Source organism: Condylostylus longicornis, unplaced genomic scaffold (genome assembly GCF_029603195.1).
Source record: "Condylostylus longicornis isolate FDR11 unplaced genomic scaffold, ASM2960319v2 ptg000018l, whole genome shotgun sequence".
Lineage (NCBI taxonomy): Eukaryota > Metazoa > Arthropoda > Insecta > Diptera > Dolichopodidae > Condylostylus > Condylostylus longicornis.
Window position 1 is genome coordinate 756099 of NW_026577987.1, and position 288358 is coordinate 1044456.

Below are 288358 nucleotides of genomic sequence, written 5' to 3' on the forward strand. Positions count from 1 at the left end.
CTTACGGGTCATTAATGCTGCTAATTTCCCTTTTACCTTCATTCCCTTTTTGAATATGGTGGCTTGATTTCAAGCCAAGTTGGGAAATCTTCGGCAAATGCAAAGGTGCATAGGTGGAAAGAAATGCAAAGCAGTTTACCAAATAACTTAAATTATTTTCGTATTTATGTTTAACAATACTAATGAAGTTTTGACAATGACGGTGATACATTTTTATTATAAGAGTTTATCGCTGTTAAAGCAGTGAGATCTCGTATCAACAAATTTTTCAAAAATCCTTTTTTTAAATTTTTCTGTTAATTAATTAATTTTCAATAAAATACATCTTCTGGTTCGTGAAAATTTTTAAAACTTTCATTCAGAATACAATTTTGTTTTACTTGTATTAATTATTTTATACTATGTATTTTAAAACGATTGATAAATTCAACAATTATTGTGATTTACAACAGTTTAAATTAAATTTCATGGCATTTAATACGAGAAGCTTGTCATCAATAAATAAATTTAATAATTTTAGGAATATATTGCTATCATTTTCTGAATTGCCAAAAATTTTAATTGTTCAGAAAACTTGGCTCGAGGTTGATTCGCAGCACCTTTATGATATTCTTAAGTATAAAGTCGTTCATTCATTTGGAAAGGATTCTTATGGGGATCTTTCTATATATGTTCATAAATCCTTGAGATATGTTGTGATGAATAATGAGTGTGTCAACTTTTGTAATATTGTTACTGTATGCTTGCCTGAAATATTGTTTTAGTCGAAGGTGCCTAAAGAGGTGTGTTATTACAGATCGCTGAAGTCTAACTTTAATATTTTTGGATAAATTGGAGCAACAATTACTGTGGTACCGACTTCTTGTATTTTGTTGGGTGATGTTAGTGTTAAATTATTTAATGATAGATGTATTAAATCTCAGATGATCTCATTTTATTCATCTTATGGATTTAATCACGGTCATGATCTGGTTACATAGCCTTCTAATGGTTCTGTTATCGATCACATTTTGTCTAATATATGTACTTGGTGATAATGTACTTGGTGTTGATGTTGCTGCAATTGAGAATTCGTTGGGTGACCACAATATGTTATTGGTTCTAATAATTTGGAGGTTGATAAATAACGTATCTTATTCTTAAGCTTTAAATTCAAGGACTGGGATTGATTTTTCAGCCGCGAAGCAGCGACTTGATAGTAGTTGTTTTTGGATCTAATTAGGTTTGGGTGTTAATGACATGTGTATTGAATCGGTGTCGCGAGTCAGTATTGTTTCTGAGAGTACGACCACTAATGCGCGTTGACACGTTTGGCTCCTTGATTGAATTCGTCACCTAAGCCACTTATAAATGAGAAATATAGGTTCAGGAAGGGACTGAGGCGGGTTAGTGTAAATTTAAATTAAGATTAGTAAGGGGAATTACGATAACCATCAAACTGATATCTCTTCATTTTCGGAAATTTTATGATTATTATTCAATACTATTGCTGGAATCTGTGAATATCCCGATTATCTGAAGATTCAAAAAGGGGTTCCTATTTTCAAATCTGGAAGCAGATATGACGTTGGTTGCTAAAGGGCCATAACCATCCCACCGGTTTTTGCAAAAGTAATTGGGAGACTGATGTATGATCAATTGGTGTTACATTTGAATGATTGTAATTTTATATTTCCATATCAGTATGGGTTTCAGAAGGGCATTGGGACGCAGGATGCTATGGTTGATTTAGTGGATATGTTGTGCGAAAATCTCTCTTATTTTAACATGGTGGTAGTTGTTTTCATTGATCTGAGTAAGGCTTTCGATTTAGTTGATCATAGTGGTCATGACCAAATCGTCTTTTATTGGTTTCTCTTCTGCGACTTTAAGATTGATGAGTAGCTATTTGTCTGGTGAGAAGCAGTGTGTGTGTTGGTAATGCGCAGAGTGATAGAAAAAATTTGGAAAAGGGAGCAAGGTTCTACACTTGGGTCACTATTATTTTTAATTTATATAACTTACACAGGCTTTCATTATTTGGTAAACAATTTTCATTTGCTGACGATATTAGTTTATTTTATCCTGATAATGATATTGCTGAGATTAAGTTTAGGGTAGAGCACGATTTGGTGGTCTTGCTTCACCTTTTTAAAATAAAAAGAGTTTTAGTTAAACCATCGAAAATAAAGGTTATAAATTTATTATTGAAGCTTCTAATCTAGAACAACTTAAAGATAAAATGAAAATATATCAAAATATGCAAAAAGATAATAGATATTTGAATTAAAATTAATTTAGAAGTCAACCTAAACAGCAATATTATCAAAGTCAAAATTAACATCATCAAAAGTACTTAAAAGGAGGTTGAAGTCTTTCATTCTGATTATTTATTTGAACACTTTAGTTTGACCAATAATTTATTTGTTATAAATTGTTGATGATATTCAGAACTTTTAGTATTATAAGTTTATAGTTCCTTAATTTTCTTGTTTAATTTTTATTTAATTTTTTTAGTTTTTGTTACTTTATATTTTAACTTTTCAGTTTTTTTAATTTTGTATAAGTACGGGATTACTCTTGTTTTATTTTGATTTTGTACAAAAAATACTTTCTTTTCTTATATCATATTTTTATTTTCTACTTTTTTTTATTTAATTATGTTACTAGAAAAGGAGTTTATCTATTTCTAACTTTTTAAATTAGATTAGGTATGAATAGATATCCGTGAAACATAAAAGTGACGGATGGATATCCGTTGCATGCAACAACTGGCACCAGAAATTGGATAACCAACGTCTGTAGTAAGAATAAACCTTGGGATGTCTGTAACATAACCGTGCGAAAATTTTTCCAGACAGCACATCTATGTTACCTAAGTCCCAAAGGATGGGACAATCGTCGGTCTCTCCAGGGAGATGTTTATCACCTGGAAACAAAAAAAATCCCAGTCTCAAGATGAGTTCTTGAGAGGTGGTCCGTATGGATAAGGAAACGGGTGATGCTTCATTACCTTCTCTGTACACGATTCCGCTTTGAAAGGTTTACGGAAGCGGAGTTTCGTATTTTTCTTAATTTCTCCCGAATAACCTTTAGGGTGAAAGTTGATAGGAATTTTCAGTTGATAATAGGAAACAGTGGTATAAACAAAAGTGTTGTTATTTAAGCTTGACATCACTCTGCACACTGAGTTCATCAGCAATAGGGTTAATAGGTTGATTTAGTAAATTTTCAAAGACAAAATTGAAATAAAAAAATCCATAATTCATATTTATATCAATAAATGTATTGACAATTACAAATGTAATTTTTTTTTTAATTTTATATTGCTTTTTAAAATTTATTTATAATTCTTTTTTAAAATTATTAGTATTTTTTTATATACCTTGCACCTTCGTGAAGTGTACATACAGGGTGTCTCGTGACAAAGTGCACTGCTATATACCGAAATCAAAACTTACAAGGCTGTATCAATAAGAGGCGCAATATAATATTCTTCGGGCCATTATTTTAGCAAATGTAGGAGAAACTCGGTTGTTAAGTTGAACATTTGCATAATAGAACAGACACACCATTGGAACGATAATTGTACATTTTTTTAAGTAATTGAAGTAAAAATTTTGTATAAAATAGCATTTACAGTACTCTATTTTACTCATTAACTCCTAGACCAGATCAGGTAGCGTTATGAATCATATACCAGATTAAAGCTCAAATTACAAGATTTCCAGCTGTGCTGAAATTGGGGAAAACTACAATTTCAATTTTTTTCAATTTTAAAGCCATGTGATTTCGAAATCTGAACAGGTTATAACTAATGTAGATATTCTTAAGAAACCCTTTATTCTGAACTTTTTAAATCATATTTCGTAATGCGCCAATCTTACATAATCACGGAGTTTATATTTAAAATTTCAAAAAGCAAAACAAAACAATCGAAATTGACTTGAGCCCTGTAACTACGAACCTATTGAGCTGTGAACGTCGTCTTCATGCAAAAGTTTTGTCTACTTAGGAAGGCCTATACAATCGTATATAGCAGTGCACTCTGTTAAGAGCCACTTGAAGTAGTCGTCTCTGTTATGAACTTGTATATATATTCTTGCTCAGCGTAAAATTCTGCGTTGATTTAGACATGTCCATTTTTTGTAGATTTATTTTTCAAAATAAATATTTTTATATATGTATAGGGCCTTTGTTTAAAACACCAAAGCCTATAGACAAGAGTCGCAAAAAATGATACGGCTGTGAGGTGAATCCAAATAAATTTACAGCATACCAGGGCATCAACGGATGTCCTGGTTCACAGATTTGTGAAGGATCACTTCGACATCGCCTTTATCCAAGAGCCATACATAAACACTAAAAAAACATATCTTTCCATTCCAGGTTATTATTACAAGGATTTGGTAGCTGTGTAGGTGAATACGAGGTTCCTGGGGGTTGGATAGAGTTTGTTGGTGACTGTACGCTTCCAGACGAACAATTGAAGGAGCTAATGGACTTATGTGGAAGGAAGAACTTCCAGTTGATAGTTGAAAATTCCAATGCCCACCACACCATCTGGGGAAGTAGTGATATAAATAAAAAAGGTGAGTGCCTACTTGAATTTACATATAGTAATAAATTTACGATTATGAATGAAGGCCGACAAGAGGCCGTAATAAATGTAATTGGGGAAGAGGTTTTTGACATCACCTGTGTTTATCAGTAATAGAGTTGGTACATGTCATGTCTTAAGTGAGACAATTATGCCCGCATCGAATTCACTCCCAATCCACATGTTGGAGTCAATTCGAATCGCTTTTCGTGGATGGTGTCAATTCCGTGTCACTTCTGTCAGAACGAGTCCTAATATTATGTTATCTGCAAGTCGTTGCACAAACGTGGGATTGATGCGACGACGAGTAGATGTGTTTGACGGATACTACAGGATAGCATAATTAAGTCCACCATAGGTGACGACGCATTCTTTACCTCCGCTGAAAAAGGATTTCAGATTTCGAAATCATATATGGGCATCTGGGGCTACGCTGATAATGTAGCTATCATCATACGAGGAAAATTTTAGAACTCGAAACAACAGAATGTATGTTATTGAAAGGTGTAGAAGCGTGGGGTTAAGTATAAATCCCAGCAAAAGCATCCTATTTGTCTTCACCAATCATAGAAGCAGGGATAAATTAACGAATCTAATTCCGTTTCGTGAACGTATTGGTTATTCTACAGAATACTTATATAAACAAAGTCATCAAGAGGGCTACAATGCATATAGACGTGTAGGAGTTTCGATAACAAGGCCTGCGGCATCTGTCCTGCGATAGCACTGGTTATACACGGCCCTTATTAGACCCATCGTCCCCTACTTATCGATCGTGTGGTGCCGTAGAGTTTACCAGACGAGTGCGGAGAAAAATCTATTCGTGTTTTCTACTTCGAACGTCATAAGCGTTCCACGTTCAAATTCAAATTTTATTTACTGACATTTCCAGAAATCGCTTCGGGGTTATAAGATATATGTTAAGATATCTATTCTTCATACTTTAATTCTTTGTAGTATGTCAAACGTCACTTGCAATATGCTACTGCTAACTTCTTTAAGTTTTTGCATTGTATTACTGTCAATTTTAGTTATCATTTAGTTATCATTTAGTTTTCATGCCTTTTTTAGGTCTTTATCTATATAAACTTCTGAAATTTTGGAAGCTACGTTACTTGTGAGTATGTAACATAATTTTTTACCTTATTTGATGTAAAAGCATTAATCGTTCTTGGAGTCCCTTAATGATTACCCTCGAACCGGTTAGGCCGATTTGGGTTTCTAACTATTACTTTGATTGGCCGCTTCTATTTATTTTCATTAGAATGCTGTCCAAATTCGACTTTATTAAAAGCTTGAGTTAATTGCCTATATTCGTTTTCATTTTCAACATTAATCTTTGCTCGATCATTGATCATCATTTTTAGCGATTATTTCTGTTTTTTAAGTTGAGCAATTTTCCTCGGTGGAAATTCCTCTACTTTAGTGCTATTCATTTCTAGTGCCCGCTCTGTTTCTTGTAAACTATTACCTTTTCTCTTCTTTGAGTTTCTTTTGACTTAAAGAATCCAATTGGTTTCTCTAGAAAACTCTTTCTCATCAGTTTCGTACACGACATGGTTCTTAGATTTTGTGCTTGTAGCTTACAGATCCTTTCTTTAAGCTCCTTACACAGGTCCCAATGTAACGGGCTTTTTACATTACCTTCATATATTTTACTTTTGTTATATTCTTCAGACTTTCTTTCTTTATAACGTTCTATGGTTTTTCACCTAACTTGAGCCATAAGGGGAAATCTTGCAACTCTTGAGCTCTTGCCAAACGGGCTCATTGATTTTGTAGGTGATCTTTTTTTCACTGGCAACTTCTCTGAACATTTTGACTATTAAACCAAGCCCTCGCCGACACCCGTGATTTCTGCCGATAATTTGGTGTCGGATGACAGCTATACAAGCACATAAATTCTAGTATACGTGGGCTTGTCAACTTACTATCATAAAATTAGTACGTCGTCATTTAGACTGGGCACTAAACATTTATTAAAACTAATTAATATTGCAATCATCTGCAATTTTGCAGTTCCAACAAGGATATTATAATTTCCTTTTTGGTTATTTAAGGCGTTTGCGAATATTTTTTTTTAGAAAAGAGTAGAATATTTGTTTGAAAATAGGTTCATGTTAAGTTTTTATCTCAAAGCGTTCAGAGTTCAAAACTCGTGTTCTTTTTATGAACAGAATATGATTGCACTCTATATTTTCGAAAAAAAATTTAGATTTTTATTTGATCTCATATTTTTTTTAATACTTAATATTTGAAAATTATTAAATTATACATTAATCAGACATTAATAGAATCTGTTGTGTTCGCTTTCAAAATTAGAGTTTTCACATTATAAAATTTTATTTTTTATTGTGAAAAATCTATTTTTAATTAAACATTTAAATAAATTGTGTTAAAAATTCGTGGTTTAGGAATTTAAATACATACTTTCAGAGCGTGATCTACGTGCTGGAAAATAATTTAAAATTTTTCACAGGTCGTTCTGTCAAATAGCAAAAGTACACTTTTTGAACAGTAGAAAAATTTATTCAAATTTGCAAGTTGTGTGCATTACTTTTACATTTTAAATTTGAAAAGTTATTGATCAGTCCACGTTCTAACAAATTTCATTTGAAAATAGCGATGCGAAATGTCAGAATTTATCTTGAGAAAATATATTTAAATGGATTGGCCGGAATTAAGCTAAATTACCGCCACATATTTCACCGTCGGTAGCGAAAAAGTCCAAATTTCCCTTTTACGACTGGCGTTGAAATAGGCTAAATTTCTATTTTACCGCTGGCGGTTTTTTTTTTGACTTTATCTGCATGCATAACATGTGTGTGCATTAAATGTAAAATACTGTACAGTTGATTTTGTCGCTCAACTGTTTCAGTTAAGAACGAATATCGTCCGCCGTTGCCGTATACCACTTCGATTATGTTTTTACAATTAAAAAACAAAAACGTCAAAATATAAACTGAAATACTTTCAATTTATCACATACATACTATGTGTAGTAAAATAACAATCTTACCCTTCATTTCCCTTTAAATCAAACGACAACTCTAGTTGAAAAAAAATTCAAAAATGACAATTTGGTTGTCTTTTTTCAACCTTCTTGCTCCAATCTTTACGGCCAAAAATTAGCTCCACGGCTGATTTTTTTTTTAAAATTATGCTATAAATTGTATATAATGCTTGTAATTTTGGGGATTTAATATGACCATTTTCTTATAAGGAAATATAAACTTACTTTGATAAAACTTAAAAACTTAATATTGAAAACATTGCAAATTTTTCATGCCAAATATTAGAAAGCTTTTAAAAACTTTATAATGTTTTATAAAGTTTGAAGTTTGCATGCACTTTAATATGGGATAATACTTTTCGAACCAAAATGAGAGAAAATAATGACATTTTCATTTTCTCAATTTTTAAAGTTTTCAAAATTGTAAAATAAAATTTAGTGTTTAGTGTAAACACTAAATTTTACTTTACAATTTTTACAATTTAGTGTAAAGTAAAATTTAGTTTAAAAACTTTTAAAATCTTGCAGCTGATGTAATAAATGTTTTTTTTGGTTATGTTAGAAGGTTTTATTTTTAAAAAAAAAATTTTTGGTCAACAATAATTTTTTTTTCAAAACTTTTTAATTAAAAGTAAAATGAAATAAACCAAATAGATTCGCGAATGGTTTTTCTGAGTTTCACACTTTTATAATCCAAAATCAAAACTTCTGGTTTTTGGTATAACTGAAAAGTACCGGTTTATATATGATAAATACTTTGAAATTTGATGTTTGTCACAAATTTATAAAGTTTTTAAAAGTTTTTTCAAGTTTTCCGTCTGGTTTATTTTTTTTTTAACCGAGAATTTTGTTTTTTGTTTTTGCGAGAAATAACGTCATTATTTCTCTTTTTAAAGTTCTTTCAAGTTTTATCCCTCACAGACCTATTATGTTATGTTTCAAAAATCAGTTTTGGCTCTTTTTCCTTGAATTTGGCCCTTATTTTTTCGTGAGTGGTAGCCCTGCTTTCAACATTTGAAGTTTCGTTAAATTTTTTTATAATACTTTCAAAAAAGGTATGTTATGTCATTGTCATACTCACACATATTAGTTTTGGACATTCAAAAGCTTTTTAGACCGTCCGGCTTTTAACAAAAACAAAAATAATTCAATGTAATCAGTGGCAATCTGTATATTTGACTTTTTCGTCCGTATTTTTGTACGGGTGTTTAAATTGTCTTTTTGTAAATTATTTTTATTTTATTTTTGTGAAGGTTAAATTATAATTGGCAATTGTGGGCAAATTTGATTAAAAATTTCATATGTTATTACAACTTTTTTGTAAAGTTTTTTTTTTATTTAAGTCGAATTATTAATTTCCTTTAAATACGAATCAATCTATTCTAAATAAGTTTAAAATTGTAACACTGTTTTGAAAAGTTTTAAGAATTGTAAAATTCTTTAACTTGGAAATAAAAGAATTTACTGTAGGTTGAATAACAGATTGAAAAGGTAAGGAAATTTGGAGCACTTTAAAATAGTATGTACATCTATTTATGTATAGATAAATAAATTTTCAAATACAAAAATTGATGTTCATTTTACTTAAACAATAAATGGAAACGCGTGTTGAGAAAGGCTTCAACTTTACCGAAAAGGATGTTGGAAATCATAAGTAGAATTTGTATTTTTAGAATTCTATTTAAAGATAATTGCATTTTTTAGAAAAAAATGTGGATTTCTTTTTTGGAAGGAAATAAAAAGTACTCGGTTGCATAATATTAGGAAATCAACTTCCACTATGAGATTAAATTATAAAATCGTTGGTAGAACATAATGTTATTTTTGGGATTCGTAAATGTACTGTTGTGCTTCATTTCCAAAGGAAAAATTCAATATGTACATGTGTAATGCTAATGAACATATTTACATTGTAAATTATAAAATATTTAAAGTAGGTAGAGGGCTGGGTATCCTATCGGATGCTTGTAAAAATGAAAGTTCTTAAACATTGTAATGAACGTTCTATATTTTACATAATATGTTTAATTTACGCAGTATGAATTGCATTACAAAATATTTAAAAGCGTGCATAATTCGTTATTTCTGATTTTTACTTTGTTAGCTTTGCAAATATTGTTATAATGATTGTAATAAAAATTATAAGCAAATAATGCAATTTAAATATTTAAAATAACGAAGAAATGAAGGCGCTCATACTTTGCTTAGTTCTCTATGCAATACGATTGCTAGTTTTTTTTAATTTACATAATTGGAGGTTATATACCTACTTACATACATATCTATGTACAAAAATATTTGCGTATTTTATCAATTTGGTACATAATTATTTATTTGAAATTTTATGTGCATAATATCAATTTAACAAAAATTTTTTTATATTTAAATTTTTTTTTGTACCTTAGCAAGAAAAATTAGCTTTTGTACTATGATGATGAGATGATTTGGCATAAATTGTTTACTCTGTGGTTATAAGAAATTTCAAAATCTAAATTTACAAGTATACCTACGTACTTATCTACATAATAATTAAATATAAAAACTTTCTTATCTGATAATTAAAAATAGAATTACTTTTAGTAAAATATTTAAATAATAATTTAGCAGAACACTTTATTTTTCAATTAGGATTCATAAAAGTTCCGGGGTCTTACTATGTAATTCGATTTTCGTGAAATGATTGATTTTGGTATAGCGATCTTGATTTAGATTTTGGTATTTGATTGGTGCTTATCTTACCATTTTCCCAAATATGAAAATCGTTTCACGAAAATCAAATTAAATAGTAGGGTGCCAGTATTTTCCTTTTTGGAATTTGAATTATTTAGGTGTACCTATATGTTTTAATGATACGCTACATATGTAAGCGTATCATTAAAAAAGTTTTACGTTTACTACTTGAATGGAAAAGCTCAATTTTTCTATTTATTCAACTTATTTTAAGTTCAATTTGTTTTTTTTTTTTTTACTTTAAGTGCTCGTAATTAATTAACACATGTTTACTAATTTACTCTTAACTTAATAGTTTTTAACATATTCAGTTTAACAAAATATTTTCACATTATTTTATCAATAAAGATTTGCTATTTTAACTTTTTCCTAATAGAAGGCAGGCACTTTATGAAAGTAAAAGTTTTAATTTTAATATTTGCTTAAGTGCTTTATCAGGAGTTTAATTTTTGTGCAATAATTAGCTTCTACTTATGATTTTTTGATCATTTTTAATTTGAATAATTGATTATTTGACAAATCTAAATGGTTTTATTTAAATAAAATAAGGTTTTAAAGATACTTAATTTTTATTAGTTACATGCAATGTGTGTAAAAAGATATCTACGCAATAATGAAGCACACTAGTCATGTACTTGTATTACAGCTTAATATAATATTTCACAACTCGTTTTAATTTAAGTTTTTGATCACTTAAAATTAAATTTATGTTAGTTTTTATATATATGTATAATATCAACAATTTTTTCTTTTTAAATTCAAATTTCTGAGAGTCGACAGAGTATTAAATTAAATTTAAAGACTAATTGTTAAAATTAGGAATGAAGGTAAAAAAGTATTCTTTTACATTCATGCGATGAATAGTAGCTTATATTCTTTTTTTTCTCTTGCCTAAAATATTTCATTATCTTTTCAAGCAAAACCAGTTCATTAATGTATGATAAGTTTTTTATTAAATATTAAAAATACAATGAACTCTTCCAAATTATGAAAATAAAATTATTCACAAAAACATAATATTATAGTTTTTTCCTTTGTTTTGTTTATCTCTTTGTTATTTATTTCTTATTACAACATATCGCAAACTTTTCTTTTTATATTTGAAAATATTTCTTTACTTTTTGCGTATGAGAGAAAAGAAATCTACTTATATTGTAAATAATATTATAAAGGGTGATTCTGTAACGTGCTAGTCGCGTTCCCGCCTGTAATATACTTGTTCTAAGTATAAAACTGGAATTAGACAGCAGTTCGTGAACGCTCAGGAAACCCTTCGCAAGACAGTCGCAAAGAATGTGCGGTTCCGTCATCGCTCGGAAATCTGCACAAGAGCGAGTCCTATCTCCCCAGCTTATGCAGATGATACTGAGCAGTGTCTAGAAAACCGGTTTCTAACCATCCCCAACAACTAAACTAAACTTTCGGGATGTTTGTGTGTGAACGCGTGTATCACAAGTTCGACCGAATCGATTTTGATGAAATTTTATATGTGAGTTTTTTTTTTGGCTCTCCGATTTTCTTGTAATTTAATATTTAAATTCGGGTTGTTAAAACAATAAACCTATAAAATTTTTGGAAATATCTTTCACATTTTTACCATATCTACGAAATTAATTGATGCAATTTCTTGAAATTTTATATTTAGGCCTTGTTTTTTACCGAAACTAGCTGGTCAACTTTTGAGGAAATTCGGATGGCACAAAGCGAAACTGTGTTAAGAGCCAAATTTACATTTTTTTTAGATATTTTCGTTAATATATTTATGCCTTTCTTAGGTCAATTTTAAGGACTTTGCTAATGTCCTTAAAATTGGAAAGAGGTGTTGAAATTGCATTTTTATAATCTTCTGTAACACTTTCACTAAACTAGGTAATGTACATACATTGTAGTCGGTTATGTGCTGATCACATTAGATTTCTTTGAATGTTATCTAATTTCATTTAAAAATTTTGTTGCAATCTCAAATTTTTTAAAATTGTATGACGCATATACTATCATGTATTTAGTGCTTTTTATGCTTTTATAACTTTTACTATTTAAATTATATTTTATTTTTAGACATTCAACAACGATATTTTTTTTTTAGAAAAACAATTCAATTTAAAATATAACATAAAAATAATTAAATTTTCATTACAATATTTTAGAATACTTTTTTGGGAAACTCAGCTGATCAATTATCAACTTTTAGCATTTTTTAGCTTCACTTTTAGTCCTTGAAAAGGAATGTTCAAGAGTATTAGCTATTTTCCATTTCGATGACCAGGTAGAAATACTCTATTCGACGTATTACATTTCTATAAATCTGATAAACTATTCTTGCTTTGCAATCATATATTGCTTAGATACAGGCAATAATTTCCCTTTTCCAGTTTTAGGCTGCCATATGAGTATTGAGCAACATTTGACAATTTAAATATGACAGCAACATTTGAGCATTTAAATATGTTGCTTTTTTTCGCTTTTGTACTTTAGCAACCTTTTTTGAGTTTCAATCAAGAATCATGATATGTATACAAAAATTGCATATGAACTAAAATATAGAAAAGCGATAGATCGCTAGACAAATTGGATTCTTAAAACGAAAAGAAACTCAACGAGCAAAGCTAAGAGTTCACCAGAAAATGGAACCGGCATCGGAAATGAATAGTACTGAAGTAGAGAAGTACGTGAAGGTAAACATGATAAGCAATGAACAACCAAAAATTAATGTTGAAAATGAAAATAAAAACAGACAGCTGCCTGTATTCTACACTAAAACTAAAATTGGGATGGCATACTAATGAAAATAAATGGATGGGGTCAATTTAAGTAATGTTCAGAAACTTCACGTGAGTCGCAGTAGCATTTTAATTGTGAACTGTTAGTTTATCAGATCAATCACGTAAGCCGTAGGATATTAAGTGTGAACTTATCCAAAAGAGATCCAAATGCGTAGATGTCAAATAAAATTAAAAAAAAAAAGAAGATTACATGAATGCTACTAAAATGTTTCTCTTTTTCAAGTTGTCTTTCGACTATACCGAACACATAAATAAAATATATAAAATAGAATATCTTGAGCACATGAGAGTAAAAGTTGAACCTTTTAGAATGGGTCCATCCCGCAATGCAAGAGATGCCAGAATTTCGAACATAACACAAAGATTTTGCGAAAGGGGGGCTAAATGTGTAAAATGTGCTGTTAATGTGACAGCAGAATGTAATAAAAAAGATAACTTTCAGGCAACAAGGCACACCCTGTCAGTTGTCGAAGCTATTTAGTGGCTAAGGAATTACAAAAAAGGAGGATTAAAGGAAATCGGCCTAAAAGGGTCCTGGGTAATCGTAAAGGGACCCCAAGAACGATTAATGCTTTTAAAGGTAAAAATGGTGTTATATACCTAAGAAAGGCATAAAATCTAAAGAAATTGATAATAATACAATGCAAAAACCTCAGCCAATAGACAGTAGCATAATGCAAATGACGCTAGACATACTACAATGAATTGACGAAATCTCAATGAGATTACTTGCTATGGATAGATGTTAATATATATCTACCAACCCCGAAGCGATTTCTGAAAAATGTCAGTTAATAAAATACGAATTAGAACGTGGTTAGTAAATAAAGTACGAATTGGAGCGTCTCTTGTCAGAAACACATTTGGGAAGTTGGGAAAGAATTTGGTACCAGCTCACCTTGTTAACTATTCAAGAGGAGCTATTTCAATTTTAATAGGGAAACCACGAACCATAATGAGGGATCCTAAATAGAGACGGAGAAGATTGAACTATGTTTAGTTATGGCGACAGAGAATTAGGGAAAGCTATTCGAGAGTTGACGCTTCGAATAATGGTCGAGCAATCAATAGAATACAGGACACCACTATACACGCTCTTCGTCGACTTCAAAAAGGCTTTTCACACAATTAAGTGCAATATGCAATATGGAAAGTACTTAAAGACAGAAGAAGCCGAGCTCGCAGTACTATATGATGGAAAAAAAAAACGAGTTTTTTCTCACCCAGTTAGAAGTAAAGCAGGATTACCCACTGTCGCTTGTTGTTCCTACTGTGCTAGACAATATCCTACAAGTTGTCTGCTCACAGAGAAAGGGTATAGTACTCAACAGCTAGAAGACTTAGATTATGCGGATGACATATACCTTCTCTGCCATAAGATCAGTGATGTGCAGAGCAAATTAAAACACCTTTAATAACTTGTCAGACATGTTGGTTTAAGAAATAAATAATGACAAAACCAAGTCGGTGAAAATAAATTATACTAGCACAGTCAGTCTAGAACTCATTAACCAACAGCTTCATAACAATAGATGGCGGGACCCAAGAAGATATAGAAAACAGATTGAAGAAAGCAAGAGAGGCGTTCGGCAAACTACGTATTTCGGTTGTAGTTGAAAAAGCGGCCAGATCTTCAGAACAACTAAGCTGAGAATACTTCAGACTTGTGAAAAATCGGTCCTAATGCACGGCAGCGAGACTTGGCTAACATCAAAATCCAAAACTGCAGGTATTTACCAACAGATTTTTCAGAATAATATGCCGAATATTCTGTCTAAATTGTATAAGCTGGAATGAGCTTGGAGTGGAACCTACAAAGTTCGAGGAGACCTGGCCGCTCCAGAAACACCAGGCGTAGATGTGTAAATTCTGAAGTAGAAAAATCGGATTTAACTTGGGGTCAAATTAAGCAAATACCAAAGAATCGAACGAGGTAGAGATGTCAAGTGGAAGCTCTATGCTCCCAAGAAGAGTAAGGAAAAAAAAATTCAAGAGTTGGGAGGTTGCTATCATTCTACTGGCAGTTCGACTTATTAGCCTAATGTTGCCAACGAAATACTGGATCTTATTGACCTTTTTTTATACCTAGAAGGATTTCGGCAAATATTTTTAATTTGAATTCCGATCACTCTACTGCTAACAAACGGAGTTGATCCACTTCAGTTAACGAAACCGGAGGTTGGGTAGGCTTTAAACATGTTGTTATTTGTTCAATTAAATTCTAAAGTGGAGGGGTTTATTAAAAAAGGTAAAATAAACAGAAGAGGGAAAGCTGAAAAAAGCAAAAGGTATAAAATTGAACTATTTACTGATCACTTGGAAGGAATTTTTCAACCAAATTAACTGCATTATGGCTCTATTTATGTTAAAAAAAAATTGCCATGGAAAGAAGTGGTTTGAATCGAATATGGCCCTAGGTTTTGACCTCATTACTGCTGAGATGTTAAAGGAATGCCGAGAAACGCATTGACATTTTTGAAAAAAGAGGTGAATGTAGCAATGTCTCTGAGGTATGTCCCTAGTGCTTTGAAAGTAACGGAAGTTATGATAGGAAAACCGGGGAAACCCTTAAATGAGGCAAAGTTATATAGACCGATTTCTATGCTATCAATGATATCAAAATCATTTAAAAATTCTTGTTAACAAAGCTGATACCGATCAGTTTGATAGAACAATGCAACAATTGACCAAATACGCAGAACAACAAATATTATGGAAAAGGCGTTAGAAAATGAGAAATACGCTCGACAATATTTCAATCAAATAGTTTTATTATTTCCGAATCAAACAGGACGACGAGTACTCTACGCTTAGGGAAATTAGGGCTTGTGTGCCTCAGGGCAATATTCTGGGTTCTATATTATACACGCTTTATACAAGTGATTTTCTATATTCAGAAGGTGTAATTTTGGCTACATTTGAGACGATCGACCAAGAATTTACAGGAAGCAAGTAACAATAAAGTAAATGGACAAAAACATTAAAAACAAAACTAAATGAAAGTAAATGTGTACACGTAAATTTCACAAAGAAAAATTTAATAAACCCATCACAATTGAAATTGAATGGTGTTGTAGGATTAATCCAAAACACAGCGAAACACTCTGGATGTGAAGCTCTGGTGGAAAGAACATGTCAAGAAGAAAAGAAAAGAATTGTAAAAATTGTATTACAAAAAAAATTTATTAATGCCGCAAAACGAAAATTTTCTCCTAATTTGTTTAAGTATTAATATATAATATAAAAGTTACAAGTGAGAAGTTAGAAAATATGTTGTAAAAAGTGACTTGCAAATAAACTTTTTAAACCTTTCATTTACGATATTCAAAATTAAAATTGTCTATAACTCCCCACTTTACGGTCAATACCTTAATAATTTACATTTGGGAAAGGAAGTGAAATATCTACTAACCTACACATAGTTCAAAAATTTCTACTTTTTTGAAAAAATTTTTTATCTATACTTATTGTACTTAAATAAAAAAAGCATTTAATAATTAAATCAAAAATATTGCATATATTCAATTGCATAATTGAATAAACTTAATTAATAATGATAACTTAAACAGGTACTTTCAAATTGTAATTTAAATAATACTATGCCAGTGTAAGAACTTCAAAATAAATAGCATCTTATTTTTCATCAAGTGGCTAAAATTCATTTCGTCAAAAATAAAAAAGAAATTAAAATAAGTAAATTAAAGAAAATAAAAATGATAAAAAATTTGTTTATGAAAAGTTTTCAATGGAATTCCCCACGATTTTTGGTCTTTTTCTCTTGTTCCCTTCAAACCTTCAAAATTCCCTCAAAATTATATATTTCCTCGATTTGGCAACACTACTTTATATTGATATTAACGGTAGTCATATCTGCAAAATTAACATAGTCATGGCTGCAAAATTGTAGTTGTGTGCTTCCTTTTCACTATGTGTAGTATTAAAAATTTTATGCAATATTAAAAAATACATACAAAACTGTAAATTCTGATTATAAAATATATACCTGTACTACACATATTAACTTTGTTTTTATTTTCGTTTTAAATTTATCTTATTTTTTTAATATTCTTTTATTTGTAAAAAATAAGAAAAATTTATAATTAAGTAGTATTAAAAATTTTTCTATAATATATACATATATATATAGAATATTTATTACTTATTACTCAGTAATTCTTATATCTCCATATTGTACGCAATATTGAGATGTTGTACTCAATATTCACTCAATATTGTATGAGAAGCACAGAATAAATAAAAATTTATTTAGTTTATTTTTCAAACTCGCTGGAAAAAGACTTTGTTTCGGAAAATAAGTGTTTAAATTAAATTACTGGATTAAATAATTGTTATTACTTGTTGATAAAATATAAATTTTAGGTAAATTTAAATATAAATTTAGATAAATTGAATTGCAGAATGTTTTTTGTAATATAAAAAATAATTTTCGTTGGTCACTTACGTCTTATTATATTAATTGATTTAAAATTGTGCAACTAACAAGTGTGTTAAAAATTGATATGGTACATTTGATTATAAAAGTATATGAAAATAAATAATAAATAAAAAATTAAGTACAAACTTGTGAATATTAAAGGTAATGATAATCAGATCGTAGGTCGAAAAAATTTTATCGTGTCCTATGAAATGTTTAAATAATTATGTGGATATAATTATTCAAACTTTTTATTTATTTACATACATATAAAAATTTTTTTAATAAACTTTATTACTTTTTTTCAATCGGGATTTTAATTTATGTTATTTTCAATTTTAAAGTATTTATTTTGATCCGCAATATTGTTGTGGATGATTATCTAATTTTAATTATAGGAAAATTAATTAAATGAAACGAGATTTTAACATAAAATTTTCTTGTGAATTTATTTGAATAATATGAAATAAATATGTTTAAAAGTTGTGTGGTAACAGAAAATCGTAAAATATCTTTAGTTAAAATCGTAATTTTAAATAAGAAATAAACAATAATATACTCTCCAAATACGAATATACAAAATTTTTAATTTTTATATAAGTATTCGCAAATATTGAAATTCAAAAAGAATTCAAAAGCAAATAAAATGAGTAAAAAAGGTGCTTTTTTATTAATGTTTCGTTATTATCTTAATTTTTTGTAAATATACGAAAATATTTACCTTTATCAATCACATATTATAAAATTTAATTATTTAATAATTTTTGTAGAATTGATAATTAGTTCAAAACATATTTTCTAATTCTTGGTATTTTAACTATTTAAATAGTGTGTTTATCTTATATTAAAATACAATATAATATCTACATATATGTACAGAATCATAAACATTCACCTAGTTTTCTTTATATAATTAGCGATTATATGAAATTTTAACAATTCAAGATTCTAATGGGTGAAGATTTTTTATTCTGCCATTATAAAAACAAAGCTTAAGAAAACCGTATAATTTTATTCATTATGGAATCGTTTGCTTTTGCAAAATATTATATTCATTTTAAATAAGTTTTTGACAATACTTCTGATATTTTTTTTCTTTTATTAAACAGTAGGCGAGGTATATGTCAACAACATCTTTGGAGTTTTAATGTGTTGGAAACCGTTATATTCATTACAAATCGGATTTTTTCAGATAAAATCTAAGGTTTAATATGAGGCTGATGAAAATCGTATATGTAAACACTATTTGAAATCCCTCTATTCTCATCAGATTTACTGTCAGATTTCTAAAAATAAAACGGCGACAATGGCCTTTTTTGCATTTTACAATTTTTTTTTTGAAAAGCGATTAATCCCCTCTATTATGTATATCGGTATCGGCCGATAAACGATAATTTATCGGCAAAATTTTGTGTTTGTATTACCAACATTGTTTATCGGTAAATTTTATCGGAGTCGGGAAAGCTTTTTTTCCCTGTATAGGAAACGTATTAGCTGGTATTATGAAAACGATAAATTGTCGGGTTTTCCCCGATTTAAAAGCGGGTACAAATTTTTAGACGACAGATTTTTTTTTTTTGTAAAATCTTCATTTTATCAAGGAAACTGGTGTAATTAATTGCTTTTTTAAAATGTAAGCATTTTTTCTAAATTATTTTCTTTCAAAATGTTATTCATATATTTTACTTAGGAGTAAAATCGTAAGATATGATATTCGTATGATATTCCGCCCTTGTGCATGCTTTTTGTTGAAACGAGCTTCCAAAGACGCCTCCTCAGTATTTCTGAAAGGTGTTAGCATATATGGTACCAAGGGATATCCTGAATATCCTACAATCAAACATTTCATTTGTTATTTTTTTATTTTTGCAGAATATGTGTATGTACTCACCCAGAAATTTAAAATCATTTCGTCCACTACGATAATCACTCTCAATTTTAGCTTTTAAAGCTGGCACGTTCCGAATATGTGAATCGTGATAACTTCCTGGGTATTTGGCATTCACATAACGTATGTTCATTACGTGGTCACATACCTAAAATTATTTTTTATTATCAATTTAATTTAGGTAATTATTAAAGTAACTTACTATCAATGCATTTAAACTACAAAATTCTTTTCTGTTGTAGTATAAATGTTTTACTTCTTCCTTTGGACTTATTATTTTTATGTGACTTCCATCTGTACAACCCACAATATTTGGGAAGCCCGTTTTTTCGTAAAAATAAATTTTGGCACGTCGTTCTTCTTTACTGTACTCAAATTTAATCCACTTCGGACATGAACGCCTTTCAACTGCGTTGAACACCTCTTTTAAACAAACTGATACAGTAGGTTGAGCTAAACCTAAATTAAAATCGTTGCCCACGCTCAGTTGATAGCTTCCTTGTGCACAAAATTTTAAAGCACATGCCACCTTTAAAATATTAGGTACAGCGCGTTCAGTTTTTGTTATTTTAAGTTGGTTTTCTACTTCATTCAATAAATCTCGAAAAGCTTCCTTCGATAATCTGAAATTCTGGATAAACCTAAAAAAATGTGTACATATTATATAAATAATAAAATAAAATAGGTACATAAACATACATACATTTTGTCTAAATCCAATGGATTAGTTGAATCTCTTATATGTCGTCTTTGAATAGCTTGCGTTTCTTCACTTACTACCGTTTCTTCACTTTCAAAATATAATGCACGCAACATTTTCCCGATATACATACAGTATATTTTTATTTTACAAATTTAACAGAAAACAATTTGTTTACAACAACTTTTTAGCACATCAAAACCAAATTCAAAATAATTTTTAAAATTTTTTGAAAATAACTTTTGAAAGAAAACAAATGTCATTAGAAAAAAAAACCTTTTTCTCCAATTTACAAAAACAAAAATTTGTATGAAAAAGCTTCTTTTAATCGGTTGAAATATTTTTATCGGTATCGGTTCATAATACAGAAGAAAACTAAAACCGATTAGAACTGCCGATAATATATCGGCCGATACCGATGTTCATAATAGAGGGGAATATTTATTTTTGGTTAGTTTAAATTAAAGTCTGACATCCCTCAGATAATTTCAGTGTTATAACTAAATTTAGTCGTGTATGTTACCGGCGGCTTACACAAAACTGCTATTCTATCAAAATGCCAAAGGAAAAATGGTTCTGTCAATAACCTTCTTGTATTCCAATTTCAATTGAGTAGAACAATTTGATCAAAAGTTTAAATTGATATGATTATAATAAGAATTTACTTTTTAATTCTATGTTTAAGTACGCAATTTAAATATAAAATTACACTATTTTTTTATTAGTAATTTTACCTGGATCTATAAATATTGTAATACAGATTTATTAAAGGAAAGCATGATTTTGTTTTATTATTTCAAAATAAATTGCAAGTATAACAATAACGTGACATGCATAAAAATTTTGCAGTTAAGTTGTTCCACATGCCGTTTATGATTTTATTAAGTTTAGTCAAAATTTATTAAGTTTTCTCTAATTCCAAAATTTAATAAAATTTTCCAAAATAAAACTTAATGAACTAATTTTTACAAAATTTATATGAGGAATTTTGAAATTTCAACCAAATTTAAAAACAAAAAAAGTAAAATAAGCCTAAAAAGAATCATGAAAAGAAAAACAGTTTATATTTTTTTGTATTATTATACATTATTTTGCATGAAAAATCACTGAAGGTTAGAATACAACCTTAAACTTGATAATATAATCAAATTAAATGATTTTAAAGCTCATTTATGTTTTATTTTTTTGTTGATTCTAATTTACATGGAGTACGTCGCATTAATATTGTTGAAGTATTATGAATAAAAAAAAACATAAATATTTGAGCATAAATGATACTCGTAAATGTTTGGAAAAACGACATTAAAACCAAAAGTATTTTGCAGTTTTTAATTTTTATGATTAAATGTTTACCGTCAAAGTATTGCATTTAAAATTTGCATGGATACTTCAAAAGCTTTTCAAGCTTCAGCTCGAAAACAATTCAAATTTTCAAAACTTTTAGAAAACGAGTTTTGATTCAAAAATTTGTAATCTCAAAATTGTAATCTCTTATATATAAATCAAAATATTTACAAAATATATTTTAATTTAAAAACTAAAAATTTAAACTAATTTTAATTTTAGCTTGAATATTTTATGTAGAGAAATCTGAATATATAATTAAGTATAACTTATACATAATAAAAATTAATTAAATTATATATTCAATCCAAAAAAGTATTATTAAAAAGTTGCAAATAGAAGCTATATTGTGTAGCATTATTTGATAAAAAATTGAATAATAATTTATTATCAATCAATTGAATATATAAGCAATTTTTTTAATAAAAGTATTTTACAAACATTCGTAAATAATTTTATAGACGATAGAGATAGACAAGGTATACAAGTCCATATATATAAATTTAATATAAGGTCATCTCAAGATCGTTAATGTTTCGTTTAGAATCTTGAAATTGTAGCGTTAAACTAGAATTTAAATGATAAGAATTGCTTATAAAATTTAACATACATATACTTTTATAAAGCATACTCGTACATATACTTATAAAGCAGTCATATTGGACTATGAGTATATGTTTTGTCATAATATTGTGTTGTTGGAGTAGTCTACGTGTAAACTGTTGTAATATTAAATTTTTTTTGGTTTAATTTATTAATAAAACATACCAAAATTTATGCGTATTTTTGCACGAACTATTTTAATTTTAAACAAAAAAAGTATAACTTATAAAATTGAATTTTTAAATATCTTGAATTGTAACAGACGATTTCTATAATTTTTAAGTATCCGTTGAAATCATATTTAAAGAGATTATTTAAATTTTTTTTTATAATTTTGAATCATTCACACATTTTAAAATTGAACTCAGCAAATTTGTGATGTTTCTATAATTGAGTAGAGTAAAAAAAATATAGGCATTTTTGGTGATTTTATAGTGAAAATATTTTATATTTTGGTTGATAGTCATTTTAATTTTTATTATTTTAACATTTTTGTTTCATGGTAAGAATATTAGTATTAGCGGGTTTTTTTTCAAACTATTAACAGTCGTCTTAGACTTTTTCCTTAAGCTGAAATTTTTCAATAATAATTGATGCATATATCAATTGCATGCCACACACATTTAATAGTGTTTGCTCGAATATTCATTGCAAGAACCTTTTTTGTCATGTTTTTTAGTCTTGACCTTGAACGGCTTGAACTATATTTTTTTTTATGATTCATTATTCGAAAATCCTATTTTGTTTTTAGGACAATGAAAGCTTTTGAATTTTAAAATCTTAATCATAAATTGAGTAAATTTATGACTTGTAAGTATATAAGAAAAAGCTTTAAATTAAAATTTTGGTTTTTTCGATCAAAGTTCAACTTCTTATATAAGTAAAAAAACAAAATTGATTAAAAACAAGTTTCGAAATTTTAAGCATATGTATATTTTATAAGAATTTCTGTGTACGTTTTGAACTAAATTTTTATTGCGGTAAGCATTTGTTTATTTTCAATAAATGATGAGCGAATATACGTTAATGTTTAATACAAATTGTTAGATTTGTATGAATACTTTGTTTACATTCATATAAGTATATGTACATAATTATGCACTTTTCAAAATTTTAAATATTTTACGAGTTTTACATAAAAAATACACCACATAAGTCAATAAACCAACTCTAATTTGCGGTATAAGGTTTTTTGAGTTTGGATTGTTACATGTATGATTCTATGTATGATCCTATGTATGGTTTCGAGGTTATAAGCATTTACTTACATGTAGAAATAGTGCAGTACCTTTTTTTTCAACAGGCTATAGTTCGAAAACGAGTATATCTGCATCCCCCCTCCCAAAAATTTTTTTGCTGGAGATTGATGAAAGAATCATCCCTGTAATTATTTGCCACCTTATGCGAAACACCCTGTATATATTCATATATAATACATATGTATATCGAACACAGTTTGTGCTCAAAAGTATTATTCACTTTGCATATCAATTTTTAAATTTAGTCAAAATCATTTGAATTAATAAATAAAGTTGGGTCAAACCAATGGTTTGTATTGTAGCACTTTTCCCTTCAACAAGTGAAAATTCTGCTTTTAAATACACTCTATGTATAGCTATCACACTGTTAAAATTATTTTCATTCATATACAAAACTATTTCTAGGATTGCATATATTTAGGATGACGCATATATGCAGTCATTGAAATAAAGCAAAAATTAATATAAAAAGGGGTTAACATAATGCTCGATTTTAAGGGTTAATTGTGTCAGTTAAGAAAAATAATTATATTTTTTAATTTCATGGAATTTACCGTTAGCTTTTTGCGTTTATAAAAATTTGGAAAAGCTTGCGGTTTCGGAAATATAAGGTGTCAAAAATTCAAATTTTACGAATTTCAAGAGGTGATAACTTGAGAGGGGGTGGAGATGGAAAAAAATTTTCTTCTAACAAAATGAAGTATTTATTAATATCTAATAGCTCCTAAAATTTCAAACTTCTACAGTCTGGGGTCTAGAAGAAAAATGACATCAAAAATTTGGAAAAAAAGGACTTTAGATAACGGTAAATTTGAACGGCCATTTTGTTTTTCTTAAGTTGAACTATAGTATACCGCGCAAGGGGAAGCAAGCCACTGCTTTTCTGCGTTTGCAAAATTTCAAAAATGCTTATGGTTTCATTGCAACAAATATTTAAAAAAGGCCATTTTTAGGGTTTTGGGGGGGTATAACTTCTAGAGGGGGGGAGATAGGTAAAAATTTTGTTCTACGGAAATAAGTTTCTAGTGAAGATCTATGTACGTATTAAATTTCAGCTTTCTATCTTCAAAGGTGTAGAAGTTTTGTAAACAGACACACGGACAGACGGACGGACGGACGGACGGACGGACGGACGGACGGACGGACGGACGGACGGACGGAGTGAAACTAATAAGCACTTTTTTCAAAAAATTTTTTGGAAAAGTGCTAAAAATTAAGAAATAGTAATACCATAAGACTACATACCATGTACATAATACATAATAATAATTACAATGCACATAATTACATAATATGTGATCTAAATACAACAATTGAATTTGTTTAATTTTTAGAAGCCATTTAATAAATTATTTTGTTTTGGATTGTGAATCCTATAAATAACATAAAGTTAAAGCAAAACATGACGTCAAAATTCATGTAATATAAAAAATTTAACCCTTACTATAGAAAAAAAAATGACAATTTTTTTATAACACACTTTAGTTTTTTTTATTTTTTCCGTAACTATTTTTGGAAACTCAATAGTTGTCTACAAGCATGTGTAAATTAAGTATTATGAGTTATTATAAAAAGAGATAAGCAAAAAGAACAAAAAGTTTTATCTCAAGGATTTTTTTATATAGTTTTAGTTATTGTATATAATAGAATGTATTTATGATGAATGTATAAAGTTATTTATGTACTGATTGTATTACTGATAGTATTCTTAAAAATTTTTTTCTAAATTTTAACAATTTAATAATTTCATTAATAAGTGTGTTGGTTTGACACATAAGTAAATCGTTTTTATAAAGTTTTATCATTATATTAATTTTATAATTACAATAAGAATTTCTCTGTTATTAATTTTAAAACTATTGTTGTCCACGTTGGTATATCTTTAAACAGCGCTTAAAATTTTTAGAGTTCAATGTAGGAGCTGATGAGGTTTCAATAAATTTATAAGAAATATTGGCAGAAAAAATCTAAGTTATCTTTTAGTTTTATAAAAAGTTTTCTTGTTAGATTTTTGCTTTTAAAATTTCTTAAAAAGTTGCTTGCATGAGAGCTTTCATCTCCTTATTTATATTATTTTTGTTTTGAAAGAAAATCAAGTCACAAAACATCACAACTTTTTTATTCATTGTACATCAAACCAGACATAAAAAGGGAAACAAATTTTTTTACTAAAAAACTCTTGATTATTGGTAAAAACCCAATTGATGTTACATCAAAAATGGTAGAACCTTAAAACTATAGAATAAGAGGGATTACATTTTTACCGACAGTATTGTGTATACAATAGGTAGGTTATGTGATGGCAACAAATTTTGCACATCGAGTTTTCGATGGGAATGCACTTCTCCATAGTAGGGAAGTGTAAGTACACTATTTTTAGCAACCTGTCGGTCCGTCGATCTCTCGGTCTGTCGGTCTGTCATTCTGTCGGTCTCTCGGTCTGTCGGTCTGTCGGTCTGTGTGTGCACGCGTGTATCGCAAGTTCTGCTGAACCGCTTTTGATGAAATTTTATATGTAAGTTTATTTCCACCATGGCACGGATTGATCAACTTTTGGGATATATCAGGCCTCGGGAATTGCACTTTTTAGCAGGCCTGTTTTACATTTTTGAATATTTTGAAGAAAATATTCAACCGATTTTATTGAAATTTCATATATAAGCTGTGTTCGACTCTCCGCAAAATTCTTAACTTTTGAAAGAAATCGGGCATCAGCAACTGGACGTTTACTACGGGCCAAATATACATTTTTGTGTATATAAAGAGAAATAATCAACCGATTTCATTGAAATTTAATATTTAAATTCCTCATATTAAAACAATGAACATATAGATTTTTTGGAAAGATCAGGGCTCGAAAACTGATCTGCGGGCCGATTTTACATTTTTCACCATATCTACGGAACGAATTGATGGAATTTCTTGAAATTTGATATTTGAGGTCTGGTTGTTACCGAAACTAACTGGCGAGCATTTCAGGGAATTCGGGTAGCAGAAAGCGAAACTCTACTAAGAACAAAATTTACATTTTTCTAGGTATGTTATAAGCTTACTAATGTCCTAAAAATTGGAAAGAAATATTTAACAGACATTTTTATAATATTCTGTAACACTTTCACTTAACTAGACAATACACATTGCGGTCGGTTATGTGCTGACCACATCAGATTTTTTTGTTTTGGTTCGTTGCTGTTTTTTCAATGAGTGCAGACAAACAAACAAAATATCAAAACAGAAAAATAATGTTTTTTTAAAAAAAGAAAGTAGAAATTTAGAAAATATAGAAAATAAAAATTTATTTTGTAAGGTGTGTTATAAATTCGTACAAAATTTTTGGCACATTTTACATACATATTATACATATATCTTTAATTATATTACATTACTGAACTCGACAAGGTGTTACGTTACTTATGTATAGAACATATGCAAGCAGAATGATGCGCCGCATTCTGCCCATGGGTCTAACTTTGCGAATGGCTGATGTAGGATATTACCAGATATCAGAATTTTGGGAAAACTTAAAAAACCAATCATCTGAAATTTAAAAAAAAAAGGGCACAACAAAATATTTTAGGATCGCAATTTATCAAATACTTTCAATTATTTTTTTTTAATTTAATAAAATATAAAAATAAAAGATTTTCAAACAGGGTCTCATTTTTATATTTGTTTCTGCAAAGCGGGTGAAAATTTTAAGTTTCATTAACCAAAATATATTTTCTCCAATATAAGGAAATTAGAATATTTTAGGTAATTCTTCCTTCTTATCTCAACTTAAGTATTATCTTATACTATTTCTCAATTCCAAATTAGGTTTGAATAAAACTTTTCCAATCATCGTTTTTTCTTAAATTATATGGTAAAGACTAAAACTAAATCTCACAGATCTCTAAGAAAGATAATAGTAGTGATTCTAATATAAATGGTTTGGAGGATTCTCCTTCTAAAAATACGTCTTGCGTACCTTTTAGCGTTTGAAAAATGCCATTCGATTCCGATTTTGTTTTTAAAATAATTCCTGAATTTGACGGTTCTTGCGTTGATCTTCATCTGTTCATATCATTTGTTCATTAGTTCATGTCATTGCGTGGTGAAAGCATTCGCCGATCATTATTTAAAATATCATTCGATTCGCCAAGTCTATTCGACTCCTAACCATTCGGTTCGCCGATCATAATAAGGGTATATATATTTACTTTGTTGGCATTTTAGGTAAAGATTTTTATACCCGTACAAACATATGTTCGGTCTAAGATTAGACTAAGTTTATATTTTTGATCAGCTTCAATTCTAAATCGATTTAGTTTTGTCCGTCCGTCTGTCCGCCCGTCCCAACGATAACTCAAAAACTAATTGAGCTAAGTTCACCAAATTTTCACAAATGATTATTTATAGTAAATGCCTCAATCCTATTTAAAGTGGATATGATAGGGGTGCCGGTTCGGGTAGCTGCCATACAACTTCAAAATTTGTTTGACTATTTTTCAGAAACTATAAAAGTTGTGATATTGAAATTTCACATAACGGAATAAATTAGTTGGGCTATTGTGTTTTGTAAAATTCATTGAAATTGGTAGCTGTCAAACAACTTAAAAAGTTATATTTTTAGTAAAAATTAAAAATAAAAATGGTAAAATGGCAGAAATATCGTAAAAACAAGTGTATTATTAGGGCTGTTATATGTGATAAAAATCGTTTAAATTTCTTGACTCCTTTTAGTATCTGCCACACAACTTCAATATTGAAATTACAGTACTGAAATTTTGAATAAATTAATATGGTATTACGGCAACTTAAAGTAATAGTCTTTCCCATAGTCTGCTATGGCATATTTACTTGCACATAGGATAACAAATTTGTACAGATACCACAGGGGTGATACGGTCAACTGAAAATCTTTTTCTGATTATGAAAGAAAATATGCACTTAAATTGAACAGTCCTACATCAAATAATTTCGAAAGCATTCTATTATGTGGTTGAAATTTGTATAAATTTTAATAATACATTTTATTTACTCGGTGTTTAAATACCCACTTACATGAGGTATTTCATCAGGTTCCTACAAAACCGGATGTAAACCTAATTTATCTTAAATCCTACCGACTTCTTGAACCTGTTAAACAGGAAATAAATTCTCAAATATTTTTTAATCTTGGACTTGGCCCATTCTTATCATCAAGTTCCTTTACACCCTTTGGTTTGAAACTGCTTTTAGCACAAATCTTGGTCTTTCTCACTTTAATTGTATGCCTTTTGTACTTTGATCGTACTTTAATCGTATGCCATCTATTACTAATACTGTTCTTTCTCGTCTTCAAGGTATTAAATGCTTTATTTATTTAGATGATTTGGTAAAATATGAGCATAACTTAAAGGATCACAACTTAAGGCTAACAAGTCTCTTACAATGTTCTCGCAACTACCATCTTAAATTAAATCCTTCAAAATATGCATTTTTAAAACGGGAAAATAAAAATAAATTTTTAAAACGGTGACGAACGAAGAAGTCGACCTGGTAAGAAGTCGACACCTCAGAAGTAAAGCAGAGTTGCATGTGTAATCGTTTCTCTTCAAAATCGTGCTAGATAATATACTACAACTCGCCTGCTTGCCAAAAAAGGGCATAATTTGGAGTTATACATAATAATGAGACAACCTATATTTTACAGACGACATCTACCTTCTCTTACATAAAGTCTGCGACATGCACAACTTGCCAGGCATGCGGGTCTAGAAGTAAACATCTAACAGAGCAAGGCGGTAAAAATAAATAACACAAAGTGCGATGGCGGCTAGTATGATGGCGAAACCCGAAAAGACGAAGATAAAAGACTCAAAGAGGCAAGGGCAGTTTTCGGCAGGTTGCGGTCAATATGGAAAAGCAGCCAGATATCCAGGGTGACCAAGCTTAGAATATTCTGGTCATGTGTGAAAGCAAACATGTATAGAACCTATAAGTAATTTTGCCGGATAAACTTAGAATGGAATCCACAAGGATCAAGAAAGCCCGGTCGCCCTACAAATACTTGGCGCATATCTGTAAAAGCGAAGTTAGGAAGCGCAGGTTTGACATGGAACCAGGTGGAGATGTCAAGTAAAATCCCCATGCTCCCAAGGGGAATAAGGAAAAGAAAATGCTTGCTTATAATACTACGCTTCATTCTTCAACGAATTAGTTTTGCCGGTTCATGAATTATCGGTTTCAACCAAGTATGCCTTCTATTTCAAATAATAATTTTACTATACGCTATTATGATGATTATTTACAAGATTTAATCGTTAGACTTCGATATCTATTTTCACAAAACTTATTAAAAGAAAGACTCAAATAAGCTTATTTTGAAAAAAAAGCAAAATTCAGAAACTTTCAAGCAGTTGATAAAGTTTTGTTAAAAAATAAAAGTAAATCTAATAAACTTAGTGTTTCTTGGTTAGGACCTTATATATAGTAATTCTATTAGATATAGTATTATGCAGAAAGTATCACTTAAATTTATTTCGCCTTTTATTAAAAAAAATAAATGAAACAAGAAAAAATAGAGTTGACCGTGTCAACTCTGTGATACCCGTACGAATTTGTTATCCTATGTACGAATAAATATGTCATATCCGACTATGGAACAAACTATCACTTTAAGTTGCCATATTACTATATTAGTATATGCAAAATTTCAGTACTGCTCAGTAATTTTTAATATTTTCTTAGATATGGCCAAACTACTGTTGAAGTTGTATGACAGCTACCAGAAGGAGCCAAGCAATTTCAACGAATTTTATCAAATACATTGACCCTACTAATATATTCGCTTGTGTGAAATTTGAATATCGCAGCTCTTATAGTTTCTGAGATATAGTCAAATAAATTTTGAAGATGTATGCCAGCTACCCGAATCAGTACCCCGATCATATCCAATTTAAATAGGGTTCTGACATTTACTATAATGAACTATTTGTGAAAATTTGGTAAAATTATCTCAATTACTTTTTGAGTTATCGGTGGGACGAAAGGACAGAAAGTCGGACGGACAAAGTTGAATCGACTCAGAATTCGTCGCTGATCAAAAACATGCACTTTAGTCTATATCTCAGACCATTATTTCTTAGCGTTACAAACGGTAAGGGAAATTTAGTAAACCCTTCGAACATACGTTCGTACGGGTATAAATACATGAACATGACAGATTCATTATGATAAGGACCAAGAGAATAATAAAGACCATTCTTGAAGAAAGAACTTCTTGCATTAAAATGTTATTTACAAAAAGTGATTAAAAATAAAATTGGGACAAACACTTTTCCTTAATATTTAAATTACTTTCTTTTATAACCAAGTATTTAAGATTACATATATTTAAATTGAAGTTAAAAACAAGTAAAAACGTTTCAGTCGATATAAACCGATTGAATTATACCCTGCACCTTTCGTTATTGTGTAGCAATTACTCGAACCTGTGAAATCATTCTATAGAAACTTCACGGACACGTCTGACCTATAATTGGACATCCGACTGCCAAGTTTCATGAATCTGACTTTATTGTTTTTCCAAATATTAAGAATAAGCTTTTAGACTTGTAGGGGATCTACTCGAACCTGTTAAGCAATTCCACCAAAACTTCAGAAATATATGTGACCTATAACTCGACATACAAATGCCAAGTTTCATGAATCTGACTTTATTATTTTTCCAAATATGTAAAATAAGCTTTTGGAGTTGTGTGGCAAGTACCCGAATCTGTCAAGCAATTCCACTAAAACTTCACAAATATATCTGATCTATAATCGGACACACAACTGCCAAGTTTCATAAATTTAACTTTATTATTTCTCCAAATATTAAGAATAAGCTCTTAGACTTGTGTGGAATCTACTCGAACCTGTTAAGCAATTCTACCAGAACTTCAGAAATATATGTGTCCTATAACTCGACATACAACTGCCAAGTTTCATGAATCTGACTTTATTATTTCTCCAAATATGTCAAATAAGCTTTTGGAGTTGTATGGCAAGTACCCGAACCTGTCAAGCAATTCCACTAAAACTTCACAAATATATCTGATCTATAATCGGACACACAACTGCCAAGTGTCATGAATCTGACTTTATTATTTTTCCAAATATGTAAAATAAGCTTTTGGAGTTGTATGGCAAGTACCTGAACCTGTCAAGCAATTCCATCAAAACTTCACAAATATATCTGATTTATAATCGGACACACAACTGCCAAGTTTCATTAATCTGACTTTATTATTTTTCCAAATATTAAGAATAAGCTTTTAGACTTGTATGGGAGCTACTCGAACCTGTCAAGCAATCCCACCAAAACTTTAGAAATATGTCTGACCTATAATTGGACACACGACTGCCAAGTCTCATGAAGTTGACTTTATCATTTTTCCAAATATTTAAAATAAGCTTTTAGACTTGTATGGGAGCTACTCGAACCTGTCAAGCAATTCCACCAAAACTTCAGAAATATATTTGACCCATAATTGGACACATGACTGCCAAGTTTCATGAATCTGACTTTGTTATTTTTCCAAATATTTAAAATTAGCTTCTGGAGTTGTATGGCAGGTACCCGAACCTGTCAAGAAATTCCTCTAAAACTTCTGAAAAATATTTGACCTATAATTGGACACATGACTGCCAAGTTTCATGAATCTGACTTTATTATTTTGCCGAATGTAAAAAATTTGCTGTTGGAGTTGTATGGCAGCCACCCGAACCGGTGCAGCTATCCCATTATAATTTTTAGAGCATGTGTAGAATATAATTGGACACACGTATACAAAATTTTATATTTATAGCTTTATTAGTTTTTGAAATATTTAAAATAAACTCTTGGAGTTGTATGGCAGCTACCCGAACCCGTTGTCCGACTTAGTCCAATAACAATAGGGTTCGTCCTTGGCACAAAAGAAAAAACTTGTGAAAGTTTGGTGTCGATTGCATTATTCGTTTTTGAGTTATCGCGCGATCGGACGGACGGACGGACGGACATGTCTAAATCAACGCAGAATTTTACGCTGAGCAAGAATATATATATATGTCCATACCGCAGATGACTCCTTCAAGTAGTTACAAACTCCATACCAAAGTTAATATACCCTTCACGAAGTGCAGGGTATAAAAAATTGAGAGAGTCGTTAACATAATCCAATTAACGACTCTAAATTTTTTTAGTAAAAATTGAGAAAGTTGTTAACAGAATCATTAACATAGTCCAATTTAAAGGTTAAGTAGAAAGCTGAATGGCTTGGAATTTACCGTAGCTCTCTGCTTTTATAGAAACTTTGAAAAGCTTGCAGTTTGGGTGCCGAAAATACGAATTTTACAAATTTCGAGGGGTAATAACTTGAGAAGGGTTGGTGGTGGAAAAAAATTTTCTAATTTAGTTAGCATCTAAAAGCTGATAGGTCAGAATTTCAGGCTTTTACATGTTGCTGTCTAGAAGAATAACGATATTAAAAATTTGACAAAAAAAAGCGGATTTTAGATAACGGTTAATATTAACGGTTATTTTATTTTTTGAAGATCAACTATGCTATGTCACGGTAAAAGAAGCCCACCATTATTTTTCAAAAAATGGCATTTTTAAGGCTCAAAAGGGTTATAACTTTTGCGGGAACGGAGGCAGGTAAAAATTTTGTTCTTCAGAAATTAATTTTTAGCAAAGATCTATTTATATAGAAAATTACATCTTTCTATCTTCAAGGGTTTAGAAGTTATGCAAACATTTTCACGGACGGACGAACGGAGTGACAAAGTGAAACTAATAAGCTAACTAATTTTTTCCAAAATTTTTTTGGAAGTGTTAAAAATAAAATGCGCTTGTTTAAAAACCATATGTTGTTTCATTATATATATTTCAAAGTTATTGCTTATTGAATTTTGTATTTTTTGTTATGCATTTACAATGCATGAGTATCATTATGTCATAAATTCAATGTCTTACACTTGTAAGAAATGTATGTTTGTCGTTGAAATATTCACGTGTATGCTTAATAAACATGTATATGCATAGATGCATGTTATGTATACAAAACTCGATTTTATAAGGTCAATGAATTCACTTATAATTAAGTAATGCATTTTGTTATTCACTTATATGTACTCGTAATTAAGTACATGTTAAATAGTTTGTATTAGTTATAAGAATTTATTCATTAAATTTTATAATATTACGTATTATTAATGTCTGGTTTCTTTAGAAATCTGCTTAAAATTTTTTGTCCTAAATTTTGAATTTTCAACCGCATAAAATTTGCGCAATTCAATGTCAATTCAAATGTCAATTGTTTAGCACAATTAAAATGTAGTTTCGTATTCAGTATACTGCTTAAAATTTATTTAAAATATTTTTTTGTATTTAATAAAATATTTTTTTGTTAAAAAGTTGTGTGGGTGTGAGATTTTTAATAAAGCTATAATAACTTAATAAATAACTTAAAAAGGTACTTATAGTTGCAAGAAAGCGATGTTTGCTAACATTTTTGTTAAGCATATAAAAATGTAAATTTGGCTCTTAGTAGAGTTTCGCTTTGTGCTACCCGAATTCCCTGAAATGCTCGCCAGTTAGTTTCGGTAACAACCAGAACTCAAATATCAAATTTCAAGAAATTCCATCAATTTGTTCTGTGGATATGGTGAAAAATGTAAAATCGGCCCGCAAATCAGTTCTCGAGCCCTGATCTTTCCAAAAAATTTACATGTTCATTGTTTTAATATGAGGAATTCATATATTAAATTTCAATGAAATCGGTTGATTATTTCTCTTTATTTCTGTTTTCATGGGATTAAAAATTTAAACTTTAAACTTTTTTCATTATTATCACTAATCACTTATATTGTCATTATAGGAACACTTAAATCATCTTTTTTTTTGGATGGAATTTGACAATGATTCCTCTATTAGTCTATTACAATCTCTTAAATTTAAGCTGTTGGGAGTAGGTTAGCGTACTGTAATACTATACATAACTGGAAAGAAGGGTTAAAAATTTATAATATCTATTAAGAATAGTTTATATACAAAATGTAAAGAAAGTCTTTTCATTAAAAAAAGTAAAGTTAAGTTTTTTAACATTTTAAAAACGAACCTGGTAAACGAAGTCGAAAAATTTGGTTTTGTTGGTTATTATAAATTTTATTGGTATAACCGCTTGCAGCATAAATCTTATTTGGTAAGAAGCTGTTTGCTTCATGACTGCCCAAAAGTGTTCGAAACACTCCCACAAAGTCCACACCTGAATCCAATTGAGAATTTTTGAGCCCACTTGAAGTAAAGTTTGGCGAAAATCCAAAAATGACCTTATAAAACATATTATAGAAGAGTTGTCCAAAATTTCGGATTAAAATGATATGGAAAGATTGACTACTTCTATGAAACGATGACTTTGGGCTGTCCCAAATCTACGGGCTACCACGTAAAGTATTAAATTTAACAATTGTAGCTGCATTTTATATTTTTGCGTAATATTAGATTAAAAAAACTAATTTTGAAAAGACTTTATTTACATTGTAATATGTCGAACTTCTTCGTTTGTGTCCCTTTTCTTTTGTGGTTTCTCCATTAGAAAAAAAATCTGATGTGGTCAGCACATACCCGCCCGCATTGTGTATTGTCTAGTTAAATGAAAGTGTTACAGAATATTATAAAAATGTCTGTTAAATACTTCTTTCCAATTTTTAGGACATTAGTAAGCTTATAGTTAACATACTTAGAAAAATGTAAATTTGGCTCTTAGTAGAGTTTCGCTTTGTGCTACCCGAATTCCCTGAAATGCTCGCCAGTTAGTTTCGGTAACAACCAGAACTCAAATATCAAATTTCAAGAAATTCCATCAATTTGTTCTGTGGATATGGTGAAAAATGTAAAATCGGCCCGCAAATCAGTTCTCGAGCCCTGATCTTTCCAAAAAATTTACATGTTCATTGTTTTAATATGAGGAATTCATATATTAAATTTCAATGAAATCGGTTGATTATTTCTCTTTATATACACAAAAGTGTAGGTTTGGCCCGTAGTAAACGTCTAGTTGCCGATGCCTGATCTTTCCAAAAAATTTATATGTTCATTGTTTTAATACGAGGAGTTCATATATTAAATTTCAATGAAATCGGTTGATTATTTCTCTTTATATACACAAAAATGTATATTTGGCCTGTAGTAAACGTCTAGTTGCCGATGCCTGATTTCTTCCAAAACATACGAATTTTTGCGGATGGTCGAGCTGAGCTTATATATAAAATTTCAAGTAAATCGGTTGAATATTTTCTTCAAAATGTTCAAAAATGTAAAACAGGCCAGCTAAAAAGTGCAGTTCCCGAGGCCTGATATATACCAAAAGTTGATCGATCCGTGCCATGGTGGAAACAAACTTACATATAAAATTTCATCAAAATCGGTTCAGCCGAACTTGAGATACACGCGCGCACACACAGACCGACAGACCGACAGACGGACAGACCGACAGGTTGCTAAAAATAGTTTATTTACACTTCCCTACTATGGAGAAGTACGTTCCCACCGAAAACTCGATATGCAAAATTTGTTGCCATCACATTACCTACCTATTGTTTACACAATACGGTCGGTAATTATTTTAACGCAATTATGTTCTATAATAAACTGACATTTACAAAAAAAAATCAAAATCAATGCATGCCATGCAACTTATTAAAGACTGAAAGTAAATTTTTTAAATTTTTTTCATTTTGAAAAGACTTTCTTTACATTTTGTATTTTATATGTATATTTTATTGATTTATTATATTATTTAATATATTTAATTATCTTATATGTATTAGTTAATAGTTTTAAATTTTATTAAAATTTCTTGTAGTTTCATATTGCAAAAAAAAGTTATAATTTATACATGTGATTTTATTTTGAAAAATAAATTTCTCGAAATATACTCGTACTAACACTATAGCATAATAAATACGCACATTGAACTTTCTGATTTATAAAAATTTTATTTCCAAAGTTCAAATATTATGTAAATTAATTTTCAAAAATTAAATAAAAAAAAAATACTATGAAAAGTTGAACATTGGATATTAAAATAATCAAAAGTGTGTCATAAAAAATTGAACTCTTTTATTACTAAGCGGTAGCAAAAACCTTTCGAATGTTAACTCAACTTTTGTTTTGTTCAAGCTCTCATTGTTCTCAACTAGTTAAATTAAAATTATATAAGAATTCTTTCTGTTTCAACCTTACAATTTTCTTTGTAAGATAAAAGAAAAATTTTTATTAAACATTTTTAAACATAAATAAATCTATAAGCTTAATTTTGAAGGTATGTAATTAAATCAAATTTTTAAATTAAGCAGATAATAGCGGCTTTTATTAGAATATTTGAAAAGTATATAACTTTGTGACATTTTTAAGAAAATTAAACTAATTTTGCAAATAAAATAACTGCACTTTGCTACAAACAATTTAAGCATTTTATTTTCTTACAAATAATACTGATTGTTATTATTTTTGTTTCTTTGGCGCGAGCCTATGAATTTAAAGTAAACTGAAAAATTATTTATTTTTGCAAATTATAAGATTAAATAGTAATAATAATAATACCAAGAATATTTTTGTTAAGTTGTCCATAATTAATAAAAAATGTTCTTTCGAAGTTTTTAAGTTATGAGTTTAGTATTGAATAATTTCATAAAAATTTGATAAAAGCCGATATGTAATATTGCGATTTGAAAATTTTGAAATAGAATCTTAAGTATTTATTACAATTTTTCAGTATATGTTTATAATAGGATATTCCAAGCTTAGCTTCACTAATTTTTGGATTAACGAAGATTTGATATTTTTCTCTCAATGTCTATAATTAATTAAAATTGGCCAAAATTCTTTGTTTGAGTTTTGGAATATTTACAGATTTACTGATTTTAAATCTAATATTAAATAAATAATAAAACGATAGTAAAACAAAGGTGGTGAAATAATTGTAAAAATAAAAATATGTCCTATAATTTCAAAATTCTTTGAAATACTTATGTACATATACATACATACATACAGCATGCAGGTCTCTGCAATATCGCTAAAATCATGTGGAAAATTAAAAAGTGAATCACATTTCAGTTGAATTTTATTATCTATAGTCGTTTATGAAATATAATATTAAAAAAAAAATCTGATGTGGTCAGCACATAACCGACCGCATTGTGTATTGTCTAGTTAAGTGAAAGGGTTACAGAATATTATAAAAATGTTTTTTAAATACTTCTGCTGATGTCTGATTTCTTCCAAAAGTTAGAAATTTTCACGGACGGTCGAGCAAAGCTTACATATGAAATTTCAAGTAAATCGGTTGAATATTTTCTTCAAAATGGTAAAAAATGTAAAATCGGCCCGCAAATCAGTTTTCGAGCCCTAATCTTTCCAAAAAATTTATATGTTCATTGTTTTAATACAAGGGTTTCATATATTAAATTTCAATGAAATCGGTTAATTATTTCTCTTTATATACACAAAAATGTATATTTGGCCTGTAGTAAACATCTAGTTGCCGATGCCTGATTTCTTCCAAAACATAGGAATTTTTGCCGACGGTCGAGCAAAGCTTATATATAAAATTTCAAGTAAATCGGTTGAATATTTTCTTCAAAATGTTCAAAAATGTAAAACAGGCCCGCTAAAAAGTGTAGTTCCCGAGGTCTGATATATCTCAAAAGTTGATCAATCCGTGCCATGGTGGAAATAAACTTACATATAAAATTTCATCAAAATCGGTTCAGCAGAACTTGAGATACACGCGCGCACACACAGACCGACAGACCGACAGGTTGCTAAAAATAGTTTATTTACAATTCCCTACTATGGAGAAGTGCATTCCCACCGAAAACTAGATATGCAAAAATTTGTTGCCATCACATAACCTACCTATTGTATACACAATACGGTCGGTAAAAAGAGAGCTACAGTATAAGTAACTTTTCTTTTACATATATCTTATTCTTATTATGAAAAGCAACCTAAATATATTTCATAAATCTCGTGAATCTCGTACGATTTTTGCACCCTATTCATTATTTCATATCTCTAGCGTTTTTAAAAAAATTATTAAAAACCAGCAGTTTTTTTCCATAATATTTTTTAATCTGTATATTGATGTCTGCACGTTTAATGTTTTTTATTACATATTTCATTGATTATGTTTATTTTGTCTCATATCAACCAATCGATAAAATAAAAACTAATAGTGACAATATGTAATTTACTTTTCAATTTATGAAAACAATAACTAATTTGAATGTGTGTACATACATATATATATTTTATATTGAAATTTCAAATATAAAAATTCGAAATTTAGAACTATTTTTTATTAAATGATTATAGAATTATTGAGGAATAGTATAAGCTTATGTTAATGTTTTTTGTGGTTCTTGTTTAGTGCGTATACTTTAAATTTTGAATTTGCCAATTATATATTTTGTTCCTTATATTATTATATTTATAATAATTGTATAATAAAATCTATTATATTATTTAATATTAATTATAATGTATTATATTTAATTGCCCATGAAAAAATGAGCCGGAGTAAATTAGAAATCAAATGCACAATATTATTTATTCGTTGTTTTTCTTGTAAAGGCTTATAAAAAATAATTTTTTTTTTCGAATGTCGGTGTTAACTTCAGAGCGATTAGGGCTTTTGTTCCAAAAAGTAATAGTAGGCAAGAATTAAATCTTAAATGCTTTTTCTGTGTTCAATTTAATGGGAAATTATAGATTTATCGAATGCATTTAAGACACATCTTGTGTATTAGATTTCAAAGTAAAATTCAAAAATGAGTTATAAAATTTTATAATATAATAAGCACCTCATCTACAATTTGCGCGTCATCTGGTTGCTTAAAATTTAAAGATTCTTAAATCGAAATATGATAATGTTCATGTTATGTCATGTCATGTTTCTTTTTAATATAACAGCAACACATTTCAAAATAATCATCAATAAAAAAATTATTAACTGATTCTTCAAATCTTATTACTTTTCTACTATTATTATAATAGAGATTAAATTTATTTTCTGGTGGATTGTAGAAACAATTAATGCGAGTTTGTATCTTCGCTTATACCGTACTTTTATATATGTATATGTACGTATATTTATGAATACACTTATTATGTTGTTGATAAGAAGAATGAGCTTTTGACCTTCAATTTTAAATTTATTTTTCCTTCGTTTTACTTTTAAAATCTTAAATTTAATTTTTCATAAATATTTTCGACCGCTAATTAAGTGGTCAAAAAACAAAGTATTTATGACGTCCTTTCGTCTTTCATGAATATTTAATGTTTTTTAATATTTTTCAATAGAAGTTGTCTGTGCAAATTAGTATAGTTTGATAACACTGTTGAACTTTGACACCATTGAATGATTCGTTGTTTTTTTTATTTTATACCCATGTTTTTCATTCACGTTTTCTATAGTTTTTTTCAATTCTGTCATATAGATAAAAATGATTCGATAATATTAAGCCTACCGAAAAAATACATTTCAGGTATAAACGAAATATTTCTACAATATATTTATTTATTACCTATTAAGCAAATTTTTTATAATTTTAATTGAAAAATTTCGATATGCACTAGTGGTCATAATAGAATAATAATTTGTTTTTCTTGTTTTATTGTCTATTTGGATACTATCATATACATATAAGAAAACATCAAAAGTAAAAGATTGTTCACTACAGTAGTTGTGTATTTATTTTCAGTTTTAATAGGAGGATTTAATCAATTTTACTGTTTTATATATAATAAAGCTAAAAAATTCATAAATGTTGTTAGTATATTATAGTAACTCTTCTTTTTATAAATAGGTAAACATTAAATTATCCTTCCCGTTATTATTCATAACGTTGTTTGCTACCTGGGCTAAAAATATTCCATCACAATGAAAAAACGATAATGAGTTTTCAATTTCGCTTATCAAAAGTAAGGGGTAAATTTATCTTATCTCGGGAACTCAAAAAAATATTTGTATTATGTATTTTAAATTTTTTTTTTGCAATTGAATTAGAAAAAATATCATCTATAATATTTGTTTGTCAGTACAAAGAAAAATTAGAATTCGAAATAAAGTTGAATTTTTTTTTGTTAATTATACAATTCATCTTCTTTTCTAATCAAGGCCTGAGAGGTATAAAATTTCAATTTTTGTACTTAAAATATGTATACATATAATATATACAACTAAAAAAGTTTGAAAAAAAAAATTATTTACACAATACTTATTAAACTAACTTAAAAACTATGTGTTTCTATACTGTTAGTTTTTGTTGCTTATACTAATTACCGACCGTATTGTGTAAACAATAGGTAGGTTATGTGATGGCAACAAATTTTGCATATCGAGTTTTCGGTGGGAACGTACTTCTCCATAGTAGGGAAGTGTAAATAAACTATTTTTAGCAACCTGTCGGTCTGTCGGTCTGTCGGTCTGTCGGTCTGTCGGTCTGTCGGTCTGTCGGTCTGTCGGTCTGTCGGTCTGTCCGTCTGTCGGTCTGTGTGTGCACGCGTGTATCTCAAGTTCGGCTGAAGCGATTTTGATGAAATTTTATATGTAAGTTTGTTTCCACCATGGCACGGATCGATCAACTTTTGGTGTATATCAGGCCTCGGGAACTGCACTTTTTAGCGGGCCTGTTTTACATTTTTGAACATTTTGAAGAAAGTATTCAACCGATTTACTTGAAATTTTATATATAAGCTCAGCTCGACCGTCCGCAAAAATTCGTATGTTTTGGAAGAAATCAGGCACCGGCAACTAGACGTTTACTACGGGCCAAATATACATTTTTGTGTATATAAAGAGAAATAATCAACCGATTTCATTGAAATTTAATATATGAACTCCTCGTATTAAAACAATGAACATATAAATTTTTTGGAAAGATCAGGGCTCGAAAACGGATTTGCGGGCCGATTTTACATTTTTCACCATTTTGAAGAAAGTATTCAACCGATTTACTTGAAATTTCATATATAAGCTTTGCTCGATCATACGCAAAAATTCCTAACTTTTGGAAGAAATCAGGCATCAGCAACTGGGCGTTTACTACGGGCCAAATATACATTTTTGTGTATATAAAGAGAAATAATCAACCGATTTCATTGAAATTTAATATATAAATTCCCCGTATTAAAATAATGAACATGTAAATTTTTTGGAAAGATCAGGCATCGGCAACTAGACGTTTACTACGGGCCAAACATACACTTTTGTGTATATAAAGAGAAATAATCAACCGATTTCATTGAAATTTAATATATGAATTGCTCATATTAAAGCAATGAACATATAACTTTTTTGGAAAGATCAGGGCTCGAGAACTGATTTGCGGGCCGATTTTACATTTTTCACCATATCCACAGAACAAATTGATGGAATTTCTTGAAATTTGATATTTGAGTTCTGGTTGTTACCCAAACTAACTGGCGAGCATTTCAGGGAATTCGAGTAGCACAAAGCGAAACTCTACTAAGAGCCAAATTTACATTTTTCTAAGTATGTTAACTATAAGCTTACTAATGTCCTAAAAATTGGAAAGAAGTATTTAACAGACATTTTTATAATATTCTGTAACACTTTCATTTAACTAGACCAGGCATGGGGAACCTGCGGCCTTAAGGCCGCATGCGGCCTTTTAACTGTTTTTTAGTGGCCTTTGTCCTTAAAAAAATTTATTTCTTATATTTCTTAAAAATTAAAATTTTGCTGCCAAATTTTCGAAAACAAATCAAAAATTTAGAAAAATAAACCGTGCACATAAACTTTCAAATTTGAAAACTAAAAATTGGAAAATTCAAAGCCATGAAATTTCTAACAACGTTTGAATTCAAAATTTACATACATATTTGTTTGAAAACAAACCCATATTAAAATTTGAATCCTATGTCCGGGCTTCTTTCAGAATAATTGTATGCCACGCTAGTAAACTTTTTCAATAATTTTAAAAAAATGCTTTCACACATTTGTTTGAGTTCAAAATTTATTTATTGTTTTTATTTATCTATTTTTATTTATGAAATAAACTGTTTTATGTTATTTTTTATATTCTGACATAATTTTGTTTTCATCAACCTACACAAAGCAAAAATTTATAACCTTTGGACTTTTTTTAAACTTTGCGGCCTGATTCATTTTGCATTGACTAAAATTTGGCCTTATATAGAGAAAAGGTTCCCCATCCCTGAACTAGACAATACACAATGCGGTCGGTTATGTGCTGACCACATCAGATTTTTTTTATTTGTGTTACAACTGTTTAATTTTTTATATTTTTAGGAAAATAATATTCAAGAAAAAACTTAATATTTATAATGTTATTTTACATTATAAATACTCGTAACTGCGAAAATACCAGAAGTACATATTGCAGTTTTCCTTTTTTTAGTATTCTCTTTTTATTAGGGTGTCCCTTTATAGTTTATAGTATACGAGTACTAATATCAAATTAGCACTTATTAAAGTTTTATTGGTTTTGTCTAGAATAAAAGTTTTTTTTTGGATTTAACCGAATAGGCCAAAATTTAGGCCAAATATTTTGATTATTTGGCCTAATTTTTTGTATGCCATTTGTCTAATACTTATTACTTCTAAATTAATTTATTGTTTAGTTAAAGTTTTAATACTTTTCGATAAGCTCCTTAATAAGGTTTTATTTTAAGGGTCAAAATTGAAATTGCGTTTATAAATTCTAGGAATTTCCTTTTATAAATTATTTTTCATTTTACATATTTTTTTAATTCCACAGATTCGATTAAATTATTGTAGTAAGATTAGAATAATAACAAGAATGGATTTATTATAATAAGATTTATTTTGCAATATTACAGACAAAAATTATTTTTTTTCCTTTTACAGAGATTGTTGCTTTGAGATGTCATTATTCGGTGCTCATTCAGCTATCAAGCTACTACGTCAACGAAGTTCCGCTGTTCGTGTATGGTTAATAAATAAAAATGCATATTCAACTGAGGTATTTGAATGTCAAAATATCATATAAACATTTTGAAATAAACTCGTTTTTTCGTTTTAGATTGAGTATAAACCAATCCGTTCAGTATTGGTGGCAAATCGAGGTGAAATTGCAATTCGCGTGTTTCGTGCTTGTAATGAATTAGGAATTCGCTCAGTGGCAATTTATTCTGAGCAAGATAAAATGCATATGCATCGCTTAAAAGCTGATGAAGCGTACTTAGTTGGAAAAGACTTGCCACCAGTAGCAGCTTATTTAGATATACCAGAAATTATTCGTGTATGTAAAGAAAATAATGTCGATGCAGTTCACCCTGGGTATGGTTTCTTATCAGAGCGTGCTGATTTTGCACAAGCTATTATTGATGCAGGAATAAGATTTATTGGGCCAACACCTAAAGTTGTGCAACAGATGGGTGATAAAGTTGCAGCTAGAATAGCTGCAATTGAAGCTGAAGTTCCAATAGTTCCGGGTACAGATGGACCAGTTACGTCCAAGGAAGAGGCTATAGACTTTTGTAATAAACATGGTTTGCCAGTTATATTCAAAGCTGCGTACGGTGGTGGTGGTCGTGGTATGAGAGTTGTTCGCAAAATGGAGGAAGTAGGTGAAATGTTTGAGCGTGCTAGTTCTGAGGCAAAAGCTGCATTTGGTAATGGAGCTATGTTTATCGAAAAATTTGTTGAGAGACCACGTCACATCGAGGTACAGCTGTTGGGTGACAAAGCCGGAAATGTTGTGCATTTATTTGAAAGAGATTGTTCAGTACAAAGACGTCATCAAAAAGTTGTTGAAATTGCACCAGCCCCTCGGTTACCCAAAGAAATTCGTGACCAAATGACCGAAGCAGCTGTTCGATTAGCAAAACACGTTGGCTATGAAAATGCTGGTACTGTAGAGTTCTTATGTGACGAAAAAGGAAACTTTTACTTTATTGAAGTTAACGCTAGGTAAATTTTGGGTTTTTCACCTAAAATATATTAAATTAAGTGAGTTAATTGAATATTTTCAGGCTCCAAGTTGAGCATACAGTAACAGAAGAAATAACAGGAATAGATTTAGTTCAATCACAAATACGTATTGCTGAAGGAATGACCTTACCAGAGCTTGGTTATACTCAAGAGAATATTAAACCTCGAGGATATGCAATTCAATGTCGTGTTACAACAGAAGATCCGGCTAATGATTTTCAACCAAGCAGTGGTAGAATTGAAGTTTTTCGTTCTGGTGAGGGTATGGGTATTCGTTTGGACAGTGCATCCGCATTTGCTGGAGCTATTATATCACCGTATTACGACTCCTTGCTGGTCAAGGTTATTTCACATGCATCAGATTTACAAGCTTCAGCTGCCAAAATGACTCGTGCTTTGCGCGAATTTCGAATTCGTGGCGTTAAAACGAATATTCCATTTTTATTGAATGTTTTGGAAAATCAGAAATTTTTACATGGTGTCTTAGATACATATTTCATTGATGAACATCCACAATTATTTAAATTTAGAGTTTCACAAAATCGCGCACAAAAATTATTAAATTACCTTGGTACCTTGTTAGTGAATGGTCCACAGACTCCATTGGCAACAAAATTAAAACCAGCTGAAATTCATCCACATGTACCCACAATTCCATTAGGTGAGTTACATTATTGAAAAAAGCAAACTTTAATTCATGTAGAAAATTATAAATTTTAATTTTTAACAAATATGTATATAAAAAATGAACAAGTTCACGGAAAAAGGTGTGAGAAAAAGTTATACTATGCTTTATTTTTAAATTGTCGATATTTCAGTCAAAGCGCCTCTTTAATAGCCTGCTCATTTTTTTATATTTATATTTATTAAAATCCTCTAACAAAATTGTTGTAACTAATCCAAAGAGAAAATTAACAAAAAAAAGTCCGCGAAGTGTTGAATTATTAAGCATAATCAAATTTTTGTTTCCTTTAGTGTAATATAATAAGTAAATTAACGACCCTGAAAAAAAACTTAACGAGTTAAGTGTCTCTTAAAATCTCCAATTTTCAAAAGCCCTAACTATTTTATATTTTCAATATTATGTATATGTACATACATAGAATATTCATTTATTAAAAACTTTTTAAAATTTAAATGTCTTTTAATTCTGCTTAACTTAATGTAACAAAAATATTTGTTGAGTGATCATCACTCTCTAGTTATCAAATTTCTTATTGAAATTAAAAGTAAATAAACTTTGCTCCGTCATATTAAATAAATTGTTTTAAAAATAAATAAATATTTAATTTGCTTTAACCAATAAATATCTTTAATGTATCAAAATAAAACTTGTATGAAGTCAAGAATAGACTTATTTCATTGTTACCAAATTTCGCATTGACTTAAAACTATCATTTGCACGCAACTTCGTTTTTTGATTTGCTTTTTTAACTAATTTTTTTTTAATTTTAGATTTTATTTTTTTTTTATTTAATTAAATGTTATTTTTCTTTTTTAAATTATAACTTTTGTTGGGAACCATTTACGTTTTTTTTAAATTGTTAAAAAAAACTATTAAATTTATTTAATAAAATTAAATACATAAAATACACAAAACACACACATATGAAAAAAAATCTGTAATCTAAAGATTTGTCAAAAGAAGCGATTGAAAGAGAGAAGAAAGGCGAAACAAGTGAGTAAACAAAAATAACATAAAAGCTGTTATTATAACTGTAATTTGCATTTCTTGTCATTTCTGGTAAATGTTTTTTTTATATGTTTTATTATTTTACTATAATTTTGAAGCTGTTGTAATGTCTTTATATCTAATGTTAGATATAAAGACATTAGCTGTTGGTATAATGTAGCTTTTTGTTGCAAATTGTCACTGTAAAATTTTAAATTACAAATTTAGCCAAGGCAATATAATTTAGGGATCATAGTTATTTACAATTTTGATTAGTAATGGGGAATTGTTTATAGTTATCAGAAAATTTAAGTAATACAAAATATGCATTGAACGATACCAAAATGAAACTGAATGTTAAAAATGAGTATAGGTTTTAATGTCATTATTTAATATTAGAAAAGTTAGCATGATTCTTAGGAAAATATGTCTGTGATGTTTTCAACTGTGAACAAAATTTCAAAGTAGATTTTTAAGTAATAATGCAGTAGTTTTTTGGTTTTAGACTGATACTATGATATTTGTTCTAAATTTCCTCGCTATAATTAAGTAAAATAAGTAATTTTCTCGTCATAATTAATAATTAAGTAAAGTAGGATAGTGCTACACAAGCTTTACTACGTTATATACATTTTTCGTATAGCTCGGTGAAACCCTTAAAATTTGGGTTTTTTTAGAAAGATAAAATTTTCGAAAACTAGCCCTTTTTAATAAAGTTCTTGATTTTTTTAAATCACCGTGATTAATAAATTAAATGTGTTCTGTCATTATACCCGTACGAACGTATGTTCGAAGGGTATACTAAATTTGCCTTACCGTTTGTAACGCTAAGAAATAACGGTCTCTAAGACGATATAGACTCAAGTGTATGTTTTTGATCAGCGTTGAATTCTGAGTCGATTTAGCTTTGTCTGTCCGCCTGTCTGCCCGTCCGTCCCTTCGTCCGTCTGTCCGTCCCAGCGATAACTCAAAAACTAATTGAGTTAAGTTCACCAAATTTTCACAAATGATTAATTGTAGTAAGTGCCAGAACTCTATTTAAATTTGACATGATCGGGGTAGTGGTTCGGGTAGCTGCCATACAACTTCAAAATTTATTTGGCTATATCTCAGAAACTATAAAAGCTGTAGTATTGAAATTTTACACAAACGAATATATTAGTAGTGCTAATGTGTATGATAAAAGTCGTTGAAATTACTTGGCTCCCTCTGGTAGCTGCCATACAACTTTAAAATTTATTTGATTATAATATATTAGAAACTATAAGAGTTATGATATTGAAATTTAGCATAAGTGAATATGTTAGTAGGGCCAATGTGTTAGACAAAATTCGTTGAAATTGCTTGTCTCTTTCTGGTAGCTGCCATACAACTTCAATACTAGTTTGACCATATCTTAGCTAATATTCAAAAGTATTGCATAGTACCGAATTATTGAACAGTACTGAAATTTTGTATAAATTAACATGGTAACTTAAAGTTATAGTCTGTCCAATAGTCAGCTTTGACATATTTATTCGCATATAGGATAGCGATTCGTACGGTATCACTGAGTTGACAAGGTCAACAACAATTTGAAAAAAATGAACTAAAGTTTTTTTTTTTCAAATTTTCTAAATAGTAAAATAGGATTGTTGGAACTTTGCATCTTTAAGTAAAAGTTGTGAATTTATAAATAAGTCTACATTATAATATTATCGAATGAATACTCGGTTAGACGGTTTTACACAATAGCATACTATACTATTTATCAAAAAATTTAAAGTATTTTTTTTGATATTAAAATTTAACTTAATGTTTTTGGGTTTGTTTAAAATAAACGTTAATAAAAAAACATGGCCCCTCATTTTTTGTTTTATAATTTTTTTTTTAACTTTCCAATTTAATTTTTAGAAATATACAATTTATTTATTTTAATATGCGCCATCATATTAGAAATACTGAAGTTTTAATCAAGAAAAAATTTTATGCTTTATATCAAACAACATTTGAATTACCAAACTTTATTTAAAATATTAACTATTTATATTTGTAATTTTGTGAAATAAATTTTACTTTCAATCATAAATTTTTCTTTCTTTACTGAATTTAATATTTCGAGCAATTTATTTAATTGGATATTAGTCAATTTGATTGTATTCTTATTTCTTTTTTAATTTGTTGATATCATATTTTCTTTTCTATTACTCTCAATTTAACATGAAGTCGCAATGAAATGGAGTCAAATGAATAATTATTATTCAACTAAAATTTCAATACAATACAAAAGTTCATTCACTTGTGGAATCGTAATATGTACTCGATTTTACCTCGCAAAAGTAGTTGCTTTTTTTCATTCTTATTGGAATGATGGAAAAAAATGATTGCGCTCTAAAAATTGAAAATATTTCTGTTGGGTCTGAAAACAATCCAATTTTTATTATTGCTGAAATTGGTCAAAATCATCAAGGTTCTATTGAAGTTGCTAAAAAATTGATTTTATCAGCAAAGGTTATTGAATATTTTCCAAGCTCTTGAAGTTTTGATTAAAGTATTTTTTAAAAAAATTGTTTTTTAAGGAATGTGGCTGCAATTGCGTTAAATTTCAAAAATCACATCTCACTACAAAATTTACTGGTAAAGCGTTATTACGTCCTTATAATGGCGAAAATTCTTGGGGAAAAACTTACGGAGAACATAAAATGTTTTTGGAATTTTCTTTAGAACAATATGGAGAGCTAAGAAATTTTGCAAATCAATTAGGTCTTATATTTTCTGCATCAGCCATGGATGAAGTCAATTTTAAATTTAAACAATTTCTAATTATTGTAATATATGTATTTTTAAAATGATTTTAGATTTCACTTTCTCAATTGGTTGATCTTCAATTATCTTTCATAAAAATTGGTTCTGGCGATGCAAATAATTTCAAACTATTACAAGACGCTGCTAAAACCCATATCCCATTGATTATTTCAACTGGAATGCAGAATATGATTACAATTGAAAAAATTGTAGAAATTATGAACGATAATTGTAAAAAAAATTTTGCTTTATTGCATTGTGTTTCTTCATACCCGACAAATTTAGAAGATTCGACATTGAAAATGATAAAACTTTTCAAAAAAAAATTTCCGAATGTTGTTATAGGTTACTCTGGGCATGAAAAAGGAATTTTATTATCTCAAATTGCTGTTTTATTAGGAGCAAAAATTGTTGAAAGACATTTTACATTAAATAAAAATCAAAAAGGTTCAGATCATTCAGTATCACTAGATCCTACAGAAATGAGATTGCTAGTTGAACGCATTCGGAATTTTGAGAAACAAGGTTACACAAAAATCATGAGAACTGATGAACAAATAATAAAAATTTTGAAATGTGAGAATGAAAATTCAGTTAGACAGAGTTTAAAAGACGTTTCTAGTAAGGAAATATTGCCATGTGAATTACCGTGTCGAAAAAAATTGGGGAAATCTTTGGTTTATAGGAAGCCTTTAAAAGAAAACTATATTATTAAAACGGAAGATATTATTGCTAAAGTATCTGAACCTTTCGGAATTTCAGCAGAATTTATTTATGAAGTTATTGGTAGAAAATTAAAAGTTAATGTTGCTGAAGATGAAATTATTGAATTTATACACTTATATTAAATTTTCAATAGTGTTATGCACAATTATATCAGCTATAAATTTAGCTCCACATTTATATAAAATTTTAAATTTTGCTGATAATTTTGTTTCAATTGAACTTCTCGTACAATTAAAATTTTGAAGCAATTGTATATTTCTTTTATATTAAATGGAAGTTTTGATTTATTTTACACAATTCTAACTTTATCTATAATTTTGTAATTAACTTTCCCATATTTCATTACACTAACACCTTTACATTGTAAGATAAGTATAGTGGTAAGTTAGTTAAGTATTTTGCATACATATACATAAATTTTTATTTCTATTAAATGTGGATGTCCAAATTAAACTATACTGTAATTTCAAAAAAATTTCAAACTTATATTACTACGCAATCTTACTATTTTAAATCATTTATTATTTATTGATTTTTTAATTTAAACAAAATCGAAACAGTAAATAAACCCCCGCAAGGATTGCGTGACATATTAAAGAGTGAAGGTCCGGAAGCATTTGCTAAAAAAGTTCGCCAAACACCGAATTTGCTCCTTATGGATACAACATTCCGCGATGCCCATCAATCTCTTTTAGCTACTAGAGTTCGTACTTTTGATTTATTAAATATTTCCCCATACGTTGCCCATAAGTTCAACAATTTATACGCGTTAGAAAATTGGGGTGGTGCTACATTTGATGTTGCGTTGCGTTTCTTACATGAATGTCCGTGGGAACGTTTAGAAGAGATGAGAAATTTAATCCCAAACATACCATTTCAAATGTTACTGAGAGGTGCTAACGCCGTTGGCTACACAAATTACCCAGATAATGTAGTTTTTAAATTTTGTGAACTGGCTGTAAGTTTTTTAAGTTCTGGAAAAAATTTGTATTTTTTAAGTTTATATTGATTTTTTAATTAGTTGTTATTTTCAGGTGCAAACTGGAATGGATATCTTCAGGGTTTTCGATTCCTTAAATTATTTGCCAAACTTAATTTTAGGAATGGAAGCTGCTGGTAAAGCTGGCGGTGTTGTTGAAGCAGCTATTTCATATACTGGTGATGTGAGTGATCCAACGAAAACTAAATACGATTTAAAATATTATACAAATTTGGCTGATGAATTAGTGAAAGCTGGTACTCATGTTTTATCAATCAAAGATATGGCAGGTTTATTAAAACCAAGAGCTGCTAAGTAATACTTTCTCATCTGTTTTCAATACAATTAAGAAATTATACATATGTATGTATATTTCATTTTATTTTTTTTAAGAATGTTGATTACCGCAATTCGTGATAAACATCCTGATATCCCGATTCATATTCATACTCATGATACATCAGGAGCTGGTGTTGCTGCTATGTTAGCATGTGCTGAAGCTGGTGCTGATGTTGTGGACGTTGCAGTTGATTCTATGTCTGGTATGACATCACAGCCAAGTATGGGTGGTTTAGTTGCTTCCCTTCAGGGGTCACCATTAGATACGAAAATCAATTTAAGTGATGTTTCTGAATATTCCGCATATTGGGAGCAAACTCGTACGCTTTATGCACCATTTGAATGCACAACAACAATGAAATCAGGAAACGCTGATGTTTATTTGAATGAAATTCCTGGTGGACAATATACAAATTTACAATTCCAAGCTTATTCGTTGGGTTTGGGTGATTTCTTTGAAGATGTTAAAAAAGCATATCGCGAAGCAAACTTGATTCTTGGTGATATAATTAAAGTGACACCTTCCTCAAAAGTTGTCGGTGATCTAGCTCAATTTATGGTACAAAACAAATTGGATGCTAAACAGGTTGTTGATAAAGCTGAAGAATTATCATTTCCAAAATCTGTAGTTGAATTTTTACAAGGATCGATAGGCACTCCTTACGGTGGTTTCCCTGAACCGTTTAGATCACGTGTATTAAAAGATATGGAACGTATTGAGGGAAGACCTGGTGAAAAACTACAACATTTAGATTTTGATAAAATAAAAAAGGACTTAAAAGAATCTCACAAAATCGTACGAGATTGGGATGTTATGTCAGCAGCTTTGTATCCACAAGTAACTAATGATTTTTTGAACTTCAGGGATGAGTTTGGACCAGTTGACAAATTAGATACAAGAATATTCTTAACAGGCCCTAAAGTTGGTGAAGAATTTGAAGTTTCTATAGAAAAAGGTAAAACACTAAGTTTTAAAACATTAGCAATGGCCGAAGATTTAACACCAAACGGTGAACGTGAAGTATTTTTTGAACTAAATGGGCAACTAAGATCAGTTCTAATCAGAGATAAAGAAGCAGTGAAAGAGCTACATATACATCCAAAAGCAACTAAAGGGAATGCAAGTGAAGTTGGAGCCCCAATGCCAGGCACTATAATTGATATACGAGTTAAAGAAGGTGATCATGTTGAAAAAGGTCAGCCGTTAGTTGTTTTATCAGCAATGAAAATGGAAATGATTGTCCAAGCTCCAAGAGCTGGTGTCATTAAAAAACTAGAAATTACAAATGGAATGAAAATAGAGGGAGAAGACTTGCTCATGACTTACGAATAAAACGAGATGTTAAAGAAAATTTAAATATTCTGTAGCACTTTTGTGTAGTTTAGATAAATGTTTTTTTTTGTTGAAAAAGTTATTGAAAAATTTATTGAAAATTTTATGCTATGTTAAATTTTTTGAAAATTTTAAGTTCTTAAGGGTTAAAATCTAGTGATTGATAAAAAATTGATTGACTTTTTTAGCAGTTCTAAATTTTCTTCGTATTTTAATAATAAGTTTAAGCTTTGTAGTTTTTTTACTTTTTTTACAATTTTGTTTTTTTTTTATTCATACTTTTTTTTAGTTGATTACCTACCGTCTAAGAAAATTTATTTTAAACTAGATTTTTGAAGTATGTACTCAAAGCTACTTAAAATATAAAAAAAATGTTACCTTAAATTATTTTTAAGGAATCAATATTTTTGTTAAGGTTTATTTGAAAAAAAAACAAATTCTTTTAGGTTTTAGTAAAAAGTTTTTAAAAATATCAAAAAATTGTGTATATTCGAATTAATTGCCAACAATATTTAATACTTGACAGTAAAAAAGACTACAGTTTTGGATTCAGGTCTCAATTTATCTTTATTGTTAGTGTCTGTAATTATATACTGGTTATATTATTTTGTTGTAGTAATAATTTAAACAATATCTGCCATCTTTATAATTTTTGAAAATTTTTAATGTGCTGTTTACTGAAAACTCCTGCATAACTGGTTAGTGTATATAATTGTAAATATCCATTACAGCCATTTATATTTTTGTTATCTGTTAATATAAATTTTACTTTTGTAGAACTACCATTGAAGCAGCTATATAGTGTAGTTTTTTTAATAATGTGTAAAATAATTGTATCTACTTGACTATATAATATAAGAAAAGAAAAATTACATTAATGAAACAAGGCCTAGTAAAACAATATAATAAATGTATAATAATTACGATGGAAATACTTTTGCAACTGATAGTTAGAAATTTTAAATCATTGTACATGTATTTCAGCTTTTGTGCAATTACTTTAATTATTTTTTTCTAAGATAAAGAATATCACACATAATGAAAAAAGGGCGGTTTTATAAATTTTAAATACTTAAAAAATATTTTGTAAAAATTGAACATATTTAGTTATGAAATGTTAAACTAGTGTAAAAATCTAATGCTTTGTGAGTTGCAGAGTATTTTAATTTATACAAAAAATTTTTGAGTAAATTTAAAATTTACTAATATTTTTAATTTTGTAAATTGGATAATTTTGTACTTTTCCAATAGAGCTTATTCTTTTAATTTATCTCATGGTAAATTTACATAACATAATACGATATTTTAAAAGTCAGCAAAATAAATTTGTTATAGTGCTTGTACCATGATTTTCAAAAATTTACCAATAATTAATTTTCGAAGGATTAAAGTGATGGATATATTCGAATTTGATAAAATCCATAGAATAAGAGCCTTATTTGAATGAAATTGAGATAAAACGATTGTTTATAATATTTACGTACATTGTAATCTTGGCTGTTTAAAATAAAAAGAAAAGTTAAGAAATTTATGTATTGTTGAATTATGTATTGCTGATTTATAGATTTTTGATTTCTGTTAGGTAAGGTAGGTAATCAAAAGCCGAATAAATTCTGGTTGACATTTTTATATCGTATCGATCTTTTTTTAAATTTTTTTAAGAACTAATTGAGTCTTTAAACTTTGAATATTTTAATAAATTATTTTAAATGACAAAAAATTATTTACCGAATATGCAGTTGAAAAGGACATAATTGCATAATCTTATAATGGACTATATTTTTTAAGAATCTCAAAACCAGCGAAAAAGAAAATATAATATGTACATACATTCATACATATGTTTACAAACTAACAGTTATTCTAGATCATTTCTTCAAGAAAATTTAAATTTTATTAAGTGTCATTATATTTCTATATCGTCAAATAACATAGTCTGCAAGTACATGTATAATACATATTTTATTATAATGATAATGATTACATTTATGTTAGCAAAAGTTATATCTCATTTGATTTAGAACGTTGACTATTAAATTTATTTAAATTATTCAAACAGGCATTATCTTTATTATTATTTACTAAACTAAATAATTGTATTTATTTACTACATCAAATTTTATACAAGTTTATTTTAAATTTCTTATCTGCAACTGGTAAAGAGCATCACTAAAGACCTCTCAATATTTCAAAATGTAAAATGAAAATAAAAAAATTGAAAAAAAAAAAAACAAAATTTGTGACTATGAGCTGAAAAAAGTGAATTTCATAAACCTTATCTCAAATTAAACATTCTTACAAAAACGTTTGAAACGTACAGGTCTTTTTGTTATTTAATAGTTATAGGTTTGACTTTGAAAAATGTCTTTAGTTTGCGTAGCAGATTATGAAACCAAGGCAAAAGAACTTCTTGAGAAGAGCGCATTGGGCTACTATGCAAGTGGAGCAGGGGATGAATTTTCATTAAAACTAAACAAAAATATATTTCAAAAGTAATTTTATTTGTTGTATAATACTTAATTGTTTTCAATACAAGTTTGAATTTTCATTTCTCTTTAAGATATCGTTTGAGACCGCGTTGTTTAGTAGACGTTAGTTCAATTGATTTAACTTGCAAAGTCTTAAACAAAACTTTTGAATGGCCTTTGGGAGTATCACCTACAGCAATGCAAAGAATGGCTCATCCAGATGGTGAAGTTGCAAATGCTAGAGCAGCTGGTAAATTAGGGAGTATTTTTATTTTAAGTACTATCGCCACAACATCCGTAGAAGAAGTCGCGGAGAAAGCACCTAATACTACGAAATGGTTTCAATTATATATCTATAAAGACAGGTATTATCTTTTATCGCCAATCAAATCTTCAGAATAAGTCTTCAAGTAAATAACTCTTCAAATATTTAAATTAAATACAAATATTTAAATTAAATAGTAGAACAAGAAAATTTGTGAAATATATTTGTTAAATATATCCTCTTAGGTTCTATTTCTATGGCCATTTCTTATTTTATCCCGCTGCGATTTTAATTGAATTACAATAATTATAAATATTCTAAATTTTATAATTTCTTTTTTTCTTACGTTTAGAATAATAACCGAAAACTTAATTCGGCGTGCAGAAAAAGCTGGTTTTGAAGCCCTTGTTTTAACTGTGGATGCTCCAGTTTTTGGCGCAAGACGAGCTGATATGAGAAATAAATTTGAACTACCATCACATTTATCGTTAGAAAACCACTTTTGAACATTGAAAAAAAAACGAATTTGAATGATTTTCTTTATTTCAGTTTAAAAAACTTTAATGGTTTGTTTGCAAACAGCTTGAATGGCGATAGTGATAATGAAATTTCTGGAATTAATGCCTATGTTTCTAAACAATTTGATCCCACTTTAACATGGAAGAGTGTCGAATGGTTAATAAAATTTACAAAGCTTCCAGTGATTGTAAAAGGTATTTTAACAAAGGAAGATGCAATTTTAGCTAAAAATTATGGTTGCTCTGGAATAATTGTATCGAATCATGGTGCAAGACAAATTGATACAGTACCGACAGCCTTAGAAGTGTTGCCAGAAATTGTAAAGAGTGTTGGTCACGAACTCACTATAATGGCAGATGGTGGTTTCTCGAATGGAACTGACATATTTAAAGCATTGGCAATGGGTGCCAAAATGGTATTTGTTGGTCGGCCATGTTTATGGGGATTAGCTGTTGACGGTCAAAATGGGGTTGAGAGCATTCTCAGAATACTAAAACAAGATTTTGAAAAAACAATGAGATTGATGGGTTGTAGAAAAATTTCAGATATTTCGAAAGAAATGGTTGTGCATGAAAGTTTTTATGCAAAATTATAGTTAAAATTTTTACATTACACAATGCTATAAACAATTACCAGAATAAATTATTACTATAATTTTTCTGAAGTGATATTTTTGAATTTAAGATTTAATCACCTTGTAAATTCCATAAAAATCATAAATTTTGAACTGAACCTTAAGAAATACAAATTTTAGTACATAATTTGGGGAAAATTTTTCTTAAAATATGTAATTGTGAAATTTTATTTTAGCTAAATTTTCTAATTTTTAAGTTTTATTCATCTTTGGTAGTTAACAGAAGTTGTACAAAATTTAAAATAGCAATATAGTTTTAAATATTACTTTTTAAGTTACTTAAACCACTTTTATATTTTATATTTCAAAAGTTTTTTTGTCCATTATTATTAAAAATTTATTTTGTGCAATTCATTTTGTAAATTTCATGTTATATATCATGTTAACGCAATATTATGTCAATTTCAATTTATTTAACAGATGCAAATAATTTTTATGCTTTAATGTATTGTACACAATATATCATACGAATTTTAATATTGTTTGAATATTTTGAAGACATAAACCTGAGTTTGGAAAAAAAAATATTGCTATATTAAAAGCTTTCATCTATGTAAACATATGTATATATTTAGAGATTCGTATGGAGAACAACATTCCATATTTTACTTACTTAAAAACAATAAATAAAGAAAAATTTTTATGTTAATTCATGTTTTTATCTTTTATAATATGAATTTCTAAAGTATTACTGGACTAACACATGTATCTTAAGCCAATATTTTTAAAATAATGTATAACTGAAGATATACATATGTATTCAAAATATTTCAAGCTCAAGTAAATAGGCTTAGAGCTTTATAAATAATTCATCTTCTAAAGTTAATGTCATCTCAAGTTTTTGTAGTTTCATTAATAATTTTTCAAATATTTTTTCAAATATAACATCGTTTGTACCTATATGTTTTAAATATATTTTTATTTAATTAAATTCCTTAATGCTTCCATATTTTGAGTTAATTTTCTTTAGATAAAAATAAAATTCAAAAACTTTTCAACGTGTAAAGAAATATGGATTATTCTCAATTAAATTAATAGACCTGAAAGTGATTGATTTGACTCAATACTTAATTTAAAAATAAATAGTATTTAATCATAAAATAATTAAGTATTATTATTTGAAACCCGGATAAGTTTGCAGATTTTAATTTTTTGCTGATCAAAAGTTATATATGTATGTACATATGTACTAATAATATTAAAGTTCCAGTGTTATTAGTTTTGAACAGCCACAATATTTTCACTCACAATAGTTTTAAAATAAATATCTACAAAATTAAATGCTAATAATATTAAAGTAGGTCACTTTATACTGGTGTTAATCATGATGATGATAAATTGTCAGCTACCCCAAATGCTGATATAAAAACATTAACAATTGTAATTAAAAATATCCCAATTAATGTGAAGTTATTTATACGATTTGCTAAACGCATTTCCCTTTCCTTTTTAACTCCATATTGGCTATTTATAATTAAAGCAATACCAACTGTTATTTGCAATGATATACTAATTGCCAATAATACAATATTAACTGAATAATATGGGTGAATTGATTTTGATTCTAAAACATATCGTAATTGATTTGCATTTGCTAATAATAAAGCTAAATCCATCATTCCTTGAGCTAAAGTTTTTTTATGTTGATATGCATTAATATCGACTTCTTGTTGTGCTGGTAGTGGTGTCAACATTCGACTGTGTAACATTGTATCTGGTTCATCTAATTCTAAATCATTATGATCTATTTCATAGTTTATATTAGTTTCTTCAAAGAATAATGGCAATTTAACGTCATTTTCACCTTCAGTTTCTTCTTCATCAATAAATGAAATATCGATAGCATCAAATGAATTTTTTATTATATTATCATTTGCTATTTTCTCAAATTTTTCTAAATTTGTACTAGGAATATTTGGAAGATTTGTAACTGATGTATTTTCAGATTCAAGTTTAATAAATGAATTTAAATTTGATTTAATTTGAGCACTCGAAATCATATTAAATAATATTTATACTAATGCCCGGCGATACTTTTTTAATTACTGCTTGTTCTTTCTTTAAGTATATGAATAGACTAATCTAAGAGTATTTAAAAAATATACTAATGAAAAAATTACAAAAAAATAAACCCTATTATATAATTACGTCATCGATTTTTTATATCCCACACATTCAAATTTTTTTTTTTCAAATTCTGTAAAAAATGAGCACAAACCTGTAAGCGAAATGAAAAAAGCTGATATACGAGTAATTTAATAAATTTGCCAAACTGATCAGGAGAATTACTTTCGTATGAAAGTTAGAGTAAAGGTTTTTCTGTTTTAATTTAAAATGAGTAGTGTTGAACTCTTTTGATTATTATTGGGAAGTACCTTGAGCAATGGTCATTTTTCAATGCAACATAAAATAACGGTTTGCCATAAATTTCTTTTCAATACTCTCTTGAGTAATTCATAAATATTATTTAGAATATACTTATAAAATTAAAAATTTAAAATGTTAAAATGTTCTCTATATGTTTTGTAAAATAAGAGATAAAATTTAACAAATTTTGTTAAGTGTATAAAAAAAGTTAAAAGATTCAAGGGGAATTATTTTGTAATATCAAGCTGTGGTTAAAAAATTCATTCTAAAGAAGACTCAACAGTGGTATTTTTTCGGCAGAGAATTGTATGTATTATTAAAATTTCAAAAAAAAACTCGACAAAATTAATATTTGCATATTTTCATATTTTTCTTTCAATTCGAATGAAGTGAGTTGCAAGAGATATTTTAAATTTGCCGAGACAGTATGAAATTATTAAGGTAGTCTCAGAGCCTTTATACTTATATTGACGGTATCCTTTTAGTTTCTGAAATAAATCTTTATTGACCATTATAATAAGCTATTTTGTGAGCATGATAAATTTCTTATATGCAAATTATGTACATACGCAGTTTATAATGCATTTACATTCATATGATTGCAATTTACTTCGTTTACCGAGTGGTCCATTGTAGCTATACATACATGTACTTTTGAAATTTTACAGCTTCATATTGGTGTATTTTCACGTTTATGCATAACATGTAAGTTCGGTTTAATCATGCGATAGATTAAAATTAATTATGACATTATGACAGTTTTTTGAATTTTACTTTTATATTCTGTTTTTCAGCACTCTATAACAATATGAATAATGGTTTTTAAAAAAAATTTGGTCATTATTTTAATTATTCATATTTCATACAAAATATTTTATACACAAATTCATATTTGTATGAAATCGCTTCTATTTTGAAGATGTCAAAATCAATATTGTTTTGGAAACTTTTTAAATAAAGAATTTTTTTTACGTTCATTGAACATACATATTATGTATTAATACAAAAATACATGCTTGCACGTAGTTACATAATATAATATACTTATGTAATCAATTGTAGGTATAAAACACGCATTTATTATTTTTTTTTAATTAGAAATATTAAAAAAAAACTTGTGTTCTATGTTTTTTATAGAAAAAAAAAGATATATTGTAAATTTAAGAGCAGATTACGTTTGATTGTGAAATACTTACATATATAATTGCCTTAGATTTTATACAACAAAAAAAAATTAAATATTTAGCGAATTTTCTATAGGTCGCTTTTTGTGTAATAAAAAATAAATTTTCTTTATTTTAAAAGAGTAGCAATTTGAAACTCTCTGAAAATGTTGTTGTAAATCTCTTACTCCTACACATAGTAAGTTCTTTTTAATAGGGGAAAGCCTAAAAAAAAATAAAATTTTATAAACATTTTCCTAATGATTGCTTGAAACATTTCATCGATGTGCTTGATTTATAAAAAAAAATAAAAACCAATTTAACATTTATGATTCATCATGTCAGCTCAAATTTTTACTTAAGGATAGTTAATCATGTCAGGGTTCCGGTTTTTCACCCACCCAATTTGAGGCCTTTTTATGTTTTTAAACTTTTTTTGATATTTGTTATATCTTATTATTCACTTTGATCATAAAAATTGAAATAAAGGCACATATATAAGTACGAGCATTTATTTATAATTAGTTACATTGTACCAAATGACCGGTTTGATACAATTGTATTATTCGAAAAGGCATAATTTCCCCGAAATAAAGTGTGGCAGAAAGTCAAGAGATGAAATACAATTTGCCGTTTACTCCACACTCGTATAAAAAATATTTTATATATAGAGAGAACTCGAAATGAAACTAGTCTGTAACAATTCGAAATATTTAACTAAATATATAAACAAAGAGTAAAAGAGAATATGACACAAACTACAAAATAGTATTATACATTATTAACGGTAAACTATAAGATAATATTATTATACATTTATTTAAAAATTTTTCAACTTAATCTAAATCTTATTTTGATTTTTTTAGAGTTATTTTCTCTTATAAATACATATGTACGTTTGTATATCTAGTATATTTCAGTGTTTAGATAAAAAAAAAAATAATATTGAACTTTAAATATATGAAATAACGTCAAGTAAACAAGATCGACAAGAAGGTAATTCATTTTAACATTGAATATATGTATGTATGTAATTGGATTATTTTTCTAATACTAGCTAAAAAAATTATTTCTGTAATTCAAATTTTCACTTATATTTCATTAGGTGCAAATTTTTAAAATTTTGATTACCACTATTAATATTGACTATTCCCTTTACTCTAAAGCAAACATAATTTAGTACATATATACGTAATTAACGGAAACTCTAAATCGGATTTCTATTGCATGTCTTATTTGTTTATATTTCATATAAATTAAAAAACAAGTTGTATTAAAAAATTATTCATTCGAAAAAACGAAATTATTTAATTTACTTCTGAGTATTACAAAATTGGAAAAAATGCTTATGCGTTTCTTTTCGTACATTGGTATGTCGTTTTTTTTTACTAGTAAAAATTTTAAAGTCAAATAAATTTTACTTAAATTAATTCATTAAAACGTAACTGTGAGCTATTTTCGTACACCTTCGTTTTGAAGTTACAAGGTTCAAACTCCGGAAAATACCATCTTTAAATAATGTATTATGAATTACATTTAATATATTAGGAAAATTTTAAATTCTGCAAACCAAGAAATGTTGCGAGCAATTTCTTTTAACTTTTAACACAAGTAGCAAGCAGGTTTGTATATGAATTAACCTTCAAGTTATGGGTTTCAAATTATCGGTTTTTCAAATTACTTCATCTTAGTTGTCAAAAGGAAAAGGTTCATTTTCAAACGACTGCCTTGATCAAGTATGTATATCTCTTATGTATGTGGGCACGAATACTTAATAGATAAACAAAAAAGAAATTTAAGTTGTATGATATATTTATACATAATATGTACATATGTATATGCATACACAATGTGTGCAAAGAGTTGACGTGATTTTGGTTTTCAGCATTTATTTTTTACTTTTATTTATTCTCACTATGTTGAATGTTAATATTGAGTTGACTTCATTTGTTGCTTGTTTACTATTGATTCTCTCATTTTAGCGATTTTAATAGGCTTCTGTTTTACAGAATATGTTTTTTTAGCACTTTATTAGATTAGTATTAATTTTGCATTACTCGGTTTAAGAAGTTTTTGTCACCGCTTTACGTGTTCGGTATATGTATAATAAAACAATTTAATAATTTTAGAATTATTTATTTAAATAATTTTTTAAAAATTTTATGTAATTTTTTTTACTTTTTCGTAAAGCATTGATAAATATATACTACATAATAATTTAAGAAACTAAATTTACATATTCATGATAATTTTGCATTAAATTTACCTTTACTTGCTAATTAAAATTTAATTATTTACGAATTGATTAATGAAAATTTTTGACTTAACTAGAGACGCAAATATTAAGTGAACATAGTAATTCCAAAAATAAGATTATGATTTAAATTAAAGCACTTTTTAATTAAAACAAAAAAAAGGATAAAGAAATGCATATGTAAATTTTGTTTCTAACGTAATGAATGTAAATAAATGAAAAAGTGTCACGGTGTCACGCTATTTTTTGTGCTCATTTAATACGAAAAATTAAGTGTATTATTTTACATATAAGTACATACGTAAGAATCCAGCATGTTTGTGGAATAAAATTGGCACTGTACTTTGAAAATATTTAACTTTTGGTTTTGTCTCACTTTTGGAGATAATAAAATATTATTTTTGGTTTTGTCTTTTGGTTTACCGATTATATTTTTTTTTTTGGTTTATATAAAATTCAATTATAAATATATTCTAATTGTTTGCTTTCTTCTGTGCAATGTTATGCGTAAGCAAACTATTTTGATTATAAATCATCAAACTAGCAAAGCTTTTTATTTATATGAATTTTGGCACGTATGTCTGCCTATGCATGTATGTATGTACCTTTGTTAGTTATTCGGCTTAGTCGTTTTGATTTTGCAATATTAACTTATAATTTTAATTTATATTAACTTATTAAGTTATAAAATTTTAATTTATATTACAATATAAATTTTTGAAATGACGGTTAAAAAGTTGTAGAATGTTAACTATAAATTCCATTTGGACCATTGCGCGTTCAATGCAATTATTTATTCCATTAAAGGGTTAAACTATTAATTTTACTTTTAGAAAAGGTACTTCATACTACGCGAATTTCTCAATAATTCTCTTAATAAGTTTTAGCTGGAAATCAGTTAATTATTTTCCTTTATATGGGCGAAAATTTAAACATAGCCCGTAGTAAAAGTTTATAGTTGTAAACCCGTGATTTCTTCCTAATTTCTTTGAAAATCAGGTGATTTCTAATACTGTTAGACGAAACTTATAAATAAAATTTTAAATTAACATGCCTTAGAAATGACCAAAAATGTGAAATTTGCTCATAGTAGCGGTCCAGCTTCCGCAATGTGACATATCCCAAAACTTCACTAATCCGTGACACAACTAAATAGCATGAGATATCCAAGTGCAGAAGGATAGACCGACAGATTGATTTTCTGGAAAAACCGAAAATTTGACATGCGAAATTTGAAGCTACCAACCTCAATATACCTTTATAAAACTTTGTTGTATGCAATGCTGTCTGATGAAATTCGACAAATTCAGAAGGTTTGCGAATCGCTAATTTTACGAGCTTTAACGTAGAGAAAATTTCCACTGCAAAGGCAACAAAATAAATTATATGCTATTTTATTTCATAGGGTATTTCTGGCAAGGATTATATGACATGTATAAGAAAAGTATGCTCGATTTTTCGAAACCCGATTTACTTTTATTTTACGTATCCACTACATATAAAACGCATTTAGGAAAAGTGTACAATATCAAGAGCTTTTAAGAAACTTTTTGGAATGCGATACTTTGTAAAATTTACGATGTAAGCGCATTATTGAAGTCACGGATAATTTATGGTTTATGGTACAATGGAATTAGTCCTATATACTCTATACTCTACATTAGAAGTGGTCGATTTACCAGAGAAAGCTACAACTATGGAAAAATATTCTGTGCGGTAACTTACACAGTTCTAAAACTCTTTCCTAATATGTACATTAAAACCCTTATGACCTTTTAAAATTTAAAAAAGGAGAGTTTTGTCTGCAAAAACATTTTTATGATTGTTTTATTTTTATTTTTTTGTATGCATTTAGCATGCTAAATATGCTGACAAATTTCGCTACCGAGTTTTATTTAAAAATTAAATATACATATTTTAAAGAAAATATAAAAATACTTTTCAACTTTTATTGCCTTTTCTTTAATACACCGTCTTTTAATTTAATTTGTCTTTTAAATTTCTAAAATATCAAAATTTTAAATTATTACTTTAAATTTACATGGCGGTATATGAAAAAAATCAAACACATTTGCGGTGCACGAATTACATATGTATGTATGTATATGTATATCTGTATTGATACTTAGAATAGCGCAAGTATTGTTTTAATAATTCTTATAGGAATTTGCTTGCAATATAAATGAATTTAATAAGATACTGTAAATTATTATTATGTAGAAGGTCTGTCTGATATAAACTTTAAAAAACTTTAAAAAGAGAAACAATGACAAAATTTCTCGCAAAAAGAAAAAAAAATTCTCATTTAAAAACAAAATAAACCAGATGGAAAACTTGAAAAAACTTTTAAAAACTATATAAATATGTTTTAAACGTAAAATTTCAGAGTATTTACCAAACATAAACACATATTTTTTGGTTATACCAAAAACAGAAAATTTTGGATTATAAGAGTGTGAAACAAAAAAAACCATTTGTGAACTCATGTTAGATATTTTATTTTTAATTAAAAAGTTTTGGAAAAAAAGTTATTGTTGATGAATTTTTTTTTTTCAAAAATAAAACCTTCTGACATAACCAAGGAAAACATTGTTTCGACCAAAAGGAGCATCTTGAAAAAACAATGAAGCCAAATTTTTTTTGAAGCCATTGTCAAACTCGTATATACAAACTAGTATAAACGAATAAATACGTTTATTTTATTTACTTGTCTGACCTTTATTATTAAATATGTCTAATTTTTAAGAAGGATAAGTTGAAAAAATTTTTTCAAAGTAAAAACTAAAAAATATTTCAAAATATTTTTTCATTTTAGATATCTTTAAAAAAAACTAAATTTAAACAAAATTCGTTATTTTTTTTCTTTTTGAACAAATTTATTTTATAAATTGCAAATAACTATAAGTGTTTTAATATCACAATATTTTATTACCCTCGAAAATAAACATATTTTGTTAAAAAAATTGTTTTTTGTTTTCTTACGTTATCAGTTTTGTTTGACAATTTCTCTGAACAACTCTAAACAATATTAATAACAATTAATATAAATACCTATAAATCTTAAAGATTCTAAAACAGTATAATTTTTAACAAATTTTAATTAATATGATTGTTATTACTCACTAAAGTAGACGGTATGTTGTTTTACTCTTCCTTATTCATTAAATGAGCTTCACATACTAATTCATTCTAAAACAAAATATTTTATAAATAATTCACGCTAATATTTTATTTTACTTACTGAATTCAACGACATTCGTCTTCATATATTTTTTTGGTGACCAAATCCTTACTTTATGAAGGAAAATATATTTCATTCCATTATTTTGATTTCATCATTTATAGCAAAACTTAATTATACAAAAAAAATATTTGAATATTTGTCTGTATGCTACATTTTATCAAACATAAACTCATTTTGCTTAAAAAGGAAATCCGGCGCTGATAAAATTATTCATAAAATAAAATAAATTGAAAGTTTTCATAAAATAATATTCTTTTTTTAACACTTATTATTACATATTTTATGATTTTTTATTTATAAACTGCACTAATTTTATAAATAAAATATTGAGAAAATGAGAATGTAATAATTTTCTTTCATTTTTGTTTAAAAAGTATTATCCCAGACGCTTTGCATGCAAAAACTTTATAAAGTTTTTAAAAATTTTTAAAAACTTTGTTATACCAGACAGATCTTTTATTTACTTTACTTAAAACATTCATCTCAATCGGTAGAGAATGACACGTGCATTCTGAGGGGGTTTTCGTTATGCACGCTGCGCTGAAAGTTCTACATTAGAACTAAAATTTCTAAATTGCAGCGTTAAACAGTATGCAAAAACTTAAGCTAAGCTTTTCAGTCTACAAATTCTGAAACTTCTAAATAATCTATCGTTCGAAAATAACATAAATAGTATTGTTTATGAAATTATATAAGGAAATTTTAACAAAATATGAAGAAATTATTATGGGAAATAGAAATTATTAGAAATAGAAATTTAAATTAAAAAAGAAAAAAAATTTCGTGAAGCAGCGACAAAATTTATGCTAGAGATCTGCGCTACATTTCTAACATTTCTTTATTGCAGATTGAATTTTTGAACGCACTTTATTGCAGCAAGTAATTTCCGAACAATCTATATTTTTAGTGTGTGTAGCGTGAATTTTCGAACGTACTACAAGTTAGAACTATTTTAGAACTCAATAAACGAAAACCCCCTGACTTGATTCTGAATATTTTTCCTTGAATTTTCTTTTTTATTAGCTCAACATGAATTTTCACGAAAATCGTACATCGAATTGAAATTCGAATTGAAATTATCCCACCGAGGTACATTTGTACTTAGTTAGTAAAAAAATATGGAGTGAGTATGCACATATACCGTGATATTGATTATAGTAATACTATAAAATTATAATACTTAAAATATTGCTCGCACCACAGTTTTGTATGAAACGAAATTAAAAAATGAATTTTGTAATATTTCAATAACAAAAATAATACACATTCAATCTGTATTATTTTTAACTGTGTATTTAATTGACGTCGTAATTTTGTGTCATACGACATACATACATACATATGTATGTAAGCATATCTTTATAATTTATGCAAAGTACGAAAAAACACTACATAAAAGAATATTAATGTATATGCATCCTTGAAACTTTAATGTTTTGAGGGCCGTGTCTACTTACCTGGCCGTCTGTGTGTTTCAATATATGGTCGCCCTAATACATAATATTTTTTCAGCATATTTTTCAATTGTTGATTTTTCTTTTTAAGTTTATTTTCTTTTTCTTTTTAAGTTAATTTTATTTCTTGCTTTCTAAATAATTTACAACAAAAACAATAAATGAAATCATTTTTTAAAGAATATATTAACCATTAACGATTAAATTTTTCACCATTTGGCATCAATCTACAAAAATAATGCGGAGAAAATGATTTTTTTTGTGGGTAGTTTGAATCGGGTCTTTTTCTATTATAATATCTAGAATATTATTTGTAATTATTAAAGGCCAGCAAGCAGGGTCATTTAAATTTCTAAACATATGTTCGTCATCAATTTCGTTATTACTTGAGCCAGTTTCAGAGGTATCTTCCACTTTATTATCACTCTTAAGATTATTATTTAATTGTTTATTTTCCGAAGAGATTTCAATTTCTGTTACAAAAACGGAAGATAAACTGGAATTATTATTGAAAGAAATTACAGATTTTTCTTAAGGACTTAGATGAATTTAGTAGATTATTAGAGGAGTTTCCAGGTTTTGAACGCACTATTTAGTCATTGAGCCAACAATTTTGTTAAATCCTTTTGTTTTTGTTTCTGTTCTCGTTTTTTTTATATTGCGCACCTTAAGTCTTTTCGTTTTTCTGTCAGACATCTGTAGGGTTTAGAAAATATTCAAATTGTTGAAATTATTTTTTATTATGTTGCAGATAATATTTATTTTATTAAACTAACCTTTTTTTAATGCATTAAAAATAGTACTTTATACAATATGAAAAAAATAATAAAAGCTGCTTTTTGTTAAAATTTAATATTATGCAAATATGTACCTCAATTTCACTTTTTCAAATGAAATTAAAATTTAAAAACTTTTTATTCAGTGCTTTCGAAACTTACATATGAAGATGCATAAATGCAAATATTTTTTTTTAAAAAAAAAAATTCTTTTACAGTTTGTTCTGCGCTGAAAGTACTACATTGTAACGCTTTAATATACAAAGTATGCAAAGTTTTTTTTTGAGGTCTGCGCCACATTTCTAACATTTTTCTATTGCAGATTCAATTTTCGAAAGCACTTCCGAGCAATTTCCGAACAATCTATATTTTCAGTGTATGTAGCGTGAATTTTCGAACATACTACAAGCTAAAACTATTCTAGAACTGAATAAACAAAAACCTATAAATTTTTTTTTATATTTATTAAAAAAAATTGTGAAATTTCACTAATTTCGGCCGCCTGCGTGTTGGGCACGTAATAAGAGCTGGCTATAGACACAGTCCTGGTTATGCAAAGACTTGAGACTGATTGTTAACGTTAATGAATGAACTAGGTGCAATTTTAGACTTGTTAAAATGCCTTCATTTTAAAAAAATGAAATAATATTGGTTTTTTCCACCTTTTTTTAAAATTATTGCAACTAATCAATTTTGACTTTCGTTATCTTGGGAAAAAATTAACTGGACAATAAACCAATGCTTTTAGAAAGCTTTGAAAAAAAGCTTTGAAAGATCTTTCCAATAAAATTCCAGCTGATCGTATTTGATTAACTTTTTTAAGCTTTATTCAATAATTTTCATCTGCATTATGTCTCACAGGTCGACTATCAAAAAGGTTTTGAAATAAAAGTGGTACAGTTGAAAAAGGTTTTTTTTTGCAAGATTTAAATTTAAGGCACCTTATAATATTCTCTGGACCATCAATTTTTGCAAATTTATGGAAAACTCGGTTTTTAAGTTGAACAGTTGCATAACAGAAAAGGTACATTATTTTGAACAGTTGTTTTACATTTTTCTAAGACATTGAAGAAAAAAATTTGGTATAAAATATTTGCAGTACATACTATTATTCTCAATAACTCCTAAGCCAGAAAATGAAGAAAAATTACCCATATACCAAATTAAAGGTCAGTAGACAAGGTTGATAGCTGTGCTAAAATTGGAGGAAGCTCTAATGTTACGTCACCTACAAACTATAACTAATGTAGATATTCATTAGAATATTTAATAATTATACTTAAAATCAGTTGAAATTGAATTTAGAACCCTGTAATCCCGAACCTGTTGAATTGTGAATACCGTCTCCATATAAAAGTTTTGTTTCCTCATTAGATTCCTATACAATGGCATATAGCAGATATGATATGAGAAAATGTTTATGCTTCCTTTTATATTTTATTTTCAATAATTTAATTACTTTTTGATTTTTAATAATGTTTAAATATAACATGAACAAAGACTAAGTCGACTTGTAAAGAATACTATATATAATATATAATTAAAAAATGCATATATTATATTATAATTACGATTAATCATACGAACAGTTTAATAAAAGAAAAAAAAAAATATTCACTTAAAGTTTTATTGTGTCGCTGTTATGCAAACGTCTGTGGATGCAAAAATAAATATGAAATGAATATGTTAAGAAAGCATACAGAATTTTAAATAGTTATCTTTTAATCGATTAATTAAAATATTTTACAGATTAGCTATGAATTTACAAAAATATTTTGTTCTTATTTAAAAATTATCCCTTTTAATATTTAAAAGCTGGAGTTAACATAATTTCGAGATACAAATAAATTTTATATATAAATGTTAGCCAAATTAAGCTAGGTGACATAATATATGATTGTCGAAGGAAAGGTTCATTATTATTTGATGTCATTTGAACAATTAATGGCTTGAAACAAAAAAATTAATTATGATGCCCCATAAATTTATTTTCCTTCAGATGCGTCCTTTTTGTTATTGTTCAGTTTTATGATAGGACACTTTCAGTTCACAATTTCAAAATTTATAGTATTAATTTTCGATACTTAAAATTTTTAAATTGAAATTTGCTGCTTTATAAATTTATACCTTCAAATTTAAAATTGGTTCTCTTATTATGTAATAAATGATATAAAGAAGGAACATCCGTTTGCTTAACTTTCAACTCTGTAAAAATATTAATTGTGCATGATTAAATAAAAATATTGATCGTGCAGCTGTAATTTAATTTTATGTATTAGATCGTAAGTAATGGTTTTAAAAAAAATTATTATAGTAAATTTTAAAAAGGAATGTACTTATTAATATGGTTTCCCACTTGCTATTCATTGACATTTCATAAAAAAATTATTAAATTTATCATTAGAGAAGAACTCAGATAAGCACAATTTTTAATTCATTCAGTTCGTTTTAATTATTAATCAATACATAATTTTATTTCCCAATTACATATTAATATTGTTCAACTGTTTTACACGAAGTTGGAAATTTTAATGTTATTAAAAATTTAAATTTTTACAATACATAAACCAGTGCATAAAGTATTGATTTGAATTTATGGTTAAAACAACATTTATTTACATTGAAATCAAAATACATGTATTTCCATTTTCATATTTTGTTTTGGCATTGCAATTGAAACTTTTTGTGCGCTAAATCACTATTTTAAAGTTGTCTAGAACTCAAAATACGAAATATTATGTAAGTATATTGTTTTCGTCAATATTAAAATATTGTATATTTAAACAATTGCTGTTTGAATATTTCAATATAATTTTTTTAAGGTTGCAAAACTTGTCCAGAATTTTTTTTATATATTTGGATTGAAATACAGTTTAATTATAATATCTTCTATACGGACTTGTCTTTTTTAAAATTTTTCCTCTCTAATCCGCAATTTCTACATTTGAAATAGTTGATTAAATAAAATACTTCATATATATTAAGATTAATACTTACGAAATCTAAAACAATTTTTCTTTTTTTAGATATTTTTTAACATAATTAATGTTAAAAAATGTCAAAATTAAGGAATACTCGGAATGATGAACATAGTGTTGCTGTAGAATTAGAACCTATAATGGCTTCTCCAAGAAATCTTATGAATATATTACCAGCAAGATCCAGAACTGGACGTGATTTGGATGTAGCTATAACAGATGCTGAAACAGTGAATATACCAATAAATCCATCAGCAGCACCACGGGCTAGACCAGAATTTGAAGAAGATGATGAGGAAAATAATGAAAACGATGGAAGTGATAAATTACCAGTTCCAAAAAATAATGATGGCGGTATTGATGACGGTTTTTTAACTGGTAATGATAATGAAACAGGTTTCGATAACAATCCGGGTTCTAATTTACCGCCACCAAATGGTTTAATACCAAGACGTAGACCAAGTTTAAACCCATTTCCATTCGCACCTGATTTTGATCCAAATGTTACAAGTATTGGTGCACCAAGTGGTGTTGATACGCCAATACCTGATGTTAACATTTATCAGCATAAAAAAACATTGGCACAGGGTATGATGGATTTAGCTTTGTTATCCGCCAATGCAAACCAATTACGTTATGTTTTGGAATCATACAATCGTCATCCATATTATTATACAAGTTTAACATTTATCTCAATTAGTATAATATTTCAAATAGCTGTTGGTATTGGTTTAATATTAAATAGTCGCTACAATGTCAAAAATGAAAAGGATATGTGTAGAGCAAATAAAATTAACAATTTTACTGTTGTTGGTATTTTTATTGTCACAACCGTAAATGTATTTATTTCGGCATTCGGTGTTGCAAATCCTCCACCCGATATGAATGGTTAACGTTATAAATTTTTTTTAATTCAAATATGTAGTATGTATATTTTAATTTGTATCTTTGTATTAAAATTAGTTTAAAAAAAAAAGGAAAAACGAATTTGTTATATTTGTACGGATACGTTTAAGAAAAAAAATAAGTTTTCAAAAAAGTTTTATTAAAAAATATAGCTATTTTGTATAAGAATAAATATAAAGTTTTATTACATATACTATACAGTGCAAGGCATTTCAATTAACGATGAGAAGGGTTTGGAAAAAAGGGTTACAGAACTAATTTCTTTATGATTGGTTTTATTTAGAACGAACGATATTAATAAAAAAGATTAAAAAAATGTTTGTGTACTTTAACTGAAAATTAGTTTCGGCATAATACCAAAAATTACTAATAAAATGCAAACATAAAAAAAGTTAACGCAATTTAAATTGCAATAATTGATTGAAAATGTTTTCCGTAAACAGTAATTCATGTCGCTGCTTGTTATTTTTAGTATGGTTATTATGATGTTCATTTAGTTAAAGTTTTTGAATAAAAGATGAAGGAAATTTTATTAAAAAGTAAATTATAAGTTAAACCATAAAGAATTAAAATTCTAAAACAGCATTTTATTATTAAAGTACTCTTAATGCGAGAAAGATGGTTTAGTTTAAGGTGTGATACGAAATATACATGGATTAAAAAATAACTGTTTGCGGACTTTCAAATTTAAAATAAACTCAAAAGCAAAGTATGTTCTTAACTGTTACAATATACTCATAGTTTTTCTCCAATGGCTTGGAAAGCCTCTAGACTGATTTCGAGGTACATGTATACTTATTTTGTACATATATATGTACAATTTTTGTTATTTTTGTTGATAATAGTTTTTGGCTTTTTCTTTTGTTGGCTAAAAGTGTAGAATGCTCAGTTGCATTCAGATTGCACCAGGAAATTTATATTAATATTGACCGAGTTACTCGCATTATTAATATAATGCATTATTAATATAAACAGGTATTTCAAAAGTTTTTGGGAGAAATATAAAAATTGTTTGTATTTCTTATATTTTAAATATGCTCAAACAGTAAAAAAAACTACAGTATCGGTTTTTTTTTGTTCTTTTCATTTTTTGTTTTTGGCTTATTACATATTTTTTACAAGTACAATTTTTATATTTTAAATATTTTGATTTTACAATTTCTTATTTTTACTTCCATGAAAATTGATTAATATATACGTTTTTTGTTTTAATTATATTACGAAGTATAAAGTTTTTCCTAGTTTGTTTTTTTTTGTAACAAAAAGTTTCGTTTTAATATTTTAAAATTTTTGTATTTATTTTTCTTCTAAGCTTAATTTTAAAATTCTTTCCATCATTTCCTGCTCCTGTTGCAATTGTAGTTCATATTCTTTCTGTTCTTGTTCACTAATGCGCAGTGCCATTGCTAGATCTGGATCACAGTAATTTAATCGATTAAAATCAGATCCAGGAGATATTAACGAATTCACTGGCGATTGAGGTTGATTTTGAGTTTGTAATAATGAATTACCATCACTGCCCATATTTTTAAATTGGCTTAATGACTTTTGAAGCGCTCTATATATGTACATATATGTATATATATATATATATATATATATATATATATATATATATATATACATATATATGTATATATATATGTATATATTTGTACGTTTTCATATTGATTGATAGAGTAACAGTACGCATGTTACATATAGGGTGTCATCAAAGTTTTCAAAGTTCAAAGAAATCGAGCACACATTCACATATGTACGTATTTTATGTGCACAAGAAATTACATATAGCAAGTTCGAAAAATGATTTTAATGTTTTATTTTACCAAAAAATTTTTTTAGATATAGATAACAAAAATGACAATAAAACTTTTTTTAAATAAATTTACAAAATAAGAATTTGAAAATTAAAAATGTTTAAAGTTATTTAGATTATTAAAACAAATGCATTTATAATCCATATTTATAATAGTGAAATTGGAATATGATAACTGACAATGAATTGATTGGTTGCACATTTGTGTAAAATTAACTTAAATTATTTTAAGCAAAAAATTTTAAATATAATGAGCTTAAAAACGAAATACAATAGCAAATTACATATTTATCCAAGTATAAACGCAAAATATCCATTTACATAAATTAATAACAGCACTATAAAATATTTGCACAAATTTACAACCAATCTTGATGAACATATGGTTATTAGAAAATGGAGTCAAAAACAAAATGTGACCAAGCTTATTTATAGATAAATTAAATAATATTAAACACATAATGAGTATCCGAAAGTATTATTTTAACTTTTTGCTTTTTGCATTTGCAAAAGCTGCGTAAAGTAGAAGTCAAGTACTTAAAAAGCTAAGGAAGTCTACGAATTAAGGAAAAAAATATTTAGCTTGCTAAAATTTACTAAAGCAATACAAGCACATTGGTATACATCAAAACATATGAAAACTTTCCAAAAAATTTTTTTTATATTTTTGATATTTACTGGAAAATAAATACGTATGTATAAGGAAATATATTTGTTTTGTAAAATTTTGAGTTGAAAAGTAGCATAAGTGATTACTAAAATTCTGAAAAAATAAGTCTGTTTAAATTCCGCGAACAAATTTTACACACGATTTTATAGCAGAATCTGAATGCCAAGAAGTAAAATTAATGTGCAATATATGATTGGAATATTTATTTCGTGGTAAATAATTTTAATCAGTTGAATTGAAATTCATTTTAATTCTAAGACACTACAAGTGAATTATTAGAAGATTGTAACTAGTCTAAAAATGTATTTTCTTTTATGAAAATTCTACATAAACTACTATTTAAAAATATTTTTCATATAATTATAATCATTTTTTATAGAACTTGCAGAACTACAGCCACGTCTACTATCAATAGAAGCTGATTTTGATCTTTTATAATGAAACGCGTCCGTAAATTGTTATATTTTAATAAAAAAATCATCGATTATAAGAAAATGTAGAATAAAGAAAATATAAGTTAAAAAAATTTTTACATGCATTTTAATTTTATTAAAAATTGTATTAAGAGTTTAATACTAACCTTTGTAACTGAGCGTCTTCTTCACTTAGAAAATTTCTATTTGGACTATTAGCAGTGCTATCTTTTTGCCCACTACTACCTTTTAATGCTTCCCATATGTCAACTTTATCTATATCTGAAGCGCTCGATTCGTTTAAACTTTGTTCTATAGCTAATTGTAATAAATCGTCTTCATCTTCTAATGTGAATTGGCGTCGAAGATCGTGATCTAAAAAGGATTAAATTTTAACAAAGTATTTTACACAAAGCAGAAACTTATATGAAAATAATTACCTCTATTAACATAATGGCTCGGTATTTCAAAGCATTGATCATCTATAACGCAAGTTAGTCGCTCATTTTCTTCTATAGTTTGAACCATATCTACTGGGCTTACAGTACCAAATACATTGCCAAATGTAACACATGCATTTAATACATGAAACAATGGTATTTCAACTTTGACTGGAAACCCTGACGGCAGTTGCATTGTTATAAAGTCTTTTAATTTTGACACATGCGGACTAGCCATAGTTGACATCAAATCTAAAATTGGTAATACCTGTTCCTGCAATTTAATTGGAAAATCTTCGCTAAGCCATACAGTTGCTTTAAACCTTTGAACCTGAAATATTGAAGTATAAATGCCATTTTAACGGAATTCCAATTATAAAAAAGAACTTACTTTAGTATTAATTTTCTTAGGTCTACCAACATCTCTTCCATTAAGGTCAGCATCGGAAAAATATTCCTCAGGAATTAAAGATTTTGGAGTTGTGTTCCCAGAACTGCTACTGCCACTGTCATCGTTTGTCACTTCATTATCACTTTTGTCATCGGAGTTTGGTGTCGATACCTTAAAGTGCAACGTAATATAAAAATGTATAAATAATAATAGGAATATATGATAATATTACTGTTTCGCGATTATTCGCTAATTCAGGATTTGCGGCAAGTTCTTCTTCAGTAAACCCAAGTATATTATGTAAAGGAGATCGTGAATTTTTTGCCTAAAATATAATTTTATGAATTTTGTTTTAATTTGTCGCTTTTTTTTTAAATTATACCCGCATTTGATCTTCATTCAGATGTTCAGTTCTGGTTCTTGTTATAAATTCGACATTACTTGCTCCATATACCTTGCAGTTATATCCATTTACTGCTTCGCATTTATCATTTCGCCTCCAACCCCATATTCCACTTTTATTTCGTTCAAAGCTAATTTTATCCATATCTATATTGTTAGACATAACTGGAGCACTTAGGCGAGCTCGAGCGGAACCCACGGGAATTGGAATGCCTTCTACTTCGCCAACAACACTTTGCAGCTGCTCTACAAGCACCTCGTGCGTGTCGTGATCTATTTCAATCATAGTAGCAGAGTCCTCTGTAATTAATAACTTCAATTATTACATGTACTTACTAACTAATCTTTTAATTTACTTAATCCTTTAAATATATATGACCGGTTACCCCTTTGCCAAGTCGCATTATCGAAGCCCAATAAGGTAGTATCTATTCTAACATTAGCACCCCGTTTGTACACCTTGTACGTATCACTCGGGCATAATCTTGACATTAATGGCACTAAAATATTTATTTTAAATAGTTTTTTAAATATTGGTTCTAATTATAAAAGTTACCCCATGAAGTAAATTCCCACTTCATTTCTACATAAAAATCTGGTGCGTCAAGCAAATGCTGCAGCAATTGAGGAACATGAGTAACTCTTTGTATATGCCTTTGTAAATCTCTAACTTCTAATACCATAGTAAGGATATTTTCATCTCCAGCACATACTGCTTCTTGAACAGCTAACATGTTTTAAAAATTATATTGTGTATAAATTTTGGAATTTTTAAAAAACTAATAAAATTTGAAAAACTTACTTGACCATCCATCGCATTCAAAATTAGCATTACATTTTGCCGATAACAAACACTTCACCGATTGTGCATGTGACAATTTAACAGCTAGCATTAAAGGGGTTCTACCCCTTGGATCTAATTTTTCTTTATCATGCTAAAAGTACGAAAATATGAAATTATACCATATGAGATAAAATTTATATAAACGAAAATTAATCTAAACGAGCAAAAAATTAAAAAATGTTTAATTTTTGTTCCACCTAATTCGATTATACATAAACTTAGGAAGAAATATAAAAAGGTGTCTTTTTATATATTTGAATATAATTTATTATTTGGCAGATTTTTTTTTATTATGCTTTTAGTTTTCTGCTCTTTTGGTACACTTAAATTCTGTATGTGAGAACTGTCGTTATTCTACCTTTCCAGTTTTTAGTTCCTTTGCCAGATTTTCATAGTCGTTATTCCACACCAGATAATGTAAAGGGTACTCCTTTGTTATACTTTCGATGCTTTTCATTTTTGATTTTTGACTTTAAATTAAAATTTTAATTACATTTAAATATATAAATAATCATTAAATCAAGTTTTATATTTATAAAAAATTTTTAAATTGGAGTCACTATAATGACAATCAAAACTAGAAAATTAAAAATCTCCAGTTGACGTTTTTTAATTTATTTGGCTTAGCAACGTAATTTGAAAACCGAAATAATTAAAATAATTAGCATTGCCATAAAATAAAAAAAATCACTACATAGAAACTTTATTGACAATCACAGTAAATTTTTGCTTTGCGAAATTTTATAAAAAACGCAAGCGTTTCATATTATAAGTTATAATATGAAACGTAATATCATAAGTAAGTTATTAAAAAAATAAATATTTATTGAATAATAAGATCCTAAAAACTTTCCCAAAACGCTCTATTACATTTTCATATCAATATTGCTGAGTAGAAATTATATTTCCATCAAACTAATACAAACTGTAATTAGGCAATAATCTATAATTTTCAAAATAAATATAAAAATAAATAAGTATAATTAAGTTCTATCAAATGCACTTTGGAGAATTTATTGAAACATATTTTTTATTTTTTCTTTTTGAATTCTGGGTACAACGTTTATAGAAATGGTACTATTGATGATTAATATTGGTCATTTATAGGACATATACATTGATGATTAAAATTGGTCATTTATAGGTACACTTAATTTGGTGATATAAAAAATTAGAGAATTAGAAATACAAAAGGAAGGAGCATCTTGGAAAAACAATGAAGCCAAATTTTTTCTACTTGCTTCTTTCTTTGCTCCGAGAATTGTCAAAGTCGTAACAGGAGCGTATTTATTTTATTTTCTTGTCTGGCCTCTACTATAAAATATGTGTAAGAAGGATAAGTTAAAATATTTTTTTAAAGTATAAAATATTATACACATTACAGAATCTACATGACAACTTTAACCTGCATAAGAAAATCATGGAAGATGTTGGAGTATACCGCGAACCAATATATTCTAACTTAGTCGATAACAACAACAATATTATCCTAGACCAAGATGAAAAAAAAACAGGTTTGGAAGGAATACATAGTTGAGCTATTCAATGATTTTAGTAGAACTGATGCTTCTAGGGCAAATCCCTACTGACACTGAGCTGTCGGGTCTTCAAATAACAACATAAGAAATCAAAAGAGCTATTAAACTATCAAAAATAATAAAGCTCCTGGACTGTTACCCATAGAAATTTTCAAGTTACTTGATAATGAAAATTTAAATATTTTAAAAGATATTGTTAATAAAATTTATGATACTGGAATATATCCAGGGGAATGGTTAGAATTAACCTTCACAGCATTACCTAAAAAATCAAATGCAAAGAAATGTAGTGACTACCGCCTCATAAGCTTGATGAACCGCGCTCTTAAAATCTTCCTGAAAATAATTCATGCTCGGATATATGGAAAATGTGAAAACGCAATCGGCAACATGCAGTTTGATTTCAGGACTGATGTGGGAACTAGGAAAGCGCTTCTTAGGCTCCAGGGCTTGGTTCCAAATTGCCGCGATGTTCATTAAAATATATTTTTATGCTTTGTTGATTATGAGATTGAAAAGATTGAAATCAAGAAAGGCGTACGGCAGAGATACCTTTACTAGTATAACCGTTACTTTTTAATATTTATTCCGAAGCCATATTTATAGAAGCAACTGAAAACAATTTTTTTTTTCTGCTAGGTGAACAAATCTGGAAAGACGAAGAAGGACGGCGCTATCTGGTTTTTTCCTCTGTCAGTGGGGGAGCGTAACTCCTGCCTTAAAAAAATCACTTAAACTCTGAACGCATAAAACGGGTCCTACAGATCAACTATTACCTCTGCGCTAACTTGGTTTTTCCGTACAGGAATTAAATACCTTCCATAAGGAAATTGGTATTTCGTGTCAAATCGAAAGGACTCGTTCGTTTAAGTTTTTCTGTCATAACGCCATTGTCTAGGAGCCGAGCTGCTTCCATATTTACATGCTGTTCTAGACAAGCCCTATGCTTTGTAGCACAACTCCTAATTCCATCTACAACCAAAGGAATTCCTAAGTCCCTGTTACGTATATACCATGGCGCATTTACCATATCCTGTAGAACTTTATTGGAAGGTTTGAATTTGGAACAGTTGAATGCCACATAGCCATATTGGTTTAAAGTTAAAGATTTGCCTATAAATTAATATCTTATTATCAATTGCCAAATGGGACTTACGACTAATTCTACGTGTTTCTTTTTTATATGCTTTTTCCACCTTAGCTTGACATTTAAAATCATTCCTAGGTATTTTACTGAGTTATGGATCGCTACATTCGTTCTATTTAAGTTAATATGTGATGGATTCACTATTTTTCGATTGGTGAAATTTATGTGAACCGACTTTGCTTCATTCAACTTCATTTTCCAATCCCTATTCAACTGGCTTATTTTGTTACTTGCCTCCTGTAATTTTTTTGTCGAATCGTCAATGTTCGCTCCTACTGCCAATATTGCAGTATCGTCAGCAAAAGTGGCCACCGTAGCATTTTCTATTTGTGGCAAATCACTCGTGTAAAGCAGGTACAACGTTGGGCCCAATATACTGCTTTGAGATACACCTGCTTTTATTTCTCTTAGCGTGGAGTATTCAGCGTCTCGTTTAATTCTAAATAATCTATCAGCTAAGTAAGATTCGAAAATTACTACAGATGGCGGTGGTAACATTTGTCCTAACTTAAATATAAGGCCCTTGTCGAATGCCTGTGGTACGTCTAGAAATATAGAAAAGCAGATTTCTTTATTTTCCAAGCTTTTTTCAATAATATTCGTTATTCTGTGGACCTGGGCTATTGTAAAATGGTTTCTTCTAAAACCAAATTGATGGTTTGGTATGAGGCCCCTATTTTCTGTTATTGACTTCAATCTCCTTAATAGCAGCTTTTCAAAAAGCTTAGACATAATTGTAAAAGCTTAGACAATCGGTAGTGCTATTTGTCAAACTTGTCTTAAGTAATTGTTTAGTTATTTTTTCACTTAGTTTTAATATGACAGCAGAGTGATCTGAACTAAAATCATAATTATCTTTAAGGCTTAGAAAGTTTTCTGACATTTCTTTGGTTATAAAAAAGTCAATAACATCAGGAATCTTGTTAGTGTCAGTAGGCCAATAAGTAGGAGTGTCAGTGGAGTGATAGCAACAACCTAGTTCTTCAATAGCTTTTGTTAGCTCTCCTCCTTTAGTTCGGGTGATTCTAGAATCCCAATCTGTATGTTTGGCATTATAGTCACCTCCTATTAGAACTGTAAACAATAATGTTGGCGTTAAAGTCATTTTTTTTTGTTTTTATTAATATCAATTTACATCTTCAATATTAAAACTAACATATAGACTTACAATATAGAAATATAAATGGCGTTAACATTAATAACATTCGGTATGCGAACGACACAACATTGATTGCCGGCAGTATTCCTGGACTTCGACAACTTTTTAACTCAGTGAATGACCACAGTATGCTTTTCGGCTTAAAAATGAACATCTCCAAAACTAAGATCATGAATATATCAGGAACTAACTCACGTGACAGCGTAGCTTTAACAACAAAACGATTGAAAGAGTTTCAAGATTAAAGTATTTAGGTTGTTGGTTGAACGAGAATTGGAACTCAGATATGAAAATTAAATGCCGAATTGAGTACGTTCGTAGCACTTTGATAAAATATAAAAGCATCTTTTGTAATCGAGATATTCATCTGAGTAGTCGCATTCGCTTTGTAAAATGCTACGTGTGGTCGGTACTCCTCTATGGAATGGAACCGTGGACTGAAAGTTTCTATAATGAACAGGCTGGAAACTTTTGAGATGTGGCTATATCGAAGAATGTTGAAAATACCGTGTGCAAATAGAGTTAGTAACACAGAAGTTTTGAGCAGAATAAATGATGACCGTCAGCTGTTATTAACAATTAAACGTAGGATGACAGCATACTTAGGTTATCTAATGCTTAAAGAAAAATAACATGTCCTGCAATTAATCCTGCAAGGTAAAGTAGAAGGCAAAAAGCGTGTTGGATAAAAACAAATGTCGTGGCTGCGAAACATCAGGCAATGGACTGGCCTACAATTGGGCAACTTGTACACACCGCACAAAACAAAGGGAGCTTTAGCAATGTAATCTCAAACATCCAGTAGTAGATAAGCAGACGAAGAAGAAGATATAAAATATAGGGAAAAATTTGTTGAAAAAGGAAAAGGTGTATAGTTCTAAATTGTTATTCCCATTTGCAAAAACAAATAGTTTTTTATACACCGTATATGTACATGTGAATATTATTCATTTCAATAAATAAAAGAAATATTTAATAGTGCTTTGTAATTTTATTAAGTTTTTAATTTTGCAAAGAACATATTTGCTTTTGTTTTGTTTTAAATTAAAATTACTTCGGATATCATAATCTTACCAAGACCGGATTTTTTTTTAAACAAAATGAATTTGTGTTTGATAATATGTAGCATACAAACAAATATTTTAAACTAATTTTTTTTTTTTGTATATTCACAGTTTTTCTAGAAATGATGAAATGAAATATATTTTTGGAGTGAAGATTTGGTCAAAAAATATATGAAAACGTTCTGATGCCATTGAATTCAGTAAGTAAAATAAAATATTAGCGTAAATTATATAAAAAATATATAGTTTTAGAATTAATAAGTATATATGTGAAGCTCAGTTAATGAATAAGGAAGAATACGACAATTTCAGTCAGTAATAACGAAAGTATATCTATTAATATAATTTATATATTATAATAGATTAATATATATTAATCTATTTATTATTTTTCAAAATTTTATTATATAAATTATAATAATTTTTTTAAACACTTTTTTTCCGCTTCGCTTTTGTAATATGTATACACCTTTTTTGCTACCTTGTGCTGGAGTAAGTTACAAAAATAAAACTCCCGCCTTTAAAATTCTTAATATTTTTTTAGTTTTTGGCTATATCTCAGAAACTATAGAAGCTATGGTATTGAAATTTCACACTAGAGAATATATTAGTAAGGCCAATGTGTTTGATAAAAGTCGTTGAAATTGCTTGGCACACACAGTATTTTGAAAAACACATAGTATTGAAATTTTGCATAAATTAATATGGTATACGACAACTTAAAGTCATAGTCTGTCCCATAGTCAGTTATGACATATTTATTCGCACATAGGATAACAAATTCGTAAGGGTATCACATAGTTGACAAGGTCAACTCTATTTTTTTCTCGTTTTTGTATATAAGTATGTATAAGGAAAAATATCAAACATTTTAAAGGAGCACAAAGCCATTTTTTAATTTATTTCAGCACAAGGTAGCAAAAATGGTGTATTCATATTATAAAAACGAAACGATTTAAAAAAATTGAGTATTAAAGTGTGATGTAAATGGAGAGTCATATACTCTGATTTTTACTTTTATTTAAACTCTACAACATTTTCTCAATTATTTTTTGATAACGTTTGTTCAATGTGGAATGTCAATTCTAATTACTAATCGTGTTTGCTTGAATTTTATCGAATTTAATCGAACTTTAAGACTAGAAAAGTATAAAAAGAACATGTGAAAAAAAGGTGTAGTAGATTTATATAGAAACAAAAAAGTACGTACATAAATTTTAGATGAATTAAACAGTATTTTTATTAAAAAAAGTTCATAATTATACTGTTAACTAGGGCCCTGAAAAAGAAATATCAATTTAAATCAAAGCTTGTCTTTCATAAGAAAAATTTCACTAGGTATTTATCGATGTGTCATATGCCAATGGATAAATTTATCCAACCATAATTTAAGTCGTGTATTTAATATTTCATTGAAATTTGATTTAAAATTTTAGTAAATGTAAAGTAAGTACACTAGGTCCTCGATTAACGATGGCAATGCGTTTCGGGAAACTGCGTCGCCAAATCGTAGTTAAACAAGTTTTTTTTAAAGTATGTATATACATTCATACATGTGAACATAAATACTTGCATATACACTTATCCTTGCTCTACGGAACTAATATTTTCCGAGGAAGCCGTCCTTGAACCGAATCTTTTTTACTTACATTACTTTAGAACCACATAATTTTTTACCTAAATTTATATATGTAAGTAAGTTTTACCTAAATTTATGTAAGGAAATAAATTCTTTTGATTATTTTGCTCTCACCTCTGCTTCATATAAAACATATATGGTCTTTATGTGTCTACATAATATTGTACATTTAAACAAAAAAATTCCTAGAAATAAGTTTTTCTTTTAAAAATACTTTTTTTTTTTGCATTTTAGAAATTTTCCAAAAATCGAATTTTTTTCCGAAAAAAGAAACTTTGGTTTAATTTTTGAATTCCGTAAAGCCTAAACTCCGTCTAAGGAGCTTCCGTTAAGCAAGGGATGAGTGTACATACAAACCTAAAATTTCATATGTAAATTTTGTACAATTTTAAATGGACAATAATAATATCTAATAATATCTAATTTTGTTTTTAATGTTATTGTTTTCCGATTATTAGTTTTGCAGACTTTTAAAAAATCTTATCGCTTCGAACACTTAGATTACAAAAGAGGCAAGAATGAAATTGACAAAACAATATAAATTAATTCACAATATTTTACAAACAGTTACATGCGCACGTTTTTAGAAACAATGCAATCACAAATACATACATAATTTTGTACAAATAATTGTTGCAAAAGATGCAACGCAACTCAAATTATGAGCTATAAATTTATTTAATAACAGTTCCGCGCATTTTAAAAAAGCGTCGGAACTGCAAAAAGTCGTTGTGTGATTAGAAAATATTAAAATAAAGGTGTCGTAACTGCAAATCGGCATATATCAGGTGCGTCGTAAATCGAGGATCTGGTGTATGTAACGATATAATATCTAATTGGATTGATATTATGATATTGATTACAGCAGTTTTTTTGTGCAGTTAAGATATCTTAACGATTTGCATAACATAAAGTTTCAAAACAAATTGTTTTTCAAAATATCTGTTTTTCATGAAGCTCTGGACTTTATAGATGAACATAATTTTTCCGTCATTTCTTAATCATTCAATGAAAATGTAGCAAAATTAAGTTTCTGAATTATTTCGATTTACAAAAATTTCTTTTCTTATAGTTGTATCATATTTTGATCGACTGCATTGCATATGACAAGGTAGGTCATGTGCGAACGCACATCTCCATAGTAGGGAAGCGTAAATAAACTATTTTTAGAGAGATGTCGGTCTGCCGGTCTGTGTGTGCAATCGTGTATCTCAATTTTGGCTGAACCGTTTTTGTTGAAATTTTATATGGGAGTTATAATGGCTATGGTGCAGATTGATCAGCTTTTGTGATGTATCAGATTTTGGGAACTGGACGTTCTTGCGAGTCAATTTTAAATTTTTGCGTATATAAATAGAAATAATCAACCAATTTCCTTGAAATTTAATATTTAAATTCGGGGTGCCAAAACAATGAAGTTATAAATTTTTTGGAAAGATCTCGGAAACCGATCTGGGGGCCAATTTTATCTCTTATATATATCTACGTAACGGATTCATGGAATTTCTTGAAATTTGATGTCTGAGTTCTGGTTGTTACTGAAACGAACTGGTGAACTTTTCAGAGAATTTGAGTGGCACAAAGCGAAATTCTACTAAGAGCCAAATTTACACTTTTCTAAGTATGTTAACTAAAAGTTTGCTAACTTCCTTAAAATTGAAAGGAAGTGTTCAAAATACATTTTCATAACTTTTTGTAAAACTTTCACTAAATTAGGCAATACACATTGCGGTCAGTTATGTGCCGCATCAGATTTTTTATTTGTGATATTAGATCCATGACGGAAAAGGGAGCACTTTTCTTTTGAAAATATGAAAGGTTTGTATATTCCACTTACAAAATGGCTTGGCTTCGACAATTGGTTTTACTTACGCGAGAGACTCATGATTTGAACTCCCGTTGAGCTTCAGCCCAAGGAAATTCGGACATCAATTCGAGTACGGTCAACTAGGTAAGTGAACCAATTAGATGATCTTCTTTCCGTTACAACAGCTACAAAAGCACGAATTTTTAAGAATATGATATACTTATGTACATATACACATAAGTAAGTATGTACATTTATTTTATGTAATTATAAAGTATATTTGAAACTTAAAATAAAGAAAAAATTCTTGTTTTTGGAAAGCCTTTTATAAAGTGTAATTGTTGGTGTAATTAACGATTTACCGATGTAGGTCGGATATTTTAATTACTTCTGAAAACAAAAATATTTAATATGCGTTGTATTAAGTCGCCAAATTTTGTGAGGAAAACAATTTTATATTGGCTTGTACATATATATAATATTTATATTATGCACATACTTACGAATTTACTTGTTATAAACTAATACGATATTTTTTATTTAATTTTTTTCAAATCATGCAGGATTTAATATTATTATTAACATTGTAATAATTAAAAAAAAATGTCATTGATCAAAAGCTTATTTCTCTTATTTTTATATTACTAACAGAAACTTTTGAAAAAAGTTTAAATGAAAAAAAGAGCAAGAAAAAATTTATAATAAATAGTTATATTCGGTTGTATCGACTACCATAACAACATACAATTTGCAAATATCTAAATATCTTAAAATTTTTTAGCATTTTTATTAGTGTTATTCTTTTTTGTTCAATTTGTTTACCAAAACAAAGTCTGTATGAAGTTTTATTTTTTAATTGTTAATATATGTAACGTTCGAATCTCAATATTTAATTAGAATAATTGAAAAATTGAATTAGAATAATATCAAGATTAAATTTTAACATTTTATTATTTACTTTTAAATATTCAAGATCTGATATTTTCCTGATTAAATGGAGTTGATTGCAGAATTTTTCTTTCCAAAATACGATAAAATAAGTTAGGTATTGCGTTTTAATGTTACAATTAAAGATTTTCTCTTTATTTACATTGTTGATTAGTCGATTACAGTTCCAAAATTTATATAGGATTTTTTTTATATTTACGAATACTGCAAACTCAAATTTAGTCTTTTAAACAAAAGTTAAATATGAAATCACTTTGGTTGCTTTATTTCTAATAATGTATATGATTTGTAAAATTTCTTTTTAATATTCAGATACCTACTGAATTTGAATTATAAAAGCAAATAAGAAGTTCACTCAATCATTCGTAATATATGAAATTTTTTAGTTTATTTTGTCGCAAACATTTATCATTTACTAAAATATTGATATTCAATTAAAGAGTCAAAATAAATGTATGAACATATGTACATATACAATAAACACAATAGAAAAAAGCAGAAGAAGAAAAATAAATTATAAACTTTGTTTATATACCTCAATTTTTAAAATTATTATTCAGTCAGATGTAGATTGTTCAATGTAACGGTAACTATTAAATTGCACAGGTGAAAAAGTTCAATTTTTATTATTGTGTGGTTATAACAAATAATTTTTATGTGTTTGTTGTATGTTTGGTTTTTCATATACTTTCGTTGAAAATTTGAAAGAATATACTTATTTAAATAATTTATTCCCATCTCGAAAAAAGCTATAATAATTAGTAATTAACTTATTATAATATCCAAATACATTTTTCATTTATAAATAAATTCGTCTACTAATAATTACAAAACATAATATAATTTTAATTAATTAAATTAAATAAATGTGTTTTAATTAAAATATTAACTACTTTAACTTTTCAGATAAATAATACTTAATTGTAATAACTGTGATTTGTATTTGAGAAATTGCTGATTGATTTAAATTTAAACTCAATTTAAAATTTTATATAGACATTGAATTTAATTTTAATTTAGCAGTCAAATACAATAATTCAATTTTGGAACACTATTTTACTACTTACAACATAATTGTTTTAAAATGTGGAAAAAATAATTAAATATAAAATAGAATAAATAATCAATATTAACAAATCAAAGCTTCGTTGCGGGATCAAAAGCGTAGTCGTTATACTTAAATTTGCACAAATATTATTTCATAACTATTTGAATATTATTTATATTAATTATATTTTTTTGCTATACTTACTAATATAAAGTTTATAACGCGCAAAGTATAAAGTGTTAAAAGAAACATAAAAAGAAATACACAGAAAATATTCTGAAAACATTTTATATTCCTGATATTATGTTATATGTTGTATAAATAATTATAACAAATGAAAAAATTAATATATTTTAATCTTTTTAAATTGATGGCTTGAAGTTTTAAAAATAACCTTTTTTTTAAATTGTTGACTTTGCAATAATTATACATTTATTATACTAAAATATTGTACTACTAAAATGCTATCTAAAAAAATATATAGAATGCGTGTTAAATATTCAAGCATGAAAAACATGCAAAATATTTAATATAAAAATAATAAGAAGATATTTTTCAATTGAAAATTATTGAATTCATTTATTACTGTATTCAAAATTTTATTTGCTCTTTGTCTTTTATTAATTTAAAAATTGGAAAAAATTGAAAATTTATTTTAAGCAATTCTCAATATGAAATATAGATTTAATAATTAAAATTAAATTGAAAAATAGTGTCGAAATACAATGTTTGGATATTCAAAAAAATAATAATTTTTAACGATTGATTATTTTAATAAATTAGTTAGAAATAATTTAATTTATTAAAATGTTTATCTTAAGAAACTGCAACGAAATGATGCTACGAGTATTCATTTTCTATCGATTAAATTTGAATCTTCATACATTTTAAATAAATATCAGCTGAATGCATTTTTAATTTTCTTATGAATTTTCGCATTGCATCATTATATTGAGCCATTGTTAATATTTTGTAAGTGTCAAATATCGAATATTTATCGTTGAAGGTTGTATCAATTAATGTGATTTATAATCAATAATTTAACTACATTATGTAAAGTAAAATAATGTTATGCGGTGACTATTTTTACAATTAAAAAGCTTTGCAATACGATTGCTTAATAAAATTGTTGAAATCTTTAATTTTATTTTATGTGCAATAACTTCAGTTTCAATAATTCTTCAATATTTGGTGTACGAGAAGATTTGTCTGTGTGAAAATTAGAGTATTTGGAATTTAATCAATAAACAAAAATAAATTTCAAAGAATAATGTTTTCAGATACATACACATACATAATATCTTTTTGATACCTATTTATATTAGATAAATTTTTTTTGGAGTTCAATTAAAAATAAAATTCTTATAAATAAATTTTCATAAGATATTAAATCACTAAAGTCATACGTACTCGATCAAGTCATACGGTTTGATAAAATATTAATAAATATAAATAAAATGTTCTTATTTCTTTTGAATTATAAAATTATCATGTCAATAAAATTTTATTCATTAAGTAACATACATAATTATATTATTAAATGGAGTGAGAAATTAGAATTTTTAAGTTATAGTAAAGTGAATTATACTTTAGGTGCATTTAGTAAAATGTTGTACAAATTTCGAGGTGTATAAATTTTAAGATTTTTTGACACAGTAAACAACTGAATTTTTTTTGTACGATTTATTATATTATTTGGATTAAAGCAAAAAAATTTTTAAGGTATACATTAACAAAGTGATAACGTTATATTTTTATTATGTTTTAGTTTACTTACATATAAATATACAGGTATTATTATCTTCACACTTATTATGTATATTAATAATAATTGTGCATAAATAAATATATTTTTATTTCACTTAAATGCTATTATAAATATATTATTTATCTGAGTATGTACAAAAATGTAGGTAAAAAAATAAAACTAGGTTAGCAAAACATCATTCGAGAAAAATGGTAAAGACATGAAAAATTTAAAATAATGAAATCAAATCACATATTATTATAGGTGAAAACGATTTAAAATAATAGGTTCGCATTTAGGGCTTCTTATACATTTACATGCATTTTTAGTATGTACATATACGCGTATATACATATATATATATATATATATATATATATACATATATATAAATATATATATATAAATGTATATATACATATATATGTATATATATGTATATAAACATATATATACATATATATATATATATATATATAACGTATATTGTGAAAAAATTTAAAAACAATGTTATATAACGACACTATTTTGCTTAGAGTAAAAAAATTGTTTGGAGAGTTTGTCATCAATTGAAAATAATATAGTTTAAAAGCAAAGATACTTTGAATTAAACACTCTATAATAAAATTGATAAATTAATTTTGCTGGCTTTTAAAGAATAAAATAAGCTTAACCCAAATTGACACACCATGTATATTTTCGTTTTAATGGAGAATAAGGAAAGTTTTTACATAAAATTTAATATCTATTTTTATGCATCATGAAAAAGATATTTTACTACTACAATTCAATTGAATCATTTCATAAGTATGAAATTGATACAAACCACAATTTAGTAAATTTTTATTTACACGGGTGTTCAGTTTCTTTATAGAGGAGATTGTCAGATTCAATACAATATTTTTGAACAAATGTGGTGTGTTTATGACAATTTTTTTTCAAGCAACTTTTTTGCTAGCAAAAAGTAGTAAGTAAATTGAAAAATCTAAGTCAAGTTTTTTGATATCTATTTTTATTACGAATTTAAATTAAAATTTTGCTAATGTATACTCGAAGCTCTATGGATTTCAAATTTTAATTTACAACTTAAAAAGAGAGTTAACAAACGCTTTATCTGTTAATATTTACAGTATATATCATTAATCAAAACTATAATATGAACCGTTATTCCTTATGTATGGTACTTTGTTTAGATTATACATATACTAGAACAATATTTTTCGAAATTTATGGAATTCCTTTCACACTACATTATGTGATTTTATTTTGAAGTTTCCTTTGTTACATATTCTGCATTATATAATACTAAATACTAAACAAATAAAATAACTAATACTAAACAATATGCATACGTCTTCAAAGCGAAAGTAAATCTTTCAATTTTAGTAACAAAATGCCGGCTTTTGAAAAAATCGTGTAAAAAAGAGCAAAATTATACGTTTTTATATACTTACATATATTTTTTGGTTAAATATATTTATCAGTGGCATCTTGAAATTTAAGACAAATTATCTGCGTACGTGTCGTAATGAGTTTAAAGCAATGATTATGTGCAGTAGCTAGTTTCGATATTTTGCACGTTTACTTTTTGTTGACCTTAATTACATATTATGCATACTTATGTATGTATGTTTTTTTTTTTTTGCAAAATTTCTCAAAAATCTTGGTCTTGATTTAGAGAAAATTTAGAAATATTTCATATTAATTTCCTATTAATTACTAATAATTTAATAATTTTATGAATATTAAAAGGGGTAAAAGATGAGAAGTAATACCGCATGATACACGAAAATCGCTGATTTACATATAAATTAGATTTGTAGAAAATGCACTACAGTTGCCAAATTGCAATGCTCACGGCGGTCAGTTTACGTGAAATCATTCGCTTACCGAAAACATTCTTAGTTGATGTACGACAATAAAAATAATGTGAAAAATGTGCAAAATTTGCTATACATACATAATTCCGTTTGAACCAAAATATTCGTAACTAATTAAAAATACATTAATATTTTGATTCAAATTAATAAAATAAAAGTTTAACATTTAGTTTGTTTAGAAGTATTAGATAAGATTGTATTGTACAAAAGCAAAGTGGCTTTACATAATAGGTTGGTTCTTTTGAAAAATTAGTTTTTTTTAGGTTTCCAATAACTGTTTTAAGTTTTTTAAGATTTTAAGATTTTAAGATTTTGAAGTTCAATTTAAAAAAATCAGAAGTTTTAAAAAAAGAAGCAGTTAAAGTAAATTATTTCTGAATAATGATTATTATTATAATAAATATTATAAGTTCCTATTTTGTATGATTTTAATGACTGTAAAAATATGAAGTGGTTAGTTTAAAAGCAAACAACAAGTCATTTTTATTTTCAAAATATCCCATTGTTCATTTAAATATCCATGCGCGATTAGAATAAAATGACCATTACAAACTTTAAAATATAAAGTGGCTCAATTTGAAAAAAAAAGTACAAGTCATTTAATTGTATGTTGGGTTCAATTATAGCAAGTATTAGACATGTTATAATCAATTATTCTACACGTAATCCTTTTTATTCTATCTTTTATTCTACACGTAATCTTAAAATTGGCGTTAAAAAGAACCACTTGAATTTGAATAATCCTGATAATTCTTTGATTTGATTCAGACATACAAAATCGAAAGATTATCAATTTTAACCATCGATAAAATATTATGTGTTGTCGTAGGTTTATCAATGAAAATTTCCAGAAAAAAAAATTAATTGAATATTTGATTAGAAATAAATAAAATTTGAATTTGATTGAAATTTATGAAACTTTGTGGTATGTATTTCCATTTGAATTAGTTTCAATGGATAATATTTATTATAGCATAATTATAAATTTATAGAAAAATGAAAATGATGCTTTTATTTAAATATTGTGTTACTAATTATTTATGGATAAATAGTTATAATTATGTATTTTACAATATGTTTATAAATATATTGATATAATAGATTTAGAGCTTAGCAATTTTGATACCAAATTTGATTAATAATAATTAATTTATTTAATTTATAATTTATTTTCGGAAAGCGTTTACTTCGCAGCTACTTTACTCAGAAATTGCTTATATACAAAACAAAAATGTTAATTCGGTCCTAGATTTCTTTATATTAATAACACGTTGTTATTATAAGTTATTAAAAATTTATTTTATATAATTAATAAATAATAAAAAATGTGACATCACAAGAAAATAACTATAAGTCGATAAAAATTTTTTAATTCTGAAGAAAAAATTCTTTTCATTTGGAAAATATACTTTATTTTTGCTAATTATATTCGTGCAAAGAAGCGCATACGAAATATCAAAGCTGAATTTCTTCTGTTAATTAACAACATTAACAAGTTCTTTATGTCTAAAACAATTTACCTAAAAACCTATTCTAGGCGTACTTATGCAACTAAATTTTTTATTTTGTTCATAACTTTATGATATTATTATTATTTGCCGCCATCCGTATTTCACGGGTAGTCCTTATTAGAATTTTTCTTGTATATTTTATTGTGTGCTAACTTTTTTAATCTTCAGATTATCCATCATTGTCGTATGATCCGTTTTCGTAATATTTTATCTTCATATAAATATTTAGTAACCATAGAAAATTAATTGTATAAGTAGGAAAGATTGTTAATATTAACAGAAGAAAATCAGCTTTGATAAAAGGTGTACGTTGCATATAAAATATATACCTATTGGCTATTAGCGCAAATAAAGGTTTTGTTGTTGCATTAAAGAGAAGTTTTTCACCATTTTTTGGGAAGTATTGTTTAATTGTCGTCTGACCATTGGTGCAGTGGTTATGGCACCGGCCCTTTAACCGAAGGGTCTCGGGTTCAAACCCCGGTCAGGTCACTATAAAAATTACATTCAATATTATGTAACTTAATATGCAATACTAATAAATATTGTACAAGTAATTTTCAAATATTCATAATATTCGATACTAAAGACTAAGAAAAATAAACAGTAAATATTAATAAACTGAAATACATATTTAATATAAATAAAAACTATGGTAGGCTAGTCACCTACCTAGTTAACTCTCTATAATTATAGAAACTAGGGCATGATAGATATCATGCACTAGCCCTATACTCCTTATAGGAGGGAAGAAGGAAAAAAAAAATGTTTAAATAATTATTATTTCATTTTATTAAATTCTTTTTAGCACTCTTAAATTCTTTTTAGCACCAAAAAATTAAAAAAATAAGTGCTTATTATTTCTCTATGTCCGTGCGTCCGTCCTTCTACACCCTTGAAGATAGAAAGCTGAAATTTTATACGTATGTACATAGATCTTTACTAGAAATTTATTTTCGTAGATTAAAATTTTTACCCATATCCCCGCTCTCTCTAAAAGTTATACGTTCCAAAACCTTAAAAGTTCCATTCTTTAGCTACTTATTGCTGTGAAACCATAAGCATTTTTCAAATTTTGCAAAAGCAAAAATATAGCGGCTACCTTCTAAAACAAATAGGGAAACTATTAAATTCTTTTGTATATTAAAAAATCTGATGTGGTCAGCACATAACCGACCGCAATGCATAATGTCTAATTAACTGAAAGTGTTACAGAAGCCTTTTAAACACATAAATATGCCTTTTAAACACATTTTTCCAATTTTTAGGGCGTAAGTAAGCTTTTGGTTAACATATCTAGAAAAACGTAAATTTGGCTCTTAGTAGAGTTTCCCTCTGTGCTACTCGAATTTCCTGAAATGCTCTCCAGTTAGTTTCGATAACAGCTAGAATTCAAATATCGAATTTCAAGAAATTCCATCAATTCGTAGATATGGTAAAAAATATAAAATCGGCCCAATTTGGTTTCCGACCCCTGATCCTTTCAAAAAAATGTAACATTGGCCCAAAAAAGTGTCCAGTTCACAAGACCTGATATATCCCAAAAGTTCATTAATCCGTGACATAGTCCAAAAAAACTCACACATATAATTTCATCAAAATCGATTCAGCCGAACTTGAGTTACACGTGTCCCCACACAGACGGACAGACCGACGAACCGACAGACCGACACCTCTCTAAAAATAGTTTATTTACGCTTGCCTACTATGGAGAAGTGCATTCCCACCGAAAACTCGATATGCAAAATTTGTTGCCATCACATTACTTCCCTTATCGTATGCAAAGCGGTCGGTAAAATTTACACAAATTGATAAAAAGCTCCTTTTTCTTAAGTATGTTGAAAGAATGGTGGAGTTTTCATTATAATACCTCGTATGTATTTGATTAAGTTTTTTCAAATTCTTTGCAATTTGTTCTTGTCGTAACTTATAAAGTTTTAAATAAAAATTTTATACTATTTAAAATAAAAAATTATTTTTCAACTTATTTTTTGGTTATAGAAAAAAGAATAGGAAAAATATTTTACAAAAATTTTGTGCAAATTGCAGTTTTAACCCAATGTAAGTTGAAATAAAACCTAATATTACTTTACAAAAATTGCAACCAATTGTTAACTATGGCAATACTGTCAAATGGGCTGAAGTATGCACACAATTACGTTTATTTGGGCTAAAATCTATAGAAAAAATATTTCCAAGGACAAAGCAACAGAACCTATTTCACATTCATTACTCATTACCGACCGCATTGTGTATACAATAGGTAGGTTATGTGATGGCAACAAATTTTGCATATCGAGTTTTCGGTGAGAACGCACTTCTCCAAGGTAGGGAAGTGTACATAAACTATTTTTAGCAACTTGTTGGTCTATTGGTCTGTCGGTCTGTGTGTGGACGCATGTATCTCAAGTTTGGCTGAACCGATTTTGATTAAATTTTATATATAAGTTTATTTCGACTATAGCACGGATTGATCAACTTTTGGGATATGTCAAATTTTCTCGGGAACTGCACTTTTTAGCGGTCCTGTTTTACATTTTTGATTATTTGGTAGAAAATATTCAACAGATTTATTTGAAATTTTACATATAAGCTTCGCCCGACCGTCCGCGAAACCTTCTAACTTTTGGAAAAAATTAGGTGTCAGCAACTGGACGTTTACTACGGGCCAAAATATACACTCTTAAGTATATAAAAAGAAATAATCAACCGATTTCATTGAAATTCAATATTTAAATTCTTCTTATTAAAATAATGAAATTATAAATTTTTTGCTAAGATCAGGGCTCGAAAATTGATCTGAGGGCCGATTTTACATTTTTTAACTTATCTACGGAACGGATTGATGGAATTTCTAGAAATTTGATATTTGAGTTCTGGTTGTTACCGAAGTTAACTGGCGAGCATTTCAGGGAATTCGGGTAGCACAGAGCAAAACTCTACTAAAAGTCAAATTTACATGTTTCTAGGTATGTTAACTATAAGCTTACTAATACCCTAAAAATTGGAAAGAAGTATTTAGCGGGCATTTTTTACTTTCAGTAACACTTTCACTTAACTAGACAATTTACATTGCGGTCGGTTATGTGCTGAGCACATCAGATTTTTTTTATTATTTCATTATTTATTTTTTTTCGTTCTATTTTTATTATTTATTCCGGTTAAGTAAAAAACGTAAAATATTCTGACATATAAAAGTTAAGGTTAATAACTGATATTCAAAGCTCTATCTATATATATAACGTTTGTTTGTATGTTTTCATATTTTTTTTTATTTAAAGTTCTCTTTCTCTTTCTTAATATGTTTGTGAAACTAGTGTAGTGTATTGTGTAACATATTAACTTAAAACTGGTTACAAAGTTTTATAAGTGAATATGTTTGTGACTGACCTACTGAGAATCAATTTAATGTTCAAATCAAATTTAATTTTGTTTCTTAGTGATTCTAATTCAAAAGGCATGAGATTTTTTGTGTATATAGAAAATAATATATGTATGTATATGAAAACAGGAAGATGTAAACTTCTCCTCGAATGAGGCATTTCTCAAAAAAAGTAGGGTCCAAAAATTAGAGTACAGCTTTTCAAATAAAGTTTTACAAGACTTCAATAACATCTTATTAGATTGAAAATACAACCTGATAATTTAAAAATTTTTCTCTGCTTAATGATGCTTAATGATCTTCATTAATGTTTGAGAGTGTTCCGACATTGGGGAAAATAGAACACGTTTATAAAATTCCAATCAATGTCGTCAATAGAGCAGCAAGCCTTATAAATTATTACATCCTGGTTGTATATGTTATACCTCTTTCTTATGCTTAGCTAAGATTCTTGCAACTCACGATTCCGAAAGTAAAAATAATTCATGAATAATTTTTAAATAGTTTAGCGATGTACATTCTTTTTCATGTGTTACAATTAAAATTGTTTAGTATTGTACAGAAAATTGCTTTAAACAGTTTATCTCAATGTATACCGTACCCTATGAAACCGATCGCATTGCATACAATAATAGAAGTTATGTGATGGCAACAAATTTTGCATATCGAGTTTTCGGTGGGAACGCATTTCTCCATAGTACGGAAGCGTGTCTGTCAGACCGACTGTCTGTCTGTGTGTGTACGCGTGTATCTCAAGTTCGGCTGAATCGATATATATATTGTGAAATATAATATTTAAGTTTGGAGTGTTAAAGCAATACACATATAAATTTTTTACTACGATCGGGGGTTGCGAACCACACTCGGGACCGATTTTACATTTTTTATCATATCTACGAACTTTAAAATTTCATATTTGAGCTGTGGTTGTTACCGAAATTAAATGGTGAGGGACTTCGAATGGCACACCGAAATTAACTTTTCAGGGAATTCAAATGGCGCAAAGCAAAGCTCTACTAAGAGCCAAATTTACATTTTTCGAGGTAAATTAACTAAAAGCTTACTAACACCCTAAAAACTGGAAAAAACTATTTAAAAGGTATTTTTATAATATTCTGCAACACTTTTACTTAACTATGCTATACACATTGCGGTCGGTTGTGTGCTGACCACAGCAGATTTTTTTTTATGCCATTCATATTAATAATGTTAATATGTTATTTAGGCTGTTGTTACGACTTTGAAGAATTAAGGACAAAAAATATTGTAAAAAATTAATTTTTAAAAACTAGTAAGACCTGAATGATTTTATTTTATTGAAAAACAATGAAAACAAATTTGGTCTTTTGTTTTTTTTTGTTTCATACATCTCTATTGTTGTTTTTTTGTATTTATAGCCAACTGTGTTAGCGCAGTGTTTCTCAAAATCCATGACAACGAGACAACAAAAATTATTGCTTCATTTTCAAATTCGTGCATTATAATTTAGAAAAATATTGCTAAATATGTAGTAGAAAAAACTAAAAGCATTTTCATAGCTTTTTCGCTTAACATTTGATATTCTTCCTGAACTTCCAACCAAAATTTGGCCAAACCTCTTTGTTTAATTAGCAACTCCAAATTTTTGTGTGTTCTTCAAAATTTAATTAAAAGCTCTTCATTTATTGAAGACAAAATATTATTTGTTTCGCATTGCATGAAAGGATTCTGTTTCATATATTACCTATAGGAATTGCTTGAGAAGAAGAGTAAGTTTTAAACTTGCTTTTTAGTTTTAGTGAACGCGTTTTGCAGCAACAATTTCTCGAGTTAATTTTATTTTCTTTTAATTCAATTTTATCTATTTTTCCCAAAAAATTGGAAATCTTTCGAAGGTGTTATTTTTAACTATAACCAAATATCTAGGTCGGGGACAGTATTTTTATATCTAACCAAATACTGTCCCCGACCACACTTGTGGTCACGATCTCCGATTTGAGAATCACTGTGTTAGCGTTTCTTAAATAGTAAAATTCTAACTAAGATATAATTAAAATATCGATTATTTTTTAGTCCCAACTTGTAGATGACAGTACATTTTACATGCGTATATATGTATATGTATGTATTTCTATTTTAAAATACAATTTTTTTTTGGAAACAAAGGTAATATGTATGTAAATACATATACATATGTAAAAAAACATTCTTTATAATTTGAAAATATTTTAAATGTTAATCCAAAATAATGAACTTATTTTTCAAAATTTTATAATTACCTATATATCTATGTAACATACATACTAATTTCAACGTTGAATATGGAATTAAAAACATCTGATGTGGTCAGGATATGACCGACCGCAATGAGTATTGCCTAGTTAAGTGAAAGTGTTACAGAATATTATAAAAATGCCTTTAAATACTTCTTTCCAATTTTTACGGTGTTAGTAAGCTTTCAGTTGACATACCTAGAAAAATGTAAATTTGGCTCTTATTATCTATTGGTATTGCTTTGTGCCACCAGAATTTCCTGAAATGCTCGCCAGTTAGTTTCGGTAAAATAAAATTTCAAGAAATTTCATCAATTAGTTCCATAGATATGATGAAAAATTAAACTGGGCCCCGAGATCGATTTCCGAGTCGCGATAGTTCCAAAAAACTTATATTCATTGTTTTAACGCTCTAAATTTAAATATTAAATTTCAAAAAAATTGCTTGATTATTTCTCTTTATGTTGACAAAAATCTAAAATTGGCCCACAAAAAAGTTCAGTTCCCAAAGCGTGATGTATCCCAAAAGTTGATCAATCCGTAACATAGCCAAAACAAACTCACATATAAAATTTCATGAAAATCAGTTCGGCAGAACTTGAGATACATGCGTACACACATACACAAACAGACCCATAGGTTGCTAAAAATTGTTTATTTACACTTCCCTACCATATAGAAGTGCGTTCCTACCGAAAATTCAAAATAGAACAGTCAATATTTTATATTTGTGTATTCTTAAATCATCAAAGATTTTTGCAACCGTCTTAAAGTATTTTTAAATTAGAATTAAATTAAATTTATATACATAAGTACATGCATATATTGAAACAAAGATTTTTTAATTAAGTTACTTTTAAGACGACATAGTTAATGTACACCTTTTAAGTTTCCAAAGATGAAAGGAATTTCCGATTTAGTTTCCTTGACATATATTCGTATAATTGATAATAAAGTTTTGGTTTTATGCATGAATATTATTTTTTTAAATTTCTTTAAAAATATTTCTATTAAATTCTATTTTGATCAATTAGAATTACACTTTACAAATAATTCAAAGTAATATTCAATAAGTGAATTAAAATTTGTTTTAAATCTTAACAATTTATTGTTATACAATTAATTTAAATAAAGTTGGGTCAAACCAATGGTTTGTATTGTAGCACTTTTCCCTTCAACAAGTGAAAATTCTGCTTTTAAATACAGTCTATGTATAGCTATCACACTATTAAAATTATTTTCATTCATATACAAAACTATTTCTAGGATTGCATATATTTAAGATGACGCATATATGCAGTCTTTGAAATAAAGCAAAAATTAATATAAAAAGGGGTTAACATAATGCTCGATTTTAAGGGTTAATTGTGTGAGTTAAGAAAAATAATTATATTTTCTAATTTCACGGAATTTACCGTTAGCTTTTCGCGTTTATAAAAATTTGGAAAAGCTTGCGGTTTCGGAAATATAAGGTGTCAAAAATTCAAATTTTACGAATTTCAAGAGGTGATAACTTGAGAGGGGGTGGAGATGGAAAAAATTTTCTTCAAACAAAATGAACTATTTATTAATATCTAAAAGCTCCTAAAATTTCAAGCTTCTACAGTCTGGGGTCTAGAAGAAAAACGACATCAAAAATTTGGAAAAAAAGGACTTTAAATAACGGTAAATTTGAGCGGCCATTTTGTTTTTCTTAAGTTAAACTATAGTATACCGCGCAAGGGGAAGCAAGCCACTGGCTTTTTTGCGTTTGCAAAATTTCAAAAATGCTTATGGTTTCATTGCAACAAATATTTAAAAAAGGCCATTTTTAGGGTTTTGGGGGGGTATAACTTCTAGAGGGGGGGAGATAGGTAAAAATTTTGTTCTACGGAAATAAGTTTCTAGTGAAGATCTATGTACGTATTAAATTTCAGCTTTCTATCTTCAAAGGTGTAGAAGTTTTGTAAACAGACACACGGACAGACGGACGGATGGACGGACAGACAGAGTGAAACTAATAAGCACTTTTTTCAAAAAATTTTTTGGAAAAGTGCTAAAAAGTTTAATATGCAATCTATAATAAATTTTAATTTTCATTATTTTACTGCAAAATTTTAAATTTGGAATTGTGTCAATCAATGAGGCAATTGCCTGATTTTATTGTATACAATAATTGAAATAAAAACAATATTCCCTAAAAATCTACATATTTATGAATTGAAGAAAAAACTTTTAACAAATCAATTAATTTTTAAATTATTTGCGTATTTGACAAGAATGTATTTTATATACATATGTGTACATGTTTTAGTGTGGCAGAAAATGAATTTTTTATTAACTACATTTCAATATGACTGCGGAATAAGTCAGGTGATTACCATATGTGCTGAGAGTTAATAAAGTATAAAAATATTTTAAATATTTAACATTATTCGTAAGTAAGTGTATATTATACGAGTATACTCAGAATATTTTGGTTAAACTTCAATCAGATTAGAACTTAAACTGTATTATTTTTGATATTTCTACAATCGATTTTTACTTCACGAAATTTGTGAATAGAGAAAAATAAAACCGCGTTCCGATAGTAGTAGTGTTTTTTTGTAATTTTTTTAGTTTTTTACTGTGCGCCTATGTATGGAGTTATATGAAAATGTACGTTATGAAAATGTATATATGTATGTATATTCCTGTAAAATTCTGCAATGATTTAAATATGCCCGTCTTTCCGCTTCTCTTCGATCGCACGGTAACTCTCAAGGCGAACAAAACAATACCACTAAACTTTCCCAAATACTTTTTTCCTGCAAAGGACGAGTGCTATTATAATTGGATCAATTAGTACAACGAGTTAAAGTAGTAACCAAAATACAAAGTAAACCATACAATCCAAAAATTGGAGTTGTATGGTTTACTTTGAAAAACTGTCTTCTGCATATCGCTATATACATAGTTTATGCTCAATGGTTTTAGGAAAATTTTTATGTTCACACTATTAAAATTTTTTTCCTCAAAAAGTTTGAAAAGCTCAAATATAGTTTGATTTTGATATCAAACTTGGCCATTTACCTTATATTGAATATCTCCATGAAAAAAGGAAAGTATTGCTTTTTAACAAAACTATATGTATTTTTTCAATAACTTTATGTGTAAATTAATGCAAAAAATTTTATTACATGAATATCGAAAAAGCATATAAATATGTATAACTACATGCATACATACATATATAAATATAAGATCCTCACACAAGATTTGGGATTTTGCTCAATGTCTATGAATTTTAATTTTTTTCATTTCATTAGAGTAATATTTAGGTATAAGATGTAGGTAATTGATTCCTTTAAAAACTGTTTGTGTGGGAATTTACATTTCCTTGTTTGTATTATTTTTGTATGCATGTAGCCAAACCTATAAAATATTATTTCTGATCACATAATTTTTGTTTCAGTTTTTTGTACAATTCACTTGTGTATTGTGAAATAATATACAAATTTAAATGTTAGGAAAAGTTAACGATTTTACTAAAATTAAAATTATAAAAATATTTTCACATAAATAGTATATACTGTACTAACATTATTTACTTACGTATAAACATACATATTTACTTACTTAAATGATTAATGTGAAGAACTCAAAAACTTATTATTTATTTTCTTAAGATAAATTTATTATTTATTTGTTTTAAATAAGTTAATAATTAAAGTATTTGTTGGTTGTCATTTTGGTTACTTCCAATAAATAAAAGAAATATGAAAAAAAAATGGTAAATTTGAAACGAAAAATTATTGATTATTTGCTTGTACCTTTAATAAACTGCCGTATTTCTTATAGCAATAAAATAATGTGTTTGGGTTCCTTCCATATACATATTTATGTATATACATATATGTATTTATTTATATGTATGTATATTTTAATAAACAAAAGTTGGAAAATTTACGGTGGCTCCTTCATTTTCACATAAATTCCATATTTTAAATTCCATGAATGTTTTACTTTACAGCACTTTAAAGGAATTTATTTGGTTTGCAAGGGTTTAGTTATTTGATTTTCTGTATCTTTTGTGTTACTTTTCATACTTAAATGTTTTGGATTTTCCGAAGTGCAACATTAAATTTTCATTGATATTGAAAAATAAAGTTTAAAAGACTAGAATTATGAAAATTAAAATTTTTTATGACTTTTTAAGTACCCAAGCATACTATTTGCTTCGTTTGGACGTTGGTACTAATTATGTTACCTTGTACATGATGATGGTAATTATAAATACTAAACTTGGTCTCTTGTCATAATAATTTTAATTTAAATAAGTATGATTTTATTTTGCTATCTATTTAAAAGTAGAACGTAAAATAAAAAATGTTATTTTAAGTAAATAGAAATGACTCTTGTATTCAAATAAAAAAAATAATTAAAACTGTTTGCGAAATATTAAATTTTGGTGGGAATGGAAAGAAAATTGTTTAACACAATTGAAATTGGTTTTATAGTTGTCGGGAATAATTTTTGATTACTAGATACTATTGGTTACAAGAAGAGAATTTATGTGATGGCACGAATTGCGCACGTAGAGTTTTTGGAAATGCACTTGTATGTAGTAGAGAAGCGTAAATAAACTATTTTTAAGTAGATGTCTGTCTGTGCAAATCTGTATTTCAATTTCGTCTGAACCGATTTCATTTATCTGAGCTTACTTTGGTTATATCACGGTTTAATTAACTTTTCGGATAATTAAGGTTTCGAAAACTTGGTCATTACTATACGAGCTTTATATTTTTGATTTATTTTAAGTATATATGCAAAAGATTAAAATGAAATTTTATATGTAAGCTTATGTGTATTCTCAACAACACCGTTTTTCAAGAATGGCTTAACAAAAAGTCTAGCTTTTCAAGGAAATCAGGCGTCAATAACTGTAATACATTTTCGCGCATATGAAGAGATATATTTGAACTTAGAACGTTAAAACAATAAACTAGTTAATTTTTTCAAAATATTATAGCTGAGAACCTGGACTTTTACGGGGGGCCGATTTTACATTTTTTATTATATCTTAAAAATAAATTGACAGATATTCTTGAAAAGTAATATTTGACTTCTGCTTGCTACCGGAACTAGCTAAGAAACTTTTCGGGGATCTCGGGTAAGCATAAATCGAAGTGGTTTACTAAGAGCTGATTTCCATTTTTCTAAGTATGTTAAATAAAAGCTTAGTAGCGTTCTTAAAAATTGGTATTGCACAAGACTATGAAAAGTTAATAAATATTTGGATTGCTAAACCAAAAAGCATATCTATGTGGTCGGTAATACACGATTAACATCAGATTTATTTCTTTTGCTACATACAAAAAAATAAAAAATAAAAATATGTATGTATATACATAAATTAATTGAAACAATGTTGAAATTTCAAAAGTTTGAGCGCAAATGATTTCCTAAACTTTTAATAAATTTTGCACATAATATACATAGGTTATTATGTAAATATACATAAGTGTTGATGCGGAAAAATTAAGCGTACACGTATCCATTGAGTTGTATAAAATCGAATTGACAGGTTGTCTTTCTGGCTTTTAAAATTAATTTGTCAAATTTTTTCAAAAATTTTATTTTATATACATATGTATTTTAGTTATGTATATCTGTTATTTTTACATTTTGTTTTTATTTTGTTTTTTGCAGATGAAAATAAAATTATAATCACTATAGTTTAAAATTGGACTAAATTTCGTTTTGATTTTTACTGCAAATTTCAATTAAATTACTAAACTAAAACCATATTTAAATTCTAATTAATATTACAATGGAAGATTCTGAAAATGGTTATGTTAATAAAGGATATACCACTCAAAATAATAATAAATCAGTTCCTATTAGTTACAACAGCGGATTTAATAATCAACATAGTTCTGTTTATACAATATCAGATAATATTCCATTACAAGATCAGAAGGTTATACTTTAATATATAAGCTCACACATATTAAAGTTTTTACACATTTTTCTTTTTAAATATTTTTAGACTCAATCAATTCCAGTGAACGATTCTTTGGTCAGTAATAGCAATGAAATTCTCACATCTACTGAAGACAAACACAAAAGAGTAGAGAGTCGTGATAAATGGGGTAGTGATATTGAATTTTTATTCTCATGTATAGCACTATCGGTAGGATTAGGAAATGTTTGGCGTTTTCCCTTTACAGCACTAGATAATGGTGGTGGAGCATTCTTAATACCATATCTAATTGTGTTGATATTAGTTGGAAAACCTGTATATTATATGGAAATGGTATTGGGGCAATTTTCAAGCCGTGGTAGTATTAAAGTTTTCGATTTTTCACCAATAATGAGAGGTAATTATTAATTAATTTTGTATTCCATTATAAAATTCATGAAGTGTAATAATATAAATTTTTTATTGTATGAAAAAAGGTGTTGGTTATGGACAAGTTATGGGAACAACAATTGTTGTAACATACTATGCATCGTTAATGGCTTTAACAGTTCGATATTTCGTAGCATCTTTTGCGTCAGTCTTGCCATGGAGTTATTGTAGGGAAGAATGGAATACAGAATGTATTAATTCATCTTTAAAAATCGCAAATCTTGATTTAGAAAATAATATAAGCGCTGTTTCATCAATGCACACAAAAGATTTGTTTGGACATAAAAGAACATCAGCTGAATTATATTTTTTGTAAGATACTATAATTTAAAAATAAAATTATAATTTTATTAGTTTAAAATTCTAATCAATAAAATCTTAATTAAAGGAAAGAGATTTTAAAAGAAAAAACTACAATACATGATGGCATAGGTGTACCTAATTGGGAATTGGTAATATGCTTAGCTGTATCATGGGCTGTAGTAGCATTAATTTTGATTCGGGGTAACTTATATTATTTATTAGTTCAGTAATATCAGCAACTTAAGCTAAAACGTCTTAAGTACGAGTATGATTTTAATATTAATAAATGCATATAAATATTTATCCATAATCTAAACTAAAAAATGAGAAGTTAAACAGATGATTTTTGTTTAAATTAGGTATTAGAAGTTCTGGGAAAGCTTCATACTTTTTGGCAATATTTCCATACGTTGTTATGTTAGTTCTCTTAGTCCGAGCATTGACACTGCCAGGTGCCTTTAATGGAGTGCTTTATTTCATTAATCCTCAATGGGATCAGTTAACAAATCCCAAGGTAAATGTTTTTATATATACATACATGTACATGCGTATATCATTTTCATATAAATCACTGCGTAATAATTTTTAATACATATATTCAACTAAAGAATAGCATTTATACAGCTATGATTAAAAATTATTTTTAAATACTCAAAAGTATGGCATAAATTTAGGACATTATTTTCTATGTTTCTTTGAAAATCAATTACCCACTTAATATTGCATATATGTAGGATTATTATCATAGTCAATTTTTTTTAGGTATGGTATGCAGCTGTTACTCAAGTGTTCTTTTCTTTAGCAATTTGCTTTGGTAATATAGTTATGTATGCGTCATATAATAGATTTTCTCAGAACATTTATAGGTAATTTGTTTTATTTTTTAAAAACCACGTAATGTAATACATAACGTAATATCAATATTTAAAATTTAGGGATGCAACAATTGTTACAACATTGGATACGTTTACATCTTTATTAGCTGGAATTATAATTTTTGGAGTATTAGGAAATTTAGCTTATGAAACTGGAACAAATGATATCAAATCTGTAGTTAAAGGGGGCTCTAGCTTAGCTTTTGTGTCATACCCAGATGCGATTGCGAAATTCGCTTTTATTCCGCAGGTATGAAGAAATTTGGACTTTTAAAAAAAATAAATATGTATATCGTAATAAATTATTTACATTTTCTTATTTATCAATTTTTTATAGGTATTTTCAGTTTTGTTTTTTGTGATGTTATTCGTATTAGGAATTGGAAGTAATGTTGGAATGGCGTCATGTATAATGACTGTTATACGAGATCGTTTCTCAAACTGGAGTCATTGGATGGTGGCGTTGGGAATATCAATTGGTGGTTTTGCAATTGGTAATATTTATTTAACTCCTGGTGGACAATATATGTTGAATTTGTTAGACTTTTATGGAGCGTCATTTGTGGCCTTTGTATTGGCAATTGCTGAATTAATTGCTGTAGGATGGATTTATGGTAAATTAAAATCTATTCAAATACTTTACTAAGAACATATTGGAATTTAAATTTTCATATTTTTTTTTTCATATAATTTTTAAGGGGTAAAACGATTATGCAAGGATATTGAATTTATGTTAGATAAAAAAACTGGAATTTATTGGAGAATTTGTTGGTCTTTGATAACTCCAGGTTTGATGATTGCAATTTTGTTATATACCATTATAGATATGAGCCCATTGAAATATGGAGATTATATATATCCAGATAGTTTATACAGTAAGTATGCAGAATATTACAATTTTTCTGGATGCATAATAAAAATTTTTTTGGAAGTATAAGTACAATAATATTTTTTTATTTCATGTAAAAGCATTTGGATGGTGTCTGTCAGCATTTGGTATATTACAGTTACCGCTGTGGGGTATTTATGCAATGACAAAACAAAAAAATATAAGCATTTGGCGAAAATTTTTATCAGCATTTAATCCGCAAGAAAATTGGGGTCCAATAGATCCAGTGTTGAGAGAAAAATATAAACAATTTATTATTAATAGTAATAGTTCTGAAAGAAAATCTCGAGGTATATTTCATAAAATTTATGACAACATTTTTGGATGATGATTTTCCTAATATATTTTGTAAATTTTTGTTTTAGTGTTATTTTTTAATTATTATTAAAGTTTGTAAGTTAATTTTATTAAAATGAATTTTTTAACTAAGTAGGTAGTTGTAAGCAGCAACGCATATACATGTTTGTGCTGTGTATAGATATCTGAATATATGCTTTAAAGATCAATTAAAGAACTGCCCTTCAAAATTTTAATCAAATTAAAAAATAGTATTCTAAGGCTATAGACTTAATAGAAAATTTAAGAAACTTTACAAATAGTTGTATATTAATAGTTTTTAGCAATTTTTATATATAACTATTTAAGTAATATCATTTAAAACTGACTTGTATTGCATTATGGTTACTATTATGGTGTAATAACTTTTATATATTGCCATACTCTGATATACGATTATTGTACTTATATGAAATATGTTATAATACTTAAGAAAGTTAAACTTATATGTATTTAAAAATTTATTTAAGTTATGTACAATATGCATAGCATAATATTAATATATATGCATTTTTTTAAATATTTTTATATATACATTTTAATAAAACAAAAGTTTTTTTACAAACGGGATAGTTCGCCCCATAGTTTAAATAAAAAATTTATTTTAATACAAACCACAAAAACATTTTCTTTTTACATTCATTTTTTAACTTTTATCAAAATTTTATTTAGAATAATTACATCCTTATTTAGCGTGAGGACATAATTTTCAACGCAATAAATAAATAATAAGTCATTTATTTTACTTCAAAATTTCTTTTGGTAAGTGGAATATAATGATCGTAAGTATAGATTTCATTGAGCATTTTCTATATTTATTTGATTTCATATGTTGAAATAATAACAGTAAGTTTTCTGAATTTGAAAAGGCAAATGATTGTAAAAATGTATGTATGAAAATAACAGAAACATTTTACTTTGTGTTAATCATAATGAACAGAAAGATTTCAGATAAAAATTACAGTATATATTTGCAAATTTCTATAAATATTTTGAATTTATATTTTAAACCTAAAATTAATTTTAATGAAATTATACTGCAGATGTATAATAGATTTGCAATAGAATTTTTCAGTGACTAAACTTCTTTTTTCCCACTAGGTGAAGAAATCTCGAAAGGCGAAGAAGGACGGCCCTACCTGCCTTTTCCTCCAACAGTGGATGGGAGAGGGTGTGACTCATATTTCCTAAACTCTGAACGGATAAATCTGATTCTACAGACCAACTATTTCCGTACACAAATTAAATACCTTCCATAAGGAAATTGGTTTTTTGTGTTAAATCGAATGATCTCGTTTGTTTCAGTTTTTCTGTCAGAACGCCATTGTTTAGCAGCCGAACTGCTTCTATGCTTACCTGCCGTTCATCTACATTCATCATTCTACTCATAAATTTCATCTACAACCAAATGAATTCCTAAGTGCCTGTGGATGTCACCGTTACGCATGTGCCATGCTCCGCAGAACTTTATTCTAGAAGGTTTGAATTTTGTTACTGTGAGTCTTCTTGGCACAGCTCCACAGTTGAATGCCATATAGCCACACTGGTTTAATGATTTGGTTATAAATCAATATTTTATTATCAATTGCCAAATTAGATTGTGTGTTTTCTTTATTTATCCTTTCCACCTTAGCTTGACATCTAAAGTCATTCCTAGGTATTTTGTTGAGTTATGGATTGCTACGTTCGTTCCATTTAAATTGTGGTGAATTCACTATTTTTCGATTGGTGAAGTTTATGTGAACCGATTTTGTTTCATTAAGCTTTATTTTCCAATCTTTCATCCAATCTTTGATCCTACCGCCAATATTGCAGTATCGTCAGCAAAAGTGGCTACATACAATAAATTATTTGTATGTGTCATACTAATTTAATATGGGTACCTAATACGTGTTATTGTAATTCTCAAATGTATAACAAAATAACTATAAAATTTACATCAATATTTGAACAGTATTTATTAACCTTGCAAGATTACAAATTTTGTCAAAATTTTGTTTTTTAAATTATTTTAAGTCATATGTATACTAAAAACCCTGAACTAATGAAGTGAACTATATTTTTTAATGTAAACTATTACACTTTACGTAGATCTGCTTTAATTGGTAAATAAATGAAAAACGAAAACGAAAATTTTTGTTTTGTTTTTTTGTAAATTTGACTAAAAAATATTATCTTTTCAAAATTGAATACTTACTATTTGTAATAATCTAATAAAACTATGAATAATTTGTACTGATACGCAAGTTCAGAAATCTTTAAATTGCATATTGTAATAATAAAGCGTGAGCAGATCTGCGTTGAGTTTTGTTGTGATATTTCATATTTTTATTTATGATATATTAAAATTTTTCAATTAAATGCAAATAATATTACACTAGTTTGTTCACAAAAGGTTGAAACGTAGCTAATAAAAAATTTTGAATTGGTACAGAGTCGCAGTAGTCTAAAGCAGGACTTCTTAAACTGTGGGTTTAAGAAGTCCTGCTTCAGACTACTGAAAGGGGGTCAAAAAATTGTTACAAAAGTTTATTTTTTCTATGGAATAAATATATATGTAGTTTTATGTCATTCTATTTATTATGTTCTATTACGACCGATATCCCATCAACGTTTCCAATTATATATATGTGAAATGAATGGGTACGTATTCTTTATTCCTTATTTTATTTACATTGTAAAATAGAACGATATTACATCTACATCTACGATTAAAATATATTTCATTATATGGAGGAGGGGGTCGTTTAAAATTTCCTAAGCTTGAAGGGGGTCGCTACATGAAAAAGTTTAAGATAAATTCGTGTTCTTTCCTTTACCAAACCTTTTAAATACATATATTACAACATGTACGTATCAATAAAATTTTTCAAAATAAGTAGTTGTTTTAGGATACTTATTTCTGGTTTGTTAAACCTATTAAGCACAAATCTTTGATAATAAGTAGCACAATTTTACTTTGAATTGAGTTTTATGTATATCAGTGTTGTCATACAGTTCTAAATTAAATTAAATAATATTTAGTAATTCTAAAGATTTGTCAAAATTTATAAATTTCAATATCAAACGTTCTGGAACAAAAAACAAAACCAGAAAAAATAGAGTTGACCGTGTCAACTCTGCGATACCCGTACGAATACGTTATTCCATGTACGAATAAATATGCAATAGCTGACTATGGAACAGATTATGTCTTTATGTTGTCGTATTACCATATAAATTTATGCAAAATTTCAGTACTGTGTTTTCAATATTTTCTAAGATATGACCAAACTACTATTGAAATTATATGGCTGAAGTTGAATACGTAGGAATGACTTTTGGTGTCCAACTGAGATGGAAAGAACATGTGAAGATGAAAAAAAAATCTGATGTGGTCAGCACATAACCGACTGCAATGTGTATTGTCTAGTTAAGTGAAAGTGTTACAGAATATTATAAAAATGTCTGTTAAATACTTCTTTCCAGTTTTTAGGACATTAGTAAGCTTGTATGTTAATACCTAGAAATATGTAAATTTGGCTCTTAGTAGTTTCGCTTTGTGCTACCCGAATTCCCTGAAATGGTCGCCAGTGAGTTTCGATAACAACCAGAACTTAAATGTCAAATTTCAAGAAATTCCATCAATTCGTTCCGTAGATATTGTAAAAAATGTAAAATCGGCCCGCAGATCAGTTTTCGAGGTCTGAGCTTTCCAAAAAATTTATGACTTCTTTGTTTTAATACAATGAATTTAAATATTAAATTTCAATGAAATCGGTTGATTATTTCCCTTTATATACGCAAAAATGTATATTTGGCCCGTAGTAAACGTCCAGTTGCTGACACCTGATTTCCAAAAATTAGCAGGTTTCGCGAATGGTCGACCGAAGCTTATATATGAAATTTCAAGTAAATCGGTTGAAAATTTTCTTTAAAATGGTCAAAAATGTAAAACAGGACCGCTAAAAAGTGCCGTTGCCGAGGCCTGATATATTCCAAAAGTTAATCAATCCGTGCCATGGTCGAAATAAACTTACATATAAAATTTCATTAAAATCGATTCAGTTAAACTTGAGATATACGCGTGCACACACAGACCGACAGACCGACAGATTGCTAAAAATAGTTTATTTACTATGGAGAAGTGCATTCCCACCGATAACTCGATATGCAAAATTTGTTGCCATCACATCACCTATCTATTGTGTACACAATACGATTGGTAAATAGAGTTAGAAAACAAAAATATGGTAAACTGAGCTTTTTAGAAGTTCTTAAAAAGCTGCTCTTAAAAAGCTTAAATGTTTGCTCACGCATTCATAAAACGAAAACTGCTAAAACTGTGAACAAATTTCTGAAAAAGCTTTCATTCACTGAATATTAAAACAACGGTGAAAAAAGTTTTGATTTTTTTTTGCATTTGTAACTGTCTTTAATAAACGAACAAACTTCACTTAAGAACTAATTTAGAAATGAATATTCGAAAAAGTGCACTGTTGATTTCTGGGTCGTGGGTCGTTTAATTAATTGCATACAACAAAATAAGGACATACCAAACATATCCAAAAAATAAAGCCTATATGGACATATTACACTTTATTGGCAAGCAAACACAATGTATATGTATGTCAATACACAATGTATGTCAATGTTTGATATGTATATCAAACAAAAACAAACTTTCCAGAACAAAGCGCTTCCTACTATGTGGCTAAAGCCACCTAATTGACGGATAATTGGAGTCAATTTGATGATTAATAACTATCTTTGCCTTTTGATGATTTTTAAGAAAAATACTGTAATGTAAGTATTCATACTATGAGTTTAAGACGATAATCTTGTTTCCACTTCTTTAGCAATGATAATAGGGCAAATATTTTTTCTCATATTGTAAGATAAGAACAAAATATAATAGATTAATATAATAGATTATGTCCTGCTTCAATAAAAAGAAAAACGAAAAATTAAAACACAGTTTGAAATTAAATCTATTTTGATTAATATATAGCTTTTTATACCTTGCATCTTCTTAAAGGGTATATTAACTTTGGTATGGAGTTTGCGACCACTATGTATGGACATGTACAATATATATAGCATACATATATCTCAGCATACAATTCTACGTTGATTTAGATATGTCCGGCCGTCCGTCCAACTGGTTGCACGATAATTAATGCAATCGACACCAAACTTTCACAAGTTGTTTCTTTTGTCCCAAGGACGGACGCTGTTGTGTTTCAAGTAATTCGGATAAATGCAGGGAGCTGCTATACAATTCAAAGGCATTTTTTATATTTCAAAAACTAATAAAGGTACTGATATCAAATTTTGCAACGGTCCAATTATATTCAACATACAAAGTTAGATTCATGAAATTTGGCAGTTGTGCGTCCAATTATAGGTTACATATATCCTTGAAGTATTGGTGAAATGGCTTGGCAAGTTCATGTACCTTCCACACAACTCCAAAAGCAAATTTTAAATATTTGGAAAAAATATAAAGTTATATTCGTGAAACATGGCAGTAGTGTGTTCTTTTATAGGTAATATATTTCCTTGAAATTGTGATGGATCAATTTGACAGGTTTGATATCTGCCATAAAACTAAAAATACAAAATTTTAAATATATGCAAAAACAATAAAGTTAGATTCGTTAAACCTGGCAATAATGTTTCTAATTATAGGTCAGACATATCCGTGAAGTTTCTAAAGAATGTTTTGAGAGGTTCGAGTAATTTCTATAAAACAATGAAAGCTAATTCTAGATATTTAAAAAACAAATTTTTATACTCAGATTGTCAAGGTGCAGGTAATAATTCAGTCGGTTTATGGTGACTAAAACATATTTTACTTGTTCAAAATGTATGATTCGAACTTTACGCATTCATTCACAAAAAGAAAAAGTAATAAATGCTTTTAGTAAAAAAATGAAATTACTTTTATTTTCGTGAATTGAATACGCTTATGGAATAAGGAATGAATTTTTAAAATGCCATGCTATTATTAATGTTAATTTAAAAACAAGTAAAAACGTTTCAGTCGGTATGAACCGATTGAATTATACCCTGCACCTTTCATTGTTGTATAGCAATTACTCAAACCTGTGAAACAATTCTATAGAAACTTCACGGATATGTCTGATCTATAATTGGACACACAACTGCCAAGTTTCATGAATCTAACTTTATTACTTTTCCAAATATTTAAAATTAGCTTTTGGAGTTGTATGGCAGGTACCCGAACCTGTCAAGCAATTCCACTAAAACTTCGCAAGTATATCTGATCTATAATTGGACACACAACTGCCAAGTTTCATGAATTTGACTTTATTATTTTTCCAAATATTTAAAATAAGCTTTTGGACTTGTATGGGAGCCACTCGAACTTGTCAAGCAATTCCACCAAAACTTCAGAAATATCTTTGACCCATAATTGGACACACGACTGCCAAGTTTCATGAATCTGACTTTATTATTTTGCCGAATATAAAAAATTTGCTTTTAGAGTTGTATGGCAGCCACCCGAACCGGTGCAGCTATCTCATTAAAATTTTTAGAGCATGTGTAGAATATAATTGGACACATGTATACAAAATTTTATATTTGTACCTTTATTAGTTTTTGAAATAATTAAAATAAACTCTTTGAGTTGTATGGCAGCTACCCGAACCCGTTGTTCGGACTGGTCCAATAACAATAGGATTCGTCCTTGGCACAAAAGAAGCAACTTGTGAAAGTTTGGTTTCGATTGCATTATTCGTTTTTGAGTTATCGTGCGATCGGACGGACGGACGGACGGACGGACGGACGGACGGACGGACGGACGGACATGTCTAAATCAACGCAGAATTTTACGCTGAGCAAGAATATATATATATATGTCCATACCGCAGATGACTCCTTCAAGTAGTTACAAACTCCATACCAAAGTTAATATACCCTTCACGAAGTGCAGGGTATAATAACACGTTTATTTTATAAATCTAAGACTAGATGTAATTAAATAGGCATAAAATAAATTAAGTAGGTTTTTATGTTATTGATTTTTGTGTATCAAATACTTTAAATTGCAAAAACGATTTAATGTTAAATAGTTATTGTTTTTGCAAAAAAATTTTTTATTGAGGTTTGATGTATATTAAGGACTAAGTTCAAGAACAGACTTTGTATTTTATAACATACTTCTAATTTTTATTGATGTATTTGATTCTTTTACTAAATGCTATTACGTTAAAGATTTTTCATGACAACGTGGTTAAATCTTCCGGTTAGTTGCTACATATTTGGATCGTAATTTGAAAAAATTCTACGAATATTTACAATATTATTATTTTTAATTTATAATTTTTTTAAATATGATGGGCAATATAACAAAATGTGATGTGATCAGCACATAACCGACCGCAATGTGTAAGCCCTAGTTTAATGAAAGTGTTACAGAAGATTATGAAAATGCGTTTTAAACACTTACTATAGCATACTAGTAAGTACTAGGATACTAGCAAGCTTTTAGTTGACATACCTACAAAATTGTAAATTTGGCTCTTAGTAGAGTTTCTAAGTAAACTAATATAAAAAATTTTATCAAAAACGGTTCAGCCGAACTTGCGGTACACATAAGTTTGGTTTTGATGAAATTTTATATGTAGGTTAATTTCAACTATGTCGAACTGATCAGCTTTTGGGATATATCAGGCCTTGGGAACTGAACCTTTTAAAGGGCCTGTTTTACATTTTTGATCATTTTTAAGAAAATATTCAAAAGATTTACTTGAAATTTCATATATAAGCTTCATTCGACCTTACGCGGAACCTCCTATCTTTATAAAGAAATCAGGTGCCAGCAATAATCACTGAACTGTTTAATACGGGCCAAATATACATTTTTGCGTACATAATATATAAGAGAAATAATCAACCCAATTCATTGAAATTTAATATTTAAATTCGAGGTATTAAAACAATGAATCTAAAAATTGTTTTAGAAAGATTGGCTCGGAAACAAATCTGGGGACCTTTTTTATATTTTTACCATATCTACAAAACGAATTGATAGAATTTCTTGAAATTTAATATTTGATTTCTGATTGGTATCAGAAATTAATGACAAGCTTTTCGTATAAGTCGGACAGCACAAAATGAAACTGTTCTGAGAGCCAAATTCACCCAAAAAACTAAGTATATTAACTAAAAACTTATTAGCGTCCTTAAAATTGTAAAGAAGTGTTTAAAACGTATTTTCATATTCTTCTGGAATATTTTTACTACTATAGACAATATATAATACGCCGATAATATGCTGATCACATCAAATTTTTTTTAAAATGTGATTTGTGCTGTGATTTTTATTTAACAAGTCTTATAGAAATGTTATCAGAAGGGGATTTATGGAGGACAACATGATATTTGTAACAAAAATAACACTGAAGTTGTAGGAACTTTATTGAAAAAAAATCTTCTTATGAATAATATATTTTGATTTTGAATTACGCTACAATAAAAGATGATCTAAAGAAATTTCTTTTTGAATTTAATAATTTTGAATTTCCTTATTCTTTGCTCGATTTAAGTTGCTTTAGTATACATATTATAATTAAAATCATATGATAAGAATGAGTAAATTTTAATATTCATTTGTTTAAAATAAAAAACCTTCCCCCAATTCGGAAAGAAACTCTTTTGGTACATATGTAGGTATATACATACATTGTAAGCACTTTATCAGAGTTGATGTTTTTCTCTTTCTTCTTATTCGTTTAATATTTAAATAATTACTTATTATTATTTTTGTTTCATATATTTTATTTACAATATCTAAAATTTGTTTCATTCTTTCTTCGCGGTTGAACCGAAACATGCTATTTCGAATTTAAATATTCGAATTGATATCTCCCATTTTCTCCCGCTTTAGTAAATTTTTTTAATATATAGGATTATAAGTCACGTTACTTTTTAGGAGAGTTCAACATTGTTTCTTCAAATATTCTTAAAGAAGTTTCAGCAATTGCAAAAATTTTCGAGTTGAAGTTGAATAATCGATTGAATTTTTTTTTATAGAAAAATATTGAATGGAAACTTTAAAAATGTAGGCTCGCACAAAGAAATATATAAGTTTGTCTAAATCTTGCTGAAACATTAAATAATTTGTTTAAGGATATTTCTGGCGATTTCTCATTATTTTGAATAAATTTTGTTAAGAACTCTGATGATGACGAGAACTAAATACATACAAATCTTTGTATCCTTTTACAAAATATTAATTATGCACCTATCACATTTCAAAATATATTTTGTATTTGCTTGAAATTTATTTTAAGAACGAAGAGGTACAACAATGATAAATTTAACAATGATAAGAGGTACAATGATAAAACGTGTATTTGCAAATATACGAAAATTCTAAATATGCTTGAAATACATATGTAAAAAATATGTACATACATTATGCACCTCATTAAACTACATAAGTAAAAAGCTTCCTCTTCTAATGCTCGTAATTATAATACTATATTGGTACAGTTAGTACACACACTAACAAATATAAATATCTATAAAATATAGTAAAATTAGCTTTTTGTATTCGGAATTTAACAAATGCAACAATGCTATAGATTTGCGAGAAATAAATTCAGTATAAATATAATCAGCAGCAAATTCACTTGATCAGTTCTTAATTATATTTTTGATATTAAACATAACATAATACGAGTATAACAATTAAATTTCACATGTAAATGTTTTTAAAGTGTAAAATTTTTGAAATTTTGTTATGTATATTTAATAATAATTTAATCTTTATATGAATTTTCATTTCATTAACATCCCATCATATTTAAGTTACTATAAAAATAAAGAATAGGAAAATATTTTTATTTATAAGATTTACAGTTTTATTTTGAATAACGGAATGAAATGTCATTAAAAAGTAAAGGAAATTGAAAATAAAAGAAATTAAAGCGAAAATTTTTGTAAAATTAAATTTGGGTTTGAAACGTTAAAGAAGAGCTATGTAAAAAAATTCTAAATGTTCTAATTGAATATCAAGAAAAAAAACAAATGTGTGATTATTGGTGATTATGCTTTTTTATATTTAGTTTATTCTAATTTATTGAAAAATAATACATATAAAATTTGTGCTAAATTTAAAATTTGAAGTTTACTAAATAATTTTTGTAATTTTTATATTCTTTTTCTAATGAACATAGTGAAAGTGATGCAAGAATGTTTTAATTTAACATTTTTATTTTTTCTTTTAAGTGAAATTCATTTTAAATATTTCAACTTCAGTGCAATAAATGTAAGTTATAAAAGAAGACATTTAAAAAATCAATATTTAATGTAAAAATCATTAATATTTTCAAAAAAGTTAAAAATTAAATTTTTATAATTGCAATAAATTTAAATTAAATTTAAATATAAATTAAAAAATACATACGAAAACAAAAGGATTTCCTTTGTGATTAACAAAAATATTTTCAATTTTTTTTATGGTATATACATATAAAATTGTATGAGTTTAATTGAACTATAGTTGCATTCGATTATGTTAATTATAAGATATTCTGAAACACTACAATTTTAAATTCAAAACATAAAAAGGTCTAATTACTTATTGTGTTCTGAACTAAAAGCAATTATACTTAAATTTATTTATGTAAAAAGGTGAGAATAAAATTTATTGTTTGTATTTGCAACTTAATATTGGTGTTAGTTTAAATACTACACTTTAAGTTTAATTCCTAATATTGTAAATACCGTTAATGTATTTTTATTTAATTGGTTTAAATAAAATAAGTTTAAATAACAAATACATACGTACATATGTATATTTAAATTTATAAGAGCAGTAAAAATTAAATTAATGCAATTTTTGATTATGCTGTAAATAAAAGTTTAAAAGTTAAGTTATTAAAGTTGTGAATGAAGTGTGAACTGAGTTGAAAATTGAGTTTTTAAGCAATTATTTTTCTATTTTCTAAAATAAAGTTGATTATTTTAGTGGTCTTACTTATTTTTCTTTTTTCTAGAGTTTGATTTAATTTAAAAACATCAAATTACTGCTGTTGTTACATTATTTAGTAAAAATTTTTTGTGGTTATGGGTTGATAAATAATTGAGGTTTTAACTCAAAATTTATAACAAATTTAAATGAAAATTTATTAAGCATTAATTGAAATTTACATATCAATAAATATTTATTTTGAATTTATTTTAGGTATATATGATGATATTATTAATAAACCAAAAAATCATAAATCATATGTTTTCGCTATCATAATACTCTAGGCCAATAACTCGTGTAAACATATAGAAAAATTGACATGCGAATCAAAAACATGGAGTATTCGTTTTTATACAGATTCGAATACATTTTGTGTATGCAAGACACAAAACCAGTGGCGGGCCAAATGAGGGGGGGGCTCTAAGTGGTAAAAATATCTGGGCCCTTAAAATCAAATTACACAAAAAAAAAGAAAGGTTTTCGTGAATTAGGTGAACATAAGTGTTCTCACATTTAAATTAGTGAACATCTCACATTTAGATATTCCTAAAAATATGAAAGTAAAATTCCGTATTTCCAGGTTTATGTAAAAGAATTTATTCAAATTTTGGTCTTTTTAAATACGAAATTTACTTCCATGTCGAATTATTTTGCATAAAATTTATAAAAAGTTAGTTCACCCAGCAGTTAGTTAGTTAGTTTGCACGGCTCCCCGAAGGGTACACTTAGGCCACCCAAGCCCGTTGTAGTGCAGCCGGATCTTTCTCTTCTCCGTCATTAGAACCAGTCCGAGTTCCTCAGAATTAGTTCACTTAGTAAACTAGTTCATCTGGTAAAATTATTGAAAAATTGATAAAAAATAACACAAACTAGACAAACCAATTTATTTGAATCTTGCTTCATTTACAGTTGAAACGTACTTTTAGAGAGTTGAACTACAATAAAATACAAATGGTAAAAATTTATTGTGATTTTTTTAACTTAATTTTTGAACATTTATTTTCTGAGAATAAAAATATTTACAAAAAATTTGTATTTGCTATTTCGCAAAAATTATGTTATTAAAAAAATTAATTATGCAAAATAAAAAAGGTATGAAAAATATCAAACGCAAAAAAAAATTTTAAAAATTGGTTTCAAAACAAATTCCTTGGCACTAGAAAAATTCACACCATTTTTTCGGGCGCTTGAAAGCTCGCTTCCCCCCTCCCCTGAGCGTTTAGTTTGCCTGTCATATAATTTGCCACTGAGGAAGGTATCTGTAAAACTGAATAATAACACAAAACAACAAGAATTATAAAAAAATATTGGTAATGAAGTTCAAGAAATTAAGCTTATATGTATGTAAGTATGCCTTAAATTCGTTTAAAAATAAATGAATCTTCTGTTCAACAAATTCTTTTTTCGATGTGTATTAATTCAATTAAAAGCACTATTCGATTTAAAAAAGCAACCTAATTAACCGTATCATCTTATTTTTTTCATAAATATTTAGAATTAATAGTTGCAAATTTCTTTTATTTTATTGAATTCGTATGGTGTTCTGTCTAATTTTGTTTTTTAAGGCGAAGCTAAAGTACATAATTAGAATTCATATAGTCTGTTTGTATATTATAATTAGATTTTTCAATAAAAATAATTTTCTCAACGACATAATTTCACATGCTAAAAAATGCTGACAAACATTTAAGGCCACTTTGGAATGTTATAGTTTTTGAATCCTACCACGTACTAAGATGTTGTAATTTTCACTTTTTATATACAAATTTATTTACAATTACCCAATTGCTTCAAAAATAATTTAGTTTTCTTAAAAATATCGGGTACAACCATAAATTATCACTTTCATTATTATTATCACACTTAATGAGTTATGTAAACTTACTAATATTTTTAATAAATATGGAAATGTTCAAATTTTAAATCAAAAAAATATGTTTAATATTTTTCATATTTTGTCTTAAGAAAGTTTTCATAAACCGAGCATAAAAAATATTTGTTCAAAATATTCTAGAGATTTTTTAAATTTGTTTCGAAAAAACTACATTTTGTTTTTAAGAAGGACTGTATTTTAATACTAGGTCCTGTATTGTAATTAATGAATTTTGTTTAAGTGCATACGCAATTTGACTTTAAAACAAGCTTTTTATGTCGAATCGAATATTTGAAACATAGAGACTTTTGGTATGACATATTCAAACTCTTTCCATAGTATGGGCGTTTTTTACATTAAAACATATTGGAATCTCTTCAAAAATTCTTATATACATTATAGTCATCTCATTATCACATATTATAGGCATTACATATTATAGTTTCTAGAAGTCGTGCAAATATTGACCATTAATTTATCTTTCGTTTCATCGTTTATTAGCAATGAATCTGATATTCAACTTCCTAATTAATGAACGAAAACGCCCTACAGGGAAAACAAACGTCAACTTGATTTCCAATATTTTCTTTAATCTTATTGTATTATGCTTTTCAATTTTTTTATTGTTTGTTGCCATAATATATTCTGACCTTATTTTGTTAACACACTCTTTTACTGATTTTTAATATAAATATATTATAGTTTTCTTGACATATTTTGTCATAAATTAAGGTTAAATGACTTAATGCTGAAAAGCTTCCCGACAGTGTTAGCGAAATATTAAAGTAATAACAATCATCACAGCAATGTAATTTATATTTTATAAGTGTAAGTAACTCATAATATTTTGAGAACACATTTGATTCAGGATTTAAGCTGGCAATTGTATAAATGAACGAGAATAGGTAGGGTATTCTCTAATTTCAGTGACACCTGTGTGAGTGAGTAATTTCAAATGTTGAACACCATCTTATAGGTCCTCTTGTATTATTGCACTTATTACACTATTTCAGATATACATGACAGTTTACTATATAAACCCATACAATTTCAAAGACTTTTGACGAAAATAATGACCAAATTACCAATTTTGTTTGTGAAAAATTTCAGTGCTGTAGTTTCAATAGTTTCTATAATATAGAACCGACTAACTTTTGAAATGGCATGACAGCTACCATAACGAGTCTTGCAATTTGAATGATTTTTTATTATACGTAAGAGCCTTAACAATATATTTGTTCGTGCGCATTCTTAAAACTATACCTTCATTGTATGGCAAATATCATAAGCGATTATGACATATCAACCGTTTTCACCGAAGACAAGGGAGATTTTTTCATTTGTGTTTTTGCAAAATTCGAGTATATATACTGATATTTCAAAAGTGTCTAAAATCTGACAAAATAACGTTTGGAGTTACATGGTACATTTAATTTTTTGATATGATCTAAGTTGGTGATTCTACACCTCTTTTTTGCTGGTGGTCTCAAAAAAGACAAAAATTGCAAACGAGGTCTTTTCCTTTTTTTTAAAAATACCTTTATTTTGTAATCTTTTTCATTATATATTTTATACAATATATGTATGTATATACACATCAGTAAAAGAAATTGCATCAGTAAAAAATTATGCGTTATTGTTCTAAATTTCTTTAGCATCATATTGATTCTTAAGGAATTTAGAATAAGAAGTTTTATTTGCTGAGATTATTGCTTACATTGATACTGCTGTCAGTAACTGATTTCAAATTAAGGATACTTAATCATAAAGTTTGTTATTTGCAAGAGCAAAGTATGAAAATAAATGTTTTTCTATACCAAGAAATACTGCTCTAAGCTTTAAAATAAAATGCGTATCTATTGTTTACCATTAAATCCACTTGTAAAAATATACTTATGTAGGTAATAAATTCTTAATACAAATATTTACTTTCATGTAAAGCCCTTAAAATGTTTGTAATATAATAACATATGTGTTTGTATATATGAAATGTATGTAAATAATAAAAACAATCCATAACAGAAAAAGCTAAAATAAATTTTAAAGTGTGGTTTACGGAGTTTCTATTAAGACAGATAATAATTTTTTTTCGTTTAAATAATAAATTTTCAACTTTTGGAAAAATTCTAACTTATAATCAATTCTCACTTTCATAAAATCTTAACAAAAGTTTGGTGGTGGTCGCAAACCGCTGACATGGTGGTCGCAAACCAATTTTAGCAATTGGTCTATTATTTGCTATCTTAGCCAAAGACCCTGAATAAAAAGATAGAAAATCTAAGAATCTAAGATAGTCTAAGATAGAAAATAATTTCCCCTGAAATTATTTGCTATCTTGACCAAAGACCCTGCATATTTATTTAATAAAAAAATTTCTTCAACGTTCGTTCTATTAAATTAAAAATAATATATTCCTTCATTTTAATTACATTAGTTTTCAGACTGAATTATTAGAACAAGTCTTTTAAAAACCAATTATTTTAAAGATGCCATCTTTTAATAAAGAAGAAAAAATTTGTAAAAAGAACCGAAATATCAAAAGAAATTAATTTATTTTTATTGTTTTCTGTCATTACTTAAAACGATTAAGAATTTATAGCTGGTTTCATAATTTTTTTGCTTTCGAAATACTGCAATTAAAATAAAATCAATTGTATAATAAACTCTGTAATTAAATATGAAAACTTTTTAATTTATTAGATCTATTTTCAGTCATATAAATTATGACAGCCCATTTTTCCATCTCTTATTTAATATTTTGCAAATTAATTGAAATTTCTTTCAGTACTGCCAGTTGCAATGTCATTATTTTTTAAAATACCTTTATTTTGTAATCTTTTTCATTATATGTCATTATTTTTTGTCTCTTAAACTTAATCCTCTAATTATTAAGTAAAACATTGACATTTTTTTATTAAATCGAAATTTCACCAACTACCTTTACATAATAATACTAATTATATTTATATAATGTTTATAGCTGATTTCAATCAATACATATTTTCTTATTTATATATATATCAACTTAATTAATGTTTACTATATTATTATTTAATAATTGAAAATTAAAAAAAAACAAATATGTATTTTTTTCTTCTAATTGAAGAAAATCAGCTTTGATAAAGTGCGTATGTAGCGCACGAAATATATTAGCGAAAAATAAAAGTATTTTATTCCGAATAAAAGGAAGTTTTCTTTTCACACCAATAAAAAAAAAAAAAATTATATTTCGGAAAAATTATCAACCATTGAAAAAAAAATTTTTTAAATATGTATTATTTTTTTTAACAAATCGAATCCTACATACTAACTAAAAACTAAATTTACACTGAGAATGTTACGAATTTAACCACCAATATTAGTTCCGTTTACATTTTTTATTTAAATCTACCAGCGAAATATCCGTACTATATCCGGACCAAAAAGAATTTTTTTATCCCTTGGCCTGCGTCATATATGATAAAAAACTGGAATTTTATTTTCATTTTGGAAGAAATTAGCACTATTCAGAAAGCTTCCAGGGGAATGGGGTTTATTGAGAGTTGTATGTACAGAGTTTCTAAAATATTTTTTATTTTGGAATATCGAATGATATATAAAAGAATTACTCTGTATTTGATTTCTCCTTTTGAAATGATTGCGAACCAATGATATAATAAAACTATTAATTCTTATAATTCTCAAATTATAAATATTCATTTTAGATATGTAGTGTTTATAATTTGTATCCGATTTTCTATGTCTTTTCAAACAAGCCCTTATACATTTTCTTTCTAAAATTCTAATTTTTTCCATCACGGAAGCATTTATATTGTACCATATGGGACAAACGTATGTTATAATAGGTCTAATTAAACTTTGATATGTTATAACTTTAACTCTGGATGAAAATATTTAGAACAAGTAAAAACGTTTCAGTCGGTATAAACCGATTGAATTATATCCTGCACCTTTCGTTGTTGTATAGCAATTACTCGAACCTGTGAAACCATTCTGCAGAATTTTCGTGGATATGTCTGAACTTTAACTGGACACACAACTGCCAGGTTTCAAGAATCTGACTTTATTATTTTTCTAAATATTTAAAATAAGCTTTTGGACTTGTATGGGAGGTACTCGAACTTGTCAAGCAATTCAACCAAAACTTCAAAATTATGTCTGACCTATAACTGGGCACCCAACTGCCAAGTTTCATGAATCTGACTTTATTATTTTTCCAAATATTTAAATTTAACTTCTGGAGTTGCATGGCAATATCTACGTATTCATGAAATACTAAGTGAACGTTTTTTGGCCAACTTTTTCAAAAATCTTACTGATGCTAGGTGTCAAGCTTATAGGCCTATAATGGTCAGGATTCGTTGGATCCTTGCCAGGCTTTCTTACTGCAACTATTTTGCCGTTTTTCACAGATCTCGAATTAAATATAACAGTATAAGCTTTAATAATCTTTTCAGAAATTTGCTTTAAAATTATATTAGGAACTTTATCTATTCCTGAAGATTTTTTGTTTTTTTAGTCCTGCAAAAATATCCTTTAACTCGTTAGTTCTAATAAAATAATTATTTACTGTATCTTCTTCATTTAATTGATCTGATTTTAAATTATCTGAGAATATAAAAATATGACGCAGTGTCGATGAACGTTCTTCAAAATTCTGCACTTCTACATTTACTAAATTCTCTATTTCATGATTATTGCTTAAATTTATTAGATGTCTATTTTCAAAAATGTGCCAAGTATATTGCCATTTGGATACTATTGTCTATATTATATCCGTTATACTACGCATATTTACAATACCAACAGAAACATCTTAAATGCTCAAGTAAGAAAAAGTGTTAAGTGTTTAGTCATTTATTTGAATAAGGTGAATTATTAGTATTATCAAACTGGAATTACAATCTGTGTAATATTTTAAATAATGAGAATATTTAAAATATTATAACAAAACTTTTTTTTTAATATACAATTACAATAACAATAATACTTTAATACTTGAAACAAAAATTACACTTACATTGTGCTCTTAAGAATTAAATAAATACAATCTTTAAAACTTTAATTTTGAAAAGTCATTGACATTTTTATTTGGAATTATGTGAGCTCCTCTTATCTTATCAATAATTCAAGGTGACCTCAGGGTGATTTAATAAAATACTAAAATAATTTAATTCAACCAATATTACAAAAAAAATTTGTAAATACATATTGTTCAAAAAATACATATTGTTCAAATTAACAATAATGTACGCGTCTGCATGTGACCCAATTTAATTTTGTTCCAAATGTTATCAATGTTATTTCCGTACATCGGCGTATACAGGGTAGTCTTCGATTGATGTTAAAGTTCTTGAGAGTGATCGCTTGGACAGAAGTTTTTCAATCTGATTTTTTTAACCTTCTAAAACTACTCGCAGGCGTCTGAACCACAGCAACTTGATCCATCCCACCGTCCCTACTGTTGAATACCATCAACATTTTTTTAACATTCTTTTCAACATTGTTTAAATTAGTTAAAACAATAAAGTTGGGTCAAACCAATGGTTTGTATTGTAGCACTTTTCCCTTCAACAAGTGAAAATACTGCTTTTAAATACAGTCTACGTATATCTACCGCTGTTAAAATTATTGTCATTTATAAACAAAACTATTTTTAGGATTGCATATATTTAGGATGAACCATTTTTGCAGTCTTTGAAATAAAGCAAGAATTACTTCAAGAGGGGTTAAAATAATGCTCGATTTTAAGGGTTTAATTGCGTGAGTTAAGAAAAATAATAATATTTGCTAATGTCATGGAACTTACCGTTAGCTTTTTGCGTTTATATAAATTTGAAAAAGCTTCCGGTTTCGGAAATATAAGCTGTCAAAAATTCAAATTTTATAAATTTCAAGAGGCGATAACTTGAGAGGGAGTGGAGATGGAAAAAAATGTTCTTCTAACAAAAAAAACTATTTTTTAGTATCTGAAAGATGCTAAGATTTCAGGCTCCAGCAACCGGGTGTCTAGAAGTAAAACGACTTCAAAAATTTGGAAAGAACGGATTTTAGATAACGGTAAGTTTGAACGGCCATTTTGTTTTTTTAAAGTTTAACTATAGTAAACTGCGATGGGAGAAGCAAGCTACTAACTTTCTGCGTTGCAAAATTTGAAAAATGCTTGCGGTTTCACTACAACAAATAGTTAAAAAATGGAATTTTTAGGGTCTTGGGGGGTATAACTTCTAGAGGGGGGAGATAGGTGAAAATTTTCTTCCACAGAAATAAGTTTTTAGTAAAGGTCTATCTACATATAAAATTTCAGCTTTCTATCTTCAAGGGTGTAGAAGTTTGGTAAACATGTCCACGGAGGGACAGACGGATAGACAGAGTGAAACTAATAAGCATTTTTTTGCAAAATTTTTTTGGAAAAGTGCTAAAAACTGCTCATACAGATTAGTGTACAAAAAAGAACCAAGTGTATATTGTATTATAGAGTTTGCTTTGGTGTTCATATAATAATGAATAAAATTATGTTAATTATCAATTTGAGACTATTACGCACATTTCTTTTTAATCTTCATAATGATTCATTTTAATTTGCTAAGCTCTTTCGAGACATAATTTTTTCTAATTGAATAAAATTATCTAATATTTGAATTTTTTGAGGTTTGAATATTATATAGAATATATTATATAGTATATACTTATACTATATCATATAGTATGTATACTATATACATAAATGTATACATTTATATCATATAGTATACATATATAGTACATAATATATTCAACTATCTATACACATGTATGCACATACATAGACGAAGCGATGGAACAGAATTTTTTTCTACTTCCCTTTTTAAAGAAATATCAATTTTGCAATCATGCGCTATGATAAAATGATCAAAAAACGGAATCTATAATATGTGTTTTCCCTTTTATTGATTTAAGCCTTAAAGATTTACAAAATTTACGTTTAATTCATTAAAAATAAAGTTGGGTCAAACCAATGGTTTGTATTGTAGCACTTTTCCCTTCAACAAGTGAAAATTCTGCTTTTAAATACAGTCTATGTATAGCTATCACACTATTAAAATTATTTTCATTCATATACAAAACTATTTCTAGGATTGCATATATTTAGCATGAACGATTTATGCAGTCTTTGAAATAAAGCAAAAATTAATATAAAAAGGGGTTAACATAATGCTCGATTTTAAGGGTTAATTGTGTGAGTTAAGAAAAATAATTATATTTTTTAATTTCACGGAATTTACCGTTAGCTTCTTGCGTTTATAAAAATTTGGAAAAGCTTGCGGTTTCGGAAATATAAGGTGTCAAAAATTCAAATTTTACGAATTTCAAGAGGCGATAACTTGAGAGGGGGTGGAGATGCAAAAAAATTTTCTTCTAACAAAATGAACTATTTATTAATATCTAAAAGTTCCTAAAATTTCAAGCTTCTACAGTCTGGGGTCTAGAAGAAAAACGACATCAAAAATTTGGAAAAAAAGGACTTTAAATAACGGTAAATTTGAGCGGCCATTTTGTTTTTCTTAAGTTGAACTATAGTATACCGCGCAAAGGGAAGCAAGCCACTGCCTTTCTGCGTTTGCAAAATTTCAAAAATGCTTATGGTTTCATTGCAACAAATATTTAAAAAAGGCCATTAGGGTTTTGGGGGGGTATAACTTCTAGAGGGGGGAGATAAGTAAAAATTTTGTTCTACGGAAATAAGTTTCTAGTGAAGATCTATGTACGTATTAAATTTCAGCTTTCTATCTTCAAAGGTGTAGAAGTTTTGTAAACAGACACACGGACGGACAGACGGACGGACGGATGGACGGACGGACAGAGTGAAACTAATAAGTACTTTTTTCAAAAAATTTTTTGGAAAAGTGCTAAAAAGAAAATAGAAAAGTATTAACATCAAATAAATATTTGCGATATATTAATTTTATTTTAATATGACTAAAATCTGTTTTATATTATTGGATTTGGGTGAAATTTTAATATTTTGTAATCGTAAACTATTATAATTGGAGAAATACCTGCCAGAGTTATGTGTAGTTAGTATAGGAAACATACGTTGGTAGGTGGCATACTAATAAGAAATATTCGCGGGAATTAAAATTTGCAAAGGAAAAAAGATATATATATACGTTAATTTATAAAATATTAGTGAATATATAGATAGATTGTTTGTTTTTAATAAATAATATTAGTAAAATAACAAGGTTTACCATATTAATTAAAATATAATTAATATAGTAGTATAATTATGCAAATTAATCTATTGAAAGTGACAACGGGTATAGATACATAGTTAAATAAACTCAAATTTCCTAATATCATAAGTAATTAATGTAAATCTCCTGTAATAATATAAAAATTTCATATATTTATTTTGTAATACAATGTGATTAAAATCAATGCATATATATTTTTAAATTAAAAGTTTTTGGGATAAATTTAAATAACTTTGGAAAAAGTGAAAATTAATAAACGAAAACTTTTTATATAAATCGTTAGAAAATCATGTTTTCGCAGTCATTTCCAATTTTATTACCATTTCCAATTGATGTGTCCGTAATTTGCTATTAAAATTTTGAACTATTTCTTCAAATTTAAAATTTATTTTGTTAAATTTATTAAGAAAAATTTTGCGAATGATTAATTTGATACATTTGAAGTTATTCTTTTTTAAAAATTTAAAATTTAGTGTTATAACTGTTTTAAAAAGAAGGTGTAATTTAACATTAAAATTTAAATTGAAAGTGTGAAAATAAAAAAGTAATTACTTAACTTTTTATAGTGAAGAAATTATTTTCTTTTGAGATTAAAAAGAGGAGTAAGATTAACTTATAAATTGCATTTTTCGTATGTTTTTTTAACACACGTTTTACTGCAAAAACTATGGGAGATAGAAGAAAATGCTATATGGGTTTACTTTTAGATCTCGTTGTAGCACATTGAAAAAAACAAAAAAAAAATAACACAAATTTTCAAGAAATTTCGAGTTTTAAAAAAAAAAATTAAAAAAAAAAACAAAAATTCTGATTTTTACGAGTTCTATCTCAAAAATTATAGCTCAAATCAAATTGATTGTAAGATCGAAAACTAAAAGCAATCAATCGCCTGTGAAACTGGCTGCCGATCGTTTCGAAGTTATGAGCATTTATTTTTATTCGGAAACAATGTGGTAGATAGGAAAAATACATTTTCCAAAAATAAATGCAATGTTACAAAGTTTAAGTTTTACTTTTAATATTACAAAATTATGTAATTTAGTTCAAATTAAAAAATTTGTTTTCCATCAAGTTGTTTTTGCTTTCATTCGTTTTTATTCAATTTGCTTTTATTTAAGTTGATGTCCATCAAATTTCAAGTCCTTTCCAGTTTTCATTTTACATTGTGTAAGGACTCGAAAAGGGTTTAGTTTTGATTGCCTTTTGATAGGTGGAATCCATTATTTACTGTACCGGTTTGCCAAACTGTACTACTTATCAGAATCATCCATTAAAAGCTTTGTAAGACAGAAAATTTAAACAGAATGGGTACTTTCAAAATGCACGGTTCGTCTTGGTAATCCAACTGTAATATAATGTAATTTAATATTGTGATCCTTGAAATTTGTGGAAAATAAATGTCCCCTTTTATTTGTTATAGTTCTGATGGGATAACAAAAAGTTTCTGCGATAATTTAAAGTTTTTGTATAGCTGCATTACTTGCAGAAAAAATATATTCGCAATTGAGTACCTATAAGTTTCTAGATGACACTCGCTTTTAGGTATCGGGTTTAAAAAGAATTAATTATTGCTCGGGTTTAATAAGAACTTTTCTTTCAACGAGTTTGCTGGGATGTTGTTTTCTATAATTTCTTGCAATTTCTTATGGTGAAAATTACCTCTGTCGTGAATTTCTGTAAACGAAAAATGAGAAATTATTATTTATGTTTTTGAAAAGTATTTTTTCTTTTAATGTAAAATCTTAATGCGGCTTGTGCTTTAGTATAAGAATTATTGGCACTAAATGTTCGATATACATATTTAAGATATAAAGATATAATAAAACAAATTAACAAAAATATTGCAAGATTCCTGCTCAAGGCATCTACAAGACGCATCTTGCTATCACTTCCATGCTCAATTTCGTAATCAATTTCTTCATTCAATAGTAAACATCTTGCTACTCTAGTTCATAAATCTTTCTTCTTCATAGTGCATGTAAAAGGTTGGCAATCTTTTACAATTTTAAAAAGTGGACCTAGTAGATAAACTGAAACTTTTTTAAAGATTTAATAATAGCTCATATGAACTACAATTTGTTTTCTATATTATTAGTCCTAATTAAATTAAGAATGCTTATTAATTTACTAAAATAATATACATACGTAATGAAGAAGGCCATTTTGAGAAACTTTTTGGAGTAAAACTTAACTAAAACTACATTGCGACGCATCTGTGTGCAACTCTGTGTATGTTCCATATGCGAAAATCCATATTGTCAATTGTTAATTGAGTAGTCTTTTTGAATAAATAACTTAAAGGTTTTGCTCTTATGAAAACATTTGGGTTAAATTTTATAATGTAATGGGCTAGTCTCAAAAAACTTTGCAGCTGTTTAGTAGTTGTAGGTACTGGGAAACTTGTTGTTGATAGTTCCTTCCGTAAATTGATGCCCAGTATATACAATTTGATTCAATTTCTCCACATTCAATCTTTAACTTCCAGCACTTTCTGAAGATGATCAATGCTCTTACCGTATTCAATAATGTATAACATTAATGTAAATTATGAGATGTCCTTGTGCGATTAAATTTCTAAAAATAAAATTAAACATTTGGATAATTACAAAGTCCAAAGGAACTCTGATAAATTCGAATTCCCTGGGTGATAATAAATGATGTACAGTTTCTACTCGATTTATCTCTATCAATATTAAAAAATCCATTTTCTAGATCCAAAACTATAAAGAAATTCATTTTTTGCAATATGTTAATCTATTCCTCAATATTCGGTATGGGATACCTATTCTTAATAATTTTTTTTATTAATGCTTAGTTTAATAATTATAGTTCTATAGTCCACACACATTCTTTATGAACCCGTTTTTTTCTTTACTAACACAACTCCATAATCCGACGCACTTTCAGTTATTATATCACCTAACCATTGTTTGATCCGATTTTCTACAATCTTTTGTTCGTTTCTTCTTCAGTATTATTGGTACTACGGGTGTAAGCATGTTATATTCCACTATTTTTGATTTTATGATCTCGTTCGAAAATATTCTTTATTATTTTTATTTTCTCATTGACAATTTTTATCGCAGGTACTTTCAACAAATTTATTCCAATGTTCTTTTCAGCTATTATACAATTATTGTTTATAAAATGATTCTCAATATCTTTATACATATCTTGATTAATAGTTACATCAGCGACTAGACCGGGTATTGCTATTGGATTGATCTTGTAATTATAAAATTGATTTATGAATTTTAAATAGTTATATATTAGGACACAGATATTACTATCGGTATCAATTAAACAGTCAACAGAATATAATTTATTTTTGCCCTGATGCACATATTAGTATTTAGATAATTTTTTATAATAAAGTTCTCTCAAGCTACGTTGAAACTTTCTATTTCTGCAAAATTAATATTCACATTCGATAGTGTGTTATCAAATAAAGCTCTTTCATTGTCAAAAGTTATTGCTGAGCTACTTTTTTGCACCCTTCATCGGCGTCTAGCACTCATTATGTTAAACACTTCTCAAATCATCAACCTTTTCTTTTTATAATATTTTCTCTTACTCTACGTTCAACCTTTTTAACTGATTTAAATTTTTTTTAAATAATCTTATATTATAAAATATAGAGACCTGACCAGTGTTGCAGTGGTTATGGCACCGGTCCTTTAACTGAAGGGTTTCGGGGTCAAACCCCGATCAGGTCACTATAAAAAAATTTTCATATGTTCACAATTAATCCTAGGAGTGAAGAAGGAAAAAAAAAATAAAACAAAATATAGAGCGTTTCAATTTTGGGAAAAAAATTGCCATTTAAATTTAGAGATGGTAAGATACCGGTTTAGCCCATGTGTTTTTTAATATTTCTTTAAATAGAAACAATAATTTAATCTTTTTTTCCAAAATAAATGCAATGTTCGAAAATTGTATTTTTTGTTTTAATATTACAAAATTATACCATTCAATTGAAAACCAACCTTATCTTTATTTTTTTTATCATGCTAATTCTAAAGTTCTACATGAAAGTTAGTTTTTAATTGATTAATCGTATTAGACGATTATTTGAGTAAATGTATTTCAAAAGTAGAAAAATAAGATAGCAGAAGAGCTTCGTAAATTCTTCATAACAGATTTTTAATACTTACTGAATTACTAATACAGCTTGTTTAATTAATAGGCATTGTGCCTATTATTGTTGCTCTTATGTCTTTTCGTTATTACCGTAACATGATGCTACATAGCAATGATACGTTCAATATTGTTTTCTAACTTACGTAAAAACTACGAGATGAAGTGAAACTCTTAAGAATTGGTTTTATTTTAAAAAGAAATTAAAAAATATATTAATATTACACAATTAATTTGTTTTCTATTTATAAAATAATTTTTTGGACAATTCCCGACAATAAAAAATAATGATACAAAAAAAAATTTTTTTCTAGTGATTTAGAATAGATATTGGTTTGTTATACGGGGTGTTTCACATAAGGTGGCAAATAATTTCAGGGATGATAACTTGCTCGATTTCCAGCAAAAAATTGTATGTGTGGCGGCTTCGAGATACAGCTCGTCAAAGTCAGAATTTTTGTTTTTTTTTTGAAATTTTTTAAACAAAACTCGAAATTTCTCGAAAATTTTAGTTATTATTATTTTTTTTTTTTAGATGCGTTACAATGAGATCTAAAAGTTAATCCATTTATAATTTTTAGTTAATACAATTTTTTGCTGGAAATTGATGAAAGAATCGTCCTTGAAGTTATTTGTCACCTTACGCGGAACACCCTGTATAAAACATTGAAGATAATTTAAGTGAAACACAATTATAGAGATGTTTTATTAATGACCTTTTAAATGAGTTGGAGAAAAAGTTAAATTGAATGTAATTTTCTCTTAAAAAACAAAATTTACTTTCCAACTATGTTTTTATACCCTGCACTTCGTGAAGGGTATATTAACTTTGGTATGGGGTTTGTAACTACTTGAAGAAGTCATCTGCGGTATGGACATATGTATATATTCTTCGCCGATTCATAGTCCGATCGCACGATAACTCAAAAACGAATAATGCAATCGACACCAAACTTTCACAAGTTGTTTCTTTTGTGCCAAGAACGAACCCTATTGTAATTGAACTAATTCGGACAACGGGTTCGGGCAGCTGCCATACAAGTTCAAAAGCTAATTTTAAATATTTGGTAAAATAGTCTTGAAGTTTTGGTTGAATTGCTTGTCAGGTTCGGGTAGCTGCCATAGAAGTCCAAAAGCTAATATTAAATATTTGAAAAAGTAATTTCTATATAACAATGAAAGGTGCAGGGTATAATTCAATCAGTTTGTACCGACTGAAACGTTTTTACTTGTTTTAAGTTCAAGTGCAATATTTTAATCTTAATATAAAAATAATTTAGTAAGAGTTTAATGAACAATTTGTTTCATTAAGGCGATGTATTATAGATACAAACTGTTAAAGCTATGGTTATACATTTACATGTTATGCTTTGAATATAAAATAAAATTAAAAATAATAAGCAAATAATTTTCCTTTATATTATTTTCATTCTCAACAACAAAATAATCATGCAGCGTACAAATGTGTTTTAAAGTTTCAATATTATTCTTATAAGGATAAATTAAATTAACCTTTTTTCTATTCAATTGTTATATTTATTTGTAAAATTGAAAATTTCTCTTGAATATGGATCAATAAAATTTATTAACCCCATGTCAATTATACATTTTAATACGGTATATGATAAGCAAATGTAACAGAGTCATTCATATATTTGGATAGAATAAAATGTTTTAAAATTAAGTTTTAGCTTCAGTTTTATTTTTTATACTACTATATTTTATACTAATGTTTGAGATAAAAATGTTGTTTTGTATACAAGATGAAAAACGTATATAGAAAATTTATACAATAGATATTTTGTGGTTTATTAATGAGCGAAATGTGTTGTTTTGCCATCAATTTCATAAATTTGAAGACAAAATTATATTAGACAATTTTATAGAAATTGTAATTACAGATACAATGTTATCTCTTTGCCGGTATTAACATTTCATTTTAGTAAGCAAATCATACCAGAGTTCCGTAATACTTATAACAACATAATTCATCTTTAACGTAAATTATTGAATACATTTTAATCGAATTTAATGAAACTAAATTACTTATACATATATTTCCAAAATTATGAAAAAGTCATCAAAACTTAAATTTTATTCAGCAGAACCTGTTATAGCAGGATGGCGATAGAGTCAAGTTGTTTAAACAAACTTTACGGGGTAGACATGTTTTGTTAAATTAAACATAAATATTATCTTAACGTTCCGATCCTCACATTTACAGATCAATGAATAATGCCAATTTTTTGCTTTCAGTTTTAAATTCAGTTTTAAAATATTTCCCTTAAATAGTGTTTTCCCATTTGCAAAAAAAACTGTAACATTTATATAAACTGTAACAAAAATCAATTCCGGTATTGCTGGTTTCAATTGTTCAGAAATCTTAAATTGTTCTACATTCTATATAAAATTTTTACGACTTTTTATTTCTAAAAGTTTTTAGTGTTTTCAATACTAAAGGTTTTGCAAAACTTTAGCGTGACGTTTTTTTCTAGTAATAGCAAACTTCGTCTCTCAATAGGTCTAATTTTAAAAGGTTTTACTGTATATAATACTCATTATACTGTATTTACACTCATTTGTTTACTTCTTTAATATGATTTCTTGATGAAATTTAAAAGATTTATTTTTACTTACAGCGGATGAAGACAAGGGTTAACGTATCTTTAACAAAAATGTTTTTATTGATGGTTGATTTAAATATTAAATAAATCGATTGAATTTCATGATTTAATTGTATGTGCAAATTGATTTTCATTGTTTTTGTTCATAAACACACATGTTTTCGTGGCAAATTGCATTGATGCAAAATTTTTTCTCCAGATTTTTAATACCAGAATCTGGAAAAGATTTTTCTCTTGTCAATTACAATTGATTTGAATGCAAATTACTTTATATTAAGTAATACTATTAAATTAATAAAATATGGTCTGATTTAATAAAATCTAAATTTAATCCTAAATTATTCTTATACATTTTGTTAATAAATTTATTCTTATTCTAATTTCAGAAATAAAATTGGCGAAACGTATACACATAAAACTTCGATATTTAATTTTAAAAATGGTTGGCGTAACAATAGGTAATAATGAATCGAATATGAGCTGTGATCCAATAATGAAATATTTATATAAAATAAGAGAAGAACATGCTAGACAGCAAGAAAAGGATTATTCTCATGTATTTAGGTAAATCGCATGTCATTATGTAAATCTTTAAAAATATAATCTTGTTATTAATTTTTGTTTTCCTTTAAATTTTTGTAGAAAAAAATCACGTTTTGATTTGATTCGATTGTCTTGTATTATTGTTGGTATAGAATTTGCTTATGCAGCTGAAACAGCTTTTGTATCGCCTATACTTTTACAAATAGGGATAGATCATAAACATATGACAATGGTTTGGGGACTATCACCACTTTTAGGTTTTTTTGTCGCTCCATTTTTAGGATCAATAAGTGATCGCTGTAGGTTAGCGTTTGGGCGAAGACGTCCTCTGATATTAATTTTATCAGTTGGAATTTTATGTGGACTTTTATTAGTCCCACATGGTAAGGAATTGGGACAAGTTCTTGGAGATGTTGGAATAAACTACTTTTCAAATGAAACCGAAAGTCATGTTAATACAAATTTATCACAATTCGGAATAGCTGAGGCTTTAACAGCTCCACAGCTAATAGATGATTCATCATCAAATTATAAATTTGCTGTGATTTTAACAATTTTGGGAACAATTCTACTAGATTTTAATGCTGATACTTGCCAAACTCCATCTAGAGCATATTTGTTAGATGTTTGTATACCAGATGATCATGCTACTGCTTTGAGTATATTTTCAACAATGGCTGGAATTGGTGGATCATTAGGTTATGCAATGTGTGGCATTGATTGGGAATCGACATCATTTGGAGATTTTTTTGGAGGAAATATTAAGACAGTGTTTACAATAGTAACTCTATTATTTATGATGTGTTTTGTTATAACTGTAACAAGTTTTCGGGAAATTCCATTGCCCTTAATTGAAAAAGACTCCTTATTGAAACCAGTTTCAATTGAAGCAATCAAAAAGGAATCTGAAAAAGGGAAAAATGATATGATCTTTTATATTAAAGAGGTAAAATTTCATAAGCATTTTATAAATTTTAATGAAAATAAATTTTATTGCGACTACTTTTTTTTTTGTTAAAATATCATTATTTTTATTAAAATGTTTATTCACATTTTAATAATTCTAGCAGACTATGGCAATGGAATTGCAAAATTTAAATTGCACATTAAATGGTCACCCTACCGAAATTTCATTTGGTAGATATAAAAAAGTTAACACTGATGAGGAGAATGCTGATATAAATGGAAATATGGAGAACAAAGACTTTGGTGGTTTCGATAATGTTGAAAAAAATATTGACAATGATGACGAAGAAAATGAAAACGAAGAAAAAGTTTCGTTAGCAAAATATTTGAAAAGTATTGTAATTATGCCAAAATCAATGAGAATTTTGTGCTTAACAAATTTATTAACATGGATGTCACATCTTTGCTATTGTCTATATTTCACCGATTTTGTTGGTGAAGCTGTTTTCGGAGGAAAACCTTCAGTAACTTATTTTCGATACTAATGAAATATACAAAATACTAATAAAGATTTTTGCTATGAATTTTGTAGGAGGATTTGCAGTCTGAATCAAACTTAGTTTATGAGGAAGGTGTTAGATTTGGTTGTTGGGGCTTAGCAATTTATGCTATTTCTTGTTCAATATACTCAATGTGCACAGAAACGTTTATTCGTATATTTAGGTAATCATAATATAAAATATGACTAATTTCTTTTCATGAATCCACTTTTTTTTTTTAAATTTTTAGTTTAAAAAAATTTTATATTGGTGGAATGATAACATACACTGTTGGTATGCTAATTTTAGCTATTTGGCCGTCTAAACCTGGAGTTTTAGTTTTGAGTACAACAGCTGGTATAGTTTATTCTACATTATTTACAGTTCCTTATATATTGGTAGCAAAATATCATGCAAGTGGCTGTGTAAGTTTACAAGTAAAACATTTTAAATGTTTTAATTATTTTTATAATAATTGTAGTTTCAAGTAAAAAGGGGTGAAAATATTCAAATAAAACAAACACGTGGCTTAGGCACAGATGTGGCAATAGTATCAAGTATGTTATTTGTCGCACAATTAACAATTTCTCTCAGTATTGGTACTTTAGTTTCTTGGTTGGATACGACAGCAGGGGTATTATATGCGGCTAGCACATTTAGTTTGTTATCAGCTATATCAGCTCATTTTGTTTTATATTTAGATTAAAATAAATGTTTAGATGTCGCGAATTAAATTTTAATATTTTGTTATTATAATATTACTGCAATGCATTTTTTTATAATGAATAAACTCCAATTAGTTTAATAAAATAATGTTATACAAAAATTAATAAAGTTAAATTTGATTTGATATTGTAAGAAAAATATTGCATACTTTTAGGATTAGTAGAGAGCTTTGCATTTTTGAATGTGCGATTTTCCTAAATATAAAGCTTGCAATGCGAAGATTTTTTTGAATTTCATAAAAGTTTTGAACTTTTAAATAAGTTTTATTATTTGTAAAATTAATAAAATTATTTTTTTTGTTCCAATTCACATCATATTCCAAATCTCAAATAGTTTGATAATATTAATGATATTTCATATCATTAATACATACATATACCAAAAAAAATCACGGATTTTGCGATATGTTATATTTAAAGGTTGGATATTTTTCATAATGGGTTTCAATAATTTTAGCGTGTTGTTCTTTCCCGTAAGTACATATTGTTAAAACTGCACATGACAAGAAAAGGTAGACTTTAGAAATTATTCACTACTGACATATAGTCGTGATTTTTGAAAGGTCTTATATAATTTCTTTTGTAAATAAATTTATCTGTCAAAAAAACTTTTTTTTTCTGCTTAACTAAAAATTAAGAATTTTTGTAACTTTATTTAAGTTTAATTTGTACAGTTTAGATATTAAATAAGTTACTTATATAAATATACGTAAAATATATTGATAGTGAAACACAACGTAATTAGTGGTACCATGTTTCGAATTAACTAAGTTCAAAGCATAAACTTCATTTCTGAAAACACTTCTATACTCCTGAACTTATGTGCAGTAACTTTGAATTTGATTGAATTATATTAACGATATTTTAACAGTATAATGACCAAATAATTGAAAATCCGACTTTGCTATAAAACTAAAAGCTACCCAATTTGTTTTAAACAGCTTTCAGTTATAATCTCAGGCTTATTTCTTATGCAAAATTTTCAAATTTGTTTTTTAAAACAATATAAATAACTAAACATAAACTTATAGGTGAAAAAATTAAATACTTTCGTAATGTTTCATGTTCCTTCATTTCATTAAAACACATTTAATTCGTAACATTAAAATAGTTGCGGAAAATTCATATGTCAGCCGTCGTTTACAGACTCGTTGTATATTTACGTTAGGGATAAAAATTTTAAAAGCAAAAGAAAAAATTTGGACAAAAATTTTGGTTTTTCAACATGTGAAATCGAATTGAGCTAAAATGAAAATTTTGTTTAAAATTTGTATAATGCAATTTGAAATATTGTATTTTTTTTTTATTTTTATTGTTATTTTAGTATTATTTTTAGCTGAAATATTCTTAACTACTATAAAATTGATAAAATTTTTTTAAGTGTGCAACAAATTTGTAAAATCAATAACTTAACACAATAATACTTTGTATATTTTCACTGGTTATTCTTTATGAAAAGACACAATTTGGGATGAACGTGTTATAATACAGTTAATTAACGACGATCAAAAAATCAAAGAAAACTTTAATAATCAAATGAAGAAATTATAATGTATCAGCTTTCAGATCATATACTTGTAGAGCAAAGCTTCTAACTATACAGGTTCTCATGTAAACTTCCATCCCCCAGATTAAGTTGCGAAGCCGAAGTTAAGTAATGGCAATTAAGGTGTAAGATCAATAAAATTAAAAGTATAAACTTATATATAAACTTTAAACTTAATGGATTCACTTTTGATATCATATTCCGAGAATTTAGTTTATCTAGTATAACCTAAACCTTAAAAACACAATGCCTTTGCGCTTCGCTCGGCTCATCTTTGCCAGATTTCAGAGTCTGTTTCTTTGCTCAATTTTTAGTTTATTTTTTAAAGAAATTAAAATATATTTATAAATTATTTTTAGGTATAAATTATAAATTTTAAAAAAATTTCGTAAAGTGTCCATTCACTGGCGCATGCATTCTGTTTCGTTAAGTTGTAAATTTTAACTTAAATTTAATTTTTAACAGTTTTACATAAAGTTCAGTACTATAGAAGAGAATAAAACTTTCGGTCGTTTTCATGCAAAATTACATATAAACACAGGTATATACATTACGTAAAAGTTTAAGTTGTGATAAAAACTATATTATAAGTTTCTAAGAATTTCAAATTATATATATATAAATTTTTGCGGACGGTCGAGCGAACCTTATGTATGAAATTTCAAGTAAATCGGTTGAATATTTTCTTCAAAATGTTCAAAAATGTGAAACAGGCCCGCTAAAAAGTGCAGTTCTCGAGGCCTGATATATCCCAAAAGTTAATCAATCCGTACCATGGTGGAAATAAACTTACATATGAAATTTCAAGTAAATCGGTTCAACAGAACTTGAGATACACGCGTGCACACACAGACCGACAGACCGACAGGTTGCTAAAAATAGTTTATTTACACTTCCCTACTATGGAGAAGTGCGTTCCCACCGAAAACTCGATATTTAAAATTTGTTGCCATCACATAACCTACCTATTGTGTACACAATACGGTCAATAAAAGTAAAAACTGTTCACCACGTTTAAAAGGAATTGAAACGAACGCATATACATTAATGTTGTTTACGAACTTAAAGTTTATGACGCCATCAGTCATTAAAAACTTTATAAATAGACGAGGTAATCAACAACAAACAAGTGGAACGGTGTCAATAGAAAATTAGGTTTAAAATTTATTTCTCACAACTAATACATACGAGTACAAATAAATTATATTTATACCATATACGCATTTTTATTACATTTTCATTTTATTATGAAATTTAAAAAAATTTTAATTCATTAAAAAAACCTTTTCTTTAAAGGATTTTTAACAGTTCATAAACTTTAAAAAAATTTCTTTTATTTATTGCTAGAAAAAAATTAATTTTTGATTAAGAATTGGCAATTTTTTTGTATAATATTGCTAATTTTTCGTTTACTCGGAAAATTACTATTATACATACATACATATATGCCTTGAAATTAAGTCAAATTTAAATTTTTACATACGAAGCTTGAATATTATAAATAAAGGTACTTAATTTTTTAAGTAAAGAGCATAAAGCGCTTTAGAAAATGCGAGTAAATAAAAACAAACGCGTTGTCGAAAAAAAAAGAAAATTTTAATTTTATCTTTTGATGAAAGAATTTGATTATCTATGTATGTGTTTTTTTATATTCAAACTTTTTAATTTTCAAATCATAACTAACTACAACTAACTATTATAATTAAAATAACTGTTAATGAAATTAATTTGAAATTGGATTAATAATAAATATAAGTGAATAAAACATAATCAAATTGCATAGTTTATTGGAACCAAGTTAAAAACCATTTTAGCCGTCCTTCTATAAATAAAACTTCCTCCACTTCCTTCTTTTATAAAGGGTCCAATTAAATAATCTATATACATATACTTTAATTTTAAACTAAAATCTATTTTTCTATTCTATTCAAAATTTGGTTGATATAATGCCTCACTATATTCAGAAAATTATGAATGATAGAACGAAAAACCGAAATTTATTTTCAAAATTAAATTTAAACTATGAATTTATTTTACATAAAACATGTTGTTTCCACTTATGCTCTTTATTGTTTAATTCACATAATTATAAATAGAATTATGTATGTAAATATGGTTGAGTTTGAATAAGTTTGACAGCTATTACTGTTACAGTTACAAAATTTAAGAGGTGCAGGTTGAATTTGTACAACTTAAATGAAATTGAAATTTATTTTTTAATGAGAAAACCAAATAAATTAACAGCCACAATATTGCATAAACAAGTTAAAACAGACTATTTGATTTTCCAACAACTATAGAAATTCAATTTAAAACAGTCAAGGCCATTAAATATCGAAAAAAGTTTTTGGTACTTAACATATGAATTAATTTTACATATATGTGTTATGCTTTATGTTTTCAATGTATGGTACAATCACCTTTAGAAATTGACCTACTGTCATAAATTTTTACTTTATTGAGGTGAATTTAATAATGTTTGTTTATGAAACGCCATAAAATTTATAAGAGAAAAACATTTGGAAATATATTTTTTAAGACCAGGTTAGAAAAAGTTTTTTGTTTTTTTTTTAATAATACGTTTTATATGCACTTAACAAATTTTATTTAATAATTCTAATAATTTTATAGTAGAAATGGTTAGTGGAATTGCTGGAGCTGCTAAGAGCACACATAATGTCTCAATTGTTAATTATTTACTTAAAGTAAGGGAAGAATATGCCAGACAACAGCAAAAGGATTATTCCCATGTTTTTAAGTATTATTTTTTTAAAATATATTTTAGGTTATGTTAAATCGAATTTTTTTCTCTGTTTTAATTTGTTGTTGATAGAAAAAAATCCTATTTCGATTTAATGCGATTATCTTGTATTATAATTGGGATACAATTTGCTTATGCAGCAGAAACAGCTTTTGTATCTCCAATACTCTTAGAACTTGGAGTTGAATATAAACATATGACAATGGTATGGGCATTACCTCCATTTTTAGGTTTCTTTATGTCTCCATTTTTGGGATCAATTAGTGATCGCTGTAAACTATCAATAGGAAGAAGACGTCCATTAATAATAGGTTTATCGATGGCTTTGCTGCTTGGTTTATTATTGGTTCCGCATGGCGAACAAATAGGTGTATTATTAGGTGATACCGGATCCGATTATTCGGAGAACAAAATATTAAATATGACATTGAACTTCTCACAATTTGGTACTGCACAAGCTTTGCATGCATCAAAAAATTTTGATATAGTATCGAATTGTAAATTTGCTTTAATTTTTACAATTTTGGGTACTATCTTGTTGGATGTTAGTACAGATATCTGTCAGACACCATCTAGAGCATATTTACTTGATGTTTGTATACCGAACGATCATGCTGTTGCTTTGAGTATATTTTCTACAATGGCTGGTGTTGGTGCTTCATTAGGTTATGCTTTATGTGGTATAGATTGGGAATCAACTTCTTTTGGGAAATATTTTGGCGGAAATATTTTAACAGTATTCACTTTAGTTACAATACTTTTTATCATTTGTTTAGTAATAACAATAACCAGTTTTAGAGAAATCCCTCTGTCTTTGATTGAACAGGATCCAATGCTGAAACCACTAACGGCCTCAGCAATCCAGAAAGAAGTGGAGGAAGCAAAAAATGATGTTGTATATTATATCAGAGAAGTAAATTTTTGTTAAGTTTATTGGATAAATTAAAATTGAATTTATTATAACAATTTACAGATTAAGGGAATATCTTTTCAAAAACGTAAATCTGAATTAAGCGAATATTTGGGTGATTCTACAATAAGTTCTGGAACTTATAAGAAAAGAGACGATGAAGAATTCTTTGACACTAATATGAAGGAAAATCTGGTTGCAGCAATGTCATCTTCTTTTATTAATGAAAATGAAGAAATAACTGAAAATGAGGAAACGGAAACAAAAGCTTCGTTACTCGAATATTTAAAAAGTATTATAATTATGCCGAAATCCATGAGCATATTATGTCTAACAAATTTATTGGCTTGGATGGCATATCTTTGTTATTGTTTATATTTTACCGATTTTGTTGGAGAAGCAGTTTTCGGAGGAATTCCTTCGGTGAGTCAATTTAGATAAATTGATAATAAAGAAACATAAGATTCTTGTACAAAATAAAATGATAGGAAGATCCAGAATCTAAAAGTAATTTAGTTTACGAAGAGGGTGTACGATTTGGTTGCTGGGGTTTAACGATATGCGCGGCTGCATGTTCCATTCATTCAATATTTACAGAAAAGTTGATTAAATTGTTTAAGTAAGTTTTATTTTATTGTTAACTGCAAAGTAAAAAGCATACAATTTTTTTAGTTTAAAAAGATTTTACATTGGTACTATGTTGATTTATGTCAGTGGTATGTTTGTTCTCGCTTTATGGCCCACTAAAATTGGGGTTCTTGTGCTAAGTATTACTTCTGGTATGCAATATTCGACATTATTGACTGTTCCTTATATATTAGTAGCAAAATATCATGCTAGTAATTGTGTAAGTTTTTTTTTTAATTTTTGAATTCATATTTAAATTATGAATTTTCCCTTAAAAGTTTCAAGTAAGACGTGGTGAGAAAATTCTAATAAAGCAGGCAAGAGGTTTAGGGACAGATGTTGCAATTGTTTCAAGCATGGTATTTGTAGCACAACTATTAATCTCACTTGGCCTTGGGTCAACAGTTTCTCTATTGAATACAACGGCTGGAGTCCTTTATGCAGCTTCAGTTTTTTCTTTATTAGCATCTCTAACGGCATATTTTGTTTTGTATTTAGAATGAACGTGATATTTGATTTGAGTAATTAATTAACTTTTTCTTGCCAATAGTTGATTTTATTAAGTTTCAGGCTCTAAAAGTATCATTTTTAATTTTAGAAAGCAATATTTTAAATCTAACTCTTAATGAATGTGCGATGCACTGAAATACAAAATAAACCAAACCTCAAATAATGGAAAAAATCAAATGAATTAACTTAAAAAATTGCATATATATAGCAATATTAAATTGTATACAATTTAAAGTTTTGTAGTTTTTATGTTTACACAGTTTAACATAATTTTCTGGACTATGTAATATTCTATTTAATAAAACTTTCTTAGAAAACATGTATGGTATAATATAAATCTTATGGTGGTATCTAATAAAGTTTTTTTTTTAAATTTTGTTTAATGTTTTTATTTAAAAGTTGCACAACTATTTTCATTTGAATAATTTCCGAATACAGATTTTTTTTATATGATATTCTTAAAATCTTAATCTTAAAATAAATTTATGGCCGTCTATAATAAACTGTGAGAGCAATTAGCTTTCTTAATAGATTTGCCAAAATTTTGTTTAATACCTTGTACTCGTACCGCGTGCAAAAATTAGACACAAATAACATTGATTCAATTAGTTGTGTTTTGACTCTGGCTTAATTTAGCCAGGGTGTTTCTAAAATTATAATAATTTTTTGCAAATAGGACACGGAAAATTACTTATATACAATAAAATAAAAAAATGAATTATAACTCAACAACTAATTATATTTAATACCAACAATTTTTATGTTCGATCGATTCGACAGTGTTTGGATTAACATTAGCAATGGAAAATTTTAGAATTTAAGACATTGCTAATGTTAATTGAAAAAACAGTAAAATTAAGTTTAAGAGAATTTATAATACAGTAAGAAAAAATGCAAGAGAAAATAAGAAATTCGAAAATTACAAATTTACATAGATGTATACACATACAATCTTACATATAAATTTATTAAAATGAGTTAAACAGTATTAAAAAATATTAGAAAAAATGTAAAGTTACAATGAACTGTCGAAATCGATCCAAAAAAATTATAACAAAATGATTATTGCTAAATCAGGTATTAACAAGTTGTTCCAACAAACAATAATAATTCACTTTAGCAATGATTACAAGCAAAAGTATGATGAACTTTTCACAAAAATTATTTGAGTAATTTTTTGGAGGCAAGAACAATAAGAGATAACAATATTTAATTCTCGTTCGTTCATTAATATTTCTTTTCTACTAGATTTTTACCGACCGTATTGTGTAAACAATAGGTAGGTTATGTGATGGCAACAAATTTTGCATATCGAGTTTTCGGTGGGAACGTACTTCTCCATAGTAGGGAAGTGCAAATAAACTATTTTTAGCAACCTGTCGGTCTGTCGGTCTGTGTGTGCACGCGTGTATCTCAAGTTCGGCTGAACCGATTTTGATGAAATTTTATATGTAAGTTTATTTCCACCATGGCACGGATTGATCAACTTTTGGTATATATCAGGCCTCGGGAACTGCACTTTTTAGCGGGCCTGCTTTACATTTTTGAACATTTTGAAGAAAATATTCAACCGATTTACTTGAAATTTTATATATAAGCTCAGCTCGACCGTCCACGAATATTCCTATGTTTTGGAAGAAATCAGGCATCGTCAACTAGACGTTTACTAAGGGCCAAATATACATTTTTGTGTATATAAAGAGAAATAAGCAACCGATTTCATTGAAATTTAATATATGAATTATCCTCGTATTAAAACAATGAACATATAAATTTTTTGGAAAGAACAGGGCTCGAAAACTGATTTCCGGGCCGATTTTACATTTTTCACCATGTCTACGGAACGAATTGATGGAATATCTTGAATGATAATTGAGTTCTGGTTGTTACCGAAACTAACTGGCGAGCATTTCAGGGAATTCGCGTAGCACAAAGCGAAATTCTACTAAGAGCCAAATTAACATTTTTCTATGTATGTTAACTATAAGCTTACTAATGTTCTAAAAATTGGAAAGAAGTATTTAACAGACATTTTCATAATATTCTGTAACAATTTCATTTAACTAGACAATACACAATGCGGTCGGTTACGTGCTGACCACATCAGATTTTTTATTATTATCTGTAGACATTTTTGTTTTTTAATATTTTGATTTGATTCTTTTAAATTGTACAAGTTCTAGCTGCTAATAACTTGAAAATACGGGTTTGATAATGATTTTAAAAATATTCAGATAGAGTGGCATGTTTTCAATTTAAAGGCAAAACTTTTTTGTAAGCAAAATAAATTTGGAAACGGATCACAATATACTCGTATATTTATTGTTCGGTGCATCATAACTGAAATCGTTTTGGGTATAATAAGCGAAAAATATATTGAAAATACTTTGAAATAGTGAATTTATTTTAATTTTTGTAAACACTATCTTTTATTAAATAAAAATGTAAATGACGTTTTCTGTAAAAATTTCATAACATGAGTTAAAAAATATTTATTTAATAAGAAATCGGAAATGTATGCAAAATAGTTTTAAATAAATAAAATAAGTTTATGAAATCTATTTTGTTATTTTGTTATACTACAATATAACAATTTAAATGATTATAAAACAAATCTCAATGAATAATATGTGCTACCCCTACAATATTATATTTAATATTTTGTTGATATGTATAGAAGAAGATTAAGATTATTAATAAGTAAAGAAGATTATTCAAATTTATATAAAAATATTCGCCAAAAATTTATTTAAAAAATGAATTTAATTCTTTTTTAAAAGTGTGGTAAAAAGGAAATTTTAGTACATTTTAGAATTCTTATATGAGTCATAATATTGCACTCAAAATTAATGTACTCAGTTATTAGGTTGCAAAAATTGAATTAATTTCAAAGTCACAAGTTTTTGATGTTTTTATTTTGAAGTGTTAATAAAGCTGTTAATTAAAACTAACATTACTTTCTGAATTTTGTTAAAACAAAATAAAAAAACTAGATAGAAAAACTATAGTAAGATTTAGTAGAGTAAAAATTTAAAATACTAATTTGTTTTTTAGTATTTTATATTTGCAAAACTTAACATATAAACATGACTTCGAAATAAATGGCGACTAAGTTCATTCCAACTTTGGGGGGACCTGTTAAAAAAAAAGGCACCATATTTTTCCAGCATATAAATAAATGCTTATAACTTTGGAACCATGCGAAATAGACTAACCGTCCGGAGCTTGTTGAGGCGATTGATAGTTCTCTATTTTCGGCCTTACAATCTTAGCCATAGTTTTCGAGATAAAGCTCGTCAAAATCAGAATTCTTTTTTTTTTTTAACTTTCAGTTCATTAAAACATAAATTACTTCTAATGAATTTGTGATTCAACTAATATTTTTAGAGTTGTTTAACCAAATTTTGTAGTATCAAAAAAAAAACATACTTGCTCTACACAAAAATTTACTTGACTATTTATTTTATTTGTGCTCTAGTATACCGCAATAGAATTATTTTTCGTTGATTGATAATAATTTAAAGTCAGTTTAAAATCGTTAAAAAATTGCATATAATAAGGAGGCCTGTTTTAGTACACTTATTATCTTGACTTCAGTTGATAGTTTTCAATGTGAGATCAAAACAATACACATAATGTTAAAATTTTTGTTTTTAGTTTATTTACTTTTTCCATTACATCTGTTTACTAATTTGAACTGCTGTAAAATTCCACATTGTCACGATTAAATTAGTGAAAATTACATTTATGATGCATTAAATAACAACTGTATGTAATATTATAAATTGTAAAGTAATAGTAGTGTAAAAACATTTATAAATATATTCTAATAATATAATTAATGTAGAATTTGAGGTGGAATTCGTTATTGATTATTTTTGTTTTTTTTGTTACCGAATATTTATAATATAATTACATATAATTTTATTCTTTTGTTTATTGTTTTGATTTTTTTTCATAACCTACCCTCATGTTTATATTATTGTTCTTCATACAATTTATTTTTAATGCAACATTCACACATATTAAACTTGGCTATGCAGGCAGTATATGGTATTTGCCTATATTGATAAGATAATATATCATTTATGGCAATTACACTTAATTTAGACTAAATCAGAATTATGGGTTTCAAGTAAATCAAATTTAAAGATTTAAAATAATTTTTAAAAAATGTTTCAAAGGCTCTAATCAAAATCAAGTTCGTAGAATTTCAACTAATATATTTATCTATTATATATCATATCACAGATATCATATTTTTGAAAAGCTAAGATTTTGACCTTTTTTATACTTTAAATTCAACGTGCTAAAACTGCACGGATTGAACTAAATTTTGCTATATTTTCGATTTGGCTATGTAGAAATTAAATATCGTATTGACCAAATTTTCTGTGAATTCGACTTAGCTTGTGTTACCTTATTGCTAAGTGAAGTTGGAACACCTAAAAAATCATAACATTATTTTTAGTACATATTCTATTTTCTGTTTTAATTTCAACTAATAAATGTGCTAATAAAATAATAATATTGAATAATAAAACAAGTTTGAGTGATAATTTGTCATTATTTTGCTTTATTTTATTTTACCATAATAAAATGTTTTTGTTGTTTTATTTTATATTATTGTTATTTTGATTACAATTATTGTTATGCAAATAAAAATTGAAAAGAGAAATAAAGATAATAATTTTTATTTAGTTCAATTTTTTTTCCCTAAAAATTGTTATGTATACATAGTATATTTCAAAGGAAGTTATGTTTTTGAATATGGTTACATTTATTTTTCCTTAGTCTTTCTGAATATCTTGAAATAGTTAATGGGCATTGTAATTATTTTAAGCTCGGATGAAAATAGTTGCCTTTTTTCAATCACCAATTTATTTAGAATTTGCTTTGTGCTTTAAAAAATTAAAATGGAAACTTATGATAATCCTGGTTTCGTAAATGATGAAAATAATATGAGAAAGTTTACAGAAATTCCAACAACGTTTTTAAAACAAAACTCTGTCGGACCAACTGTAGAAGTAAGTATTCACTTTGAAATGTGATTTATTTTGAAATATACCTTAATAAGTGTTCAATTCCTTAAAGTTAGTTTTATGGTGATGCTTGGTTAAAAATAACTTAGGTCGTGTGAACTATGGTATATTTACGAATATCGCAATTTTTTGTGAAGTATTGAATTTAGTTAAGTTTTTTTATTTGTTCTTCTTTCTTTTCTGGTTATATGATTCTATTTTATTTACTTAAAATAAATTTCATTAAATCCTTTTTACTTATTACGCTTTTTTGTTTCAGCATTATATGACATAGTTACAATGATTGTTTTAGTAATTTGGTTGATAAATATAATATTGATAGTACATAATTTTAAGCTCTAACTAATAAAACGAAAATGAGAAAAATGTTTATAATTACTTTGAATGACTAAATGTAATCGATAGAAAATGATGAACTATTAAATTCGTACAGTAAAGGGCTCTTCTGAAATTCTACAACCTATTTACATGCTCTTAATTTTTTAATATCTCTTTTCAAATGTCCAGATTCTTCATTTTAGATATTTATATTTTAATAGGTTTACAAAAGGTTTTAGCTAAAATTTGAGACAAAGTAAAACTATATTTAATTGCATAATATGAGAGGTATTTTGTTATTAAAGACATTGACTAACTTAATAAAACAATGAATTGACAAAATTCTTTTGCCAACGTTGAATTCGCAAAGAGTCTTGTTTCTATAAAGTCAATCAAAAACTTAGTTTAACATTTTTTCAAAAATATATTATATATTAAATATTAGTTCAACTCTGTCTGTCAGTCCGTCCGTTCGTGGGTATGTTTATAAGACTTCTACACCCTTGAAGATAAAAATTGAAATTTCATAATAGTCTTTATACTAGAAACTTATTTTCGTAGCAAACGCAAAAAAATGGTGGCTAGCCTCTTCTACCGCGGTATACCATATTTAAACTTTAAAATTACAAAATGACCGTTAAAATTTACCGTTATCGAAATTCCTTTTTTTTGTAAATTTCTTTTTTCCTCTCAAGTTAACGTCTTCCGAAATTTGTAAAATTCGAATTTTTGGAATCTTACATTTTCGAAACTGTATACTTTTTCAAATTTTTATAAAAGCGGAAAGCTAATGATAAATGCCATGCCATTAAAAAATATAGCTACTTTTCTCAACTCACGCAATTAACCCTTAAATTTGATTATGTATTATGTTAATTTTTTTTCGTTTTATTTTAAATATTGCATCTTGATGTATGGAATCTTTGAAATATATTTATATATGAATGAAAGTAATTTTACATGTAGTACATTGTTATCTAGATTGTTTCAAAAGTAGTAGTTTCACTTTACTTTTGGTAGAGAAAAGTGCCACATTACAAACCATTGATTTGATCCGACTTTATTTATTTCAAAAACGGCAGATAGGGCATAATAAATGCACCCAAATATTTTTGAGAGTTCTCATAATAGTCTGAATACTAATTATCCATTATTTTATTTAGTAGATATTTAACACATTTTAACTTCACAATAGAGTAAATTTTACATTTATTTTTTTTTTTTATAATTTTAGGATGAAAATTGTAAATTACCCGACGAAACACTTAGACGTCACAAATTGCCACCGCAGCGAGATCTTTGGGGAAAGGATATAGAATTTTTGTTATCATGTATTGCAATGTCAGTTGGTTTGGGAAATGTTTGGCGTTTCCCATTTACAGCATTAGAAAATGGTGGCGGTGCATTCTTGATACCATATTTAATAGTATTATTTTTAGTTGGTAAGCCTATTTATTTCTTAGAAATGATTATTGGACAATTTTCAAGTCGTGGTGCTGCAAAAGTCTATGATTTATGCCCAGCAATGAGAGGTTTGTGTTGTTAAGCATTATACGTACGTATTTTTTGAATAAAAGTCAAATATTGTTAAATGCAATTTTATTCTTGGAAAGGTGTTGGAATTGGACAAGTAATAGCGATAACATTGCAATCTGGTTATTATGTATCAGTAATGGCCCTATGTTTAAGATATTTAGTAGCATCATTTAATAATGTACTACCATGGAGTGAGTGCAATGAAAAATGGGGTACAAATTGTATCGCATCTGGAAGTATAAGAAGTACTGGTTACGATTTGGGTGGAGTCGGTGTTAACTCATCTCTATATATTGATAACAGCACTAATTTTGATCATGAATTATTTATGGCTAATATTAGTTCAAGAAAAACATCTGGCGAATTATATTTTGTGTAAGTTTATTAACAAAAGTTGTGGATATTTCAAAGACCTTTTTTAACTACTGTACATAATACTTAATACATAACCATTTTTGTTAAATTTTTATGAAGATCTTTTCGACATCCTGCTTATCTTATTCTCATTATCTTAGTCCCAGCGGGCCCGATCCTGCTCATTTCAAATTTAGATCTAATCATGTTTTGAAATTTTTTTAACGAGTCGCGTTTTTAGAGTTCTTGAAACGCTATAATTGGTTTATTTTCGAAAACAAATGAAAAATTCTTGTTTTGAAACTATTTAAAATTTAATTATTTTCCCCCTAACAGAAAATTTTTTAAAATAAAGATGAGTTATTTTACATGAGGTTTCAGTATTTACCATATAATGAAATAGGCTAATTTCAGTGATAAGATTCTTTAACTGCGAAAAATTTGTTATTAATTTAAACTAAATTTGGCATTTGCAAGTTTTTTATACATATTCGCTATCTATATTTAGTACTGTTACATATAAAGACAATAATGAATGTAATTAAAAACCTTTCAAAAAAATGATAATTCAAAGTATTATTGTTGAGTACCAATAAATTTTTTTGTCGCGTATTGTGTATATTTGAAATATAGCTAATTTTATCTTATATATTATCGTTGAAAATTTTTACCGACCGTATTGTGTAGGTAGGTATGTGATGGCAAAAAATTTTGCATATCGAGTTTTCGGTGGGAATGCACTTCTCCATAGTAGGGAAGTGTAAGTAAACTATTTTTAGCAACCTGTCGGTCCGTCGGTCTGTCGGTCTGTCGGTCTGTCGGTCTGTCGGTCTGTCGGTCTGTGTGTGCACGCGTGTATCTCAAGTTCGGCTGAACCGATTTTGATGAAATTTTATATGTAAGTTTATTTCCACCATGGCACGGATTGATCAACATTTGGGATATATCAGGCCTCGGGAACTGCACTTTTTAGCGGGCCTGTTTTACATTTTTGACCATTTTAAAGAATATATTCAACCGATTTACTTGAAATTTTATATATAAGCTCAGCTCGACCGTCCGCGAAAATTCCTATGTTTTGGAAGAAATCAAGCATCGGCAACTAGACGTTTACTACGGGCCAAATACACATTTTTGTGCGTATAGAGAGAAATAATTGGCCGATTTCATTGAAATTTAATATTTGAATTCCTCGTATTAAAACAATGAACATATAAGTTTTTTGGAAAGATCAGGGCTCGAAAACTGATTTGCGGGCCGATTTTACATTTTCCACCATAGCTACGGAACGAATTGATGGAATTTCATGAAATTTAATATTCGAGCATTTCTGGGAATTCGGGTAGCACAAAGCGAAACTCTACTAAGAGCCAAATCTACATTTTTCTAGGTATGTTAACTATAAGCTTACTACTGTCCTAAAAATTGGAAAGAAGTATTTAAAAGACATTTTTATAATATTCCGTAACACTTTTACTTAACTAGACAATATACAATGCGGTCGGTTATGTGCTGACCACATCAGATTTTTTTTTATGGCTTTGTATAAGTATTTTTATATAGATCTATCTAATGTAGCATTTGTCATTATTCATTTGAAGTCATATAGTTAGAGGCGCTATTGACAAGTTTTTTTCACAAGGTTTCATGCCAACTAAACAAAAGCGTAACTGTAAAGTCTAGACTGTAACATGCTGCGAAGCAAAATAACGATTAATACTAAAGATCAATAATCATTAATTTAATTTGCCTTTCGATTTTAGAAAAGAAATATTACAAGAAGTCGATAATGTAAACGATGGTATTGGATTACCAAATTGGGAATTAGTCATATGTTTATTTGTTGCTTGGGTTATAAATTACATCATAATTATCAAGGGAGTGAAGAGCTCAGGAAAAGCTTCCTACTTTTTAGCAATTTTTCCATATATAGTTCTTATAATTTTATTGATAAGAGCTGTAACATTACCAGGATCAATAGATGGAATTGTTTATTTCATTAAACCACAATGGGATCAAATATTAAGCCCGAAGGTTTTTTAAATATAAATTTGATGATATTTTGTATTAAAAGTAATTTTCGTTTTAAACGTAACAGGTTTGGTACGCTGCTGTAACACAAGTATTTTTTTCATTAACTATTTGCTTTGGATGTGTAAACAATTATGCCTCGTACAATCGTTTTGATCATAACATATACAGGTATATATGTCTTTTGGCCTTAAATTATTTACACTTTAAAATATGGTAATTTTGTTTAAAAAAATCTTTAGGGATTCGACTATTGTCACTCTTTTGGACACGTTTACATCTTTATTAGCTGGATTTACAATTTTCGCTGTACTTGGAAATTTAGCTCATGAAGTCGGAACTGAAGATATTGGTAAAGTTGTTAAAGGTGGTGCGGGCTTAGCATTCATTTCGTATCCAGATGCAATTGCAAAATTTGATATTATTCCACAATTATTTTCTGTTTTATTTTTTGCCTTATTATTTGTTCTTGGTATTGGCAGTAATATTGGTATGGTTTCATGTATAGTTACAACGATTACAGATGCTTTTCCAAGATTACCGCAATGGGCTTGTTCATTAGGTGTTTGTTTAATGAATTTTTGTTTTGGATTAGTCTATGTTACACCGGTAATATTTTAATATTTGTTTATTTGTAAATATGTATACTGCAAATTGAAATTTTTTAATTCAGTGTTAACATTTTAGGGTGGTCAATTTATGTTAAATATTGTTGATTATTTTGGAGTTTCAATGAATGCATTAATCTTAGGCATTTTAGAATTATTATGTGTTGGGTGGTTTTATGGAGTAAATAATTTATGTGCAGATATAAAATTTATGATATCATTTAATCCTGGTGTTTTTTGGAGAATATGCTGGGGTTTGGTTACTCCAATTATAATGATGGCAATTTTAATATATTTTTTCGTTACATATCAACCAGTAACATATAAAGGTGTTTTGTATCCAAATTGGGCATATGGTATTCTTTTGAACTTATTTTAATTTATTTTTAAATTTCTTATAATATAAGCTCCAAATGTTTTTTTTTAGTGTTGGGAGGTCTTTTATGTGTAATTGCTGTATCTCAAGTACCAATATTTATGATATATGCTTATACAAAGCAAAGAGATAATACAGTTTTAGACAATATCAAGAAAATATTTAAACCAAAATCTGATTGGGGACCCATGGATCCAAAATTATATGATGATTATGTGAAATTAAATAAAAATGATGATATTGCAGAAAGTTTAAGATCTTCGAATAGATTTTTTGGATTTATTCAAAAGAATATATTCGGATAAATTATAATTTGTGGTTTTGTTTCGATTAATGATTTTTAATAATATGTAAACATTATTTAAAATTATTTGTTCTTCACTGCTATTACAATTTCATTTAATTACTGCTTATTAATATTTTGCCTAATATTTATTTTAGGTCTTATATTTGAGAGAATAAATAGAGTTGACCGTGTCAACTCTGTGATACCCGTACGAATCTGTTATCCCATGTGTCGTAGCTGATCATGGTGCAGAATATGACTTTAAGTTGCCGTATTACAATATTAATTTATGCAAAATTTATGTACTGTATTTTCAATAGTTTCTTAGATATGGCCAAACTACTATTGCAGTATGGCTATAGAGCAGCTATCACAAAGAGTCAAGAAATTTCAACGATTAATTACATATAACCGCCCTATTAATATATTAGTTTTCACGAAATTTCTATATTATAACTGGAATAATTTCTGAGATAACGCCAAATAATTTTGGAGTTTTATGACAGATATCATAAGTGCTTAAAAGATCTCCAAATAATTTTTCAATTTGTATGGCAGCTACCAGAAGAAGCCAAGCAATTTGAACGACTTTTATTAAACACATTTGCCTTATAAATATATTCGCTTATGTGAAATTACAATACCATAATATTTATAATTTCTGAGATATAGCCAAATAAATTTTGAAGTCCCATGGCAGCTACCCGAACTAGTACCTCAATCACATCCAAATTGAATCGGGTTTTAGCATTTAGTATAATAAATCGTTTGTGAAAATTTAATTAACTTAGCGCAATTAGGTTTTGAGTTATCGTTGGGACGGACGGACGGACAAGTAAAGCTAAATCGACCCAGACTTTGACGCTGATCAAAAACATATACTTGAGTCTATATCTCAGACCATTATTTTCACCATTATTCCTTAGCGTTACAAACGGTAAGGCAAATTTAGTACACCCTTCGAACAGACACAGACGTTCGTATGGTTTTAATAATATTCTTATAGTCTTAAATTGCTTCACTTCATAATTCACTTATATTGCAATTACAGATGCATTGTAAAGATTGTAAAGATCTGCCCAGTTTTGCACTGAGTTTGGTTTTAATATTATTTTATTCACCATAATCAGTTTTAAAAAATTCTTAAAAGCAGAGTGTAGGTGGTTCACAAATATTTCAATAAAATCGTAATTTTATTACCTATTTTGAGCAATCGTTACGAAAAAATTATCCTATGGAATCATAAAAATCTATAGATATGTACCTTTCTTCCAAGACATGTATCTATAATCAAAAACTTTGTAATTTAACCATAATTTCAATCTTCATTAAATATACGATTATGTAATTTCGATTTCTTCATCCAAAATAAATTTTAAATTTGAAATTCGTTATTTTAGCAGAAAAAGCCTTTCTGATAATTTTGTTTTTAATGAACTTGAAAAATATATTTCATTTTTATAATGACTAGTGAAATATGATTTCATCACACTTTTGCAACTAAAAAAATTTTTTGCAAAATAAACCAGTTTGCAAATAAAAAACAAAAAAAAAAAAAACAAACGTTATTGTGAGGTAGACTCATTTAAAAATACCAAAAATTTTTTAGTACCACTTAGTAAACAAGTTTATCAGTTTAAAAATAAATAGAAAGAACTTTTTAGTGAGATACCTTAACTATTTTCTCTCTTTTTGAATTAAGCAAAAATTTTTAAATTTAACTAAAAATGAAAGAACTTTAAGCGAGATTTCATGTTTCGCCTGAGTTGTCATTTTACAATAACAAAAATTCATGTATATCCTGTAAATGGACTTAAAACATTTGTAAAGATGTTAAAAAAGAATTGGGACATGAGTACAGTAAGGCGTCTTATAGATTTTTGTGATTGCTAACCAAGATTCCATGTGGTAGTCGATTGATCGCTAGGCAATCAATGCAATTTTTTCTTGACATTTCAATACAATAAACATTGTGTTTCAATCATTTGTTTTATTAACAAGTTGATTAAACCTACATTTACATTATTACCGACTGCATTGCATGCAATAAGGGAGGTTATGTGATGGCAACACATTTTGCATATCGAATTTTTGGTGGAAACGCGCTTCTCCATGGTAGGGAAGTGAAAATAAGCTATTTTAAGCAACCTGTCGGTCTGTCTGTCTGTGTGTGCACGCGTGTATCTCAAGTTCGGCTGAACCGATTGTAGTGTAATTTTACACTTAAGTGTTTATTGATCAACTTTTGAGATATACCAGGCCTCGGGAACTAAACCTTTTAACGAGCCTGTTTTACCTTTTTAATCATTTTGAACAAAATATTCAACAGATTTACTTGAAGTTTCATATATAAGCTCCATTCGACCGTCTGCGAAACTCCCTAAATTTTAGAAGAATTTAGGTGTGAGCAACTAGACGTTTACTACGGAAAGAAAAATAAACAAACGATGTCATTGAAATTGAATATTTAAATTCGAGTTGTTTGAAAAGATCAGGACTCGGAAACAGATCTGGGGGCCGATTTTACATTTTTTCCGCATATTTACGGAACGAATTGATGGAAATTTTCTTGAAATTTCATATTTGAGTTCTGGTTGTTACCAGAAATTACTGACGTACTTTTCAACTAGAAAACTGGGTATGTTATAACTAAAAGCTAATTAATGTCCTTAATATTGTAAAGAAGAGGCATTTTCATAATCTCATGGAATACTTTTACTAATGTACTGACCACATCAGATTTTTTTTTCGGTTACACTGCGTTATCGAGAGTCGGAAAACTTATGCAAGCAAAAGGTTTACTCAGTTAAGAACAGTATGTTGCTAATGAAATAGTAACGCAATAGTAATACCTTAGCAATAGTTTTTCAAAAGCAAAGAGTGTTTTTAAGGCCACTTTAAAAAGTTTGAAAAGTAATTTAGAAAGCATTCATTCTTTAACTATATTCCTGCGTTGATAGTTTTGAACACCATAAACAAAATCACTTTTCTTCTTCAAAATTTCAGTTATTTTTTATTGATGCTAAAATGTAAATAATATTATCTCATTTTCCCATTTCATTGATAATTTAATGTTACAGAGCTCTTTAAAATTAATAAGTCATCAATAAATAACCATGCAAAGATCCAGAAAAACCCAATAAAGTTATTTTCAATTCACTTCACTTTTTATACCCTGCACCTTCGAAAAGGGTATATTCACTTTGGTATGGAGTCTGTAATTTATTGAAGGAGTCGACATGTAACCACTTGAAGGTATGGACATGTATATATGTTCTTGTTCAGCATAAAATTCTGCGTTGATTTAGCCATGTCCGTTCGTCCGCCCGATTGCACAATAACTCAAAAACGAATAATACAATCGACACCAAACTTTCACAAGTTTATTCTTTTGTGCCAACGACGGCTGCTATTGTTATTGGACCAATTTGGACAACGGGTTTTGGTAGCTGCCATACAACTCAAAGAGTTTTTTTTTAAATATATCAAAAACTAATAGAGGTATTAACATCATATTTTGTAAAGGTATGCTCTACATATATTCTAAAGATTTTAATAGAACGGCTGAACAGGTTCGGGTAGCTGCCATTTACTCCCAAATTTAATTTTGAATATTTGGAAAAATAATAAAGTCAGATATTTGGAAGTTGGCAGTCGTTGTGGCCCATTATAGGTCAAAAACATTCATGAAGTTTCGGTGGAATTGCTTGACAGGTTCAGATACCTACCATACAAGTCCAAAAGCTAATTTTAAATATTTGGAAAAATAATTAAGTAAGATTCATGAAACTTGGCAGTCGTGTTTCTAAATATATGAAGGTATACAATAAGATATATTTCTGAAGGTTTGTTGGAATTGTTTGTACTTGCTTGTACGGAAATTAGAAATTTTTTAATATTATTCAGATGGTCGATTTTTTTCTGCCCAAATTCGTTTTTTATACCCTGCACGTTCGTGAAGGGTATATTAACTTTATGGTATGAAGTTTTTAATCTTTTGAAAGAGTCAAAAAAGACATAAATATATATTCTTGCTCAGCGTAAAATTCTGTGTTGAAGGAATAATTCAATCGTCATCAAAATTTCACAAATTGTTTCTTTTCTGCTAAGGACGCTTGCTATTGAAGTCGGACTAATTCGAACAACGGGTTCGGGTACCTGCCCGAACTTAAAGAGTTTATTTTAATTATTTGAAGAACAAATAAAGATATAAATGTGAAATTTTGTATGTATCTGTCCAATTACATTTCACATGTGCTCTAAAAGTTTTATGGAATGGCTGCAGTGGTTCGGGTAGCTCCAAAAGCTAATTTTATACATTCGAAAAAATAATAAAGTTAGATTCATGAAACTTGCTAGTCTTGTGCCCAATTATGGGTCTGAAATATCCTAAATGTTTTTATGAAATAGCTTAACAGGTTCTGGTAGCTGCCACACAACTCCAAAAGATAATTGTAAATACTGGGAAAATTAATAAAGCTAACTGCATGAAATTTGATAAACGCGTGTCCAATTATAACCCAGATATATTCTTAAAGTTTTTATGGAATGGCTTTACAGGTTCGGGTAGCTCAACTCAAGTCCAAAAGCCAAGTTTAAGTATTTGGAAAAATTATGAAGTTAGGTTTATGATATTTGGCAGTTATGTGTCCAATTATAGGTAACACATATCTTTGAAATGTTTATGGTAGCTGCCGTACTAAGTGCAAAAGTACTTATAACTGCAAAAGCTAAGTTTATATATCCGGAAAAACAATAAGGTTGATTACTCCTGGTATATGAATGTAAGTTTTTATATTTTAATCTAATTTTTATTTTTCCTTTCTTCATTTAATTATATATTTATGTACATAGTGTATACTTATTCATATTTCAACATGTAGAATCCCACTGAATCAGCCCATGCTCAACGGTGAGCACAAATAATCCCGTATTTATATATTGAATTCCAATGTTAACATTTTTAAAGCATCAAATTTTTTTTAAAGTTGAAAAACTAGATAATATAAAGATAAGTTTAATTTCTTTCGAAGAAAAAACCTTTTATTTTGAAATCTTTTAATTATTTAGATTTTTTAAACTTAAGAATTTTACTTGTGATACAGGGACTTGTAAGTTTTTTGACTTGCTAATTTTTTAAGATGCTGCAATATACAATGTGTTGGAGTTTGTTTTAATTACTCAACTTTGTAGAGTATGTACGCATGTGTAGTAGTTTGGAAAATCGACTTAAAAAAATTACTTAAAAAAAATTTCCCTTTCAGTTGCATAAATACCGAAAACGGGTGCCTCTGGTGTCCTTAAATATGCTAGTTAATTTAATAAAAACAAACAATTGACTAGTATTACAAATAATAACGAAAGTTTGTAAAAGTTTATTAAATGAAAGAGCTTTAACGATTTTCTTATTTTATTTAACTGAGTTGTAATTTTATTCATTTTTAAATTTTTTTTCAACGAATGATTATCTTCTACCTATATGTACATATATGCATACATACATTTCGTTTTACGGTAAGCATGTGTTATAAAATTACATTAAAATGGAAATGTGAAAAAGCTCAAATAAATTAAACAATATGCATGGTTTAAAAACGGCATACTGTCTGGAAATAGTAAAAAATACAGTTATGAATATGCATATATACGATTAATGATGACGTACAATTATAAATTAAAAATAGTCAAAAACAATTGCATTAAGTGTAGATATAGATATATAATTACATTATATTATGTAAACAAGTTTATAATGAACAAGTAAAAACGTTTCAGTCGGTATAAACCGATTGAATTATACCCTGCACCTTTCGTTATTGTGTAGCAATTACTCGAACCTGCAAAATCATTCTATAGAAAATTCACGGATATGTCTGACCTATAATTGGACATCCGACTGCCAAGTTTCATGAATCTGACTTTATTATTTTTCCAAATATTTAAAGTTAGCTTTTTGAGTTGCATGGCAAGTACCTGAACCTGTCAAGCAATTCCACTAAAACTTCACAAATATATCTGATCTGATACTTGGACACACAACTGCAAAATTCATGAATCTGACTTTATTATTTTTCCAAATATTTAGAATAAGCTTTTGGGCTTGTATGGGAGCTGCTCGAACCTGTCAAGTAATTCCATCAAAACTTCAGAAATATGTCTGACATATAATTGGACACACGACTGCCAAGTCTCTTGAATCTGACTTTATTATTTTTCCAAATATTTAAAATAAGCTTTTAGACTTGTATGGGAGCTACTCGAACCTGTCAAGCAATTCCACCAAAACTTCAGAAATACAAGTGACCTATAACTCGACAAATAACTGCCAAGTTTCATGAATCTGACTTTATTATTTTTCCAAATATTTTAAGTTAGCTTTAGGAGTTGTATGGCAGGTACCCGAACCTGTCAAGCAATTTCTCTAAAACTTCAGAAATATATTTGACCTAAAATTGGACACATGACTGCCAAGTTTCATGAATCTGACTTTATTATTTTGCCGAATATAAAAAATCTGCTGTTGGAGTTGTATGGCAGCCACCCGAACCTGTCAAGCAATTCCTCTTAAACTTTCGAAATATATCTAATCTATAATCGGACACAAAGCTGCCAAGTTTCATAAATCTGACTTTATTATTTTTCCAAATATTAAGAATAAGCTTTTAGACTTGTATGGGAGCTACTCGAACCTGTCAAGCAATCCCACCAAAACTTTAGAAATATGTCTGACCTATAATTGGACACACAACTGCCAAGTCTCATGAATCTGACTTTATTATTTTTCCAAATATTTAAAATAAGCTTTTAGACTTGTAAGGGAGCTACTCGAACCTGTCAAGCAATTCCACCAAAACTTCAGAAATATGTCTGGCCTATAACTCGACAAACAACTGCCAAGTTTCATGAAACTGACTTTATTATTTTTCCAAATATTTCAAATTAGCTTCTGGAGTTGTACGGCAGGTACCCGAACCTGTCAAGCAATTCCTCTAAAACTTCAGAAATATATTTGACCTATAATTGGACACATGACTGCCAAGTTTCATGAATCTGACTTTATTATTTTTCCGAATATAAAAAATTTGCTGTTGGAGTTGTATGGCAGCCACCCGAACCGGTGCAGCTATCCCATTATAATTTTTAGAGCATGTGTAGAATATAATTGGACACATGTATACAAAATTTTATATTTATAGCATTATTAGTTTTTGAAATATTTAAAATAAACTCTATGAGTTGTATGGCAGCTATCCGAAGCCGTTGTCCGAATTAGTCCAATAACAATAGGGTTCGTCCTTGGCAAAAAAGAAAAAACTTGTGAAAGTTTGGTGTCGATTGCATTATTCGTTTTTGAGTTATCGTGCGATCGGACGGACGGACGGACGGACGGACGGACATGTCTAAATCGACGCGGAATTTTACGCTGAGCAAGAATATATATATATGTCCATACCGCAGATGACTCCTTCAAGTAGTTACAAACTCCATACCAAAGTTAATATACCCTTCACGAAGTGCAGGGTATAAAAATTGAATTTGCGAGCCCGATCATTTTAATAATGATTGTTGATTTAAATGGATTTTTAATTTCAATTGGCAAACAGCTGTCAAGACTTATTTTTCAAAGCAGTTTAAAATTTGAATCGAACAAATAATGATGAAATTAAAATTATTTTTTTAATAATAAATAAGATTAGTCGTATTGTATCTTATAAGTTGCGGAATACATGATACTTTAAATTTATTTGTAATAATATTATAAAATGCTTTAAAAAACAAAAAGCAAACAAAAATTCTAATCCTTTTTTGTTTTTTGAATTAAGGGATAGAGAATGGGAATTCGAAATTGGGAATAATAAAACAAAACAATATTTGACAGAAACAGACAGAAAAAACAACCATGCAATTTAAATTAAACTATAATCAAGAATTATATAACTCCTGCAAGACTATTTTATTATGTATTTAATAGCTATAAAAATTTTTTTGCGTGTAATAATGTAAATGTAGCGATAAACCGTGATTTCCAAAACGCAATGAAACCGTAAAATTTATATTCTATCATATTCCGAAATGTATATTAAAAGCTCTTTACATTTTACAGTATTCTAAAATGAAGCGTTCTCGGGAGGTTTTCGTTATTGTAAAACTGTATTTAGACGGTATTTAAACTGTATTAAAATTTTTTATACTGCGTTTTGAAGGCAAGGACATAGTACTAGGTGAATTTCTTATTAAAAAATTTGATACTCGTATAATAAAAGCATTTTCTTTTTCATAGATGTGTGATTATTGACCGTACATAAAAAAATATTAGTTGCAAAAATTTTATATTGAAAAATTTTGAAAAAACTGGTAAAATATTGCTTACACTAATCTACATGTTACCTGATAACATTGTTAATATAATAAACTCAAGAATAAATTAGCGTTATAAATAAAAAATTTAATATTGCAAAAAATTTTTTTAAGATATTTTTTTAAATGTGTTGTTATTGTATGAGATTTAAAACATAATTAAATTTATAACTGTTTTGACAGCCACCTTCTTTTTTTAGTTAGTGTTTGTATTAGTACAAAATAATAGTATTTAAAGAGAGATAGTAAAAAAAAGCCAAAATCGGCACTATATTTTCAAAGCTGTATTGTTTTCCCTTCAACAAGTCAAAATACTGCTTTCAAAAACAATCTAGCTGTGTACTACATTAAAATTACATTTATAAACGAAGCTATTTCAAGGATTGCATATACTTAAAATGATATACTTAAAAACGTGTTTCAGATAACGGTAAATTTTAACAACCATTTTATTATTTAAAAGTTTATGCTGCGGTAGAAGAAGCAACCAATTGCTTTTATGCGTTTGCAAAATTTTTGCAAAAAAATGCTTACGGTTGTGCTACAATAAACTTAATTTTGTTTTAACTTTTATATGTATAACCATTCATACAACAATTACACATTTTTTTGGAGTAACTTTTTTTTTCAAGTTCTTAGGTATTTATTATAAGATTTCTATCTGGATCAGTTAAATGCGATGGTAATCTGCTAATGCGATATTTTATCCTATATCATCAATTAAGGACCTTAACCAAATATGTATATGAAACGCTCTCTAGTTTCATTTCAAGATATCAACGTCAACATAAAAATGTTAAATTTATATACGGAATGTCAGAAGATGTTTAGTATGCTCATTGAGGCTCATAAGATCACATAAGATGTTAATTATTTAATATTTTAGTTGAAATTTTTATATCTGTCTTATGTGCCTGTTTCTTCTTACAAATCTTTATATCTGTCTTATGTGAGTAATAGGTTTTATATTATGTTTTATAGGTTTTATAATAGAATATATATATATATATTTATATTGTGAGAGTTATGTGATAATAGAATTCATTTTATTAATAATATTTGATAAAATGAAAAATATATTAGGTATTCATGATGACTCGAAATAATTTTTCATAAAAAACCGCTGTGTTCATCTCCACGTTCTATAATTAAAAACGTATTTAAAAATCATGGGATTTCCTATATATAATTTTATTTAAGTGGCTATGTCAGTTTCTAAGAATTCTTTTACTTAGTAAAAGCTTTGTATGTAATTTTGCATTACTATTTTAAAGTGAATGCAGTAAGATTTTCTTATATTGTATTGTATAAATATGCCATAAATATTTCTGAATCATTTTTTTCTGAAGCACTTGAAATTGCTGATGTTAACATTACCATGCTTTCTGTATGTTGAAAGAAAGCTGAATCAACCTAGTGTTGATCAAAATTCTAATAAGTTTAATATTCTAGTAAATGTGCAAAACTTTCAAATTAACATATACGACACATTTATGATATGTACTCGTATTATATGAGTATATATACATATTATAAATGTGTATCCATATAAATATTATAAATGTAACTTTAGACTTAATCAAAGAACTTTTTATTCTCCAGACTCCGTAGTACATAATTTACTCATACATACATACGGTTTAATCAAAGTTGGTCATCATATTATGAATTTTACTAATACAACATCATAGTTGCGGAATCAATAAGAATGTGCTTATTACACTACTAATTTATCTGAATGGAAATTTCTTCATGAAACTGCAGAACAGATGGATGACGTAATCAACGGAACGAGTTAAAGGCAGAAAATTTCATTAAAAAAATTTTTCTCCTCGAACTGGACTCGAACCAGTGACCTACCGCTTTCTAGGCGGACGCTCTACCAACTGAGCTACAGAGGCATGAAGAAATTACCGACGAAATGTTCTCTACATTGCTTATACTGTAATTCACATGATTACTAAGTATTTGTTTTGTTTACATTGATTGCTACATACAATCTACTATTGAAACACACAATAACAAGAACATAATATATATTTATAGGATTGTGCCTATTGCACTAATTAAGTTATGAATTTTACTAATACTATTTATATTACACAACACCTATTTATATGAACGTAATCAAAATATATTATTATATTTTATTTAAATATGATTACAATAGAAACTCTAAAAACGTACACCGAATCTTACTAATTTATTAAGTCACATTTTCTTTTTAAATAAACTTTAGTACTATTTTTTAACGTACACCTTTGTTTTATACTAAATATTATGAACAAAAGACAAAATTTAATTAATATAAATTATAAATCTTCATTAAATTTCACTAACTTTAAATTAAAATTAAATTTTAAACAACAAATAAAATTGTTTTGCCGCTCAGCGATATAGACTTTCTGAAAAATATACTTTGGATACAAACATATGCAAAAATATTAAGATGTCTTGTTTGAGTTGTCTTGGAGTTAATGACTTAATACACATCATAGTACCGATAAGCAGATGATGTACATTTTTTAATTTACTATTCTCAATTAGTAAAAAAGGTTAAAAATAAAAAGGTATTAAAAAGGGTATTAAACGGTAGGATAATTTATTCAGAAACTTTTTTCTTCTGTGAATTACGCAACATTTTCATAAAATTGAAAGAATATTTTAACAATTTTTTATTGGAATATTTATATAATTGAATTTCCTTACTAAAAAACTAATTAAATTTTTTTTGTGAGAAGCTAGTGTACAGTAATTATTTAGTGCAAGTAAATATTTAAAATAATTGAGGCTGTGAGTTAAAAGTACAGATGTATATGAAATAGTTGACATTATTTTTATTAAAATTTTGTTAGGACTTCTTTTACGAACTATAAATATCAAACCTAGAACTAAATAACATAAATTTGTATTATTCTTATTAGATAAGTGAAATTTTTGTTATCTATTATACATACATATTTTATCATGAAATATTGTTGAATTCAATAATTTAATATTCGTACTTATTTTAAAAAAAAAAAAGTGTTTTCTATGCTTTTTGAATTAGTTAGAGCATTCTAGAGAAGAAGTTTTTGTATATTGATTCGATGGCTTGTTTTTTGTGCTAATTTTTATGGAAACAGAAAGGTTAAAAATTTGTTGAGTTAAGCCTATAATACAAAATTTGAACTCAATATTTGTTTTTGCCTGTATGAAATACATAATACGGAAAACTAATAATGTTTCACCATAAGCTAATTTTGATAATATTTTGATAAAATTAAGTTAATTATTCTGTTTTTATTTTACATTTCCTTTTGCAAATATTTGTTTAAAGTAAGGCAAATCTGTAAACATATAATACAATAATTTTTAAATATTGTTAGTCATTGATAGTAAATTTAGCTAAATATAATATAGTTAATATATATATTAGCTAAATTAACTATCAAATAATATTACGCATATATAACTACACATATATTTTAACTATATAATAATATAATCAGGTTAAAATATACATATGTATAATTATGACAAATAAATTTTTTATTTGGAGGTACATAATTTTGCTTTGTAAATTTTTTAAAAAATAACTAGAATATTTTTTTTATTACCAATTAAAAACCATTATGTAAATATCAAAATTATAACATACAATAAATATTATAACTTCCAAGCACGTTCGAAATTTAATTGAAATTGGAAATTAAAAATTTAAACAAGTTAATTGGGCATCCCCTTTTGCAAGTGAGAATCAGCAATAAAATGAAGGATTGAAAATAAAAGAAATTGAAATATTTACACATTCGTATAAATAATTGATTTTATAACTAAGCATATATTATATAATATGTATGTATATAAAAATACGTAAATTAAATTTTTGTGACGTTAAAATCTTAGTTACGTATTTACATTTTTCATTGACTTTAATTGCTATTAATAGACGTTTTGACTTCTTTTTTTGCAAAAAAAAAAAAAAAACCTTTAGTGAATTTAACAAAATGAAAATTGAGTTAAGTGTTAATCATAACAGAATAACGCACAAAATGACATAAAAACTAAAAATTAAAAAACCTTCAATTATTTAACCCCTTCAATTAACAATTTGATGTTTTAGACTGGTAATTTTTTTAAAAAAAATATAATTTGGCTCAAATGTAGTTTTACTATTATAATACTTACTTATATTACTATTATGATATATCGCTTAAATATTTCTTAAAACATGTAAAATCTATTTTGTCAATTATATAATATGAATTAAACAATTTATTAAAAAAACTTCTAATTTCTTTAATTTCTAAGAAATTTCTTATTTGGTTTCGAAAATAATGTCTAGCATATTTGGATATTCAGGTTGACTCTAACCTGTCTATGAATAAAAAATGATGTCAAATTAAAGGAAGTCTAGCTATATATGATATTATTTAATTTGTTCTTGGTTGATTGAAGAAAATTGATTTAAAAAGACGCTTAAGAGAAAAGCAAAGAAACACAACTGGCTTAAAGAAATTTATGTTTTAACTAAAAATTAAGAAAAAAATTTGATTAAAAAAACATATAAGTAAATATTGCTTGAGATGCACACTAATCAGTTCTCAAAACTTTATAGTGTAGTACAAGTGAATTTATTACGAAAGTGAAAATTTTTGTAAAGAACGATTGGTAGATGAACGGAAATAGAAAAATTCTAATTATAGAAAAGTAGTTACTTTTTGTTTCAAACCGACGGATATTTATGTGTCATCTGAATACTATGTAAAAGTGATCGTCTCACAAAATGTAAGAATAATTTTGAATTAAAACAAAACTTAAATTCGAGTAGTATACTTAAATACTCAAATGACTTTTGTTTTACCATATATTTATCAATTATATTAATTTGTATATTGTTATAAATTTAGTAGTTAAACAACACTTTTAAATCTTTTTTTTATTAAAAAAGAGATTTGTTTTTATTAAAAATTATTTGTACTCATTTACTTTAAAGAAATTATTTACAATTATCACGCTCTGCCAAATTTCAAATTAACAAGTTTTTTGTTTATTTATTTAGTTTATAAATTACTACATGTTTTTGGTTAAAGCTTACTATATAAATATTTATACGCTATATATAATTATTAGTACATTTATGGGCACATAAGTAATTTTTCAATTACAAATTTTATAAATTTCATGAATTTTTTTTTGTAATTCATGCATTATTATGAGAAGAATTTTTTCAAAAGCTTATTAAGTTACCCTAATATCATTGAAATAATTATTTACAGTAATTTCACTTGTGTTGTTATTGAAAAAAATTCCCGCATGTGTCTCATAATTTCCCAAAATATTTACTGAGACAATGTACTTGTATATTTTATTGTCATAAAATAATAAAATATTGAAAATTTTTAGTATTAGCTATGGGTTTTTCATAAAGACTGGCCTTTTTCAATTTAAAAAAAAATAAATTATAATTAATAAAATATACTAAATTTTTTACATATGTACGTGTTCAGTATTAGAAGTTCTAATAAAAAGCACAGAATTTTAAAACTACCTTTTCGTGAAATGCAGCAATTATAAATAAAAAAAAGAGAATTAACACCTGCAAAGAAGCGTACACTGTTAAGCTTTGTTTAAATTTTCTCTGTTTTTTTATTTTTTGTTTTTGCTTTTTTATATATTTTAATTTCTATCTCTTTTCGTCTCTCTTTGAAATTTTTGCAAATTCTATATAAGTATATAAAAACAAACCCAGATAGTAAATTGAAACCATTTAAATCCCACGAATTGAAAGTCAAACTTCAACTAGTATAGTTATAGAAACTGAGCTAAACAAGGAACAAGTAAAAAAAAAACGCGTCGGAAATCTTACTTCTTTTAAGAGATTGTTACCGTTAGCAGTAATTAATTTAATAAATAAATTTTTGATTAAATTAAAGGTTATTATTTTATATGTAACTAAAATTAAAGAATTAAGAGTATTACATAATTTTGAAATCGTTCTGCTAATTTTGGCAAAAATAAGTGAGAAAAAATTTATTTACTTACACTAATTAAATAAGAATGTAAAAATCTGAAAAATGTTTAAAATTATAATTAGTTTAAAGTATATATAATAAATTTATTTATAATTATTCAAAATTTTGAGCATGTGAAATACTGAAACATCGAATCGAAATTGAAAAAATTAAAATTAAAAAAGAGCATTTTAATTTCACCTTTTTTACATCCTTATAATACAATTGTATAAAAATTATATTTGAGTTTTTAATGGAAATTGAACTTGTAAAATTAAATGTAAATTAGCGGGTAAAATTAATTTAAAATTTTATCTAATAGTTTTGAAAACATATTTTAAAGAAAAAATGAAATATAAGTTTGAAAACATTTAAAAAATAAAGAAGTTCTGAAGAGAAATTCAATGTTACAAATAACAACTAATTTTTATAATTAGGTAACAAATTTTTATAATTAGTCGTTTCAGAAGTTTAATTATATGCAAATTCTTCTTGAAATTTTCAATATTTAAACTGTAAATTTTAAATATAAAGTTAATAAAAATAACTCCAACCTAAAACCAGTCTGAAAGCGGTCCCTTTGCTTAATTAATAGATTCATTGAAAGTTTTTTCAGAATACGAAAACAAAAATAAAATAAAAATTATTCCCTTAATTACAATTTAAATATAGAAATTTTTACTTATTTTTATCATCAAGTTACAGTACATATTTGTTATTGACACATTTTATGTTCATTAATGATATTATAAAAATTTTATAGAAAGTGGAATACGAAAACGTGCACAATATATTTTTTTTATTTTTTTCTTTTAAATGTGTTTTATAAATTAAAAACCTTTTTTCTATAAATGTGTAAATATTAGGATAAAAAATTAACACTGTTAACAAAATCTATATTCATCTTTTAAATATTTTTTATTGTTAATTTTATAATTTCTTTGAATTTTGTTTTTGTGAGGTGAATAATTTTTTATGGTTCTTGTCTTTAATAAAATAACTTGAGTATTCCGAAAATTCAAATGTTTGTTGTTTCATATTTTTCATATGCGGATGGATTTTTTATCTTAAAAATAATTTATAAATGGGATATTTAAAGTAGAGTTTTATTTGTATGCATACATATATTGCATTAACGATTTTATTATAAGTTTATAAATGCATACAAATTTTTTATAGGTTTTAAAAATTTTTGAATGAAAGCGATTTTTACGTTAAAAATGAAATTACGTATAAATTATTTCGAATGTCCTATTAAACCTACAAATTGTAATAAGAATTTTAATAGAATGATAGTTAATATGATAAATCTTAGTATCACAAAAAACATTTTAAAAATCGTATGAATCTGAAGTAATTATATTGCGTTAATAATAAACAGAACACAAGCGAGAAACTTTCAAATATATTTAGATTTTACTTAATAATACAATTATGAATTATTATAAATATTTATAATTTATTGTATACAGTGAATTAATTTTTTTTTTGTTCTAGTAATTTATCAAAATTACCTACATATATATATACATGAGAAGAACATTACAAATAAAAATAATTTCAATGTTTTGTACGGGTTTAAATATTTAAATAAAAAATATGGTTTTAATTATTTAATTTTTTATTTTAATATTATGTTTTGTCAGTTTCTATTTGGGTTTCAAATGTGGTGTTCCGATATGAATTTATACAAAAATATAATATAGAAAAACAAATTTGTTTATTTTATATAACAATTAATCATACGTTATACCTATGTATGTATGTACGTGTTTATTTAAAGAGTATTTGTTTAAATTGAATATATTGTATGCAAAAAAAAAAGTGAAGAACATACGAGTACTTTATTTGTATTAATAAAATTTTAGAATTTTTATATCAGCGGGAAAACATATTACAAAACTATTATTATAACAAATCTATGCAAACATATCAAAGAACAAGTATATTTTTAAATTAGTTTCGTTCCTGAAAAAAAATTGTAAATAAAAATAAGTTAAAATGATGAAAAGTACTAGTCATGAGGAAAATGGATCTTTTAATCCAACATTTATTGGTGATGATGGTAGAACTGAAATAAGAATAGATAAAGATGTTAATAAAGATATTAAATTAAAACAACTAAATGGGGATGAAAAGGTAAGAATACAAAGAGTAATTTGTACAATAAATACTTTGATAAAATAAAAATGCTATTACAGAGGTTGAGGATATAATATGATTTTATTTGAAAATTATTTGTAATATTATATGTAGTTCTTTGTAAAAAAGTGAATTCATTGTAATCAATAAATTGCAATTAATGAATTTTTCTCTAATGAGAAGTAAAAAATTTTGAAGTAGATTGAACAATTTGTTTAAAATTTAAACTAAATTTACTGATAATTTTTCAAATAAAAAATTAAACAATGTATTTCTAACTTAGTTTGCAAATTATAAATAAAATTAGAAAAAGATACAATTTTTTTTAAATTGAGTCTACACAGACTATTTGTTTACATAAACGAAATCTACAGAATCTACATAAACATAATTTACTCGAGGCAGCCTTCTTTGACTTTGAAGTTTTTCGTCAGATTTTTAACCACAAACTATTTTTTGGTGTATGCGTGTTTTAACAATTTTGTTAATACAAAACTTATTATTAAAATATTTAAATGAGATGTAATTCTATTTTATTTCAAGTGACGCATTAAGTAGACCTTATTTGTCATTAATAAATTCGCGGCATTGTTAACTTCTCAAGCTTTATTTAAGTAATTATTTTTATTTTGAATTTCCTATTAAATTATAAGTATGTGAAGTACGAGTATTTTTAAAGTAAATAAAATTTTATTCATAATATTTTTAACATTATCTCATAGTAATTTTATTGTATTATGCTTTATTTTTCAATGAATAATTTATATTCCAATTTTATAGAAAGTTCATCGATTTTTCTGGAAATTCTGTATATAAGTATGTAAACATCATAAAAACTGTTGAAGTTTCGCAATTCCATATGATTATTTTGTTTATTTATTACTATTAAGAAGTTATTATTTTAGGATTGTCAATTTCGTGTTATTTACACATAAGTTTGTTTATTAATATGTAGTTAAATTTTCATTATTCAAATATTAAAAATAGATTGCCAAGGTGAATTGAGTGTTGTTACTTGCCCTTAGGTAAGTAACTTAACTGGAATTTCTTGTCTCTAAATGCTAGTTAATTTGTTAATTGTTTTGTAATTTATTTTATCGGCTATTTTTAAATTTTATAATTTTAAAACGCACTATGATGGCAAGTTGAATTTGTTGAGAATTTTAATGGTGTTATAATGTTTGTAGAAGAAGTTTGTATATATGGATTCAGGTATATTAAAAAACATTAGCTAATAGATAAAAGTTGAGTGATATTAATCCTTATTAACTATAAACATAGTTTTAATTTACATATTTTAAATTCAAATAATTTTAATTGCTTGAACTTAATTAAGATAATTTAAGAAACAAATATAGAGATATTATAATGTCGCTTTGTATGAATATTTTATTAGATATGAATCACCCTGTTTTGTAATTTTAATATATGTATGCCTGTACATATAATTTTCGCTCCTCTTAGGCCATAAATGTACTATTTATTTGGGTTTGTAAATAAGTGTGTGTAATCTTTAAGTGAAAATAGTAACATTATTGACTGTAAAGCTAGAAAGGGATAAAGTTTTCCAATAATAGATATATTATTGTTGAAAATTTTTGTATATGATTTTTGCGAAATTATAGTTTCTCAAAATGTATTTAAATTATTTCATTATTAATTCATTATTAATCCAACAAACTTTATCGTTTTAAAACTAACGAACTAATCGTTTTAAAACTAATTGTGCTAAACACTATGTAAATTTTGTAGAAAAAATTTACTCAATATTAAATTAAATAATATTTTTTTGCTTTAAATGATTATATTTAAATATATTCCTAATTTAAAAAATATTATATAGCATACTTATTCTAAATATTCTATAAGAATATTTCTATAACATTTAATTCATATTAAATTACAATACCCTAATTATTTAGATTAGTTGCAAATACTATGGGTATGTACATTCAAAAATACATGCTTTTCTTTGTATAAAAAACACGTTTTTAAAATAACTTGGAATTCAATACTCTTTTCTAATAATTAAAGAATGAAAGTATAAACGACCTTTAGATAATAATTGCAACGCTAGCGCAAAACTTAATTTATATTTTAAGTTTAATACAAGCTGTAATTCTATTGTGCAAAATGTGTGTAATGTTCGGTATTTAACTATAATTTATTTTACTTAGTGATATAATTTGTTTTTAACTTTTCATAAAATGTTTCAATAACAATATTTTTTATTTTACCAAAATGATTACACTTTACACATGTTTCTGCTTTTTATTTACTTTAATGTATTTACATGTATAAATTAAGTGACATTTTAAAGTTTTTCATTAAAAATATTATTAGTCCATTTAATTAAGTTATCAACCATTTAATTTAGATATAGAACTTTGGTGCTAAATACGTTTGCAAATTTTTTTAAAGATTTTCAAATAAGGGTCTTTTTTTTGACAATAAAACATCTGGTGCTCAAGACAAGTCTTGAATGCACTTGGAGATAAAAAAAAAACTTACAATAAATAGGCTCGAATACTAACCATATGCATTCAAGTGTTGGAAACTTTTTGTACTTTTGGTCTTGCCTCCGTATTCTTATTTACCTAAATTTATAAAGTAACGCTATTTTGCTCAAAATAATAGATGAACAAGTACACATTTAGAATTAGTTCTTATTTTCACTTTCGTATAATTCATTTAATATTTGACAATATTTTTTTAGTTAACAAAGTTATTGAAAAACAAAAATTTTTATAAATAATTTTTTGGTGACAATGATTAAATAATTTTTTCTCTTTTATTAATTTAATGCAACTTTAAAATGTTTCTAAAATTCGCATTCAAATGGGTAAGGTTAACATTGACATTGTTCGTTTAGATAACTTATAAAAAAAAAATTACCGAACCGTAAATTTCCTAAATTATTTTCCATGTAAATTTACGTTTAAAGTGTTAAAATTTTTTTTTAGTGTTAGTAATTAATTCTAAAACTAAGTATAAATTTTTTTTACATACAATAATTATTATTACAAAGTAATAATAATTAACTTAATAAAGTTTAAGTTTAATCAATTTTAATTAAGTGATATTCATAATTATAATATTTAGTATTTCAAGAACAACGTCATTAGGCGTGAAATTTTATTGAGTACATTACTTATTTTTTGAAAGCTTTAAAAAGTACATGAGATTCAACATAATTATTTTTCGTTCCTTGGATTATATATACTAATACAATTATAGTACCAATTATAGTATATTCAGAGAAGTAATAATTGTATTTGAAAATTATAATAATGAAATTTTAGTTGAATTAGAAATGAATTGAAAATATTTGTTATTCTAACATGAGTTGCAACTAAAATTTCTTTTTAGAAAGAATTGAAAAGTGAATATAGATGTTTTTCAATATAGAATTGGCTCACCTAATTGAAATTTAAAAAAATATTATTTGAATAATTTAAGAATATAAAAATGTTTTCTTCAATCTTCTTAATGTTAATATATTTTTTAAATTAAATCAAAAAAGCTTTAAATATTTCATATAAACGACTTATAATTATAGTTTTGTAGACCATTTTCATGCATGATTAATATTCTATTATTTCTCGGAAATTATCAACAAAACTAGTTTTTATGGGAATTAAGAAAGTAAACACCGTTTATGGTCTTACAATAAAAAATTATAGATATTAATTTGATAGTAATTTTATAGCTAGAAACTTATAGTAAACAAAAATTTTCTCATAAATTTACGCCACTTTTAATACTATAATTATTTGAATGAAATTATGTCACATGTCAATTTTTTAACACAGTTAAATGACATAAGAGCTCACTGTCATCACGACTCTAATGTCTACTGTTTGGTAAATTTTGAAAAGAAAATTTTTCTGAATGCAGAGTTTCACGGTTTACAAAAGTAATCTTCGAATCAGTATTGTTTCAAACTTTTTCAAATAAAATACAAGTACATATTAGTATATATATATTTATTTATTATTTATATTCTCGTTCGACAGGCAAGGATAAGATATTACTTATGCTGCCAAATATTGGCTAGCGAAGGATTGGAATATTGTTACGTATATGTAACTATTTGAAAATGGTTTTGAAATTGGTTTTTTGGCGCTATTTGAAATGCCTTCTGGCAACAAACTTACAAAATTAAAACAATATCTAGAATTATCTAAAATAAATAAAAATATTTTATTCTAAATAACTTTCATATTTTTATTAAATATAAATTAGGGAATGTGCCCCACATAGAATTTTTCTTAAAAATTATAAATGTAATAAACATTTATAAATGTTGAAAAGTTATAAAAGTCTTTTATAACAGTATTAATATTCTCAGTACTAAAATAATGTAGTAAACCAATCGAATTTTCATAAATTATATTTTATTTTAGAAAAAATGTATAATTATTATTAAAGTTCGAATTTTAAGCTTCGAATTTTCAAAAAAGTTATATGTACATATAATTGAATTTGAACCAATTTAAGTCAATTGAAACTCTTGGATTTTACCATAAAAATTTTTGATCTTTTGTTTACTTTTAACTCTTAACATATTCTTCCAATGGCATAATTTATTTTGTAATTTCTATCTTAGAAAATTTGAAAGCGGTCTGCAGTTGTAATTTTTATTCATTTAATGAGTAAATTTTAATTTAAAAAATTTTAATGATAAAGTAAGACAATTTAAATTAACATTTTTATATTCAAAATATTTAATATTATATATATGTATCTATATTTAATATTATTACAAATGTATTATATTAACTTTGTTCAAAACTACATTTTATAAAAATGTTTTAATTTTCAACTAATCGAAATTTAAATCGACAATTACTATCATTTTTTTTATTAATTAATATTTACCTTCACGCCTCAAAACAAAATTTCACAATTGACTTTATAATATAAAAGAAATATTAGAATAGATATACCTACAACTTTAAACGACGTCAAAGGAAGAGTGACTATTATTAGGCAGGGAAATTTTCATGTTTTGTTCAACGAGTTGAAACACGTGATCGCAATTAGTTATAGTAATAACAGGTTTTTATACTGCTTTATTGATAAACCCTAAACACATTTATTTATTATATTTATCAATTAGTTTAAATAAGTAAAATTAGTAAGTCTTAGAAAAATACGAGTATATATTATATTTTTTCAAAAAAATGTAAAATCGGGTGCTTTCCTTAAAAGCGTGTGTAGGGTAATATCAAAATAGTTCATTTACTTACTTTCACATTTTCATTTAATTTTCGTATATGTACATAATAATAAATTCATTTCAATTTCTTTTTGGAGGTTTATAAATACGTTGGGGAGGGTTATCATATAATTTTGAAACAAAAATATAAAATATTCGTACTATATTCCACAATTTTCTACAATAATGTTGAATCTCTGGGCCAATGTTGAAATTTCAAAAATTTATGTCAAGCATTTTATTATTTAATATCACAGCATTACGAATTCATCTGAACTAAAAATTTAACAAAACTTAAATGAATTTAAATGGGTTCCCAATTTTAGTAAATTTGTTTTGAAAAAAAATTAGCTGTCCCACAAAATTAGTAAGTTTGATAATAATACACAAAAATGTTGTTTAATGTTAAAAAACTGAAACGATGCTGGACAAGTTTTTGGTAACACTGTACTAGGTTTCAAACTAACTCTTAAAACCTTGTTAAGTTTTATCTGTCTGGTTTGTTAAAACTTTTTCTTGCTATTTATAACAATATTGAAATTTATTCAATGACTCAAATCAATTCTATAATTTTATTTATAATTCTAACTTGTGTGTTTTTTTTTTATTAGAATTTCAAAAACACATAATATACAATGTATATAGCAGAGGTAGGGAACCTTTTTACCCATGGAGTCCAAATTTAAAATAACAACAACTAAGAAGGCCGCATAAGTTTTAATACCAATAAATGTAGCTTTTGTACAGTTGCCTGTACGAACGTATGTTCGAAGGGTATACTAAATTTGCCTTACCGTTTGTAACGCTAAGAAATAACGGTCTGAGATATAGACTCAAGTGTATGTTTTTGATCAGCGTCAATTTAGCTTTGTCTATCTATCCATCTGTCCGTCCTTCCCAATGGTAACTTAAAAACAAATTGAGCTAAGTTCACCAAATTTTCAAAAATCATTTGTAGTAGCAAATGCCGGGACCCTATTTAAATTGAATATGATCAGAGTACTTGAATTTGAGCGTACTTGGATCGGAGTAATTGGATATGATCGGAGTCCTTGGATCGGAATATTGGATGTGAGATTGAAATTTGGCACACAAGCGAATAAATTAGTAGGCCCAATGTGTTTAATAAAATTCGTGGAAATTAGTTGGCTCTTTCTGGTAGCTGCCATACAACATCAATAGTAGTTTGGCTATTTCTTAGAAAATATTGACAACACAGCACTGAAATTTTGCATAAATTAATATGGTAATATGGTCACTTAAAGTCATAGTCTGTCATAGTCAGCTATGACATATTTATTTTATAGGATAACAAATTCGTACGGGTATGACAGAGTTAACACGGTCAACTTCATTTTTTCTCGTTTTTATTTTAAATTCAGTCTTTATTTATTCAGAATTCATTTTTTTTTTATTTTGAAGTCAATATTTTTTTATGCATAGATACATAAATACATATAAATAATTAAACATAAATAACAGCAAAACAATTTCAAATTAGTTGTTTAATAAATTTAATTCAAGATAAACTATAACGTATTTAGTGAGACATTTGCATTTATTTTTTACATGAAAGCAATGAAATATTTAAAGGGCATACAAATACAAAAGACGAGGGGCGGGTCCGCACAAAAACCCTTAGAGGCCACATGCGGTCTTGAGGTTGCAGGTTCCCCACCTCTGGTATATAGTATATCAAAACATTTTGATTAATTAAGAAACAGGCGTATAAAGCTAATATACACAATAATATGAAAAATTATATTACTTTTAAGCTTTTGTTTAATTTATCATGCACGTATATTGTATAGATTTCAATTTTGAGTAACCACTATAGAATTATTATTATTTGAAGTGTAATTTTAATAAAAAGAATATAGTTAATTACTAGCAATACTTTCATATAATTTACATTGTAATTTTGACTTTTAAATCTTATTCTGTCATTATAAATCAGGGTAATTCTTTTCTTTTTATTATATACGAATACAAGGTCATTCGAATGTATAAAAAATATCCGTTATGAATTAGCATTAAATAAGTAGCTGACTAATTAGTTTTGAAATTATTTTTACTTTGACATTTTTGCACCTGTTTGATGAGAAATAATTGAGAAAGCTTTTATACTCGTATATCAGAAATATTAGAAAATAAAATATGTTTCAATACTAACTTCAATTCAAGTATCTACTAAAATAAGTAGATATTTGAAATCGAAGTATTTATGAGAGAAACCTTATGTGTTTCATTTTCTTATTTTGCCATTAATATCTCAAGATGAAGAATTACGAATAATTACATGTGATTTACGAATAGAACAATAAATTTGGATGATTAATAAAATACTCAATTATTTTCGAAAGAAAAACTTAAATTCAAATATTAATTTAATTAAAAAGTAATAATTTTTAAATGAAATATGCTTGTTTTTAGGTTGTCGTTAACACAAAAGAGCAACCTGATCGAGAATCATGGAATAATGATATCGAGTTTTTATTATCATGCATTGCAATGTCCGTAGGTTTAGGAAATGTTTGGCGTTTTCCATTTACAGCATTAGAGAATGGTGGTGGAGCATTCCTTATACCATATTTAATTGTTTTAGCATTAGTTGGAAAACCTATTTATTATTTGGAAATGATAATTGGACAATTCTCTAGTAAAGGTGCTGCTAAAGTTTATGATTTTTGTCCAGCATTGCGGGGTATAATATGAATTAAAGTATATATTTACAGCTATTTTCAACTTTCTTATTTTTATTTATAATTAAAGGTGTTGGTATCGGCCAAGTCATTGCAACATTTTTTCAAACAACATATTATGTTTCAATTATGGGCTTATGTGTTCGATATTTTGTTGCATCATTCAATACGGTTTTACCATGGAGTATTTGTAATCCGAAATGGGGTGACAATTGTATACCTTCAAATGTTGAAATAACAAATTCAACAACTGAGAACAATATGACAATATTTGTTAATATAAGCACTGATTCATCTGCTGAATTATACTTTTAGTAAGTTAATGATCTCAATTATTATATATATATTATATTATAATATAGAAACGAAATGCTTTTCTAACTTTTTCATTTCATAGCAAAGACGTATTAATTGAAATTGATAATATTAAAGATGGCATTGGAGCACCAATATGGCAATTGGTGTTGTGTTTGTTAGGTGCATGGATAATTAATTATATCATTATTGTTAGAGGAATAAAAAGTTCTGGAAAAGCGTCATATTTCTTAGCAATATTTCCCTATGTTGTTTTAATTGCATTATTAATAAGAGCGGTTATGTTACCTGGTGCTATGAATGGAATATTGTATTTTATAAAACCACAGTGGAATGAATTGCTAAATCCAAAGGTAATTACTGACTTTTAATATTTTCGGTTTTGAAAACAATATTAATTTCAAATTTTGGAAAAACCTTTAAAAATCTGAATTAATTTAAAGGAAGGTAGAAGAAGGAAGGTTGAAATTAGTAAAGTAGAGTTGAAATCATAATATTGCTTTGCCTGAAGATATGCAATTTAGAATTTCATAAAAATTACAAAATAAAATCAAAGATTTTAAAAACTTTTTTTAAACCCTTAAGCATTTTCAACATCTTTAATAAAATATTTTTGTTCTACCTGAAATTTTTTGTTTCAGGTATGGTACAATGCTGTCACCCAATGTTTCTTTTCGCTAGGAGTTTGTTTTGGATGTATAACAAATTACGCATCATTTAATAAATTCGATCATAACATTTATAGGTAAAGGAAAGTTTAATTTAAACTTTATAATCATATTTATGATATTATTATTAAATTATATTAATAATATAATGAAACGAATCCCAACTTGTATTTTCTTAGAGACTCCACAATTGTTACACTATTGGACACTTTCACATCTCTTTTAGCTGGATCAACAATATTTGGAATTCTTGGTCATTTAGCTCACGAAATCGGTGCTGACGATGTTGCATCTGTTGTTAAAAGCAGTGCTGGTTTAGCATTCATTTCATATCCAGATGCTATAGCACGTTTTGATATATTACCGCAAGTATTTTCTGTATTATTTTTTGCCTTACTTTTCGTTCTCGGCGTTGGTAGCAATACTGGAATGATATCTTGTATTATGACAACAATTCGTGATAGATTTGAAAATATACCAAATTGGTTATGTGCAGCAGTGATATGTTCTCTTAGTTTTTTGGTCGGTTTAGCATATGTAACACCTGTAAGTTAATAGACATCACATAAAAATTTACAATGCAAATAATTATAAATTTAAACTTAAAAAAAATTCTTTTAGGGTGGCCAATCAATGTTAACTTTAATTGACTTTTTTGGTGTGTCAATGTTAGCATTGATTCTAGGAATATGCGAGCTATTGTGCTTGGGTTGGATTTATGGTGTAAGTAGAATATGTCGAGATACTAAATTCATGATAAATAAAACCCCGGGAATATATTGGAAATTGTGTTGGGCTTTTATAACTCCATTTATAACAATTGCCATCACACTTTACTTTTTTGCTTCTTTTGAACAAGTAACATATAAAGGAGTAGTGTTACCACCTTGGGCAATGGGTAAGTGAAGAATTTTTTGTCAAGTTGTTGATTTGAAGCTGAAATTTTTTAATAATTGAATTCTACAATTTTCTATTAAGCAATTGGATGGATTTCGTTTTTAATTGGGATTATACAAGTACCTATCTGGGCAATTGTTGCTATTTATAAACAAAAAGGAGATACTTGGAGCGAAAAAATAAGTGAGTCTTTTAAACCATCAAAATCCTGGGGACCAAGAAATTTTGCAACAAAAGAAGAATATGATAAAATTCAAAATTTGCGGAATCAAACACGAATGTTTGAAAATGATGGATTTATTAGTTTTCTGAAACGAAAAATTTTTAGCTAGTTTAGGATCTATTTTTTAAAACCATTTTCATTAAAAGTATTTGTAAATCATGTTATGTGTCTTTTAGTATTAATATTGTTTTTATACTTTAACTTAATTTACGATAAACTACGAGAAAATTTTTTATTTTTTTATATATATAAACCAGGAATAAAAATGTATACTTTGAATTTGTGATATTATGTTGTAAATTTAAGTGTATAGAATATAACAGAACATATTAATGTAAGACAATATCTACGGAGAAGAAAAAAAAAAAGAAACAATAAACTGAAAAATTTTAATTTATTGAAAACTACTTGTGACAATGTAAAACTATAGATTTGGACAGTGTAATGTATTTAAGATGAAAAAAATGTTAGGATAAGGCTATACTTAATTGAATTTTTATTTTAGTACATATGTATATCGCGATTTTTTTAGTACACATAATGAAATAGATTTTTAATTAAATTTTTTATATGATTAAAATATTATGTATTAGAAAATAAAATTAATTCAAACTTGAAAAAAAAAAACTATAATTTTTTATCTCAACTACTTACCAGTTTAGGTATTTGTTTTAATGAAATTTTCTGAAATAGCTTGAAATAGATAATAGTTCAAATCAAAATTTATATACAATATTATGAATCGTTAACATTCATATTCTTTTCGTTGTAAGATATCGTGTAAATTTTGTTTGTTCATAATTTCAAAATGAATAGTGATTTTTTTGCAACTTACAATGATCTATTTATTAGTAGACACGAGTTAAAGTAAATAAACAAAATTTACGATAATGATAATAATAATTCTATTGGATGTTCGGGAGTTGAGGCTGTTAGATTATCAAGTGTGTTTAATTAATTAAGTATTAATTTAAGTAAAATTTAGTCATTTAAGTATATATGAAACCATATTAATCATGATTTTTGTTTTTTATCATAAAGAATGAATTGCTAATTCAGCAAATATTTCGTCGCTTTTTCTGTTTATTTTAAAAGTTAATGCAAATAAATATGGTAATGATGTGTTTTTAATTCTAATTGCCTTCTAATAGTATTTTGATTCTTTCGAAATGTGAATATTATAATCTTAAAATTTAAATAATAATTAAAGATTTAGAATTAGTGAATCACCGAAAATAGAACAACCACAGCCAAAGTCAAGGGGCAATTTTTCCAGTCAGTTTATAACTTGATTTTCATAAATATGAAACTATTAAAATTGTTCACATACTAGTGATGCATTTTAAGTATCAAGTATCAAATTAGACTGAATTATAACTGATTTATTCAAAATCACATATAAACAGTTCAATTACGAATTCAACACCACTTAAATTAGTCTATACTCGTATAATTCTACAATAAACTTTATATTTTCAATGGAAAAACCAATTTTTTTAAGAATTATGCTGAGATAAAATAAGTTATTTTAGGAAAAGAATGACTCAATTTTGGTTTTAACAAAATTCAAAACCAAAGCTTGGACAGGTTTTTTTAGAGATACTTTTATTATTTGGGATTTTCCGTGTTACAAAAAATTATAAAAGATTTTTTATAGTAGAATAAAATTAAAAATTGTAAATGATGTTTTATGGTAGATGTCACACTTTGTCTTTTTAGTGTTTTACATAACTCTTTATTGTCATATACACAAATTTACGGTTTAAAATATTCTAAAAAATTTTCAACATCCTAAAAATGATATATGTATACCGTGTAGATGTATACGTATTGCATACACAGTCTGTCTTAATATTTCTATTATTTTAATTTTGATCGCTTTATTATAAACACATATGGTAATAATATAGTAGTCGATTAGGCTATTTTTGCAATTTCAGAAATTTTTATATCTGAAATTTTCTGAATATTTAGTGCTATATTTTTATGGAAAAAATAAATGAGTTTTCATAGTTTTCTATTTTCCAAAAATTCTTTTTGATTTTCTAAACCTAAAATTTCTCAAGAAATTGAAGAAGTATATGTAGCAAGATATAATAATTGTCTTGTGGTTTTAGAACAATATTCTGTAGCACAACGGCCTGTAATCAATAAAGTGATGGCTTTCATAAATAATATTGCAATATACTCTTTTCAGTTAGCCTTTCATTATTCAATCATAACTGCCTTTTTTTTGTATACAAGTATGTAACTTTGATTACATATGAGTCGTAGATCGTATAGGTATTTAATCAAAAAAATCATTCTTAAGTTTTGAATTAGTTCTCGAAAATCTCTGGTCATCTTTTTAAGATAATTTCGACGAGAAGTTAAAAGGCTATTTAAAACCAAAAAATTGTTACTAAATTATCATGCTAAGTAATACATGTACGTATAAATAGTAATTTATGGTATTTTAAAAAGTACTTCTAAATGGCTTTCTATTACAATTTAATTCAAATTGAAAGCTATATAATTTTGAAGAATAAGGAAATTTTATAACAAGAGGTATTTAAAATTATAATTTCAAAAATTATATATATTTATATATATTATATGAAATGGTTGAAATAAAATGATGAGTAAGGTAAGAAATGAAAACTCAAAAGGTATGTCATCCTAAAGCCTCAATTTTAAATGTTCAAAATTAGTTTAAAATAAAATAATTATATTTCAAAAAGTGTTGAGCTCCCTTTCAAGAGAATTACAACAATACCAGAAAGTATGTGTAATAACGTAAAGTATGCGTGAAAACTGTTTGTTAAAAAAAAAAAACAAACTGTACTGTTTAACTGCACCAGTCATATTTTGTTGATGAACTAAAATTATTTAAGAATAGAATTGATTAACAATATTGTTTATGAATATTAATTTTGAAAACAAAATTTGCATATTGTAATTGTCAGCACATATGTAGCATATGTGCAGAAATCATGTACGAGTAATCTCGTACGTATACATTGAGAACTACTTTACATTTAAGCAATTTGTAAAACGATTGTATTTTTCTCTTGAATCTACTGCTTTTCTACATGCATACTTACATATATATTTATAGCACTTATGTACTTGTACTGTATAGTGTAATGTATATGTTTGTGTTTGTAATAATGTACATATTTTTAAAATGTTCATTACACAACCAACTCAATTTAATGACGTTATCACAAAAAATTTTTCACATTTCAGAAAAATTTTTTTTATTTGATTTTGTTTTGATATTTTTTTATTTTCGCCATTGTTATTGTTTTTTTTTTTTTTGATAAAAATATTAAACAGGTGAAAAAAGTGATCTTATTTGTCGATTTGTTCTCTTGGAATAAAGACGTTCTCAGAATCAATTAAAAGAAAATTTTATTAAGGCGGAAAAAAGCAAACGAAATACGATAAAAATTCAATTGCTTTGAATAAGAATTTTTATAGTAAAAAATTTTAAGTAATATAATTGAAATTTGAAAGAATTTAAATAGTTGAAAATAGAAATTATTCATAAGATTTCAAGTTTTCATTTAAATAAGTTCTATAACAAATTTAAAAATAACCAGTACATATCTGCATAATTAAAAATAAAATACTTGTGTAAAAAAAGGATATTATTTCAAATTTGATAAAATTTTTCTAATAGTAGTTTTCAAATTTAGAATTTGGTTTTGTTATATAAAGTGGAAATTTTTATACGCTATATTTTGATGTGCATTAATTTCAATTTTTAAATTTCATATGAATTGTGTAAAATAAGCTTTTGTTTGAAAAAATAGTATTTATGAAGTTCTTATTTGTGCTCTTGTAATTTGATTTTTTTCTTCCTAAAGAACCAGCGCTATTATTTAAAAATAACTTAATTGTCATGTAAATTATTCTTTGTAAACGTTATCAGACTTTTAGAAATTATACTAAAGCATTGCAAACTATTTTTGAAGCATGAAGTTATGAATATTTTTTTTAATTAGGTAATGTACTACGGTATATAATGTTTAGTATTAACTTTATTATTATTATATATCTATAAGATTTGATAAAAATGTTCCAACGACCGTATAGAAATGTGGACAATATTTTTAAATTGTTATTTTAGTTGAATTCAGATTTCAAATATACTTATTCAAAGTTTTGTTTATTATTTGAAATCTTTGAAAAAATTTGAATTATTAAATTTTTACAAAATCATGAAATAACGACTTTTTGAAGTTTTCGATGCAATTTTGTACAAAACGCTATTTTTAACTTGACTCTTAGGATGTTTGCTGCTTTACATACAAAGTTATATTCAAGAAGAGAGTTTTATTTTAAAGTTAAACTATTTCGACTTCGCTATCGGGAGCAAAGGGCGTTATTATATTTTCTAAAGCAAATGTTACCTTGAGTTTACAAATATACAAAGTGAAATAGTTTTTTACATTTGCGAATAGTTTTTTAATAAAATCATTACATTTAGCTGAGCTACTAAAGAACACACACACATAACTGTAAAATTTGAATTTTTAATTTAATATTAAAATGAGTTATGTAGTGTCATCTTTTGTTCTTTAGAAAAAAATAAAAAGAAAAGATAAGTAACAATCTACATTGTTTCTTAATAAAATACATAAATTATAAAGTCATTCATTCATTTTTATAAAATTTAATTGCTAATTATAGTAGTACTATAGTACCTGCATAACTATATTCAACATTGTTTATGAAAATCCCCTTTTATTAAGCTTAGAGAAATTTAGTTTTTAGAAATTTATAATCATTTCATACACAAATGGATTTTGTTTTGCAAAGCCACTACTTTTATGTGGCAAATTATAAATATTAAATGTTTATAGCTTTAGAAATTACCTTGTTTTCAAATTTCTTTTTCTTTATTACTATTATTAAATAATATCTTTTCTGCTTATAATAAACTTGCACCGCATAAATAATTATTATCAAAAACTTATGTAAACAATAATTTTTACACTTAAATAAAAACTACAATTGTGCGATATAGTTAAAAATTTTTATTTTTCCGTAATGTAGTAAATGTACGTGTACATATGTACATAATGCATTTATATACATACATTTTAAATTTTTAGGAGACGTTTTAATTTGTACATATATTAAGTTTGTATAAGAATGAAATAGTCGTATATACTCGTAAAATCATATTATCCTTAATACCGAAATATGTTTATTTATTTTTAAACTAAAATTTTTAAAAAATTTTGTACAAACTTCTTTAATTTCACATGGTTTTGAATAAATAAATAATTTGGAATATTTGATTTTAGTATCAAAAATTCTTAAAATTTTGAAAGTACAGTTATAAAGCTCCATTGAAGTTTTGTTTAAAAATCGTTATTACACAATGAAAACATAGCAAACAAGCGTTAAGTCAAATAAGCATGCATATGCTAAAGCCTTTATTTATAATAATATGTGATTATTATTAATGCAATACAATGTAATCAGTGTATGTACGGCCATTGTAATTGCTGTTGCATACAGCATTATATTATATATACATACATTATGCTTATTTTAATTGTACTAATATTATGTTGTATTTACAAAATATGCATAAATATTTATTTATAAATCAATTAATACTAAATTTTGTGTTTTTCAAATTTATTTTTATAGTAAATGTAATTTAGCAAGTTATCTTAAAATATGAAGTAAAATATTTTCATTAGCATATAAAATCAATAAATTATTGAAATTAAGAGTTAGAAGTGCACAATAAGTTCAATATGATATGCCGTGTTTAAAAATCTACACAATTTTAAAATAAGACTGAAAATACATACACATGTAAAATAAAATAATTTTTCAAAAATATTTATAAAATATTTAATCAGCCAATATAAGCTCGTCATATTGTTAATTCATAAGGTGTCCAAAAATAAACGAATATTTAAAATAATTCTTATTTTTTCTTATTTATTGCGGAAATGATACTCAATTAATAGAAGTGTCTGTTCATTTTTTATGTTGGAATGAAATACAGGCATGTTCCTTGATGTCGCTTCATCAAACATTCATTCGAGATAAAAAACGATTCCTAAAATATAGATTTAGCTTAGCTGGGATAAGTAGTCGCTAAATTTAATAAATTCACTATATTAGCCTTTACCTAAGTGCAGAAAAGTATATAAAAAAAGTAATATCTGCAATGTCATTTTCGTATAAGTTTATATTTTTGTTTTTTTGGGAGGTTTTAAAGTGGGCAACGTTAGGTTTTAATATAATTTATAATTTATTAATACAGGTGTATTTAGCTATATATGTATACATATATATGGATATAATGCGTATACGCGTGCATATTTAATACTTTTAGTCATAATTTAAGCTGAAAGTTAACATTATACTGTTTTCATTTTATTCAACAATATAATGCCGGACTAAATTAAATATTTAAATCTATAATAGTGTAAAAATTTTAAATATTGAAAATTATTTATTTATTTTTTTTTTTCTTCTAAAAATAATTGAATATTAAATTTACGTGCTGAAATTGCTATTTTTTGTGCAAGCATGCATAAATATCTTGAAACACTATTGCTTTTATATCGGTTATAAGCATTAACATCTAATGTAAAGATAATTAAAAACAAAAAAAACTATGAATCAGATTTCATGTAAGTTTTTTTTTTTTTTTAAAACTGAATGAAGTGGTAAAATTTTATTGAATTGTGCCCCGAAAGAGGCTTGAGTCTTAAATTATTTTAAATAGTTTGTATACTGTTTGTGCCTTTTAAATTAGTTATTTCCGTATTTGGTATGTAAGAACATATCACACATTGGGAAGATAACAATCAGTTATGAATAACAAAAAGCCAACTCAAGAATATAACTTCGACTTCCGAAACTTAAACTATTTATAGTCGAGGGTAAATTATTACCGAAGGCTAAAAAACGTTGGTACAGAACTATTCTACAAATATATGAACAAATTTTCTGTATTATTTTGTTACAGAAAAGCTTTATATATAAATTATAAAAGAAATAAAAGTTTGCGACTCGGCATTTTGACACATATCATTGTATTAGAAAATGTGCGATATATGATTAAAAACCAAAGGCTGTAATTCAAGAAGAAGAGTCACAAATTTCATTTAAAATTTTTTTAAGTTTTATCTTTTTGAGGAGTTCATTTATGTATAAGATTTTGCACATATTTATCAGCCCAAAGTTACATACCTCGCAAATATTTTCAAATATGTAAAAATTTTTTTGTTAATTTAAATTTTTGGCTATTTCATTTTATAAAATTTGTACAAAATTTTAAAAAAGAAAATAAAGTTGTTGCCAAAAATTATGGTACACGTGACAATTAATTGAAATGTAAGTCAAATTTTGTGTTTGTTTCTAAGACATGGGTAATGACGCAACGAATAAATCGCATATTCACTTTTACGTTCACGGAATATTTTCAAATGACTGCAACTTAATTATAAATTTTTTGTCATCCATTTATTTTTAATATTTAAAAATTCTTTCAGAATTACAAAAGCTGTTAAAAATAACAAAAGGTGATTATTAAATTATTGAATTTAAATATTTTGAAATAAATTAGATGTAAAACACTTGTTTCGCCATTTAAATGGAAAAATTTTTAAGTTTTTTATACAATTTACTCAACATATGTATTTAATGTAGCAACCTAATGTAACATACTATTGTTTAGCTCCACGTTGATTAAAACGTGTGTTCTATATGTCAAATTCTGTACTTGTGGTTTAATCTAGTTTCTTAAAATTTGAATATCATAAATATTTAATAAAAATTGTCACACCTATTTTTCCTTACCGTAAGATATTTTGATAAACTACAGATTTTAAAACTTTTGTATTACGCAATTGATATAAAAATAGCTGGAATTTAAAGAGATCGTTGTATAAACCTTATTAGGTTGGGTCACTTATTCAAAATTTACATAAAATTAAAAGTTTTAAGCTAGTTATAATCTTCAAGTAATTCATATAAAATATTTTTTTTGCAATAAATAAACTTACATAATAATGAACTCACTACCGAGGGAACGTATTAGTATACTTAAAGATTGCAGAACACAGAAAAAAGCAAGGAAACTGTATAATCCATGAATTCCGCTTTCAATATATTAATTTCTTACTGTTTTATCTACGGTTTATTAAATGATTTCATTCGGTGTAAACTATTTGAATTGCATTGGAAAATTTGCATTTTTCCGCTAACTCAAATTCAGGTGGTGTAGTAGTTCACATTAACATTTTTCTTTTAGTTTTTTTCGCTATTATTTAATTCTTCTTTTTATCGTGCAGATACTGGCTTTGGCATTGTGTGATAAAATTGAAACATTGAAAACAAGAAATCTGTAGGTTGTTTAAGAAATTAGGGTAGTTTGTTTAAGTGTATTTTTAGAATCGTTTGCAGAGACTTTAAATTAATCCCTTCATTAAATATCAATGTCGAGGGCAACGAACGATTTATTTGCTAACCTGTATTTTCAAAGTTATTAGGTTTAACGTAATAATTATGAGGTAAATGTAATAAATTTATGAGCTCAGGTTGCTTAAGTAAACTAATTTTCATAGATAAACAAAATATTACTGCACATTTACAAATTTATTGACGTTCTTATTTAAATTAAATATGAGTAATAAAAAAATTTGTATTCCAAGGAATTATATTTTATACTTTCTACTTTATTGCAAGAACTATTTTTGTTTTGATATTTTTATTCTCCAGTTTTGTTTACCTAGAAACATGTAAACATATAATACTTACATAGAGTTTAAGACTCATATAGTACCAAATGTAAACGTTGAGTTAAGTAAAAAGAAGTAACAATCTTATTAAAGGATTTTGTGGGTTCAATAGTAATTTTCATAATTTATTAATCATAAAATATTTACATAAACGTAATATTATTTTATGCCGTTGCGCATAAACTAATTAACAGCTTTTATTGACTGAATAAAATTAAGCACTTTACACAGATAAAATATGACATAATAAAAATCTCCATGGTTTTTGGGAATTTAATTGTAATTAAATGATTAATTCTTTATTTTTTTTTTAAATTTTAAATTTTAAGCGTTAAAGAGTATCGTTGCCTATTTTCATTGCATTCGATATGGAAAGAGTAATTTTAGATATCATTAAAACTTGAAAATTTTATAATAAACAAGTTTTATATTATTTAAATAGTAATTAAAATATTAATCGTTAACTTAGTATAACACAACATAAAAAAAACTTGATAATAAGAACTTTTTCCATTTTTTTTTAATTTTAGCACAACAAACTAAAATTTTTAGTGTGAATCGGAGTTTATTATTAAACTGAATTCATTTCACGTTTTAATTTTGTTGTAAATTATGTTAATACGCATTTAATTTTTTTACGACAAGGACTTTTACAAGAAATTTTAAAACAAGAAAATCATAACATGTCTAAATTCCATACAAATCCAACATTTGAAAATGACAACGGCAAACCAGACAATTTGGAAACAGAAGTCCGCATTATACCACCAGAAACCAATGTAAGACAGTTTGATATTTTAAATTTAAAATGATTTATTTTCCACTAATTGAATTTAGTACAAATAGTTGTTTTTTATTAGATTTCAGCAAAAAAAGTGAAGGAACGTGCCACATGGGGTAAGGGAATAGAATTTTTGTTATCGTGTATTGCTATGTCCGTTGGATTAGGTAACATTTGGAGGTTTCCATTTACAGCATTAGAAAATGGCGGCGGTGCATTCTTAATCCCATATTTAATTGTTCTTATATTAGTTGGAAAACCATTTTACTATCTAGAAATGGTTATTGGGCAATTTTCAAGTTGTGGTCCAGCTAAAGTGTATAATTTTTGTCCAGTTATGAGAGGTATTGTGTTTGTACAATAAAAATTTTTATAAATTTGTATATTTTTTAGGAATTGGTATTGGACAAGTGTTTTCTGTGTCAATGATATCAACATATTATGTTGCTTTGATGGGATTCTGTTTAAAATATATTGTGGATTCGTTTAGTAATGTTCTGCCATGGAGTGTTTGCAATGAAAACTGGGGAGTTAATTGCGTTGCTGCTGATGGAACTTTTTTAAATGGTACAAATTCTAGTCAAACTGACAAAGCGTATTCATCAGCTGAACTATATTTTTTGTAAGTACGTACATTATACAATCCCTATAACAAATGCACATTTAAAATTAATAAAAACCATCAATGCTAACAATTGAATAAATTTTTTTTTAATTATTCATTTATTATTGTGATTTCCGATTTCAATAATATGTTCATCCTAAATATATGCAAAAATATTTATTACATATTTCTCCTATTCGTTTTTGTAACGTTACAATTTTAGAAGAGAAATAATTCATGAAACTGATAATATTGATGGTGGAATTGGTGCACCATTCTGGCAAACCTCACTAGCAATGTTTATTGCATGGGTTGTAATTTATATTATTTTAGTACGTGGAATCAAGAGCTCTGGAAAGTTTTCCTATTTTCTTGCGATTTCTCCTTATATAATATTATTCATATTATTAATTAGAGCAGCAACTTTACCAGGAGCTGGAACTGGTATGCTTTATTTTATACAGCCACAGTGGAAGGAACTTTTAAATCCAAAGGTACTTTTTTAATTCTATCCCTTAAAATTATAAGAGCAAATTTAAATCAATTATTTTTACTTTCAGGTTTGGTATTCAGCTGTTACTCAAGTATTTTTTTCATTGACTGTATGCTTGGGCTGTGTTGTGAATTATTCATCCTATAATAAATTTGATCACAATATTTATAGGTAGATAAGAAAAAAAAAAGACAAGGGAATTACACGGCTATTAAAATTTTAATTTTCAGAGACGCCGCTATAGTTACAGTTATAGATACGTTTACGTCCTTATTGGCAGGTTTTACAACTTTTGGAATTTTGGGACATTTGGCTTATGAAGTTGGAACTGATGATATAAAATCAGTTGTGCAGGGTGGGGCTGGTTTAGCTTTTATTTCATATCCGAATGCAATTGCCAGATTTGATGTGGCCCCACAAATATTTTCTGTGCTATTTTTTTCTTTACTATTTATTTTGGGCGTTGGAAGCAATATTGGAATGATGTCTTGTTCTATGACAGCTATAACTGATAACTTTAAAATAAAACAATGGCAAATTGCATTAATTATTGCTGTAATAAGTTTTTCTATTGGATTGATTTATATGACCCCGGTAATTTTTAAATATTATTCTAATTATTTTACTTATGACACGAAATTTAAATAACATTTTCAGGGTGGTCTTTGGATGTTGAACATTATTGATAATCATGGTGCATCTATGAATTGCTTAATTTTAGGAATTATGGAACTTTTTGTTTTAAGTTGGATATATGGAGTTAATAATATATGCAGAGACATAAAATTTATGATGAACAGGTCAACAGGACTTTTTTGGCGTATAAGTTGGGGTTTTATAACACCAATAATAATGACAGCTATTTTAGTATATTTTTTTGTAACATTTAAGCCATTGACATATTCTGATCAATTTTACCCAGATTGGGCATATAGTATCGGTTGGTTAATAACTTGTTTTGCTATTGTTCAAGTTCCTTTATGGGCGATAATTGCTATTATTAAGCAAACTGAAACAACATGGAAAGAAAGAATTATTAAATCATTTAGACCGAAAACGATATGGGGTCCTAAACATCCAGATTCATTTCAACAGTATCAAAAGATGTTTTCAGAAAATGAAAAATTAAGAAATAAATTTCAAGAAAGTGGATATCTATCATTTATTAAAAAGAAAATTTTTGATTGAAGTATTAAATTATGATAGAATATTTAACTGTGTTATTACTTTTGTAAGACATTTTAGCTGACGCATTCTAAAGTTTACGATAATCATTAGTGATTTAAGAAAGTAATTTAATATTTGAATTGTTTAACAAAATATAGTACTACATAATTAACTAAGCTTGTATACATGTATATATTTTTATAAAAAAAAACCATTTTTATTTAATATAAAATATTTTTTTAAACATTTTTTCATTTGCTGTTCCATGTAATATTTTCTAAACAACAGTATTTAAAGTTGTCCTTATTACAGGATCTCCCTGGCAACGAGAAATAATCCGTGACTTTAAAATTTCAGTAGAACTGCATTTCTATGCAAAATTCAGCTTCCACAACTTACCAATAAGTTAAATTGAGTATTAATACCGTATTCTGCGACTTTAAAGCCGAGAGATATTACTCAATTTTTGTGCTTGGACAAGCACCTTTTTATTCTCAAGAACTAAAATGATAGGCTTTCCGCATTATACATCAATTATGTTGTATACGAATTCTAACCGCGACAAACATAAAAAAAAAATATTATAATATAACCATATAATCTATAATTTTAGGAAAACATACAACAATTTAGTATGCATTTTACATGTATTTAAAAAAATGTTTCTATGTGGTTATACACAGATCTTTTATAATTGTATTGTTTTAGTTTCAAGCTTTCAACAAGAGTAAACCGTATATATTAATACCATTAAGTTTGTACGAGGGTCACTATTTATATTTTGGGTCCTGGCAATACTAGTGCTGCAAGGTACAATCTGACACTTCCATTGGAAAGTTTGACATTTTTTAGGACAACTTCACTCAGAACGTTTTGTCATTCGAGCGCGAATTGTTTTGTTTACAGTGACTTGAAAAATTCATCTCGGTCAAAAAATGGAATTGTCCCGTGAAAATTTTCGTGCGATGATTTTTTACGATTTTCGGCGCGGATTATCGAGACAAGAGTGTCTCGATCAACTTGTTTCGACTTTTGGTGATGAAGCACCATCAAAAACCACTGTAAATCGCTGGTACCAAGAGTTTGGTTTCGGACGCCGTTCGCTCCAGGATGAATTTCGGTCGTTTTGCCTGAAACCATCGATGCTGTGCGCGAAATGATAATGATGGACCGGCATGTGACATACTGTGAGATTGAGGCATCCTTGGGCATTAGTTCCACCAGCGTACATAAGATATTGCATGAACATCTTGCCGTGAAAAAGGTGTGTTGTCGATGGATCCCAAAAAATTTGACGATTGCACAAAAGAAGGCTCGTGTCGATTGGAGCAAAGAAATGTTGAAAAAATTCAATCGCGGTGCGTCAAAAGACGTTTATAAGATAGTCACAGGTGATGAATCATGGATCTATGCATATGAGCCCGAAACGAAACAGCAATCGACCGCATGGGTGTTCCAAGACGAGCCAAATCCAACAAAAGTTGTTCGTGGAAGAAGCACATCGAAGCAAATGATCGCGTTTTTTTTTGGTATAACCGGTCATGTGGCCACAGTACCTTTAGTGGAACGTAGGACGGTCAATTCTGAATGGTACACCACCATCTGTTTGCCGAAAGTTTTCGAAGAAATAAGGAAAACAAACAAGCGCCGGCGAATCATTCTTCATCATGACAATGCAAGCTCTCACAAATCAGCTGAAACAATGGACTATTTGAGCACTCAAAATGTCGAATTGATGGCTCATCCGCCGTACAGTCCTGATTTAGCACCCAATGACTTCTTCTTATTCCCTCACATCAAAAAAAAAATGCGTGGACAACGATTTTCAACACCTGAAGAAGCAGTCGATGCGTTCAAAAACCATGTTTTGGAGGTGTCTCAATCGGAGTGGAAAAAGTGCTACGAAAATTGGTTTCAGCGCATGCAAAAGTGTATTGATCTTCATGGGGAATATTTTGAAAAACAATAAAACCATTTACAATGATAAATGTTTGTTTTTTATTGCTAGACCCGAAATATAAATAGTGACCCTCGTATTTGTATGACAAAACTATTCGATATTTAATTTGTTACTTTGAAATTTAATGATTTATACATATTATAATATAAGTATTATGTTTGTAGTGAAATTAAGCATATAGGAATAGACTAAATTTAAATAAAATAAATACAAACTCGTTTGATCTATACATTTATAAAAAAAATATAAACTTAATTACGTTATTAACAAATAAAAAACCGTTATAAAAGCTACAAACCAGTAGTGTTAAGTGCAGACATCCATATCACTGATTTGAGCAATGAAAGCTTTATTAATCAAGATCATGGATGCAATAATTATTTGTAATATCGTTTTCATGTCATAGCTATTTGAAATACACTTTTATACTGACCACTATTTTCAAAGTATATAAAAATTTGTGATTTTACAATAAATATTTTAAAAAGCTCAACTTTGCCCGCGAAAACCTCAGCTCTTTTTGCTGTTGATTTTTTTTTAAAGCAATCAATAATATTAAAGCATATTTGAGTCTGCATACATATTCTGGAATGGTATATGAATAGGAATATTATTCTAGAATATATGTATATGTATTTGTTGTAGCTTAATATTTCGTTACCATTCAGTATTTTGAGTTGGAATTTACTAAACATAAAAAGATGGGCAATTCGAAAAAAGAACATATTTACCTATCTCACACCCGCCTTATGAAAATTAAACCCCGCAAATTTCTAAAATTGCCATTTTAAACTATTGTAACAACACCACAAATATTTTTTTAAAGTCTGCCAAAGCAGGAAAGTAGCAGTTAGTTTCTACTAGTCAAATATAATACTGACAAAATGGCCACTGATAATTTAGTGTTATCTGGAAACCGTTTTTTTTTTTTTTAATTTTTGATATTGTGTTTCTTCTAGACAGTAAGTTGTAGGAGTCTAAAATTTTTCTCTCGGAATTCGTAAAACTTAAATTTTCGGCACCAAATTTCTATAAAATGTTATGTCTATAATTATGTCTATAATTAATCATCTTAGCTCATGTATTTAAACATCAAATTCGATCACAATATTAACGCTTCTTTCAATTGTCTTTTATCTTATTGTGTATACAATAAGGTAGGTTATGTGATGGCGCCGAATTTTGGATGTCGAGTTTTCCTTGCGAACGCACTTCTCTCTAGTAGGGAAGTGTAAATAAACTAATTTTAGCAACCTTTCGGTCCGTCGGTCTGTGTGTGGACGCGTGTCTACATTTTTGATCAATAAGAAGAAAACGTTCAACAGATTTACTTAAAATTTAATATATAAGCTTCATTCGACCACACGCGAATTCTCCTTACTTTTGGAAGAAATCAAATGTCAGCAACTGCACGTTTACTACGGGCCAAATATACATTTTTGCGAGGATTTCATTGAAATTTAATATTTGAATTCGAGCTGTTAAAACAATGAATATATAAATTTTTTGGAAAGATCAAAGCTCGGAAACTTATCTGGAGGCCGATTTTACATTTTTTATCATATCTACGGAACTAATTGATGGAATTTTTTAAAATTTAATATTTGAGTTCTGGTTGTTACCAGAAGCTACTGAGGAGCTTTCCGTATAATTCGGACGGCACAAAATGAAACTCTACTAAGAACCTAATTCTTCAGAAATACTGAAGAACTATACAATGCAGTGGACAATATACAATGCGGTCGGTTATGTGTTGACCACATCAGATTTTTTTTTAAATCTAATAGTTATTTCTCAATAATACATAAAAACCTAAATTTTTGATAATTTCGTTAAGTTCACAATATTCTCGATAAATAATTATGTTTTATGCCATTTTTCAGTGTTTCTCTATGCACATTGTATGTGCCCATAACATTGCTCTTGTTTTTATTATTCATTTTGTGTTTTATCATTTTATTGTAGTTCTGGAATTCATCTTTAAATTTTTTGTTGTCAAATTTTAGTATACGAGTAGTATTTTCTTACTTCATCATCAAATAACTAAAAAAAATATTTCATAGTCATACAGTTGTGCATAATATAACAACATTAAGGTAGAAAAAAGTAGAAGAGAAAAATTTTTTAATGGAATATAAGAAGAGAAGATAATTTTTACAAGAGAGCTTTTTCTGCACTAGGTGTCAGAGTATAATTTTTTTACATTTAAATATAAAATCATGGATAAGGTAAGCATTGTTTTCACTCGTTATAGTAACCGTTAAAGCGATTGGTTGGTTCGGTTTTCGGAAAAAATTATTTAAGCTATTTTTTATGCCTAAAGGATTACTTAAAAAAAAATAAGTGAGTGTATGAAATAAATTTTGTTTTAAAATTGTTTGAAAGAAAACGATATTGATAGTATGTACTTAAATTACTTTCAAATATAATTATGCTTAAAAATTTTAAAATATTATTTTGAAATTTTTATGTAGGAAATAGTTTCTAACTGAAATTTTTTGTATTTTAAAAAAATTTCTGAAATAAATAATTAATGAAACCTAACTGAATTCTGAATTAAATAATTAAGTAAATAAAACCTAACGAAATATTGTTTTAATTTGGAAAATTTCGATTTTTGGAATTAAAAAGAATTGAAATTGTTTAATTTAAATTTGTAAATTTGAGAATTGTATTGTGTTAATAAATTTAAGATAATAAACTTAATATTATTTTCTTAGTATAAAATTATATAACTAAAATTCAATGATACTAATGAAACAGTTTAAGATGTAAATAACCTTTTAATTCTACTATTAAGTGTAGACCATATACACTTTAGTAACCTTGTCCTAAAACGATCCGCATTCTTCTCAAAATTATTTATAAGACGCTCCATTTTTATTTTTTTTCTAAGACAATCAAAAATAACATTAGAATAATTTGAAGTGATAAAAGCAATAAAAAATATTTAGATAACTAAATCATTAAAATGCATGCTATATAATTAAAACTTAATAAAATAAGTGCTTTGGTTTACACAAACGGCAATCATATGAAGAATATGTCTGTCTATACAATGATTATTTTTTGGTTAAATAAAATTATTTCACTTGTTAAAAATTGTTTCCTATTTTCTATTTACAAGAGTGATATTTATTATTTCATTAACTTATTTGCATATTAAACAACAAGTCGAATCTAATACTTTATAAGTACCTTTTCATTGTTCTACGAAATTGTTTCAATAAAATTTCGAAATTTCATATTGTCAAAGATTCAAAGAAAAAATTTTTAATTTACGAGAAAAAAAATAACGCACTTAATTAATTTAGGTATATTAAATGTTAATTCAATAAACATCACAAAATTTATTTAAAGAAATAAGTATGTGTTTAAATAAATCATAAAATGAAGTTTAAATTTATGGATATCAGTTTGTAATTTGTAAGTTGATGTTTCATTAATTTCTTTTTTAATTTTTTGGCTTCTTGATTAAATGATTTCAGTGTGTCTGTATTTCATATTTGTTACAGTGCAACGAACTACAAAATTTGTGTTCAATAAAAATCGGAACGAATTAAAATATTTTCTAGGACTCTTAAATTTTAAGTAAATGCAATTTTAAAGTCATGCTGCTTCATAAAAGGTACATTTATGAATTTTTTTGATGAAAGTGTCGTCTTATTTATTAATACCTTACTGCGTTTGTATATTTAATTTATTGATGCTAAGGAAACTCAACAATACACTGCAAAACTAGATTTTAGAATAAATGTTAACTTTGAATATAAACACGCTATGTTTGCGATTATACAATGTGGCATAGTTAGCAAAATTCTTTTGTTATCATATTTTAATTTAATTTAAGTTTAGAGTAATTTTAGAATATTAAAACATTTTATATTGTTCAAATTAAATCCTCTTTTTAATTAATTTGTCCTTTGTTATTACATGTAATTTTTTAGGAAGCTCACAAATTTAAATCTTTTAAATATTTACAAAAATTGAATATAATTAAAGTTTTCACTAATTTCCCTATAATTTTATAATCTTCAAAATATATATAAAATCTTAAAATGAATTATGTATATATGTACATAGTTTTCAAATATTATAAAAAAATATTAAAAAATTTAAATCAATTAATAAATTTTTTATAAACCAACATTTTTTACAAATCAATCTGATGTGATCAGTACGTAACCGACATTTTTTATTCTATAAAAATTGTCCACTTACCAAGCATATGATTTTAAGGGGGGCATACATTTGAGCATAAGTTTCTCTTTTTATGAAATTGTTAAGCTTTTTGTTATTCAAAGGCAGAAAAAGTCTAGCAATCTATAATTTTTAGTTATAATTTCAAAATAAAAATTAACAATTTTATTATTTTATTCAATAATAAAGATTTTAAACTAAAATGGGAAAATAAGTTAGTTTTTACTAACTTACTTTTCGCATTTTGCATTAAAAATTCAAATAACTTGTTTGTATAAAATTTCTAACAATAATAATTTGGCGAATTTGGGCACTGAGATGCTGTAGTTGGAGATGATCAAATTTATGATATAATATTGCTATACATATCTCGTATTTATATTTTCTAAATAGCAAAAATTCATTGGTGGAATATTTTTAATTCAGTATGCTGTAAAAAACCTATTATCTTACATTTTATGTATTGCCACTCTATATTTTGTATATTCGGTAAAAAAATATACAAGCACATAAGACTTTAATTATTGAATTAATTATCTGAAAAATAGTTTATTATAATTAATTTAACTATATATCTTATAAAAGATTTCTAAATAGTAACAACATCTTAGCATTTTTAAAGAAATCGACTGACGAATCAATCAGAAATACGCGGAAAATCTTAATGATATACAAAAAATTATATAAAAAAAATATAGCAAAGTTTACCTTGGTTTTTTTTTATATAGACAAATGATGTAGACAAAGACAATCTTTTTACTATAAATCTTGTTTACATATTAGATATAACTATATAAACATATATGAATATGTTTATATAGTTATATAAACATATATATGTACATATATGAATACACATACATATGTACATAAACATATAATAAACTTAATCATGTGCTCATATCTCCTATTATATTATATTCTTATCAAAATAAATGTGTGTAAGAATTAAGTTTATAATTATAATTCTCCTTAGAATATTAGTTAGACAATTAAAATTTTTAGCGTAAAATTATTCAAATAAGACAATAGAGTAGTAATATTGAGAACAGGTAAAAATTTATAACATTCCTTATTATCGAAAAATTAGTTTAAGTTCTTGGATTCAGTTGCCAATATTTGAAAATTATTGAGTAAACATAGTAATGTAAACATATATAGTACAAAGTATATATTTATAAATGAATAGATTAGACGATGGTAACATGCTCTACGTTCTTTATGGTGTTAGTTATATTTTACCTCTTCGCGATAACAGTTTCCATAACATCATAATAATAAGGGAACTTGAAATTTAACCCATTACGATACATTTTATTAATGTGTTCATACAACACATTTTATTAAAACTTATTGAATCATAAAACATAAGCTGGCACATTGACTAATGAACAACGATATAAGAGAACATCAAATTTTTTATTTAAGATTTTAAGACATTCCAGTCGCTGCGTAGAAAATACAATTACGACTTCACAGTTTATTTTTGTGATAAATAATCTGATTTTAATAGAGAAGCTGAGCGGACTCGAATTCGAAATCACACTTAATAACATTGTAGAATGTTATGAATGTATTGACATGCATATTTTTTTGCGTGTTTGAAGAGAGAATAAATGCTCAAGTTATTCATTTTTACTCTTGTGCTTCATTCATTGTTTCTAATCAATCAAACTTAAAATAATCCTTTTGTAATAGGGAATTTTATTTCGTGTTATTCAAAATACCCCGCATTTTTTTCCCTTTGTTTCTTTTGGCTTGTTTATTTGCATCAAGTCATTATTCAAAATTAATTACGACTTTAAACTTGAATTTAAATTTTTTGCTGAAATAATTTAAGAAAATTTTTATTACAGTATTTCAGTATGTTTGTAAATAACGTATAGAGTTAAATATTTCTAAATATTATTTTGAAAGTTTAAGAATTTCAGAGTATTTATTAATGGTAAAATATCATAAATTAATATAATGGTTTCGAATTAAATTTAATTATAAATTTTATAAATTTCAACTTTTTTATTATTTTGACGTAATTTTCTTGCAATATATATACATATAAGTAAATATTTTATTGAATAAGTGTATCTGTGTGTTTGTTTTTTCCAAATTAATTTAAATTAAGAACAATAAATTTTTTTTAGAAGGTTTAAATTCTTTGTAGATATCCGGTTTTCGTTTTTAAAATTAATCTGGAAATACATATGTATATATGTATGTTTGGCTTATTGGATTCATATTATGTCAAATAAATTTGCAGAACGATTCGACTTTTTGTTGTTTGATTTAAAAGTTCAAATAAATAAACGTGAACATTTGAGTAAATTTTGTTATTTCGGGTTCGGGATATTTATATGTTACTTAAATCATGTCTACATAAAATTATTTGTGTGCCAAATTTTGTTTCTAAATTTAAAAAAGATACACAGAATTAAAATAGTTTTTTTCACAAAGGAGATCCCTACATATAATACTAGAAGCGACCTTTTTAAAAAATAGAGCATAACAACCGCTAAGAATTTTCTTTAGAAGGTTTTTGAGTATAAATAGGTATTAAAAGTGCATTTAAAGTTAAAGTTTAAGAAATTTTAAAGGTGTGGTATATAAGTTATCATAATCAGTTAGGTTTTTAAGACACTGTAAGTATTCAAGTTTTCAAAACTTATTAAACAATAGTAATAAAAATTTCGTTTGATTTGTTCTACTTCAAAAAATATTTAGAAAACTTCGTTACAATTCCTGTCTAATATTATTATCTCAATTATTAATTTGGTTTCAATTAATCTTTATATTTCTTTATCCAAGTTAAACAAACTATTATTATGCTATTGTGTTTAATGAATTGTAATTGATCATTATTTATTTTGTATTATCAAAATTAAACGGCTTTCTTTTATTCTCGAATAAACTAATAATAAATTTAATTTTAATTTTTATAATTAAATAAGCGTTATCGTAATTGTTTTTTAAACCGATTTTTACAAATTTATTACAAAACAAATAGCAAATTATTGATTTATAAAAATTAAAACATAATTTCCGATATAAAAGTTATAAACAGTTACAACTTGCTATCTTCCTAATTAAGTACAAAACAATATGATTTTTAGAACAAAAAACGAATCGTGATTTTAATACTTTATTATACATTATCAGTATTCGAAAACATAAAAATTAACTATTTAAAGATGTACAATACATGCATGTATGTGTAAATAATGGATCCATATATAATGGATATATGGTTCCATTATTCATTTTGAAGCGTAATCAGGTTATTTCATAAGACCTTGATTTCACTTTTTTTTATGCACATTATATGCACATTATATATTCAAACAATCAAATAATTTATTTACGAGTTTGAGGTTTATGAGTACAAAATAAAACTATACCATGACAGCTATGTAATATGTGCACAATTCGTTAATAACTATATCAGAATTGATAAATACTTGAGTGATATTTCAGTGCTTTTTGCATACTGAAATTAACTATAAACTAATTCAAACTTATAACTAATATAAATTAGTAATAAACTGAACATAATGTTTAGTTTTTAATAAATTTATATAAATATATTATAGTACAATTTACGAAGATCTTGACAATTTAATATTTTATCTAGGAAAATTGAGTATCAAAATTTTATTATTAACTCATTATACCCGTGATCTTAGATATAGACTCAAGTGTATGTTTTTGATCAGCGTCAAATTCAGACTTGATTTAGCATTGTCTGCCTGTCCGCCTGTCCGTCCGTCCCAACGATAACTCAAAAACTAATTGAGCACAGTTCACCAAATTTTCAAAAAATGATTTATTGTAGTAAGTGCCAGAATCCTATTTAAATTGGACACGATCGGGGTACCGGTTCGGGTAGCTGACATACAGCTTCAAAATTTATTTGGCTATAATTCAGAAACTATAAAAGCTGCGGTATTAAAATTTTACAAAAACAAATGTATTAGTACGGCCAATGTGTCACATAAAAGTCGTTGAAATTACTTGGCTCCTTCTGGTACCTGCCATACAACTTCAAAAGTTATTTGACTATATTTCAGAAACTATTAAAGCTATTGTATTGAAATTTCACACAAGCAAATATATTAGTAAGGCCGATGTGCTTGATAAAATGCATTAAAATTTCTTGGCTCTTTCTGGTAGCTGTCATACAATTTTAATAGTAGTTTGGCACACAGAGTATTTTGAAAAACACATAGTATTGAAATTTTGCATAAATTAATATGGTAATACGGCAACCTAAAGTCATAGCCTGTCCCATAGTCAGTTATGGCATCTTTATTCGCACAAAGGATAACAAATTCGTACGGGTATCACATAGTTATCAAGGTCAACTATATTTTTTCTCGTTTTAAACTTGAATGTCTAACATTCCTAAGAGCTATGTATTTAAAATTAGTTTGATATTTTTTCAGACTTGATAATAAGTTAATGTTGCGTAAACCGAGGTTGGACTACCTAAAACCCAATCTTAGTTTTAGAAACCCCAATACCAATCTTCTATGAAAAAAATCTATAATCCTTTGCATTTATGTTTTGTAAATGATCTTTAATTAATGAAAATCAATGATCTTTTATTAATGAAATATGTTTTAAATTTTCTAATTTTTGAATTACAAAAGCAAGCTTTGGGATACTCAGCATATTTTCAATTGAATGTTCTTTCAATCGAATGGGTTAACAGCTTTTTAGGGTAATGATCCTCACTTTGCGTTTGGAAGTTTGGTTTTTGGAAATTTGTTAGACAAATGATTTTCATTAATTATTAAGAAAACACAATATATATGACATAGAAGAACTATAATACAAGAATAAAAGAAAAGAAAAAAGTTCTAAATACTCGTGTGCAATTTTACTTTATCAACATAAAAAAAAATTGTCATAATAAACAATCACAAAAACTTTTGAAAAGAACACAATACTGAAAGAACCTTGCAAATCAAAAAAAGATAAACAAAACTGGCAGAACATGTTTACCAAAACGTGAAAAGTTTATTTTCGTTTGGTAATTTGTTAATTTCTTATTTGATATAACTTTTCCGTAGATTTCAGAACACCTTATACTAACTTCCTCAAAATATTCATATTTTTTAAACAGAAAGTTTAACTTTATGTTAAACAGAAAGAATGTTGTTAACCGAGAATATTTTTGTTAATATTGAAAATATCACTTTTTTTATATACCATGCACCTTCGTGAAGCGTATATTAACTTTGATATGGAGGCTGTAAACCCTTGACGGAGTCATCTCGGCGTAGACATATATGTATGTTGTTGCGCACAATAACTTAAAAACGAATAAAGCAAATAAAAACTAATAAATGTATGTGCTTACATGTGCACAAATTCATAGCTAAATTCACAAAACTTAGCAGTTATGCACACAATTATGGATAAGAAATACCTCAGAAGTATTTATGTAAGGACTTGATAGGTTCATGTGTAAAATTATAGGTCACTCATATCCTTGAAGTGTTTTTTTGAATGGCTTAAGAGGTGCGGGTAACTGCCACACAACTCCAAAAGCCAATTGTAACTATTCGGAAAACAATAAAGTTAGGCTCATGGGATCTGGCAGTCATTTGTCTAAATATACTTCACACACACGTATTCTTGAAGTCTGTTTGGAATAGCTTGACAGGTTCGGGTAACTACCATATAACTGCAAAAACTCGTTTTAAATATTCGGATTCATGAGAATTTGCAGCCATGGGATGGTCTGCCATACAAACCATAAAAGCTAATTATTAGTTTCAAAAACAAGCCTTTACAAATAATACCCTGCAGATGAGCTGCAGGATATTATTCAGTCTAATTAGACCGACTGAAACATATTTACTTGGTTTTTAAAGACTTTAGCAAAAAAAAATTGTTATCGTTTCTGGCAAAATTATTCTTAATAGAGGGTTCATTTATCAAAAAAAAACCCACTACAGCTGGTGGAAAATTTTTCAATATATTCTTAATTGATCATATTAATCATATGTATTGGCTTTATTAAAGTACCGTTTTCAGAGAGAAAGAAAATACACCACTCATCATGTTTTGTCAGTATAGGATATTTTGCGGCTGCATTCCAATAAGGGAAGCCATGTCAGCGACAAAAATACATTTCTAAGTAATACATTTTTGTAGGCATGTCACCTTAATTCTTGCTGACTTTCTTAAAATTTAAAAGAAGTGTTTTAAGGAAATTTTCGTAATGTTGTGCAGCACTTTCACTAAACAAAAAAATTCACTTAGCCGGCCACATAAGATTTTTTACCTTTTCTACATTCTATTATTGAGCCCTTTTGTTTTGGTAACATTTTTTTTAACTCGGTAATTTTCTGAAACGAAATAGCAATAATTTTAGCTTTAGAAAATTTCCTAAACAATAGAAATATAGTTATCTCTAATAAGTAAGCTTTTAATAAGTTGGTAAGGTGTCTCTGGTTTGACTTTTTAAACATGTGCGTAGTAAAAGACCGATAGTTTCGAAGCAAATCATACTTATACGCATGGCACACAGGCGGCGGGAATGCACTAGCACGGAAATCTTAGTCCACACTTGCGGACTTTATAAATCTATGATTCGGCATGGTGTGGAAAGGTTTTAGCCATAATAATGAATATGAATTTTTTCTGTTAAAAAAAATTAACATTGATTATTAAAATTAACGAGAATAAATATGGATGATTTTAAGTAATTAGTGTTGATAACAACTCTGTGCTATGGTTTTTATTCGTTCATGCGAAATTTCAGCACTGTAATTTCAATAGTTTCCATAATACACTAGTAAATGCCTTAGGAAATTGTATGGCAATTTCAGTTACCGCCACAAGTCAATTAATTTCAACTAGTTTTAATAAAAGAGTCCTAATCAAATATTCCTTGTGCGAAATTTCAATGCTGTAGGTTCTTTAACTTCTGAAATCTATTCAAATAACTTAAGAGGATTTATAGCAGCTATCATAAGCGCTTATGATATCTTAATAGCTTTTACCAAAAATAATGACCATATTACCATATTTATTTTTGTAAAATTTCAGTAGCGCACCTTTAAAAATTTTCAAGTAAAATAACATCCCCATTTTCGATTTGACACAAAATTTCGATATTGTAGCTTCAATAATTTCTTTTATATAGTCATATAACTTTTGAAGTTGGGGAGCAGCTACTCGAACCACTGCCTCGATCACATCTAATTAAAATAGAGTTCTTGGGACGGACGGATAGACATGCTTAAAGCTACTCAAAATTCGACGCTGATTAAAAACATACACTTATGTCTATATCCTAAAACATTATTTCTTAGCTTTACAAATGATAAGGCAAATTTATTAGAGCCTTTGAACACATGTTCGTTAGTATATAAAAAGTGAAAACATAATTTCCGGGCCTTAAAAATTACGCCCCCAGGCAAATGCCAGTTTGTTTAAGGTCTCTAAACTGTATAATATTGTATGTATATGATATATATGTCAAATACATTCAATCATGAAAGTTTAAGTAACAATTCATTTCAATGATATTGTCAATAGCGGAAAAACTGATATATATAATGAATACAAAGTACTGAATTTTGCTATAGAAATAATATTAACCAAGTAGCCGATGTATTCAATTATTTTGCTTTTTAAACAATTTTTTTCTATTTTTTTAATTTCATTAATAAATTCGAAATATGTACATAAAATATGAACGAATTGGAATTTTTAAACTAGCCTGAGAACCGATTTTTATGTTAAAACGAATGACTAAAGAATATAGGAAAGTAATTTCACTTAATATAAAATTTAGGTTTAAAATATTTTACAAAAAAAATGTTGTTTTCCTTAAATGTTCGCTAAAATTCTTATGAATAAACTGCAAAACTTTTATGAATTTAAAAATATTTTGATATTTTAAATTGAACCATTTTAATAATTCTTAAAGAATATTATTATATTATGTCCATGTTTTTCAATGATGTCCATATTTTTCAATTTTATAAAATTTTCCAGTTATACATATGTACATACATATGTACATAGTTTTGTGTTGAAAAATGTTGTTAATAATTTCTTTATTTATGTAAAGAAAAGTACAACTTATATTTATTTATTAATAATATTATTTCCGGCTAGAAGTTTAACGTAAAATATTCGCGCATCTGTATAGGTAACTGCTTTTATTTCATTGTACATAAGTAAACCCAATTTCAAAAAAAAAACTCGTATATTTTACATAAATGCATTTTTATTGCCATGATATTTTAAATTCAAGTAATACCAATAATCTACAACAATCCAATCCAACCAAAACTACTCGTAAATGAACCGAGTAAAAATTTTACTATATTTTGTTCTTCTGTTTTTTCTGTTTCGTGTAAAAATTTTAACATCAGAATGTATGAATGAACCACAAATCCAATACGACGTCGTTGTTTTCAGCACGATGATGTTTACCTTGAAGAAATCACTTTTTTATATTTTTCTTGTATTTGTTTTTTTCTTTTTTATACTTTATGGTAATTTCTTAAGATATTATATTAATTCACCTGTAATTTTTAAAAACCAACTATTTTGTAATATTTATAATAATAAAAATAACAATCAATATTATTAAATAACTTTTAATAATAATAAGAAAAAATAAAAAAGAATAAAAGTAATTTATAAAATAAATTATAGGTACGAATTTTATTGTTATGATGATGTTTATTGCAATGCGAGTATTAAGATGTAACCATAATTAAATAGTTATTTAATAAATCATTAGGCGTTATACTCGTATGAATGGAGCTGAATTTGAATGGTATACAGCACCTGTCAATGTTCTTTTTGTTTGTCTTTATTAATCTTTTCGATATTGTGTATCAAATTTTTTAAATGCACTCTAAAAAAAGTGTGTAAAATTAAACACGATTTACTACAATTATTATAGTATTCTCATGTTTAAAATTCAACTGCTATAGTAAAAATACTACAGTGATTGTAGTAAATAATATTAAAATGGTAAAAATAAACTTTTTGTGTAAAATTCAACAAAAAATCGTGTATTTTCACAGAAATATGTGTAAATTTCAACAAAAAAATGTTATTTGCTTAATTTTACACATATAAACGTGTAAAAATAAACATTTTGTGTAATTATAAACAAAAACCAATGTAAATTTCAACATTTTAGTGTAAAGATTATACGCAGTTATTTTATGAAATATGATTTTAATATCAGTTGATCGCTGGACTTTAAACATATCGCGTGTGTTTTGTTTTTCATTGTTATTCATTTACATTTGTTAAGTATTTCAAAAATTGTGGTAAATTAAAATATTAAAAAAAATTGGATATTATTTTAAAATATTTAAAATATTTAATACTTTGATTTTAAAAATTTTAATTTAAAATATTATAAATTTTAATAAAAGTAAAATTCACCATGACTTTTAAATGCAACAATTGTGATTTTGTTTGTCAGAATTTGCTTTTATGTAAATATAAATTTTTATGTAAATATAAATTTTTATTTTTACTTCTGTATGCATATAAGTTTGTTATATAACAGCAAAATTTTAAAGTAGATATACTAAATAATAAAAAAAATGTCACCTGTACCATTCCAAATTTGGAATGCAAATAGATCTTTAAAGATCGTAGTTTTATCTATGCCAACCATTAAAGACGTCATTGAAAAAGGTACGTATTTACCCATGAATTAAGTTATTAATTATTTTTTAGAATCCATCTACATTTTCTCTTACGTATGTTGCAGCAAAAAATCGCGGAATAATTGGATCTCAACTAGTTCTAGAGTCTTCTGGATCTAAAATAATGGATGACGAACTTCTTGAGTATTACTCAAAAAACCAAAATCAAATTTTTATTTTATTGGACGATGAAGAAGAATGGGTTCCTGATTTGAATTTGTCAGCTATATTAAGTGGAAAAGATTATGAAAGCTCGCAGAAAATCAATTCTAGTATTTTGAAAGGTTGTATTATAAAAATCTTTATCTTATGTTATCTTATGAATTTTTTATTGTAATTTTTATTTTATTAATCAAATTTGTTTTATGTATTTAGATTTGGAGATATTGCCAGCATTGGAAAATGCAGAACCTAATAATTTAATAGAGACACAAATCAACAAAAAATCATCATACTATAGTAATCTAGCGGCAGTATATATACCAATTGCATCTACTTCTTCCTATGCATTTGTAAATGAATCACAAGAATCCGTATCCAATACTGAAACGTTATCTATGAGTAGTGGAGTTTTGTCTTCTTCATCCAGTACCAATAGCCAGTGTACAAAACTTTTAGAAAATTTTAAAATACCGTGGAATAAAATGCCATTCGATGTAATTGACATGTTGAAATTAAAACAGAATATAGGAAAAAGAATAAATTCAGTTGCCAACATTATCGTAGATGAACTGCGTAGTAAAACTTTTTTTATTCCCATGAAAATTTTTCGTATGGTTGCTCACCAAGCAGTATCTGAATATCCAGATTCATTTTTACAATTTGATGTTGACAAGCAAGTTGTTTCTTCTTCACCAATAGCTCTAGTAGAAACTATGAGAAACAGAAATAATTTTCTCAACCGCCCTCCACGTAAAAGTAATTCTGAAACAGGAACACCAGTTCATATTAAGAATAGAAAAACCACAAATATACTAAAAGGATCTGTAAAAAATTGGCAACCAAAAAATAAATTATCAGAAGAGGTTAAACTTACTTTGGACGGAAAAAAACAGTATTTGCAACAAGTTTATGGGAGAGAACACAATAGCGAAGAAAAAAAGATTATATTACAATATATGAAGGATTGTTTTCCCTTTCAAAGATTATATTTCAATAGTATTGACAAAGTTCCTTCAGTAAGAGACGTAAAAGAAAACTGGCCATTTATTTTTGAGAAATCATGTTTGTTTCAACATTTTACAGAATTAACCAATCTAAATCCTGAGCATTTTAAAAAACAATTTTCATCTGAGAAACCAATTCTCTACGAACACTTTATGCAGAACAAAACAATAAAAAGCTTTTTTGCAAACGAAATAAATGATGAAAAAATTATATGTGCGGTAATAATGCATTTTAAAGAGGACCAAAATTTGTTTTACAAAAAGTTTGAAGTGAGTGTGGGCTCCAAACAAAATCATAAAATTGTTATTACTACTGTCGAATTTTTATCTTATCTTATCTAATTTATGTTTTAGCTTGGGACTACTTTAGATGAAATAATCGAAGCATCCCCAACTTCAGGTCCATGGATAGCAATCGTTGGTAAGTTTATAAATCTAAATATTATTGCATTATAAAAAATTAAAAAGTTGATGATAAAATTATGGGGAATTTCGAGAAACGTATTCCTTAACTTTGACAAAGAATAATTCTTATTTAATTTCTAATTTGTAGATATATCGGTAGAGAAGAAAATGGGATACATTAGTTTGGAAAAATCTCCAGTTGCATTTCATGAGAATCCAGAAATTTTGGATCTGTTAATAGAGATTATAGCTGTTTTTTATGTTTTTAACATCATGTATTCAAAATCAATGTCACAATCTTATGAGTTTTTTGTAAGATTTTTTTACAAGTATTACCCAGAAGAAATTCGTGGCAAGAAAAAAAATATTAGTAACATGTGCAAAATAAATAATTTGATAAAAAGATTAGATGAATTAAGATCCAATACGACATAAACAAAAAAATTTAAATTATCATAATATAAAACATGTACATCGATATACAACATTAATACTAATTTATTTACTTTAATGATAAAAAAAATGCAATGTGTCTAAAAATTTTATTAGAAACTTAAACTATAAATTATATTTTTATAATGATAGGATAACAAAAATAAAACGTTAACTTTTGTATATTTAATTTTTTTATGAGAATAAAAAAATAAAATGTACAAATAGTTGGCTATATCAAAAATGGCTATTAGAATACAAATTATTGGATAGGTAAAATATAAAGATTATATTTTTGATTGGCAAAGAAATGACCTTGAAAATTTAGGATTTGTTATTAAGTTTTTTAATATAAATTATGTTTGCCTATTAAAAAATAGAAAAACAGAAGTGTACAGATTGTGACTTATGCATATGTTTTGATGTATGTATATAATATAAGAAGTAAATTTTGAATTAATAAAAGTAGACTGCACAATAAAAAGTTATTATGTTTTATATTTTATATAAATTCTGTCCAGACTCATAATCTTGAGGAGAAAAAATTTTTAAATTTTGTTCTAAATTAGTGCATTTTTATGTAAAATAAAAATTAAATTGTTAAATTACAAGTAAAACAACTTAACAGACAATTGCAATTATAAAATTTAAATGAATGAATGCTTTCATAAAATATAAGAAAAATTTCAGACATTAATTATAAATTATATATTAATTAATATTATATACTGGTGTATGCATATAATAAACTCGTATATGTACGTAAATATAAAAACACCACATAACAATACACTGAAATATTCTTCTTTATGATTTCCAATATAAATTCAATTAGTTAAATTTTCTAATTGCAAACGTCGGTAAAGTAGTTTTGATTGGAATTTAGCAGTGAAATTTTTATTTTAGTATAAAAATGCACAATTTATGTGGAAAATTCAACAAGTTCTTACGTAAAATTCCAATGACGAGAGTAATTTTACTCAATTAATAGTTTATAACTACTGCAATAATTATAGTAAAAATACGTCGTTATAGTATAATATTACACAATTTCCTGAGTAAATTCACTACAATTGATGTTTATTATTACCATAATAATTGTTGTAAAAAATTTACACAAAATAAGTGTAAATATACTATTGCTTGTTTAATTTTACTACAGCGTTGTATTTTTACAACAGTGACTGTTGTAAATTGGTTGCCTACAATAATTGTAGTAAAATTCAACAAATTTTTTTTAGAGTGTGTATAAGTACTCGTAAATAAGAAATTGAAGCAGCATATCGACATTTTGAAATGCTTAAAAAAATAGAAAAGGGATCGGATCAACATTCTTTTAACAGATTCATTGAATCATCGTCATTATCAAACAGTGAAAAAATTTAAAATTTTTTCTGTAAAATTTCTGGGATTTCCTAAATTTTACTAGAGTGCAACTATGTAACGCTCCATATCACAACGCAGCAAGGTTAATAAGTATAATTGTTAAAAATTGGATATTGTTATATTTGGTTGTGCAGTTTGCTTTGAGAAAATTTTAACTCCTTTTATAAGGAGTGTACATATAAATTTTTTTAAAATTACTAACTTACAAAGTACAGCTTAAAGTTAGATTAAATACCGGCATTCCGTGTTTTCGGAAGCATATCTGCAAGGTAGCGGATGAATCATTTCATGTTCTAAAATGTTAATGAAATATTTTTATAATGAGTTCTTAAAAAAAATGATAATATTGTTTCAGTTTTCTTTGAATTTTTTTCAACTAAAATAGAGTTATCAAGCAAATCAATGTATTTTGTTAAAATCGTAAATATTCTATATGCAATGCATCTTTTGTGAGGGCTTCATGTAATCCAATTAGTTTTATCAGCTTTGCTATTTTTTTAGTTTTTGAGTAATCAAGATCTACATAAAAAACAAAATAATTACAAAAAATCTTCCTTCGTCTTTTTCAGTACATAAGGTGTGTATTTTGAATAAACAAAAAATTCATCACTTTGTCTTATTTCTGCTTATAAGATAAAGTCATAAATTTATGTTATTTTAGAACTTTGTACTCGTACCCATTAAAAATAGCGATAAAAAGCGCTAAAACTATATTGCCAAATCAAGAAACTTTTAACTAATTCTTAATCATTTCTATTTAAATTTATAATAAATTAAAGACAGTTTTTTTATGTTGCGCAATTTGAAAGCAACCTCTCTGTGTTAAACGAATCTCGTATGATATCAAATTATTTTTGATTGATTTCCACGTTTTTGCTCTGAAGATGATTTGTCATCATAATTTTTTAACTCAATTCAACTTTTAAAATTGAAAAAGAATTTTAAAAGTTGAATTAGATAAAGAATATGGAACTAAAAAAAATATTTGAGATCTTGTTGGAATACCTTAATAGGAGGTTATACAGAATTTGTAAGTTAAAAATTTGGAAATTCATATTTTTTTTTGTTTTGTTTAAATGAAATTGAATAATTATGTTATATACATATTATATACATATTATATATTAATAATAAAAATAACGATTTTTCCATAATATTTAAAATATAATGAATCAATTCCAAATAAATCATTAGATCTCACGCCTAGTAAACAAAACGAAAAATTCGAAATGAATTAACCGTTTTAATTCTGTTGAGTATTTTGAACAGAATAGATATTCTGCCAATTACTTTGCCTCAATATAGGCTAAGTGTAGAAAGATACATCCATAAGTATTGAATGGCTCATAAAACAGCTAAAAAATTCATTCTCTATTCACGATCCATAATTCCATAGAATTATTTTGTCTTCCTGCTTCTATTATAAGTACCAGTTTGTATAAGTTTAAAACCTTCGGTCCTTATTGTTTATATATGAAATAATTGCATTCCTACATAATTTTTTTTTAAAAACCAATCTAGGTAATTAATATTTTATTGACAGATTATGTACATATAATATGATATTAAAAATTGATTCCCCAGAAAGAACAATTCAAGAAACTTTAAATTACCTTCATTAAATAAAATGAACAACTTTTTGAATGCTTTATAATAAATTGTATATTGAATACTTTTCACCCTTGATCTGTTGGTCCACCTCTTTACCGGCCGCAATTGCATACAATATGTGAGGTGATGTGATGGCAACAAATGTTGTATATCGAGTTTTCAGTGGGATCGTACTTCTCCATAGTAGGGAAGCGTAAATGAACTGTTTTTAGAGAGGTGTCGGTCTGACGGTCTGTCTGTCTGTCTGTCGGTCTGTGTGTGTACACGTTTATCTCAAGTTCGGCTGAAGTTTATTTCGACTATGGCACGGATTGATCAGCTTTTGGTGATCAGTTTTTTCTTGCAAATTTTACACTTTTGCCTATATAAGGAGAATTAATCAACCAATTTTGTTGAAATTTAATATATAAATTTGAGTACTAAAACAAAGAATCCGCCGGTTTTTTAGAAAGGTCAGGGCTCGGAAACCAAATTGGGAGCCGATTCTACGTTTTTTACAATATCTAAGGAACTAATTGTTGGAATTTCTTGAAATTTCTTATTTGAGCTCTGGTTGTTACCGAAATAAACTGCGAGCTTTTCAGGGAATTCGGATGGCACAAAGCGAAACTGCACTAAGAGCCAAATTTACATTTTTCTAGGTATGTTAACTAAAACCTTACTAAATTGAGGTCGGTTATGTGCTGACCACTTCAGATTTTTTAAAGTTATTTTTAACACCAAATACAATGCGGCTTTAAAGTCTTGTCAATTCATTTTCCACTACTGGTACTTATTATAAATACATAAACGTATATATTTAGCCACGTAACAGCTCCCAAGAATTTTAAGTTTAAAAAAATTTTAAACATTAAAAGATTTATGATTTAAGAACAGGGTTATTTAATTACAATAAAAAAAATATTAAGAGCAAAGTTGTTTCTTTATTTAGTCGCTTTGTTAAGTTTGTGACTAAGTAAAAACAACACATAAAACACAGAATTCAGTTTATTGTCTGGAAAGAAAACAAGTTAAAACTGGAAGAAACCAAAAATACTGTGTATTAACTAGAAAATTAGGTTTGTCTTTGTTTCAAAAGATTGCTTCTTTTATTAAAAAATAAAGTTGGATGATTATCCGTAACGTATATATTGTAAATAAAATTCATTTTAACAAAAATGTTGCAAGTATACAAAATTATAATGTTAACCAACTAGTTATTTTTTAAAACTACTTTAAATTTTTTTTACTTCAAAAAGCAGTGTGAAAATTATTAACGTTGTTACATTGAATAAAAAAATCTCTGAAATTCTGAATATATGTACGTCAAAATTTTAGATGATTTTAGATTTAAACTCAAAATTGGAGTTGTATACAAATGTAAAGTGCAAGTTTATTTACTCTACTTTTTTTATACCTTGTTTTCTGAAAAAATAAGCAAAAGTAGTGAAACTCTAAAAATTCATCAATAAGCACATTATTTAAAATATCATATTTTTAAAAAATATTTACAATATTATGTATGTAGTTATTTCTTGTTTCCTGTTGACTTCTTACTGTGATACTGTGAGGAATCAGTCCATAATTTTCGTAAAAAACATTAAAACATAAAATAGACATGTACTAAGTAGCTGGAATTATGGCATATCCTAAAAATTTTAAACAATATTTATTACATCCTAAAAGTAATAATAATACGATTTTTATGAAAATCGAAATCAATTAAAATGAAAGCACTCCCATGGCCAGACCCTAAACAGGTGGATGGACATCTTCCAATAAATAATTTTTTTACTATTCCCTTATACGGACTTTATGTTGAAAATTCAATATGCGAAATTTGGTGCTAACACAACACGTCGCTTATTGTATGGAATACAATACCGTAAAAAATTTTAAGCTTCTTATAGCCCACATGTAAACAGTTTTTGAAGATAGGTTTATGTGAATTAAATTTTGCTTTTAATTCGACAGGGTCGTTTATATATGGTTTATAAGAAAATTTATTTTCGTTTTTGGGTAAACTTCATTTTCTTATAAAGCAGACAAAAAATTCTTTAAAAAGCACTATTGCGTTATAATGCAAGTATTTCCGGAGCAGATATAGTTAATTCAATAATTCAATACTATCCAATATATGATATTGGATAAATTTATTATAAATAAGAAGAGTCATTTTTTATACTTTTCAAGTGAAAGTTATATCAGGTAAGGCATCAAAGACATGAAATATATTTTTTTGACAAATTTTGCGAAAATTCCATCTCTCAAATGGTACTTTGAAAAATAATTTCTTATAAATATAGGTGTACAATTAAACCCATGTACAAATTATTAAAAAGTAAAAGTCAGTGCTGTCAAACGAATTTTTGGAACTTTTTGATTTTGTCTCTAAATTAATTTTTAGTTTTTCAAAGATTTTTATCAATATTCCATTTAAACTGCATAAAATTTAGTGATTTACAAGTACAAATGGGAAAGAAAACATTAAAGGTAACATTTTGTCAAAAAAATTTATTTAGCCGGGTATCTGGTTAATAAATATATGGTGTATACAATTTTTTATCTTATTGCAGTAAGCGAACTTTGCCTTTATAATTTACTTAAAATAAAATTTTTAACAATTGTGGAATGTCTTGTACTTTGGAAACACCAATATGAGAAAGTCTATATAAGAGCGCTTGAAAAATGTGAATGAGCAATTCTAATCATCAATTATGATTCGACTTTATAAACATAAATAAATTTATATCAGCGAATTTACGTTAGATGCTGTCATAAGTTGCATAATCCCAAATTGATTCGAATTAATAAAAAAAAATAGTTATTTTTATAGTGTTATGTAATTTTTTCAAAGTAATAACAATAAGTAATAAACTTATTTTTAGGTTTACTTGCTTAAAGTATTTATTTACCTAAAATGTATAATTATGCCCAAGTTACCACACAACACAAAAAATGTACGTAAATGCACCTACTTACATTATTCATATAGATATGTATGTATGTATGTACCCGTATATATGTAAATGCATGGCTATATCATTATATTCATGTCTGCCATTGATTGAAACTTACAACTTACAAGTAACTACCCACCAAATTCTTGCTGCCTAATTTGAATGAATTACATGGCGAATGAAAAAAAATAGTTAAATTCAACTACAGCTATAAAAAATTTTTTAACAAAAAATTTGATAAAAAAATTGTTGGTGTTTTCATAGTTTTTGGCACATTTTCGAAAAATTTTGGAAATAATATTCTTATTAGTATCATTTTGTCTTTGATTCTGCCCATCCGTTCGTCTAACATTTTTCGCGAATATGAATTTTTGTGTACTACGAGTATATACATATGTATGTATTATAAACTATCGAATGAAAATTCTGTATGAAAAGCAAATGTGCATCTGGCAAATTAATTTATTCGTCAATAATAGTGTGAAATATTGCTGAACACTTCTATAAAAATATATTTTTATATCTTAAAAAAATTAAGTAGTAATCAAATTCAAGTTCAACATGTATTAACATAAATAAGTTACAGAACATAACAGTTTTCATTATTTAAACCTAAAGCTGTATAAACACAAGCTCTAGATCTAAATTGATAAAGATAGATGTGCCATTTTGACCGACTACATTTTTCATTTCTTCGTATTTTTATTTTGGTTAGGTATTAATACGTTATTGTGTCTAGTGTTGAACTAAACTATTGTTTCTTATATTTGGAGATCATAATCTTCTTTTTGAAAAAAATAATGTTATTATGTTGAGGAATGTTATGTTGTTTAGTTTTTAATGTTTTTTTTTGTGTATTATTTGGTGAGCATACATAGATTAAGAAGGAATGGTTGTCAATTCGTGTTAGAAATAATCGTCAGAAAACTACCTATCAAATAACAATAGTAAAAGAAACAAGCGATTTTAAAAGAATCAAAAACCAAAAAACGTGACAAAATGTTTGTGTTGAAAAAAGCATGAAAATTTTTTAAGTTACCTAAATTCCATAAAAAAATTTACAGAGTGCTCAAATATTTACTTCGTATTTGGTTTTCGAAAAGAATAATGTGTCTATAATTATTTTGGAGTTTTAGAAAAATGGAATATTTTTTCTGATGGAATATTTTTATATACATCCAACGTCCTTATAAAACTTAAAGATCCTTTGTTTAGAAAATATTATATTTTGGTTTCAAAAATTATTTAAAAGATCTGTCTTGGTTTTGATTATGTGAAGCAATTATGTAAAAATTAATTTTGAACATTCTTTTTGTATGATTTACACTCTGTCTGGTCAATCAAATTATATGCATTTATATGAATTAATTCAAATTATTTTGAATTATATGAATAACTTACTATTAAAGAAATTTACTAACTTAAAAAGAATAGGTATTGTAAAATTAAAAATAAAAATAACGAAAATATTGAATTAATGTGCGAATTGTTTGGCTTCATTTTTTCTTAAAATGTTACTAAAATTTAAATTTTTGGAAGTCACTAGAGTTCTTTTACGTTTTTTCTATTACTAAATGGAAAATATTTCTATGAATAAAACTTTAAGAAATTAAAATGCAATTTGAAATTGTGCCTTCTTAAAATTGCACTGAAGATTTATAAAAAATTTATTTCTATTATCATAGTAAAGTCATTGGACCTCTAATGTTTTTGTTCCTTTTTACAAAATTTTTTAATCATCTTGTGAACTTAATAATTTTAATAAAAAATAACGCTTTTCGTTTAGATTTTTTTGTAATTGAATTATGCAATTTTATACGATTACGAATTTTAGAGAAAACATGCGAATAACTTTTGTAACAAACTATGTTTCTATAATTTCAGATGTTTCTATAATTTCGTTTTTTAGAAGTTATGATGATCAGCATTTTTGAAATTTTTCTGCAATATTTTCTGAATTTAATTCGATAAGAAAAGCAAAATAAGGAAATCAAAAAACTTCTTTAGAAAATTCTAAAATAAAAATAGTGCTAGATATGAATGATCGATGAAAATGTATTTGATGTCGCATATAGAATATATTTTATATATATATTTGGCAAAATAAAAATATCGAGAAGTTATTTGTTGTTGATGCTGTTATTATAAATTAAATAGTTCCAACATGTATATGTATGTGTGGCATGTCTAATTGGGAAGAAAATTACAGTTTAGTTTATATAATGAATGTTATTGAAGATGTTAGTACATTTAAAGCTTTTTAACGTTTTGATAATTGTTTTTGAATTAGACTTATTTCAATTTAGGAAAAACTTTAAAAATATATATGAAATATAATTGAATCTTTCATGATTTTTCATAACTTTACATAATTTACCAATGTAAGCTTTTAAAAAATTTAAATTGTACCGAGAATTAAAGTATTCGTTCTGTTTGATTTAAGTTGTATTTTTAAACGCATTTATGATTGTGTGTATTAATATTTTTATAAAATTGGCAGATTTATAAAAAACCAGTGTTTATCAACTACTTCATAACTCAAGTTATAACAACATAAAATTTACAAATTGTTAAAAATTGAAACCAAAACCACAATCTTCAAATGAAAGAATGCGTAAATAATATCAATGTAATAAGTTGTTTTTTTACTGATGTACTTATAATATACTTATGATAAGAACTTGGTCGTAGTTAATTATTACGTTGCGCCAAACTGCACGTCTGAGGTTTATAATAAACTCTCTTTGGCGTTAGAAGACTTGTGTAACAGTTTAAGTGCTACTGATGAAATCATTGCCTGTGGGGACTTTAACTTTCCCAAATCGGATTGGAGTGCTCATGATGAGAAACCTTATCTGGTCCCAATTGGTGGTGGACTTTGAAATGTCTGTTATTGATTCACTCCATTTAAATGGCCTTTGGCAGATTTCTTTTGTTCTCAATCTCCGATCTAAACAACTCGATTTATTTTTTATGACTGGTATAATATGTTTTCTATTGAATGTCCAGATCCGTTGGTTAATATTGACGTCTTTCATAACCCTCTTTCTTTTTCTTATAGCATATAGACAGTCAACTTTATATGACGAGGTAACAAATATATCAATTATTCGTAACAAAGATATCAATTTTAGTCCGCCTTGGTTTACCCGGGAAGTAAAAATTTTACGCATTAAAAAAAATAAACTGTGGCGTAAATATGTTGCTTCCCCGAATCCCGTGGACTATTCCGCTTTTAAGCATGTCTTTGCTGAATTTCAATGTGATTTGTATATTTCTCGGATACCGGAAGATACTGCTTTTAATCCCAAGGTCTTTTTGAATTTCGTTTATTCTAGAAGGAATAATTCGCGATAGTTACCTGACTTTTCTCAAATTTAACGATACATCTAGTAGTAGCTCAGATAAAGTATGTGAATTTTTCCGAGCATACTATGCTGATTCAAATACTTCTTCGTCTTACGTGGTAAATTCCGACAATTTTCAACACCTCAGTACCTATCCTAAGATTACATATCGGGTTTTAGAACTGACTCCGGTGTTGTTAAAAAATATTTGGATGGTATTGGCTCATGTTTGCGTTGCCGTATGGCTTCTCTCAGATTATTTTAAGATGTATCCCTGGCTCTCATTTTTAAGAAATCATTCGTCGGAAGTTTTTTCGCCTCTTTAGAAGAAAGCGTTTATAATACATAAAAGGATACATAAAAGGGAGTTTAGAACTGAGGCAAAAAACTCTAGGCGATAACTAGGTTGTCTGCTATTCCCAATGTTTTCGAATTGATATTATACGATTCCGTTTACGACTATCGCATACCTTTTATTGTAAAGAATCAACATGGTTTTCTGAAGGAATTTTGCGTCAAAAATTCAAATTTTACAAATTTCAAGAGGGGATAAGTTGAGGGGGTGGAGATGGAAAAAAAATTTCTTTTAACGAAATAAACTGTTTGTTAGTGCCTGAAAGCTACTAAAATTTCAGGCTCCCACAACCTGGGGTCTAGAAAAACAACATCAAAAATTTGAGAAAAAAAGATTTTTGATAACGGTAAATTTGAACGGCCATTTTGTTCTTCTAAAGTTTCACTATAGTATATTGCGATAGGAGAAGTAAGCCACTGGCTTTCTGAGTTTGCACAATTTGAAAAATGGCTTGTAGTTTCACTGCAATAAATAGGAACAAAATGGAATTTTTAGGGTTTTGGGGGGTATAACTTCTAGAGGGGGGGAGATAGGTAAAAATTTTGTTCTACGGAATTAAGTTTCTAGTAAAGATGTATATACATATTTAATTTCAGCTTTCTATCTTCAAGGGTGTAGAAGTTTTGTAAACATGTCCACAGACGGGCGGACGGACGGATAGAGTGAAACTAATAAGCACTTTTTCAAAAATTTTTTGGAAAAGTGCTAAAAATAACTAAAAATATGTATAATTATAATTTGAGATATGTATAATTATGTATAATAGATCCTATTTTAAGTTTTAATTTAAAAAAAAATTTAATTTAATGTATGCAAAATGTTTGAGTTAAACGTGAATTAATAAATAAAAAATAAATAAATAAATAAGTAAATAATACAACGACTTAAAAGCTATAGACAACTTAAAAACTGAAGTAGAAAGTAATTTTTACAGTTACTTTTTCTCAGGAATAATCAAATTTGTTTTTACAACTTTATAATGAAAAAATTTCATAACTTTGCAAGCATGGTTGTTTCAATTAACTTAATCTATCGAGATTAAATATCAAAGAATCTTCATGTAGTAAAACACATTAACAGCTATTAAACTTCAGTCATTCAAGTTGATATTTAATCTTTCAAAGCCATGGACAATTCGTTGAATTTGAAATAACATCAGAAAATTAAAGTAAAAAATATAAAACGAAACATATTATAAAAACACAAAAAATTTACTAAATTTGAGAACCCATTAAACTTTTAATTTGCAATTGAGTAGCGTATATATGCCAATAACGTCTTCAAAAAAATTAAGAATAAAGAAAAAAGAAAATAAATCAAAGCGAATTGCATTTATTTTGAAGACGATATAAAAATTTGCTTATTATCTTTTGCGCTTATTTTTTTTGGGAAAACCAATATAATTAAGGTTTATCATCCACGTTGCTTTAAAATTATCCAGCATACGATTCCCGATGATTCTCAATCATCAAACGTCATTATTATACATACATACATACAAAAGTTTCCAGTTCAATGGTACAACGAATTCAAAAGTATAAATATCTGTTTTTCATATATACATATCAAAAAATTCTATTTAAAAATTTTGATCACGAATTTGTAAATTGCACCTGATGTGAATAAATTGTAAATAATCGTTATAAACGCATAATATCTGTCTTCATTACGCCCATGGAATAATGAATTTAAGAAATTAAAGAAAATAATGAATTCTATACGTACAGAACAATTACTTAACTTTTGAATTAATGTACATACGTATTTGAAAAAATAACCGAAATTGTTTAATCATTAAAATTCATTTGATCAAATTTGGGAATTAAATATATAACAAAGTTTGGTTGTCACAACCAATTTATTCAAACATTTTGTTCAACTCTAGTAAAATATGTATGTATATATAATATATTTTTTTGATTTTTTTTTTTTTTTTTTTTTATCAGGTGCATCTATCATTTTTACCGACCGTATTGTGTAAACAATAGGTAGGTAATGTGATGGCAACAAATTTTGCATATCGAGTTTTCGGTGGGAACGTACTTCTCCATAGTAGGGAAGTGTAAATAAACTATTTTTAGCAACCTGTCGGTCTGTCGGTCTGTCCGTCTGTCCGTCTGTCGGTCTGTCGGTCTGTCGGTCTGTGTGTGCACGCGTGTATCTCAAGTTCGGCTGAACCGATTTTGATGAAATTTTGTATGTAAGTTTGTTTCCACCATGGCACGGATCGATCAACTTTTGGTATATATCAGGCCTCGGGAACTGCACTTTTTAGCGGGCCTGTTTTACATTTTTGAACATTTTGAAGAAAATATTTAACCAATTTACTTGAAATTTTATATATAAGCTCAGCTCGACCGTCAGCAAAAATTGGTATGTTTTGGAAAAAATCAGGCATCGGCAACTAGACGTTTACTACGGGCCAAATATACATTTTTATGTATATAAAGAGAAATAATCGACCGATTTCATTGAAATTTAATATATGAACTCCTCGTATTAAAACAATGAACATATAAATTTTTTTAAAGATCAGGGCTCGAAAACGGATTTGCGGGCCGATTTTACATTTTCCACCATTTTGAAGAAATTATTCAACCGATTTACTTGAAATTTCATATATAAGCTTTGCTCGATCATACGCAAAAATTCCTAACTTTTGGAAGAAATCAGGCATCAGCAACTGGGCGTTTACTACGGGCCAAATATACATTTTTGTGTATATAAAGAGAAATAATCAACCGATTTCATTGAAACTTAATATTTGAATTCCTCGTATTAAAACAATGAACATATAAATTTTTTGGAAAGATCAGGGCTCGAGAACTGATTTGCGGGCCGATTTTACATTTTTCACCATATCCACAGAACAAATTGATGGAATTTCTTGAAATTTGATATTTGAGTTCTGGTTGTTACCGAAACTAACTGGCGAGCATTTCAGGGAATTCGGGTAGCACAAAGCGAAACTCTACTAAGAGCCAAATTTACATTTTTCTAAGTATGTTAACTATATGCTTACTAATGTCCTAAAAATTGGAAAGAAGTATTTAACAGACATTTTTATAATATTCTGTAAAACTTTCATTTAACTAGACAATACACAATGCGGTCGGTTATGTGCTGACCACATCAGATTTTTTTTATTTAGTGCATACATATTATGTACAAGTACATTACATATTAAGTATTCATGTAGATATATATGTATGTATGTATGTAACATTTTTGAACAGTAAAGTGATCAAATTAGTCTAGACGATCGGTTTTATATAAAGCGTATTTAACCAAAATTACATCATGTGCTATTACGATTACGTGATTTTCTTAAACTATCATAAAATTATATGGAATGAATTTTGAAGATTACTTAATTTAAGTTGGATTCTAAGAATTAAAAATTTCAAAACTTCAAAGATAATTAATCGAAAATTTTTGACAAAAGAAAGTAAAGATTTCAATAAAAATTCATTAAAGTTAGTAAGTGCACAATGCATAACACGTTCTTATGTTCTTTGTTCAAATTTTTTGTGCATTAAACGAATCTTTTCCTTTATAACATAAATTAAGAGTTTGAGAGTTTTTACCGTATGCAATTTTGTAATAAACTCGAGAAATTATTGTATATACATATATACATAATATGTATAGTTTCACTTGTATATGTATGGTCGAGAATTTAATGAACACTGAGAATTTAATGAATTTAATGAAAAAAATAAATATGTACTACGAAATGTGTATATTAACAAAGTTATGAGTATACCAAGTTATGAGTATAACAAAGTTAAGAGATGTACAATTTTCATATGAACAAGATTCTTAAGGAACATGGAGAGATAATGTAAAAAAATTTAAATAAAGACAAAAAAAAGTCTAAACTATAGAATTATCAGTTTTAAGCAAAACTAGTTTAATTATAACTTTAATGATAAAACTAATATAAATTATATTCAGTTTTTGAAAAGTTAAAAGAAAATTGACTTCTGAATTACGGAGGTCGATCAACTTAAATCTATTTCATCTGTCAAATCAATTCAATTTTACAATTGGTTATTCTATCAAAGTGACATTTCGCGCATTGGGAAGAATAACAACACATCTGCGACTTAAAAATATTTATAACCGAGTGCAAATTAAATAATAGTAATAATATTTAGTAAAAAATTAAATAAATTAAATAATATTTAATAATAAAAGCAAGTTTGCGACTCTGCATTTTGACTTTTACACTTTACAAAGACATTTGTATTTTTGATTTTGCCCTGAACTCTCAAACTATTTTAATTTAAATTTTAATAAGTTTTAATGCCATAAAAAACCGCATATTTTCGAAATTTTAGCAGAACATTTTTGCAAAAATTAGTTAATGGTAAATGTCAGTGTTAATCAAGGTGGTTTCTTTATGTACAGTTCAATGTCATTTAGCAATTTAAAAAAACTGGTTTTGTTAAACGCAAAATTTTTTCGAAGCTGGAAAACAATTATTTTACTCAAATACTCGTAAAATCCAAGTTTACAAAATTTCGAACTTAATCGACTCCATTTTTTTGCACTCTTCTAAAAAATTTTTGAAAAAAAGTGCTTATTGGTTTCACTCTGTCCGTCATGTCCGTGGACATGTTTACAAAACTTCTACACCCTTCAAATAGAAAGCTGAAATTTAATATGTATATAGATCTTTACTAGAAACTTATTTCCATAAAAAAAAATTTTTACCTATCATCACCTCTCTAGAAGTTATACCCCCAAAAACCTAAAAATTCCATTTTTTTACTATTTGTTGCAGTGTAACCATAAGCATTTTTAAAATTTTGCAAACGCAGAAACGCAGTGGCTTGCTTCTCCTAGCGCGGTATACTATAGCTAAAGTTTAAGAAAAAAAAATGGCCGTTAAAATTTACCGTTATCTAAAATCCAAAATTTTAGATTGTAGAAAACCCCAGGTTGTAGGAGCCTGAAATTTTTGCAGCTTTTAGATAGTAATAAATAGTTTATTTCGTTAGAAGAAAATTTTTTCCATCTCCACCTCCTCTCAACTTATCGCCTCTTGAAATTTGTAAAATTTGAATTTTCGGCGCCTTATATTTCCGAAACCGTAAGGTTTTTCAAATTTCTATAAACGCAAGAAGCTAACGGTAACCCTTAAAATCGAGCATTATGTTAACCGCTCTTTAAATTAATTTTTGCTTTTTTTCAAAGACTGCATAAATTGTTCATGCTAATTATATGCAATCCTAGAAATAGTTTCGTTTATGAATGGAAATAATTTTAAAAGTTTGGTATGTATACATAGATTTTTTTTTAAAAAGGTATTTTCACTTGTTAAAAAGGCAAGTTCTACAATACAAACCATTGGTTTGACCCAACTTTATTTATAAATAGACTTATAAAAGATGAGTCAATTTGTTTGCAATTGATGTTCATAATTGAGTCCTTGCCGTTTTTTTTTTTTTTGGAAATCGAAATTGCATGATAAAGTTTTTAATTTTCAAATTTCTAAATTATTATTCAATTTTTAAAATAATATTCATTTATTTTTTATTGCGATTCCTTAGAGGTCTCTCTGGTTGAAAGGCCAAATAACAATCATTTTTACCGAATTTATAAGTATTTTAAATAAGTATTTAAGCCTTGTTTTGATTAATTACGGAGTTATACGCTTAATGTTTCAAAAAGTAAAAATATCAATCAAAATTGAATTTAAGCCCCTGTTACTCCGAAATGGTTAAGCTGTGAAAAGTTAGTCTACTGATGAGTTCCTAAACAATAGTATAATGCAGTGCACTTTGATACGAGGCACCCTTGGGTATACTTGGGCTCATAACTAGTGAAAAAAAAGAAACAAAATTTATATACATACGAGTACTTTAGGTAACAATGTTTCAAAAATTTAAATTTGTCACAATTAGCTTCTACCTTTATAATAATACGAAACATTTAAAATTTTATAATTCATTCATTCGTACATAATTAAATTATGTTAAATATAATTTGCTGCAAACAAGTAAAGTTTCAAGAAATTTACCTTCGGCTCGATTATTGATATATAATAACGTCTGGAGAAACCCCTTACGTGCACGTTTACTTTATGTTTGATAACGTGATCAATCCTTACAACAATTTTCATTTCAATATCTGCTATTTTGTTTTCAAATTACATTATTCAATAAATGAATTAAATAAATTAAATTATATTTACAATTTTTCATTTTATCAATAATTGTTAATTATTTCCTTTCAAATCTTCATTTTACCATATTCCACATTAATATAACACAAGAATAATAATCCTACAATTTTAACGTAACGAAAGGAGATAATCGTAATTAGCCCATTTAAACTAATTACCCATATTGTTTTAGAAAAATTGAGACGATAGGCTGTTATTCAAGAATTTCGTTTTTTCCAGAATAAAATTAATTTTCAATTTTGCAATTTTATAATGAAAACCTACACGTGCATGTAACGTATGTAGGTAACACATACTTTGGAAAAAACCGTCACCGCTAGTGATGTGACTAAGAAAATACGTCTGGGTGAAAATTGCAAATAATATGTCCATTTCATATTAAGTTTTAAACTTTTCAATAGTGTTAAGATAATTTTCCACTAATTTTCACGAATTCCAAATATACGTGAATTTTGTTTTGAATTTGCAAATTTTCATTTGGTAATGTTAATTTACATTCTTATTAACTTTTATTTAACTCAAATTTTTTTTTGACAGAAGTTAATTCTTTCCACATTCCAGTAAAAAACATAATAACAATGACACCTCATGAAAATAGGGCGTACATAGATGATGAAGGTTTAGAAAGAAGATATAAAGAAGTCTCACCTGTACCCATACGGTATACAGGGAATAACACTGTGCAAACTGTAACAGAATCCGCACATTCATCAAATAGTACAGAAAATGTAAGTAATTTTAAATAATTTCAAAAATAATTTTTCAATAAAAACTCAAAAGGAAATTTGTGTAGTTATATTAAACGAAGTGTTACGTAAAAATATACAGAGAGCCAATATAAAAATCTTACAATGATTTTTAAATTTGTCTGATTGTTTTATAAAAAATTATCCTAAATTTTTTGTTTGCAATTTTCTCGTGTAACTTTATTTTAAAGTATTAATCATTGAATTTCTTTTTTTGTCTTTTAGTTGCCCGAGAAACCGAAACATTTAGAACGTGATTTGTGGGGAAAAGAAATTGAATTTTTGTTGTCATGTATAGCAATGTCAGTTGGCTTAGGAAATGTGTGGCGTTTTCCATTTACTGCGTTAGAAAATGGTGGTGGTGCGTTTTTAATACCATACTTGATTGTATTATTCATAGTAGGAAAACCAATTTATTATATGGAAATGATAATTGGACAATTCTCAAGTCGGGGTGCTGCTAAAGTTTATGATTTATGTCCTGCTATGAGAGGTAAATTTGGTATATATTAGATTATAAATAGAGCATAAGCAACTAGATGAAGATCTAATGTCAATTTGATTTATTTTGCAAATAAAATTTATAAGTCAATTTGTTATTAGATCTACACCTTTTGCAGAAGCTTACATTTTCATACACCTATTTACGTACATACATTCTTATTAAAAATTATTTACATCACCAAAAATATCCCTCATTTAGGAGTTGGAATTGGTCAGGTTATTTCAATATCTATAGTAACAACCTATTATGTAGCTTTAATGGGTATAACACTTAAATATTTTCTTGCCTCATTTGAAACAATTTTACCATGGAGCGTCTGCCAGGATCATTGGAATACACCGTGTATTCCATCGTTAGAGAAGAATACAAGTTCAAGTTTTACTGATAATAGCACAAAATTAGTATCATCAGCTGAATTGTACTTTTTGTAAGTTTATTTCAGAAATTTCAACAATAAAGTATTGTTGTGCCGATTATTGTTTTCTTGTTTTTATTTTTCTTGTATCTTAATCAAATAAGGTTTATCTAAAATTCTATACTTTTCTAAAAGCTAATTATTATTTTCATTATAATAACAAGGTGAAAGAAAACCTTCGGTAATTGAATTTTTTTGAATATGTAAAAATTTTCTTATAAAATACTTTTTCAATTATTGTTCATCAAAACAAAAAAAAACAATGAATTCTTACGTAATTGAACTAACAAAAATCATAAATAAAGAAACTTTAATTTTTATTGTAAGTACTATTTAAGCGTAATAATAATTTAGCGTTAAATTGCTCTATTAATAACTGACAGCAATTAAATCATATTTTAAAACGTACGCGAATAAAAAAATATGCGGTAAATTCGTTTTATTTTTGTTTAAATTGCTTTATTTAATTTTTATTTAAAAAAAATAAATTTTATCACTGTGGCTTTTATGATTCAATTTATCTAAAATATTGCAACAGATTTTGATCAATTGTATGTTATAGAAATTATTAGTATAAAGAAAACAAATAATAAAAGATCGCTTACTCAATATTAATCGGAAATTGCAAAAACAATTAAATATCAACGAAAATATCATTTAACATTTAAATAATGTTTTTTACAATATGTACATATTTCAATTCAATGCCATAAAATCTTTATATGGAGCTATTATATTTCAAAAGCTTACAGTTTGTAACTGTATAAAAATATAATATGTATCTTTTATTTATTAGTAAATGATGTTTTGCGGGATCTTTTTTCGAAAAAGTCTCTTAAAGAGCGTAGCTAACCTTTGAATAAAAATGTTGAAGGAATTAAGAAAATATTTACTTTTAATTTGAATTAAAATTTCAAAATTTCTTATTTGTGAATGCAGTAAACATTTGAGAAATGTAGTCAAAAATATTTTAGAAACTAATTATTACATACTAACTAATTATGCAGAAGAAAAAAATAAAAAACAAAAAGAATTTTTACAAAAATATTGCAAAAACCATAAAGTTTTACAAATTTGAAGAATGCCTAGAAATCTACGTAAATTATAAAATTTGGCTGTATGTACTTATTTTTGTTTCACATTCATTATTTGTATTATTTTTTATTGTGATTTTATTAAAATTGAAAATTAACTTCTCTTTTTTTTATTTACTTACATTTTTTTTTAAATTTTTAATAATATAACATTAAAAATTAATCAAAAACTAAAAAAAAGGTGTTGGTGTTGGTCAACTATTTGGTGTATTTCTTTTATCAACATATTATGCGTCATTAATGAGTAAGAATAAATATTGGCTGTTAAAATAAATTTCAAATTAGAAAATTAAAAATAATATCATTAAAAAAATCATTATTAGGTATAATTTTACATTATTTTGTGCAATCATTCATGGATCCATTACCATGGGCTAAATGCAATATAAATTGGAAAGAACCATGTTTAAATTCTTCAGTCGTAAATGATGATGATATTAAAACTGATTTTTTAATTTCAGTTTATTCAGTTTCAAATTCATTTAACGAAAATCGCATATTTACAAGTTCTGAATTATATTATCAGTAAGTTTAGCTAATTAAATTATTAACAAATTGGTATGGTATTTGATATTTTAATTGGTGAAAATTAGAACTGGTATGTGTGTTAATTTAAACATAAAAAATGTTTTTTGATATACACATTTTCATTTTAATTATTATTTATTTCTTATTTCCAATAGGAAAGAAGTTTTACATGAGTATGATAATATTAATAATGGTATTGGTTTACCAAATTGGCAACTAGTAATTGGTTTATTAGTTTCGTGGATATTGATTTATGTTGTTATTGTAAGAGGAGTTAAAAGTTCTGGGAAAGCATCATACTTTTTAGCTATTTTTCCATACATAGTTCTTTTAATTTTATTAATAAGAGCTGTAACTTTGCCAGGATCTGGAGCTGGAATGTTATACTTTATTAAACCGCAGTGGGATCAATTGTTAAATCCAAAGGTGATATGATGAAAATATGATGAAAATATGACATGTTTTTGCACTGTATATGAATTGTTAATCTAGTTAATATCACTCAACAGGTATGGTATTCAGCTGTTACACAGGTGTTTTTTTCGTTATCTGTCTGCTTTGGTAACATAATCATGTATGCTTCTTATAATAAATTTGGTCATAATGTCTATAGGTAAGTTTGAAATGAGCTTGTAATCTTATTTTTCATTAAAAACTGCTATCTCTAATTAATTAAATAAAATTTTACGATTAAATTGCAGGGACGCCACTATAGTTACACTTCTAGATACATTTACATCTCTTTTAGCCGGATTTACGATTTTTGGAATTCTTGGTCATCTGGCACACGAAATTAATACTGACGATATTGGAAGTGTTGTAAAAGGGGGAGCTGGATTAGCTTTTATTTCTTATCCCGATGCAATTGCCAAATTTGAATATTTACCCCAAGCTTTTTCGGTTTTATTTTTTGCAATGTTATTTGTACTTGGTGTTGGAAGCAATATAGCTATGACATCTTGCACAATGACAGCTATACGCGACAGATATCCAACATTTAAAACATGGAAATGCGCTTTATTAATTGCAGTAGTTAGCTTCTGTTGTGGATTAGTATATTTAACACCGGTACGTATAATAAACAAAATGTAGAGTATTACGTTAACTTTTGATTTTCCGATTTTTACTTTAGGGAGGGCAATTCATTTTGAATTTAGTTGATTATTTTGGTGCATCCATGATATGTTTAGTTTTGGGTATCATGGAACTTATAGTATTAGGTTGGGTTTATGGTGTTGACAGGCTTTGCAAAGATACAGAATTTATGATTGGAAAAAATCCTGGACTTTATTGGAGAATTTGTTGGGGCTTTCTAACACCAGCAATAATGCTAGCTATTTTAATATATACTTTTGCATCCTATTCACCAATTGAATATAAAGATATCAAATACCCGGAATGGGCTTATGGTAAGTAGTTTTTAAAAATAGTACATATATAATTTGATTTCAACTTTATTTAAATCGAAAAATTTAATTTCTTTTTAGCACTCGGTTGGACAATTTCTGCTATTGGAATTATGCAAGTACCAATTTGGATCGTAGTAGCTGTTATTAAACAACCCGGTGAAACATTTCTGGATAAATTCATGGGGTCTTTCAGACCAAAAAGTGATTGGGGTCCAACTGATCATATATTAAGGGAACAATACCATAAATTCATAGCATTAGACGAGGAAAATATTTTTAAAAATCAAGGCTTTTTGTATAGTATTCAAAGAAATATTTTTGGATAAAGTATAAATTATAAAGATATTATATATTTAAGCCTATTTTTGAAATAACTACTTTTACTATAAGAATTAGTTAAGAAAATAGATTAGAAATAAGTTTTGTACACGAAATACGAGATAATTTTATAAAAAAATAATGTGATGCTAATATTCTTCTTAATTAATTTTTAAGGTAGGTCAAAAACGCAAATCTATGTTTGCAAGTATGTAAAAATGCAGAATAACATCTTATGAAATTTTCGTATTTTTGATATTTAACAAAAAGTTTTGTTTTTCTTAGAAGCCATTTGACACCCACATTTTAAAATGTTAATTTGAAAATTAAGAATATTGTGATCTTAAATCAAAGATTTGTTAATTAAAAATAATGATTATATAGCATGTGTAAGATTTTTCAAAATGTAGTGTAACAAAAATATAGTTGCATATAATATATCGCATTTATTCTTTACATAAAATATAATAGTGTGTTCTTTAATGTAATATAAGTTGTCTTGTACACACATATTGGTAATTAAATTCTTAGGTAAAATACATATGTACTTACATATTGTGTATGGACGTTTTTAATTTAAAGCAAGTTGTCAAATATTTTAAATACAAAATATTAACTACAGATAACTATATGTATATGATATATGTGTATATATTTACTTTATATTTTACTTAGTTAACTTATGTATCGAAAATAAAACCTACATTTTCGCAACCCTATGTAATTTTTCAACATTTGCAAGACTTGTAAATAAAATATGACAATCTTCGAACAAAAAACTTTCATATAATTTTCATTAAATTTATCTTACAAAAATATTTCATTATAAAAATATCAAATTTTTAGTCTAACAATGCTACCAAATAATCCCTATTATTCATGATTTCACAAAAGGAAAACAGATTAAAAAGTAAAACGCAAAGATAAAATATACATATCCAAAAACAAAATAATATTGGCTGAAATTTATTTTCATTAAAGAAAATGAATTCCAGCATGCTTATCTAATATAACAATGAGATTATCACCATTTGGATTGACCATACCAGCTGGCAAATTTTCCTTCTCAATAAACACTTTCTAAAAGCACAAAAATTAATATTAAACATTTTTTTATTTGGTAGGTATGTATATTTTTAAGAAATTTTTAACTTACTTTAACTATTTCAGCTTTTCCATCTCCTGACATTGCAAATATGCAGTTTTTGGCATTATTTATAAGTCGAAATGTCATTGTTACCCTTTTCGGTGGTGGTTTAGGCGAATCGTCGATGGCAGCTATTAGTTTTTTTGATTCGTTTAATAATTTATGACCGGGAAATAATGAACATGTGTGTCCGTCCGGTCCCATCCCAAGTAATAACAAATCAAATTCTGGAATGTTTTCACTTTCTGTTAAGTTGAATTCTTTTAATATCTTTTTTTCATAATCTTCTGCACATTGTTCTAATGGCAGCGATAAGTTAATTTTAATAAATTGCGATTCTTCTAAATCAGTTTTTAAAAGTAAACTTTGTTTATATAAACCAAATGTTGATTCTGGATTTGATTCTTCTACATATCTTTCGTCACAAAAAAACAAACGCCATTTTTTCCAATTTGTTTGAATGGCTGGAATACCAATTGTTAAATATTTAACTAATGATCCACCTAAAATAAAAATTTTAAAAATAAGTACATATATAGTAAATTAAAGCCAACAAAAATTTACCTGATAATCCAATTCGAAAAACATCATTGGTTTCAATGGCAGAATTAGCGTACTTTTCAATTTCTGTCGCTAATTTTTGTATAACTTCATTTTCATTTTCTACAATAATTGGGAGCATGTTTCTCTTTTGCCGGTTGTTACTTTTGGTAATCACAATTAAAAAAACTATAAAACTGAAACTCAACCTTGACTTCTTAATATTGATAATCTCTTTTCAATATTATGAGAAAAAACATAGATTTCCACATTACTGAACACCGATTAAAGTAAAAAATGATTGGAAGTTGTGCTTTGTCAGCTAATCAAGAATCAAGAAACATTTATGAAACTTGATGAAGTACAGAAATAAAATAAAAATGTCAAAAACACACTTGTTGAATCAAAAATTGCAACACCTCTAGGATATGTTTTTAAAAACTATTTATTAATTAACTTGGACAAAATCCCTGACAAAAAATTTTCTTTTGGTATTTTCAAAGACTCAAACCATATCGCACCGTGAGAATAATCTTGCAATATCTTGAAATTAATAGTTTCGAGTAAATTAAGTTCAAAATTACGCTATATATGTACATGGGAAATTAAAGACCGAAATATTTTGTTTTATACGTATTGTTTTTAAAGTTATGTCAAATAAAAAAATAAAAGGAAATATTGCGGTGTTATATTTAGTAAAAAAATATAATTTTTATTCTAATAAATGAAAGACTGCAATATTTATTGCAGTTTAAATCTTAATTGTTTTTAATAAATAGGGTATAAAACGAAATGTTGCTGCAATTGACTTGAGCAAACCGTCAACTACTTCAATATGTATCGGTATTAAATGAGAATATTTGTTGAGTTTGTCTGATATCGCAAAATATCGCGTCATTGAGTTCAACAAAAAAATACACTTTAAAAATAGTCCAAAAACTGAACTCATAAAATTGCAAATAAAAGCGGCTGTTTTTGATATATCGTTACATGATTTCGAGCAAAATATAGAGAAATGTTTTCCTCTTGGAGAGAAAAAATTTTTTATAAATGTCTAAAAGCTAAAAAAGTTTCAGACTTCTACGACCTATTTTAAAGAAGGAAACCGATATTAAAAATTTGAAAAAAAAAACGGGCTTGTGGTTACGGCTGATTTTAGCAGTCATTTTTTTTATATTCGGTTTGAAAAATTTTAAAAACGTTTATGGTTTCGTTAAAATATTTATGTCTTTGAGAGGTTATAACTTTTAGAGAAAGGGAGGGGAGAGAGATATCTAAACCTTTTCTTGTACGGAAATAAGTTTCTAGTAAAGATCCGTTTATATATTTTGAAATTAGCTTTCCATCTTTTAGGTTTAGAAGTGCTGCAAACGAGTGCAAACGGACGGAGGGAAACTAGAAGCACTTATTTTCAAATTTTTGAAGAATTATTAAAAAATTAAATGGAAGTAAATGAAAGACGAAACTTCATTTTTAAAATTCTTTAAATATTTTTTAAAATCCTCAAAATATTAATATTTCATTTTTTAAATTATTTTGCGTTTAGTTTTTATTGTTTTTATGGTTATTTTGTGCCCAAAGGAATAAAGTCCCTTTTTAATTTTCAGTTTCTGAAAAATTTGATGTCGTCGTACGTGGCGACATCTAACCAAAAAATGTTCAATTCAGTATCTCCTTCTTGTTTCTGGTATAACAACAATTGGTTAATTGTTATATATGTTTCATTTAAGCTCAGTAGATGTCGCTAAATTTTTGAGATGAAAAATTTTACACTTGATTAAATGTTTTTTAAATACATGGGTCTTAACATCTGAGTTTTTTGCGTTACTTACAAGAAAAAATAACATTTTCAACTGACTTTACTGATTGTTTTGTTTTGACAAAAAATGAATTTGTATGGAATTTTATGTACATACCTATATTTATTATCTATGATTGAGTTCTTAAATTTTTGAAAGAGGTCGTTACTCTTGAAATGTGCACATTAGTGCCGTGAGAGATGTTTTTCCCATGCAAATATTGCATTTTGCTTGAGCCGCACTCGGACGAAGTTTAGGTGACTCTTTATTTCTTGCAAGCAGAATGATGGGCCGCATTTTGAAGTTGAATGGCCGACAGATGGATTATAGGATTTAAAGATTTACAAAACACAATATCGCCAAGAAGTCACTTACTAACTAAGAAAGGGTAAGAGCAAGAAGCAGTGCCGTATATGTACATACAATATAGGAAAAAAAATGCATTTTGTTACAAAAGATGGTATAAATAATATGTGAACTAATGAACATGTTACTATTTTATTAAATAAATAAATAAATAAACAAATAAAAAAATTTCATAGGTCACAGTCTATCACACTACTGATTTTATTCTCGAATAACATGTTATGCATATAGTATTTAACGACAAATTTTCAAAACATGTTTTCCTATTGTGGATTATATTTTATTTCTGGGGTTTTTCCTCAAACCCAAAAAAATATATAATCCAATAAGAAATATATTCCAATAAGAAATACAAAAATATTTTTACATGAATTTATGTTATGAATAGGAGATACAAAAAATATTTATAACATGAATAGGAAAAACGAAAGAAAACAGCTTGTGTAGTGTAAATCCAGTTTTCTACAACATGTTAATCAAAGAATATAACATGTAATTTTCCTGTAGTCCATTCAGTTTTAGTGATTCAAATCCAAAAAATTTTAGAGTACCAAATTAAGTATTCGTACTAAACTAGAACTAAGAGTACAACTTTTTTAATCTTGCTAGTATGTACTACATTATAACAACAATCATATATATGTATCCGTACTTGCATATATTTTTGTCATAAAAACATTGCTGTTAGATAATTTCTACTTGGTTGCAGTTTTAGTTAATTTATTTTTCATTGTTGTTGCAAGTAAATTTTTTGATATTAATGATTGCTTTTTTGTGTTTTTCAAAAATTTGCGCGCATCTGAATCGGCGCTCCTTTCAATGTGAGGAAAGTTTTCAGCAATCGGAACGTTACATGTATTACCCTTCATATATTGCGGTAAAGAATTATCTAAATCTGACTAGGAATTTGTTTTTTGGAACACCCCCGCTTTTTAAATCTAACACAGCATTTTGTACCGTCTCAACATATCTGCAATTTTTATCGACGGTATTGTGTATACTAATAGGTAGGTGATGTGATGGCAACAAATGTTTCATATCGAGTTATCGGTGGAAATGTACTTCTCTATGGTAGGGAAGTGTAAATAAACTATTTTTAGCAACCTCAAGTTCGGCTAAACCGATTTTGATGAAATTTTATATGTAAGTTTATTTCGACCATGGCACGGAATGATCAACTTTTGGGATATATCAGGCCTCGGGAACTTATTTAGCAATTTTTAGGGAGCTTGTTTTACATTTTTGGCCATTTTGAAGAAACCGATTTACTTGAAATTTCATATATAAGCTTCGCTCGACCGTCCGCGAAACCTCCTAACTTTTGGAAGAAATTATGTGTCAGCAACTGAATGTTTACTACGGGCCAAATATATATTTTGGCGTATATAAAGAGAAATAATCAACCGATTTCATTGAAATTTAATATTTAAATTCTTCGCACTAAAACAATGAACATATATACAAAGCGAAACTCTACTATGAGCAAAATTTACCTTTTTCTATGTATGTTAACTATAAGCTTACTAGCTATAGTGTCCTAAAAATTGGAAAGAAGTATTTAACAGACATTTTTATAATATTCTGTAACACTTTCACTTAACTAGACAATACACATTGCGGTCGGTTGAGCTGTCACATCAGCTTTGAATTTATAAATATAAATATATGTATATTTTGGAAATTCAAATATCTGAAAACCCCTTCAGCGAATTTTTTGGTAAATCGTTCATGAATGAAAAAAGAAACCCTGACTTAGAGCTAATGTAGGCGGGGATAGGAATCACAAAAGATCCTATCGGTCGACGTGAGAAGAGCTCACGGGTACGGGCCTCTGTCCGTTTATAAAAAATTTATAGAGGAGAAAAACAAAGTTATAGGTAACACAACACACGAAAAACACAGTTATAGGTAACAATTTTTAAATTCGACATAATACAAGGATTTTGGATTTTATTCTTATAAAAGGAACATTTTTAGATAATGAATATACGCAAGTAAAGAGTATCACAATTTAGTGGAGCATACCATAGCGTTTCAATTTACTTCTCTTTATTGAAAACGTCACATTTGCTACAATAGTGTAAGATTTTCCTTCTACGATAGTGGAATTAACACGTGCTACAATCATAATTTTAGTTGAATTTCTTTCTTTTATAATGGCTTTCCAATTGTATTTTCCTTACAATTAGAACTTTTAATAAACAAATAACACAACTTTAATCTTCAAATACCTATATACTTTGTGTCACTTTTAGCACTTTTCCAAAAAACTTAAAAAAAAGGGCTTATTAGCTTCAATTTGCCCTTTCGTCTGCTTGTTCATGTATCTTTTTACAAAATTTTCACACCTTTAAGTACGGAAAGCTGAAAATTTTATATATGAGTAGATTTTTGCTAGAAACTTACCTATCTTACCTAGTATGTTTACCTATCTCCCCGAAACCCCAAAACCCTGAAAATGCCATTTTCGAAACTATTTATTGCAATGAAACCATAAGCGTATTTCAAATTTTGCATAGACAAAAAAGTTAAAATTTTCCGTTATTTAAAACCGTTTTTTTATAAATTTTTGATGTCGTTTATCTTCTAGATCCCAGGTCGTAAGAGTCCGAAATATTAACGGCTTTTAGACATTAAAAAATAGTTCATTACGTTAAAAGAAAATTTTTTTCCACCTCCACCTCCTCTCAAGTTATCGCCTATCGAAATTTTATAAAATTTGAATTTTTGGCACATTATATTTCGGAAACTGCAAGCTTTTCCAAACTTTTATAAACGCAAAAAGTTAACGGTAAATTCCATACCATTATGTTAACACCTCCTTAATTTTTTTTTGCTTTATTTTCAAAGACTGCATAAAGTGTTCATCCTGGGTGTATGCAATCCTTGAAATAGTTTCGTATGTGAATGAAAGTAATATTTTAATGATATACATAGTACATAGAGTTTTAAAAGCAGTATTTTCAATTGTTGAAGGGAAAAGTGTTACATTACAAACCATTAGTTTTACTCAACTTTATTTTAAATAAATTTGTGAGAATAAATAAGAGAGAAATTTGGAATTTCATATTAGTGTTAAATTACATATAAATAAGCGTATATTATGTATGAAAATATGCAATATAGTTGCCACATTGAAATTTATAAAATGTGGATGAATGTATATGGGTATATATCTGCATAGTTGTAGCATTATAATATTGTGACCAGGTGCTACTGATAGCTCCTTTTAATTGAGAGCATTCAACATAAACTTTAGCAAGTACTCAAGAAGTAAAATTTTTCTCTTTTTATATTCTTTTAAATCTACATACATAGTATAAAATGGAATTCATATTTTATTTGTTAACGGCAAAAATAAAATAAATTTATTAACAAATTCAAGTTAAAACAATATACTGCAAAAACAATGACGCTATAAAATATTTTGTGAAATTGATTGAAATTGTGTCAAGTACATTATTGTTAAGACTGTTATAGGTGTTATGGATTAAAATAAGCTAAATTTTAAGCTGAAGTATAAATTATAAATTTTGGCTAGTTTTATTGATGTTTACAATTTTTGATGATTACTATTTTTTTTACCAGTTTCATTGAATAAGCCATAGCATAACCTCAAAATATCACTACACAAGACTATCACAACATAATTTAGAAACTACAACTTATAAGCTGATTTGTACAATGATATTATTTTAACTTTAAAATAATATCATTGTACAAATCAGCTTATAAGTTGTATTTATAACAGGGATTGAAAATTAAGCTCACGAATGTGTAAAATATAAAAATTTACAACATAGAATTTCAACCAAAATTAAATTTAGTATATTTTTAACAAACTCAAACTTTCAAATCCTTCAAAAATTTGACACTTATGGGTCTAATACTATTTAAATTCCTGAATAAGTCAATGTAACGTCATCATTTGTTTTCGGATGTTTGCCTTTTTTCTGTTGCTAATTCGAAACTCATAAGTCTTAGTGCTATAATACATAACATTGCTTTAAAATATAAATTAGGTTGAATTCAGCAATTCGTATGTAAGCTTAACTGGATTTAAAAATATTACTGCAATATGGAAGTCATAGATAATTTCCTATAGTCTCCTGGTACATAATTTGTAAAAATTTTGAATGTTCATTTGAATAATTTGGATTTAAAGGCAATATTTTAGTGCATACTTACCAACAAGATATCAGATTTTGTAATGATAGTAATCAACTGAAAAAAACAAAAGGGGAAACGGAAGAAGTCATTCTGATGGTTTCACAATTTTCCGAATTTCTTCATAATGTAAATAGAAAAAGAATGAATTGAAATTGCGAAAAAAAAGAAAAAATATGCAAAAAGGAAATAATTTTTTTTCTTATTTCATTTTTACTTTTTTTCTCAATAACTAATTTTAATGCTTCGCACACCTAGTGTTATTTTTAGATTTCTTACTTTATTTCGATCAAATACTCAATTTTCCATCCTTTAAATTTTTATTTAGAATTTCTATTTGTTTCTTATTTTATTCATATTTTTTCTTTTAATACTCAATTCGTTATTGTTTTCTTTGTTCTCTTCAAAATCGAAAATTAACATTAAAAGGCTATAGCTATTTATGATGGCTTAATATTAGGAGGATTGCAAAAGGATATACGAATAACGTATATTAGAAGGAAACAAGATTTTTTTGATTTTTTTCTGTATTTATATTAAATTTTTTCAGTAAAGGTTGTGGTTTAAAACGTTTTTCCCCATTTTTATTTGTATACGCAGTGTTGAATTTATTTTTCATTTTCTATGTTAAAGTCCTTCAGCAAATTTTATTTTTTTTTTAATAAATTAATTTTTAATATTTTTTTTTTGCATTTGCTTCGTTATTTTTAATATATATTTGCGTTTTTGTTTGTTACAGTAAATTCTGGCACAATATTCGCGCTCGAAACTTTATCAACTTCGACTTAAGCAAACAGAGTTTATTTTTATTTGACAGGGAATGCAATAGTTTGCTTTTTTAAAAATTCTGAGCTTAACTTTCAGATCAATATAGCTCCTTCGCCATTTGCTGCAGACTTTAAGTTAAGTTAAGGTGAAACTAAAATTATTTTACACAATACATCTGACGAAAATATCACTTTCCATAAAAATTTCAAGAAAATTTAGTAGTACAAAAAAGTAAATTTTTGTTAAATTTGCAGTCACAATAAGCAGTATATATGAGACAAAATAGATGTCTTATCAATATTAAAGTACTTTATGAACACTTTAGTTTTGCTCTTCTATCACTAACACAATAGTGTTAGGAGTACATTAGTTACATTAACTTTTTTTACTACTTGAAGAGGTTTTACGAAAGAGATAGATTTAGTTAAATTAAAACCAAACACTTTATAAATTTCCAGACCTTCACAGGCATAGTTTTCTGCGTGAGTTAATAAATCAAAATGAGTAATGCCAGTTTTTTTCAATCTCAAAACATTCTGCTGTATATAACAAAAGTGATTGAATAACAGTTTCAAATAAGAAAAACAAAAATTAATTCTGGTATTATAAGGTTCAAAGTGTTCAGAAATGTCTAAATTATGCTAAATTATCTATAAAATTTTTACGGCTTTCACGTTTGACAGTTTCTCCATTTTTCCTGTACTATATTTTTGCTTTACTTTGGCTTGGCCTTTTTTTGGTAATGACAAGTTTTCACCTCTAAAAGATTCCGGTTTTGATAAGTGTTATTACTAAGTGTTAAGATTATTAAGAAAAGTGAATTTTAATTTCATAGGAAGATCTTGTGCAATAATTTGCGATTCAGTCTCAAAAAAGGCTTTTTATGTTGTATATTAGATCTTAGATTAAATAATAATTCATTTTAATTTCAAAGTTCCATGTTAGCAAAATTTATTCAATTCGTTTCAATAATTTTACTGTTTCTCGGTTAATGTATCTCACTCATTGTAGTTGAGGGTGGTTTTTATTCATAATTTTTATATTTTCTAAACTTTAAATCAAAATAATATTTAAATTGAAATAATTTGTTTGCAATTTGACTTATAGCCATGCAATATAAAACAAAATTTGAATTTTTTATCTTAAAAAAAAGTAACATTCATTTATTTTATTATTTAACTGTGAATTTAAAATCCATGGTTTACTATTCCATAATGGAATCCAATATAAATTTCGCATTTATCGGTTTTATTGTTGTTATTTTACTTACATTTAATTCATTCCCAATAATCCAGAAAACCATAATAATTTTTTACATAAAAAACGAAAAAACTTTTAAATTTATTTTGTATTTTTTATTGTAAACAGCTGAAACAATTATACGAAATTGTATGTGTGTAAAACAATTTTGATCTCGTTTTTGTATGTTAAACCAGAAAAAACTTCTCGTAAATTAATAAATCCCTACACAGGATGATGCTTTTACTTTAGCTTTTATTTTTATTAGTTGTTTTTCTCACATTATTTTGCGGATTGTTGCTATTTAAAAGGAGGAAAGCAAGTAAGGATGCGAAAAGTAATCCCCAAACAAAAAGAGAATAAAAAATCATGTTCTATTTTAAATTTCTTTAAACTTAAGACAATTGGGCCATTTTTGCATCTGTTCAAAAATGAAAATTTATTTTTAGAGAATTTTTTGCTGGAAAAATAAAAAAAATCCTATCGTTTATATTTTTATTGCTAATCGATTTAAATTGAATGGTAAAAAATGCTTATACAAAAAATTCGAAGAAAAAAAAAACACCAAATATTAAATTGAATCTTTTCGGAAATAAATGGCGCATTTTTGGTGTCGTTGGTATATATCGCGGTTCAATACGATTTTCTTATAATTTCCTCTTTCCGTTTTTTCTATTTCCTTCGTTTTTGTTTTTCTGTGTTGTTTCTTATCTCCTTTTAATACTTAAAATAATTTAACTTTATATTACTCTAAAGAAGGAACAAATGGAGGCATACATACATATATATAATAAGATACTATTAAAAATTTAAAAAAAAATTTAAAGCAGGAGAATGGTAGTAAAGGAGATCGAAGCAATTGAAAATTTTAAACGTTAAAAAAAAAGAAAACTAGAAGATGGAAGAAAATAAATATAATGTGAATAAAAAAATAATAAATGAAGCACCAAGTGGTGAAATTACCCTCATTCGCTTACGAATTTCAAAACAATTTTTATAATATTTCTGTCCATTTATAACTTTAAACCCTTATACAAAAAAATTTTTGAACGTATACAATGGAAGGTTAAAATTATTTTATACAAGAAATTTTATTGATATAATTTTCAGGTTTATAAAGTTCCTTGAATAGATTCCCGATATTTTTTAATAAAAAAATTTAACGTAATAATCTAGAAGTTTTGAAAAATTTCAAAAAATGGCCTTAACATAAAATATAAATTTCGAGGTATATACTACATTTTATTTTTGAAAAATCAAAATCATACAATGCGTGAATAGTTTCAGTTCTTTTATGTTCTTAAATGTTAAAAAAACTCTTAATAATCTAATTTTCTTTTTTAATTTGGTGTTTTTTAAATACATATTAGCTGGTTCAAGAATTGGAACAAGTCTAAATTATTAGCTAAGAATTGGAAGATCGTACAAATATAATTATACGCAAAATTCTTAGAACACTTCAAAATTGATAGTCATACAATAAATTTTCTTTTCTTTGTATTTCTTTACGTGTCCAGTTTTAATATTTGACAATTTGTCAATTTTATCTTATAAAAGAAAGGATAAAACTAACAAACTATTAAAAATAATTATTTAATTATTTTATAGGATAATATTCTTGTTTTATACGTAGAAGAAGAAAGTATAACAATTTAAGTTCAAGTTTTGTAAAATTTTGTAAAAATATTTAGCTTGTTTAAGAGAATAAGAGATTTAAGAAGTTAAATAAATTTTTAGACTTTTAAAAATAAAAAATTTAAGGGAAAATATCGTGTTAAAAAAATGACATTATGTTTTAAACAATGCACCGATTATAAACAAATGGATGTACAGAACGAGAGAGAGAAGCTCAAAATTTTTTTCTCTTTGATATAAAAAATTAATTTAATAAAAATTTTGTAAAAATATGCTTGGTGTTTAACATGCTTACTTATCTTGCTGAAATGTGAAGCTAACTTTATTTTGACTTCAATATATACATATGATTAATGGCAAAAATATATTTCTCCTCTTAATGCTCTCAGCTTTGAACTATCATTAATAACGAAGAACAAATTATTTTGGGAAATTAGAGAAAATTAATACAACTTATACTGTTTATTTGGCAATATTTATTTTTATTCGTTTTAATACGTGTTTACATTACAATAACTTATTGAGCTCTGAAAATTTCCTTAGACCTACCTGTAGTAACATCTTTCCAAATTTAACAGAGTTTTATTTTGTAGTAAGTCTAGTTAAAATATTTCAGAACATTATGGGCCGATATGAAGAATACTTACATAAATAAAGGTGAATGAAAAATACCATAAGAGGAAAAGCGATGTTAATTATGTGAAATGAATTTTACCACAATTTAACAGTTCATAGCTAGGCATTACAAAAAGTAATACAGCTGTAGTATTAACAAAATCTATCTGAATTTATTCGGATTCCCATTTTTTTTTTATGATTTTATGTCCTGAAACTAAAAATGGGATATATTAATAATGTTAATATATTTTTTATCGAAACATATAAAATAAGCAAAAAAGAACCATAACAAAAACATGAAAATTTCCGTTTTTTTTCTCTCGCTTTTTATCATTGTTTTTTTTTTTTGACATTAAAAATGATGAATGGTGAATATTTTTAATTTGGTTGCGTTTAACAAATGTGACATACAATCAAATTAAATTCAATACCTCATGTATCCAATGACGTACTTGAAATCTACTTGTGGTATATCAGATTTTTATGAAAAAAAACAGTAAGCACCCTTTATATTATAAAATCTGTGATACAACAAAAAATATTCCCAAAAAAAGAATAGTAATGTCGCCTTACTTCTTAACGTGGCTCCAATAAATGCATTTTTATCTTCGTTATGTACCTATATAGACATACACATTCAAAATAAAATTATAATAACAGGACAGAATTGAAATTTAAAAGTCCTTATGGCTATATAAGGATATAAATTTAATATTATTGCGAATATTATACAAAAAAAAGAAAAACGGCTAAACGGCTAAAAAAACCAAACTTGTTATTTTTTTTTAGAGTAAAAAGGGACATTTTATTTTCGTAAACGTTCGAAGGCGATTGTGTGTGGATTTGCTTTAAAATATTCTTTAGATATTAAGATTGAAATATAAAGAATTATAATCTTTTTATTGGTAAGAGGAAAATGGTACCATTTGGTGAGAATTATAGGTTTTTTTTTTATTATTTTCCTCTTTTGTTTTTTTGTTGGGATTTTTTTAAATATAGGTTGATTGGAAAATATGTACGTATAAACGCACTTGACGTGCATATTGTATTTGTATTATATAAAACCTCGAATTTTAATACAAATTCTTTTTGTAAATATATTTTTTCCCTTTTGACGTATGATTAGGATTTTTCAGCAATACAAAGTTATATATTACGGATTAAAATGATTTTTTAATGGGCAATTAGCTGTGTGCCTCTGTTTTAATGTTGATGTTTTACTCAAAATTATTTTTATGTGCAGATAGATTTTAGCTTTTTCTTTAATATTGTGCAACTACAGTATTTTAGCGAAGAAAATTTTTTCTACGATATTAACAATTTGAATTTTTATTGCGCGTAAAAAGATTTTTGAGTTTTGTATCGAAACGAGTAAAAAATTTTTACTGCGATAAAAAACTATATTACATATTATGTTAATATTCGTGTATTATGTTTCTGTGTTACAAATTTGAATCAATTGTTTTTATATTGTGTTTTCGTTTGTGATGTCGAAATCATAAACAATAATTGTATAAGAAATTATATTCAAATTTCCAACGTTATTGAATGATGCCTATAAATAAATGGTTAGGGAATGGAATTTAATGAAAACGACTTATCTGGGCTTATTAACAGATTAACAAGCCAACATTTTATTTTTATATTTCTTGTCAATTTTTACCCATAAATTGAATAGTTTTTGGCTAATGCATGGCAGCTGCCGCATAAACTCTTATTATATCATCGAATTTTACCGAAATGGTAGCTTCAAGAAAATGTAAGCTATCAAACATAAAAGTCCTAACAGTACATTTGTTTGAACGAAATTGGAATTTTTTAGCCTGAATATTTTTTGATACAAGATCACATAAGTTTAGCTGCCACATTAAAAAATAAGTCATGCAATTTAAATGATTTTTTACCGACCGTATTGTGTATCAATAGGTAGGTTATGTGATGCCAACAAATTTTGCATATCGAGTTTTCGGTGGGAACGCACTTCTCCATGGTAGGAAAGTGTAAATAAACTTTTTTTAGCAACCTGTCGGTCTGCCGGTCTGTCGGTCTGTCAGTTTGCCTGTCTGTGTGTGCACGCGTGTATCTCAAGTTCGGCTGAACCGATTTTGATGAAATTTTATATGTAAGTTTATTTCGACCATGGCACGGATTGATCAACTTTTGGGATATATCAGGCCTCGCGAACTGCATTTTTTGGCGGGCCTGTTTTACATTTAAGATCATTTTGAAGAAAAAGTCAGAAGATTGTCTTAATTTGGTTGTCTGAATTTCGACCGTCTACGGAACCTCTTAACTTTTGGAAGAAATCAGGCGTCAGCAACTGAACGTTTACAACGGGCCAAATACACATTTTTGCGTATATAAACAGAAATAATCAACCAATTTCATTGAAACTTAATATTTAAATTTGAGGTATTAAAGCAGTGACTAATATAAATTTTTTGGAAAAATCAGGGCTCAGAAACTGATCTGGGTGCCGATTTTACATTTTTTAGCATATCAACGGAACGAATTGATGGGATTTCTTGAAATTTGATATTTGAATTATGATTGTTAGCGAAACTAACTGACGAGTATTTCAGTAAATTCGGGTACCACAAAGCGAAACTCTACTAAGAGCCAAATTTACATTTTCTAGGTATGTTACCTATAAGCTTACTAATACCCTAAAAATTGGAAAGAAGTATTTAAGAGACATTTTTATAACAATCTGTAGCACTTTCACTCAACTAGAAATACAAATTGCGGCCGGTTATGTGCTGACCACATGAGTTTTTTTGTAATGTAATACAAAGCCCTATCAGTAATAGTTTTTGATATATAAGTAGCTTCATAAATTTTGAAGCCGTATGGCAGGCACCCCAGTTATTTTTTAAGATATCTCATAGTTTGTTATGTGAACGATAACATTATAATAAATTCACAAACTTGTTATTGTTTTATACTTACATTTGAATTTGAAAATGAATTGAATTGAAATTTATTTGATTTTGTTTAATACTGTCTTTTTTTCATTTTATTTTTATTTTAATGTTATTGAAAAAGATTTATTTTATAATTTTGAAAGTTAAAAATATTGGTTGGAAGAAATTACATTTTTATTTGATCAAATAATAAAACGTAGTAATTTAACAAAATCTGTTAGTAGATTTTTATAATTTAAAAAGTTATTGGATGATTTAAGCTTTTTAAGCATGGGAGAAAATTTTGATTTATAATAGATATCCTTACAAAATAGAATAAATTAAAAATGTTGTTAAAATAATATAAAAAATACATATTAAAAAAATATAACAAGAGCACATTATTTCAATACGCCGTGTGAATAAAATATAAAATAATTATAAAAATAATTTCAAATAAAATAAAAAATGTAATAAAAAAATATATCGTATAAAACTGTTTTATACTAAAAGTTATTAATGAAAATATTTCTGATTTAGTTACTTATTAAAATTTCATTTTAAGAATTTTAATATACGGTAGCATTTGTTTTAATAACGAACACAATTTTCATAGACAATTTGTTTTTTTGCTTGTCATATCCTAAGTATAGAAAATATTGATATTTGGTGCAAATGAAAGTAAATAATGACTAAAATTTAAATAAATATAAATTAATGACAAATATATACATAATATTAATATTCGGATGTATACATATAACAATTATTTTTCAATACTTTTGACGAATAACCTAAATTTTAAAGAATTTTATTGATGTAAAATTTTATTCAAATTGTTAACGTGATTTTTTTTTTCATTTGTGAATGGTAATGGAGGACAAAATCTTGAATTAAGGGGTATAATGTAGTAAATATTATTTTCTTTTTATAAACATTCGAAATTCCTTTTTCGATCTGTTTGACCTCGAAATGAAAAACTACTAAAATGGCTAGGGTTATCCTAATATTCTCAGCACATTTTTTCATTTATAAATTTCGGGCGTAAGTTTAAAATAATACTTGTTCTTTAGTTTCTATAGCAAAAAAAAGTCTAAGAAAAATTTAGTAATAAACTTTTGTTTTTGAATGAATATTTGTGAACAAAAATTTTTTTGATATTTTTTTTTAAACAGTTAATAAATTTTCTTAAAATTTATTTTCTTTTTTTTTTTTAATTTTTGTATTCCATAATTTTTCTCTTTTTTAATCTTTTTGCGTTTACGTCACTAACTTAAATTTCACATATTGAGTCTTATTCTTGTTGTCGAAGTAGAGCAACAATTGTCGTTACGACTTAAATTTGATATTCTAAGCGGCGATCGCAGTGACACTTGTCGGAGAATAGCGGGAAAATTTGTTTGAGCCATATTCCAGTTGTCGTTCTGATGCGATATATTATGTTGTAGTGAAATGACACGTTTTGCCGAAAACTATTTAACAAGTGACAAGCAAGAAGGATACACCAAATGCATGTTCAAACAAAACAATTTAACAAAATCATAAAAATTAATAAATTTTATACATAAATTAAATCATAAAACATATAATTTAATTTTTGTTTTTAGTGTGAAAGTATTTTACGGGTACTCGTTTTTCCCTCGAATATATTCAGTAAATATACAAGGCCTCTTTTGGAAGTCTGTAATAGTTTGTAAATCTTTGAATAAAATAAAATGTTTGAAACTAACCTACTTGAAAAAATTATTGTATTGGCTTACATCCCATTTGGCAAATCAAATGGATTAGAGCTGTCGCTAATCTTAAATCTTTTGATCCTTAATTGTTGTTTTTTTTAATTTCACCACTACCGGAATCAGATGAATCCGTAAACCATAATGTAAATGACATTTATTATTTAAAAATATGAATTTTTAATTTATTGAATGAAATTTTTTTTAGTTTGAACTTTACTCGCCAAAATTTCTTTTTAAAATGTATCAATTTCACTTGAAACGATTCATTTTTTATTATTTCTCGCACTCTCATCACTCGACAACCAGAATACCATATTTCAAATGATGTAACAGCGACAACGACAAATGTCACATAAGTGACGCGACAACTAGAATATGAGCCTTATTCTTACATCTATTTTTCTATATTATTTCCAACACAACACAACGTACAAGAACAGTATTGTGCTCGATGAGCTCAGCGTATCGCTCTGATTTTTGATGGTAAGTTTTAATGACGTATTTATAAAATAAATATAGCTTAGCATTTTGTATATTAATACAAAGTATATAGGATCAAACGCCTGGCTTGTAACTTCGCAAATTTTATCAATTTAATTTTCTTTTAATTTGACATAAATTTAAGGTAAATGCAATTTTTTATGTTTTCTATAACTCTTGTATATTATGTAATATAAAGCTTGAATTGCATTGATAGTTTATTTAATTAAGGCACGAGGGTAAATTTTTGGCCAATAGCGTGGTTACTATTAATTGTCTCTCTCAACAGAAATTTGATAGGGTTTAAAATATACTTTTAAACAGTTAATCATTTACAGCAGGCATGTCAAACACACGACCCGCAGCTCTGGATACTGCGGCCCGTTATGATTTTTGAAAATTTAGTTCTTATAATTTTGTTACAAATATTGATTTAGATCAGTGGGAAAGTGTTGAAACCAGAGTGATGGTTCTGCGAAGGTTTGTCGTACATCCAAAACCAAGCTTGCGCATATGCGAAAAATACACAACTTATACAATGTATGTAAAGGTAGCCGGAACCGAATTTTCGCGTTAGTTTGTTTCGGAAAGCGGAAAGCGACTGTTATATAAATTAAATACTTACGAGTATATAATATTTGAACTAGTTTAATTTTCTTATATTTGTACACGGTAGATCAGTGAAGGAAATTCGAAATTTTCCGAATATTTTAATTAGAATAAATTATTAAAAACTGAATTTAAAAAATTTTTGAATTTTAAAAGATGTTAAAACGAATTTAACCTATTTACTTTTCCATTTTCTGTTGATATTGAAACGCTAGATGCAAATTTACAATTGAAATCGAAATGCTGTGCGATTCTGTATTAAAATAAAAATTCAGAGATGTGGAAATTACTATAATTTAGTGAAATTTTATAATTATTTAACTATAAATCTATTAGGCGTGTTTTAATAGATGTTCGGAAGCACATTATTTGCTTGGGCAATTATTTTCGATATTAAAAATATTAAAACGGCTGAAAGATCAAGATTAACAGATCAACAACTTCAATCAATATTAAAAATATTATAAATTACGACTGCGAACAGAAAAACGTTGCTAAATTTAAAAAAATTATTTTATATTTCTTTGTATGACTGTATTATTCGTATGATTTATATTTTTTATGTTGATAATAAAAATCAAAATTTGAGTATAATTTAGTAGTTTTTGTTTTTTAATTGTGCGGCCCGAACCAATGTGGAGAAATCCTAAAATGATCTGTGATGATAAATGAGTTTGGCATGCCTGATCTGCAGTATCAGTATTTCAGCACTGCGGTTTCTATAATATATGAGCAAATTTTAGCTTCTATAATATATGAGCAAATCACTTTTAAGTTGTATAGCAGCTACCATAACGAATTATGAAGTCTTAATGATTTTTAGCAGAAGAGCCTTAATAATTCATTTGTCTGTGCGAATTTTCAATAGCTTTTGAGACATAGCCAAATAAATTTTGCACTTTTATGGCGAATATCTTAAGCGTTCATGATAGGTTTTTTCAAAAAATAAACGACATTTCAAAATGTTTGTTTTTGCAAAGTTTTAGTACAGTAGCTTCAAAAGTTTCAAAAATGTGATCAAATAACTTTGTGTATAAGAAAATGTTGTTTTTTAATAATCTCCTATAATTTCTGTCATATAGCTCCTATAATTTCTGAGATATAGCCAAATGACTTTTGAAAAGTTAACTAGAATTTTATGGCTACTTGAACCACTTATGTATTTGATCTCATTTAATTCGCATAGGGTTATGACATTTACTGTAATAAATAATTTGTCAACCTCACTCATACTCAATGTTCAGACATGTCTACAAATCAACTCAGAATTTGACGCTGATCAAAAACAATGTATATGCATCTATATCTCATATCGTTATTTTTCAGCATTACAAATTTATAATACCCTAATTGAATATACATATGTTCGTACGGATACAATTATCAAATTTCATCAAAAGGAAATTTTTACTTGTAGTTAAAATTTTAGAAATAGAGATTAGGTATTTTTCTTTTTATTAATTCTATATCGCCTAATCTTATAAATTTCTTTGTAATCGAATTTCAAATACTATTTAATTGTCTTTTTAAAAATAATAACTTAAATTTCTAAACAAAACTTTATATTTTATAATCTATAGATAAATTCAAACGAAACATTTGAAAAAATATAATGCTAAAATAAATAAATATTAAAAATATTGGAAACAAACTATATGCATCACATGTGTTCTTACATATTTAATATTAATATTTAATTACATTCTCAGTTTCAATTGTGCATTAAAAAACGAACATGTTATTTTTTTTTCTTTATTTTGACAAACTTCATTTTACGGACCGCATTGCGTACAATGATGGGTTATGTGATAGCGCAAAATTTCGCATGCTGAGTTTTCGATGAAAATGCATTCACCACATGGTTTAGAAATGTTCTTCTGTGTGTGCACGCGTGAACTTTAATTTCGGGTGAACAAATATTGATAAAAATTTGTAATCTGAGTTAATGTTTATGGATTGATGAAATTTTTAGGGATATGTAAGGTCTCGGGTAATTGACGTTAATATTCTTAGTACATTTAGATTACCTCATTTTAGGAATACCTCATCTCTTTTAAGAAAATATTCAATAGATTAATTTGAAATTTTGATTACGATTGAACTCGACAGCCATCTAACTTTTGAGGAAATCAGATAGTAGGAACTGGACTTTTAATAAGGGTCAAACTTACTATTTTTTTTCAATACAAAGAAATAATCAACGAATTTGATTGAACAATGTTGTTAAAATAATGAACTTAACCATAACAAACAATGCATGATCATGTGCAACGCTTTCACCGAACTAGAAAAATTACACTACTATGCGGCCTGTTATGTATTGGCCACATCAAAGAGTTTTTCTATTATTTTATTTTCAATTTATATGGCAAATTCCATATGTGACATTATTCATGCTTTAAAAACAAAAAAAAAACTTTTAATTTTTTTTTAACTTTAAAAATTTTCTTTCTAAAATGACGTACATATAAATATGAAAATGAGAAATTTTTTATTTGAATTCTATACATTCCTTTTCTCATGCATTATGTGCTAATATCAAAACAAATCTGAAAAAATTACAAGGATTCTTATTACAACAAAGATATGCACACCTTTACCAAACCAAAAATACTTAACATATAGAAAAAGAAAATCATATTAAAAGTGTAAAACAAGAGAAAAAGAAAAATGAAAAAAATGAGAAAAAAAATTATTTTTCAATTTAAAATTAAAATACTTTTTTAGAAAAACTTTTACAGCAAAACACACAAACAAGCATAAAAATTAAATCAAATATAAAAGAAAAGAAAATTTTTTACTCTCTTATTTTTTGAATCCATCATAACCATTTTTAATTTCTTCTCTTATTGATGTGTGCTGTTTTTACTATGATATTAGGAAATAGAAAAAGAAGCTAAAACGTACCTACACACTAAAATGAACCCGAGGGTATCACCTGAATAAAAGTATTTTTGAAAAATATTTTATCGTAGTTAAAAATAAAATTCTTATCAAAATCTCATCATATTTAGATCACAAATTGTTTATATTTTTGAAAATACTTTATATGATTATATGATAGATCTTTTTAAAATGTTTGATAGTATTAATAACGTTGGAAAATGTTCTCACTCTCTTTACATACCGATAAATAAACTCACCTCTTTTAAAAATATTTTAAATTTTCATAATATTAAATGAAATTTTTCTTTTATAACACTACTGCAATAAATTTTTTGTTTGTGAACCGTTAAAATATAGCAGAATGAAGAGAAAAGCTAAAGAGAGTTTATTTCAATATGTATTCTTACTCTAAAATTAATTGGAAATTTCTGGTATTGGTAACAACTGAGGTGCGATTTATTTTCCTTTTCAATTAAAAATTATGCTTATAGTTGTGATTTCTGCATTTTACAAACATTATATTCATGTCACTAACAGAAAACTCTCAATTTTTTGTTCGTATTATGCATCTTTATTTTTCGCTCTTCTCCCCATCTTTTCCTTAATAAAGAGCTATTAGAATTAGAAATTTTACATTTTATTTTTATTTTTTAGTTACTGTTATGCTATTCCGTATTATGCTTCCATTTTCTTTACTTCTCCATTTATTATGCTCTCCCGCTTGGAGTTTCAAATTCCTTTAAAAACTTTTTGTTTTTTTGTTTGAAATTTCATATTGTATTTTTTCTATATTATTTTATTTAAAAACACAAAAAAAGCAACAAAAATGTCTTTCCCTTTTTTTGTTATACATATGTATTTGTATGTTTGCATAAGTATGTATTTTTTAACTTTGTGGAGTACCTGGTATCTAACAAAATATCGCACAGTCAAAGTTTATCCTGTGAAACAAAAATTAATTTGAAATTATTGTGAGTTGCAAGGGGCAAAAAAAAAGAAAACGAATATTTTTCCTTATTTTTTATTGTTCTTAACAGTTTTTCAAGTATGCACAGCTGTATACAAATACATATTTTTTTTTGTACATATACATATAAGTAAGCGTACAGAATCTGGAGGGAATCAGCAAATAAACAAACAAACAAAAGAGTTTTTTTTAAGTTTTAGGAAAATTGCCATAGTATAAAAGGAGACTAAAAATACAGGGAGATTTTATTTCTTAACAATAACATATTAACAAAATACTTATTTGGGTTACCATTGCGCCTTAAAAATATGAATTTAGTTAAAATATGAAATTGTTGTAACCCATATATCTAAAACACCGAGGTAAAGAAATTATAAGTCAAAAAATCTTATGAAATGTATCAAAATTTGCAAATTTGTGGTACAAATTTGTTAGAATAAGTGAAAATGAAAGATTATATCTTATTTATATACAAATCAGCCATATACAAATGCAAATTGTCACTATGGGAAAAAATTTATAAAAATCTTATTAAATGACTTTCGGTAACTAATTATTAACATCTTCAAAAAAGTAGTTTTGAAAAAATTGGATGAAAAACCATATCATTATACCTCGCCATTCGATTGGCTTTTATTTTAATTTAGAAATAAATAATTAAAGCAGCGTATGTAACCGTGGTATGTAAACCCTGTTTTTTGTGTTATTATAACTTGGGTAGAAAAGCCAAGTGTAAATAGATTTTTCTATTTTATGTTGGCTATTTTAATTATACGTTTTTTTTTTGATACTTAAAAAATTTTCTAACCTAGTTTTTCCATGGTGTAAGCATCTAAAAATTTTATGACATTTTATTTTATGACGGTTACTAAACATGAGGGACAACCCCATTTCTTTTGTTTTCAATATATTTCTGGAATTATTATCCGCAATTCGTCAAAATGTTTTTATATTAAGGATTGGAATTATCAAAACTAAAACTGTAACTAAAGAAGTCAAAGCTATTTTATGGACACGTTTACTATTAGAACAATATATTATAAAAAAGCTACGTACTTATTATACCTACGTATATGTAGTTATTTATGCTACTAAATCTATGCACCCAACGTTTTTAATCGATAAATAAACCTTTTAAATCTTCCAAAGTAAAAAAATAATTAAAATTTACACCCTTGACGATGTAACAGTTCACGTCTGGTAAAGAAAATTATAATTTTTTCCTTTATAGTCTGTTAAAACAACTTTTTAAACTTTTGTGTTTAGTAAAATTATTTTCTTCTTTTTAGCTTTATCTCAAAATATAAAAATATGAAAAAAGTTCCAATAAAATAGTTGCAATAAAACCTTTAAACATACACATGAGAATGTTCCTTTAGTCCTTTTTCCCTTCCCTTTTTATCAACTCTATCTTTAATTTTGAATTTTTGCAAATTTACAAAGTGATTTTTATATTACTATGCTTAAAAAAATAAACGAGCGGCAGGCTTACATTAAACACATTTTTGATAGTACCTTTTTTCTCTTATATGTACGAACAAGTGTATAGTATTATAATATACACTTTGTGACTTTTCACAATCCAATCATTTTAGGTACCTAGAAAATGACAAAGATGAGGAGGGGTTAATATTTTGTTTCTTTTTCTTTGTGAACTTATAGAAAAAATTTATATTAAATAAATGGTAACATCAGGAAAGAATCGGTTTTGTTTTTAAGAGAATACGCATATATCTTTGCATATGTATACATATATATGACTTACAAAATATTATGTAAGTATGTATTAAAATTGAGCAAGTATATGTATATGTTTGGATAATATAAACCTTTGTACACATCTAAATTGTACAATAAATAGATAGTTAAGTATTTTAGAGCCGTACCATCCTTTGCGATTGCCCGGTACTGACTTTCCGACATCGTAATTGTTTTGGACAGGGTTTCCTAAGCGTTCGGGAACTGCTTTCCAATCCCTTTGGGGATATCTCCGGCTTCATATTTGGAGCGGAGATATCATAGGCACGGGCGTGGGGAAACTGCAAAAAGTTGCGAATGGTTGCGGTGGCCCGGGGGAATACCCTTGCCCAACTCGTTTCGCCTTAAAAAATCTACAAATCTAAGTATTTTAGAAACCTGTAGCAATGTGTAGATGTAAAATAAGATTTGAATTTTAATCCCCTGCATTTTTTGTACATACAAAATACCTTGATACTTTGTTTGCAAAGAAAAATACCAATATGTATAACGGTATTGTAACACGTGATGAGAAGTTATAGAAGGGAAGAAGAAGAGGAAAAGAAAATTTTTTCGTATTTTTTTTGGATTTTTTTTTTATTTTAACCAAAATAACCAAAATAGTACAAAAAAAGAAAAATATCAAAAAGACGTCATATGCACCACCTGATGTTCTTAAAATAACAATAAATGTATAAAGTAAAAATAAAAAGAGAAAGAAATATATTTTTAAGCACTATTCCCTCATACTTATATCTCATACGACATTTGTGTGAACACATATGTGATTGTTCGAATGTGTGTGTGATTATATGCAAAATTTTTTTTTTTTGTTCAAATGTAAAACAAAAAAAAAACAAAAGATATCATTTTGGTAACTTAACAAAATATGTCCTTTACATTTTACAATACCTGTAAATGTTCCGAATCCTTAATATAAAATAATTTAATTTTCAAAAAAATGAAAAGAAAAGAGAATTAAAAAATCGTAATGACTTGAACATTTTTGTTTTAGTGCTTATCATTTTGAATATAGAAAATAAAATTCAAATTCTCTTTACATATCAATGTTTTTTTGTTTTTGGAAAGTTGCATTCAAAATGAAAGGGCAAATTTCTATACTGCAATTTTATATAAAAATTTAAAGAAAATTAAAAAAAAAGGATTCTCTGTAAAGGACACGTTCATACGAAAATGTTTTTATTACCACTTTTTTAGTTTTTTAAATGCTTTGTATATAATTTTTAAGAAATTTTTTAAATATATTTGAAATTTATACTCAAATGAATATTTAAATTAAAAATTAAATGATCTCAAACTGTCATCATTTAATTTATCAACCTATCATAATTTAAATTATTAAAAGTGTATATATACACAAATTAAAATCAAATACCCGAAGTAAAAAAATTACTTTTAAAGTACTTACAAAAACACATACAAAGATACGAGTGTAAATATAAGAATTTTAACTTACAAGTATGTAATAAAAGTTGTTTGCTTTTTTACGAAGCTACCTCATGTATGACATGGATCCACTTCCGGGTTTCTACCTGGAAAGAAGAACCTGAGCATGCCTCTAAGTACTTAGAGGCTACTGTTACCCAACGCAACTCTCGAGCGAGGAAGCTATTGGCAAAGCTAGACTTTCGTCTCACAAGGCCCTAATAGGTGTTCTGATGGGTCATTGTCTAATTTGGAAACATGCAAGGAGAATGGCCGCCTTGCAAGCGATTTAGGTAGAACCTGCTGCGATAAAGAGTAGAAAGAATCAGTGATCCACCTCCTATATTCATGTCTGGTGTTGGCGAACTTCAGGCAGAGATTTCTTGAATTGTGCTGCGGACTTAACTTATATAAATGTTACAAACCTTAGTCGATTTCTGACGAGCTCGGGCAGGTTCGAATGAGGGGCGGTGGCTTATATATACCCCTCAAGGAGCCGCGTTAACCTAATCTAACCTAACCTACCTTGTATTTAAATTGTATATGTAAATTGGATTAAAAAAAATTATTACCTGTACATTTTCAATTAAAAGGTGGAATGTTACCATCATTTTTATTAAATTTTCCTTATAGAATGAGTATAGACAAATATTATTTTAATATTCTGTTATTTGTAGAATAAAACCGAAATACGTTAGCAAAAAATCAAGAAATTTCAACAAATTGTTTTTTAACCATTTTTAAAAATTATCTCTAAATAACAGAAAAAATTTGTGTTGAATAAAGCAAATTCTTTATTATTGTAATTTTTTTGATTTTATGTTTTCTTTTCTTGCTATTTCATACAAATTTATTTGTGGAAAGGTTATAAAAATCTTTTTAAAAAAGAACCTTTTCTGAATATACCTTTTCATTCTTGTTTTATTTTTACTTCATTCTCTTTTTGTCTTTTTATTCATCTTTGAGAGAAAATTCAATTATTGCGTATTATCACATTGTAAATGTTCTTATGTTGGTTGTAGGATAAAAAAAACAAGTGAAAAAACAAAAAACAAGAAGGTGAAATCAATTTTTAGTCTGAAGGCATAAATTGTATATAAAAAAATTCAGGGGTATTGTGATATATTTGCGAAATTAATTTGATCAAATTGCCATTTGAGAGAATCCAAAGAAACTAAGTTGAGTAAAAGAACATATTTTTGTTGAACCTCATATTATGTCGTAATGATGTTATGGTGTTCATCACAATATTTATATATAATATGCAATATTTAAATCAATGTCATTTAAAGATAGTCATTTTTTTTTCTTTTTTTTCTTATTCACTCCTAGAAGGAGCACACTCCTAGTGCTTGATTTCTCATGCACTAGTTTCATAGCGTCATAGAGTTTAACTAGGTAGGTGACTAGCCTGCCGTAGTTTTATTTATATTAATTATTTGAGGTTATTAATATTTACTGTTTATTTTTCTTAGTTTTTTAATATCGAATATTACGAATATTTGAAAATTACTTGTATAATATTTATTAGTATTGTATATTATGTTATAATAATATTGAATATAATTTTTATAGTGACCTGACCTGAGATAGTGATTAATATGACAATATTTCTTCAATGAACGAAGTCGCGTCTAAATAGTATTAGTGAGATCGGATTCTTCAAGCAACAATAATAACTAGCAAATTATCTACTTATACCGAAATTAAATTTAAAGTTTGGATTTTATCCTTATCCTTAATAAAATTGAGATATAACTAAATATAAGTCTACTATAATTTCAGAATTCAATTTCGAATTAAAAAAAAAATTCTAAACTCGACTTATTAAATTAAATTTCATATTTTTTGTTCTTCAGTCACTTAAAGGAGACCTTAAAGTTGGATAATTATCCGTCTAAAACATTACGAATTGCAAACTAAAGAACATTTAAATTCAATTCATTATATGTAGATATTGATAAATAATGGACATTTAAATATAGATATTTGTGTACTTATATACGTATATATATATATATATATATATATATATATATATATATAAATTACCACCATTATCATTACAACTAACTGAAAAAAAAGAAATTCTCATGAAAATAAAAATAAAAACCTTCTCTGTCCTTGTTCTTTGTTTACATACTCTTCTATCATTCTCTCATATTACAAATAAGAAAATAATCGTTTATGTTTTTGTTTGTTCCCACATTAAAAATTTATTTTTGTTTTACCAGTTTTACTTTTTCTCAAAAACAAAAAAGTGGCAAGAAAGAAAATTATTTGTTTATTTCTTTTTTCCTATCTCTTTTTGTTACCCCTAATCTAATTGCTAAACGTCTGACATTGCATATGGTAAGATAAAGCATGTCTCAGCAACCAAAAGTAACACAAAACAATCTCATTCCTAAAATGTGATTCTGTTAGTATTTTTCTTATATCACATTGTCATTATACCTCCACTATTAAAAGTTCACCTTTTTTTATTTCTCTCTCTTTTTCTCTTTTTTTTTTGTATATACATATGTACAAAGCTGTATAGACTCAAAGAGTAAATAAGGATGAAGTAAACCACAGGATGAAGAAAAAAGGAAATGCTCGGTAAAATTATCTTTTCATTTTATGAACATAAGCATTTTTCATTCACGCATATACTATGAAGACACATATTGTACAAACATGAACGTATGATAAAAGAATTCAAAGGATACAAGTGAATTTAACGTAATTTTACTAACTTCATATATCCTTTTTGTTCAAAGCTTTTCTTAGTTTCATCCTTCATCCTCCTTCAAAAATCGCAATAGAAAATAAAATGAAAAAAAGAAAAAATAAAAAAAGTAAAACCAAAAAAAAAAGGAGTTGAAACGAAAAGAAACGAAAACAAACACAAACTGAATGGTTGGAAGTTAACATTTCTGATAAGGACAAAAACAAAAATAAAGAAGAAAGCAAAAAAAAAATTAAAAGTAAAAAAAATATGAAAAGTGAAAAGCTTTTCTTTAGTTTTCTAATACGAGTAGTGAAATGAAATTTCAAACGAAAAATATAAAAACATTTGGTTAGAATTTCACGTTCATTGCGAACTATGGAAAATCAGTAACTCTGTTTTTTATAAGATAACGTATTCATGTAAGAAAATTCTTAAATAAATGCAAATCGTTTTCACTAAACATACCTTACCTCAACGCAGGAAGCATTTTTCTTTTATTGTACATTATTTTTAAATAACATAAATTAAGCGAATGCAGTTTTAATAAAAAGTTAGGTCAAACCAATGATTTACAAAGAAATTTTTCCTTAAACAAGTGAAAATACCACTTTTAAAAAAACCTACTACACTACTTGCATTACACTTATTACAAACGATTGCTTACATTTGTGATTGGACAAAAAAACTCAAAAGGGCATTAACATAATGATCTAATTCAAGGGTTAATAAGTCACGTAGATTTAAGATAAATAATTATGTTACCTTTAGCTTCCTAAATTTATATAAAAATTTGGGAGAGTTTAGAATTTAGTAAAAATAAGGTGCTGAAAATTCAAGTTTCATAAATTTCGAAAGGGGATAACTTGAGTGGGATGTGGTGAAAAAAAATTTTTTTCTAGCGAAATAAACTAACAGAACAAAGTAATAGAATCTAATATATATAGATATCCGTTTTTTATTATAGATTATAGACTACTGCAAGAATATTGTCGAATGTGGATATAAATAATTTCGTAAACTTAATTGAAAATGGTATGTAGAATTACAAACCGTCTTAATTTACAATAAGACATCGTTAAAAAAAACTTTAAGAGAGGAGTGTTGTAGCAAGATAAAATATAAACTTATAATTACATCTACAATATGTTCAACATACGTGGACTACAGTATTTGATTTCACATTTCCGAATTCCGAAATCTTAAAAAATTAAAGATTGGTACACTTCCAATAGATGTTGAATTGAAATACCAATATACCATTTCAATCCATATTAATGTTTTAAAAGTGTTCTCTCTCTATTTTTTAGTGACTAACAATTTTCCTTGGATATTTTATTAAAATCCTTATGAACCAGCATTGATATTCCTATATTTTTCTTTGTTTCATTATAGGTTTAATATCAGTAAAAATTTTTGTTTGTTCAGGATAAAAGTAAAAACAAAAAAGAATTATATATATAAAAAAAATATAACACAAACGAAAAAGGATGTCAAAATTAGTTGTGTGTTAAGTTTGCTATTTCAGAAGATCAACGATGGTAATAATAATAATATTATGACGGTATATATTATAAAGAAAGACATTACGTAGATATATTCATACATAAACAGGTTTAAACTCAACAATGTTTAATATTCTCGTAACGCCATCATAACATCAGTGGAAGAGACTGGATTAAAACTTTTTTTTTTTTGAAAAAAATTAAATGTTTTCTTCTGAATGAAGAGAAAAAACGAAAAAAATGTAAGTAAATAAATAAATAAAAATTTTTGATGAGTAACTTGTGATTGTGATGATTCGAAAAATATGTACAGAAATATCTAACTAAAAGAGTATAAAGGAAAGTGCTACGCAAAATAATTTTTAATTTTTTCCATTCAATTATGGTTTTCTAGTAATTTTTTTTAATTTTTAAGGACTAAAATAATATAAGAGAAAAGGGTCGGTTTCAATACAATGATGGTATAAATTGTTTATAATAATGATGGCGATGATGATAAATTATAAATAGTATGAAGTACTTTCATATACATATACAAAGTGATAAAGTGATAAGAAGAAGAAAATGAAAAATAAGAACCCAATGTATGTATATTTAAAACCAGTTGATGAATAAATTGATGATGCTACGTTTCTTACCTCATCTTTTCCCATTTATCTTTTCAATTTATAAAATTCTTTTACTTTTTGTGTTAATTTTTTTTGCATTTATTTGTGTGGCGCCTGTAATTTTATCTTCATGTTGCGTGTTTAGTGTTTATAAGATAAAATTAAATGAAAAATGAAAAAGGAATGGTTGATAAAATGAAAGAATTAAACGTAAAACACAATCTTTTTTCCTTTCCATGTTCCATCTTTCATTAATATTTTAAAAACGTTTTCATTTATAAATGAAAAGTAAATGATTCGGTGATGTGATAATACTGTCATGTTCTCTTACTTCCAACAACTTGTTCCAATTATTATATATTATATTAAAAAATATATGAAATTCTAAAAATATACTGATTTGTGGTAATGGTGTTTATTTGATATCATTAATGACGAGTTATATATGTGTAACATAGCAATGGTTGAAAATAAAAATCAAAATAATAAAACATAAAATACTGGCACTTTAGAATAAGCAATGTACGAAACAAAAAATGTGTGATAAGCAAGATATGCAGAGACTTACTCGTTTTATGTTTTATTTGCTTTTAATTTTCCGGTTTCCTCATAAAAGTATCTCATCTTCCCGTATTTTCTTTTTTCCCTGAAAATATTTTGTTTTTCAGTATTTTCAATTTCATATTTTATTGTTTTGGAAATTTTACTCAATTACAGTAAGGAATTGGGATTGGACAATTTGAGCAATAGGATTTTTTTATTTAAAATAATCTTAGAGTTTCATATATACATATATATATATATACGTATATGTTGTCTGACAATTCAGTGCACACCAACAATGTTTTCAGGTTCAGACAGCAAAACAGGGCTTTCACTAGAGTCAATTTTGAGTTTATAGTATATACATAAGTAAGTTCTTTTTGTCAATAAACTTTGTGAATCTTTTCAGGAAATTCACATTCCATACAAAGTAAACAAGTGTACAGTATCCAATGTACTGTGATAATTTTTTTAACATTAATAAATGTATCTCTCTCTCTCTGCTGACATTATCCAATTGTTGGATGTAAAGCGACCAAATAACTAATTTTTATACCCGTACGAACGTATATTCGAAGGGTATACTAAATTTGCCTTTTGTAAGCGTACAAACGTATGTTCGAAGGGTATACTAAATTTGCCTTACCGTTTGTAACGCTAAGAAATAACGGTCTGAGATATATCTTAAGTCTATGGTTTTGATCAGCGTGGAATTCTGAGTTGATTAAGCTTTGTCTGTCTGTCCGTCCGTCCGTCCGTCCCAGCGATAACTCAAAAACGAATTGAGCTAAGTTCACCAAATTTTCACAAATAATTTGTTGTTCTAAGTGCCAGAACCATATTTAAATTGGACATGATCGGGGTACTGGTTCGGGTAGCTGCCACACAACTTCAAAATTTATTTAGCTATATCTCAGAAACTATAAAAGCTATGGTATTGAAATTTCACACAAACGAATATATTAGTAAGACCATATATTGTTGATAGATAATGTGTTTGATTCATTAAAATTGCTTGGCTCTTTCTGGTAGCTGCCATATAACTTCAATAGTAGTTTGGCACGCACAGTGTTTTGAAAAACACAGTATTGAAATTTTGCATAAATTAATATGGTAATACACAGTTTTTCTTCTTTTAACAAGATGAAGCATTTTTCTTTCTGTGCCCATACGTCTAAGAACTTTGGTGTTAGAAATGTGGTCTTTCCATGAGATCCTTTGCATTCTTCTGTATGTTCACATTTCAAAGGCTTCAATTTTGTGCATATGTGAAGTATATAGTGCCCAAGATTCCACAACTGTATAACTTATGTATAATGAACTTTGTGTATAACTTACAATGAACCATGTTTTTTTAATATTTATTTTCAGCCCAAAATTTTTACTATGATTATTAATTCGACTTAATATGAACTGCAAATGCTGTCTGCCAGCAACGTTATATCATCAGTATAGCGGGTGTTGTTTATGAAGTTAAGTTATTTACATCCTCCCTAATTCTTATTCATCTAATTTGAACTTTTATTAATTTGCTGTGTTGTACTTTGTCGAAAGCCTTTTCGTAGTCGACGAAATATAAAAATACATCTTTGTTAACGTTGCAAAAGTTTTGCAACCAAACAGAGCTTCGAGTGTACCAGTGCCGTTCTTAAAACCAAGTTCTCCCTTAGTCTTTCAATTTCGCTACATTCTTGATTTAACCAGTTGTGTTTAGCTCTTCTACACATTCTTTTTATTTCACGATATATTGTGTTTTTGTCTTTCTTATATCAACAGTAATATTTCCTCTGTCATCCATCTTTCTTTATATTTAAATTTTTTCCTACCTCTCATCTCCTTTAAATCTCAGATGAGGTTCTTAAAACAGGCCACAGATTTCCCGTGATGTAAATGTCATTAATCATGTGTCGTTCGCGAACGAACTAATCTTAAAAAACGAAACACTTCACTGAACTTATATACTCATTCTTCACTGATATACTCGTACTGCTATATGGAATATTGACAAAAGCAAATGAGAAGTAAAAAAAGTGAAATTCTGTACACACAAAAGTGACCGAATCAGTTGCCAATGTAAATACAATACAAGTAAAATTGAACGATATACTAAATCCAACACAAATAATTCACGTCACACGTGCCTATTGCCTAATATAAATGCAATACAAATAAAAGTGACCAAATTAAAAATCTACCAAACAAGAAAATTTAAAGATTGGACTAGTTGATTCAAATTGAAAGCTACCTGTATGAAATAAAAATAAAGTTGGGTCAAACCAATGGTTTGTAATGTAGCACTTTTCCCTTCAACAAGTGAAAATTCTGCTTTTAAATACAGTCTATGTATAACTATCACACTATTAAAATTATTTTCATTCATATACAAAACTATTTCTAGGATTGCATATATTTAGCATGAACGATTTATGCAGTCTTTGAAATAAAGCAAAAATTAATATAAAAAGGGGTTAACATAATGCTCGATTTTAAGGGTTAATTGTGTGAGTTAAGAAAAATAAATATATTTTTTAATTTCACGGAATTTACCGTTAGCTTTTTGCGTTTATAAAATTTTGGAAAAGCTTGCGGTTTCGGAAATATAAGGTGTCAAAAATTCAAATTTTACGAATTTCAAGAGGTGATAACTTGAGAGGGGGTGGAGATGGAAAAAAATTTTCTTCTAACAAAATGAACTATTAATATCTAAAAGCTCCTAAAATTTCAAGCTTCTACAGTCTGGGGTCTAGAAGAAAAACGACATCAAAAATTTGGAAAAAAAGGACTTTAAATAACGGTAAATTTGAGCGGCCATTTTGTTTTTCTTAAGTTGAACTATAGTATACCGCGCAAAGGGAAGCAAGCCACTGCCTTTCTGCATTTGCAAAATTTCAAAAATGCTTATGGTTTCATTGCAACAAATATTTAAAAAAGGCCATTTTTAGGGTTTTGGGGGGGTATAACTTCTAGAGGGAGGGAGATAGGTAAAAATTTTGTTCTAGGGAAATAAGTTTCTAGTGAAGATCTATGTACGTATTAAATTTCAGCTTTCTATCTTCAAAGGTGTAGAAGTTTTGTAAACAGACACACGGACAGACGGACGGACGGACGGACGGACAGAGTGAAACTAATAAGCACTTTTTTCAAAAAATTTTTTGGAAAAGTGCTAAAAAGGAAGCATTAACATATGTCTTATATTTATACATAAAGTATTTAAAAAAGGTAATAATTATGATTGCTTTTTTACCTAAATATTTTAAATAAAAGAAAAAACTTTAAACAAATTATTTATTATAAGTTAACATTCTAACGCATTAGGGATTAAAATAAAATACGCGTATTAAAAAAATTAAACAAAAGTTTAAAAAATTTAGAATAGGAGTTCAGTTTTTTTCGAGGATTAAAAATAAAGATATTTATAATTATTTTTATTCTATAAATTCCGTATAAGGAATAATAAATTTAAACTCAAATGGCTTAAATGGAATTTTTATTTCTTCAAATTTAAGATATTATTTATAATTTCTTATAACAGTTTTTTAAGTAAGTTTTAAATTTTTCTCTACGTTTTAAACTTTTTGCTTTATACTCGTATAAGTAGAGACATTTTGTGGTTCAAAACTTATTACTAATTTACAAACTCATTACATATTCTTTTTTTTAAAATTTACCATAAATACGAAAAGCCATATATGTAATTAAAACCAAAAAACATGCAAACGATTGAACAAGATTTTATAATCGGTCAGTGAAAAAAAAGTAGTTCGTTCAGAACGAATCACTGAAATGAACGATATTGCCCGTAACTAATTGTCACCAACTATAACTGATCTCAAGTTACTGTTGATTTCATTTGCGAGTATCATTTTGATCTCATAGTTTTGCAACTTGACCACATCTAATATTAGTTGTTGACTTCTTTTTCTGGGCTTAGGTAGGTTGATATCAATTTCAGCTAATAGCAAGTTGTGGTCAGATGGGACGTCTGCACCTGGGAAAGTTGATGCCTTTTTAATGGAGGTACAGAAGCGTTCATTTATCAAAATGAACACCATGTATTCGTCACCTTAATGTTTTCTTCCTGGCAGAATTCAACCAAACGATCTTCTCTACCGTTTCTATTGCCTAAACAAAAAGGTCCAACTATGTAGTTCACGGTACCTCTCCCAATCTTGGCGTTAAAGTCACCCTTGATTAAGTTGACGTCGTGTGGTTTTGTCAACTTCAGAAGATTTCTTATTTCTTCGTAAAAACTTTCAATTTCATTTTCGTCTTTATCAGCTGTTGGAGCGTATATTTGAATGATGTTTAGTGTTACTGGCTTCGATTCAAATTTCAAAAGCAACGTCCTGTCTGACTGCGGTATGAATTCGGACACATGATTAGCAAGATGTTCAGCTACTATTACTCTCACTCCATTCCGATGGCTTGTTGTGTCATTACCTAAATAGAAGAATTTTATATCTTTCGTGTTGCATTCACCAGAATTTGGCCGCCAAGGATATCCACTTTAAGAATTTGTATTTCTTGAATGGTGTTGTACAGTTTTCCGGATTCGAACAGACTCTTGACCTTCCAGGTTCCTATATTTAATTATTGTTTTTTTTTACGTCCGGAGATTCTGCACCCTCTTAAGGTCGGAGACTGAAGGTCGTTAATTTTTATTTTGCTGTAGTATGTGATTTTTCTAGGGAAAAAAAATACTTCAGTAGTTTCCCGTTGCCTTCTCAAGAGTTTATGATAGTTTTAATTTGATAGAGATTAGATTTTCTAATCAGCCGCCCTTAACATTTAATGGACCGGCCCCGTAGACTTACGTTTTTCCATTCTGACTTCCTAGGACGGGCCACATAGATTTACGTTTTCACATGAATTTTTAGTATGTTGCATTAGGAGTTTTCTCTTATGTACATTGTTATCTTTTATTGATACTATTATTGCAAGTATGCTTTCGCCTGTTGTTCCTACGGCGTAGTTTTTAGGAAATATTTCTAAATAATTTTATAACGATAAAAATGGCAAGCAGCAAAAAGTCTTTAGAAAACTTATCGGAAGTGATGTTGAGTTTAAGAACTTTGATAAAGAAAGTGATGTTTAAGTGATGAAAACAAATTTTTATCTCCCAGAAAAAAAAAAATTCCACTTAGATTATCGTCTTCAGAGAGTGAATTTGAAGGTAGCGAATTAAATAGAAAAGAATGGACATCTCAAGACAAGTTAATGTCTCTAGAACCTTTTCTTGGTTCTACTGGGATACAACAAATACTCAATACTATTATGAAATATTATAAGAAATATATTTGATTTAATAAAGTTTTATTGTAGTTACAACGCTTTAAATCCATACATGCATGTTTATTAAATTCCCTTGAAAAATGACCGGAAACTAGGAAAGACAGAACAGGTTCGAACCGTCCTTTAAGTGTTAACAAAGAGAGTGGACGCTGTTTGCAGCAGCCAATTATTGAAACAGACGCCACACGTTTGTTTTCGGAGTTTGTATCTTCTAGCCTTTGGGAGACCAATCCCGTGGAGTACAAGGCAGCACTTTCGACAGTTCTTCGAAAGCTGGCCAGCATGAAGGAACCTAGATAGCTATGCTACCAGGCCTTACCTACCTCTGCGGGGTTTTGTCGCACATTCAACAACCAAATTTATATTATTTTTTGCATATGCATAGCGGAAATTACTTAATTTTATAATTATTAAATTATAAGTCAATTAAAAGTGTTTTACCCATGTTCGGAAGTACATATTTGTGTGAACTATTGTTTTCGATATTAAAAAATAATAAAACTGCTGAAAGATTAGGATTAACAGATCAACATCTTCAATCAATATTAAAAATATTATAAATTACAACTGCGAACAGAAAAACGTTGCTCAATTACATTAAAAAAATTGTTTTATATTTTTTTGTATGACTGTATTATTCATATGTTTTGTATTTTTTTATGTTGATAATAAAAACAAAATTTGAGTAGAATTCAGTAGTTTAAGTTTTTTTATTGTGTGGTCCGAAGAAATGTGGGGAAACCCTAAAATGGCCCGTAGTGGTAAATGAGTTTGACATGCCTGGTCTAACAGTTTCACTATGGGTTCACTATGGGCCAAATTTACATTTTTGTTCATACAAAAAGGAAAAACTGCTTGAAGTTCTTTGATATTTAATTAATATTTAACTAACTTCCTCTCGGCGATAATTTAACATTTTTATCATGTCTAAGGAAGTTGTTGAAGAAATTTCCTGAAATTTAGTATTTGAATTTTGTTTGCAGATTTATTGTTTTACCCCACATTTAAATATTAAATTTCAAGGAAATTGGTTGATTGATTCTCTTTGTATATGCAATAACATAAAATTGGCCCGCAAAAATGTCAAACTCGACATTCAAAATTTGGTGCCGTCACATAACTTACCTCATTGTGTACAATGCGGTCGGTAATTATTGTGTTTTTCTTCTTTCTTTCCAAGTCCTATGTGTTTACTATGTGTTTTCTTGCAATCCATGTTTGCAAGAAAACACATAGTAAATGATTTAATATAGAAAAAGGAAAAAAAATAAAATTTTTAAAAATATTTTATGTTCAAATAAAATTTTTCAAAATGTTCAAATAATAATTTTTCTTTGCCAAATTCTGAGTATGATGCACTTTAAATTTCCTGCTAGCTGGTTCAAATTCAAATAAAAAAAATCTGATGTGGTCAGCACATAACCGACCGCATTGTGTATTGTCTAGTTAAATGAAAGTGTTACAGAATATTATAAAAATGTTTGTTAAATACTTCTTTCTAATTTTTAGGACATTAGTAAGCTTATAGTTAACATACCTAGAAAAATGTAAATTTGGCTCTTAGTAAAGTTTCGCTTTGTGCTACCCGAATTCCCTGGAATGCTCGCCAGTTAGTTTCGGTAACAATCAGAACTCAAATATCAAATTTCAAGAAATTCCATCAATTCGTTCCGTAGATATGGTGAAAAATGTAAAATCGGCCCGCAGATCAGTTTTCGAGCCCTAATCTTTCCAAAAAATTTATATGTTCATTGTTTTAATACGAGGAATTCAAATATTAAGTTTCAATGAAATCGGTTGATTATTTCTCTTTATATACACAAAAATGTATATTTGGCCCGTGGTAAACGTCCAGTTGCTGATGCCTGATTTGTTCCAAAAGACTTTTCACGGACGGTCGAGCAAAGCTCATATATGAAACTTCAAGTAAATCGGTTGAATATTTTCTTCAAAATGGTGAAAAATGTAAAATAGGCCCGCAGATCAGTTTTCGAGCCCTGATATTTCCAAAAAATTTATATGTTCATTGTTTTAATACGAGGAATTCAAATATTAAGTTTCAATGCGAAATCGGTTGATTATTTCTCTTTATATACACAAAAATGTATATTTGGCCCGTGGTAAACGTCCAGTTGCTGATGCCTGATTTGTTCCAAAAGACTTTTCACGGACGGTCGAGCAAAGCTCATATATGAAACTTCAAGTAAATCGGTTGAATATTTTCTTCAAAATGGTGAAAAATGTAAAATAAGCCCGCAGATCAGTTTTCGAGCCCTGATATTTCCAAAAAATTTATATGTTCATTGTTTTAATACGAGGAATTCAAATATTAAATTTCAATGAAATCGGTTGATTATTTCTCTTTATATACACAAAAATGTATATTTGGCCCGTGGTAAACGTCTAGTTGCTGATGCCTGATGTGTTCCAAAAGTTAGGAATTTTCGCGGACGGTCGAGAAAAGCTCAAATATGAAACTTCAAGTAAATCGGTTGAATATTTTCTTCAAAATTGTGAAAAATGTAAAATCGGCCCGCAAATCAGTTGCCGAGCCCTGATCTTTCCAAAAGATTTATATGTTCATTGTTTTAATACGAGGAATTCAAATATTAAATTTCAATGAAATCGGTTGATTATTTCTCTTTATATACACAAAAATGTATATTTGGCCCGTAGTAAACGTCTAGTTGCCGATGCCTGATTTCTTCCAAAACATAGGAATTTTCGCGGAAGGTCGAGCTGAGCTTATATATAAAATTTCAAGTAAATTGGTTGAATATTTTCTTCAAAATGTTCAAAAATGTAAAACAGGCCCGCTAAAAAGTGCAGTTCCCGAGGCCTGATATATACCAAAAGTTGATCAATCCGTGCCATGGTGGAAATAAACTTACATATAAAATTTCATCAAAATCGGTTCAGCCGAACTTGAGATACACGCGTGCACACACAGACCGACAGGTTGCTAAAAATAGTTTATTTACACTTCCCTACTATGGAGAAGTACGTTCCAACCGAAAACTCGATATGCAAAATTTGTTGCCATCACATAACCTACCTTACACAATACGGTCGGTAAAAATATGTATGTATATACATGTATTTTATATGCATATATATATTTAGTTATGTTTAAGTGTGGATTCAAATTAAGGAAGGGGGAGGGGGTTTGGTTGCAAGAGATAACTTATATTTATAAAGAAAGAGATTTGAAACACATACAACAGGTTATTTAAAATTTCGGGTAATAATTTGTGAATATGTGTACGGCATACACAATTCAGCAATAATATTGTACACTTGTAAGAATACAAGAAATTAATAATTAAAAGTATAGGCATGAAAAGAAATTTATTTTACAAATAAAATAAAAAATTGACAAATTTTTATGAGAAAACAAGAAAAAATAAAGTTGACTTATCAACTCTGTGATACCCGTACGAAGTTGTTATACTATGTGCCAGTAAATATGCCATACTTGACTATTGGAAATACGTATTTCTATATAAATTATTTACAGGTTCTGGCATTTACTACAATAGGGTTCTGGCATTTACTACAATAAATCATTTGTGAAAATTTGGTAAACTTATGTAACTCAATTAGTTTTTGAGTTATTGTTGGGATATATGTATATGCAGACGGATAGATAAAGCTAAATCGACTCAGAATTCGACGTTGATCAAAAACAAATACTTGAGTTTAAGAAAATTTTAAAATTAAAGTACTAAAATTTTGCATAAATTAATAATGGTAATACGGCAATTAAAGTCATAGTCTGTCTCAAAGTCAGCTATGTCATATTTACTTGCACATAGGATAACAAATTTGTACGGGTATTACAAAGTTGACGCGGTTAACTCCATTTTTTCTCGTTTTTCTTCTAATTCGGAGGTTGCATATATGAGAATAATAAATTGAAAAAAATTACTGTAATTTTTTCTCGCTTTAATTTAGCATATGAAATATATACTGAGAAAAATTTTATCTAAATATTAATATAAAGATATTTTTTATAAACAAAACAGACACAAACTATATCTGAAATCACGATATATCACTTTATAGATAATTTTCACATAAATGTGTTTCCTACACCTTCATTTTATTTTGAATATAAATTAAAATTATATTGAATAGAAATACATATACTATTTTCAAATTAGTCATATTTTTGACAATATTAACTAGTTAAAATAAAAACAAGTAAAAACATTTCAGTCGGTATAAACCGACCGAATTATACCTTGGGCCTAAACAATCTGAGTCTAAAAATAAATCGAACTTGTCAAACCACTCTATAGAAACTTCACGAATACGTCTAACATATAATTGAACACATAACTGCCAAGTCTCATGAATCTAACCTTATTATTTTTTTGAATATTTTATATTAGATTTTGGAGTTCCATGGCAACTATCCGAAAATGTCAAGGCATCCGCCACAAACTTTAGGGACATATCTGACCTGAAATCGGACACATGACTACCAAGTTTCATGAATTTAACTTTATTATTTTTCCGAATATTTAAAATTAACTTTTAGAGTCGTATGACTGCCACCCAAACCTGTTAAGCCATTCCACCGAAACTTCAGTAATAAATTAATGTAATTTATAATTGAACACATGACTGCCAAGTTTCATGAATCTGACTTTATTATTTTTTTCCAAATATATAAAATTAGCTTATGGAGTTGCATGGCAAGTACCCGAACCTGTAATCTTGTACAAGTATAAAAAACAATTTTAGACAATAGTATCGTTAAAATATAATATTAATTTAGAAACTTGTTAAGAATAAATTTCAATTAAAAATTTTTTGTCGTGTTACTTAAGTGAATGTAATGTTATTTTTGTTGCATTGGACATTATTTCTGAAAGTTTCTGCTTCGACAACTCACTACTTATGATGTTACGCAATTCGAATTTTATAAATTCGAATACAATTCGAAGAATAATTCACTTTGAATCTTTTGTATTAAAACTGCATGAGACATGTAAACGCCGCTATTAAATGATTAGTACAAATTCAAATTTTATTAATAATTTTAATAACTACAATTCTTTTAGTAATAACTCTTTATTTTAAGAAATCTTTAAGCGGAACAAATTAAATTATAACATAATAACAAATTACGGTCATATTATCTAATGAAATTTGAAAAGAATGAAGAGAATTTAATAGTTCCATTAACAAAGACTAACCCACCATACCTTTTACACCATTTCAACTGTTATTTGATTAAATTACTATGCTCGAATATTAATTATGAACTAGAATAAATACAATGACAAAATGTATTTTTAGTAGGACTGCGCTCCGTCAAAAATAAATTTTAATTTCTAAAATGTTTTACATATTGAATATTTAATTATGTACATAAGGGCAGAATTAGTATTCAATTGCTTAATATACTTTCTTCCAAATATAGACTTTTTTAAAAAGCTAAATGTTTCCATCAAATAAAAATAAATTTTCTCAAAAATGTTTTATAATAATTAATAATTTCAGCTTGTATACATACTTTATTCACATACCTACATTATACACATATATGCATAATCAGCGTAAAACTGAAAATGTACAATATGAAAAAAATTAATTAAAAATTCAAAAAATCATATAAAACTGCTCAATGCAAAATTTTGCAATTGACAGTTTTGTAATTAACTGTAATATAAAGTGTAGATATAAATACTTGTACATATTTATACACATACTTACATATGCACGTAAATCTATTATGTATTTGATAGTAAATAATAAAGTATACTGCATGACCAATTTTTATCGACCGCATTCCATGCAATAAAGGAGGACAGGTGATGGCACCAAAATTCGGATATCGAGTTTCGATGGGAACGCACTTTTTCATGGTAGGGAAGCGTAAATAAACTATTTTTGCAGGGATGACAATCAAATAATTGTCATTAAAATTGAATTTTTCAAGAAATTATCAACCAATTTCCTTGAAATTTAATATTTAAATTCGGGGTGTTAAAACATTGAATCTATAAATTTTTTGAAAAAATTAGGTCTCGGGAACCGAACTGGGCTCGATTTTACATTTCTCACCATAAATACGGAACGGATTGATGAAATTTGTTGAAATTTGATATTTGAGTTTTGTTTTTTTCCGAAAGTAACTGGTGAATTTTTCAGAGAATTCGGTTGGCACAAAGCGAAATTCAACTAAGAGCGAAAATTACGATTTTCTAGGTATGTTAACTAAAAGTTTTCTTAAAACTGAAAGAAGTGTTCAAAAAGCATTTTCATAACTTTCTGTAACAGTTTCTCTAAACTAGGCAATACACCTTGGGGTCAGTTATTTGCTGATCACATCAGATTTTTCCTTATAATTTTTAATTTTCACTTTAATTTTATATAAAAAAGAAAATATACGTTTAACTTCAATAATAATATAAAAGTTTACATACATATATTCTACATATAGGTTATGTAAATATTATGATATCCGTATTAAGCTGCACAAAAAGGTAAATGTAGGGACCAATACAATTATGTTTATCAAATAGGATTTTAGAAAAGTAAGTAAATATGAAAATAGAAAATGTATAAAATACCAATTATTCTATACAGATTTTATGAAGTTCCGAAATATATAAATGGCTTTCCGAAGGAATGAAAAGTAAATGAAATGAAAAGTGAAATCATAATTTAAATATAATTTAAATCTTTTGAATTTTACCTGCACTGTAGTTTTTTCGGAAAACAAAATTTGTTTTCAACATGGAATATTGGTAAAATGTTTCCAAAAGTTACTTATTAAAATAATTTACCTGAATAAAAAAAAGAATAAACTCTAACACGATCAAAGTAATTTAGAAGATTAAAGTGTGTTTTTTTGACTTGTACTCGTATATGAAGACATTCATCATATAATTTAAAACAACAAATATTATTGAATATTTAATATAGAGCCACAAACAATATTTGGCACTTTATTTAGCACCTTAATATAATATATTCAACCAGATTTAGTATGTTCTTATTTTTACAAATGGAATATCTTTAAAAATCAAAACATATATTACACTACTATTGAGTTCCTCACAAGAAATAGTAATAGCTCAATATAGGGCTCTATTATCTTAAACTTTTACTAAATCATTTTTAAAATTCCGCTCAACCACTTATATTTTCTTTTCTAATGAAAAACTCATTCCTTTTTCAAGGGTACATATGGAAATTACTTTTCTTAAAAAACAAATGTAAAACAATTCTGAAATTTTACAAGTGTGGAAATTGAGTCAAAAAATTACAATTTAAATTGATTGAATTTCCAAATCTTTTGCAAATTTATTAAAATATCATTTTGCCAAAATTTTTTTCAAAAAAAAAAAAACAAGAATAAAAACAAGCAAATCTTGCACAAAAATTTCTTTAGAAAAAATTTCCATTACAAGTTTTCACGATAAGAATTGCAAAATAAAAAAAACACATCTTTTTCCTAATTTCGTTTCTGACTTTGAGCTACAACATAATTGAAAAACTTTTAAAAGAAATATGAATGTAAAATGAGTTTTGTGTGTTGTTATTTTTTCCTTTCAAAGATAATTTGCATTTATTTTTTATTTAATATTTTTTATTATTCGATAGAAATGATTTGGAAATTGTAAATTTGGTAACATTGGGTAATTTGGATTTTCATTATTTTAAAAAATCACACATTACGCATATTGAAAATATTTCATAATTATAAAGACTAAGCAAAGCTGTTACGAAAAAATTCAAAAAAGTTATTGCCATTTATGAAATTGAATTTAGCAAAGTGAATTTAATTAAATATATTTCATTTAAGAAGCATGGCATGCGAAACATTATTTTGGAAATTATTGTTAATATACTTTGTTTTGTGGAACAATTTTGTTTGTTTCCTATTTCGGAAACAATTTTTCCGACATTGAAATTTTCAGATTTGTATTTTTCAAATATTATTTTGTAAAAATAATAATTTTAAGTGCTTAATTATAACTTTAATATAGTTTTACAAACATATTCACTTTCTAATTTAATCTCGGTGCATTATAAATTAGGTACGAAACATTGAAGTCAGATTAGTTGTGATAACAAGAATAAAATGAAATTTTCGGCAATTATATTAATACATAATGGCATACAAATAACATATATGCATATTTGTTTTTTTACTCTCTGTTAGAATTTTATCATTGTTAGTTTCTTATTTGTCACAAGATCACATACGTACGCAAACAAAAATATGAAAAGTGTTCATGAAATTGTTTTCTCTGGAACACGAAGAAATTCTCTCGCCAGCTTCATGTTCTCACTTGATTATTTTTCTATATATGGCCGAAAATTCAAATTCGAAATTTAGTGCTATTACAAAACTTTTCTAATGTTGTATGCAATGCGTTCAGTAAAAATAATTCTATTCCTTTTGTTTTAAATTAATTAGAAATATAGTAAAAAATTCATGGCAAGTAAATTTCCTTCCTATGTGTCTGAAGCACTCTTTTTTATTTATTTCGATTTGATCTCATCGTCTACTTTCTAAATAAAACTAATCTTGCCAAAAACGGTTCCTTTTATAATACGATTTGAATCATTGGATTCGAATTATTTTTAAATAGGAAAATTGATCAGTAAATTATTAACTTATTATTTTATTTATTAAATCGATTTTTGAAACTGTTTCATATTGTCTTAGAAATTGAATTGATAAAAATTGAATTGTGAATAATTGTATTTATAAGCAACACTTAGATATGGGAATCTCTTTAACATATAAATTTTATATAAAATTACATAGTAAATATACACATTTACCTGATAGAATTCATCAATAAAATAATCTACATTTTGGTTTTCCCTGAATATAAATTCAAGGAGGTTTATTGCAAAATATTATTTAAAAAATACTACACAAGCAGATACTTATATATGTGTGTATGTACAAGTATTTCTATTTTATTTATTAATATTACAGAATATTCAATACTTAAGAATGAAACTGTGAACCAACTGTTTTAAATGTCAAAGCATTTGTCAAGATTTTAGTACAGCATTTGGCATATGCTGATATTTCAATAATAAAAAAAATTAAATAAAAAACTCATATAATAAAATATACAAATCAATATTTAAAACAAACATAAAATAAAAATAAAAAGAAAAAAAAAGTTTTAAAAGAACAAAATGAGTGCTTCTTCTGCCATTCCTCTTCCAGATTTTCTTCTATGTATACACAAACACCAAGAATAATTTTTGTATTTTTGTAAATTAAAATGAATTTTTCCAATAATTCGGAAAGCTTTAGGTAGTAGCAGCAGATGTTTCATTTTCAACTGACGAAATTAAATAGCTTTTGAATTTCCATAACCATCGGGCGCGATTTCATTTGTTTTTTTGTTTTTTTTTCTTTTATTTATTTACGAGTATTATATTTTTGTTGTTGATATTCAGTTCATTTTTTAACTCAAAATACTTTTATAAAATTCCATTTTTGAACATAGAATAACTAGTCTTGATTCCACCTTCTTCATCCTTCATTTTGTTTTTAAATTTTATTTTCTAGCATTCCTCTACCATCAAGCAATATTGATCTTTTCTATAAAACAAATATCATGAACGTATCAAATTGTTTTATGGTAAATATTTGTTATAAATATTTAAGAAGAAAGCCCTCAATTATTGTGATACTTAAATTAAGTTTTTTACTTAGTCATGCAAAAATCTTATTTTAGAAGTATGAAAATCTGATGAGGTCAGGACATATTCGACTGCAAAGTGTATTTCCTAGTTTAGTGGAAGTGTTTTTCATGCTATGCTTTCTGAGATTCAGTTTACTTAAAAACTTCGTCGGTTAGTTTATTTTCAAAGAGTTCTGTTATTAGTTCCTCAGATATGATAAAAAGTTCAAAACCGCCCCGCGAAAAAGTTCGGTTTCCAATCTCCAATATTTTTGAAAATTTATTGTTTTAATAATTAGTGTTTAAGTTTCAAATGTCAAGATAATTGGTTATTACTTCTGTGTTATACAAATATTGGAAGAATTGTTAAAGTTCAATGGCAGAAAACTGGTTTAGCTTAAATATGTACAAAATTTCAAAGAAATCTGTTTGATATTAATCCATGAAAGAAAAATTTATTTTCTGTGACATTTCCGTTGAAAACTTTGTGTGTCTATGTTATAAAACTTAAACATTATGATGTTTTTTCGGGGTTAATAACCCAATATAAAACAAAAATATAATATATCAAACTGTTTTCCATAAAATTTAATGTATGTGCAAATTCCCCTTGTTGATTAAATCTTGTTGCCCGCCCATGGAAATTCCATTCGCTAGCGCTTCTGTACATGTACCACAAATTTTTTGAATATTTCATTAAGCAAGAGTATTGCTCTTATACGATAATGATATTATATGCGTTTGTACAAATGTTTATGAAAAGATTTAATAAAATTTTAATTATATATTATAGTTAAATCAAAATAGTTTTTAAAATTCAGAAAGCAAAGACAAATAATGCCGCTCTTTTTTACATAAAAAAATTGAATGTACAATTAACAGTGATTGTAATCTTGAATTTTGCAAGATTAATATTAACATAATTTAAATTTTTTGAAATTTTGTCCTTTTTTTGAGATGATAGGTTAAGAAAATTCGAAACTATATTCAACACCAAAATAATGTTTCATTCTGTTAAAAGTAAAACGTCTTTCTTTCTCATTTCATTCTCTCGCATTTTGCTTCAAAATTAAAAAAAAACTTTAAATTCTTGAAAAGTTGTTTCCCTGAAATTTTATATTAGGCTTAATCAAATCATCACAAAGACAATAGAAACTCTGCTGTAATACCAAAATTTTTCCAGTGAATGAGAACTTCATCAATTGCAACTGTGTCGCCAGCCAATAGTTACTCGTACAACTGCTGTTGCTAATGGTACTTTTGTTGTTACAGATTGCTCACGAGAAGAGTCTCATTCACATCATAACAACGAATCGCAACGAGATAATGTGCAATAAATTAATATTAAAAGTGAACCAGAGAATTTACATAAAGATCCTGGAAGAAAGTAAGAAATTGAAAAAAATTCGGTATTTCTTTTTTTTATATTACAGTTCAGTTATTTACAATTTTAGCTGACTTTATATTAGTGTTTCCTTTTAATTTTTTAAAATAGATAGCCGTGTATAGATATGCAATAAAAGACTTAACTGAAAAGTCAATACAATAAAAAATTACTATTGCCTTTGTTTCTATTAAAACAATTAAAACAATTTGCAATGCTTAATAGAAACATATTGTTGAAACAATTAGTTTAATCCTAACATAATTAAATTATTATAAGAAATTGTAGGAAAATTAAAAATAACTTTAGAAAACAAAAGTTACTTTATTTCCTTGTTCAGAACAGAAATGGTCATCAAGACTTATTATATACTATTCGTATTATTTTTTTGCTTTGGAAAAAGCACTATGACAGACAAAAGGAGAAAGAGTATACAATGTGGGTTTGAAATGCATTGAAACCTTTTTTTTCCCGAAATGATTTGTTTTTGTTTTTCTGTTCTAAATCATATTATATTAAATAGCTTAAATAGCTATGGTTTATATTTACTTCTCCTTGTCTAACTAATTATAAATTTTAACATTTTTAACCTTCCCATATCCGCTTTTACCGCCCAAAAGTCTTTTAACATTTACTGATTTCATTTTGTTAAAAAATAAAGTTGGGTCAAACCAATGGTTTGTATTTTAGCACTTTTCAGTCTATACTTACCTAGCACACTATTAAAATTATTTTCATTCAAATAAGAAACTATTTCTAGGATTGCATATATTTAGCATGAACGATTTATACAATCTTTGAAATAAAGCAAAAATTAATTTAAAGAGGGTTAACATAATGCTCGATTTTAAGGGTTAATTGCGTGAGTTAAGAAAAAAATTATATTTTTTAATGTCATGGATTTTACCACTAGCTTTTTGCGTTTATAGAAATTTAAAAAAGCTCGCGGTTTCGGAAATATAAGGCGTCTAAAATTCAAATTTTACAAATTTCAAGAGACTTTAACTGGGTGGAGATGGAAAAAATTTTCTTATAACGAAATGAGCTACTTATTAGTGCCTAAATGCTACTAAAATTTCACACTCCCACCACCTGGAGTCTAGAACTAAAACGACATCAAAAATTTGAAAAAAAAAAAAACGGATTTTAGATAACGGTAAATTTGAACGGCTATTTTGTTTATTTAAAGTTTAACTATAGTATGCCACGATAGGAGAAGCAAGCTACACTTTCTGCGTTTGCAAAATTTGAAAAATGCTTATGGTTTCACTTCAATAATTAGTTAAAAAATTGAATTTTTAGGGCTTTGGGGGGTATAACTTTTAGAGGGTAGGGAGATTGGTAAAAGTTTTCTGTTACGGAAATAAGTTTCTAGTAAAGGTCTATGTACATATTAAATTTCAGCTTTCTACCTTCAAGTTTGTAGAAGTTTTGTAAACATGTCCACGGATTGGCAGACGGACGGACGGACGGACGAACGAACAGAGTGAAACTAATAACCACCTTTTTTTTAAAAAATTTTTGGAAAAGTGCTAAAAAGTAAGATGTTGAAATAGAAGGAAGTGTCAATTTTGCAAACTTTCTTGACAAATATAAGAATTGAAAATACGTGATTGAATACGGTTTGTAAATTTGAAAGAAAAAAAAAAACCACTGAAATTAAAAAGCAGAACGACGAAAATATTAAGTGAAATAAATAGTGTTGGAAATTTGGCATAGAATAACATTTGGTATTAGTTGCGGAAATAATTTTCTTTATGGTCGTGGGCGATTTGAATACATTTGATTGAGTTCTCAATCGTTTCTGAACAAATTTTAAAATTTTCTTGCTAAAAAAGAAAAAAAACAAAGAGAAAAATAAAAGCAAACTGTTTTTTCGAATGCTCCGGTTCCTGACTAGACCAAAGAGTGTACTATTTTCGTGTGTAAAATTTTATTTTCTCATACTAACTATTGTGAATTTAAAAAAAAATGAAAGAAAAATTTATTGCTTTTTTATTATAACAAGTATGTACATATGTATTTAATTCAGAACCTTTTTTATATTTTATTACATTGATTGAATGAAGAAATTAAATGGAAAAAATTTTTAAAAATATGCTATTAAAATACACATATGCACATATCTAATAATACAGGTCAGTGAAGTTTAGCTCACTTGTTACATGCACATGCAAATTTTCACAAAAAAAGAGAATGCAAAGTAAGGAAAACAATTACATATCAATATTCATAAAAAAAAACATTTTTTGAATTCAATTTAACAAAAAACGAGCTGAAGGTTCATAAGTTATTTAAAATATGTATATTTTCATGTAAGGAAGGTTTGAAAAATATGACGAAGAATTCATGTAAGATAAATCATAATAAAAAGCTAATTATATAATGAAATTTAATGAAATTTATTTAATTTGTTAATTGTAAAATTTTATTAGACATCTAGAAATAACATCTTTATGTCGCAAAATTTATGGTTGCTAAGTATGATATAATCCACCCATTATTTTCCAATACTTTTTTACATTTTGCTCTTTTACCTCTAGATGTGTACATTCAAGTTATATTACAAAAGAAAAATTTATAAATATTGGACATTTACCTAATCTAAAACAAAGTTACAGTCAGCTTTATTTATCAATTTCGATTGCTCTGTTGAATTGAATGTTTGTTAAAAGGCTTCATATTTTAAAATAGAAATCGTACATGCGATGTATAGTTTATACAGCATTAACTAAAACTCTATTTGAAATATGCTCTTAAAAACAATTTGATCCCTATTTATTGATTACTAGTTTTTAAGAATCCGAAAAATTCTAAAATTAAATTTTATTTTTGAAAAAACAAAACTGAAAATTGTTAAAAATAAGATTTAATTAATTTAGAAAAGATAAAATTTTTCGAAACAGTTTTAAATGTGATTAAAGAAAAAAATTTACTCTATAATCAAAATTACAACACCTCTTAAAAACCACTGCAATCATTTTAACTAAACTATCTTCTACATGAGACATTATCTCTTACTCTAATTTCACATTGTCCAACTCAATTCACAAATATTTTATATTATTTGCATAAGTATTTTTGAATGAAAAAGAAAAAATATTTTTCCTTTTCAACTTTGTATTAAAAAAAAGACTTACAAAACTTATTAAATTTCTTATTCCTTTTTAATATTTTTTACAATAGATATGACGAGCTTTTTAGACTCCTTCGTGATAGAAATTAATTCCAGTTCTCCTCATTATATACTCCCTTTCACAAAAATGTTATATTGAAATTATATCAGTTGTCTGGTTAAAAGTAAAAGAATATTAAAATTATTCAATTTTTCCATTCTTTTAACAAAAAAAAAAATTTTTATTTCTAAATTAATAAAACAACATTGTTTATGACAAAAATTTCTTATAGAATATAATATGAAAGTATTCTTTGATCCATGCTATACTTTTGTCTGTATTCAATTAAAATAATTTCATTTTCTTATACAAAAAATAATTAGATAACACACTACATCCTTTTCACATTTCTTAATCTACATATTAAAATTTTTCGTACAAATCAATTTCACTCTTCTTTGTAAAAAAATTCAAATACAATTAATTTTCATGAATACTTGTCTGTTGAATAAATTATAGAATAAGAATTCTATAATATTATACTCGTACGCTTTACGTTTGATATAATGTGGTTCTTTATTTCTTATACATATGTATAACTAGTTATGACGATTTATGTCTTGTCTTTTTAAAATGTAATTTGGAACATAAATTACATAACAAGATTTCAGAATAATCAATCATATAAAATAATTTTAAAAATAAAATTGGTTTTTTTTTCTCAAACGCGAATAGAGTAAGCAATTGTTTATTGCATTATTACCAAAGAAATTTTCATAGATTTCAAAATAAAATAAAATAAATTATAAAATTCATCATTCAAATAGTTATTATCACCCCCTTGTTCTTATTAATATTATTCTTATTTTAATTCATGTATTGTTATATTATTTATTCATTTTCTATTTATTTTTTTTTTGAGTATAATAATTGTAAAATATTTCATTCCATTTGGAAATGTAAATTATATAAACCATTTTCATTTAGAGTTAAAGAAAAGAAAAGTATATTTTCAAAAAGAAAATTGAAAAATAATTTTGAATTGAAATTTTATTTGTCAATTGCAATGTTATTTTGTCAAAAATATTGTTTTGATATGTCAAAATAAAACTGTAAATTTGAATGAATACCTGTATTAGAAACAATACATACAAATTATGTACCTACATACATTTGAAATTTATTCATATATGTATATGTGTATGCACATATGTACATAATGTATGTGCAAAAATATAAATTTCATACAATTTTCTATTTAAATATTAAACTAAAAAAAACCGACATAATCGAATAACTGCAAATGATTTAAATGAAAAAGAAAAAAAAGGCATTCAAAAGGAAAGGAAGAAAAAAATTTCTAACATTATTCTTTAGTTCATGCTCACCTTATAATATATAATATGTATATACATATGTACATACAAGTATGTATTATTAATCCATATGTGCGGATGTATATATGTGTGTTTATATCAAACAGAGTGCTTTAGTACAAAATTTTTTAGAAAATTTGAAATTTAGTTTCATAAAGCGGTTATAAAGATATTATCATTATACTCGTATTAGAGGTTTTGTTTGACGAGAAACATAGCGGTTCAGTAGGCGTTCACATAATTATTACATAATATGTATATCAGATTTTCAGGGAATTTTAATTAAACGAAATATGCAAACTATATTTAATATTGCAAAAAATTACTATGGCGATCGATAAAAAATCCCAAAGGAATACTAAAATATACGGGAGTTTGTCAGAATTAATCCTTACTCATTTATGTAGAGAAATCTTGATAGCATAATTCAAGTCCATATTATATTGAAATATTGACTCAAACACAGCATTTACATTTGTTGGCGTTATTATATGAAAAAATGTTAAATGGCAAAAACCTAACTTTAATAATATTATAAATAAAAATTAAATACTTGTAATTTAAAAAAAAAATCAAACTTGAAAAATCCATTCAAACTATAAGTTTCAATAATAAGTGAAAAACTGTGTTAGTGAGAGAATTCATGAATTAAACGCCTTTCAGCAACAATACGAAAGAGCTATGTAAAAGTATAACGCAACATTTTAGTTTTATTGCAAATAAGATCTTTGTGTTCTTTACATTAATTTTTTTTCTGCAAAACCTTGCATTGCTTGTTGTACAAAGCATTTTTAATTATTCAAAGCAGGATTGACAGTCAAAAACTGAATAATAAGGGAAAATAAAATCTTAATCTTAAATTCCACGAGGCGCATCAGAGATATTTGTTTGTGGTGAACGTCACATTTAGCGAAAAAATGATTTATATATAAAAGTACTCGTACTTCCAAAAGCATTTATAATTTTCTAACTTAAATTTTAATATTAGGTAATTCGGAAGAGTTTTACATAAAAATGAACTTCATTATGGAAATAATGCTGAATAGACAATGAATTGTCAGCCATGATTTGGAGTAATTTTTTAATCACAATATATTTCGAATTTTAAAATTACCTCATCAGGAAACAATTAAAATTTTAAATATAATTCTAAAATCACTCCATTTTTCATGTATTTGATTAATCAAAATATCTGACAAGAAATCGAAAACCATATACAGGTATCACTCCTATAACACGGTTAATTGGTTCCGTGTTATATCGAAACCGTGGTATACGAGGTTTTTAAAAAGATAACAAATTATGTACATAATATTGTTAGGTACAATAAATAACGTAATTACATCAATTCAAGAAAATTTTTTTGTCCGTGTAATATCGAGACCGTGTTATATAAAAACCGTGTTGTATCGAAACCGTGTTAAACGAGACTGTAAAACTAATGTATTTTCCGTGTAATATCGAAAACATGCTCCGTGTTATATCGAGAGGTAAATTTTAGAAAATCTGAAATTTCATAAAAAAATTAATGAAAAACTTATTAACTTTATTTTTTTAATATAAATAAATAATAAATTCAATCATAAGTAATAACGAACAAAAATAAAAATATAAATTCATAATGTATAAATCGTAATGAAACAATTTCATTAGATTAATTTGAATCATCGCTGTCATCAAAAATGACCCGTGACTTAGTATTAATTTTTTTCATATTTGCTTGAAAATCCTCGTCACTAGTTATTTCTTCATCAGATGAAGCAGCTACAAAATCAGATTGCAACTGGGCCAAAACTTCTCTATAAGGACCCAAGCAACTTCTGAGATCTCTTTTAAATTTTCCGCAACGAACTGCTGAAGAATCTTTGTCAACGAAATGATTCTCTAAGTCATTAGCTAACGCTATACCTTTTTGCACGTCAGCTAAACTTAATTTAGGAGCGATAAAGCTAAAGTTTTCGTTTTGATCAAAACTGGATATATTCAATAATGCAATGAGCTCTTCCTCATCCAAGGTTTTTTCTTCGAACAGCTCTCTTATGTCTTGAATATTCATATCGACAAACCCATCCCCAAAAAACTTGAACGATCTTTCTTTATCAAAGTGAAAAACACAAGTGGCTTGACAGAGAATATAAATTATTCAAGTACATATTACGAAATGTATTTTGTATGTTTAAGTATTTGTTATTATTTTTAGGGGAAATCCCATTTTTGTTGTGTTGAATATCAAAATTTAAAAAAAAATTTCCGTGTAATATCGAAAATCGTGTTAAAAAAGTCGCAAATTTTATACCGTGTAATATCGAAAACGTGTTATACAAGTGCCGTGTTATACGAGGGATACCTGTATACGTATCTATATATCTAATATCTTTTTATATATCCATGTATATATGACAAAGAATTATGATGGGTACACGTTTTATGACTCAATTTAAATTTACATTTTGTATGTTATTTTAGGTAAAATTTTAACCTAAGGAATAATTTTCTTTTAATTTCATTTATATTATTTGACGTTCACTTTTTAAAACATAGGAACCGATATAATAGAAATAAAATAGAATAGGAAAATAAGATAGGAAAATAAAATATTGAAAACAGGGAAAAAAGGAAAAGGGAAAACAAAAATCATTGTGAACATTGGAACATTTCTTTTTTTTCAGAAAACTATTTTGAAAAGAAAAATTCTAGTATATAATATGCTGTTCTATATGATGTCTAGTATATACATACATATATACATATATGATGAAATAATTTTATTATACTGTTGTTGATGATAAAATGCTGTTGCTTTTAACTGTTGGCGTTGTTCATGTTTTAATTTTCAGTGTTTTGTTCTTTACTCTTAGTTTTATCCCTAAAAAAAGAAAAAAAAAAACATATAAAACATTTTTCTCTTCCATTTTATTTTTCTCCTACCTTAATGCTTTCTCATTCCCTTTTGTAAATTTTCTGGTATTTCCCTTCTTATATCCTCATCTATTAGGAATATTATGTGATAGATATTGAATACTATGTTGTTTTAAATATTTATTACATGTTATAATATTATGTTAGGAATAGACAAATTTACACATAAATAAACTTATAAATACATAAATATATGTGTACATTAGTTTCGCAGTGTTACATTTTTATCGATAATAACAGATTTTAAAATTATTAGGAAAATAGTTTTAAATAGTGATTTTAAATAGTTCGAATGAAGAAGCTTAATGAAATTAGTTTTGATTGGTTGGCCATTGGAATGAAACCAAAATTTAAAAACAATCTTCGAGAGATTTCAAATATAATTTTATAACAATCGATGAAGAGTTAATTGAATATGGGAAACTTTATTTAAGCGCATATGTAGGCGTACTTTGAAATTCTGGTATTTTATATTGGAAATATGACAATTATATAATACAATATATGTACCTAATCGCTAATTAAATCGCTAAAAGTCATCGCTAGTAAGATATACCAGAAATAATAAACTGAAAACGCTCAACCGATTATTTGATGCATATTCTTTGCTCTTTGACCACTTTTAAAAGATTATAAAAAATATTAATGATATAATTTGGATATCTCTTTCTCCGAAACTTAGAGAATCATCTGAAACATTCGTAAATCAAAAAGTACGAAAGTTTTACACATAGCTTAATTTAATCTGTCCGCTCGTCCATTTGCAACACATTTTTTCAAAATAGAAATTTGAAATTTTGAGTGATCGCCTCCAGCCATAATATTTCAAAAAAGTAAAACGACAAATTTCTCATAGCGTGCAGCATGTAAAATGTTTAGGCTATTATAGTAACTCCACAAAACTGGAAAAAGAAGCCATTCAAAATGATATAAAAAACTCATTCATTTAAAATTATATGGTACGTAGAATAAATCGTCGATTTCATTTTAGACATAAACATATAAACTCAAATCGTATAAGTAAAAATTTACTTTTTATATGAATTTCTATTCAATTCAATTTTAAAAAATTTCGATGTTTTCTTTGAGAAGTAACCTTTATCCCAACAATGATAGATTTTTCTGGCAAAATAAATAAATAAATTCTGAATAGAATGTGCTTCTTTTCGTTGTTTGAATCTATTGTAAGCCTAAATCTGATACAGTAATTTAATTAATATATTTTAAATATATTTAAATAATTTAATAAAATATATTTTATAAGTTCTTTTCTCTCATTTCGAATAGTGCTTGTGACACTCTGTGAGTGTATTTATTAGTGATTTAGCTTTCTCTATCTCTGCTTCTATTATATAATATAGAACAATACTGGGATACAACAAAATCTAGAATTATTTATATATGTGTGTACATTTAATTCTTATTTCAAAACCCATCATCTATAATAAAATACACAAAGATCTCCTTTGGATCCAATAAATATCTGTTAGTGATTTGAAAGAGCTTTGATGACAGCAGTTTTTGGTAAAACTTATTTATGTACATGTACATACGCACATATACAATATACAATATTTAAGAATGTATACGAATATATTTATGTATTGGCATGATTTTATAAATGAGAACTACATAAATTTATTTACCAAGGTTTATTTTAATATGTGTCAAAACGATATTCCAGCATTAAAATGTAATCGAAAAAACTAAACATGTTAAAAATCTATGAACGAAATTATGTACATGTGTGTATGTATATGTATGAATGCTACGAATGTGTAATTAAAATATTTACGTGGATATGGTAATGCTTTGCTATTTAGAATTCTCAAAATTTGGGGCAAATTATTATGATTTCCCAATTTTTATATAATATTTTTTTAAATTACCGATTAATAAATATTGCATTTGTTTTCATAATCTTTTAAAAATTTGGTTAGGATTTACTGTCTACTGTATATGGTTTCTCAGTTTGTAATTTTTCAATTTTTCCATGTTTTGTGCCTTCCTCAAAACTCAATTTTTATTATTGAAGTAATGTCTTTATATCTAACAAGTCCCAATGTTTACCTGCTAATAAAATGTGAAGGAAGAACACAACAAAATTTTTGAAGCACCCAATATAACATGTTTGAAATAGTTTTAAAATAATTATTTAAAGAAAATTGGTTGGAAGTAGGTACATACATATTTATTTTTAATAATTTAAAAACTAACTGAAATTATTTGAAATAATTTTATAAGTAACGTATAAATAATCGAAATGAGATAATTCAAATTGTTGAAATGTGTCAACCTATATTACTTTTATTAACATTTTTGTTAGCCGACACCACTCAACTTACCTTATTGGGAAATACAAAATGTGCATGAAAAATCATACATCCTTCCTCATTAACATTTGAAACCATACTGAAATATGAATTTCAAATTGCTTATCATTTTTTCTTTCCTCCTACCTTTCTTTCTTTTTCGTGCAATAGAATTTAAATGGGAAGCTTTTTAAAAAATGTGTATAATACCCTGAGTAATGTCTTTATATCTAACAAGTCCCAATGCTCAGAGAGAAACTTGAAAGCACACCTTATTTTATATGGCCTTTTTTAAATCGAAGTGGCTATTTTTTGAGAAGAAATATTAAAATAAATTCACACTTATTATAAAGCAGGTAAAATTTAGAACATATATTTGAAAAATCAAAAAAATATATTAATATTTTCATTGATAATTATTTTAAAATTTAAAAAAAAGCGGAAAAACAACAAACAGAACCTTCGCCTTCAACGTTTTATTTGTTACTGAAAGCATTTCATTATTTTTAAGTGAACAGCTTTTTTTTTCTCATAGGGTAAGTTAACGCAAGATATGGGAAGTACCTGTGGTGTCAAGTTGAAAATATAATTAATGAAAGATAATTCTTAAATATTGATATAAATACATAGTAAAGAAAAAATTTGAAGAGGGAATTAGAAAATAATATCTAAAATACAATCAAATATTATTTGTTAAATACAAATTTTATATAAACTTCAAAATTTTACCTCTATTTTTATTTGAAAAAATATTAAAAACTTACTGTCATTTATATCGATTACCTAAGAAAAAAAAATATGTAAAATGTTTGGAAAAAACAATCATATATTTTTATGACCGGATTTGAATATTTTTCTATTTTTGAAATAAATGGTATTTTACCAAATGACTCAAAAATTCCGACTGTAAAATAACAGGTATTTTAAAATTTTTATTCTTTATGTAATATTCTTTCCGTTTAGAATTAAGATAGGTCATACATACACATGCAGGGACATTTTATAAATAGATTGCTCTTGTTTACCTGGTAATAAAATATGAAAAAAGAACACAGCAAAATTTTTGAAGCACTCAATATAACATGTTTGAAATAGTTTTAAAATAATTATTTAAAAGAAATTTATTGGTAGTAGGTACATACATATTTATTTATAATAACTTAAAAACTAACTGAAATTATTTGAAACAATTTTATAAGTAACGTATAAATAACCGAAATGAGATATTTCAAATTGTTGAAATGTGTCAACCTATATTACTTTTAATAACATTTTTGTTAGCCGACACTACTCAACTTACCTTATTGGGAA

The 288358-nt window shown here is 26.9% G+C and overlaps 16 protein-coding genes across 33 annotated transcripts; 12 read left to right on the forward strand and 4 right to left on the reverse strand.

Annotated features, from left to right (window-relative positions):
* The first annotated feature begins 8717 nt into the window (after positions 1–8717).
* LOC129606514 (pyruvate carboxylase, mitochondrial-like) lies at positions 8718–53687 on the forward strand. 5 transcript variants are annotated; one of them, XM_055516861.1, is made up of 8 exons: positions 8718–9083; positions 43242–43356; positions 43417–44306; positions 44369–44988; positions 45961–46005; positions 50070–50467; positions 50544–50803; positions 50882–53687. In XM_055516861.1, the coding sequence occupies exons 2-8, from the start codon at positions 43258–43260 to the stop codon at positions 52158–52160; spliced, it is 3591 nt and encodes a 1196-aa protein (XP_055372836.1). In that variant the 5' UTR covers positions 8718–9083; positions 43242–43257; the 3' UTR covers positions 52161–53687. The 5 variants fall into 5 exon arrangements, with proteins under 5 accessions (XP_055372836.1, XP_055372840.1, XP_055372837.1 ...); XM_055516862.1 differs by lacking the exon at positions 8718–9083 and adding an exon at positions 17391–17485; XM_055516863.1 differs by lacking the exon at positions 8718–9083 and adding an exon at positions 17607–17702.
* Positions 19210–34662, reverse strand: LOC129606441 (putative nuclease HARBI1). The gene is made up of 5 exons (XM_055516775.1): positions 34440–34662; positions 20838–20868; positions 19631–20069; positions 19432–19576; positions 19210–19370 (listed from the first exon to the last, which is right to left on the reverse strand). The coding sequence occupies exons 1-5, from the start codon at positions 34660–34662 to the stop codon at positions 19210–19212; spliced, it is 999 nt and encodes a 332-aa protein (XP_055372750.1).
* LOC129606515 (sialic acid synthase) lies at positions 46014–50061 on the forward strand. Its single transcript, XM_055516866.1, has 3 exons — positions 46014–48489; positions 48558–48773; positions 48837–50061. The coding sequence occupies exons 1-3, from the start codon at positions 48346–48348 to the stop codon at positions 49629–49631; spliced, it is 1155 nt and encodes a 384-aa protein (XP_055372841.1). The 5' UTR covers positions 46014–48345; the 3' UTR covers positions 49632–50061.
* A 149-nt stretch (positions 53688–53836) lies between the features above and the next one.
* LOC129606517 (uncharacterized) lies at positions 53837–56200 on the forward strand. The gene is made up of 4 exons (XM_055516867.1): positions 53837–54652; positions 54721–54993; positions 55246–55380; positions 55443–56200. The coding sequence occupies exons 1-4, from the start codon at positions 54522–54524 to the stop codon at positions 56005–56007; spliced, it is 1104 nt and encodes a 367-aa protein (XP_055372842.1). The 5' UTR covers positions 53837–54521; the 3' UTR covers positions 56008–56200.
* A 1087-nt stretch (positions 56201–57287) lies between these two features.
* LOC129606504 (ninjurin-A-like) lies at positions 57288–57873 on the reverse strand. The gene has a single exon (XM_055516845.1). The coding sequence runs from the start codon at positions 57753–57755 to the stop codon at positions 57369–57371; it is 387 nt and encodes a 128-aa protein (XP_055372820.1). The 5' UTR covers positions 57756–57873; the 3' UTR covers positions 57288–57368.
* A 3055-nt stretch (positions 57874–60928) lies between these two features.
* LOC129606179 (ninjurin-A-like) lies at positions 60929–71571 on the forward strand. Of its 5 annotated transcripts, none has more exons than XM_055516327.1 (2): positions 60929–60946; positions 70331–71571. In XM_055516327.1, exon 2 carries the CDS (start codon positions 70360–70362, stop codon positions 71173–71175), a length of 816 nt encoding a protein of 271 aa, XP_055372302.1. In that variant the 5' UTR covers positions 60929–60946; positions 70331–70359; the 3' UTR covers positions 71176–71571. The 5 variants fall into 5 exon arrangements, with proteins under 5 accessions (XP_055372302.1, XP_055372300.1, XP_055372298.1 ...); XM_055516325.1 differs by lacking the exon at positions 60929–60946 and adding an exon at positions 60971–61671; XM_055516323.1 differs by lacking the exon at positions 60929–60946 and adding an exon at positions 60971–61740 and having other exon boundaries at positions 70331–71570.
* A 676-nt stretch (positions 71572–72247) lies between these two features.
* On the reverse strand, positions 72248–76754 carry LOC129606178 (ankyrin repeat domain-containing protein 13D). The gene is made up of 10 exons (XM_055516322.1): positions 76523–76754; positions 76123–76255; positions 75877–76047; positions 75677–75820; positions 75301–75620; positions 75151–75243; positions 74919–75089; positions 74528–74858; positions 74255–74462; positions 72248–72746 (listed from the first exon to the last, which is right to left on the reverse strand). Exons 1-10 carry the CDS (start codon positions 76619–76621, stop codon positions 72485–72487), a joined length of 1932 nt encoding a protein of 643 aa, XP_055372297.1. The 5' UTR covers positions 76622–76754; the 3' UTR covers positions 72248–72484.
* Positions 76755–86034: 9280 nt separating this feature from the next.
* On the forward strand, positions 86035–106465 carry LOC129606544 (sodium-dependent nutrient amino acid transporter 1). 2 transcript variants are annotated; one of them, XM_055516916.1, is made up of 11 exons: positions 86035–86072; positions 102957–103227; positions 103297–103627; positions 103707–103971; positions 104048–104163; positions 104322–104476; positions 104725–104828; positions 104898–105087; positions 105175–105451; positions 105536–105712; positions 105807–106465. In XM_055516916.1, the coding sequence occupies exons 2-11, from the start codon at positions 103078–103080 to the stop codon at positions 106052–106054; spliced, it is 2013 nt and encodes a 670-aa protein (XP_055372891.1). In that variant the 5' UTR covers positions 86035–86072; positions 102957–103077; the 3' UTR covers positions 106055–106465. The 2 variants fall into 2 exon arrangements, with proteins under 2 accessions (XP_055372891.1, XP_055372892.1); XM_055516917.1 differs by lacking the exon at positions 86035–86072 and having other exon boundaries at positions 101404–103227.
* A 9805-nt stretch (positions 106466–116270) lies between these two features.
* Positions 116271–136726, forward strand: LOC129606186 (proton-associated sugar transporter A-like). 3 transcript variants are annotated; one of them, XM_055516340.1, is made up of 7 exons: positions 116271–116344; positions 134307–134484; positions 134563–135409; positions 135531–135893; positions 135962–136092; positions 136159–136333; positions 136390–136726. In XM_055516340.1, the coding sequence occupies exons 2-7, from the start codon at positions 134360–134362 to the stop codon at positions 136612–136614; spliced, it is 1866 nt and encodes a 621-aa protein (XP_055372315.1). In that variant the 5' UTR covers positions 116271–116344; positions 134307–134359; the 3' UTR covers positions 136615–136726. The 3 variants fall into 3 exon arrangements, with proteins under 3 accessions (XP_055372315.1, XP_055372314.1, XP_055372316.1); XM_055516339.1 differs by lacking the exon at positions 116271–116344 and adding an exon at positions 116621–116709; XM_055516341.1 differs by lacking the exon at positions 116271–116344 and adding an exon at positions 116621–116709 and having other exon boundaries at positions 135534–135893.
* A 4089-nt stretch (positions 136727–140815) lies between these two features.
* Positions 140816–142980, forward strand: LOC129606442 (proton-associated sugar transporter A-like). Its single transcript, XM_055516776.1, has 6 exons — positions 140816–140937; positions 141013–141853; positions 141914–142277; positions 142343–142469; positions 142523–142697; positions 142756–142980. Exons 1-6 carry the CDS (start codon positions 140816–140818, stop codon positions 142978–142980), a joined length of 1854 nt encoding a protein of 617 aa, XP_055372751.1.
* Positions 142981–147824: 4844 nt separating this feature from the next.
* On the forward strand, positions 147825–153557 carry LOC129606443 (sodium-dependent nutrient amino acid transporter 1-like). The gene is made up of 8 exons (XM_055516777.1): positions 147825–148014; positions 149582–149879; positions 149961–150258; positions 152001–152271; positions 152336–152439; positions 152511–152877; positions 152956–153232; positions 153304–153557. The coding sequence occupies exons 1-8, from the start codon at positions 147904–147906 to the stop codon at positions 153555–153557; spliced, it is 1980 nt and encodes a 659-aa protein (XP_055372752.1). The 5' UTR covers positions 147825–147903.
* A 14099-nt stretch (positions 153558–167656) lies between these two features.
* Positions 167657–180677, forward strand: LOC129606185 (sodium-dependent nutrient amino acid transporter 1-like). Of its 2 annotated transcripts, XM_055516337.1 has the most exons (9): positions 167657–167814; positions 169761–170031; positions 177689–177959; positions 178028–178271; positions 178355–178625; positions 178914–179017; positions 179120–179486; positions 179562–179838; positions 179919–180677. In XM_055516337.1, the coding sequence occupies exons 2-9, from the start codon at positions 169894–169896 to the stop codon at positions 180167–180169; spliced, it is 1923 nt and encodes a 640-aa protein (XP_055372312.1). In that variant the 5' UTR covers positions 167657–167814; positions 169761–169893; the 3' UTR covers positions 180170–180677. The 2 variants fall into 2 exon arrangements, with proteins under 2 accessions (XP_055372312.1, XP_055372313.1); XM_055516338.1 differs by lacking the exons at positions 167657–167814; positions 169761–170031 and adding an exon at positions 172757–172876.
* A 2775-nt stretch (positions 180678–183452) lies between these two features.
* Positions 183453–192042, forward strand: LOC129606218 (sodium-dependent nutrient amino acid transporter 1-like). Of its 3 annotated transcripts, none has more exons than XM_055516391.1 (8): positions 183453–184049; positions 189353–189601; positions 189683–189947; positions 189997–190225; positions 190431–190701; positions 190768–190871; positions 190931–191294; positions 191358–192042. In XM_055516391.1, exons 2-8 carry the CDS (start codon positions 189506–189508, stop codon positions 191886–191888), a joined length of 1860 nt encoding a protein of 619 aa, XP_055372366.1. In that variant the 5' UTR covers positions 183453–184049; positions 189353–189505; the 3' UTR covers positions 191889–192042. The 3 variants fall into 3 exon arrangements, with proteins under 3 accessions (XP_055372366.1, XP_055372367.1, XP_055372368.1); XM_055516392.1 differs by having other exon boundaries at positions 183479–183535; XM_055516393.1 differs by having other exon boundaries at positions 183505–183521.
* A 4033-nt stretch (positions 192043–196075) lies between these two features.
* LOC129606212 (sodium-dependent nutrient amino acid transporter 1-like) lies at positions 196076–231208 on the forward strand. Of its 4 annotated transcripts, none has more exons than XM_055516381.1 (10): positions 196076–196170; positions 226115–226281; positions 226525–226792; positions 228495–228557; positions 228637–228838; positions 228997–229267; positions 229351–229454; positions 229543–229909; positions 229974–230250; positions 230329–231208. In XM_055516381.1, exons 2-10 carry the CDS (start codon positions 226132–226134, stop codon positions 230574–230576), a joined length of 1950 nt encoding a protein of 649 aa, XP_055372356.1. In that variant the 5' UTR covers positions 196076–196170; positions 226115–226131; the 3' UTR covers positions 230577–231208. The 4 variants fall into 4 exon arrangements, with proteins under 4 accessions (XP_055372356.1, XP_055372359.1, XP_055372357.1 ...); XM_055516382.1 differs by having other exon boundaries at positions 196081–196170; positions 226091–226281; XM_055516383.1 differs by lacking the exon at positions 196076–196170 and adding an exon at positions 222826–222840 and having other exon boundaries at positions 226091–226281.
* Positions 207413–209756, forward strand: LOC129606213 (uncharacterized). The gene is made up of 5 exons (XM_055516385.1): positions 207413–207708; positions 207785–208003; positions 208095–209155; positions 209240–209306; positions 209439–209756. The coding sequence occupies exons 1-5, from the start codon at positions 207615–207617 to the stop codon at positions 209723–209725; spliced, it is 1728 nt and encodes a 575-aa protein (XP_055372360.1). The 5' UTR covers positions 207413–207614; the 3' UTR covers positions 209726–209756.
* Positions 231209–231334: 126 nt separating the features above from the next.
* On the reverse strand, positions 231335–232591 carry LOC129606214 (6-phosphogluconolactonase). Its single transcript, XM_055516386.1, has 3 exons — positions 232280–232591; positions 231725–232218; positions 231335–231648 (listed from the first exon to the last, which is right to left on the reverse strand). The coding sequence occupies exons 1-3, from the start codon at positions 232395–232397 to the stop codon at positions 231544–231546; spliced, it is 717 nt and encodes a 238-aa protein (XP_055372361.1). The 5' UTR covers positions 232398–232591; the 3' UTR covers positions 231335–231543.
* Positions 232592–288358: the final 55767 nt, after the last annotated feature.

Excerpts from the sequence above, each read along its gene's own strand:
- LOC129606441 (XM_055516775.1), bottom strand. The coding sequence starts at position 34,662 with ATGTTTTATAAGGTCATTTTTGGATTTTCGCCAAACTTTACTTCAAGT. Across the intron at positions 20,070-20,837 it reads ATTACTAATAAAAAAATAGT|GTTTATCCAGAATTTCAGAT; the intron begins GTAATTTTATAT and ends ACATTTTTTTAG. Across the intron at positions 19,577-19,630 it reads GTAGTTTAAATGCATTGATA|GTATGTGACCACGTAATGAA; the intron begins GTAAGTTACTTT and ends AAATAATTTTAG.
- LOC129606514 (XM_055516861.1), top strand. The coding sequence starts at position 43,258 with ATGTCATTATTCGGTGCTCATTCAGCTATCAAGCTACTACGTCAACGA. Across the intron at positions 46,006-50,069 it reads AGAGAAGAAAGGCGAAACAA|TAAATAAACCCCCGCAAGGA; the intron begins GTGAGTAAACAA and ends AAATCGAAACAG. Across the intron at positions 50,468-50,543 it reads TTAAATTTTGTGAACTGGCT|GTGCAAACTGGAATGGATAT; the intron begins GTAAGTTTTTTA and ends TGTTATTTTCAG.
- LOC129606515 (XM_055516866.1), top strand. The coding sequence starts at position 48,346 with ATGATGGAAAAAAATGATTGCGCTCTAAAAATTGAAAATATTTCTGTT. Across the intron at positions 48,490-48,557 it reads AATTGATTTTATCAGCAAAG|GAATGTGGCTGCAATTGCGT; the intron begins GTTATTGAATAT and ends TTGTTTTTTAAG. Across the intron at positions 48,774-48,836 it reads CTGCATCAGCCATGGATGAA|ATTTCACTTTCTCAATTGGT; the intron begins GTCAATTTTAAA and ends AAATGATTTTAG.
- LOC129606517 (XM_055516867.1), top strand. The coding sequence starts at position 54,522 with ATGTCTTTAGTTTGCGTAGCAGATTATGAAACCAAGGCAAAAGAACTT. Across the intron at positions 54,653-54,720 it reads AACAAAAATATATTTCAAAA|ATATCGTTTGAGACCGCGTT; the intron begins GTAATTTTATTT and ends TTTCTCTTTAAG. Across the intron at positions 54,994-55,245 it reads TTATATATCTATAAAGACAG|AATAATAACCGAAAACTTAA; the intron begins GTATTATCTTTT and ends TCTTACGTTTAG.
- LOC129606504 (XM_055516845.1), bottom strand. The coding sequence starts at position 57,755 with ATGTTACACAGTCGAATGTTGACACCACTACCAGCACAACAAGAAGTC.
- LOC129606179 (XM_055516327.1), top strand. The coding sequence starts at position 70,360 with ATGTCAAAATTAAGGAATACTCGGAATGATGAACATAGTGTTGCTGTA.
- LOC129606178 (XM_055516322.1), bottom strand. The coding sequence starts at position 76,621 with ATGAAAAGCATCGAAAGTATAACAAAGGAGTACCCTTTACATTATCTG. Across the intron at positions 75,244-75,300 it reads TGAATGAAGATCAAATGCGG|GCAAAAAATTCACGATCTCC; the intron begins GTATAATTTAAA and ends ATTATATTTTAG. Across the intron at positions 74,859-74,918 it reads CTAAGAAAATTAATACTAAA|GTTCAAAGGTTTAAAGCAAC; the intron begins GTAAGTTCTTTT and ends TCAATATTTCAG.
- LOC129606544 (XM_055516916.1), top strand. The coding sequence starts at position 103,078 with ATGGAAGATTCTGAAAATGGTTATGTTAATAAAGGATATACCACTCAA. Across the intron at positions 104,164-104,321 it reads AGCATTAATTTTGATTCGGG|GTATTAGAAGTTCTGGGAAA; the intron begins GTAACTTATATT and ends TGTTTAAATTAG. Across the intron at positions 104,477-104,724 it reads ATCAGTTAACAAATCCCAAG|GTATGGTATGCAGCTGTTAC; the intron begins GTAAATGTTTTT and ends AATTTTTTTTAG.
- LOC129606186 (XM_055516340.1), top strand. The coding sequence starts at position 134,360 with ATGGTTGGCGTAACAATAGGTAATAATGAATCGAATATGAGCTGTGAT. Across the intron at positions 134,485-134,562 it reads GATTATTCTCATGTATTTAG|AAAAAAATCACGTTTTGATT; the intron begins GTAAATCGCATG and ends AAATTTTTGTAG. Across the intron at positions 135,894-135,961 it reads TTTTCGGAGGAAAACCTTCA|GAGGATTTGCAGTCTGAATC; the intron begins GTAACTTATTTT and ends TGAATTTTGTAG.
- LOC129606442 (XM_055516776.1), top strand. The coding sequence starts at position 140,816 with ATGGTTAGTGGAATTGCTGGAGCTGCTAAGAGCACACATAATGTCTCA. Across the intron at positions 141,854-141,913 it reads TTGTATATTATATCAGAGAA|ATTAAGGGAATATCTTTTCA; the intron begins GTAAATTTTTGT and ends AACAATTTACAG. Across the intron at positions 142,470-142,522 it reads AAGTTGATTAAATTGTTTAA|TTTAAAAAGATTTTACATTG; the intron begins GTAAGTTTTATT and ends CAATTTTTTTAG.
- LOC129606443 (XM_055516777.1), top strand. The coding sequence starts at position 147,904 with ATGGAAACTTATGATAATCCTGGTTTCGTAAATGATGAAAATAATATG. Across the intron at positions 150,259-152,000 it reads TCTGGCGAATTATATTTTGT|AAAAGAAATATTACAAGAAG; the intron begins GTAAGTTTATTA and ends TTTCGATTTTAG. Across the intron at positions 152,878-152,955 it reads GATTAGTCTATGTTACACCG|GGTGGTCAATTTATGTTAAA; the intron begins GTAATATTTTAA and ends TTAACATTTTAG.
- LOC129606185 (XM_055516337.1), top strand. The coding sequence starts at position 169,894 with ATGATGAAAAGTACTAGTCATGAGGAAAATGGATCTTTTAATCCAACA. Across the intron at positions 170,032-177,688 it reads AACTAAATGGGGATGAAAAG|GTTGTCGTTAACACAAAAGA; the intron begins GTAAGAATACAA and ends GCTTGTTTTTAG. Across the intron at positions 178,626-178,913 it reads ATGAATTGCTAAATCCAAAG|GTATGGTACAATGCTGTCAC; the intron begins GTAATTACTGAC and ends TTTTTGTTTCAG.
- LOC129606218 (XM_055516391.1), top strand. The coding sequence starts at position 189,506 with ATGTCTAAATTCCATACAAATCCAACATTTGAAAATGACAACGGCAAA. Across the intron at positions 190,872-190,930 it reads TTTGATCACAATATTTATAG|AGACGCCGCTATAGTTACAG; the intron begins GTAGATAAGAAA and ends TTTAATTTTCAG. Across the intron at positions 191,295-191,357 it reads GATTGATTTATATGACCCCG|GGTGGTCTTTGGATGTTGAA; the intron begins GTAATTTTTAAA and ends TAACATTTTCAG.
- LOC129606213 (XM_055516385.1), top strand. The coding sequence starts at position 207,615 with ATGTCACCTGTACCATTCCAAATTTGGAATGCAAATAGATCTTTAAAG. Across the intron at positions 209,156-209,239 it reads TGTTTTACAAAAAGTTTGAA|CTTGGGACTACTTTAGATGA; the intron begins GTGAGTGTGGGC and ends TTTATGTTTTAG. Across the intron at positions 209,307-209,438 it reads TCCATGGATAGCAATCGTTG|ATATATCGGTAGAGAAGAAA; the intron begins GTAAGTTTATAA and ends TCTAATTTGTAG.
- LOC129606212 (XM_055516381.1), top strand. The coding sequence starts at position 226,132 with ATGACACCTCATGAAAATAGGGCGTACATAGATGATGAAGGTTTAGAA. Across the intron at positions 228,839-228,996 it reads AGTTCTGAATTATATTATCA|GAAAGAAGTTTTACATGAGT; the intron begins GTAAGTTTAGCT and ends TATTTCCAATAG. Across the intron at positions 230,251-230,328 it reads ATACCCGGAATGGGCTTATG|CACTCGGTTGGACAATTTCT; the intron begins GTAAGTAGTTTT and ends ATTTCTTTTTAG.
- LOC129606214 (XM_055516386.1), bottom strand. The coding sequence starts at position 232,397 with ATGCTCCCAATTATTGTAGAAAATGAAAATGAAGTTATACAAAAATTA. Across the intron at positions 232,219-232,279 it reads TTTTCGAATTGGATTATCAG|GTGGATCATTAGTTAAATAT; the intron begins GTAAATTTTTGT and ends TTTTTATTTTAG. Across the intron at positions 231,649-231,724 it reads GAAAAGCTGAAATAGTTAAA|AAAGTGTTTATTGAGAAGGA; the intron begins GTAAGTTAAAAA and ends TTGTGCTTTTAG.